At 41.3% G+C, this 286,903-nt stretch overlaps 8 protein-coding genes and 2 long non-coding RNA genes across 34 annotated transcripts; 4 read left to right on the top strand and 6 right to left on the bottom strand.

Annotated features, from left to right (window-relative positions):
* Nucleotides 1–48,288: 48,288 nt before the first annotated feature.
* LOC107211110 (nodal modulator 1) lies at nt 48,289–72,613 on the bottom strand. The gene is made up of 31 exons (XM_015642651.3): nt 72,451–72,613; nt 72,102–72,191; nt 70,778–70,823; nt 70,251–70,351; nt 70,022–70,128; nt 69,757–69,829; nt 69,077–69,229; nt 68,264–68,401; nt 67,616–67,705; nt 66,902–67,007; nt 66,349–66,499; nt 65,069–65,246; nt 64,709–64,850; nt 63,729–63,860; nt 62,812–62,948; nt 62,443–62,530; nt 61,936–61,999; nt 61,052–61,147; nt 58,816–59,025; nt 58,464–58,546; nt 57,697–57,856; nt 57,447–57,573; nt 56,707–56,820; nt 55,929–56,056; nt 55,188–55,329; nt 54,291–54,374; nt 53,271–53,381; nt 51,844–51,945; nt 51,512–51,631; nt 50,859–50,951; nt 48,289–50,101 (listed from the first exon to the last, which is right to left on the bottom strand). The coding sequence occupies exons 1-31, from the start codon at nt 72,580–72,582 to the stop codon at nt 49,970–49,972; spliced, it is 3,630 nt and encodes a 1,209-aa protein (XP_015498137.1). The 5' UTR covers nt 72,583–72,613; the 3' UTR covers nt 48,289–49,969.
* Nucleotides 72,614–73,083: 470 nt separating this feature from the next.
* ABCC6 (ATP binding cassette subfamily C member 6) lies at nt 73,084–95,290 on the top strand. Of its 3 annotated transcripts, none has more exons than XM_015642647.2 (31): nt 73,084–73,316; nt 73,735–73,911; nt 74,259–74,384; nt 75,015–75,152; nt 75,394–75,519; nt 76,072–76,133; nt 76,922–77,053; nt 77,360–77,572; nt 78,398–78,575; nt 78,997–79,158; nt 80,643–80,735; nt 81,132–81,335; nt 81,692–81,838; nt 82,562–82,649; nt 82,947–83,016; nt 83,666–83,792; nt 84,248–84,424; nt 84,865–85,032; nt 86,049–86,235; nt 86,628–86,691; nt 87,157–87,274; nt 87,907–88,114; nt 88,777–89,087; nt 89,772–89,971; nt 90,078–90,204; nt 90,766–90,867; nt 91,588–91,734; nt 92,198–92,356; nt 92,590–92,756; nt 93,220–93,414; nt 93,954–95,290. In XM_015642647.2, the coding sequence occupies exons 1-31, from the start codon at nt 73,284–73,286 to the stop codon at nt 94,060–94,062; spliced, it is 4,515 nt and encodes a 1,504-aa protein (XP_015498133.1). In that variant the 5' UTR covers nt 73,084–73,283; the 3' UTR covers nt 94,063–95,290. The 3 variants fall into 3 exon arrangements, with proteins under 3 accessions (XP_015498133.1, XP_015498134.1, XP_015498131.1); XM_015642645.2 differs by having other exon boundaries at nt 73,132–73,316; nt 86,052–86,235; XM_015642648.3 differs by lacking the exons at nt 93,220–93,414; nt 93,954–95,290 and having other exon boundaries at nt 73,125–73,316; nt 92,562–92,750.
* Nucleotides 74,962–143,121, bottom strand: ABCC1 (ATP binding cassette subfamily C member 1). 4 transcript variants are annotated; one of them, XR_004499427.1, is made up of 34 exons: nt 142,789–143,121; nt 132,025–132,201; nt 131,147–131,272; nt 129,747–129,884; nt 128,508–128,633; nt 127,722–127,783; nt 126,761–126,892; nt 125,519–125,746; nt 124,679–124,856; nt 123,787–123,948; nt 123,069–123,161; nt 121,608–121,811; nt 119,022–119,168; nt 118,589–118,676; nt 118,053–118,122; nt 117,048–117,174; nt 115,775–115,951; nt 114,631–114,798; nt 114,110–114,287; nt 109,914–109,998; nt 108,655–108,793; nt 107,543–107,750; nt 106,462–106,772; nt 105,420–105,619; nt 104,793–104,919; nt 104,304–104,405; nt 103,185–103,331; nt 102,114–102,272; nt 100,740–100,906; nt 99,950–100,144; nt 83,029–83,154; nt 80,284–80,396; nt 79,359–79,542; nt 74,962–77,008 (listed from the first exon to the last, which is right to left on the bottom strand). XR_004499427.1 is itself a non-coding variant. In XM_033517893.1 (32 exons), exons 1-31 carry the CDS (start codon nt 143,104–143,106, stop codon nt 99,817–99,819), a joined length of 4,776 nt encoding a protein of 1,591 aa, XP_033373784.1. In that variant the 5' UTR covers nt 143,107–143,121; the 3' UTR covers nt 98,721–98,833; nt 99,814–99,816. The 4 variants fall into 4 exon arrangements, 3 of the variants coding, with proteins under 3 accessions (XP_015498127.2, XP_033373784.1, XP_015498129.2); XM_033517893.1 differs by lacking the exons at nt 74,962–77,008; nt 79,359–79,542; nt 80,284–80,396; nt 83,029–83,154 and adding exons at nt 98,721–98,833; nt 99,814–99,853; XM_015642641.2 differs by lacking the exons at nt 74,962–77,008; nt 79,359–79,542; nt 80,284–80,396; nt 83,029–83,154 and adding an exon at nt 97,283–98,833.
* Nucleotides 143,122–146,031: 2,910 nt separating this feature from the next.
* On the top strand, nt 146,032–150,513 carry CEP20 (centrosomal protein 20). 12 transcript variants are annotated; one of them, XM_015643399.3, is made up of 5 exons: nt 146,033–146,141; nt 146,581–146,778; nt 147,376–147,460; nt 148,382–148,474; nt 150,077–150,513. In XM_015643399.3, the coding sequence occupies exons 1-4, from the start codon at nt 146,114–146,116 to the stop codon at nt 148,458–148,460; spliced, it is 390 nt and encodes a 129-aa protein (XP_015498885.1). In that variant the 5' UTR covers nt 146,033–146,113; the 3' UTR covers nt 148,461–148,474; nt 150,077–150,513. The 12 variants fall into 12 exon arrangements, 10 of the variants coding, with proteins under 10 accessions (XP_033373931.1, XP_015498885.1, XP_015498884.1 ...); XM_015643398.3 differs by having other exon boundaries at nt 146,034–146,141; nt 148,335–148,474; XM_015643397.3 differs by having other exon boundaries at nt 146,034–146,141; nt 148,332–148,474.
* A 5,365-nt stretch (nt 150,514–155,878) lies between these two features.
* Nucleotides 155,879–210,986, top strand: MYH11 (myosin heavy chain 11). 4 transcript variants are annotated; one of them, XM_019008250.2, is made up of 43 exons: nt 155,879–155,960; nt 161,870–162,228; nt 166,748–166,904; nt 173,427–173,454; nt 180,345–180,447; nt 182,073–182,093; nt 184,330–184,422; nt 185,390–185,453; nt 186,656–186,754; nt 187,586–187,729; nt 189,124–189,219; nt 189,630–189,748; nt 189,901–190,053; nt 190,218–190,391; nt 190,562–190,735; nt 191,166–191,280; nt 191,896–192,089; nt 192,248–192,369; nt 192,481–192,550; nt 192,694–192,854; nt 193,685–193,793; nt 194,724–194,855; nt 195,131–195,337; nt 195,733–195,870; nt 196,513–196,636; nt 197,077–197,248; nt 197,834–198,046; nt 198,162–198,306; nt 198,414–198,620; nt 199,448–199,552; nt 199,655–199,807; nt 200,227–200,475; nt 200,719–200,931; nt 201,611–201,823; nt 202,506–202,667; nt 203,411–203,539; nt 204,071–204,159; nt 204,389–204,512; nt 204,687–204,895; nt 205,460–205,568; nt 206,162–206,334; nt 207,443–207,474; nt 210,291–210,986. In XM_019008250.2, the coding sequence occupies exons 2-42, from the start codon at nt 161,887–161,889 to the stop codon at nt 207,468–207,470; spliced, it is 5,832 nt and encodes a 1,943-aa protein (XP_018863795.1). In that variant the 5' UTR covers nt 155,879–155,960; nt 161,870–161,886; the 3' UTR covers nt 207,471–207,474; nt 210,291–210,986. The 4 variants fall into 4 exon arrangements, with proteins under 4 accessions (XP_018863795.1, XP_018863796.1, XP_015498320.1 ...); XM_019008251.2 differs by having other exon boundaries at nt 207,443–207,470; nt 210,291–210,383; XM_015642834.3 differs by lacking the exon at nt 207,443–207,474 and having other exon boundaries at nt 155,880–155,960.
* LOC117245163 lies at nt 166,078–170,206 on the bottom strand. Its single transcript, XR_004499499.1, has 2 exons — nt 169,413–170,206; nt 166,078–168,115 (listed from the first exon to the last, which is right to left on the bottom strand). It is a non-coding gene; the product is annotated as an uncharacterized LOC117245163 (long non-coding RNA).
* Nucleotides 178,088–186,653, bottom strand: LOC117245162. Its single transcript, XR_004499498.1, has 3 exons — nt 186,283–186,653; nt 180,315–180,358; nt 178,088–179,542 (listed from the first exon to the last, which is right to left on the bottom strand). It is a non-coding gene; the product is annotated as an uncharacterized LOC117245162 (long non-coding RNA).
* A 1,145-nt stretch (nt 210,987–212,131) lies between the features above and the next one.
* Nucleotides 212,132–227,019, bottom strand: NDE1 (nudE neurodevelopment protein 1). Of its 4 annotated transcripts, none has more exons than XM_015642839.2 (9): nt 226,959–227,019; nt 222,568–222,695; nt 221,883–222,036; nt 218,628–218,776; nt 218,154–218,290; nt 216,951–217,127; nt 216,430–216,521; nt 215,288–215,424; nt 212,132–214,219 (listed from the first exon to the last, which is right to left on the bottom strand). In XM_015642839.2, exons 2-9 carry the CDS (start codon nt 222,651–222,653, stop codon nt 214,126–214,128), a joined length of 1,026 nt encoding a protein of 341 aa, XP_015498325.1. In that variant the 5' UTR covers nt 222,654–222,695; nt 226,959–227,019; the 3' UTR covers nt 212,132–214,125. The 4 variants fall into 4 exon arrangements, with proteins under 4 accessions (XP_015498325.1, XP_015498323.1, XP_015498326.1 ...); XM_015642837.2 differs by lacking the exon at nt 226,959–227,019 and adding an exon at nt 226,496–226,950; XM_015642840.2 differs by lacking the exon at nt 226,959–227,019 and adding an exon at nt 226,601–226,950.
* Nucleotides 227,020–231,501: 4,482 nt separating this feature from the next.
* On the top strand, nt 231,502–255,778 carry MARF1 (meiosis regulator and mRNA stability factor 1). Of its 3 annotated transcripts, none has more exons than XM_015643037.2 (27): nt 231,502–231,567; nt 232,713–232,920; nt 234,447–235,121; nt 236,122–236,296; nt 237,623–237,849; nt 238,653–238,770; nt 239,469–239,641; nt 240,452–240,886; nt 241,405–241,574; nt 241,680–241,841; nt 242,129–242,318; nt 243,014–243,192; nt 244,103–244,183; nt 244,529–244,765; nt 245,511–245,630; nt 245,954–246,129; nt 246,358–246,578; nt 247,243–247,385; nt 248,575–248,708; nt 249,230–249,432; nt 249,897–250,124; nt 250,905–251,135; nt 251,235–251,447; nt 252,178–252,238; nt 252,332–252,472; nt 253,000–253,170; nt 253,310–255,778. In XM_015643037.2, exons 2-27 carry the CDS (start codon nt 232,774–232,776, stop codon nt 253,540–253,542), a joined length of 5,244 nt encoding a protein of 1,747 aa, XP_015498523.1. In that variant the 5' UTR covers nt 231,502–231,567; nt 232,713–232,773; the 3' UTR covers nt 253,543–255,778. The 3 variants fall into 3 exon arrangements, with proteins under 3 accessions (XP_015498523.1, XP_015498525.1, XP_015498524.1); XM_015643039.2 differs by having other exon boundaries at nt 231,504–231,567; nt 234,447–234,593; XM_015643038.3 differs by having other exon boundaries at nt 231,548–231,567; nt 232,716–232,920; nt 253,310–253,542.
* Nucleotides 255,779–258,239: 2,461 nt separating this feature from the next.
* On the bottom strand, nt 258,240–282,242 carry BMERB1 (bMERB domain containing 1). The gene is made up of 5 exons (XM_015643040.3): nt 282,119–282,242; nt 267,144–267,217; nt 264,181–264,295; nt 263,039–263,121; nt 258,240–261,651 (listed from the first exon to the last, which is right to left on the bottom strand). The coding sequence occupies exons 1-5, from the start codon at nt 282,220–282,222 to the stop codon at nt 261,539–261,541; spliced, it is 489 nt and encodes a 162-aa protein (XP_015498526.1). The 5' UTR covers nt 282,223–282,242; the 3' UTR covers nt 258,240–261,538.
* Nucleotides 282,243–286,903: the final 4,661 nt, after the last annotated feature.

The raw sequence follows: 286,903 nt of genomic DNA, 5'->3' as shown, positions 1-286,903 counted from the left end.
CACAGTCCCCAAGAGAAGATGGAGTGGAAAAAGCCCCTGGAGAGCTGGAAATGTGGAACAGCACTGCAGAACCCATGGAGCTGCTGGAGGGGAACAGAGCAAACAAGGGCTGGGCCCTGGAGGGGATGTGATGGCACACCTTGGAACCAGCCTTCTAAAATGACACTTACAGGGGCAGAAGCCATAGGAAGGATCTTTAACAAATCAAAGATTTGTGGGAAAAGGCAGGGATTGCCAGTGCAATGAAGAATATACAAAAATCTTGGAGAGAAAAAAAAATAGTGGAAGAAGAGATCCTCTTAAATAATTAAAGCAAGCCCTCCAGTCCTTGCTACAATGCAAATCAAATTCAGGGCTCAGAGCAGAACTTTATTTCCTCTCTTACTTCCATTCCTGAAGTTCAAGAACATGGCAGTGTGATGGTAAAATTATTCTGCATTGACCGAAAGAATCTTTGGAAGGAGGACTACAGAAATTTAGATCCTCCTCCCCTGGGATACAGTGAATAAGTGTTGCCATGCCAGTCATAGATTACTCTGAGAAAAATATGAAAATAATTAAAGTCCAATTTATTAAACAGACAGACTTAAAATTTCTTTTAAATTTTTATTTAATCATTAAAATTAAATTATTTTTTCATAAAAGAGGGAAATTACACTGAAAATTAAAACATCCAGTAAGGCAGGCAGAGACAATAATAGCAAGGCTGACAAGCAAAATTTTAAGTGTGAAAGATGATACCAAAGGGACTATAGAAGTCTTAAGCAGTCAAAAATATTCAGAAGACAGGACAGTAATAGAAAAAAAGAGGCAAGTGGCCACATGAAAAAAAAAATAAGAAGAAGAAAATGGGAAAATAAGTGTAAATTCCAGGGCTAAAAGCAAAGGGTAGAGAAAAATATACATCATAAGGGAATTACAGGTACAGTTTGGATGTGGCCTTCTGGCAGATTCTGGCAGAATCCTCCTGACACACAACTGTGACCACTGTGTGATGCTCCTAAAAATATTCACACGTGCCAAATACCAACCTGCTCTCCCTGGTGTTTATCTCCTAGACCAGGAATAAGGTGTGCTGTACACACCATGGGATTTGCAAGGGAAAACACAAAATTAAGAAGGGGCAAGAGAAAGCTTCTTCAAACACCAGATTTTCATGTCTTGATTTATTGATTTATATAGTGGACAAAAAGTTACTCACCAATACCCTCTACTCCCTTGTCTGCATAATTCAGTCCAAGCAAATAATACCAGCTGAGGTGCTTGGTGAGCTAATCTGTATCTTGCAGTGTTGATGGGGAATGCCATGCTTGTCTTACAAGGGATAGCTTCATTTCCTTTAAAATTTGAACACAATTCACTTCCTTTGAATAAGTGTATTTCATTAAAGGGATGAATTCTAACCAACTGAAAAAATACCTATTTAAAAATGACTTGTCCTGCACACAGGATTCAGCCCCCCTGCACCTGATCCAGTCCTCACCAGAACAGGCACAGACTCAAAGAGGGTCTGGGCAGGTCCCTGATCAGTCCCTGAGTGTTCCAACCCCAAATCAGCCACGCTCCTCAGGGTACACATGATAATTACTCAGCTTTCCCTGCCTTGTGCTGCCTGTCAGGGATGAGCTCGGGAGGTCAGCGAGACACGCCTGGCAATTGATGGCTGCACCAGGCAGCCTGGATCAGAATTTATTTCCTTTGCTGGCAAGCACTTATTGTTCCTTCTGCTGAAGAAAATAGTCAGTAATGGAAATCCTGACACCACCTTAATTATAACATCTCCAGCTTGGTGCCAGATTAATGAGTAGCTGTGGAATAACATTTTTAAAGTTTGACTAATGATGATGTAGGTAACGGCTGAAGCATGAAGGCAACTGCACCCAGAAATGCTCTAGGTTTGGACAAATTTGTCCTATTACATCTGAAAATATGACAAAAAAAGAAAACAAAGTTGTGACTTGGGAATTTGGAAGCTGATTTAAAGCATTTTATTTCCTTAGGATGATCAGATATGGGAAACCAACAACACTTAAAAGAAAATATTTTTAACCTAAAAAAATGCTAAATTTCACATCTTTCTAAGAAAATGCAAATGGATGATTTAGGACACCAATAACCATACATAAATGTTCTCTTTTTCTGGGCATACAATGCAATATAGGGAGGAAGCTTCTGACACATTATAATTTTATTTCACTTTTTTTTTTTTTCCAGCAGCACCAGCTTCCACGAAAAAATGAAAACCAAATAGAAGAAGAGACTTCTGCATAAAATGAAGATACACACACATTTCTGAAGTAAAAAACAGGGGAAAAAAGACATTAAAAAGCTTTTCCATGTTCAAGGGACAAGTCCAGCAAAACTAAGGAAGATTAACTGCTCCAAATACATCTGTGGTCAAGAACCAGGAAAGGAAATAAACAAATTCCAGCTCATCTCTATGCATCATAAAACAAATTAAATTAGGTTTTTGTTCACTGTGTTGTGCAAAAAGTAATTTTATCAAGAGTCATTGTGATGAAGTCAGGCTGCTTCTCAATCACTGCACAAACAACTTTTTCCTCAAAGGTTATCTTCCAAGGACATTTAAAATACAAATATATGTACACAAGGTTTATGCCTTTCATACCTAGGATGTTTACTTCAAACGTGTGCCGGGATACTAAATCTACCAATATTGTTGATATTGTTCTAGTTTATACATTTTATTAAAACCAGAGCTGCAGGAATTCTCACTGGCATAGGGAAAGTACACCTTTTATGACTACCTACTGGCAGGATTAAAAGACATCTTGAAAAATAACCAATAAAGCTACAAATAGGAATTTTGTGTATTAGCCCAGAGTTTCATAAATATAATGGAAGAGTGGATATGAAGCTGATATTTACATTTCTTCAATAAAGCCAGAAGTAGAGGTACTCTGACAGTGCCTAAAAAACTTCAATTACAAGTTTTGCCAGCGACAGACTCCTTATGAACTTGTTCCACATTTACATAAGGAAGATGCAAAGTTTTGCCTTTTTTCCAATTATTTCTCAAAATATTTGCTTTATTCTCTATATAGATACATTTCATATTTATAAAGTCCACATCTTACCCTGACAAGCTTTAAGTGCTTTTTTAGGTGCAGTAAGAAGGTTAAATAGTTGCCACATTTTCAAAAAAAATGCAATGGTAGATGCAGAGATACAGGAGCAATTTTCAAGATGAAAGCTATGCTGCTAGAAATGAGTTGGCTTACATAGATATATAGATATATAGATATATGACTGTAGACAAGTAAGATTGATAGATCTATATTAAGCTTTTGCATTTTGACAGTAGGATAGAAATATGCCAAATGATTTAGAGATCATAGGAAAAATGTATTTGCAAGAGAATCTTGCAATAAAAACTTCTCTCCAAAGAGAAAACCCTACCAAGCAAGGATGTCTGGAAATATTTTCAGTTACAAAGTTGAGGAGGGGGGAAAAAAGAAGTTTAAAAACATGGAAGTGATTTGCTGACTTCAGCACAGGCAATTGATTAACAGAAAGCAAGCTTTCCACCTAATTCAAGCTTCACTTTCAGAGGATATATAGTCCGATGGAAAATATTTTTTCAGCCAAAGTTGCTGCTGTGTTAACAATTGAAGTTCTGCAATATGCTGAATGTTATCTCTGTATTTTACACACTTCAGCAGGGAAGTCAGGGCATGCTCATGGGATGGAAGAGCTGCTGGACTCTTCACCCGAGGCACGAATGAAGCTCAGGGCTCCCATCGGGGATTCTCCTCAGGCAGCTGAGGCCTGAGGACACACACACAGCATCAAGGGCACTGCTTTCTGCAGAAACACACTTGTGTCACCCTACTTCTCACCAGCAAACAGCCCTGGACTGCTTCTCACCTTGGCAATAAAAGTTTTCTGGGACAAGATGAGCTGGTCTGACCCCCAGTGCCCCTCTTCCTTATCCTGTCAGCTTGCAAAGCTGGGCCCAGGGGCACACGCCACCAAAGGGAGCACTCCTGCCACAATTATTAAATCTTCTTTTTTATTTTATTTCAATTATTAAACTGCTCTTATCTCCACCCATGAGTTTTACTTCTTCCACACCCACTTCTCCTCCCTAGAGGGGTGGCAGGAAGGACAAGAGGAGCGAGTGGCTGCACAGTGTTTGTCTTCTGGGGCTAATCCCCAACCATAACAATCCCTAAAAATTTTTTAAGTAAGAGGTGCACTTCTTGTATTTTTTTTCTGGGTGGATGGATGGCACAGGCTTAGCCAGATAGAATAAAGACCTAATAAATACATATGATTACATTATGCAATTACAACAAACATTCCTAATTATAATATTGAAATTATCAATGGGATACTATGGAGGTGTTCAAGAACGTAACAGGTTTACCCTAATGAGACAGAAATGGACCAGCACACATTTATGCCAGCTGGAGACAGAGCTGCCTTTGGTTCAGCTGGTGTGAATCAGCACAGCTCAAGCTCTCATCCATTCTGTGCACACCCTGGCTGCAGCTCCCTCCTTTTGTTCCATGCACACTGGGAGTGAAGACAAAGCTTCTCCCAAAACTTTCAGAGAAGTTCTAACATATTACAGATTCCCATTTCCAAGGTCTGCACATGCCTTATACTTCTGCTCTCTGCTTCTACATCCTATTATGGTGCAAACATATCTTTTCCCTCAAACCCAAGTGTAATGGGAGAGGTTTCATTTCCATGAAAACACTCCAAATACAGTATCACACAAATGCATGTATATATTTGATCACCACTAATGGCTGGTCTTGCTACAGAAAAGACAAAACAGTAAGTTAAAAACTACTCTGCTTTAGAACAGCAACAAATATCCCCACAACTTCTCAAGTCCAAAAGTTCACCACTTAGAAGTGAGGATTTCAAAGCACAGGCAGTAATCATACAGTGTCTCAGGGAAATGTGATACACCTTTTTTCTCTCTAGCATGCAAAGTGACAGCTCTGCCTCCACTGCCAAAGCGTTTTTGTGACAGCTGAAGCTGGTGAATCCTTTGGGCAACACCCAGCCTGAGTGAAATAGAGTGTCACAGGCTTTGACCTTCAGCAATGTCTCTTCTCTCATTAAGAAAGCCTGATACTGGGAAGCGGAAAGAATTGTTTTGTTTGCAAGAAAAAGACAATTCTGGCTGTCTCTCCTGAAAGAGGAGTATTTTTGCACATCTCTACATCTGGCAGAATAAGCTGAACAAAGAGCAGTGTTCGTAAGATAATTGAAATCTGTGGTTACAAGCAGAGACAGACATAGGTTAAAGACATAATTTTGTTGTACTTCACATAAAAAACCAAGTGTGACACCCTGTCATCTGTTCACAGCAATCTCTGTCTCCTCCCAGACTGAGCAAACAACCAAACCCTGTAAATGTATTGCTGCTAAAAACGCAGGAGAGAACTACAGCAGCACAATATTTCCATCAGTTAATCACACACTTGCTCTGTGGTGACCCACTTTCAAATCACCTTGGGATATATAGGAAAGAATTTTAGTTATAGAGTGCTAACAAGTGAAAAAAAAAGAAAGGTTAAATGAAAATTTAAGCCCTCTTTTTGTTTGTGCAAAATAGTCATTATCCAGCTGAACAGACAAAATTATCAAGCACCAGTTACAAGTTCACTTACAACTAATGGAAAAACTCTGAAGTTGAAAACTTTTGTATTGATTCCCCTTAAAACTTGAGGATAATGGTTTTTAAAATGTTGCAGATTACTATGACTTTGTGTATTCAGCCAAGGCTGGAAATCACCAGATGATGGGAGAGCTGTCCAGGTTTTCCCAGCTAGGCACAAGTGAGAGCAAGAAGGCATCTGCACTGATGACAAAGAGTTATTTCAACAGTCACAGGGTTTAAATTAGTAACCACTGAAGAGAGCCCAGCAATATGGCCAAGACTGAGAATTCCTCTTTTCTTCCCTTTCTTCTCCCTTGTCTCACATTCTCACAATAAACAGACAGAATGTGCCCTTCACCCAAATTAAGAATAACTTCTTTAACATCAGAAGCAGAACAGGACAGAGGTTTAGATTAGATACAAAACCACCTAAAGGTACAGGCTAAGCTGTGGCAAAAATCAGTAACCCTGTGAACAAAATGTTCAATTAACATTAAAAACAATGCATGTGTTAAGAGTTTGAGCTAAATTAATCAGTCACTTCTTCCATTTCAAATCTGTATTTGCATATGTAAACAGTGCAGCACTCTCAGATTTATCTGAAATAAAATGAGAAAATGGGCAATTTCCCTCTAGAGGGGCAGATGTTTAAGTTGTTCTTGTGATTTTTCACAGATGTTCCCCTCCTAGTATATTTTAAATGGGATTTCTATCTCATCTCTGAAAATCCATGTTCTCATGCCAAAATGCAGACAGCTGCTATAGGCTGTGTGCACATTTTGGGGTTCCTGCACAAGCAGCCAAAACCAGGAGGAAAGGATTTCTGCATCCACGTGTACCCACAGCAGGTCCCAGTGGGATGTGCCCCACTGTGGCTGCTACAGCTTTTCTGTGGTAACTGAGGACATGACTAAGTGACCTCCTCCAGAAAGAGTGAAAATTGTGGGATTTGTTACAAATGCTGCAAAATACCTGGAGGTCTCAGAGCACAGGGTCTCCTTGTTCTGAGCATTGCACAGTCCTCAGCAAGGAGTTTACACCTGCCTCAGGAGCTTCCAGGATAAAAAGACAAGGCTAAAAGCTGGCAGGGTCCCTGCTGGTGTTCCCATGCTGGCACACGGGGAAAAGGACACATTCTTGGAGGTTTCAGATTGCTAACAAACATGCTTAATGCCAATTTCAGAGCCATTGCTAATTAGCAGCACACAGCCCTCCCTTACTGCTCTTGCACCCTAAGGAAGAAAAGAAAATTACATTTGGAAACACGATAGAGCAGGAGGGGTAGAACAACCTTGTTCCTGAAAGTCCAAAACCAAGGACAGGAGATAGAGGGAGAATGTGAAAAACTCTCCAAACCTTCTCCTAAAAAAAATAGCTAATTAATTTAAAATGTCAAAGAGCAGCCTTGTATGTTTTCCTTAAATCAGCTTCTCCACAGATTGGGGGCAAGGTCAGTGGGGTACCACACTATTCCAGTGCCCAGTTTATCCTGCAGGGCACCTGTCACTCAGTCAGTCTTCTTGAAACCACAGACCTTCCCCTGCCAGGCAGATGAAAAGAGCAGAGTGAAGCCAAGCAGTGAGAGTATCCTAAGCAACACAAACTACACTTCAAAATAGCTGCTTCACAGCAGTTTTAGGGACTGATTCACCTGCAGGGATATTAATCAGAAATACTTTTACCTAAAGCTAACAGCAGGCAGTGAGCAGAGAATGGGCAGCACAGCTCTCAGGGAAGGGAACCCACAAGATCATTTTGTTGGCTTGTCTTTGCTTTAGCAGCTCCCAAGCTCCACAGGAGACAGAACAGGAGCCCAGCAAGACATCAAGACAGAGACATGGGCAGGAAAAGCTACTACAAATCTGAGAGAAATAAAAATTGCACTTCTTAAGGGAAAGTTCAAGAATGAAAAATGTGTGTCTGCATTTCAGACTGTCTGGGACCTGTAGGCAGAATCAAAGCAGCCTGGACCAGACTTCATCTCCTGCAGGTGTCTAGAGGAAGGAAATGAGGGACTGAAGAGTCACTAAGAACAGACTGGGGAAAGACACCTTAGAGAGGGACATCATTCCTGTCCTTGTGAGCTTGGCACAAGCAAGCTTATGCAAGAGAGCAATGGTACTTGAAGCAGGAAGAAGAAGTAGAGCAGCTTCCCTACAGCCCAGTCTCTTGCCTACAAAATCCCAGGCTCCAACACTGTGTGACCAATCTGGTATATCACAGTCACGCATCACCTTCTACACAAAACTGCAGTAAATTTGATAAAAAATTTAAAATAAGAACACAGAAAGGTGAAAAGTACATGCAGCTTCAAAATCACATTTCTCTACTTCTTTTTCTAAACCTTCCCTCTTCTAACATCAGGAATGGCCAGGAAATTGGAGACAAGGTGAAGTGGAGGGTGGAGAATGCTGGAAGGGACTCCATGAGACACAGGTTAAATGTTTCAGAATCTAGACCTCCACACCTGTAAAACCTCCTGTGAGATCATCTCAGCAGGTAATTGTAGGCAGAGCAGCTGAACACAGAGGCTTAGTGGGCTAAATAACCTTTGCAAATTGTCTTGTTGACAAAAGTAGGTGGCAGGAAGATGGATGCATAAACCTTGTTAGAAAGCAGACATGATCTGTATTTTCATCATTATCAGTTTACTGCCACACACAAGCACTTGTCAGAGCACAATCACTGCCTTTTCTTGCCCAGCACCCTGGAGCCCTGCTGGGGCTGATAATGATAAGGAAAACCAGTGCCTGGGGGAAGAGAAATGAAGTATAGTTTTATTTCTTCTTTCTAATGCAACTAGCACAGCTCTTCCAAAGAAGTTCTTGTTTCTCAACTACCATTTAAAATCTGTTTTTCAGATGAAAAAATAGAAGGGGAAAAGGTTGTTGGACACAAGCTCTGCAAGGGCTCCTGCTTCTCAGAGTTCATCCCCAGGAGTTAACTCCCCTCCAACTTCTTATTCACACCCCATTTGGCTTTTAAAAATAGTATTTTCCTCTCAAGTCTATGATCTCATTTAGCCTGGGGCTGAAGTTCCAGCATGACATTTATCACATCAGAAGCCTTACTACCCTGGCAGCACCCTGAGCTACAAATATCAAGCAAGAGACAATAAGTGATTACTGGAAAACAGACCTGTATTTAGAGAGAATCATTGCCCTGCATGAAGATTCCCCATCTGCAACACATCTCTCACTCCAGCTCTAAAAACTGTTCAAATTTTTTTCCTGTTTTCTTCCCCTCTGCAGAGACTGTAGCAAATGCATCACAATTTGGGAACTGGCAGCTTGAAATTATTTATTGGGGGAATCCACTGCCCAGTCCTTGAGGACAGTCCTTCAGCTGCAGAGCTTGGGGTGAGCTCCCTGGCAGCAGCACCTGGCAGGATTCCCCAGCAAACAAGTGGGTTTGGTGAGGGGCAGCATCCCTCCTTCATGTGCCTCCTCCCCTCCCCTGTCTCATCAGTGGATCCAGCCCCTGCTCAGGGTGTGAGTGATAATAATTACTGGATCTGACACATAATAATTACTGGATCTGACACATAATAATTACTGGATCTGACACAGCCTCCAGGTGTGAGCTCTCCAAGACACCCCGGGCACAGAGGGAGGTGGTGTGGCTGCCTGGCATGACAACCATCCTGGGGCAAAGGCTGCTCAAAACACCCAGCCCACTGGAAACTGAAAGTTGCCATCCTGCTTTTCCCAGGCTCAGGTGTCCAGGAGAAGGACAGGCAGGGGTGGGAGGTGTTCAGGATGAGAGCTAAGGGCTCTCAGGCAGCCCTGGGCCAGGACTCTCATAAGCAGCCAAAACAAACAGATAAATACAAGAGAACCAGGACTGCAGGGTTTTCTTTGCTAGAGTTTTACAAAAATAATTCAGTTGTAATTGGAGAAGCTGGGATTCATGGAACATTTTCCTTTCCACCAGGCAGATGAATCTATGATTTGTATTCTCTGAGTTTAAATGAGATTCTCACCCATCTTCAGTGGATTTGATTGATACAGCACATGAGGCCACTCAGTAAAATGATACAGTGTAGATCAAAGCATGAAAGATAATTTTCCCTGAAATGTATGTAGCTAAGGGTAAGTTATGACTCTTTGTTTCACAGTTTATGGAACACAATTTCATTTAAAGCCTAAATCTGTCATTTCAGCATTGTTTATCAAAATGCATCCAATACCCTCTCCCCCAGAAGAATGGTGTCAAGTCAAAGGCAGAAAATCAAACCTGTACCAAGACATTATTTCAAATATTTAACCATAAAATAAACCAGCTTGTGATTTGCATAAATATTATCCACATATGATGCATTTGATGCAAGCAGAAGTAATTCATCTGCAAGTTAAATATCCAGAGTGGCAAAAGGTGCTGTAAAATTTATGACAGAAAGAGTGCCTGATGTATACCTAAAGATGCTATGAACTGCCTTCACCTGCTTGTATATCTATATTTCATCACTTTGGTTTTTGTCATGCAGGAGCTGAAGAATGTTCCCAACAATGTTCATTTTTAATCTTCTTTCTTCATTACCTGTTTTTTTGGCTCACTGGCACTCTGGGAGTAGATTTTTCCTCAAAATTATTTCCCTGCCAAATTACTGTGTGCAACATAATTAAAGCCGCTCCATTTTGGATTTTATTTTTGTTTGGTTGTTGTTTTTTTTCATTACAGAAACAGAAGGCTGGTTGGTTCAAAAACAACCTTGCAAACAACCCTGGCACTTCCCTTCCTCCCAGTAAAGCTGCATCACTCCTTTGAGTAAATGTTGACAAATTTCATAGGCTAAAGTGAATTTGGGAGAAATTCCAGAAAGAAAAGAATAGTCATAAGTAAACACATGGAAAGAAGAAGAGTGATGACAAAGATAAAATTCAAACCATTCTCTGCTCCTATTTTTTTTTTTTTTGTAAAATTTTCAGTGTAAATTTAATTAAGACACCTTTCTGGAGAGCAATAAGTTAGTGTCAATCACTTCAGCTCTGGTATCACTAAAAGGGAAATCACATACCACGTCTGTTATCCCTGTGGATCCTTCGATCCTTCAGAGTTAGTTTTGTGTTCAGCCAGGAGCTGTTCCACTAAAACATACCCAGGTCACAGACTGAGGATGATTGAACTCACTCATGCTTTGATCCTTCCTAAAGAGCAGCCCAGGGATGCCTTGGCTGTGGTCAGGATGTTTCCACGGCTGTTGGATTTGTTGTGCCTTGGCAGAATCATACCTGCAGGGTGTGAGAATATTTGATGTCATCACAGGTTATAGGTACATACAACAACACAGTGACAAGGTGTTAGCAAAGATGTGGTGGTGTGATCTGATCATGTCCTGCAACCATTAAAAAAAATAATCTCTAACTGGATCAATCACTGGACAACAGCTAAGGGAGCAGGATCCAGCAGCCTTTCCCTGCAGGGGAATATCTGTGCTTTCACAGCTACACTCACAAATGTAGCATGTTCAGTTAAAGCATATTCAAACATACTCATCTTTAAACATATTCATATTCACTTAAAACACTCACTCATGTCTCCAAGCTCGAGAGCCAGACACTGAAGATGGCATGAGGCAATTAAGTTATCATGCAGAAGCAGCATTCAGGATCTAATGGGGTAGAGGACAGATGCTGTAAAAAAGTGCAAGGCACAGTTCAGTGCACTCATGCAGTGAGTGCACTCAGTAAGGCTCACAGAATTTCCAGGAGTGTACAGCACATTCTAGAAACACATTGTTTAGCTGCCAGCCTTGGGGGAAGTGGCAGCAGAGGCTCTCGGGGCTCTGAACCAGGCCGTGCCTGCTCCTGAGGCAGAGGCTGCCCAGCCCTGTGAGGAGGGGAAGGCCGGGGGCTCTGCTCAGACCCTGCCTGGGGGTGTCAGCCCCTCCACACCACCTCCACCACTGTCCCCACTCCCCTCAAGGCTTGCCCTGGCGCTTCCAAGAGGAGGGAGGCGTTTCAGAGTTTCGGCTGAGGCCCCTGAGGAGATGGAGTGCAGAGAGAAGCTCTGCCTGCCCCGTCCTCTTCCAGCACTGGCAGTGTTCCGGACGAGCTGTACGGTGAGGGATGTCCTGAGGTTCCTCAGCAACAACTGCCAGGAGCACTGACAAAACTCAGCGAAATTCTCTGCCTTTAACAGCAGTGTCAGGCCAGGAGCAGGCCGTGCTGGTGCCAGCAGTACAGACACACACAGCAGTCTGTGCCACACAGGTAACACTGCCTCAGCTGGGACACCTGCTGCTCAGTTGAATCAAGCTTCAGGAAGGGTGGAGATAAAGAGAGGAGCTCAGCCACCAGCCTGTGTCATTGCCCTCTGCTTCAGCACCATGGCTCTTCCTCCTGTATACAAAAAATATTCAATTCCCTGGCTGAAGCATGAAAAGGCTGAACAAACCCCACACAGAGCCACAATACACTGCCTTTGCAAGAAACTTTTGAGGGGGGAAAAAAAAAGAAAAGAAATCATTTTAGATTCACTAAAATACTGTGATTAGTTTATTTGCAGACTCTCTTGCCCTGCAAGGCAGCCTGCAGGGCAGTCAGCCAGCCAAGGTATTTAGGCAAGATATACCAGAAAACAGGATTTTTCTTCTAACATAATTTGTCAATGGAAACAAATTCATGTTATTATCAAGCATAAAACCCTGCACGAAGCTATAAAAGCAGGGCTTTTGTTCTGCCGCACAGGAGGAGAATCAGGGCTGCTTATTACCCTATGAGAAATGCCTACAGGAATCCTGCAGGAGATTTTAACAATACACAACTTTAACTATCAGCACAGGGACTTCATTTTAAATTCCCACTTAAGAGGTTTGTCAGATTTTATAATCAGCTAAAAAAAAAAGTCATAGATGGCCATAGCTCATTCAGCTACTTAAACTAGACAGAAAATTTTCCCTTATCATAGTTTAATAGCAATGCATAAATAATTCAATCTAAGTCAAACCATAATTAAAGCTAGGTAAGAGATGCACAGGTTTTCACCCTTCTGCCCAATGTAGGTAAGAGATGCACAGGTTTTCACCCTTCTGCCCAATGTTTATTGATGGAAACATCACAAGGGATGCTCTTCTGCAGACAGCAAAGGCACCCATACTCCCAGGCATCACTTATTTTGGTGTGGAGCCACATCAGTTTGGAGTCTGAGGTGCTGGATAGCGTTTCACAGTCCCTCCCCCACCATTTCAGCTAAATCTGAGTTGCTTGGTTCTGTGCACCTGCAGCCCTGCTGAATCCCCACCAGCAGGCAGGAGTGCTGGGATCAGTGAGCTGCCCAGAAGCGCAAAATCTCTGCAAAGCCCTGGAGGAAATGCCTGGTGGGATGTGCTCCTCCAAGGGAACCCAGCCCTGCAATGAAACAATAACCCTCCCTCACAGCTTTAGCACCATTAGTGCATCTCCAGTCCTCTAAATTATCTGGAGTCTACATGCTAGTTCAATTTTTTTTTATTTTAACCTCAAAACGTTTCTCATTTCCTCCTTCTTTCAAATATGTCAAAAAAGGGTGGAAGCTTTTTGGGGTTTATATAAAGACTTTGAGAAAATCTTTTTTTTTTATAGCTGGAAAAGTGTTATGAATGCTTTTTAGTTCCTGACCACTTCAAATATCAGATTACTCCTATCTACTGAAATGATCATGGCAGTGCTAAAAAGTAAAAAAATACAACTATGTGTTTATTCATCTTCAATACTTGCTAGAGGTTCAGGTCCAAGCTACCTTGCACAAAGGTTAGCACTGTTCAGCTGGAGATTCCACATATATTTGGTCCAAAATCCCTGCTCTGTTTCACATACTCCACCATACAAAGGTACATCTGCATGGCAAGCATCAATCCATAAAAATCTTTATTATCTGTCGCACAGTGTCCTTTGATGTTCAAGCAAAGCCATTTACTTTTTCTTCTTCAACAGCAGGCTGTACTCGCCAGCAGGAGTATCTACATCACACCTGACAATAAATGGGAGCCACTCCTGGGAAATCCAATGATCTAATTGAAACAAGCAGGCTGTGTTGAAAAGCATTTATTATTCATTGTGGCTCCATTAATACTGTATGGCACAGAAGCGATCACATTGAAAAGGTTACTGTCAGAGGAGTAAGGAATCTCTTTGTCAGTACAGGAAGGTCAACATCTAAGACTAGGGCTGAGCAGACAGTCATTTATACACAGCATGGTGAAAAATGGCAGAGCTGGAGACAGACCCACCACTAGAGCTTCACTTTGAATTATTCAGCCATCCTTTTGTTCTTCTCCATGGAACCTGACAATAGTCTGCATATTTTTAAATTGCCCTGATAAGGCCATGAGAAATGTTCTACTGATAAAAGTGCAGAATACAAATTGGTGCTGGATTTACTTAACTGCCCACAATAGATCATCTTGGCATACTTTTCCTCTTAAGTAACCAAATGGAGGGAAAAAAAGCAAGCAGTGCTTCAGTTACAATTGTGTATCAGACATGTTTCTGTTTCAAGATAAACCATGAAACATAAGGGAGAAAAGGACAGCCCTAGCAGGAAACTTTCTTCATATGTTCAAATGCATGTATTAAAAAATTAAAAGTCAAAGTAATTTCATTCTCATATTAATTCTTACAATAATTAAGAGATTACAACACACCTTAAACAGTGGATGAAGCTGTCTAAGATGGGGAGATAAGAATCTGGAAGGTGGGTAACTATACCTTCCTTCCCCAAATTCCATCTGGATCCTGATAAATTTTGAGGTCCTCACACAAAATGCTTCCTTCCAGACAGGGCACAATGCAGGATGTGAAGGATCTTTCCTGGAAGCATTCCAGCTCACACTCATTTCCAGTAGCCAGGATTACTGCAGGAGGGAGCCAGCATAACTTGAAGGGGGTGAGTTTTCAGCAGGATGATGTTCCCTCTGTCTCTGGCCTCTCTCCCCCACATTCCAGTTTCCCAAAGCTGTGCTCAGGTGAGCAGGCTGCATCACCTGCCTGAACTGCACAAGGCAGATCCAAGCTGGGAATTCACTGTTTTCACCACTACTGAATTTGTGAAAATGTTGCCAGCGGTGCATTCACTTTAATTCCCAGGAAAGACCAATTTCCCTAGATTAACCTGTGAAAGCAGGGAGTGCAGGGAGGGGAAACCTAACATCTTTGAAAGGGATAACACCTAATCGACCAACTTTCTGATATTTAATTAAAATGTTACCAGTTCTCTAATTGAAAAATGCTGAACGTATTCCCTGGAACCTTCCCTTATTTTTTTTTTCCATGACATTAATCATTAAAGGCTACCTTTACAGATTACCCCTTTCAAACACAATCTTCCTGATAAAGAAAGGCAGGAATGCTGGCAAGGTCAAATGCCCAGCTAAAGCCCAATGAGAGCAGGCAACCAGTGATTAGAGTGCTTGGTAAGGTTTAGAAAATGTCAAGCTGATAAATGATGCCTTTCCAGATTTAAGGCAGAGCACATGCAATGTAGTACACAAGTCAATAACCCCCCATGAATAATGTATTTGCCTTGTGAGGTGGTCTACATGCAGCCTGTTAGTTCTCTCCCACCTCACAGGAATTAACTCAAGCAAACTAACTTCAGGTAGAATCTATTGATACAAAATACAGAAGGAAGGGGGTTTATTGTCTTTAGGTGACAGATATTCCATAACACCTCAGTCCTCTCCTTTTTTCTTTTTTTTTTTTGTGAGTTACAAAGATTTTACTGCTTGTTATTAATAGTGGCTTTAAATATGCACTTAATATCAGTGTACTTCAACTCCTTCTCAGGTGCATAGAATCCATCACAACATGAATTCATAATCACCAGAACAGTAAATAAATATTTTTCACAAGTATAAGTTATTTCTGTAGATGGTGCAGTAAAGGAGTTGCCTATGATTTGTCCCTTAATTGATAACTTTGGAGATCAGGGGGAGGGAAGAGATCTGAAGTGTGTTCCATCACACCCAGGAGACAGCTGGCATCACTGATATCTCTTTCCTTTTTTCTATCTGCTTCATCATTTTGTCTAATCAATATGAATGGTCACACACTGGTAGCACTATAGGTGTGAGGTATTTCACTCAGGCTGATGCAGAGGAGCCATTGCAGAGGCAGAACAAGTTGACAGCCACAATTCAGGGCATGCAGCACATGGGAGGGGTGCTAATGATGGAGCATCCACGGGTAGATGCAGCCAGTATGCCATAGAAAACGAGATCTAAGGGAGGAGTATCTGGGGACTGGAGCCCTGCAGGAACCAGAGATTAACACCACTCTTATCCCCTTAGAAAGAAAATTGGGCAGACTGAGAAGGTGCCTGCTGCAAAATAACATTTAATACTAATATTTTCCCCAGGCAGAGCCTAGTGGGGAAAGCAATAATTAAAATCATCCTGAGCACAAAGGCACATGAAGAGTGCAGGACTCGGGGCCTGATGGCAAGCAGAGGCTGTCCAGGGCAGAGCTGGGCTGGGAGTGCACCTGAGAACTCTTGTGTGGCCAAGCTAATCATGAACTTCAGCATCTTGTTACAGCAGTCTTATTATTCTTTATCTGGTATTCCCTGCTTGCATGAACATAACTAGGCTAAGTCTTCCAAGCAAATTATTGCCCATCTTTATTGTTTTGAAATGATCCTTACCCACAGAGAGATTATTCCAATGAGTCAGAAATTAATAAACAGAAAGAAGTGACAAGCAGTGTTTGCTAATGGCACATCTCCAGTCACCATAGGGATTCAACCCTTGCTGGCACCTTCAGCTCTTAAAACATAACTATTAAAGAAAAACACAGCTAAAAATCAGGAAACCAGATGAAGATTCATATTGACTAAACAAGTTACACTACCTATAAATTTTCTCAAAAATGGGTAATATTTCTGCTGCAATGTGCACAGGAACCGAAAGTATTTCCTCAGCCAACATGCCATTTTCGAGTTACAACAAAACATAGATCTGCATCTTTACAGCACCAGGTTCACCCCCTGACCACCTGCCTGTCTGGATGTTTGGCATCTGCTTTGATTTAGCAGTGTGACCCCTCCAAACCCAAGGGGAACAGCCCCACCTGAGCAGGAGACAGTGGAAACAGAAGCTCTGGGACCCCAACCTGTGCGGTGCTGCAGGAAGGATAAGCACCAGCAACTTGAATGCCACGAGTAGTTCCAAAGGACTTCAGGTCTTCAGTTCACTGCCAGTCCAGAATAAAACATTAAACATGCTATTTCAAGAAACTGTGGATGCAACTTCACAGAACCATTTAGTTCATTAATTCAATGAACTAAAAAGAAAAAAACAAACCACAGTTATTTGTTTCCTTTCCCAAACTCTAAGGAAATAGGTCTTCCAGCCATGCTCCGTGTACTGAATGTGCTTGTTCAGCAATGGCTTAATGGGGAAACCTCTACAGACTTTTGAAGTGTGATTATGGTGGTACATTAAGGTTTTCAGGCACTGGTGCAGTTTATGGTCCCTGCACATGTCACATAATATAAGTCTTGTCTTACACACACAGAGCTCACACCCTAACTGCAAACACTTGCCTGTGGGACAGACTGCTTTATGGCTTGATATGCTTATGGATGTAATAAAATTTATTTTAGGAGAAAGCAGTAAAACAAAATTTAGAGAGTAGAATAGTGGGATAATTATGCTCTAAAACCAAATGGGCTTTCTTTATGTCACCGTTTCATAAAGTCAGAATAATTTATTATAGCAATACCTCAATAACCTCTCTACCTATTGGTCAGTTGCCACTTCCATTATAAATTCTGCTTTTCAAGACCTTCATAGAGCACAGCAATTCCAGCTTGTATTAAACTTAAACTTGCCATATCGACAAGTTATCAGCACAAATGCAGTTCTCCACACCTCAAAAGGCTAAAATCCATTTTTAGGATCAGGATATATTTGAGGAGAGGGAGTCAGGGTGGAAGGTTTGCTTCCAGAAACACAAGTGAACAATAAGATAATATTATCTGTAGAAATATCACAGCCTTTTCAATGTTCTCAGTGTTTCTGGCATTGCAGGGATAAGGAATGGAACAGGTTGGTGAAAGTAAAGCCCATGGAGCAAAAGTAGTGGCAGGGGGGGAAGAGAGAGGAAGCCCAGTTATTTATGTACTAGGAATAATGCTGTACCATGTATTTTACAGCTTAGACAGGGAGACCATGCCCTGAATTTCCCATCTATGCAAAATTTTTATTCACTAGAAGTTGAGGAATCAAGAGCAGTTTCTTAAGTGAAAGAGGAGACAAATGAAGCAGAAAAGAACAATACTTGAAAGAACCAATAGGCTCTCAGTTCTATAGAGTCCTCATATAAACAGTAATCTCATAAAAATTAATAACAGACATTTTTTTCAAGAGAAAGTTAGGAGCATTCTGTAACACTTAGCATGCAAATGCAACAGCACTAACATGCATTCAGGCTGAACATTTGATAAGTTCCAGGTTTTTGAAATTCGTCCTACAAAATCAGATACTGTCATTTCTCATTCTTCCAATTGTTTCTTTTTCCTTTAGAAGCAGCTGGAGGTTCACAGATAGCTCTGGGATGCCCCCTCAGCACAATCTTTCCCTTTAATTTTTCCCTTTGCTCTTCTCATTTGGGCAGAAGCAGCCCTGGACCAGCCACAGATAATCAGCCTTGGGTTGGAAAAATCCAAATTTCCCCACACTGCTGGCCCTGCTGCAGGGGGAAGATGCTGCTGGTGATTTCAGCAGTGCCAGCCAGGGTCCAGCCACCAACTGAGCAGCACATCTGAGAGCCAGAAGCAATCCTACAATTTGCAAGTCTATGTCACATATTATCTGTAACCTTGTGCATGCTTCTTTTGTGTCTGGCTATTAAAACTGAGCTGGCACTCAGCACCTCCAGTATTAATCAGAAATCAGTAGCACTGTCCTGCTAGAATGGTACTACAGGGCCATCTAGAAAATCAGTACTTCCTTCCCCACACTGTGGCAAGACTGCAGGGAAGTCCACACAGTCTAAACTTCCATATTAATTCCAAAGCTTTCCAATTTACCACTTCTTCACATCAAATATAGATTAGTTTCTTTAATTGCCCTGTATAAATTCATAGCTGAAATGTTTGACTTGCCCAGAACAAATTGTCTGTCAGGATGATGTTTTGCAGCCAAGCAGATAGCTTAATTGGATATTTAACTTAACTCCAGGCTTTGTTTCTTCATATTTCAAGTCTCATTCCTTAGTGTTTGCTGAATTATGCATTCTGAACACATCTCTAGATTGTCTGACTTTAAGTGAGTGTTCTGTTATTCTTTGAAAATAAATAAGTTTCACTATTAGCTTCTAGCTCCCTGCCATTCCTACATGATTTTCCCATATTCCAAAAAACCCGTGACAGGCAGGTCTCTTCAGGACATGGAACACAAAGTAATTCTGCTGTCCCCAGTTAGCATTTGGAGAATTACAATCTAGAAATATTTATTTGCAGATGAGAAACATCCCCGGCAGTGAAGCAGAGCATAGAGCAGATTTGCAGAGGTCTAACAAGTGCAGGCTAACTCAGCTGACAGAACAGGATACCACCCAAAACTCCTACTGCTTCTGTGATTCCAGACTTCCTAGTCAAGAATGTTTATTTATGGCCACAAACTTCCCTCTATAGCTCAGCGGGTGCATCAGCTCTGCCAGCTCCCACCACAGCCACACAGATCCAGAACCACTGCCCACCTCCACATGCAGGAAAGCCCAGGGAAAACAGTGGGAGCCAATATTTCACCCTGTTTCTCTGACTTCCCCATAGAGCTTTCACCAGGAAAGGCAAATTGTCAGTTCAGATCCCAGCCTCCTTTTCCCTTTGCTACTCTCAGGGTCAAGAGAGTTGTTACCATCACAATTTATTAACAATTAACAATTACAACGCCCCACCAACCCAAGCTGCCAAACTCAGGCTTAGTGACCCATGTTATAATCAAAGGAGGAATCTCTGGAAGGTCCTTGCTCTCACCAGATTCTTAACATTCTCCAGGTGAAGTTTTTCATATTTTTGTGTAATGATAAGTGCATAAGAGAAAACAGAACATATACTCGAAATTTATATCCCGTAGCATATGGCAAATTGGATCAAGAGCTTAGTAAAGTGAATAAATTACATAGATTGGGATGCTTCTGGTTTTATTATCAACTTTGTCTTTGGGCATCTGTTCTCTTTGAAAGCTGCACAACTTTTGCTGATAATGGCCTCCCCTCCTCCTGCTTAGCACAGTGCATGATTTCATCATCTGACTGGATGTTTGATAATAATTTTTCAACATCACTTATTCAGACATTACTTATTTTCAATTGCATCTAATTGCATGACACTCAGAATCCTCAGGTCAGAAGCTTATATTCTGTGAGATGAGGTCAAAATAATAATGTTGAAAGTCCAGCAAGAGTCAGAAAATCCACTTCCATAAGTCTTACATGCACTTGTAAGTACATAACACTTTCAGTGCCCCAAGTAAAGCCAACCAGCTCACAAAGGTTCTCAGAATGACATCTTAGCCTTAGATCTCACACTTGGATTTACAGTCAAAGCAACACTGGGTCTGCCTAGGACAGTCTACTGAAATCCATCCAGGAGTTAAAAGCCATTTGCTGTGCTGATTTTTTCATTTTTATGCCTTGTTATTAGTAATGAAATTATAACCTTCATGACTATTTCATAATTTGCTTTTAAACAAGGTCTACTTCATATTTTTCTTTTACTTCATTACATGACAGAATTCAGACTTTTTGAAGAAGTTCATTGCAATTCAGTTTCTAATCTTCAGGGCTGGAATACAGATTTCTGAAAATATAAATCAATGTGGAATGAAACAAATCTGCTCTACAGAACAGGGTGCACAGGATGAACTGAATGTTCAGTTTAAGTATGAAGGCAGCTTTAATGTAGCTGTGAAGATGTGTAGTATCCTGCTTTGATAAAAGGCTTGCACTGCACATAACATCACTTGAGATGCCCCTGTAGTTAGAACAGGAGCAGCAATGGTCTCATCAGTTCAAAAGCATCTGATGAAGGGAACCACAGTCTTTTGACTAAGTTATGATAAAAATTAATAATGAACACCTACTGAAACCAAGACAGAGAATATTATATGGAGTAGATGGTGAATGGCACTATATATAAACACACACAGAGCTGAGATGTTGCTTTTCAAATAGTTAATGAATAATTAATGGTGCACTTGATGAAATGAATTTGCTTATTTTCATAATTTCCATACTGTCAAACCCTTTGTACCTACATAAAAAAAAGGGACAGGAGAAGGAGAAGAAAATGGCAATTTGTTTGAAAGCCTGCTTCATTAATATTCAAGATCATCCATTTTAAAGCAGCCATTTACAAATCAAACAGTCAGTGTGTGCCATTTTGCATACCAACGATATTATAATATGAACAACATCAAATTTCAATTACAAGCACATGAAGCCAAAATCAGCTCCCAGGCAAAAGTAGGATAGCTGAACAAGAATGCTCGAAATTCTTAGTGTAGGACTTGACAGAACTTTTGAGTTTTCTCTCTGCTCAAAGAAAATGATTCCTTTGTCCCAGGGACCAACATGAAGAATGTGTTTGGTTTCCCTAAATGGATCTGATTCTTTTGCACTTTACACCACTTTCATATCAAATGAAAGGAAGCAAACTAACAGAAAATGAGCCCAGCAGCCTGGCAAATGCTTTTGCCCGTGTTCTCCCACATACCCTTTGCAGATTTTACCCTACCTACTCTAGCAAGAAAATGAGATTACTTGAAAATATTTATAACACCTATTTCTATAAAAACCTAACATTAAACATGGGACACAAATGCACAGATACAATATTCTTGTGGGCAGACATTCAGAAATAAGTGTCCTCAATTCAGAGTAAACTTCTGCATTTCTTTTAGTGCACACACTTAAAACTGTAGGTAGAAGAAAAATCTGATTCTTACTTTTGGGGGCTATTAATTATGCAGAAACTTTAGTGGTGAAGGTCTTCATGACAGTAAAGCCAGCTTGGTTTACATCAAGCCCTGCACAGAGCCAGGACAGAGCCTGTGCCCCCAGCAGCTCTTTATCTGCTGTGTGATAGGTGCAGGGCAGTAGCTGTAGGAAAGGAAACCTGCAGTGACAGCCTCAAATCTTAGTCCTCCAAATATCTCTCAGGACACTTTATGGCTTGGTGCTCAGGCTGCTCTCTCCTCCTGCCAGTCTCCACTTTTGTCCTTCAGTCACCTCTAAGGAAAAGGCTGCAGTGAAAGCTGCTCTAAAATGATCATTTCAGCATCTCTGCAGGGCATCTTAGCTTGGTGTCATTGCAGTAGCTGTGCTCTGGTTGCTTTGCCAACCTGTAGAAAAGCTGATAAATGCTATTATTATATAATTTCAGCAGATAGGCTCCTGAGCATATCCTGTCTCTCAATCTGGCCACAGAAATACCCATTACAAGTGTTTTGTAGAAATATTGGCAATTAGTAAACAAAGAATCACCATAATAAGCTAAGCCTAAGTACTGGTAGCTCTTCATTTAGTTTAGCCTATTTTCCAGCATTGACAGTATTTTTTAGTGAACCAGTAAAGACAGAGAAGCATTCTTAGACAGGGGAGCAAGACCAAAGTTCTCTCTTTAAATTCAGGTCAGACAACACACAGCTTTGCACATTGTAAATAGAAATGAGCTTTCCCTCCCAGCAAGGTTCTGCCAGAGTTTGGTAGGAGTTCCAAGTCAGTTACAGTCTTCTCTGAAACTAAAAAAAATGTATTTGAAACATTTTTACAATTACAAGCTATCAGAAAGTCATCTAGATTTCATAACAAAAAAAATCCCTGGGGCTCATGTTTACTGAAGACATTAAGCCAAAGTTTCTTCATAACTCAGGATTCAGCCTACCTGCCAGTGTTGAAAGTGCTGCCAAAGCACCACAGATCCGATAAAAAAAAAAAAAAAAAAGCTCCAAACCAAAACCAAAGTCATCCAATCTACCTGGTGACATGGGCAACACGTGGGTTTTTCCCAAAATGTACATGGCAGCAGCAGTATTGCAATTAATTACAAATACTTAACGTGCTGCAGTGGTCAGTAAACTTGCTAATTATCAGTTGACTTTCCATCCAATCTATGGCATTACTGGAGTAAACTGAAATCAGAATGAGCAAAGGAGTTTATTAATTCTAGTTGCAAATCAGTCCCAGTTGGGAAGAAGTTTGGTGCTGCAGTTTCCAGCTCTGCCCACTTCTCCCTGCTCAGGGCTGCTTTAATACATGCACACAAGGGAATTGGAGCAATCCATTACTACAGTGTAAAACACATCAGTTTCTGAACTGAGGCTTCAGGAGACTGACTCAGGTCATGCACCTGAGGATGCACACAGCACATTCACACTCACAGCCAGGCAGGACAAGGCTGCAGTCAAATCAGTCTGAAGAACCAGGAGTTCTGGATACAGCAATAAGCTTAGTGCCTAAAATGTTTACAGAAGAGGATGGATTAAAACATGCACTCTGTTGGTAAAAGGCAAAAGGAATCTCAGTGGCCTCTGTGGCACAAAGGTGTAGCTGGGATTTGTGTTCTTGTAGGTACCAGCAGCTCCTGAAAGGTTTGGCATGGACAAGAAGCTTTGTGATACAGATGTGCACAAAAGAATTGACTCACACAGCATTCATAGACAGGAGCAGCAGGACAGAAATGCTAGCAGGTAGATCAGAGGGTTATTAGGAGAAAAAAAAAAAAACAAAACATTATTATAAAATACCTTCTAACCCAAACACTCCATGGCTGGCAAGAGGGAGATGCCTGGATATCACAACAAAGGCCTCTGCTGTAGATGCTCAGCAAAGCCACCCCCAGAGGCCACTGAACTGGAGCAAACTGATGAGCTGGAGGAGCACAAGGGCAAAAGAGTGCAGATCTGAGCCACAGAGACCAGGCACCCAGCTGGGAAGGATGAGGAATCAAAGGTGCAATTAAAAGTCTGCAGACAGGAATAGAAATACTGACCAGCAAAGTTACACAGCTTCAAATGTTGAAACAGCAGGTAACTCCACAGAGGGTGGGAGATGCACTGAGGTCAACCCAAGCAGGATTTCAATCAAGAGGAGCAAGGTAACACCTGGTCAGAGGCTGAGAGGGCATGAAAATTAATCTCTGAATGCTGCAGAGGATCTAAGCTGCTGAAAAAGGAAAATTCCAGTCCAAACTGGACAAAGAGAGCAGACTAGCAGGTACTGTAGACATTCTGCATCAACAGACTTGGCTAACCTTGGGTAAATATTTCTATTAGACCAACACCTGATTGCTATTTACTACTTCAGGTAAAGACCAGAATATCATGAGATTGGTAAAGACAATTTTATTCACTCAACAAGTACTGCTGACCTGGAGAGCACGTGGCCATCACTTGCACAGCTGAATCTGGTGTGGGTTAGTTCCCATCCCATTAAAAAAAGAGCTGTCAACTGATCTTTGTTACCATTAGCAGAATTCATGTTCTTTTAATCAACTTTTCAGTCTTCTTATTATACACTAAGTGGATTGAATTCATATGTTTTTCACTTGAAGACACATTCTGAAACCTCTGAAGCATTTTAGGATTTTTTTTCCCAACCCTAAAATTTTGCAATTTCCATTTTAAAAGTCTCCAGGACAGTCTGCAACAGATGTTTGCCTCTTGTGCCCCAAATTTCTGCTCATCATTGCTCAGAGTGCTACACATTCCTATTGCTCCTGACACTTCTCCTGACTGTCCAGGATATTCCCCTTCCATGAGTCCCTACTGGATTTTTTTTCCCCAGGTTATACATTTCACTCAACAGCTCCCACAGCCCATGTCCTAGACTGCTCTGCATGGGACAAAATCAGGCTTTATTTTGCACAGCTCACCTGTCACACCCAAACAATGTTAAGCTTCTAAGTTACTTTGTGATCACTGAGTAAATGTCACTGGTCAGGTCCTGGAAGAACCAACACAACTCTGGACCAAGCAGGTGATGTCCTATTGGCATCTGCCTCTGACATTCCTCAGTTTGCCCATTCTTATACGTGTGCTTCAGGATTAAAACTCTGTGGATTTCTAAATCAAGTACCTTTAAACAGTTTAGGGAAGTTAAATTAATGCAATTTTATCCAAACTTACAATCTCAGGAGAAAGCTCTTGGCTTGCCTAGGGGTTTTTCCAACAAAGCCATGTAGATGGACTTTAATTAAATCCTTCTACTTATAGAACTGATATTTCCCAAGAGCTTTTAGGTTTTATGTATCCTTATTAAAAGTTACACACATTTCAAAAGTTCTGCTTACAACTGTTCCTTTCCTAAAACAAAAATCATTGCTTGTACTACCCACCACTCAAGGACTCTCCCCTTTTGCTTCTATTTTCCCTTCCACATCCTCCCTTAAATATTTTTAACAGGTTTTTTTTAACCTTTGATTTACATTTATCAGCTTGAATCTAACCGCTGATTTTATCTGTAGTTTCAATAACAAAATCTAAGAGCAGACCTAGAGAAGCAGATTTTTCTGGAAGAACAGAAATTTCCTTTTTCAATAAAGTTCACTTACAACAGTTTGTTCTTTCCTCATGCAAGCCCTTTCTAGGGTATCATTCTCCACAGGCTAAAACATGAGGAGCTTTTCTTGCTGCATGAGTCACTTCCCTACACCAGCATAAAAACCCCTGATGTTCCTCAGGATGTTCCTTATAATTATCTGGAGATGCAGATCTGCATGAATAATGTATATATTGGGTTGGTAACAACCTATATATATATATATATATTAGACATTCATTTTACTCATGTAAAAAGTAGAATGTTAAGGCTTTTTAAAGGAATACAAATGTAAATTCCCTTTTCAGATCAACCTCTGAAGGATTTTTGAGGATCAGAAGTTTAAGAACAGCCTAATTGGAAATACCCATTTCAAAAGTTTAACAACCAACATTCCTGAAAAGTTTTCTGCCACTTATGGCACACTGGATTATGTCTGAAAAAGATGCAACCCAAGTTTAAGGGATCTGCCGCCTCAAAAAAAATCAGCAAATTTCTTCTCCACAAAAAAAAAAAAATCTCCACAAAAAAAAAAAAACCAAAAAACCAAAAAACCAAACAAACAAAAAACCCAGTCCTAATCACACATAGATCTGCTCGAGTCCCTGTTTTTAAGATTCAGTGCAGAGTGAAGAGATGAAATAACAGTGGGGGCTCCCAGGCTGTGGTGTGGGCTCTGGCCTTGGGCACATCCAGGAGATAAATATATATATATACATGTATACATATATAGATAAATACATATATCCCCATGTCCTGCTGGGGGATAGATGGGGAGAAGTGACCAACCCCTTCTCCAGCAGCAGCCTGCAAAACCCCTGCAGCCATGCAGCAGGCCTGCAAGTTCTCACTCTTCATGTACTTCCATAAAATAAGACAAAGCTGAATCAATGCCCGCTCTGACTGTTTACACAGGGCATTAAAATCATTCCCAGTCATACAGGGACACTCAATAAAACTCTGCCTGTGCAGCCACGTTACAAAGCTCCTGGCTATTGCACAGCTTCAGCTAATCCCACACAAATCTGGTTATCAGCAAAGTCTTCACTGGTACCCTGTTTCACTCCATTGCAATTTTAATTTTGGATATCTGGATTTTCTAGAAGTGTCTGTTAAGAAAGGTGCTTAAGACAATAATTAGCTTTCAAAGCGTATTTAACCAGACAGGGCAGCTGGATTTGCATCCTGTCCATGTTTTGTAAAGAATTAAGTACCCAGTGGTAAAAGGACAGCTCAAATGTCATGAACAGAGAGATGCACTTTTTGCAAGTGGGAGGGAACTATGAAAATACACTGCTTTAGGTAACCAGCTGTATTTCAGGGATGAGACCTGAAACTCTCCATCCTTCTGCAATTTCAGGTTTAATGCACCAAAACTGCCACTGAAATAGCCTCGATCTGACTCTCTTCAGATCTTAATTGTACTTTTATTTATAAATAAAATAAATTATAACAGATAAAATGTAAGAGTATTGGTACATTTCATAGGAATATAGTTAAATCTGACTGGGCTCCTATGAGCTTCATAGAAGCCACCATAAAATCTCCTTGGAATAAAAATAAATAATTTAAAATAAATGGCTGAGCAAATTAGATTTCCTGGTGTTTTAGCTAATCAATCCACCCTTAACTCAAATTTGTTAGCTTTTTAATTACCAGTTAATCTCATTCATACAATTAGGGGCTTTTCTGCTCATACCTTCTTTAAGTTTTACCATGATTTCAGTGGGGTCTTTGGGTGAGAGGTGTTATCTGGTTATTGTTTGGCGTCTTTTTAAAAAAGGGTGAGGCTTATTTACCTTCATGGCCATAATAAAGGAAATAATAACAATATACCCTATCTTAAAGGTATTACTGGCTAAGAACAGCTAGACCAGACTACATTTCTAATGCTTTGTCCCTGCTACAAAACAACATAGAAACCTTCCAGGTTAGCTCTTGACCAACTTGGCTGTAGAGGATTCTTAACAAAGCCTATATTGGGATGAATTATAGAATACCATTGCTGGATATCATGTTAGGGCTTTTAAAAGCAAACACAACAACATTTTCCCCTTGCTTCCTATATTTAAGCCAGAGATTTAAAACTGTATATTTAAAGTGACTAAAATTTAATCTTAAAAAGGAAAAAAAAAAGGCACAAAGCTGTTTGGATATGATCTATACCACCTACCTCTGAACACTCTGATTCCAAAACATTGCTCTGTTGAATTGATGTCTTGCCAATACAAATCAAAATACTATTTTTGATTATTTATGAACAAAGGGGGACTGCAAAGCTAGTACTTTTAGCAGCCTTCATTCATTTTTAAGCGTCTCACTCTTGCAAGGAAATTGCATTTTGCCAGCAGAAACATAATTCACAATGTTGTCCTCCAAATCAACTGCCACCTTGTTTGGTTTACAGTGCTACAACCAAAAGCTAAAAAATACAACTTCAAAATTGAAATTTAAACAGTATGGGGAGTTTTCTTGGTCATCCAAGAGTGTTCCCCAACATGAATTCCCCAGTATTTACACACCCATATTTCCTGCAAGTACAGTTTGTATCTCCCTTACAATATACAGCCATTTCTGTCAGTCACTCAAACACAGAATCATACTTCTTGATCTTTCCTAACAACACAACCATAAATCACAAATTCTGCAGACAAATTAAATTTATTGAACAGTTTATGCTGCTCTCAAGGAGCTCCCTGTACAACCTCCTCTGTCCTACTTGGCTGCAGGTAGAGAAGCAAAGCATATTAACTGCTGTGGGTAGAGTACATTTATTGGGTAACCCAAGCATCACACAAAGATCCCACATGTTTTTTTCATTTAGAGAAAAAAGTATAAAACTGGTTTTCCATTAAAAAAAATATATATAGAAACAAAAATCATAAATAAATGGGAAAATAAGGTAATTGCTTGATGCATTTAAGTGCCATTGGATTATGACATTTGATGGCTGAATCCCCTCCGAGGGGACACTGCACAGACAGCAGAGCTGTCTCCTGGCTGTGTTGCACATCCTGCTCCTGAGGCAGCTGCAAGGTGCCCCAGGAATCCTGACACCTCCTGGCTGCTGACTCCATCCAGGCTGTATCCAGAGCAAACCTGGCATTTCACACTCGGGGAGGGGCAGCAGGGGGTGGCACAAGGGGAGTATTCAGATTTCAAATGCTTTAATCTCCATCCAGGACAGTCATGAGGCAGTGCTAGAGGGCTAAGCATTATTTATTCTAAACATCTCCTGGCAGGAGACACTCACAGCCTTTGAAGTGTAATAAAAAAATATTTTTAACAAGGTACAATTTAATATAACCCCGAGATTTCTCCTAGCATCAAAAACTTAGAAGGAGGCATTGTTTATCACAGTCTGGAGGCTGGGAAACTTCACTGCAGGTGCATTTATCCTGGCAGTATCTCTGATATCTTACAGTTCCCCTCTTGAAGGGCTAGAGTTATTCCACACACATAAGCACTTGCCAGTAAGATCTGACATCAAAATTAAAATGCAGTTGTGTAAGTGTAAACAACATCTCAGAGTCAAAAAACAGATGGGGTAGATGTTAGCTCAAGAGCGATACAAAAAGGCAAGGATAGCTTAAATAGGGAGAGACTGACATCAGAAAAATCACTTTAACTACATTCCTACTTTACTTTAGGAGGCATTTTGACAGGATTATGTAAAACAATCAAGTTTTCCTTGGAAACCATCCCAGCAGATTACAGCAATATGCTCCATCTGATCTTGCCATCTTTTCTGGGCATTTATGTCAATCTCCAGAGAGCCATGAGGTGGCAGCAAGATAGATGCAGCCATTTCATATCTTTTCATAAATTTATTGTAGGCAAAGATTAATCCAATCATGTTCAGTCACCGAAGTTTGACACTGTAGAGTCTGTGTCAGTGGCTGCAGCCTAGATACACAGTATTTCCATTTAATTCACACCTTCACAAAGCCTTAGGTGTCCCTGCCCACGAGAGGCTTTGGAACAAGATGTTCTCTGAGCATCACCTTCCAACCCAGATCTTTCTGGAATTCTTCAGCTGCCTTCCTTTTCATTCAGATGAGTGTTACATATTCCCTCCCAGTTCTCTTCCTCCCTCTCAGACCTCTGAGCCTCTGCCACATCTCTGGAGTCAGTGCCAGAGCCAGACACAGAGAGGCTGAAAGGCAGGAGATTAGAGAAGCCAAGTTTCTATAAGAGGAAAGGTAAGGAGAACAGCCAGATTCTGCTGGATTACATTTCCCTGCAAGAGGGACAAGTTTCAGCCAGGCACTTTTAGTTGCTGACACAGCAACACCAATAACTTTAATCAGACCTCATATCCTCAGGGACTGCACAAAAAAGGCATCAGGAAGAGGACAGAAGCCCGAGCAGCTTGGTATGTGCATAGTCAGGGTCTGTGCCCAGTGTGCATCCTGTAGTGGTACAAGTTATAAACCCTGATCCTCTCACAGAACACCACCTATGGTAACCCCAGAAGGGCTCCATGAAATTATGCAGGGCAGGGCTCTTAACCAACATTAAGGACAGAAATGCCACAAAACCGATGCTTGAATTACACACACTGGATGTCACCTGTGGCTCAGTCATAAAAACCCTGGGAAAGAAGAAGAATTATTTGGTGTGCATTCAGTATGATTCACCCAGGCTTAGATTGCTCAAACAGAAATATCTTCAGTCTGAAACTCTCATATGAGATTTGCCATCAGGCCCTTCCACATTTAAAAGACTCCACCAGTCCCCTTGCAGCAGTTGTCTCACTAGAATTACACAGAATTTTGTAATAGCTCTGCTGAAGAGGAATAACATTTGTGTTCATACTCTGCAATATTTCATTTGTCATAAAAATCAATAGAAATTTTCAGAAAGGGCATTTTTTGCTCTGAATGTGCTAATATGACATTCACCAGGCCAAATTAATTCTCCAAGTAACAAGTGGCTTCCTGGAATTCTGATTCAAAAGAAGAGCCCAGTCTATTTCTCTCCCCCCTCACCATCTGCAACAAAGAGATTCCCCCCTTGGTGATGGACAGCAAAGAAGTTATGGCAGCTCCACTTTAGATTTGCCATCTCTGTTTCACTTAGTCACTCTCAGCCCCTGAGTAAGAGGCACAGAATTTGTCTCCCATGATCCCCTCCCCACCATCCTCTCCTCACCCTGCATCTCCCAGTGGGAGTTTCACACACTTGGGCTGTTGTCTACAATCCCATTCCATTTCCTTGCTGAAAACTCCATCCTGGACAAAGCCTCAGCCACCCAGCAGGGCTCTCCAGGAGTCCCATCCATTGATGGGATCTAAGAGCAGAAAAAGGACCTTTGATTTGGTGAATGCAATCAATTAAGAGAATGGGTTTATCACAAACCCAATGGCCTGAGATCCTCAGGAGGAACACACTGGCTTCAGGGCCCTGGCCCAAGGAAGCACAGCAGGTTCCTTGGGTGGCCAGAGAGAATAAACTCCTTCATGCAGTCTGTCCTCAGCCACCAGGGCAGTGCTGGAGCACCAGAGACACCAGGTCCTGCCCAGCAAGGGAGCAGGAACAGCCCTGAAACCAGAGCTCAAGGAACATGAGCAGCTTGTTCCATCCCTCCAAAAACCAGAAATCCTTTATAATACTTTCCTTATGCTTTCCTGTTGACCATGTTTTACTGAAAAAGCACAGGATTTTGATCTCATGCTACCTCATCGTTAGAAAAAGTGAAGGGCTTTGGTTTAGTGTTGAAAAGCTTTTAGAGACTAAATATACAATTCATCTAAACAGTATCTGCTTCATCAACCACAGCTCTGGACAGGTTAATGGCAGCCTGTCACACTTTTCAATGAGCAGCATCCTTATCTTGCCCATATAATTCAACTATTGTACATAAAAAGCAGTGAGGAAAAACCCCAGAAGACAGAAGAATGTTAAAATAAAATAGAATTAAAATGCATTCCAGTCAAGAATGCAAGCACTCACAAAATGGCACACTGCTCCACAGCAAAGCTGTACGAGGAAATTCATTATTTTGTTTCACTGGCAGAAAAAAAAAAAAAAACTAGCTTCTAACAGCAGCAGGTTCTTTACCCTTCTTAAAATAAAGGTAGAGTCAAGCCCACTGCACATTCACAGGTGTCTGTTGCTGTCACACAGCTGCAGCTCATGCAGGAGCACAAGCATCTCACAATTTAATGCATCTGTGCATACATACTGAGGACAAAGTATATCCATACTTTTCAGGGCTCCTGAAGAGACCTAAGGCTTAGAAATACATTTTTCTTTAAAATGTCTTTATTTAGGGTAGAGAAAATTCTATTGTCAAATGGGGTGGGGGGGAAAATTTAATAATAAAGTTCAGATGTCAAATCTAATCTGTTATTCTAAATGTGACATTTTGGAAATTACTAACATCAAACAGATATTTTTCAATTCCAACATCAGTTTGGAGATTTTCTCTTCCAGAACTTTGCAAGTGTATGGCAGAGCAGCTATTTCACATAGAACCCACCCTGCATGCTTCCTCAGATACTATAAATAAAACACTCCAAAAAATCTCTACTCCAGTGATTCTCTTTCCCATCACAATTTCCATACAGTGTGATTTTAAATAAATAAATAAATCTATCACACAACAAAGCCTAAGTGGAGCTCGTGTGTTTAATCAGCACTCCCACCTCACAGAATAAATTCTATTTGCAATAACATTAATTACTTTTCTTAACAGTCATCCTCTTCTGCTTTCACAGCTCCCATTTCAAGCCATTGTATAAACTTCTGCCAGGGTAACTCCTGTTGGAGACAGATTAACACAAAAGTATTTTAAATCGATTGGTTTATGTTTTATGAAGGATCAGCACATTGCTGGCAGTCAATAAGTGCCTGCTATTTAGGAATAAATCTAATTATTTGGTATGTTTCCAGTTAAAACTGAGTAGTCCATGTTCATACAGTGGTTTGGGATGATTCTTCCTCAGTGAAATGCTCAGATTTTTTGGTTTTGCCTTGCATCTGACCTGCCCAGTACAGCAGCAACACATCTCCCCCTGGCACTGGTGACAGAGAACACCTGAGCCCACTTCTGCTGAAAGTATTGCTGCTGACTCCAAGGCAGCCTGGGCTTTGTGCCTCCTCTGTTATTAGGGGAAACTTGCATGGGAATTTCTGGAACACAGCTGTTCTCAGAGCTCCAACCCTGCTCTTCAGCACCCAGGCTCAATGCTGAATCCCCCCTCCCAAAGGGGGAGGGCTGGGACTGCTGGGACAGAGCCCAGGATGTGGGGGAGTAGCCAGGTTTCAGTTCAGGTCTGTCCCAGACTGCCACAGTGCTCTGTGCTGCCAAACAGAGAAAAAAACTAAATGGGTAGACCAAAAAATAAAATAAAATAAAATAAATAAAAAAATAAAGAATAATTTTTAAAAAGTGCTATGATTTCCCACTGAAATATCCAAATTGTTCTTTTCCTTCTCTCCAATTTCACACAAATCCAGTGCAATCAGGAATTTCAGGCTATAGAACAATTAAATCTTCCCCCCACAACGGTGGCTGGGTGTCCAGAATGGGGCAAGGCAGACCCTGCCTACATTGTCCAGTAAACACCATGTGCCTTTTCAGGAGCCAGGAGGGCTTTTTACTCTCAACTCTACCAATGAGTACCCTAAAAAGAAATCATGCCCCTTTTTATGTGATAATCCCATGTGTCCAGACTGACACCACAATGATCAATTAATTAGGAAGATCTTATCTCTCCCTGGCTTTATACACTGAAGAGTTACTAATGACTTCTTTTAATTCTCATTACAGATTAAACTGGGAACAGTGAATAGTTAATCCATGCCTTTTAAAGTCCCCCATAAAAACTACAATGCAATCCATAGGGACTACTTATATGCTAAGAGAAGAGTTTGACATCTAAATGCAGTAAAGATGAGAAAAGACGATATTCACGCTTGTTTTACAAGTCTCAAGCTATTTTTCTAGCTTGTAGAACAAAGAAAAAATTGGTAGATCTGAAGACTGAGCCAACCTGGTCCATTTATTTAATAGGAAGAACATCCTTTCTGTATCAAACTTGTGCACAGAAACAACTCTGTCATCACCACATACTTACCAACGGGGTTGGTTTTTGTTTTTTTGCAAAATTAGCCTACTAGCTCCAGAAAACTACCCAGGTGAAACATCCTCCCCATCACAGCAAGCAACTCAAAGGGTAACTAAGCAGAATTACAAGCCATCAGCAAAGCTCTCTTTTCACATAATCCCATGTCCAGAGACCCTGAACACATTTTGTTTATCTCCCTTTAACACCATCCCACAGATTTAAGGTTGCACAGGAAGGAAAGGCTGTGTTAGACTCCTCATCATTATATCTCATTATATCATGTCTTCTGCTTCTATTGACAGACTTAGGTGCCTTACTCCATTTTGTGGTCAATATAATTTCCAGGAGAAGACAGCAAAAGGCTGCAGTTTTTAATAAAACAACAAAAAAAAAGCAGATATTAGGCATTGATATACACTTCTAACTCTGTAATTCAGTGGATTAGCAAGGGTGTTATTCTCATTTCCATGTGTTCTTTGTAGTGTGTTCCAAGTACAGTTATACAAACTGCTTAATATTTCTGAATTAAGTAAAACGAGCCTCTTGTGGCTAGAGAGATTTGTTCTAAGTATTTTAGGTTGTTAGGCTAATTTCATTTAGTTTATTATGCACTGCTTGACACCCTTGATATTCTTCATTGATAAGAACACCTCCCATCAATGTTTTGCCAGGAGCCCCCTGCACTACAGAAATCAGCTCCTCTCTTTTGCTGCATGCTTGACAGTATTTGTGGTAATAAACATTTGTCACTAAAAAGGTGACTGGGGAAATCATGCCTTATTAGCAAAGCAAGCTTCTTACTCTGCACTCCAAAAAGCATCATGTCTAAATAAGAATCTTACAGGAACCGTGTGATACAGTAATTGGGATAAATTAGAAGTGCCTTCAGCAATCTCCATTTAAAGAAAATTAAGACAGTCAAGAGTAAAATTCATTATATTTAGCCATTAGTAAATATTTTCAACTAATACAGTAATGGGGAAAAAAACAATTCCTAGAAGAAGCATTTCTGTGTTTCCTGTAATTATTGAAAATCAAAATATATTTGGTGGAAAGCAAAGTAATTATTTTACTTGCACTGCAAACTTTGCAGCTATGCAGGGTTAGGTTTTTCCCAGTTAATGAAACATTGCTTCAGGAACCAAACCCATTGCTCATTTCTTTTCTCAACTCCTATTCACTCTTTAGATTAACAAGCCATTCTTCTAGAACCAAAATATTATTCTATCAGTGTGTGACTCTTAACACTTGCTGCAACAATACACAGGTATTTGTAGAGCTGCACAAAGGCATTTATTGCTAATAACTGCTTGAAATTCGCTGCCCCTGTGTCAAGAACCAAGAAGGACCAAAAAAGCACCAGGACAGCACCAATTACCAATAGGTTACAGAGTCCTCACTGCTCTTATTTACCCTTACTGTTCTCATTCAAGAGAAGAAGAAAGCACACAGCAAAATTAATTCCCACAAGATCTTCTGATTTGGACTTTTTTTAAAATTTTCACATCCAGTCTGTATATTAGATGCAAGATAAAGTAGCTACAGCATCTTGTGATAACATCACATACAACAAACAGCATCATCATAAACCTGAGCATTTCTTTACCTCTGATATGATTTGTACATTTTGTCCTTGCAAGTGTAAATTACCTTCTTCACCCCTTTGTTTTTGCTTTGCAGCTGTTATCACTGGAAGGTCATCACATTATTATCGTCCACCAGGCTGCTGATAACGCACTCAGTGAAGCCTTCCATCTCTCCATCTAAGGACTGGGGGGAAAAGGAGAGCCAGAAAAGGAATTGTGCCATTTGAAAGCACAATTCAAAGGCAACCTGGCTTGTATGCCACAGCATCTCAAACCTGTACCAGGACTGCAGCCCTGGAGACAATCACAGTTTTCATCAGGTGCTGATGAAAGAATCCTTTCATTCCTCCATGCAAATTTTAATCAAGTGTGTTACTGGAACATCAAATCTGGCTAAAAACAATCCGAGGCAGATTTCCCAGATGGGATTTTCAAGGGCTCCAAGGAGTCAGGCACATACCTTCAAACAGGATTTGGTTTTATTAGAAAAACACTGGCCTCCCTCCCCAGCTCCAAATCCACACCTGCACTCAGGAGCTCCCTGGGGATGGTTTCTGTGCTGCCATCCCTTTACAGCTGCTCCAAGTGGAGAGCTTGCAGGCTGAGCTGGAGGCTGGAAAACTGGAGCTCAGCTTCATTCCTGAGGTTTAGCTTATCTCTATTGTGAAGGAAATGATGGAGCCTGAGAGTGCTAAATGTGCTAGGAAAACATGTACCCAAATAATTATTATATGTCATTAATAAGGATTAAACATTAATAAAATTACTTGCAGAGGGTTCAGTCAATTGCTGGTATCTTTCATGTTAATTAATACTTGGCACTGTATAAATACTCAGAACATACTTTATTACATTTGTACAAGACAGCTTCCAGAGCAATTTTAGGTACCTGCTAATGAGAAATAATGGTTGTCTGAGCAAAGCATTGGACTGAAATACCAAGCTTTGTTCCAGAATTCAAGAGATGCCCATGATTCCCAGAGTGTCTTTCACGTCAGAGCTTTTGATTTCAATCCATGCTTTGTGCAGATTGTCAAGCTTCTCAAGATACAGGAGCTCTGCCATAAACATGTTTGGGGTTTTTTTAGGACAATATCCTGTCTTGGGATTAGCCCCAGAAACAGATCAGTGCTGTATGAATATCAATCTCCCTGGTGCACCTTTTCCACTCAGCAGAAGATGATAGGCTTCACTCATTTTTGAAGATCAAACACAAATTTGTGCCATCTCTCTGGACTAAATGCTGAAATGAGTTTGTCTGGCATCCTCATCTCACAATGACCACCACAGCAGTCCTCATTTCAGTGTAAATCCTTTCCAGAAGGGACAACTGGGGCCTATTTAGCTTCAGTCTGGCTGTGTGGAATAATTCATTTGGACAGTCAAAAATGCTGCTCTCTAAAATGCCAGCCAAACACTCTCAGAGACAGGAGAAAAGGCCTCCAGCCCAGACTAGAACACCATCTCCTTCACTGCTGTGCACTCCAGGAGCTCATTTAAGCAGCAATTGGGCACCCTGCAGTGGGCTTGTGGTGGCCACAGGACTCTGACCTGTCAGGTGGCAAAAGTTGTCCCTGCTGACCCTGCATCTTCAGAGCTCCAGATCTCCCTGTCACTGGAGAGCACTGCTGCTTCTGGACATGGGAATCATCCACTGATATTTAGTGTTTCCTCTGTTCTTTTCCCAGTTGCGCTGCAGATCAGCTCCTCACTTCACCAAGCTGAAACTGCTGAAGTCACACAATAAACAGGAGAGGAGCAGCACCCACTCCTTTCCTTTCAAAGGATAAGGTGCTTGCTGTAGCAGTAAGATTTCTGAAAGAAACTTGATGGATGCTCCAACTCATTTTTATTTTCCCACTAAAAATGTAACTGTAAAACTTAGGCCAGTTTGGCCTAAGAGGGCAGTCAAGATGCTCCAGCTTTATATCTGCAAATGCTAAAACAATCCTTCATGCTGTAAGAAAACAGCCACTTCTTGATAAAGTAGAAAAAGCCTCACAGCTTTTCCATATCCTCCCTAGATCATCAGGATTTTTTCTGGTCCTGCTGAGCTCAAATGATGACAGTACTAGACAGGCTATTATCACACTGTCAGAGATTCTTCAAGCTGCCAGCTGCTGCTACTTCAGCCTATTTTTCAATAACCACAGCTCACCCTGCTGCCTGCCAAAGCCTTCCATTGCTGGAACAGCCCCTGCCAACTGGCAGGATTCCTTCAGGGAGGGGAAAGGCTTGGTTCATGTCTGCTCTGCCCCTCCCCAAGAGGAAGGGACACTGAGTGACAGGTCCCTGTCAGCCAGCAGTGACTGGCAGGTTACTTGTGTTCCTCTTGAGAACACATTTTGTTAATATGTGCTTAAAACTTCTAAAAGCCCACAGGTCAAAAAAGCTTACCAGCAGCTCTCTCCAAGTAGGAGGACGACTTAAGGTTAACTGCTTCCTTAATGTGCAATAGTAAAATAGATTTACATAGATAAAGTCCTTTGATTTTAAGTAGCACTTTCTGCTAGGATAGCTCCACCACGAAGGAAACGTGACCTTGTTCAAGCACCCTTTGAACTAACAGCATAGGAAACCTTTCAGGTACAACTTTCCCAGATTCAGCTCACTGAAGGAACTTCCTCCCTGCAGCAGGGAGGGATATCAAACATTTTGTTACAGGGTTTTGCTCAATAATGAATAGGTTTGGTGGGCAAGCACAGAAAGCCTGGCTGGGACAAGTTTGCACTGGTACAGCTCACAAGGAAAGGAATGGAAGGAAAACCACCACAAACTTGCAGCAAGCAGAACAGCCTATCTTAAGCAAAAATCCATGCAATAGAAGCACTTGCAAGGATGTGGATTACTCATCAACACCAATACTCAGCAGGCAAAGAAGTACATTGAGTTAAGTGTTTGCAGTCTGGCAGGACACACTGGATGCTGCAGAATAAATGTCAGGATAAAACAGGAATTCCCCAACCAATTTAAATATTCTGAGCAATAAAAGCATAGTTTTAGGCATAGGTTAAGGAAAATATCACACAATAGCCCTATTTGCAAAGCCTGAAGGGTCACCAAATGCCTTAACGGGTGTGTACACTGTACAGAGGGTTGGCAGCCACGTCTCCCCAAGGACAACAGGAGACACATCCCAGGCATCTTGTGGAAAGCAGCAGCCCCCTCACCATGGGGAAGGTATAAACCTGAGGAGAACATGCCTAGGGATGTCCTGTGGAGGACTAAGATCTGGGCTCTGTGGTCCCTGTGGGTCCCCTCCAACCCAGATTATTCTGTGCTTTCCTGAGAGGGAAAAGCTGCACACCCTGCGTGGAGCTTGCTGCTTCTTGCAGCTTCACCTGTTGGAGTAAGAGCTCTCACCTCTCCCTGCAAACCCCACATGAAGACAAACCAGGCTGTCATTCTGACCTGTGGCTGCCACCCCCTCCAGCACTGGCTCTGTGCTGCTGCCCACACCTGGTGTGTGACACTGGGACATTCACAAAGCACCCTCCAAGCACTTTAGATTAAACCATTAATTATTACAGTCATTAGGATCCCACTTTAAGATTCATCTTCTTCCCATATCCCCATTAAACAAATTGGATGTCGGTTTCCAGTTATTCATTCTGCAGAAGCAAATCCATCAGTGAACTAATACAGTAATTTTGTACATGAACTCCACTCCTGCAGGACAGATATTTTTTCCCCAGTGTTCAGAGAGGCTGCTCAGCCTTGCAGAGGCACTGCCATGGAAAGCACACCCACACCAGCAGCAGTGGTTTATGAGATCAGATCCTGCACCACACCAGCATAGGCCTCACCAGCCAGCTGAAAATAAGTGACCTCGAGCCAAAAAGTCAAAAGCAGAGACCTCTGAAGCAGTTATCACACTCTGAGCCAGAGGAGAACATGCCTTAGAAAAACCTGATCCACACAGCAGGTGGAAGCTCCACCCCATCCTCAAAATGGTTCAAGCATTATTTCCAGCTGAGTTTGAAGACCATGATGAGTGGAGGAGTAGACTGGACATCCAAATTTCCAGATTTCTCATCAATTTTCCATACAATTAATAATTTACTTTTAATAAACTGAAGACATTTTTATGTTTTTGATGTAAGACTGCAATATTCAAGTGCCTCAGAGCAGTAAAAAGAAATAAATAGAGCAAAAGGAACATTATCCAACATAGTGAGACAAAACTCAGAGAGGATAAAGCATAGGAAGGGAAAACAGCAGACAGAAGTGAAGGTGCCAATTCAGGTTATATGGGAGAGCAGAAATAAAAGCAAAGATCTTTTCAAAAAGATCCCTAACCTCAACTCTTAATGAACCTGCTTCCCTTTTTTCCAGCCAGCTCCTTCCTCTGCTCCTAGAAGAGGAGGAAAACACCACCAGCTGGCTGTTCTGAACTCTTTTCCTGTTTGTTTCCATCATTTAAAGGATCCATTCCAGTAACTCTGCAGCATTTCTGGTTGCACTATTTGCCTCTGTTGAAAAGTGCATGAGCAGGAGAATACCTAACAGCTCTGAAAAAAGTTAAAAGTCACATTTATCATCCTCTAAAGGTTCAGAGCTTTCAGTCAATATTCAGAGCAATGAGACCTTGGTATCTCACGCCTTTAAAAGTTCTCCAGCAGAATCAGGGAGGGGAGAGCCCATGGCCTCCCATGCCTGCCAAGTCCGTGCTCCTCCTGAGCTGATGCACACTGATGTTTTACTCGAGGGACTCCACTCTTCAACAGAAAGAGAATTGTATCTCCAGTAGGATGAATTTCCAGACTAAAGGATGTGGCTAATTTTAATTTGCTACGCATAGATAATTGACTTTATACTGAAATTGCTGTCATTTAATGTTTATCATATTCAGATCTGATGAGCCACCTGAGGAGTAGGAATTACTCCTCTCAGGTTTGATTTATTTATGGTATCTTTTCTCCTTAGTACAAAGGAAAGATAAAAATCCTTGGCCCATGCCCAGGACACACACAGTGTCTGTTTTATGTGTGACATACCAGGAAGTCACTTGTTTGTACATCACACTCTCAGTGCACTCTGCAGAGATATGACACTGCTGCTGCAATGGGTATGGTAAACAGGAATTCAGTGGTGCAGCTTTTGTTTTGCCTCCAAATGAATCCATTCTTTGGCTCTTCACTGTAGCTCATTTCACTGATGTACTGCTCTTCATCTTCCTGCTCTGCACACATCAACACCGAGTCCTCAGAATTCTGCACAGCTCCAAAGTGTGCTCCAGCACAGCCACACTCCAGGACCCCACAGCTCCTCCTCCTGCTTCAGGAAGGACCAGATGTGTTTTAATACTTCAGTGCCCATTGTATCAGCAAGGCTTTGCTGTCCTTCCTTGAGAGCATCCAACCCCAAATATCCTGCTTGGCTCACACCTTCTCAGACTGCAGCACTGAGAGGGAACATGGGCACACCAAGGATTATCCAAAGCAATAACAGAGACAAAAGTTGCTCTAGATCACACATGACACACAGGAGATGAGCTTCCTTTTAGATCACAGCAGGTCAAGATGAAGTATTAACTTTCATTTAAAAGTTATATTTAATTCTCATGTCCTGCCTGGGATCCATCCATAATTATATCCTACTAAGAGTCCTCTAAGCTACCAAGTGGACCTGGTTTTGTTTTCAGTTTTGGGGCATGTTTTATTGGGGTGCTTATTAAAACACCTCTTCTGCTTTGAGACCAAAAGAAGAGGGAGAAGGTAGAATATCTGAGAGATGTCGCTAAAAATCTTCAAGTTACTGCATAGCAATTTTAAATAGCAATATTTACAAAGGTCTAGGGAGTACCAGGTTATACATACTGCTGAAAACATACAGAGTTTTGGGAATGGCAGTATGGCTCAATGCAAATTGAGAGCCACTTGTTAGTACTTCCTGCTGGAGGGCATATGTCATCACCACATGGCAACTCATGGAAGTGTGAAATAGGATCATTATCCACTCCTGCCCCCCCCCATTCAGAAATAATGATAATGAAAACAATCTATTCCTCAGTCCTCCCAGGAACAGAAAGACTTGGAGAGGAACAAGAATATTAAAACAAAAAATACCAGGGGAGAAAAGTGATTTTTCAAACTCCAAAGCAGTCTACAAGCTCAAACACTTCCCTTGCAAGTGCATTTTGAGTTTAGCAGTAATTAGGTCCCCAGTCAGAAGAAGCAGCAGTCAGAGCAGCACTCATTTACAGCAGCTGCAGCACCGTGCAAAGCAGCACCTGAAGAGCCCAGGCTGAGCAGTGAGCTCAGAGCAGAGCAGCCCTCAGAACACATTTGCAGTGGGCAAGCTTTCCTGGGCTTACAAAGCCCAGGAGTTTGCTCTTCCTTGCTTTCCAACAAATCTCCAGACAGACCCAGCAGACTCCTGGGACAGGACAAGGCATGCAAGCCTGCAGGTCTGTAATTCACTGTCCACAGAAGGCAGAACCCAATACCAGTGAACACCATCACAGCAACTGGAAGCCCCACAGGAGCACTGAGGCACTGTGCTATCCCCAAAAATGACCAAGCTCCTCGTGGGACAATGTGCTGTGCAGGAGAAAGGTCTCTAGGTTTGTCTCCTCACTGCCTCCTACTCAGCAAACTCAGTTTTCATTGCAGCCTTCCAGGGCAAAGCCTTTCTTCAGGAGACACAAATGGCAAACATCTCATCTCACAAGATTTAGCATCTTGGCTGTAAGGGGCTTTTTGTTTATAGCTTTATGTTTCTGGGGGTTTAAGCATGGTCTCCTGCCTTAGCAGGGGGACTTCTCAGCACCTCTTTCTGCAGGGATGGAGATATTGTCAGCCTGTCAGGTACTTAACATCTTCTGAGCTGCAATAAATCTATCTGGCCACTCATTTCTTTCCCTGGTTAAGACATCCTTGTGGCCCCAGCTGCTTGGGCTGTTGAGAGATTTGGGTTTTGCTGGTCCTGCCCCCAGCTGCAAATACTGTCTGGGATTATTAACCTGCAGAAGTTGTTGTTGTCAGCTGAGGACATGCTCAGAGACACCTGACTGGACTGTGCCTGAGCTCCCCAAAACTACTTCCCTCCAGTGCTGCTAGCTTGTTTACAGGCTGCTGGGAAGTTGCCATCCCCAGTTTATTTATTCAGGTTTCTCTGTGTTGAGTTAAATGCTGCAGCAGCTGATTCACAGCCCAGATCTCCTATCTTTTATGTTTAAAACATCTTCTTGAGAAGTTGAGATCCCCTTCACCCAATCCAGGGAGGAGTGACTGGAATCTGAATGATGTCCTACTGTCCAAATGAGTGCTTCAAGTGACAAAGGTGAGACTGAATGTAAAGGAGTGGAAAAGATTTCAGGGAAAAACTGAGAAAGGTCTCATTTATGTCCTAACCTAGAAAAGAAAAAATAAAAATCTAAGCTTCAAACCACTTTAGAGGTCTGGAAAATTCCAAGGATGGGGCAGCCACAGCTTCTCAGAGCAGCTTGTGCCAATGTCACCAATGTCACAGGAAAGAATTTTTTTTCCTAATATTTAATCTAAATCTACCCTGTGTCAGTCTAAAGTCATTTCCTAATGACTTTAAACTGGCCTGTCACCACATGCCCTTGCCAAAAGTCCCTCTCCAGGATTCTTGTGGCCCCTTTAGGCACTGGAAGATGCTACAAGGTCAGCCCAAAGCCTTCTCCAGGCTGAACCCTCCCAGCTCTCTCAGCCTCAAAAGAGAGGTGCTCCAGCCCTGGCATCAGCCCAGTGGCTTCCTCTGGATCATTTCAACAGATCCTTGTCTTTCTTGTTTATTTTAGATTTTATGTCAAAAAATCATTTAGATCAGCATTTAATAGAATTTTTTTATTAATTTGACAGTTCTTGTTCATTTTATAACATTACAGTATGAAATTTACCATAGGAGATATAATCCAAAGAAAAATTATATATAAGAAAAAAATTACTCTATCAGTAAATATTTTAAAATGTATTTTTATTGAAATCAACACTTCTGTACTAATTTAATTCATCACCATTTTTTTGATTCCCAGTTCTAACCAGAGTACTCAGCTTCTGTAGGAAAAAATGTGACTACATGCAATAAAGTCACCAAGTATTTTCATCTGGAATATAAATGGAAGTAACCTTTCCAAACAGAATATATTAACATATGCCAGAGAATCCATTGGTTATTCTGAGACTTCTTTCTCTCAGTCTTTAATCACTAATGCTATCACTTTAAAGTCAGTTTTACAAATGACAAAAGGACCACTAGGTCTCCCGAGAATGTGGGCTTTTTCTCAATCCCAACAAGGTCTCACAGCTGTGTTATGTTCTGGTAATTCATTTTTAAACAGAAATGTCCCATTCCCTAAAATGATAAACAAAGCTGATTCTTCGGAATTCTGTTAAGCTCCTTGCAAATGAAATAATCCTCATCTGAGAAGTACAAATATGCAGATGGTCTATTATGTCTTACTCTTTCAAGCAGAAGGAAATTGGAAGGAACTAGGAACTAACAAATATCCCCAGGCAAGGTGTGCAAGACCCAGAAGAAAATGGAGAAGCACATCTGTTGCTCTTCATCTCTTGTGGTATGGAGAAGAAAACTGATACAATGCACCTAAAAAGGGGTTGTGAGAGGAGAGAGAGGAAACTGATCCTCAGCTTGGAAAGGTTTACCTTTCAGTAAACCTCCACATCCAGCTGGTAAATAAAAATCACAATGTGGGATGATGCCCATGCCATTTAGCACTTAAAAAAATCACAAGTTTCTAGTATGTCCTTGAAAAGCAGATTAAAAATTTCCTTGCTCTTGTCAAAACCTTATTCTGAAAAGTGGTGATGCAGGTTTGGAAGCTGAGATTGTTTCATACCTTAAAGCTGTGGAGCAAGTGGATGTGAGGGATTTTTCAGGCCAGAAGTGTGTGTGAAACCACATTCCAGATGTCAGCCAGACACTGACATTTATTTCTAATGACTGAAGAAAATATTATAGCAAATAAGATCAATAAGACACAAGGAATTAGATTTTACTTATTTTTGTTAGGTAAAGAATGATCTAAAAGCAGATTTGGGTTATATCTACCAGAACTAAAGCCAGAGTTTGGACACCTAAGAGACAGTGGCTTAAACTATTTTTTAAAAAGTACACGGACCAAGGATTATCAGAAAGGTTCTGCAGGATTGTAATATTTAATTACATAATATAACAAACACTGCCATTATTTATTTCTGTGGAATTGAATTCTTGATTTAACACTATACCAGCTCTGTGCTTCCCTCCCATCCATGGTCCAGATGAAGTTTGATTTGGAACAGAAATCTATATGTTTCTATAGATCCTGGCAGAGGTATTATTTCCTATATAAAAACTAATGAATGCAATAATCTCAGATAGCATTCAGTACCAGAAAGAGCATAGGCTCATTGACCTAGCAGTAAGCTCAAGGCAGGGCTTTATGGATGGAGATTTTTGCTAATTATTTTGATGGAGAAAGGAAACCTTGCACAGAAAAATGAGGAATAAAAGCTGAATAGCCAAATGAGGCTGTGCCCCCATCTTTTATTGTATTAATACAATTTCTTTTCTGCCTTTATTTAAATTATTGAAGACTGTAGCAAATAAGCCTTCTAATTGTGTGGGCCATCTTTTCGTTATTGAAAAGCTGAATTTTTTCACTATTTTGTACCTTTTGCAGTACAGGATCAGTCTGCATCTCTAAAGTGTGCCAGAAACATACCTAAAGACTGAATATATTTGTACACAAGTCCAAATCTTAGCCTGGACCTACAACAAACATTTTGTGAAGCATAGTTTGTCTTCTGGAGAGATGCTGCTTTGCAGCCTGGTAAGGGGTGTTTGAGTACCCATTGTATTGGATGCAGAAAAAGCAACAGCTCATTTGTGAAAAAGTAATTTATTCCATATATTTAAGAAATAGCAAGAAGAGCTGGTGCCAGGTTACAAGGAACAGAAGCAGAGATTTTCATCCTATAATGTTTTATATTGTTATAGTAACATTTCACAAATGTCCTATGTCCTAGTAATTAATTTTTAACCAGAAATGTCCCATTCCCTAAAACAATAAAAAAAACTGATTTTTCAGAATTCTTAAGTAGTAGATTAAGTAGTTAAATTTACTGAATATTCATGTTTAATGAAGTGCAGGATAAATCCCTTCTGGTTTTGCCTAGAGTTTTTTATTTAGAGTAAAACAGAGCTTGTACTCAGTAGTTAAAGTGGGTCTTGCCTTCCTAAATGCCAGACAGAGATGTTGGTACTTGTGTTCTGCAATCCCACCAAGCATCCCCAAGGATAACAGCACATGCAGCTGGCATGTGGAACAGAAGGAAAACTCCATTTCTGGTCTTAAATGCACAAGAAAATCCAGTTCCCATGTTCATTATAACACAGTAATTTTTTCTCTCTGCAGATAAGGGGCTTCACTCCTCCAAGGACAGAAAGGGCTGGTTTGGGTTGGGCAGGTGCTGGTTCAACTTTGTCAGGTCTGTGTGTGGAGAGGAACCAACACAGCCCTGAAACACCCAGTGAGCTCTGGGGTTTCTCTGCAGAGGAACCATCCACATCTGTCACACACCACACAGAGAAAAGGGGAGAGGAGCATCCCACCCCCTCCTTTTGCAGGGAGCAGAGCCTCTGGTAGGCAATGGAGCACATGAACAAGCAGGAAGGCTTGGAGTGGGAATTCCTTGTGTTTTACCACAACACTATGCTCAAAAAAAGGACTCACTGTGGTGAGAGAGCTGTGAATAAACTGGTCTTAGTGATGGGGATTTAATTATTCTGGTATTGACAAAAATGAGAATTAAAGGAGGAATCAACCTGCCGACTTCCACAGGCAGTAAAAAACAAGTTTATCTTTCAGTGTGTATTGAGCTCATAGCTATGATAAATTCAATAATGGTCTGTGGGTGTCTAGTGCTTTATGATAACTTATCATTTGGCTTCAAGCAATCGTGGTCTTGGGCTATGAAGCTAACAAATAAGACTTCAGACAGCATTATGCTGCTAAACTCAAATATTCCCAGAAAGATGGTGGGAGGGGGAGAACAAGGAAGAAGTGATATTTAAAGAAAACAGAGTAAATAATGCAATCAGGTTGATCCCAGCAACAGCAAAGCTAAAAGTGATAATGGAAGTTACTGGAGTAAAGCACCAACATATCAAATATAGACAGAAAGCAATTACAAAAGGTATAATAGAAAATTGAAAGGACAAGCTAACTGATGTAAAAAGCTCACAAAAGCTCTGTAAACATTAAAGGGGGAAAAGTTGCTAATAATAATCCATGAAGGCTCAGAGAATACTAATCAGCCTTGAGCTGTTCTTCATTTGTACAAGGGCATGTGGGCCCATTCCAGGTTTAAATAAATGACTGAATGACAGATTAAACTCACTGATGTTCTTTTCAAAGGAAAAAAAAAGAAAAAAAAAAGAAAAAGTAAGAATTCTGGCATAAGTCAATAATGCACCAGAAATAGATTTAATGGAGTTTGAGATTTTCTAAAGCCACTAATCTATCTGCAAGGAAAACATGACTTACCACACATAAAGTGAACCCACCACTGGGTGTGATGTGGGCCAATGCTGTTGTGCTCAGCTCAGGAAATTTGCTGCCCTTCAGGCCTTTTCTACATCCCTCATTTTACTGCATTTACCTTTGCAAGAAGCCAAATTTAAATTACTTTCAGAGTGGTCAAAAATAGAAATACGGATGCTGTACCAAGCAAGGAATACTGAATAGCAGGAAAATTAGACACCAGTCATCTCAGAGTTCAATTCCACATTCAGCCTCAGCTTTCCTGGACAAGTCAGTTACTCAGATTTCTGGCAAGATTTCTAAAGGCATCTCACCTTCAAAAGCCTCACTGCTTAGTCCCTGTTTCCTCAGCACAGGGGTACTTATTATTTATTAGAATTGCTAATTCTAAAACTGCACTTCCAGTGTCTGAGGAACAAAATTCACATGAAGATGAACAGCAGCAGGAATCAAATTGCTGTCTCAGAAGGCCCACAGATTTGCCTGTTTATTTTCCCAGTACAGACAATTTCTGATACAAAGGAAAATACTGAAGTGCCATGTCAGAGGACTGCCTGTTTGCTTAAATTTCATCTCTTTCTCTCCTTGGTGAGTTAGAGAAGCTGGCAAGGTTCATCTTCAGCTGAGTAAAAAGTAACCTGGTAGGAGGTGAGGAGCACATAAAGCAGCAACAGAGATTTGAGGAATTTTCTCCTGAAATTCTGCCCTCAGTGGGAAAGGAAGCACTGAGCTCTCTGTTTTAAGTATTTGTTTTCTTGCTTTTAAAGCACCTATTTTTTTATTAAATTGCTGTATTTTTAACACTGGTGCTCATGCTAATCAAAAACACTTGGAGTGTGAAAGACATCTAATAAAGAAATTTAGAAATTAAGCTGAACCATCTATAAAGAAATTGTAAAACTCAATATTAATGATCCATTTCAATCTTAAACAATAGTTTTGTGCACCACTGATGAATCACCCAAATATATGTAATATTCATTGTTACTTTTGACAGAAAAAATAAGTAACATGCAATCCTATCTGTATCCAGAGGGCCTTTCTCTCATTTCCCACAGATTTCAGCTATTTGCCCACATCTAGCTCACCAAGCAAATTAATTAATCATTTTTTCACTGCTGTGCCTGCAAAAAAGAATAATAAACATTGACTCTTGAAAGATTTCCAGTAAGTCAACATATTATGTTAGTCCCATCCTGCATTTATTCTTTGCATTAACATAAATTAATGAAAGATGCAACAAGCAGCTTTAACTGACATTTTCAATAATTTGGACAGGGCCAGTCCAACCAGTACTGAAGTGTTAAGAGCACAAACTCAAGCCTTAGGTATGCAGAGTGAGCCCTGAGCACACCACCCAGCAGAGAACACAAGAGCCCAGAAGGCAGAGCTGACCCCAATGCCCCATTTCTGCTCTGACTGTCCCAGGGCCAGGCTGGCTGTGCCCAGGGCTGTGCTCAGCTGCAGGGCACAGCCATCTCCCCAGGGCTGGCAGCAGTGCAGAGGTGCCAGGTGCAGCCCCTGCAGCCCTCAGTGTCTGTACAAAGCCTCTGGCAGTGCCCACGGACACAGACCTGTCTGTCTGTCCTGTTTCATGCTCCTGGCTCTGGGCATCGCAGAGACCACACTCATTCTTCTGCTTGGGGCTGTGGATCTGGTTATTGGTTTCTATAAATAACTGAAGAGGCTGATTCCTTGGAATTTAGTTCTGCTTTGGAAAATTATCTCATGTTTTAGTTTTCCCTGCTTTCTCAGAGCACAACTTCTCTGCCAACTGAGGAATTTCAAGCTATAGTTATTGTTAGGAATTAACACTTCAACAGCAGAATAAACCTCAAAACATGGGACTCAAAATCAGTCACAAGTGTGATGCAGAAGGCAAAAAAAAGAATTTTGAGAAGAGACACAGAGCAAATTCTAGATTTAGAAGCAAACATTAAATGAGCAAGAATTGTCACTTTCCTCTTTTTCTTTTTATTAACAGCATTTCCAATGTTCAAGTTCAATCATCAGTCAGTCTCACAGTTCAGAGATCAGAATATGTGGAACTCCTTTGAGGCACATGGAGATGTGCATTTCTTCCTCATACATTCCCCAAAGTAGCAATAACTTTATTAACATTCACCAGCTTAAAATAAAAATGTACTGAAAACGTACAATTTCTTATAAGTCTTAGAACACCTTGTCTTTTCCCCATGTATTTCATCACAGCAATATAAAATTCAAAGTCATTAAGTAGACCATGGTAATTTATTAGAGCTTCATCTCAAGCTCTATATATATCATGCTTTTTCAACATTCTACATTCTTGTTATGGTCCTAACAAGATTTCCCTCAGAGAGATTAGAATCATTACCAAGTGAAGTTATAACTATTTAGGCCCAAACTCTTGCAATGTGCAACAAAAACAGCGTAAAACCTTCAGCATCCAAATTTCTAAGAATGGTAGGGTTTGCAAGCTTAAACATTTAAATGTAAGGGGACTTTTATTTCAAGTACTGTAAAAGAGAAACATTGCCACTTACTGGCAGTACCAATGTCTTTGCAATATTTGTAGACATTTATGTGCATCTTCAAATGCTCTGTTAACCTTTATAGTATTTGTCAATAAAAAGCCCCATTAACATTTAAACTGTGTATGACCAACTACCTACTTCAAGCAGGAATCAAAAGAGAACCTGTAAGAAACAGTTACTCATTAGAGACTACATTATTGGGACTGTATGCATTGGAGATTTAAAAAAACTCACATTCCTTATAATTAAAAAACCCAAAAGGTAAAAAAGGTTAAAAAAAAAATCCATCATTAATTGGGAAAAAGGCTGAGCATGGCCTTAGCAGGAGATGTGACCATCATGGGTGAATGGTAACACCAAGAACACAGTATAGCTTTGGAAAAAGTAGCACAGCCAGCTGGAGCCACCTCAGGAACACTGGAGGTCTAAAGAGATCGCACTGGACAGGAAACTAAAACTGAAACACTGCAGTAGGAACATCAGAACTTACCTGATCTTAACAACTGACCTTACCTGACATCAAGAATTTGTCTTCATTGAGCAAAAACTTAATCAAAGATAACATAATCACTGGACAAGAACTGAAATCAGACAAACTCTTTAACCAAACTGCTGAACTGGAAGTGACCATGACATAATTCACCAGCCCAGCTAGGTCCCCTAAAATTCTGTTTCAAGCAACACTGATTTAGTAGAATCCCTGTGTGCTGCTTCTATAAGGTGGGTATTTCAAAAGGTAAGGAAAAATCATTCAAGAATCTAGAGATTGAAATTGAAATCAAGTATTATCTATTACCACTGCTTTTATAAATCATTAATAAGGACAGCATGACCTGTTCCAATGAAAAGAAAGAAAAAAGCATTAATTGTCTTCAAGTATGAGAGATGCACTCACAGTGACAGCAGAGGCATTCATTTAATCACTTTACAACAAGGAAATCTATAGACTCCATAGAAAATTTACAACCAAAACGGAGCTAATGTGACAAATGGTGCTCATGTAGCAAAAACATAAAATGTCAAGTCTGCAAATTCAACAAAAATGTGTTTTAGTGGCTTTGCCTCCTCAGGCTCCAGTTTGACAGAGCACCACTCCATCCAGTCCCTCCTTTCGGCTCACGTCCGCCTCGTCTTCTGTTTTTTGGTTTGTCTCTTTGCATCCTCTGAGCCCCCTTGGTCAGAGCCTGTCTGTCCAAGAGCACGGACTCCTTGCAGTCGAGTTGTCAGCTGCAGCAGTAAGGGAATAAGCTGGGAGAAACAAAAAAGGGAAACAAGTTGTGGTTACAATGGTAGGCAAGGTTTGAGTGGCATGGTTCTTTAGACATGTAGCCCCTAATAGAATCTACTGCATCAATGGCACATCTCAAAGACATCAGAATATGGCAGCAAATTTTGGGGAGGAATCAAACCAAACTTCTGGGAATTTATGATAATTAAAACCTAAAGTGATTGTTTGAGAGGAAATCAAACTGCACAGACAAATTTAATTTCTCTTCTTGGTAAAACAGAAATCAAATCCAGTCATACCAGAAAAGACTAGAAGAGCACAGTTTGACAACAAAGGGGGTTGTATAGCAGGTATTTGTATTCCTCTTGAGAGTATTTGAATTAGGGAGGGTATAAAGCTAAAGAGACCAGACCTGAAGACTTGCAAGACTTTTTCCAGTCTGACTGTGCCTGAAGCCAATAAAAGAATTATTTTCATTCCTATTTCACTGAATTATCTGAATTTTAATGATGCTGTATTGTTTTTTTCTCAGGGCGATCAAATGAGAAGCCAAAATTCAGCCACAGCACAGGAACTCACCTTCACACTAAGCTTTTTTAAAGGAAGGTAACTGTCCAAAAACATGGCTACATTGTGTCCTTAAAATACATCACATTAGGGGACGGTGACTGCACCTCTCTCCAGATAACAACCCAACAAACCCCCACTTAGTGCAGTGCAACAAATCCATGATAAGACAATAATATTTGGGTAAGAGCAGAAGCACCCCTGACCCACCTTATCGTGGTTGTAACCTGCCAACAGCAGGAGCAGCGTCAGCGGTAACGCGATGTAAGACCCTTGGGCAATATCTTGCTCAGGCAGCTTTCTCTGGAAACAGTGCAGATCATGGATTTTACTTTTTTTTAACAGTTGGCTGTGAAATCAGCTCTAAGAAACCTCAGCAATAGGATCAAGAGGCACATCCAGTTCTTCTCATCTGACTTCTTTCCAAGTGCTGTTCTAGGATTTACTTCACTTTCCATTTCAAAGCCACCCTCTGGATCAGTCACTCATGTATTACCCCTTCCTGAGGTGGGCTGCTTTATAAAGTCAATTCATTGATGGTCAGTCTCCCTGACAGTCAGCCTGGTGTGCTTTGATTTACCTGTCCCATGCTGCCCAACCTCTGTGACCCCACTACAGCAGCCATGCCAGCACAGAACCTTTCAGGCACATCTGCACCCTTCATTTCCTACTGCTGTTTCATGTCTCCCTCCTGTTCCACTGGCAACTGAACACACAGCAAATCTAAATTAATTGTCACTCATAAACCTCTTTATAGTTACACTAATAGAAAGCTTGGCCAAGAGCACAAAATACATGCAGGATATAACACCAAATACTGCTCCCAAGGTGAAGATTGGAACAAGGAAATATTTAGTACTTACAGTGGGACTGAAGACCAGTGTAATGTGTTTATGATATCCAATGGCAGTGAAAGAAACTTGAGGCAGGGTGTAGTCATACTGTGATTTAGACAATGTAGAATCCAGGAGCACCACGTAATTCTGTGGGTACAAAATACACTCAGGCTACAGCATCAGGAGCACTCAGAGACAAAATCACATTTAAAGGCAAAGGTTAAACAGGCTTCAAATCTTCCAAGGCACTGCTTAGTCCAGTATGAATACAGCTCTGCAAGCACACCACAAATTACACTTTAGTGTCCTTAGATCCTTAAATAAAGTGATCTACGCTAAGTTTCCAGCAATATTCTTACCTCTCCATCTCGGAGCAGTGGTGGGAAATGAAAAAACAGGGATAGGCCTAAGTTGACTGTATGAATTGGGTTGTCAAGATTTTCACTCTTGTAGAGCTTCACCTGTAAGTTAAGGAAGAAAGCACAAACCAGGTATTTCCAAGCCTGCACCACAACAGATATTTCAGACATTCCACATCTTCAGGGATAAAAGCACTTCAAAATTCATCATGTGTTTATATAAACAGAAAGTTGTCAAGTAAGAACACCTGGAAATGTTCTAATCTGGAATGTGAAAAGTCAGAGTCTTTTTATAGAACTTGAAATAATTTAGGAACAGCTGCTCTTTGACACTTTCACATACCCAGTGTATGAAAAGCAGTCCGTGCTGTGGATCAAAAAACTGCTCTCACTTGTGTCAGGATCCAATCTTAGCCCATCTTTCAGAGACAAGAATGTCTGCACTGGTGGGCCATTGATGCACCCATCAACAGCTCACGTGCAGTACATGCAACACAAGACCCCACCTAATATGAAGCAGGCACAGGTTCGGATAACTTCCATATAATCAAATTTTGACATCAATTCCTATTTGCTTAGGCTGAACTGCAAGGATTTAAATTTCCCCAGAAAGATGGGACACAAACTCAGGGGCTCTTCAGTAAGGTGACACTTACTCCCTTCACACCTGCTCTGAGTGTTGGATCCTTTGGATGTCTCCCAAAAAACCCAACAGCTTAGCAAGGAGATCTTGGCAGGTGAGATGCATAACAAACTAGTGTGAAAGAAATCCAAGCACTGCATTTAGATTTGTAGGTAGCATTTCAAGGAGCTTTTAAACCTGAGAAATGATGCTGTAGTTCCTACCCCACTAACACCTCTTGCAGACACTTCCAGCATTTGCTCCCTAAGCCAAAAGCATCAGAAATGTTTAGCAAGCTTTTTCAGACCACAGTACAGTGTTTTGAATTTTGAAAATTTCAGCTTTCCTATTTGTCTTATACTGTCTATTATTATGCACTTTTAAATGCACATGTCCTATGGTATCACTGCATTCACATGGTATATTCAGGTTTTGACATACAGGTCAAAAATTTCAGGTGTTCCAGGAATTAATGCAGTTCTCTGATACAAAGGACTCATTTCACCCTTGCTGTCTTGATCTCTCTACAGACAAAGCATCCCTAATCAGGGATATAAATACCAAAATGTACAGGCCAGCCAGAGAAAATATTTCTTAAACATATTCCCATGAAAAAAAGCATCAGGAACACTGCAATCTTCATTCTATCTGGAATTCAAATTCACATTCATTAAACTATTAGTGCTAATTTGAATTAAATGTGTGCTCTGGCTACCGAACCATTTCCAGTAACCCTGAAAAAAAAAAAAATCATTGTGAAAGCAGTAACAAATACACTTGACAAAGATGAAAGGCTTGAACTTACACATAATGTGGAGAGATATTCAGAAGCTGTAATTACATTTCCACTTAAATCAAATTGATTAATTTGCCGGAACGCTATAATATTAACATCATCAATGTCACTGTTCCCAACCTGCAATGGAAAACAGACTCAGGTTTTTGCCAACAAAGGAACAGTTAACAAAGGACAGTAACAAAACTGTTAACACAAACAGCAAACATTGATGATCATTTTAAATAAAAGTGGATTTTCTTCCATACTAACCACATAGAAGCTTGAAAGCTTTCCCATTGCAAGCCCCTGTTCTCCAGCGAGCACAGCTTGCAATTGCAGACTTGGGCATTATCAGCGTCAGACTCATGACATTAAGCTAAACTAAAAATGGGAGTCTCAAAAGCACAAACTATTCTGGAAAAGGCTGAGGTACATCCACAGAACTGCCTAATCTCAGAACATTAGTCTCAGTATTTTGCACCTGAGCTGAGAGATGCACAGAGATCTTTATACAGTTGATTAATGTGGAATAGCTAACAAGATTCCACCAGTTTTCAATGCAGAGTTATTACTACATTTTACAAAGATAAAAGTGCCAGTCCAAGTTACAATTTCACCTACACCAAGACTGCATGACTTGGACCCAATAAAACATAACAATACCTCTCTGTCCATAACTGAATACAACTGTAGGACAATATTATAATTTATGACACCCTCAATCTACCACTGCTTTGCTCCACATCATAAAGAAGTGTTGAAAGGTATTCCATACATTTCTTCTCTTGGTTCTGGGTGCATAGTTTTCAAGACTGTGAAAGAACAAGAATCCTTTTCACTTGTTTACTGTTTGGGTTTTATCTCACTTCAGTTTTGAGCTGTGGTGCTGACACACAGTATGGGGCCTGTTTTTAGGGAGCAAACTTGCTGAAAGGCACTTGTCTAAACAGAATGCCTTCACTACATTGCTGCTGACAGAACAGACAGAATGCCTAGACAGGCCCATTTCATATTTAAGTGATGCTACAAAACAGGAGAAAAAATTACCTCAATTGCCCGGTGCTGTGGTAAAGCTCTTTCAATGTGATCATTGCCTTCAGCTTTGAGTTGGACATGATACACACAGCCAGGCTGAAAGCAACATTCAGATGATAAATCACAACACTGAATAATACATTATTTAATTTTAGAGAGCAGTAAAGAAAATTTTCTAGCTTTCCATTTCAGATATGCCATCCAAACAGATTTAACTCTATGCAGTTAAAGTTTTTCCTTATCTTAAATAGAAAATTTAACTCAGTAACACTATTAGAAGTGTTTACTGCCAGAAAATGAGAAAAGGCTATATAGAACTTTCATTAGTTTGTTACATCACAGTATTAAAAGAAATCATCTGCTCTGATGAAAGAAAACAGGATTAAAACCTGATCAAACTTTTACTGCAGGAAATTGCTGACTCCTTACATAACGGTGCCATAAATTCAACTTCCCCATTCCCTAAGAACAGCTTATTTCACATACATGCTGTGCAATCAACATCACACACACACCCAATATCCTGCTAAAAATAGGCTGTTGGTATCTTCACAAGAGAAACTAAGCAGTTCCCCAAATTCTTTTGCCTATGAAGCTTCCCTGCTGGTCACCCAAGCACTGACCAGGGGATTGTGTCTTGTCACATCAACAGCCCAGTGTTTGTGGAGGCCAGCACAGTATGCTGCCAGCAAGTTCACAGACTTACACAACAAGCTCTTCTTTTCCCCTTTTACCAGGCTCAGTGTTCACTACATGACCATGTTTCTTCAAACAGAGAGACTCAAGGGAGGCTGAGTTAGCAAACATGATGGGAAGACAGAAACCAGTGGCTACTGAACAGAACCCATTTCACTGCTCCATCGTCACAACGACAGACAAGTCAATGACAGAGACCCTCCTACTCCTTACCCGAAGGCCACGGAGCCTGAATTTGCCCTCTTCATCAGTTATTGTGTCTTCTCCATAGATGCTGCAATCCTTCTGTCCCACAGCTTCCACTGACACTCCCTGCTCAGGCTCTCCATTTAAAGAGGAAACTGTGCCGTAACAGCTAAAGGTATAAAAAGAACCGGTTGCTCCAGGTGTGCAGATGCTGGTTTAATGCGTGTTATAAATACATTTTATTGTTATAACTGATGGAAAAAGTACTTAATGTATTTACCACAGCATGGAGAATAAAAGGGGTATTTATAATGTGTGTGTAGAACAGTTTAAATCATTAGAATTTGCTGCAGTTTAGAGCACACCTTTAGGAATCCAAGCTCCCTAAACTCCATGAACAACAGTTCTTTCTTACCCATGAGGGCAAGGAAAGGAATCTTCAAGTCAGGTATCTGAACTGGTCTACCACACCTAGAGTAGTCCTCTCCTCTCCCACTGGACACCACACAAACCACTTCCAGTGCCACTGAGACAGTGCTTTCATAGCCATGTTTCCTCCTATGGCTCTGCCACCTGGGCTTAGCTAGATGTCCACATCCATTAAAAAAGGCCAAAAAAAGTACTATACACAGCACATTTACTTTAAATTGAGACTTGGAAGTCTCCTCCAAACCTGCAAGAACAGAGGTGTGCTGGGAGGAAACACATTTGCTACAGCACATCCTCATACAGCCCATAGCATTTTCCATGAATTCCAGCTCTACTGACCTGTAAGCCATTCTGTAACCAGTTATCTGGATTTTGAGATTTTGTCCTTCTTGCACTTCAATCATTTGTGATGATGGTTCAAATCGAAATTCTTTCATCATGGGTTTAAAGTAATACTGCCCTGGGCTCTGCAAAGAGGCCAAAACAAGCTGTTTACTCATAGTGATGTAGAAACTCACCACCTCCAAAAAAATATACTTTGCAAGAGCTCTCTGAAGAGCTGAAGTCCTCCGTAGCAACCAGAGGTTAAACCTGTCACAAAATGTGAGCAGTGAAAAACAGGGAGCACATCAGACAATAAACTGATGGAATTCCACCTGCTGACAAAGTGTTAAGAGAGAAAGGAAACCACAGCCCTAAAACTTTACCACAAGACCTCAAGGACAGGAAAGTGACCACAAAAGAAGGATGTCTGCAAAGAAACTATTCAAGCATGTCTATGCACATATAGATCAATAATGTAATTAGATTTCCTTCCCCCTAAAGACTCTCCAATGATCATCAACAAATTGGCTTGTTTCATGTTTACAGACTGCAAATTAGTAACTGAGATCAGTCAACATCATCTATGACCTGTTGGGGAGAAACCTCTTGCCGCATTAGATTTCACATCTTTCACTTGCTAAGATTTTAAGTACTGTTTATTCTCAGGGATCTGAATCTCTCATCATGTGTTAGGGTTTCAAAGGACACCTGCCACTCAAGAGAGCCCTGTTGGAGAGGGCAAAGTAACACAGCCCCACACACAGCCACACTCAGAAGAATCATTTCAACTTACCAGATTGGAAAATGTCAGCATGCCATTATCCTGTGTGAGGAGGTTGGACCGAAACACCCCTCCACTGAGAGACAAGAGAACTCCTGCAAGAGCCTGGTCATCCTCTGATTTGATCTGTTTTTGAAAAAACAGTAATTTTAAGGGTGAGGCTCTTTATGGAGAAGGGTTCAGTTGAAAAGCCCCTTGCAGAGTGCACAGATGGGCTGGCTCTGAGCACTCAGCTGTGAGCAGAACTAACCATATCTGTACTGCCCCTCCTGGGAACAGTACAGAAGCTGCAGAACCCTCTGCTCCCAAGCCCTGGGCAGTCACAGCCCATGGCACACCATGTGCCACCACAGCAGCCATTCTCTACCACTCCACAGAACACCCAGGAAGACCAGAACAAAGCACCCCAAAGACTGGAACCAGGCACTAGTTGGACCAGACTACACCTGCACCTTGAGGGAATAAAACTCCTTAAAACGGGGTGGTCCAACTCTACAAAAGCAAATAAAGCCAGTCTTTTGAACTGCAGGCTCTAACTTTCACTCTATTAAACCTTGGAAAGTATCTTCTGCATGGCAAATCACAGTCTACAACAGAGGTCATCCACTGAGATTTGTGTCCTCATGACAAAAATTATTACCCAAATAACTGGACACACCATTTGTCTTTGGAAGACGTGAATTAACTTTTTGCCTGTCCAGCTCCAACTGCCCACATTATTCATTTAGAACCCAAAATGTTCAGAAAATTACCTCAAATGTCACCCCAGCAAGAGCAAAAGCTTTGAAGTCTCCAACTGTTCCTTCTACTGCAGTTAAAACAAAACCTTCCTTCTGAGCAGTGATTGTGTATTCCAAGTCACTGTGAAGTGGCCCAACACTTCAAATAAAAGAAGAACAGAACTTATTTCAGAAAAAACATTGGATATCACATACACATTGTCAAGTAACCACTGTGTTTTAACTAAAGAACCCAAAGGTTCAAAACAAATCTGTTCATTACCTGTAAGTGCCTTTGTCATCGGTGAAAACTGTGATAAGTGCAGAAGTTGCTCCCTTCTCACTAATGACAATCTCAACCCCTTCCAATTCAGGATGAATTCGCCCTTCCAGAAATAAGCCTGCTTTTCCATGAATCTCTATCAGCTTCCCAGGACAACTCTCTTGGTCATTGTAAAGGGGATTTCAGACAAAGAAAAAGGTAAAAAAAACCACTTGACATTCTGGCTTACAACAGAAGTTTAACTACTTCCATTTCTTAGTGATTTCAAACAAAATGTTCACTTAAGAACCTTAAGGACAAGATGGACACTGACCTAAAAAGCAGCATCTGTAACTGATGATAACCCTGACAATTTCAAAGTTTATCTTTTTTTTGGTGAATATTTTTATTACTGTAATCTAGTGGGGAAAAGAAAAAACTTTAACAGAAGCCTGAATTTGGTAACAAATTCAAAATAGAAACCTTGTTTTTGCACAACTCTTTTTCTAGGTGACAGTACTATAAACAATTCTGAGAATCTGGTGTAATACCCAGAAACCTGGCCCTCCTCTTGTGCCAGGTGGTTTTTCAGCACTTGAAAGAATAAAAACTGTACTTGCATCTTCTATCAAATAATTTCTAAATTCCAGAATTAAACTGGCCCAAGGAAATAGCTGCAACTGAAACTTCCCTATCATTACTTTTCAAGTTATTCATATGTTTATCTACACAGATACATTTCAACCATAAAAATCTAATCCCTTCAAAAATAAATTATTTCTATTTACCTCCACTAACAACTGCTTCCACATAAGGTGGGTAGAAGAGCAGCTCTTTTGATGATGGTGTTACAGTAATTTTCTCTCCAGACCTGTAAAACACAAATAAGATATAATTAGAAGAAAACTGAATTAGCAGCTCTCACGTAGAGAAGAGTGCAAAAATGCATCTAAATACTCCAAGAAAAAAGTATCAACAACAACCTAAGGAAAATTCTTACTATGTGGTACTAAGTTTCCTTGTAGCTCAGTCACCAGCCAGCAGCTCTGTCCTACCTGGAACTGTATCACTGTTCTCTTTGGCAGACACACCACACAATGGTGCAAAGAACACACCTTGTCCACTGGAACTTGGTATTACCTTGCCCAGTAGGAAAATTCATATAAGAATGGTCCTTGGAGCTCCTCCACCATTTCTTGCACTGGTGGCTTTGTTCCTTCCTCCTCCTGACCCTTCTTTTCCCTCTCCTGCCGGCGGCTCTCGATTTCTGCCAGCTGCTGCTCCCGACGGAGCTCCTGAGCAGACTTCAGGGGCCCTAAAACTAAGGCAGGTTCACTGTCAATGGATGACCTGAAAATATGGAGAAAAACCAGAATTACCTCCTTCCATGTGGAGAGATAAGAGCTTGTTGTATCTATTAATTACTGCCTTTACACCACTGCAGACAAGTCCCAGAACATTTTTAAACCTATCCCTCTTTAACTGCCCTGTTTATTCTGGTAAGAGCACAGGAGTGGTAAATTTTTAGGCTAAAACCATCAGTTTACAAGAGTACCTTTAACAAAGACCTGAACTAAAAGAGAAGGGCTGGAATGTCATACCTGAGAACAAGCTTAATACAGAAAGGACTAGTTGTAAAAAATAAATAAAAAGTTTAATAAACCTGCTTTTTTTCAGAACTAGGAACTTTTGTCTCAGAACCTACCTCTCAGGGGCAGAGAATACAAGGCAAAAATAACTTCTATCACACATAAATACTTCTCAGAGCCAGCAATTCCCAAGAAAACCTCTGAGGTCTCACCTATCTGCCCTATGTACTTGAACTACCCAGCTATCTTGTCGCTGCCCACTGAACAGGTTGCTATCTAAATTCAAACAAGTTCTTAGAATCAGCTCAGAACAATGCATTTGTTTCACTCTCCCTGATCTTGCATCCTTTCTTTTCTAGGATTTTCTTCTAGGCTCCAATCATCCTTTGTATCTTATCATCTGTCTCTTCTCCAACAGCCTGAATTCTCAGTGAGGACTGAACCGAAATGATCACAATCACTTTTCCTACAGCCAGTTTAGATTATCAGGATAGTTCTGCCTCCTGCTTCAGCCCTCACCTATATTCTAGTTTGTCCTTTTAAGAGACAGTTACTATTGCTCTATCACACTAAGTTACATCAAGGCTTTATATTCTTTCTCTGCAATCCAGAGACAATACAGAAACATGTAAATTTTTTTTTGTGTGAAAACCCATTAAAAATTTGTACAGGCACACACAAGCTCAAGAGACTCATAATAAATTACTACAGTCTTATTTTTAAAATATACCAAGCCATTATCAAGAAGTGGTGAGAATCAGCTTTGCTTTTGGTTGAGGATTGGCGTTTTTTGTTAACTGAAAGTTAATGGGTCACAGCCATGGATCTGGTACACAGACTTGTAAAAACAATTGGCTTGCTTTTAAAGCCAGAGCTGTTCCCTTTATGTTGACAGCACTTCACAAATTTGACTTCAGCTGAAAAGCTTGAGGCAGGATTGATCAGAGATATCTGTGGCAACTAAGCTGCCTTCAAAGCACTAGCCAATAGTCTCCAAAAACACAACAAGCTGAGAAGGTTGCTAAAATATTCTCCTCCTCACTAAATTGTTTTTAAAATCCTAATGGCCCTCTGCTGTGTCTCCTTTCCAGCTGCTGAGTTGCCCAGCAGTTGCAGTGTTAGGGCCATTAATCTAGGTGGACTCAAGGCAATGCTCTGCAGATTATGTTCTCTGAAAAGATGTTTAATGCACACAAAAAAGTTTGAGAAGCCAGAGTCTAGAACAAGTAGACACCAGCAGAGTATCAATAAAACACTCATCATTATCAGACACTTTCAGGCAGATTTGGCACTTCATACAATTAAAGTTTTCCACAAATCAGCGCTCCTTAGTGAGCTGTCTGTTCAGCTAAACATAAATTGGTGTATTAGTGTGTAATCACTCTGCATGTTTTTCCTTTTATAACCATCCTCACACCAGTTACAATGCTCTAAAGCAGAAAATTCTCATTCCAAGAAAAAAGGGAAAAAATAGATGCAAGTGCCTTAAAGAGCTCAAACCTAAGCTAAAACAATACCCTCTGAATTCTGAAACACTGGCTCATTACCATATATAAAATCTCAGAAAATCATTCCTCTTTACCAAGACACAAAAGTAGGGAGGAGCATTGTTGAAATGATGAGAAAACTCAAAGCATATCTTAGCATTAAAAACCTCTTGCAGCCTAGGCTAGGATGCCACTAGGATCCTGTTAGAAAGCAGCCACTATAGCACTAAAGCTGGGGTAAAGCCTTATGAGAAATGTCTTCTTCCACTTTTTATAGCTCCACCATTTCTTTCTCCTTACTTAATGGTAACAGTTACATCCATCAGTTTATCAGTTACAATCGTGCCCAGGACATGGTGGCGAACTGCAGTGAGCGTCAGGATACTCGGAGAGGACCTGCAAATCAAAGGAACAAAGACATGAATTCAATGTCCCCTTCTCAAATAAGCAAATCTTATTTAGCAGAGTCTGTGCTCTCACCCCTGAGATTGAAATGCTTTCTAAAAGATGATACAGAAATTACACAGCAAAGCTGTAGTGCTGGGATGTTCATGTATTGGAAAGGGAGCATTTTCCAACTCAAGCCCCAAAGCAATTCCTTCCTTTGTGCCTTCTGCTTTCTCTCAAGCTAAAGCTGATTTGACTGATTTCATATGTCAAAGTGTCATTAAACACATCACCAGACCACAATCTATAAATAACTAATTCAACTTGCCTGGCCAAGGAAGATTCAGCACTGCTTATGTGTGGTAAGGGTGTACATTTATTCAGCTTGCAAAAAATGGGGTGAGCAGAATCAAAATGGCCAGAAGATCATGGCACCAGTGACACCAATAGTGGTAAGTGCCTCTTAGTAATCTTACTATCCCATCTTTTGCCTTTCAGCTCTCAGAAGTTATTTCCAATGAAATTACTCTTCTCTGTTACAAAGCAAACCCAACACCAAACAGAAATTAGACAGAAAGCCGACAAAAATACCCATCTGAAGTAACTAAAGCCGCTTTAAACCCTACCATTAGTTTATTTTTATTACTTTTAAGATGCAAAGTGCAAGAGAACACATGTGATACACCTTGCTAGAGCTTCCCTCTACACATCCTGTCCTGCTGAAAGCAAGCAGGAGAAGGGAGCTTTATGGCAAATCACAGTGGTAGGTGTAAGGTGAGGAACAGTCACACTCTTACGTGTCGTAGGTGTAATACTCGTGTTCAAACTGGTGGCAGGAGCGCGGGGTCACTTCATACACACCTACAAACAGCAAGGCAAAGAATGACCCACTGAAAAATTCAAGTTGGCTGAATTCTCAAGATCACATGAGAACAGAGGTACAGAAACAATTAGAAAACTTGACTATATATCTGCTGCCTTTCACACAGGTATTTTCTAATGTGTGTGACAAAGAGAACCCATATGAATGAGATTATTTTAACATTATCTTCCTTCATCGAAGATGAAATCACCAGCTAAAAAAATAGTAATATTTTATTTCTGAAATCTAGATTTGGTGAAAGACTAAATAGCAGAAGAAATGGAGAATTCTACAAACTTAGAACAGATCATTTATATACAGATGTAATTAAAACAGTGTCTTTCAGAAACCACAACAAAGTTTTTGGGTTTTTTTTAGTTCCCAGCAGTATTAGCTAACTGGTTATTTTTCATTTTTTAAACTAATATTTTAAAGCTGTTACCTGGCTTTGAAAGACAGAATCTATTAACTCCTTTGGACAGGTTATAAACACCAACATTCTCTGGTCCATTTCCATCCTGATAAAATTCCTGTGAAGCCACAGCACAATTCACTATTAGCAACTAGCAAACAACAAAATGAAAACAGTATTCACCTAAACATACATCAATGCCATCTTTTTGTAACACCTAACATCAGAAGGCTGTTTTACCAAACTTAAAAGACAAATCTCAAAGCACTCTAACCATCAATGTTCCTGTGCTCTGTGACCCTCCAGAGACAGGAGAAAGAAAGCCTTGATTCCAAGCATAATCCTATCCACCTACGTAAGGTCATTAAAAACATACAAGAATATTTGTTTTCTACGTACCAGCGTGATTGCATGAGAAAGAGAACACCTCAGCATATATCCAGTCTGCCTGAATTCTACTCCTGACACATCTTCCTCCAAGACTTCCAATTCCAAAGACTTATTCTTCCAGCACCAGTCTTCATGTACAATGCTTACTAGAATATACACCACACAAAGCATTTTAGTAATGTAAAACAGAGTAGGTAAGGGCAGGTTTTGTGACATAAAACATTTGTGTCTCTCTAGCTTCCCTGACAATGATCTTCAAATATAAATACATGACAATGCCTGCAATAACAGACATGGCACTCAGCACTGCAGTATCACCAGGAACCCAACATATCTACCAGGAAAGCTGTACTATAAAAAGGAATAATGAAGCCCAGCCACCCTGGAAGGATCCTCAGTGGGCATTACCACTGTGACAGGCAAAGCAGCCTAGAGGACATCATAACCTAAACCAAATTTAAGCTGGTGGAAGGATGTTCCCACTCCTGTATAAAGAATGCAATCTATATTGCTCCTTCTACACCTTTCCCTGGAAAACAATTTATTTTCACAGGCTGATGCAGGCTGGCCAACATACATACTGTTCTTAGGAGCAGCATTCTGGCAGCAGAATTGGAAGCAGAACTGGAATAAGAACTGGAAGCAGTGTGTCCCTGTCCTTAGGCTCATGATAAAGCCCACTTCCCCCACACCAGCCATGCAAACCCTAAAACTGAGGGGAGCATTAGCCTTTGGGCTGACACAGGGTAAAACACCCAACACTAAGAAAACTTGATGCACTATTGTAAGGTTTTTCTACAGATTTCCTCAAGTTTCACAGCTGTGCTGGGCATTCTACAAAAAGGCATCCATGATAAGAGAAATGCTCAGATTGGGTCACAAATTGGGCTACAAGGGTGCCCCCCAAGCAGTTCCTCTGCTCCTACCTTTGTACTTGCCCGGGAGCACGCCCTCGAAGGTGAAGGGCACCGAGTCCCTGCTCCCGGCCAGCTGCAGGCTGCGCTTCTCCCCGGGGCGGCTCACGGACTGCAGCGTCACCAGCAGGTCCCCACACGTGTCTGTGGGGACACACAGCACGTCAGGCTGCACCCCACCTCAGGCCTACAAACACTCAAATGCTTCCTCCCTCCCAGCACAGGATGTTTCCAATTATATCTTGTTTCTTAGGCACATGTTTATCAGTGTTATTTTGCATTCTGCAGGATTTTGAGATTGTTATTCATATTCTTTTATCTAACGGCAAGAAAAAACCTGAAACAACATTAAATCCCTGTGTTCACCTCACTCTGCAGAGACTTAATAGCCCAGTAAACACCTGCAAGACAGAACAAAAAGTGCAGAAAGGATTCAGAGAGGAAAAAGGAAGGGTAAAAATTATAAAAATCAGGCTCCAATCATCATCTGCTGAAATCAGCGGGTAATCAATGAAAATAGCAGGAGAGAGGAACCTTAGACTAATATAAAGACAAAAAGCTTATGAGAGAACAGAGGTTGAAAGCTTCTGCCAAAGGCTTGAGCATCCTACAGTTCTTACATGCACTGCTTTTCTCCTTTGTTTTTGTAAACTTCTTTTCCAGCTCCAGTACTTCTCTGATTGATGTACAGTATCCCAAGTAGCAGACAGGACCATTTACTTCCAGAATCTACCCCTCTTCTAAGGAAGGAAAACTTGCTTATCCCTAGCAAGTATTAAAAGTAGGTACACAACTTTACTCCAAACTTTGCTAAAGTTAAGGTACTAGGCCACAACATCTCCCAAGAGCTGCTTTTTCCATATACTGCAAGCTACATTTACTTACCTGCTGATGGGACTAACCACAGTAAGTGTCTTGATGTCAACAACACTAACACATGCAGTGCTGAAGTTCTCCATTCCATTGCCATTTCACTCTCACAATGGACTTACCTAAACAAGAGATCTTCCCTGAGACAGATGCCAAAAACTGGGAGAAGGTCACATCCATCACTGGTCTGTCAGTAACAGTAACAGGGAACATTTTGGGTTTCAAAGCCAACCCTGCTCTGGTCTCAGCCTCTGGAATAATTACCTGTAGAGTATATGACAACAAGGCATCACCACCTTTCATATACCAGTTCCAAAACACCCACTCTGCTGTCTTCAATGCACTTATCAGAACTTAGAAAATGGAAATCTACTGTAAATCCCAGGCAAAGCAAAACCAGCCTCTCAAACATGCTTTCCAAAATTTCAAAATCTTCTAGAACATGACAGTCCTACAATGAAGAAATGAAAGTTCATTCTTACCTGAACATTGTATGTACCCGATTTTGCCTTGAAACAAAATGCTCCATGAGGGTCAGTTTCTGTTGTAACCAGTGATGCTTTATCCCTGTCTTCAGGTATCATGGTTACCTTGTATTTACTGATCTGTTTGACTGTGTCAGGGAATCGAGTAACTGAGATGTGGCCACACACGCTGAACCTGTTAAATAAAAGCCAATCATCAGAACAAATATCTTGATTTGACAAAGATCATAAAAAAACTACCTCAGAACTTCCTTAAAAAGTAAACCCCACTATGTTGAGGTAATAACACCTGAATTGGAAAGGATTTCTCTTGAAAGAGAGATTTTCAAGCAACTTGCTCCACTCTTCCTTGCCACCAACCCAATCACTTCAAGCCTTTTTCCATTTTTTTTGTGCTAAGCAGGCAACAGATTTGGGACTTTCTCCCCTCAGGTTTTAAATAGTTTCAAGTGTTTTGTGTCAAAACCCTCAAATATAATAGGTAATCCACTGGAACACAACCTTGGTACACCTACACTTGTGAAAGCACAAGACAAGATGACAAATGAGAAGCTGGTACGTTTTATTTTTTGCCTTCAACAGCACAACGTGCTTAGTTACCAAATAAACTGTACCACATCATTTAGCAGCACACAAGCTTTTTTTCTAATTGGCTGGCTATGTCTGTAGGAGCTGACTGCTATTTGACTCAGTAAATTCCAAGTTTTCATTTCTGCAGAACACTGCCACTATTACCTCCTCTGAAGTCCTGGACACAGAACAGGCCCTTTCATCTTCCTCAGCTCATGCTGTATCTCCTACCACTGCACAGCCTTAGACCCACAGTCAAGGCAGCAAACAAAAAAAAGACAATTCAGGTAAGGCAACAATGACCTTGAGAGTGAGCAGTAAAATGCAGAGGTTTGGTACAACACTGCACCAGGCAGCTGTGTGACTCCAGATATCCTCCTTCTGTGCAAGAGTGAAGTGGCAGAAAGCATCTCTGTTGCTTTCTTGGTTCACATACCATTCTAAAATTCTTAATCTACCCTTGCCTTAGTGTCATCATTTGCAAGGGAGAGCTTACTAAGAGGATACTCTAAACCTTAACTATTGTTGAGCAAAACACTGCACACAAAACATGCACTCATGCTTCCCTATTTACCTTGAATTTCTTCAGCAACATTTAGCTCCTGACAACACCACACAAGTCTGGGCATGACACAGGAAAGGATCACCAATTTTCACAGCCTCATCCACACATCAAATTGCATTTTCATCCTGACACCAGTCCTTACCCTGTTGCAATGATGTTTGCCAGCTGAGGTGTATTTGGTGCAATCTTCACAGTAATAGTATCAAAAAACAGGTGTTCTTTCCTGGCATGAATTGTGTATGTACCTGTTGTTATGTTCTCAAGGCGGAAGGAGCCATCAGCTTTTGTCTTCACTGTAACAAACAACAAGAGTTAAAAACCATATGTTAACCTTAGGTACCAACAGATCCAGAGGGCATGCACTGCTTTAAGCTATTTTTAATTCATATTATACAACAGTTTTATGCTTTTTTACTAGATGAACCTTCATTTCTGTATTGCAAAGTACAATCTAGCATATGGTTGAAAGCAATTCAAAAATTTTCAGCTCCCAAACAAATGAACATTTAATGCTCTCATCTAAACCAGAAAATGCAAAATTTATCAACTGGATGAAATCCACTGTAATATTTCAAATAAACTGCAACAAAAGCAGTGTATTATCCTGAAGGCTTAATTCCATATCATACACTAGTCCTGTACTCGAGTTTAATAAAGGTTTCCCTGTATCAACAACCATCAAGAGCACTGCATACCTTTAATCTGATTGTTCAGAGTAACAGTGGCATCAGCAACTCCTTCTCCTTCAGGACCATTCAACACCCTGCCTGTGACAGAGAAACCCATCACATGGAAAACAGGCTGAAATGGGAAAAAATTAACATCAGTCTTTACTCGGGAAAGGCAAACACACAGCTACAGCAATTGACACCAACTGTTTTCTCTCCATCACATGTAATGGAAACTTATTTACAGCTCTAGGAAAAAAATGTACCAGGATAATCACAGTGAAAGTACAAACTGATCTCCAGGGATATTGTTCCCCTAAGTACAAAACACACATTCTCAATTTGTCTGCACTGGTACAGCTCAGAGGGCTGCAGTCACAGATCATAATGCCATTACACAAGGCACTCTGCAAACCAGAAAACCTACAGGCCCTTCTCCAGAGATGTGACAATCTCAACAAAGAAATATAAGCAACGTGGAAGATTACTGCCTGTTTGCAACATGGACATGAAAGTGACCATAGCAGACAGCTTTGCCCTATTTTGTTTCTTCCTAGTAAAAGGGACCAAAGTATAAAAACACAGCACAGTACTAGAAACTCTCTTCTACCTGCTGCACATAAACAAGTGTCTTCAACTTCTTATAAAGAAGTTTTTCCAAAATACAGCTGCTTTCTGCTAAAATCAGTTAGACTTTTAAAGGTATGAGTGGCATAAAAGGATTCCCTCTGCAGGCCTTACCTCGATCTGTAAACTGTCATGCTCTACATGGAAGTCCAGTCTAGATGGAGCAACATCAAAGGTGATTCTCTCTCCCCTGTAGAATGGTATCTGAAAGAGCACACATAGCTTTGACTCCTAAGCTGTGATGACAGAATGGTTTTCCTCTACCATTTCCCATGTTTTTATCACCATCAGACACCTCTTCCAAGGGTCAAATAAGCTGTAAACCTCCTGGAAAAAAGTACTCAGGGGCATGGAGACACAAATATGGGCAATATTTCAAGACTGATGGAAACCATGAAATTATCAAAAAAGATGGAAAACTAACCCCCTAGTCAGAATACAGCATACTTGGATGTGCAAGGGCTTAAAGACTGGACTAGAAGGATTAAAGGAATGAGTACAGGATTAAAGGAATGAATGAATGAAAGAATTAAAAGAAAGAATTAAAGGAATGAATCCCATTTGTAGAGCACACAGACTGAGAATGCAGGACCATCACTCCAGGCAGTGCACAGAGAACATGCTCCCACACCATCCAGATGTAAAAAAGAGAATGGGAAAAAAAGGAGACCACTTAAAGGAGAGGAGGTGGTAATACCACACTATGGTTTAGAAAATAGACTAGACACTGAATAGACAAGCAGTGAATTTCTAGTCACTTACCACAGTGTACTTCCCACTTGGTAGAGAAAGAAAGCTAAAAGACCCATCTTCTTTTGATACAACATTGCACAAATAGGATAAAGACTCGTCTCTTAATTGGAACCCCTCCACAGGAGAAATACTGCAGCCCACAACATCCTGTAGTAATAAATGCAATACAACTTTTTGTCTCAAATAAGAACACAGAAATTATTTGGGGGAGGGGGGGAGGATACAGGAGGGTTCAAAATACTCCACTGTGAATGAGTGATGGGAAGTATATATGCCATTTTAGAGGCAAAGTTTGATGACATGGCTTAAAATTCATGTATAGGTAAAACAGGAAAAATCAGCAAATAATCAACTCTATGGTAACAAGGACAGAACACTAGGAAATTTGACATCCCCAAAACTCCACCACGTGTCTTAACTGATTTCAGCTCTGTGGACAGGGTTAACACTGCAAAACAGAGCTCAGCTCTACATGACCACGTTTCACACTCATTTCTTAACGCACTTGTAAGGTGGAAATAGAAGCGTGTGAACTTTGTCTTCCCATCAAAAGGGCAAAGAGTAATTAAGATGTCATGCTGAAGACAAATTACAGCTACTGTACAATGAATTATGAAATAATTCCATGCAGGTCACGTTGGATTACAAAAGCCTTGTTGGGGAAAAAAAAATCACACAAAAGAACCAAATGCAAAAATACAGTTTAAGGGATAGTTGGAGCCAGTGAAGGACAGATGAGTACCAGGGCAATATGAATCTAGAAGCTATTTGGTTCTTATTTATAGCCATACTCATACTGAAAAGGTACTGATCAACCATTACCTCTTTAGAGACTGAAGAAGAGAAAAGGAGAAACATGACTCCTTTCATGGGTTCTCCATCACTCCTCACTGACCCAGAGACATTGTAGCCTGCAACAATCAGGGGGCTGGCAGCATAAGCATTGGAACTTGTCACCCGCACCACTGTCTTTGACTGAAATACAGAAACAAACATCTTCACCAAAGCAGCCATTAAGTCTCATTTACAGCACCTAAAGAACAATCAGAGACTGCACATTCAACAACAGGGACAGAAGCCAGAGCAGCAGAACTCAAAGAGGGACCCCCAAGCTACTCAAGACACTAAGAACCTAAAGCAAAGATACTTTCTAGAACAGTATTTTTCCTGCTTTCCTGATTCAGGAAATGGTCAGGATATCAGAGCTCCTCAAAAAACAAGCAGTCTAGGAGGGAAGGATTTGAGCTACAATATTCTTGCAAAGTGTACAGGATCAGAAGACAGAAAGCAAAAGCTCATTTGACAGTCCTTCCCTGGCTGGCTTCACTATATCCAAACTGGGCTGGTACAAGGCAGTTTCCTCACTACCTGAATTAGATGTAGAAAAACTCCAGTAACCCTGTCCACCCACAAAGCCCCTTCCTCACACTAACTGGTCCAGACAAGATCTCACAGATCCATGCTCTCTAAACAGGCAAACCAGAACTTCTGTAGGTTCTAACCTCTTTCAACATCCAGGTAGGATGTGATGCAAAGATTTCATATTCGCCAGGAAGCACTTTGAAGAAAGCAAACCTGCAAGGCAATAAAGGGATTATGTCTCTTCAGAAAGAGCCACAAACTTATGTTCTCAGAAAAACAATTCAGATTCTATTAACATGTTAGAAAAAATATTTCAGAACTCGCACAGTCCCAGTCAATTTGGCAGAATTGAAACGATCTTGTGCAAATGAACAGATGAATTAAGTATGCACCACCCACACTCACTTTCCTCCAGGTTGTGTAATAGTTGCTTGTATGTTTATGTCACTGCCAGCATTTCTCAGTACAACCTGAACTCCAGCAGGACCCAATGTCTGACCTTTGCTGAGAACCTGTCAAAATAAAAAGAAAAGATGTACAAATGAATTAAAATAACGTGTAGAGCTGAATTTCAATGTTTTTATGAAGGTTGAATTAGCATAAGGCAGAATAAATAAAGATAAAGGAGTCTAACCTTTCCGTTCACAGAAAATCCTGTGAACACAAAGTTGATATCACCTCCCTTTGTGCAAATGTCATTAATGCCATCCACATGGATGTCTACACTGGTTGGTTCTGGAAGAACGATGAAATAGCATGTTAGTGAGAGAGCAACCACAAAGAAACTCTGCTTCAGCTTTACACAATTGTCACAGAAATGTATTAATTCAAGCATGGCAAGCATTGCTCTGGAAGTCTTTCTTCAGCAAAGTTAAAGCACACCCAAATCCTGATGCTGAAAATCCTCTTTCCCTCCTCCTGCTGCAGCCATTTTTGTCAAAACCCCGTATTCCTTCAAATCAGTTCAAGGGTCACTTTGTCAGTGTCTACCACCCAGCTTTACTTTCCCCTGCTACAGTAAGTACATTTCACTTATTAAACCATGCAGTATGGTTTATAGGTTTGGAAAAGTGCTCCATCTTCCCTGCCAGCTGCAAGTTAGAGATAAGTTCCACACTGCAGATACAGTGTCCCATTGTAAGAAGACATAGAAGCACTTACCAAAACTCCACCCTAGGGGAGGCTCAATTTTAAGAATGAAATCCCCCTAAAAATAAAAAGCAATAATTATATTCATTGATCTAAATTCAATTTAGCTAAAGGATGAAAAAGAAAGAACACAAGCATCATGCTGCAGAGAGGAACACAAGACTCGAGTGTAGCATTCTCCTTTCCTCCTGCTTATGATACTCTGTTCAAAGAAGCAGCCCTATCTACCCAGACATGCTGGGATGCTGGGCTCATATCCAGCCAAGAATAAAAATTAGGTATTACCATGTTTATCCTGCTTCCAGCACAATTCTGGCTCACAGTCAGACAGCTCAGTGCTAGAAAGTGCTCAAATCTACCTCCACCTGCCCCAACAGATGGGCTCTAAATCAGCCTTTGATATTTCCACTGGGTTGTACTCAACCATTCTGCCCAAACACAGGATAATAAAATTCCAATCCTTTTAAAAGCTCTGATCCAAAAGGGTATTAATCAATAGAGAGATCCTCTTTGTATCAGAGAGCACTGTGTGTTTTGCCACACATACTCTTAAGTTCATCCCTGGAAAGGCTCAAAGGCCTAAGAATGAAATCACCAGGATCAGAAAACTTATTACATTCTTAGATTAGGAAGGAAAGGAAATATTTGGTGCCTGGACTAGATGACCTTTAAGGGTGACTTACAACCCAAACCATTCTATGTTTCTACTTCTGAACCCCAAGTTAACTAGCTCCTAAAAGGAACAACACACATTGACCATCTAAAGGTAGTTTGTATTCAATTTCATTTGAAAGTAAACACCTTTCCAGTCTAAGCAGACATCAAATTACTGATACATTCTGACCTTCCTGGATTATAATTTCCTTAAAACATTTTTAGTATCTGCAATTAATGATTCAGGTTGTTTTCAATTCAGTCATATCAAAACACATTCTCATATACATTTATTCCTATTTCTATAGGTAAAAAATATGAAAGCTTTATCTGTACTCTGTAGGGAGCTGTACTTTTTGTGCAGTATTTGTACAGCTACAGCACACAGCTGCTGGCAGGAATTCAGGCTCCCAACGCTGCATTCATTCCAACAAGCAGCACAAATGCAACACTGCAGCTTACAGTTAGCTGGCTTTTCTCTTAATAATTAGCACTGGGAAATGAAGTCGTTGCATTACAAAAAGAAACAGTTGAAACTTTGATCCAAATGAAACTAAATGATGTCCTGATTCAAATGTTTCATGGGTGGAAGTTGCTCTGAGATTTAATGTGCCAGCAGATCGAGGTGAAGGCAGCTGCTGCCTCCAGCACAGAGGGGACAGCGCAAATATTTGTGTCTTACCTTGTCATAGAGGGGAATCATGAAATACCCATTGTTCGGAGCACAGTCTGTCTGGTATTTCAGAGTACCATGTTTTGTATATAACTTAATCTAAAAAAAGCAAACAAAACAGACACAAAGATTTTTTTTTTAAAAAGGCGAGGAGCGCTGAAACTAGCCACTCTCTAACCCCGTGCTGTCACCCAGCAGCAGCAGCCGTGCCAGGGGGGAGCAGGACAGGGTTAATGGCAAGCAGGCTGCAGAGTGCCAGGGTGAAGAAGAGTTCCACCGCCACCTGTGACCGCGGCCCGGGCGGCAGCGCTCAGCACGCCCGGCAGGCGCCGGGGGCGGGCGGGGCGGTGGCGCCCACCTCGATCAGGGAGTAATTGATCTCCACGTCGGACTTGACGAAGCCGCCGCAGCCCACGACGATGTCCTCGGAGCCCCGCGCCAGGGCGCAGCACAGCGCGCAGAGCAGCGCGGCCGCCGCCCGGGGCCGCATCCCCTCACCGCCGCCACAGCCCGCAGCCAGCGCTGCCGGAAGGGCCGCGCGCGCTGGGCCGCCACAGCGCCCCCTGCCGGCCCGGAGGGCTCCGGACGCTGCCCGGGGACGCCCCGCTGGACACGCCTGGCCCGGGGCCGTATCCCGGCTCTAGCCCGACCCCGAGCCTTGGCACCCTTTGTAGGCGTAGCTGGTACCAGGTCATTTCGACTAGAGAGGTTGTCGTCTTCAACCTGTATTTTCTCACTTTCTGTGAACGTAACTGAGGTCAGATAACTTCTACAACAGAAGTCGTTCAATAAAGAATTTTGTGTTTCAAGCATTGCGTAAAGTTATGTCACTCATATAAATATGCATCAGGTTGGTGGAGAATATGTCTTAGGTGGGCGAGTTCGTGTAAATTTTACTGTATTAAAAATATTTGTGTTACCCACTCGGCGTGCTGAATTTGTGGAAGAAATAAACAATGACGTCTTTTAACATACACTCCGTGCTTAGAGAGCTCCCAAAACCGGCAATCCCGGGGGCTCCGCCCGGGAGCGCACTGCCGCCGCGGCCGCGGCCGGACTTTGGCCGCAGCGGGCCGGGCCGCTCGGGGCCGCTCGGGCTCTCCGCAGTCGCTGCACGCCCGGCGGGATCGGAGCTCTCCCCAGCGAGGAAACGCGGCCGGGCAGCGGGCCGAGGGTCCGGGAGGAGCGCCCATGGGTGCAGGCACGGCGCTGTGCGGACCCCGGGTGAGTGAGCGGGGGAGGCCGCGGCACGGAGCGGAGCCCCGCGGGGCCGGGGGGCGGCGCTGAGGGGACGCGGCCGGCACTCCGCGATGTGGGCGCTGCTGCTCCCGGCCGGGGCTGCTGTGGAGGGGACTTTGCCTCCCCAGGACGAGAGTTTCCCCGGACGCCGAACAGATTGTTCAGCTGCAGTAAATGTGATGAGCTGCGAGTGGGGACGCAGCCCGAACTCACTACAGAAATACCTTTAAAAGGGCTGTAGTGAGTCGATCAGTTCTGTCCCACATAGATTTCCATCCCCAAAGTTGATAAACTCCCGTAATAGTTTGCCAGTCATTATCTGCTTCCTCTTTCCGTCACGGGATTCCTTTCCCCAGCCTTGCTCTGCATCATGTCCTTCACTTCTGCACTGTTTCTGCTTCAGGACTGGAACCAGACATGGCATGCAAACATCCCAGGACTGACCTGGTGCTTCCAGAGCTCCATCATTGCCTGGATTTCTTGTGCCTATCTTTGGATCTGTTTTCCCTTTTACTACTGGTACCTTCGACACAGAAACAAAGGCTACATCAGGATGTCCCGTATCTTCAAAGCCAAAATGGTAAGGGGAAAGCATAGGGTTTGGTCCTAAATTTATCTCAACTTTCATGCAGAGCTTACCTTTCCTAAATTATTGATTATTTCCTGATGATCCATCTCTGTGGGGTTTTTTGACATTTAACCAGCTCAGGTCCATGTAAATCAAATAAAGTTTTAGGATAATATGTCATAAGATCTTCTCCCCTGTACTTCCAATTGATTCCCTGACACATCCCATAACATTCTCTGTCCCAAACCTAATCTTCCACCTCTCCAGTCTTACTGCCAGGGCAACCTGGATCATTCAGTTTGGTAGATTGTCCCAGCATTTCAGTTCATTCCAGTGTGTGTTTTTTGTCTCTGCCCTAGGCCCTTGGATTCATCCTGGTAATACTGTGTTTTTCTAATGTCTTCTTCATGGTGTGGGAGAAAAGCCAAGGAATCCCACGGACCCCAGCAGTCTTCATTAGCCCTGCTGTGGTGGGAATCACAATGGTAATTCCTCTCCTGTTTGTCTGCACATGGCCAAACTTAGCCCTCCTGGGACAGAGCCTGTATTTCCCATGGTTCTCACTATCTCTGAGCACAAAATTGTCTGATGGGGAGTAGAAGGCTGGGGATGCTTTGTGCCTCTCTGCTGTGTGACACATCTGGGGATTGGAGTTGGGGCAGACCCTGTGGGCAGAGCACACCTGGAAGGACCCGAGGTTTCAGCAGGGTTTAGAAAGAAGTCTCACAACCATGAGACAAGATTTCATTTCTCATAACCACAGTATATGATTTAGTACAGTTTAGAATGAAATGTGATTTCTGTTCAATAAATAAGTGCCTTCTGTCATTGCATCTCCCCTTCTGTCATTGCATCTTCATAGCCTAAATCCTTCCAGCCTGTTGGCCTAATTGTAATTTTATTACTTGCCTTCTCTGTAGACATTCTTGAGTGCAAAATTTCACATAAAGCTTTTCAGTGTTAGCCTCTTAGGAGCAATACTGCAACTCTGAACATCTTGAAATGTTTGGGTAAGAAGCTAACTGTTTTTTCTCTATTGTATTCATTAATTTGATAACAATGTTTGGCATTCCATTACCAGGTATTTATTTGGACAAATTTGTACTTCCTCACAGGTCCTTGCCTTGTTCCTTACCCAAGCAGAAAGAATGATGGGCATCCAGTCTTCAGGGGTCCTATTGATTTACTGGCTGCTCTCATTTGTGGCTGCACTTGTGATGGTTAACTCCAAAATTCAGCATGCCTTGGAAAAAGTAAGTGAGATCACATATCTTTAATGTGCAGATTACAGAGTCTCTAAACAACAGGGCTGGTTTTGTCTCATTGACTGCAAGGGGGAGAATCAAAAGCCTCTTTAAATATGTGCTGAGAAAATTGATTTATGACATATTTGTGGTGGTTGTTTACTTGCAGAGGTAAAACATGAGAAGCTCTTTCTATGTTGGTTAAACATGAAGGTTCTTACCTCATTTTAACCAGTATTCTGTTCCTTAGGGCTTCCTGGAAGACCATTTGCACCATGTTACAACTTATCTTTATGCTGGCCTGGTACTAGGAGAACTTGTGTTATTCTGCTTAGTTGATCACCCTCCCTTCTTCTCTGAAGCTGACAACAATCCTGTAAGTATAAGGTAGCTTTTCCTAATGCTTTGCTTCATTGCTGAAACAGGATTTTAAATATATGGGGATACACAGGCGCATGAGTATCTGGGTGATGTAAGATCCATTATTCTGTAAAAAAGCTGGCAGTTTTAAAATGTAACTGGCAGAATTCGGGATAACAGTGCTCTCTCTCTGTATGTAAGTTTTTCAAAACTAAAAACCTATCCATACTCATGTTTATTGTCACTGAAACCAGTGGATAGGGTTCCTCTTGCTTCCCCTAGTACTGCTCTCGTGTTCTGCAGTACTCTGTTGGTGGTATGAGAATGGAAAAGCTCTGTGCTTAAGAAAAGAAATGAAGAATTGTATTCTTTGTTCTTCCATCTGAGACATTATGCAAAGTTAAATTCCCCAAAATTTCACAAACCCACTGAGCCTTCACAATACACTTACTCTGGTTCAATGTGTGGGGAGGGAGCATACTCTGATTGCTTCTCCTGGGGAGCTATATTCATGTGACACATGCCCTTTTCTATATATAAATATCACACATGTTTTCTCTCCCATCAGAATCAGTGCCCAGAAGCCAGAAGTTCTTTTCTTTCCAAAATCACATACTGGTGGTTCTCTGGGTAAGAAAACAAAAGATGTGGTTCTGCTACAATATCAGAAAAAAGCAGTGGCATCAGAGATCAGAGAGGGTGTAGATGGTAGCCACTAGGAAATATCTCAGCTCCTGAGTTAGATTATGGAGTGAGGATTTAAATTATTTCTTTAAATTATTTTTCCTGTGAGGTATTCTCACAAGATCAAATTTAAAAAAAAAAAAAAATTACTTTCCTCAAAATAGTTTAATACTTTGTGATTCTAGATAATTGTCTTCTGCCTCCCAACTCCCCCTCCAGTGCCCTCCCAATCTTGAAGTAGATCTCAACAATCTCAAAAGATCACTGTACACCAACCACAGCCCTCTCTTCCTGCCAGACCTTGCTGTAACAAATGCTGGGAAAGGGGAAAACAGTGAGGAGGACATAGGCCCAGTGTGATGCTGAGCATTCAGAAGTAAAACAGTTACATTCCTTAATGTCCACTGTGATTGGGTCTCATCTGCCTTTCCTGGAGCCCAGAGAAAGTTAAACTGAACTTGCTTCTCCACAACCCAATAGTGGGACTAGAAGCCCTAGAAATTAGGGCTGACTTGCAAATCCCCATTGTGCTGACAGAAGATAGCCTAGGGATTCACAGCAAAACTGCTGTTCCTGGACATTTATGTTTCTGGTGGGACAGGACAGTCCTGAGCAGTGATGTCAGTGCCTGTGTGCTCTCTGTGGTGCACTGCCTTGACACCCCTATGTTCTGAAAGTGTCACACACACCACAGATCCTGCTGTGCTCCTCTGACTGCAGTCTGTGTCCTCCAGGCTCCTCTGGAAAGGCTCTCAGCAGGCCTTGGGGGTGGATGACTTGTGGCCAGTGAGGAAACAGGACTCCTCTGAAGAAATTGTTGCCTGGGCAGAAAGAGAGTGGAAGAAGAGTCAGAGCAGAACCCAGCAGTGAGTATTTGATCTAGAGAGAGCATCATGGGCTCAGCTGGGCAGTTCTAGATGATCTAAGCAAATACACAGGTACTGGTGTGTGAATCCCTCTGTGCAAAATCTGATTTTAAGTGTTAAAATCTGCTGGAGAACATCCCTCCACTCCTTTAAGCACAGAAGTAACTTTCTGAGTCCATTTTTGATGAGCTTTTATACTGGACATGGTATAAGACCCAGTGTGAAATATTTAGTGATTTTCTGAAGTTACAAAATTCCCAAGCTTTCTCCAGTTGTAGGTAACTTCCTCATTGTTTCTTCCTTCAGGAAAATGGAGTCTGGTATATTTAAAAAGGGTCAGAAAACTGAAACTGGCACAGCAGAAGCTGAAGAGACAGAGGCTCTACTGCAATCAAAGCATAGTCAGAGTGGGCCCTTACTGAGAATGTTTTGGAGCATGTTTGGAACTTACTTCCTTCTCAGCACTGTCTGCTTAGTTATCTGTGATGTGTTCTTGTTCTCCACCCCGAAGGTACTGAGGTATGTGCACATTTATAATGTATTTCTGTCACATGTACAAGATTGCTGTGTGCATGAGCTCAGAGATGTGTATGTCAGCACCCACAGACACACAAACAATGACCTTTTGAAATTTGCTTTTGCTCATGAAAGGAGCTCAGGTGTCATTTGTGCTAAACCCACTGTCAAGTCAGGAGGAGAAGACACAAAGCCACTGTGTGAAGCTGTGCACACTGTCTGCACTGCTGTGCCCCAGCAGTGGGAATGACAGGATGCACCAAGCCATTTGACAGCTTCATTGGAACAGGAGTTATTTGATGGTTCAATATATCACATCACTTGCCACTTGCTGTAGTCTTAAAGCTCCATGTTCCCTGGCTAACAAAGAGCACAGCTCTGCATCCCACACATTTTAAATAGCTTTGTTAGTTGACAAAATGCTGTGTGGGTTCTGTTGGTACAAAACAAACCTGCATTACATTATATTTTCATGGCAAAATCCTTTCCTAGTCATTAAGATTAGGAGAAGTTCTGGAAATGTCAATGACTCCCTTAGATTACAGCTACCACTTTGCATATTTCTGACAAATTCATGAAAATCAGGAGTCATCCTTAACACTGAAAATGAGGTCTAATCAGAGAGGATACTGAGATCAGAGGTTGTTTCAAAACCATGAGTGGGTAGATTTCAAAAATCAGGATATGTTCCAGTTCTTCTGCTATTTACTGATAAACCTCAGCCAGAGAGAATACAGAAAAATCACCATTTCTGCCAGTTTATTTTTGTGTATCTGATATTTCATCGGTTCTGTGTGGACTCAGCAACATTTTGCTCCTGTCTTGCAGCCTTTTCCTGAAGTTCATTGAAGACCAGGCAGCCCCAAGCTGGCTTGGCTATTTCTATGCCTTCAGCATGTTCCTGCTGGGCTGTCTCCAGACCCTGTTTGAGCAGCGCTATATGTACATGTGCCTTGTTCTGGGGCTGAGGCTGAGAACTGCACTGACAGGGCTCGTGTACAGGAAGGTGAGGCTGCAGCTCCTTCTTCAGCTTTGCTTTTTTCTACCTTAGCACTATTGATGTATGCTGTTCATAGCAGTATCAGGGGAGATGGCATTAGAAACTAGTTTTAGGATGTAGCTGTTATATTCATCTCTGAGCAGTACATGCCAGGTACATTTTTTAGAGCTTCCCTATGAAGGATAGCCAAGAAAAGGAAAGAGTAAAAAATCAACATTAACTTTTTTATGCTGTAGGTGATGGTTGGGGGAAGGGAGTAAATGCTTCATGTCAAAGTGAAGTCACATGACCCCAGCATGGTTTCAATACCTGGCATTTGACATTTTTCTCCCTTTCTTTGTCCTCTATAAGGAAAAGAATGTTGTTTGACTTTTGGACCAAAGCTGTTGTTTGATGATGTCTTTTCTTTCTTCTCTGCCCTGTCTAGATCCTGGTTATGTCAAATGCCTCAAGGAAAGCAGCAACCCCAGGTGAAATTGTTAATCTGGTATCTGTTGATGTGCAAAAGCTAATGGATCTGATTATCTATTTTAATGGGACCTGGCTGGCTCCTATTCGGATTATCATCTGCTTTGTCTTCTTGTGGCAGGTAAAATACGACACTATTTATCAATCCCTTTCTATTCTAAATATCATAGGAAGAAGGATGTTTCAAAATTCTACTTACTGGTTTGAATTACATGAAATTGCCATATTTTCTTTGTGGCATGGTGCATATTCACTTTTCTTTCTGAAAGATATTTTCATTGATAGAGAATCTTTGTTTGATCCTTCAGTTCATCATCTTACCTGTGTATTCAGCATTCAGTCCCTTTTAGGAGACTGTGAGTATGGTTATTGTGAGCTGACTGATAAACTTCTGCTTCAGATTTTCTTGTCACCTCTCTTTATAACCAAAAGGTGGTGGCCCAGGGTAGGCTAAAAGTCCCGTTCCAGCTCCTTGGCATAGTCCCAGAACGTAATGGGGAATGGTCTGAAATAGCAAATTGACATATTTCATCCTGAAGCCTGATTACCACAAGATCAGTCAAACAGCTTGAAGCAAAGTTACATGGCATTCAGAAAGAGTATTGAATACTTTGAATTTCATAGGTATCAAGGAGTTTAGCAAGGAGAGAGCAAAATCTGAATTAGTAATAATGGATGGTAATCTAAAAGATCCATTTTTAATCAATGTATGGTGATTTCCCAGCAGGACAGAGCCCTATTGTTTAGTCCCTGTTTTTGGCAAATGGAAGTGTGAGCAGTATAGAGACAGATGATTCACAGGAGCTTTCCAGAGACCTTTGAGGCCTTCCTTTACTAGCCAGGATGGATTGTGCCTTGTGCCTGGCAGGGTGCTGTGACTGTGAAAATCAGTTGCCGTGGTACAGACTGTTGAGAAGTCATCATCCCTTTTCTAATGATGTTGACAAGTTGAATGTGGTTGGAGCATAATTACACTTTTTTTGCTGGTGTTCACATACCATTGGTGCATACAATACCTGTTAACTCTGTGTTCACCAGCACTCCCCTCTCCTGCTGTCATAGGGAGATATAACTAACCCATGAGAAACAAGTGCTGATACGTAATTGTTGTGAGCCCTGGGACCCAAGCTGTCCCAAGATAATGGCACAGGATAATGCCACCATTTCATCTCATGCAGACAAGCTGCACGAATACTTTGCTGAGGGTTTTTTCAAGGAGCACCTGGTGTTGTCTGGGGTCACTTACTCAGGGCAGCCACAAGATGTCCTTCTGAACGCATCCAGGGACCGACTGGAAGAGCCAGGAATGGCTTAAATTGCCAGCGTGCCTCTGGATCGCCTTCAGCACCGATCTAGTTCCTAACAAGGGAGAGAATAAATTCAGCACAGCCTGATGACAGGAGTTATCCTGCTTGGAGAGTTAACAATCCACAGTGCTTAGGAGCACAACTCCCAGGAAAGGCAAAGGCGAGATTAGAGTAAAGGCTTAGCCAGAGGGATGTTATGAACAAGTTCAAATAAGAGGGAAGGTAAGAAAGGGAACAAAAAACAGTCTTTCCTAGTCATCACCAGAAGTTTCTTCTCTTTCCTTTTCTCTCCTGGCAGCTTCTAGGGCCACCTGCCTTGACTGCAATTGCTGTATTTGCTTTTCTTTTGCCTCTGAATTTCGTGATCACCAAGAAGAGAAGTCAGTTTCAGGTACATTTTGCTTCATAAAAATGAAGTGGTTTACTGAATTATGTGATTATTTGTATTTATTATTCATGCGTACCATGACTGTCTGAAGTAACATAGGAGGATTTGAAGCTTGCAAAGTTTCTTGAAATTTAGAGTAAGCTCTTCCATGTTCATCCTTTTTACTGTTTGCCCTACTTTTCTGTTGTTTTCATGTACTGCCAGTAAAAATAAAGCTCTGAAGATGAAAAATAAAATATTCCCCAGCCTAGAAGATTCATAAGCAAAACAGTATACGCAGCTCAACTGCAGGGAAATTTATTCAGGATTTGGAGGCAGGAATAAGGTATTTTTCTTCAGAATAATCACACCATTAAACATTCAACCTATTAAATGATAAAACTCAAACATTTGTTACAGGAAACCCAGATGAAACATAAGGATGAGAGGGCCAAACTCACCAATGCTATTCTTAGTGACATTAAAGTAATCAAACTGTATGGCTGGGAGAAAACCTTCATGGAGAAAGTGTTTGGAATCCGAAAGCAAGAGCTTCAGGCCTTAAAAAGATCTCAGATTCTCTTCTCAGCATCCCTAGTTTCTTTCCATTCATCAACGTTCCTGGTGAGTGGATCACCTTCCTGCATAAAACACGTGCTGTTACTTCCCTTGTTCTTTGTACTCCTGCCTAGACAGATTTTTCCTATGGACAGCTAAAGATTGTATCTGCCTGGAGGAGCTGGAGGTCACAGGAGTTGCTGTGGCTGCTGCACCAAAACCTCCTTAAAACAGAGCAAACACCCAATGATCAAACTTGGTTCTGTCACCAACACGCCAGACCTTTGCCTATGGTACCTGCAGGACAGGCACCTAGAGGGGATGACCTGGATTTAACCAAATGAGTCCCAGAGACTTGAAGGGCCTGTCACCCTTGAACCATTCTGAAGCAATTGGTTTGCTTGTCCTTTGCTGCCTTTCAGATCACATTTGTCATGTTTGCTGTCTACACCCTGGTGGACAAGACACACGTGCTGGATGCTGAGAAGGCCTTTGTGTCCTTAACACTGATCAACATCCTCAACACTGCCAACTCCTTCCTGCCCTTCTCCATCAATGCTGCTGTCCAGGTTAACTGCAGGCCCTGTTCCTCTTCCTTTGGCCATAAGGGGTTTTATGCATACCCCCATTAACAGGTGAAGGTAGGGGTTTCTTAGGGCTCTGCACATCAGCTATTTCATTGCCACTGTGAAATGGTGAAGTGCAAGGGCTTGCAGCTAAAGGTACTTCATGGCACTGCTTTTCAGAAAGGCTCCTTTATATTGACAAAATAGTCAACAAGAATTACTCCTAAGTCTTTTTTAGCTCAGCACAAGCACCATTAGATGTCAGAGGGTCTGTTTTTAATCACAGAAATCAGAATCGGTGGAGCAAAATCTCCATAGGGGGACCCTGCTAGTCCAGGCCAGAGAGAAAAGCAATTCAGAAATTAGGAAATTTCTTATTGAACTTAATAAATAGGAAATTAATTTATTTCTTAACACTCCAAGATTGTCACAGATTTTCATGTACAGAAGCAATCACTGGAAAGATTGCAGGAAGAATTGGATGAAAAAGTACCAGTTTTCACTGAACCAGAAGCACAGGAAATGATATGGGGGTTTTCCTAAGCTAAGTGGAAATAAAGGCAGGTAACATAAGGAAGAGCTGCCTTTGGCCATCTAAGCCTACAGCATTTGCAGCATAGTACTAATCAATATTCTAAGTGGGTCTTCAGGCTGAGTTTTCACTTTGGGTTTTTGCTTCCTTTCTACTTTAAATCTTATTTTCTTCTGTATGCCGCTTCATTTCAGGCCAAAGTTTCCTTAAACCGCTTAGCAGCTTTTCTGAATCTGGAAGAACTGAATCCTGAGAGCACAAGCAGAAACACTTCTGGCTGTGGTGAGCTTTTATGTTAGCATTTTTGTCTTACAAGAGGAGTAATTTCCATTATTCAGCTTATACTCGGTCTATCATAGTCAAGAGAAAAATATTTGCCCCTTACTGTCCCCTTACTTACCTCTCTGGCCTCATTATTTCTAACAATGAAATCTAATCTGGTGTTTTACCCCTTCTTTTCATAATAAAGGTTGATTTTATGTACCATAAATATACACTGAAACATAAAATCACATAAATTGGGACATTTCTGTGGCCATCCTTGCACTTACAAGTGGTCTGTCTCTTTTCATGTTTTAGTACAGGCAAGTATCACCATAAGAAATGGGACTTTTTGCTGGAGCAAAGAAACTTCTCCTTGTCTTAGAAGGTACAGACTTACCCTTAGTCATCTCTCAATACTGTAGGTCAGGGTGGGTGCTGGATGAACTAATTCCTCAGGGCTGAAGTGAAACCAGGGTGGAATATCCAGAGGCTTCTGAGTTTGCTTCATGTTCAGTGTTGAATTCTGAAAATTAAAGAATCAAATAAAACATATTTTTTCTTTTATGATGAGGAGAACATGAATACATGAAGGTGCCTCTATCTGGATGTTGCCTTATTATATGGAGACTGTTTTCTTTTTGCAGTTTTCTTGTCCAAATATGAAATTACAGTGATTTAAGGCAAAAAATAGAACAGATAGAATGCAGATACTATATATGACATCACTATATGCTTATCTTAAAAGGAATTGGCATTCTAGAAAAGAAAAGCTTTGGTAAGTTCTGATGTTCAGGAATGTTCTACATCCATTGCTTTGGGCTAGCCTATCTCCAGAGTGGGTATGAAACTCAGATGGGGATGTGGATGAAGATTTTCTGGTTGGAAGTGTCTGAAGGGATGAAATGAGGGGATTTACTCAATACATACCCAACAATAGCATGAATTTTGATAATAATTACAATTATTGATTACAATTATTTTCTTTTCAGAAAGTATATCTAAAATGTGGTAAGAGGCTGATCTTTTCCCCCCAGCATAAACCTCAGTGTGCCCCAGGGCTCTCTGCTGGCTGTGGTTGGGCAGGTGGGTGCTGGCAAGTCCTCCCTGCTGGCAGCGGTGCTGGGTGAGCTGGAGGCCACGGACGGCTGCGTCACTGTGAAGGTGAATTTTCCCCTCAGCACCTGCTTCTGTAATTTGGCTGTTTCCAGGAATTGTAAGGTATTAACCACAGCATCAGGTACTTGAGGAAAACCCATTTACTGCTGAATTTTAACACAGGCTGTATGTGTCAGTCCACATTTAATTATCTGAAGGTGCTGCAGACCTCTCAGATAAATGTGAACTTTGGGAATAGGAGCTGGAGTAGTACTTCAAAGATCCAGTTCTATTTTTCCCTCTGACAGTGAGCTGAAGTGTCATCCTGGTAAATTGCATCCTGTACTTGTACTGTAAGGTAATAACAGTGCAGACTCATATTCTGCAAAGCCTTCTGAGAATTGTCAGCGGGGATGATCATTCCAGATTTCCATAAGTGAGAGAGCTTTCTTTGAAATAGATTCTCACAGCGTCAAGTTGAGCTTATGGGAAGGTTTTCTAACATTCTTTCACTTTTATAGGACACTGCAGCTTATGTCCCCCAGCAAGCTTGGGTTCTAAATGCTTCAGTGGAAGACAACATTCTGTTTGGGAAAGAGATGGATGAAACGTGGTTCAATAGAGTGACAGAGGCTTGTGCACTGCACCCTGATTTGGAGACCTTCCCTGCAGGGCAGAAGAGTGAAATAGGAGAGAAGGTATTGCCTTGGGTTTATGGGCTGGCCAGCTTTTCCCTGAGGAGCTACAGCTTCAGGTGTCCTGCTTAAAACATCTGCCCCTGAGTAACTACAGCTTTGGATGCTGTGATAAAAACACAAAACTAAACTCACAAGAGGCAGGTGCTCAGGAATTTCTGGGAAGTTGGGCCATAATCTAATATAATTTAAGCCCACCTTCTGACAGTTAGCCTAACCATAGACATGAGAGATGTTTAAGACAAAAATCAACACATCCAGGTCATTCTTCAGTGCTCTTTTGCAGGAGAGAGTTGTTCAAGAGGCTCTGCAGGAGCCCTCTTTGGAGGGAGGGAGATGCACTGATTTGAAAATAAGGAAGTCATAAAGCCTGAGTGTAAAAGAGAGTCAGCAGCTGGAAAATATGCTGTAGCTTTGGAATAAACAGTCAATATATTTTCCAGGGAATCAACCTATCTGGAGGGCAGAAGCAGAGAGTGAACCTTGCTCGGGCTGTGTACCAGAAGGCTTCGATTTACCTGCTTGACGATCCCCTGTCAGCTGTTGATGCCCACGTTGGGCAGCACATTTTTGAACGTGTTCTTGGACCCAGTGGTTTACTGAAGGACAAGGTATGCTATCAGCCTGAACTGTACACAACTGCACAATGTCTCTAATTAGCAGAGCCCCCAAAATATTTCCAGTGGAGTGAGTTGCTCAGTTTATCAAAGGCTCACAAATGCTTTTTTACAGTGGCAGCAGAGGACTGGGGAGCCTCTGCAGGCCACACAGCACCTGCAAGTCCTGCAGGGAATCTCACCCAGGAGGAGGAAGGCTGTCTTTATCCTCATGCAAACTACATGCCTAGTGCCAGCCTTACTTTCACAGCAAGTTCACAGTTCTTTGGTCTTCTGTCAACATCCTTTCCTCCCTTTGGGATTTACTTCCAGCACAGTTCAGGAAGAGCTGCCTGATCCCTTCCAAATTCAGGCACCACGATGTCTAATCCCATTACTTTTGAATACTTCAGTGGCACCTTTACAGTTCTCATCACCCAAATGTTCACCCGTTAAACACTTCTCCTCCATTCTTTTTGCATAAGTTGTGTTTTGTTTTTCCTTGGTATTTCTTTGCTGTCAAGCAATCTGGATAATAAACATGGTTACATGAGAAGGGATGCTAGGACAGGTTTATCAGATTCATACTATAAATTGCCTAGAAACACTTGATTCAGTTGCACAGGAAAACAGGAATCAGGCAATTTGTTGCTTTAGAAAGTCCAATTAAAACAAACATGTCTGATTATAAATACCTTTCTCTCCATGAGGATTGGTTGCAAGTATCAGAATAGAATTACTGTATTGAAACAGAATGACTGGCTAAGAGGAATGTATCAGACTTAAGGTGTATTCAAAGGGATTGATTGTATGTTAGAAATGCAGAATATGCCAATTCATCTAGGGGAAAATTACTTTTCTTATGCCTTTTCCTCTAATTATCTGTGCAAATATGCTCAGAAATGTAAATAAAAGGAAATGTCCTTTAATTCCATTCAGGCTGATGAATTTTTGAGGCCTAAATTTGATCCTGAATTACTGATACCAATACTGACAGCAGAACAATTGTGACTATTCCCTCTTTATTCAAGCAGACTCGTGTGCTAGTGACTCACACAATTAACATTTTGCCTCAAGTGGATAACATTGTTTTTCTGGTGGATGGAATGATCTCAGAAACTGGTTCCTACCAAGAACTTCTACAGAGAGATGGGGCCTTTGCAGAATTTCTTCGTTCACACGTTACTGCAGAAGAGAAGCCACGTGCTGGTTTTCCAGGTAACCTAGATGGGTTGCAATCATTCTCCCAAGGTCTATCAGTCAATTGTTCCCTTCATATCACATCTGTTTCATTATGGACATTTAAAGCAGGGATACAATCACAGTAAGGCATTGCTTTGTGTGGCAAAAAAATATGCCTGTCAAATCAGCTGACTTATCACCTCAAAATTGATTTTTGAATCCATATTAGTAGACAATAATGATGCAGTAAACTATTAACCACTGTTAATAGTTAGTAATGTGCTATTCTTCAAGCCTCATCTTGATCTTTCTACCTTTAAAAGCAATTATTTTAATGAATCTTTCCTTCGTATTACCTGTCTTTCAAAGGCTGTATAGGACAAAACAGGATTCTAAAGCATTTAGAAAAGAATACATTTATTTCACAGCTGTGGGAGACACCAAAGGCATTGTCACCACTGGAAATGGTCCATCTCAGGAGAAACCCCTCAGGTAAGCTGTAAGCTTAAAGCAGTGTCAGACACTGAAGAATTTACTCTAAAAGCCCATGCCAGCCTACATGGAGGCTCTGGGTATGATACAGGTTTGGGATTGATCTGTAAATTAATAACAAGAGCAAACAAGCAAAACTCAAGAATAGATAAAACCCTGCTCTGAATGTGGAAGTTGACTGACATTTCCTCTGTATTTCACAAGGAGCAGAACAGAGCTCAGATACAAGCTCCTTGATACATTTGGTTGCTGATCACTTCCCAGTGGGGGTGTAAGGTCAGACTCAGCCCAAGCCAGCCTGGGAGAGCGAATGCTTTAAGCCTCTGCTCCTCAGTGGCTTGACAGAGCCCATTGTGACAAACATGGACAATGGCTGAGGTCACTCTGGAGAGCCCTGAAAACTGCAGCCCTCAAAATAGGTATGGATAGCTAAAAATTGAAATTATTTTTGTTTTCTTCACAAAGTGGTGATTCAGTAAAATCTGCTGTGGGAAGGGTGACCAGTCCTGTGAGTCAGGACTGTACCAGTGCTGCAGCCACCAGTGGAGGATTAACCAAGGCAGAGACAACTCAGCACGGCAGGGTAAGCACAGCACCTCCCTGCAGAGGCAAGGACACATCCCATGGGGATAACACACTCATGGCAGGCAGGTCAGCTCCCTGCCCCAGCTACACCAGAGCCACAGGACTCAGCTGAGCTGTACAAGTCTGCCCTGTAACAAGGACATATTAAACAAGAAGTGAGAGCAAGTCAGAAGCAGCTTTTTCTTTAGGGAACCCCAGCACTAGTCAGACTGGGATCTCCTCTCCTCCTGATCAGCAGGCCCCCACACAAGCACCCAGTGTAAACATGGCAGTTCCCTCTCACACCAGCAACACAGGAAAACCACTGCCTGACATAAAGAAAGCACTCCAGAACGAACATGAGCCTATTGCATAATGTTCATCAATTGATAATAATCATTCATTAATGATTTCTTTAAGTATCCCTTCATTATTCATCCATGAGGAAAGCAAAACAAGAATCAGCATGGCTGCCATGGCTGACATATAACTGAGAAATGCCATAAATCATTCCTTTTAGAATAAATCAGAATGCCAGAAATGCCAGAAATGACATAAATCATTCCATGCTTTAGAGAAGTTGTTTTTTTTTGCTAACAACCTCCATCCTCCCACCCTCTCCTCCCTTTATCCCCGCTTGCCTCTCTGCAGGTCAGTGCTGGGGTGTATGGAGCCTACCTGAAGGTGATGGGCCCAGCCCTGTGTGTGTACATTGTCCTGTCCTTCACGTGCCAGCAGGCCATGGCCTTCTCACGGGGCTACTGGCTCAGCCTCTGGACAGATGACCCTGTGCACAATGGGACACAGCAGCACACAGAGCTCAGAGTTGGAGTCTTCGGTGCACTGGGAGTGGTTCAAGGTTCGTTTAAGTTGCTCACCAAATTCTTCTCTGTATTCCCACCTCTCTTTCCCATATCCAGGATGGTTTCTCAGAATATAAAGAAGTGCATACCCTTGGGCTTTCAGCTTCCTGGGCTTTTGGCCCCAACCCTGAAGGTTTTTCTTTTATATCTCTTTTCATCCTTCCAGCATAAATTAATCACATCAAAGTGTGCAAGTGGGGGCTCTTCTCCATGCTGAATGAAATCTTGGCTTAGGTCAAAAGAGAGAGAAGAGAAACTTGTGGACTTTTACACTTCTTTATCTTTTAAAATAGCCACAATTATTTTGGTCACTATTTAAAAAGAAAAAAAAAAGAGTAATTTAAAGTAATCACAGTCAAGCTTATTTTGTAATGAATGAATAATTTGTCCTGCATGTTTAAATTCCTGAATCCATGCTCCCCATCAAGATGGCTTAGAAGATCTTTGACCACTCTGTAACTACCCTACAGCAAAGACAGCTTACCCTGCAGCTCTGAGGCTTGGTTTAATTCCTGCTAAAGAGAGGTTTAATTCCTGTTGCACCTTCCTGAATGCACACTGGTGCAGCATTTACAGGACTAAGTGGGAATCATTGAAAAGGAGGACTCCAAGCTGGGTTTGTTCAGGCCTAGTAATAATAATTTCTTTTCTCTTACAGCCCTTGGCAGGTTTGCCTGCACAGCAGCAGTGCTGCTGGGGGGTGTGTTAGCCTCACACCAGCTCTTCCTGCAGCTGCTGAGCAATGTCATGAGATCCCCAATGCTCTTCTTTGAGCAAACACCCATTGGACACCTGCTGAACTGCTTCTCCAAAGACATGGATGCTGTTGATTCTGTCATCCCTGACAAGCTGAAGTCCGTGCTGGGATTCTTGTTCAACTTACTGGAGATCTACCTGGTGATTGTGGTGGCTACACCATGGGCAGTAATGGCCATAGTGCCCTTGACTGTTCTTTATGCAGCATTCCAGGTAGGAGCTCACAGATACACACACAGGAGAGGCTGAAGCAGCACAGCCACGTCCCTGCAGAAAGCCTCCTTCCACTTCTTAGGAGTAAAGGCATGCAGAAATTACTTTCATCATCTCAAGTTGCATCTGAGCAAGAGTAATGCCAGTCCCTTTCCCACATCACCTCAGCCTTCCAAAGCACCCCAGAGCCCTCACAAAGAGGCTTGTGCTTTTCTGATGTCTAAAACAAATCCTACCTATGGCTATATCCCTCATCTCCATTAATGTCTATCACATGAAGACCAAAAGCATTTTTACTTTCTTGCAGAATTCCTACAGTACTTTTTAATGTCTCCACGTTTGCCAGCCAAGACTGAGCATTAGGGAAGGACAGGTAAATCTCTGTTCTCCATCGAGCAAAGGGCTCAGCTGCAGGAGAAACTGAGTGTAGAGGCTTTGTGGGTTCACAGCACCCTGGCTCCTTTGCCCCCACCACAGGGTTATTCCTAATAAAGATGGGACATAACAGAGGTAGGAACACTGCCCCCATCTTTTAGGGGCATCTCCTCCATGCATATAAGGTTTTGTAACATGAGGATAGTACATACTATTGCACTTGTTGAGGCCTTCCCGGATTTCCTGTGGAGTACCTCCACAGGGGCACGAGCCTTCTAATGACTCTCCCTTCCATTCCCCTTGTACCAGCACTTCTATGTCAGCACCTCCTGCCAGCTGAGGCGCATGGAGGCTGCCAGCAGGTCACCCCTCTACTCCCACATCTCAGAAACTCTCCAGGGCAGCAGTGTGATCCGTGCTCACAAAGACCAGCAGAGGTTTATTTCAAAGAGCAATTTCCTAGTGGATGAGAACCAGCGAATTTGCTTCCCTGGAGCTGTTGCTGACAGGTACAAATCTGCCCAGACGCTCCATGAGTGTTCTGTAAAGTAATCATGTGTTGGGAGAAAGGGAGAGGGCACACAGCCACATCTCTGTGCTCCCCTCCTCCTGCAGGTGGCTTGCTACAAACCTGGAGTTCCTGGGCAATGGCATCGTGCTGTTTGCAGCCCTGTTTGCAGCCCTGGGCAGGACACAACTCAGTCCAGGAACTGCTGGCTTCTCCCTTTCCTATGCTCTCCAGGTAACCCAGTGTGGAAATAATACCATGTTTGCCTTTATCAAAAGCAACTGCATTTTAATTTCTATTATGAACTATTTTTTGTGCCTTTCTAGATGCCTTTTCCTACCAAATCCTGTTGTCATTGCTGAAATCCAGAGCATCTGGAGCACATGGCCCCTTAGGGAATGAACTTCATAAACACATGTATGGGCCATCTTCTTCCTCCTGCACCTGAACTTAAAATATAAGTCAAAGCAAGCCCTGGGCAGCTAAAGCAAGGTCTTCAGCACCTGTCCTACCTGCTTGTAGACTAATTGCACAAGAGCCTAAGAAATAGCTATACCATCTTTTAGCATCCAAGTCAGTAAGATTTCATTCTCTATAAACATGCTGCAGGGGCTATGGCAGGACCTGGCTTCCCACTTCAGCATTTTAAGGTTTTCTGATGTAATCTAATTTCTGATATAGTTAGCTGATGAGGAGATCTTTAGAAATAAATACTAAGACAAAGTACCAGGTAACTCCTGAGCACAGGTCAAGGCTCATATTATCTGCCCTAATGCTTCTTTTCCAATGTGGCAGATAACTGGTGTTCTGAACTGGATGGTTCGCTCCTGGACAGAAACAGAGAACAACATTGTTTCTGTGGAGAGAGTGAGAGAATACCTGAGGACTCCTAAGGAGGTAGTTAATCCACTAGTGACCTTACTAGAAGGGGCTGAACACCTCTGCAAACTCAATGAGTAACTTTTCTGTTGCACCTGAAAAACCTCTAGTTTTCCCCTTCTAAAAAGCCATTCATGTTTCCTCTAAAGAACTGCAGCATTTGGGTTTTATCCAACTGACTAGACTTGTTTTATAACCTCTGATCATTACTTCCTTAAGACAGTTATGCATTAGATTGCCATTAAAATAGCTTCACTTGTTAACACTCATGGAATGAGATATTTCCTACCCATATTTGGAGTATTTATTATGTGACTTCAGATGTAGCTCTCCGAGAACTTATGGCTCCTAAATAGCCTTTTAGATGTAAAACGTCTCCAGTACTGTAATTTTTGTTCTGTAATGATTAAAATTATATCTCCATATGCTGTCCTGAGAGAGGAGGCTTTCACAGGCCTGTTTATAGGGGAATATAAATTATTTTTTTTATTGAACTACTTAATGTCAGAACTCTAACAAGGCAAGCAAACATTCACCCCCATTTTCAGTAAAAAAAATCTTTGGAAAAAGTAAAAAGCCAACATCTGCAGTATGAAAATTAGAGGCCTGGTTTGGAAACAGGAAAGAGACTGGAGCAGTTGGCACAGGTGTCTTTATGAACTTCCCATTCCAGTATTGCCACTTGATTGGGTAATTTAGATCAGTCTTCAACACTGCTCTTTGCTTCCATCTCTTCAGGCACCCTGGACTCTGAATGGAAAACTTCAAGGGCAGGTTTGGCCCACTGAAGGAAGGATTGAATTTAGAAACTACAGCCTGTGCTACAGGCCAGGTTTGGAGCTAGCACTGAGGCGTGTCAGTGTGACCATCAACGGGCACGAGAAGGTAAAAACCCACTCCTTCAGCAGTGTGAGCAGTGCTGGGCACTGACCAGACCCAGGGGCTACAGCCCTGCCTGCACCCAGCTGCAGCAACCTGGCAGCTGCAGGAAAGCAGGAACCCATCTCCCACACTGCACACCTTGTCCAGCTTATTACAGCAAAGGAATTCCACTTTTTCAGTCTAGTTCCACATCAAGGCTCTGTGTGAACTGCTAAGTCTTGTAATTATTCTTCCCATCAAAGGCTTTTGTGATTCCTTTTCATACAAAACAATTGTGAATTAAAAATACTTCCATTTAAGAAAGTATTGCCAGACTATGTGAATCACAAACAGCCCTAACAGCACAGATCTGATCTGTGCAAAGCTGTCTCCCAGCAAAAGGCCAAGAGGAACTGCATGAAGTGTTTGTCCAACTGTGAGAAAACAATCAACATCAAACCCAAAGTCCTTCCATTGCACTTTACAGATTGGCATAACTGGCAGAACAGGAGCTGGGAAATCCAGCCTTGCAGTGGGGTTGCTGCGACTGGTGGAAGCTGCAGAAGGAGCCATCCTAATTGACGGACAGGATATTGCCCAACTAGGTCTCCATGACCTCAGAACCAAGATCACTGTCATTCCCCAGGTATGAAACTCATTTCCAAAATCCTTGAGCACTGTCTCGAACCTGGGAAGGGTTTATAAAGGTTCTGTGAGAGGAGGGACATTCAGCAGTTTCCAAGTTGGAAATAACCTCTATGCCATGTTCATCTGCCATTCGATATAGCATTAGTCACAGATTCCCACCCAGCAGGCAGGACCCAAGCAGCTCATTTTATAATTCATTTCAGGAGTTGTTTGTACTGTCTCTGTGCTCAGGATCCAGTTTTGTTTTCTGGCTCCCTAAGAATGAATCTCGACCCATTAAACCAATACACTGATGCAGACATCTGGACAGCTTTGGAACTGACTCAGCTCAAGAACTTTGTTGCAGATTTGCCAGAGCAGCTGGAATATAAGTGCACTGACCAAGGGGAAAACCTAAGGTACCTTTATCTGCAGAAAGACAGTGGCAGGGCAGTGCCAGCCCCTGGGCTAGGAGAACAGAGCTGGTTGGATAAGGATGCTAATTCCTTTAAAAAAAGAAAAGTTCTTTAATGATGTTCAGACTGGAAATTGCTACATTACTCTCCTGTTTAGCAGCATGAATTCAAAGCATAAGACACTAAGAAAGACCTTCCAGACTTAATCATTGTGGTGGTTTGCATTTGTGCAGTACTTAAAATCCTGTTTCAAGTGTAGCTCTTCTGGGTGCTATCACAACACCTTCCCCTCCCTTCCTTAGGATGTTTCATGCTGTTACCTACCTGCAGAGCCACCAGCCTCAATCACCCTTTCAGAGAAAGGGAGCAATCACCTTTTCATTATTGATTTCAAATGAATCATCTGCTCTGACCCCAAAAAAAGTGACTACTGGCCTCAATTTACCATCCCTCCTCCTCCTTGCAGCACTGGTCAGAAACAGCTGGTTTGCCTGGCCAGGGCACTCCTGCAGAAAGCCAAAATCCTCATTCTGGATGAGGCCACGGCAGCAGTGGATTTAGAAACTGATGTCCAGATTCAGTCCATGCTGAGGACTGAGTTCAGAGGCAGCACTGTGTTAACAATTGCTCACCGGGTAAACACCATCCTGGACTGTGACAGGTAAAGACATTTCTGAGCAGGGGGACACACAGGCAGCTGGTGTGACTGACACACCACCCTGGTGGGGAGCAGCAATTTCATTTCTGTCCTCTTTGTGTTTAAACCTCCAAGCTTTGCCTTAAGAGTTTTGAGGATCTCCCTTAAACCAGCAGGGCACCAAGAGATTAATTAGAGATCCTTTACTCCCACACAATGGGAGTAAATGCTGTGTGACAGCTCTCTCCCCACCACTGACAGCAAAACCATGACTACAGCTCCTTGTGTCACCTGAGAGCTGTGAAACAGAAATACCCAATTCCTGCTCACAAATCTCTCCCCAATCTCAGCTGCCACAAACCCCTGCTCCCAAACTCAGCACTTGAACAGTCACCCATCAGAAACCCTTTCTATCCCAGTACTGCTTCCCAGCTGAAAAGCTGTTGGAAGGCTTGGCTGAATAACCAGCAAGTACTGAAACTTATTTTGAAACTAAGTAGAAATTACTAAGTTATTATAGGTGCTGGTGTATCCCCAAACTTACATTTCTTTTATGTTCACAGGATTTTAGTCTTGGAAAATGGCCGGATAGCAGAATTTGATACTCCAGAACACTTAATAGCTCAGAAGGGACTGTTCTACAGACTGATGGAAGAATCAGGCCTTGCATGACTCACTCATGGAGCATTCCATAGCACCACCACCATTAGGAGTAATTGACCTCATAATTGAGTTATTTTGGTTTCTCTTTAAAATGCCTGACACTCAACCAAAGCTTGTTTGAGCCAGAACTACAGTGAGTGGATGGAAAGGGGTAACTTGGGATAGACATTATTTCCATAGGAAACAGCAATTCCACTTTTCATTATGTTTCCAGATACCAAAACCTCACTTCACTGTTGAAAATGAGCCAGTCAGGACTTAAATAATTTTCTGTTATAAAAGCAAACAAGCCAAAAGAGAAAGACCACAGCATTCCCAATTTGTAAACAGAGCCAAAATATCCATCATACTTCAAGACTGCACAAATTATTTTTAAAAGCCAGAAAGATTTTATGGACAGCAGTGAAGAATTTAACAAGGAAACTTAGCTGTGTGCAGTTGATCCTAAGCTCCAGGCAGAACAAATTTCATATTTTGCCAATGTCTTAAGGACTGCACACCTGGGCACTGTTCTTACACAGATGTGGACTCCAAGACTGCATCTGGGGCTCATAATCCAAAGTGCACAAACAGTGGGGGAGGAGGGAAGAGGCGGGATCCCACTTATCAGGAGAGCACAGGCTGCCTGTTGTCACTGCTAGGGATCAGATCACTCCCTCTCTCTGCAGGAGCAGAGCCAGCTCCAGCAGGGGCTCAGCAGAGCAGGACAGGAACATGGATGGGACTGGCAGCAGAGCATCCATCACTCCTTCTACCCAGGCCTTAGAGCATTCCCACTGCCAAGTGCCAGGTGCTCACAGCAGGGCATGTCCAAACATTGACACCAAGATTTCCAAATTGCGTTTGGCCACAAGGAATTTGCATGGTTGGAAGTGCCCTCCTCTCTGATCCCTGCAGGACATGCAGAAAGCAGCAGGAGTATCACCTGTTGACCTGATGATTTATTCCTGATTTTCTTCTTGAGTTCAAGTTGACTCTTGTATGTGCCACCCTGGTGCTGCAGAGCCTCTGGCATGGTCACCTGTCAGATGTTGCTTTAACAAACCAAAACAGAACCAAAAGCTTCCTGGGCTTCCCACAGTGTCTGCAGCCAGAGCTGTCCCCAGGTCTCTCCTCAGGAATCACAGGATTAGTGTGACAGACAAATACACATCTGAGATACTGCTCTTTACTGTGACTTTTGTTAAAGCAGCCCATTTTCTAGAGAGCTGAAATAAAAATAGAATCAAGTATCAAACTGGGTCTCTTCAGTAAATGAAAGCAAATATTACATAGAAAGAAGAAATTGGGAGGGAATGGGAGAGTTCCAGCTGCAAGAAACAACCCAGACTGGCAAAACCCAGCAGTTCATTCTCCAACAGCTGCTCAGTGGCTTCTGCACCCAAGTCAAGAACAGTTTCGTTTCTGTGGAAAGTGGTTAAGATATTGAAGTCCAGTGCCTGCTGCCACACTGCTGCTCAGGTACCAAGGAAAGAATTTTTTCTCTCTGCTTCCTCCAAATCTCATACCTGAGGGCACAGAGAAAACAATTCCTAAACCAGATACAAGTTACGAGCAGCCCACAAAGGTTTAGCAATTGATCTCAAAACCAGGAACATTTAGAAATAGTGAGATAAAAGTTAGGTGTTTTTCCTTTTTAACTGAGGCCAAAGAGGAACAGACTTGCCCCTGTTGCTGGGTAATTCTGTAACAGACATCTTTTAGCATTCCATAATCTCCAATACAAACATCTTCAAACCTCGTTTTCTGTTCCTAAGTTGGTAAGGAAGAGGGAAGGCAACAGGACACAATAATAAAAACATTGTTTCTCACTGGTAACCTTTGAAAGGGCATATTTTTGCTGTCAGCTAACCCAAACTAAGAGCAAGCAAAAATACCATCAGCTTTCACATATCAAGTTGTGCTGCAAAGGCAAAAGAAAATCAATTCCCAAAATTGCATATGAAAAGCCTGACATGTTTCAGATGTGCTGGAGTTGGCAGGGATATGTCCAAGTGCTCTGATTAATCTGGAACTCAAGTCTCACAGAAGTTATCTGGAAGTTGGTTAAAGCAAAAGATATAGAGAAGTTAACACTTGGAGATACCATGTAAGAGAGAAATGCTACCTTAAAAAAATCCTTGTCCCGTGAGTCCAAGTTTAAGGCAATACTGAAACTGCTAAAGCCAGAAAATTGAGGGTGTCATGCATTGATTTACACCAGGTTCATGCCAAACATGTACTGTGCAAATGGCACTCCCAGTGCCCCAGATGGTCACAAGATGCACAGGAATGCCAAAATGTTAAAGGTGCCAGTGACCCAAAGCACAATTGTTCCTGTGCCACATTGCTGTCACACCGCAAAAGGATCTGTGTGGGTAGGGACTGGGAACACTTACACAAGTAGCTCTGTTCACACAAATGAATTAGGGCAGGTTTTGCAGGGCTCCTAAAAATTCTGAGCTGCTTTTTTGGCAGAATCAGCTTTTCCAGATGTGAGAAATCTTCCATGTTGCAGTAAATAATGTGAGCCAAGATACATCCATGTGCACTGAAATCAGATACACTGAATTCAGCTCCTCTCCCCATTCCTTGCCAGGGCTCTCCTAGGATGGGGTGGAAAGCAAAGATCACAAAGTGTTCCTGGAGGATGATTGTTCCCAAGCAGGAAAGGTATCTCAGTGGTATCACAGCTCCTCCCACATCTCTGCAGGGAGCTCCATCTCCATCTTAATGTACATCCCCAGCCACAGCCCTTACCCAGAGACCCCCTGCTCTGCCCTGTACTCTGTTCTCTAAACCATGTGCTCCAGGCACTCTCCAGCCTTCTGTCCAGCACAGTGCTGCACATGTGCTGGGGGATTTGAGAAACTAAAACTCACAGCTCATCCCCAAACTCGCCAGTCAGCCCCTGCTCGTTCCATTTGCCCAGAAAAGTCACACCTAGCTCAGAGATGTGGCAGACACAGGCCATGGACACCACTGCAGGTGACAGAGGTCCACAGCACTGTGACTCCTGCTCTGCTGGTCCATCACTGACCTGGTCTGCTCAGCAAACCACAAAACAATCCAGCCCTACCACAGCACACTTACCTACACTCGTGGCTCCTTACCCACCACCCTAACAACCCCAGACATCTGGCCAAGCAGGATGATTAGTCTAAGCAGGACCAATAATTTCCATTTGCAAGGCAAAAAGCTGAACTGACAAAGCAAACCCTTTGTCAAACACAAGGCAAGAAATAACACGTTTTCTTTCAAACAAATTTTTACTGCAAGTTCTTTGCAAATATTTGCATTGTCATTACAAAAAATACCAAAGAAATTTTCAGTCTATTCAATTTCAGAGTCATAATTTACAAAAAAAAATAAATAGCTTTACTCTAAGGACAACAATTATCTAGTACTAAGGTCAGTAATATCAATCATAGAGGTCCACATTCTCAGTGCTGAGTATTTGGATCCATCTGACTTAGTTTGCTTTCTTCCAGCATTTTCCTTTAAAATAAGACTAATCAGAACATTAGAAAAGTAACTTTTTTCTTGCCACAAAAACATGAAAATTCAACACGGATCTCAAAACCAGACTCTGTTGCCATTTTAATTGTTAGACCCTTTTGACACACAACTTTAAAAACACTAATTTTTTTCATAAAGCAACTTTTAACAGAACATTTTCCCACAAAATTTAAGAGTCAACAGCAGCAGCATGAAGGGCATGTTTCTTTGATATAAGGCTAATGGTCCTTGATGTGGCAGAGCTGCTATGAAAGCACAGAACTGCCAAAGCCAAGGGTGTTACAATCAACGCCACCCTGAGCCTGCAGCCTCTGCTGGGGCGAATCCTCAGTGCTCAGCCTCGTCCCCACAGCTGTCACCAGCACTGGGCACCCCCCAGTCACAATTCCTGAGTGAGCTGGGTGTAGCATCAGGGACTGCACACAGCCAACACACCAACTGCTGCACAATTTGGTTCTGGAGTGATTGTCATTCTAGACATCTTTAAATACTGCTTTGAAGTTGACTGTGCTTTCTCACAGCAGCACTACTGACGTGACAGTGAACTTGCTGCTCTACACTGTAAACACATGAAACCTTTAGGACAATGCATAAAGCATTAACCAGGTACAGTAAATGCCATAATGAGAAAGTCTGGCACACATTTTATTTCACAAGAAGAAAAAATCTTTGGACTATAGTACTATATGCCACAAGATGTTCCAAGTGCATCCCACAATAGATGGCTCATGAAAGGAGGAATCCATAAACAAGTAAATAACTAACATTTGCAAAAATGTTTTAAACAAAAACAATTTAAACAAAAAAAAGGGGGAGAGAACTTCAGAACATAAGAGCAGATGAGAAGAAAGCTTTTTCTGAACTTCTCTGATGAATCACTCTGCCGAACACTTAAGCATATAATGACAGATTGCAGGGAAAAAATTGGATTCTCTCAAGTTTCTTGCACAGTGTATGAGCTTCTCCTAAAGGTGGCTAAAATCAATACTAAGGAGATATTAAAAAAAAAAAAAAGAAAAAAATTGCATCTTTGTGTTATTTCCATTGCCATGCTCTGGCTAACTTCACTGTTTCTGAAACTCAGCTGTGTGCTTCAGTCCAGCTCAGGGGACCTTACAATTCTCCAGATGTATCACCTCCCTCTTCCCCACAGTTAATAGCTAACTTCAAATGTTACACCAAGCCTGAATCTTTGGCCATGGTATAGAAAATGCCTTTTTCCTGAAGTAGTTGGTCTGGGGTACCACACTCCACCACTTCTCCTCTCTCCAGGACTAAAACTCTGTAAAACAAGGAGATGGAAAAAAAAAAAGAAGAAAGAAAGGTCACAAGAAGATCCAGAAAGCCATTGAACATGGATATATGTGTACAGAGACTGCAGCATGACCATTATTTGCAAGTGAAGACAGTGCAGAGTGTGAACAGGCTGAGGTTCTCACTGTCCTTCCCCACCTCTGTGCAGATGTTCTGTGTGGTGACTGTTCATGGTTACCCATCTCCTGCAGAGGAGACAACCAACCCTGCACTCTGAGCCAGCCACAAGTGAGCTGGCAGCACTTCTTGTCAAAGTGTGTGAGGGCCTGTAAGACCCTGCAAGAGCTGGGATAACCGTCCCTTAACACCCCTCCACACCTACTGCTGTCACACAGCTTCTGTGCCAAACAAAACATGCAAGTGGCACAAGGAAGTCCACCAAGTCAGTGCTCACTGCTAAAACCCTGTTCCAGCTCCCCCCACAGAGGGCAAGGCACTGCAGAGATGGTCACCGTGCCCCTGGCTGCTGCCTGGTGTCACCACTGCCATGGCTGAGCTGGGTGTTCCCCTGCTGGCACTGCTCCTCCCTCTCATCTGTAACTACTGACAGCACAAACACAGGGCTGCAAAAGTACACTGAAATCCTACCACTGGTCACTTTGCCATTCTGTGATAAAAGGGACAAGAGAGCCAAAAACTGAAATATGAGACAACAACTTGGCCTTCAACCTTACCTGAGCAAGGCAGCCGAGCATGAGGGAGGCTGTATGAACTATAACCAGAAGTGATGGAAAGCAAAACACCAAATAAACTTGAGAGGGCAGGATCTGCCCCTTTGGACTCCCTATCCTGTCTGTGCTGAAATTAGAGCAAGATCCAGGAACAGACTCCTGTCCTTGCCTCTCTCCCCTTCCCCGTTTGCCCAGGCAGGAACAGCACAACAGCAGTGTGACAGAGGGACAAGGGGAGCTCCCCAGGCCAAGCACAGCCAGAACACACACACCCTACCACTCAAAGCAGGAATTCCACCAACTCTGTGCAGAGGCACCTAAAAACAAACCAGGAAACATCCAACTCACACAGATTCCCACTTAAGTGGAGCACAGAGGACACAGTCAGCACAATAAAAACAGCATCACTTTACCTCGTGTAGTCCATGATTGTGTTCAGACGATGTGCTATAGTTAATACAGTACATTCTTCAAATTGAGACTTTATAGTTGACTGTATGAGCTTATCTGTTTCAAGATCAACAGCAGCTGTGGCTTCATCCAGAACCAGGATTTTGGACTTCCTGAGCAGAGCCCGTGCCAGGCACACCAGCTGGCGCTGTCCCACACTGCACAGATGGGATGGGAAGGTGGGGACAAAAGTCAGAACAAGTTTAGAGCATTTATTAGTATTCATTTTGAAACCTGTTCAATTCCTTATTCTAAAGATAAGCTGGGTCTTACTACTTCCCTGCAGAATATCTAACAGCATCTGAAACTACACCCCCTCAAATGAGGCCCTGGCAGTGTAGTAAGAGAATACAAGTGGCTTCAGCACAACTGCAGCAGATGATTCACTGAATGAGTGCAGTGGTGAGAAATGGATTTAAAATGGTTTAAATGGTCTACAAACTGAACATATAAAACCCTGATAAGGTGCAAATAGCAAGTGAACAGCTTCCTTAGAATAACTGCTGCTGCTTAAATGCTTTCCAAGGCTGCCCAAGCTGACAAACCTCTCAGCATTCAAAGTATTTCTTAAATTATTTGAAATTCCCAAACTCAAGAGCTGAAAACATGTTGAACAAAACCTAGTTGGTCGATTGCCTGGTCACACATTAAGAATTCTCCAGCTGCCTCCCCAGATTCTCAGACAGGGCTGGGGCATTAGAACATTCACAAGCACACTATGATTCAGTTCAGCACACAATTTCTTTGACCCACCTGAGGTTCTCACCACCCTCAGAACACTCATGATTCAGTTTATCAGGAAGGGATGATACAAAGTTCTTCAGGTGAGCCAATTCCAAAGATCTCCAGATGTCTTCATCAGAGTGTTGGTCAAAAGGATCAAGATTCATACGCAGAGAGCCAGAAAACAACACTGGATCCTGGTCGTGGAAAGAGGCAATTGACAACGTACACAGAAAAGGAAAACTGCTCCAAAAATATTTCTTAGATTACAAAAGGAAACACCATGTACAGATGCAGTTGCAAGCAAGCAACTTACTGAAGGAGTCAGGAATTTAGGAGTCAGGGCTCGTCTTTTTCCGGTAAAATGTTTTCTCCCTCACTCTTATTCCTTACTCTTCTTGGGGCCTGACCTTTTCCCTTTGCAGATTCTTGCAGTCCAGACCTTTCCATTAGTCAGTAACTCATGAATTCAGAAAAAAACCCAACAGAACAAACAAACCAAAACACCCAAACTCCAGCCAACTTTCCTTTTACTGGACCTCTAGGCTAAAAAAGAGTCCCTCCCTGCCCAACCTTCTGTCAGCACAGACTACCAGTTAACTTTTCACTTCTTAAGGAATTAATAATCTGTAAATATTTTAAAACTCTTCAGCTGCAGTATCAATGAAATTACTCTTTTTTTTGTCTCCTTTCTCAGACAGGGAGAAATACTACTTTGTAAATACTGATTCAAAACAATCAAAAGGAGAAAGCAGAGTTCCCCCCCAGATTTCCAAAAGAGGTGGTGCAGAAAACCTTTTACTGTGAGCTCACTTGTTTTTGCCAGTGTTCTGCAATGGTAATTCAAAACAGCACACTTTATAGGCTTACTTTGAATCAGAACAGGCAATAAAGGCTACACAGTAAGAACAAAACCGCTTGAGACTAAATCCAACGCTCATAAAGCTGTATTTCCAAATGTTTAGGACTATCAAACCCACAGCTGCTGGGCTAGACTGGGATGGTTATGTACAGGTTTCTGTGCAAGAACAGCCCTGATAGCACACTTTGTGCCCAGTTCACAGAGGGATTCCAAGCAGGTGTTCAGCTGGGATCAGCCCTTCCCACTCAGGCTGAGCTGTCTGTAGTTATAAGTGGTCAGCTCCTGAATCCAGAGGCCAAGGTTTTGCTTCCACAACATGGCTCAGCCAAGTTCCTACTTGTTACCTGGCACAGGCAAATTGAAACCAGCCTAGGGAAAAAAGCTTGGCTTCAAGTCTATGAAAGAGCAAGTTGAAGTGACCAAATTTCATAGCACAGATCAGAAGAGGAATAACAATTTTCTCCTCTGTGCTTTCTGGAAAGAGCACTGGAGTGCAAAAGGAGTGCCAAGGAGTTGTGGTAGTGGCAGGATTTTGCACCTACCTGAGGGATGATGGTGATCTTGAACCGCAAGTCGTGGAGCCCTATCTTTGCAATATTAATCCCATCAATAATAATTTCACCTTCGGCTGCTTCATTAATCCGAAACAAACCCAAAGTAAGTGAGGATTTTCCAGCTCCTGTTCTTCCAACTATTCCTATCTGTTGGGAAGAAATACAAGAACAACTTACTCTGGGAAAGAGTTAAAGCATTGCCAAGTGAAACCGACACATTGTCATACTTCTGGGGTTATCCACACACCACAAGCATTCAGTTTCACACTGTTTTACTTCCCAGTTAGACTGAAGACTCGATAATTCTTTTCAAATACAAAAGATTGCTACTTTGCTTGGCTGATACACTTCTTGCCATCTGCCCATTCTAACCACTTGAGGTAGAATTCTGCCCATATTTGTAGGTAGAAAGTGTGCACCTGGGAGAGAACAAATGCTCAGTTGGCTACCACAAATAAGGAAGCTGGAGAGTAGATCTATCACAGCTACTTTTAATATTGCTGTGCAAGATCACACTATTAACAGACATCAGAGAATCCACACAGGACTGGGGTGGGACGTGAGTGAGTGCAGGGGAAAGCAAGCAGGAGGAGAAACACACAGATCAGCTTGGCCAGGTCCAGAGAATCTCAAGTCCCATTTTTTCCTGCAGTTTCATCTTGCAGCTGCTGCCTCACTAGATGAGGCTCCCCCCCTTTATTGTACAGTATTTTCCTGGTATTATAATTAATGTAATCTCTCTGTAACCTACTCCTCTTTGCTTATGGCAAACAAACTAGCAAAATTCCCTGGGAAGGGGAGACAAGACAGGATAAACCTCACCTCCCAAAGAAACCAGGCCAAATGATACTTGGCAGCCCCACATAAATGTTTTTTATCCATGATGCAGATCTTGCAAAGGCTGAGAGGCCACATCTGCAGCTAACAGGGCTGATTCCACAGAAGCTTTTCTAGTTCTTAAGAACCCCAGACACATAACAGTACAGATTATTAAACCTCTCTTCTCCTTTTACATGCAGACCTGTGAACTCAACATGCTTCTATGAATTCAGTCCTTACCTTTTCTCCTCCATTGATGGTAACATTTATGTTTTTCAGAACCAGGTCCAAGTCGTCCCGGTAGCGTAAACCATAGCCTCGGAACTCCACCTTCCCTTCCTCGGGCCAGCTACTGGCTGGGGCTGTTTGCTCAATCCTCCACTCAGCCTGAAACAGCCACACAAACACCTCTGATCAACCCCTGCTTCAACCAACATGGGCTCTGAGGACTCAGATTACAACCAATTAAAATCCTTCTTAGGGGATAATTTGCAAAAGGAGCTGTGATGAGAGGGAGAGAGCTGTCTCAAGACAGATGAAATGGTGTGAGTAGCCAAGGGCTTGGCTATCTCAAGTCCTGTTTGCTGGATAAACCTTCCTCTTACCAATGGCAGAATCATGCAGGCAGCACAAATTCAGACAACCTGTCTGTACACCCCACAGTGGGGCAAGGAAACCTCTGGGGCAGCCACACATGCAACTAGAAGCAGTTTAGCTGAGACTGTGCACTAAAACATTAATAAGCTGGAGAAAAGCTGCTGCCTCAGCTTCCCACAGAGGTGAAAGAGGAAATAACACACCCCACTGCATTCACTGCCACTGCCAAATGAAAAGGCTTTTACATGTATAAACACTGGTCTGCTACCAGAACTTAAAAAAATTCTAGGAAGGATCTTCATAATGTTTGGTTGCAAAAACAGTGTCCCAGGTCAAATTCAAGTGACAGGCAAGGCAAAGGGAAGCCCCAGGGAATTCCATAACCATAAAGAGAATAACTGCAGATTAAATGAGTTATGTGATTTGAATTAAAAAAAAAAAAAAGTAAAACCTTTTTATTCCCATATTGAGTGCAAAAAGAGAAACAAATAAAAACATAATTTAAAGACTTAGGAAACAAAAACATTTGTGCTGCCCTACTGCTTAGCCTTGAACATAAAAGCACATTTCCTAAATAGCAGTGTAAATACCAGTGGATACACCACAAAAGCACCAACAGGAACTTCCCACTGAGAGCCAGCCCTCGCTGGCAGGAACTCACAGCCCTGTCCCACCCCTGAGCTCCCAGCACAGGCCCACCCCCAGCTGGGACCTCAGAACAGGACACTGGCTTCCACAAGTGTGGAGGACAGCCCAATGTACCTCCTTCTCCATCTCAGAGTACTCTTTGACTCTTTCAACAGCAACAACGTTGTTTTCCAGGTCGGATGACATGCGAACCAGCCAGTTCAAATACGCTGTGATCTGCAAGGAGGAAAGAAGTCAGAGAGCAGCTTACACCAAACAGGTTACCTGCACTAAATGAAAAACATGGAACAACCAAAGCATTGCAATTTCATGGAATGCATAAATACTGGCAAGATCTTGGCTGATCAGTGCTGGAAAGAATGAAAACCTAAATGCCTTTAAGATGCACAGGACCTTGGCCACATCCCCTCCCACAGGGAAAGCACAGAAGAAACTTCCCACATCTTCTCAGATACTATTTACAATTATTTTCTGTGTTCCCTATATTAGGTTTCCATCCAGAGCTGTATCAAGGTTCTGACTTTCTGGGGCAGTCTGACTCAGAGGTTTTGCTCTTTTTAGAAAAGACATTTTCTAACTTCAAATTTTCTAAATCCAAATTACCTGCAGTGAGTAGGACACTGAGAGGCCAACCAGCCCTGGGCTGAGTTTGCTGCGTGCAATCACTGCAAACAGTGCTGCAAACAGGACAATGCAGTTCCCCACGTACTCCAGACGGACAGCCAGCCACCTGCAAGGCACAAAAACATCCTTCTAGTACTGCACCCACAGAGATCAGGGGGACAACAAAGGGTCTGTCACACATCCTTTTTTTTTGTTAGATTAATATATGGCATGTGTGTCCTGATGGTGATGCAGGCACTGCAAGATCTGTGAGGTTCTGCTTCAGCAGCATGTGAACTTAGAGGCATCCAAAATTAAAGAGTCTTTAAGGTACATAAATTCCTGTCTTAACTACAACTGAATTCTGAACATAGGGATCAATAAATCAAAACTTTTAAAAGAATAAAATCCAGAAGCAAGGCAGGAACTCTCAGAAAGGTAAGAGATTCAGAAGTAATGTTAATTTTATCACAGAAGTTTGAACAAATCATCTCTGAAATGGATTTACCCACACAGGATTCCCTGCCCTGGACAAGCATGCCAAAGCTGTGACTGATAAGGAGCAGAGCCAGCAGATCCACATCCTCCCCAGGTAACTGCTGTTCCACACTGCAGCCCCACTGGTACCTGTTTGCAATAATGCTTGGATAATAAGCTTTCTGATTCTCATCCACCTTCATGTCATTCTGCTTGATGAAACGTTTCTGCTCCTCAAAGGCTCTGATGACACTGACTCCCAGGAGAGTCTCGTTGAAGTGGGAATACACAGGAGAACGACTGACAGACTCGAGGCGCTTCAGCTGCCGTGAAGTGGCCACATAAAATCTCTGCAAATCAGAGTATGACAATTATGGTTACGTCCAGACTGTGTCTGGAAAGACAAGGGGAATCAAACAGTGCCCTGCCATCTGGGCTGTTAGTGACAGAGATCCAGCTCACACATGGGAACACACACCTTCTCCAACATTTCTAGGCCTAAAGGACCATTATGTACACACTGCTGACTTTAAACAACCACCAGTCAGCCCATCTCATACCAGAGCCATTTTCTGCTCTTTTATCAGCAGGTTTAGTTCAACAGTATAAAGCACACATATCACCACTTGAAGGTTTACTAAAGGAGCCAAAAGGATTTTCAAATTCAAGAGCCAAAATCAAACCCCAGCTGCTTCTCTTCGATCAGTGCTGGCTCCACCAGTTCCTAGGAGTAAAGCCAGAGTGAAGCAAGCACATCCTGCCCACACAGGACAGGAGTGAAAGGCTGCCATCCACTCTCTTGCTCTGTAGACAATATTCTGATGAAACAGGCACATGAGCAATACACACACATCCCCCTCTAAAGGCTACTCTAATGTTTGGACAGAACTTTTGGAAAATAGTGTTTGGACTCTGAGCAACAAGCTGTGCAAAATTTGCCACAAAATCTAATGGCATTTTTAGAAAGTAGGTATTAAAGGATTAACTTTTTCACAGAAGTCATTTTACACTTGACAAAGGAAGGAAATGCTGTGCTAACATCAGATTATCAGTAAACCATGCAAAGCACAGTCAGTCAAGTATGTCAAATCCAACACATTAAAATCCTTCCTTATCCTTGCAGGGTAAGAACTGTATGAAATAACACAGGATGTGACTGCTGGTCCTGGTTCCTCCAGGTAACACCCTTTACCTGCACAAAAAAGTAGAAAAGTCCCAGGGGTGGGATAATGACAGCAGCTATAGGTGTGGTCAGCAGAATGATGATACAAGCCCCAATCACATTAAATGTGGAGCCCATGAACATCTTGATGATGGGTGGAATGGCAGAGTCAATGGTGTCTATCTCCTTGGAGAAACGGTTCACCAGGTTCCCACTGGGAGTACGGTCAAAGAAGCTCATTGGAGACCTGAGGACATTGTGCAGCAAGTTATGGTGCAGGTGTCGTGATGCAAAGATTCCTCCTATGGACACAACCATTGAGTAGCCAAACACAGAAACACCTAGAAAAGGAGACTCATTATTAACTGCTGCCACCTCTCACACAAAACATTTTCCTCATTTTCTCACCATTTAGCATTAGTATGTCTCTAGTACAATAATCCTGAGAACTAGGGTTCACTTCAGCAAATATGTCAAGCAGTTAAAAAAAAATAAAAGCAGTGAAAACATCACATTCCTTTCATTGCTTCTCTGTTACAAAAAATTGTGTAATATTTGAACACTTTTTCTGAGAAAAAAAATCACTGAATTTGCACTTGGCATTTGTTTTTTAATCTGGGATTTCCATGGCAATTCTGAAGTGGGGTACTTGGGGTGTTTGGTTTCATGGCAAACACACTCTAAACCACAAAGAGGACATAAAACAAAGCATCAGTGAAGCAGCCTCCCCACAGTGCCCTGGATGGAGCTACAAGCAGCCAGAGCAAACCCCAGCCAGGGCAGCTGAGCCAGGCTGGGGCTGCAGGGAGGCAGCACAGTCTGCTGACAGGCCAAGGAGACACTTCTGAGTTCAGACATTTTGTCACAATTCTGGCTCATCAGCCAGAAAATCACTTCTCACTTTGAGAAATTTCATTTACAAATTAAATAAAAAATACATTTTTTTAACTGAATAATTGTATGGGTTGAACTGGTTGGTTTTTTTTAATTCAAGTTTTTCATTTTTCTATGAAAACCCACACTCAAATCCTTAGCAAAATGCTGCTGCAGGCACCAAGAACAGTAGAAACACTGAATCAGCAAACCTTAAAATACACAAGACCAAGCAAACCTTGAGAAATTCCCAGAGCTCCATATACTCCCAGTCTGAGAGTTGTGTTCTGCTGTGTCCCATTGATAACAGGATCATCTGTCCATAGACTCAGCCAGTAGTTGGAAGCCAAGGAGGCTACATGAGTACACACAAAGAGGAAAATGGCCAAGAAAGACATAAAGAGTCCAATGGCTTTCATGTATTCCCAGTACACTGATGCCTTTACCTGAAGACAGAAGAAAAGAAATACTCATTTTGCATCAAAGTTTCAAAACCAGCAACTCCCCCTTCTGCAACACCTATTTAAAGTCAGTATCCCTCCATGAGGCCATGACAACACAGCAGCTGCACTCCAGAGAGCCACTGCTTGGGAACACATGCTGCAGAGCATTCCATGGAGACATGCCAAATCCAACATTCCCTCAGGGCAGGCACACATCATCCCTCCCTTGTCATCCAGGGGAAGGGAGGAGTAGGGAGGGAGCTGCCTGAAGTAACACAGAGCATCAGTAGCAGAGCCAAACACTTCACAGAGGAGTTCCAGTTTCTGGCTCTCTGTACCACAAGATTATAAAGCCTTTAAACCAACCCTTGCTCCACATGGCTTGTATCCTATGAGCTATCTTTAACCAACAACAAGCAATCCAAGCTTGAATTCAAGCAACATTGCTAAGAGCTGTAACTGCCATTTTCCCAGGAACTTCAGTCTCAGGCTTTTCAAAAAGCCCTGGTTATCCTGAGATTAGATACTTATGTCTACAGTGGAAACTTGGCTTAAATTATCTGAGTCAATTGCAGCTCCTTACACTGAAGGGCAGTTTTCATTAGGTCACCTAATTTGTCACAATCTCTCTCCAAGAAATAGCTGCAAGGTTTTCATTTCTCCTTCTACACTTTGATGTGGTCAGGCCCATCACCTCACACAGAAATTTTGTGTAAACATTCTTCCCGCAGGCAAACATGGGGCTCAGGTTTGGGAGCAGAGGGCATTTCCATCAAGTATTACACAAAAAGCAGCAAGTTCAGCCCATTCTCACACCAATTACGTGGTCTTCAGAAGTTATTTTCTACTGAAACAGATTTTTCCAAAACTGAAAGAGGGCACAGGAAGTGGGAACTGGAGACCTTACCCTCCCGGTCTTTGCTGTGTCGGCCTCCGTCAGTTTCCAGGAATTCTTCTCAGCAAGAGGCTTCTGCAGCTCTGCTGTGCTGCTCTGGTGCTGTGGCTTCCCAGTGTCTCTGCTGTACGTTGAAGAGTTACTGAGCTGCCTGTTTGAAGACATTCATTTTTTAATCTTAGCTTCACATTGGAGAAGTGCTGCTACCTCACAACTATGCTTTGACAGTCCACAGCTCCAAGTCAGAGGTTTACAGTCCTAGGAGATGTCCTAACCTGCCATCAGGGGCCAGAGATTCCTCGAGCCCCCCTGTCCCCTCAGTGCAGTGTCCTAACCCCCCCTTGATGGCATTCAGGTCCCAGGTGCAAGAAACTGAGTCACCAGATAAAGAAGTCTTGGTTGCAATCACACACCAGAAAGGAAAATTCTTTGTGACCATCAAGACCAGGTTTTGCAAACCCCATCATCAGCCCAGCAGATGCTGGAGAGCAAAAGAGGTACCTGCAGTCCCCTCAAAACAGGCCATTTAACTCCCAGGCACTCATCAGCTTCCAGAAATAAAGTGTCTCTAGAGCACCATAAGAATAAGGCACAGACTAGGAGATGGTTTTGGAAAGGTATAATCAGAGTGATTGCAAGCACAATAGCAGCTGCATTAGGTCAGACTAAAGGTTCATTTGGCACTTCATCCCATCTGACAGCAGTCAAGTGCAGAAGCCTTGGGAACACACACAAAAGCTGGACTAGCCAATAAAACACCCTCCATTTTATGCAAGCCAAACCACAATATCTTGCTACTACACAAGAGTTTCTTCACATGGAAAGAATATCATGAGAGCTGTGTGTGCAGACATGAACGTGCAGCAGTCTGTACCAGCCTGGAGTGGGGAGCAGCCCCAGAGGTTCAAATTCCACGTGCCAGTAACTGGGAACCAGGGGCAGCTCCCAGGCACACTGAGGGACTGAGCCAGCCACTGCAGAGATCCACCTTGAGAGGACACACCTAACATATTCCCAGCAGCAAAGCTGGCCCTGCTCAGCCAGAGAGGGGCCTGGGTGATGCCCTGTGGTGCTGAGTTTGTGTGGGTGCCCCAGGTGCCTGCTGGAGCACCTCAGAGCAGCACCAGCTTGGCCTTGCTCAGCCTGCTGGATCCAGCATGATGTATTTTCCTCTATCAAATACCATAACCATCAAACCACTGTTTATCCACATATGAGTGACTGGACTGAAGGTATGGGGGGCAAAAGCAAAAAAAATAAAGAACACACACCTATGCATCAACTTTCCAGGGGCTTCATTCACAAGGACTCCATTTTCTATAGGCTTGCCTTCCTTTGCAGATGGACTGTTTGTATCTGAGAGGGTGAAAAGGTAAAAGTAAACATGAAAATGGTTAGGCAAAGAGACACAAGCATTGCATTTCAATCCCAACTGCCAGTGGCAGTCTTAATGTGCAAGCAAAGAGGGGAGCACAAGTCTACAGATAATAACAGAAAACTGACCCTGTGAACAAATCAGTTTAGTTCCCTAAAACCCCCAACAGGGTTAATTTGCCACGACAGTGAACATTTATTTTTCGAGCCAATGTAGGTCAGTAGTAATGCAATATAATTATGAGGACATATTTTATGTTCAAGCATGCAATACCAAGTCACATGTGACCCACTCCATGGAAACAAACCCCAGACTCCAGCCACTCCTTTTCAAACCACAGCCTCTACATAGTTAGTTATAAGTTATTTTTATTTTAAAATGCAATGAGAAGACATACTGTAAATGATGGAGTGAAGCTGTAAGAACAGCAGGCATGTGCTAATAACTTTGAGTCTTCCTGCAAAGCTGAGCAAGAAGAAATGGGCAAAAGCCTGTTTTTTTTAGGCAACTGCAGGAATCAGATGACTTTAAGCAAGAAATCTTTCCATGAATTGTTATCCCACAACATTCCACTTGTACCAAGACACAGAACACACTAAAAAAGTGTCTAAAACACTCCAGAAAACCTGTAAGCTTGAAATATTAGCCTTTTCTGAGCAATTTAATTCAGTGTAATACAGTGCTACAAGTAGTAAAACTTCTAGGTTCAGGTTACATCAGTTTTCCTTCTAAAAAACAAACATCTGGCTCCTAAAAGGTTACCTGTCAGTACATGGAACTCTATTTTCATGTATGAAAGTTAATTCAGAACTTGCAACAAAGAGTTTTGCTTTTTTGAAGGATCTATGGATAGTTTATGCAAAGATACTGACCTGAATACATTCAAAAAGATATTCAGGAAAACATGTGTATATCTAACATTTTCATGTTTTTATATGAATGCAAAATATATGCATAAACCAGATCATCAACACATTAAGGGTGGACTGCTTTCCCTTCTGTGTCTGCAAACTGAGTATCGGTTCATTACTTTACAAACCCAAAGATTAATTGTTCAGCATGGTCTTGAAAAGACAAAAAGCAGAAAATGTGAATAAGTTCAATTATTTAGTTCTTATTTATGTGAATAAGATCAAACCAAGATGGGACTGCTGGTTATTTTAAACAGTTGACAGCATTTGTTTAGAAAGGTTCCCATAATGAAAAACAGCAAGCTTTCCTGCAACATACTGCTTTAGAACGTGGCTGAAGAAAACAAAACCACAAATAAACTATCCTCCCCTAAAAGCTCAAATTTGATTTCATGTTGTAGGCTACAAAGATTTCTTGCTTATAATGCATTTAGCCCTGAGAATAAAAAAATGCTCAAGACTGCCATAGTAAATCTGACATATACTCTTAGGGTATGAGCCCACTATTAAGGGTTGTGCTGATAAAAGCACACAGAAAGTATAAAAGGGAACAACTGTAAGTAGTGAATACACATTTGAGAACAAAAGGACCCTCAGGGCTCAATCCTGAATGACACTTCTCTTGGTACATTCACTACTTTCTAGGTCCAGGGTGTCTTTAATTTAAAGTTTTCTCATGGAAGCCTCTGAGATACAGAAGTGCTGCTGCTGAGTTACCTACAAGCTGCCACACACCAACTGCTGCAGCTCACACAACGAAGGACATGCAAACCATGCAAATACCTTCTACTGCACAGATAAAATTCTCCCAACAGTGACTCAGTCTCTTGTAAATAAACTGCAGCTACTCATATTTCTCTAAGCCAAGCACCAATAAACAGCCACATGGCAAACAGTTACCTGCTTCCAGAGGTTGGATCGGTCCTTCTAATGAAGGATCTGACTCTAAAAGCATATATAATTAACTTTTTTCCAGAACACACACTACCATTTTCAATCTTTACAACCTCACATCCAAGTAGAATAACCTAAGCCACAAAACCCAAGGCAGGATCAAATTTGCTGAAAGAGACCTATTTTTAATCCCAAGCCACAAGCACAGTTTTCCCACACAGAGATGAAACCCCATGAAGCTGAGGCTGGGAAAGGCAGCAGCACAGCACACAGGCAGAGGTAACCCTCAGGAATCCCAAAGGGAGAGGAAGGCTGGGAGGCAACAGGGACCAGAGCTGCAGCCAAACCTCAGGGGCTGGGTAGGAGGAGAAGCTTTCCCACCCTTGGAGCAGCAGATGTATTCCAGCCAGAAAGCACCAACCCACTGTGCTCTCAGGCTGCCAACACAGAGCTTCAGACATAAGGGAGCCTCCCTTTAAAAGTGGGTGTGCAGATACCCTCCAGCCAACTCCGTCTGATTCCCATCACAGACTACTGTGCTCATCCAAGAGCCTGTGATTCTCAGCAATTGTGACCTTTTACACATTCAATAAACATGAATATCATTCCTATGAATCAGACAAACAATGCCTCTACTTTTCACTTTTTACCACTGGCAGGAGATCATTTGACTAGAACTGATGAACAAATTTGCTGCAAATAGACCAACCCTGTGATACAGCAATCCCCTCCAGATCACCGGGGTGGTACTGAAGTAAGAAGAGCCTCTTACTAGAAAACTGTAGAGAGTCATGGCAGAAGATAAAGCACTGGCTCACTTTCCAAAAGAAAATTCAGTAATTAAATGGAAAAATAAAGTAATTTAATTTAATGAAACAGATTTCAAAACCTACTTTTCCACATTTGAAAATGGGAGGAGACAAAGACTTAAAGAACAAGGCTATTAAATGAGGCAAATCTTCATACTGAAGTTAACTTGTAACTGCCTAGGGAAGCATATGCTGAAGAGTGCAACAAGTCCAACTGTGCCTGAAGGAGCTACAGAAACACCTACAGAAAATACACAGAAGTTAACCTGATTCTGCTCCCCCCAGAATCTCTTCCCACAGTGCTTTCCACAGTGAGACACCCACCCATGCAGTATTTGCTGCTTAGAGCATCCACCCAAACCAGCATCCCAGTCTGCAGAGCCACAGCTGGGACTACCACGAGACCTTTCCAAGAGGAATGCCTGCCCACAGCAGGGCAGCCTGAGCTTGAGCTTTGGGATGACAGATCATCCCAAATCCAACTGCTTGGAAGAGGGAGGCAGGAGAAGATGCCACCTTGCACAGGCAGGCACAAACCCTGCCCACTCAGACTCCAGGGGCGCTCTGGTGCCAGCCTGGCTCACAGAGCTTCAGAGAGCAAGGCAGACCATCACAGACCTCCCAAAGGCTCCTCTGACAGGAGCACCAGGAGCAGCTCCTTGCCAAGGGAAGCTCTTCAACACACTTTTAACACTTCCCAGCTGCATCAGTGCAGGTAAATGTGGCACCATTTCCACTTTGCCAGCATGAGCAGCACACCAAAAAACACCTCTCTGTTCCCGCTAGGGAATGGGAAGGAACCAAGGGTTTTCCAAATGGAAGACAAAGGAAAAAGCAGGCTCAGGCCCCTCCTTGTTCCCAAAGCCTTCTCTGCAGCACTCAGCATCTGCTCCCAAACTCATGTCACCAACTTAACCCCAGGCACCCCTTGCACTTCTCAGCAGGAGTGCAGGAAATCGCCACAGGCAACCCAGTGAAGAAAACAGGCAAAGACTAAGTTCCCCTATTGGAATCCAATATTGCAACTGTCTGTAGATAAAAGAAAAACAAATCTGAAGTGTACTCCTGTACCAGTGCAGCTCTATAGCTGTTTTGTAAAGCAGAGCAGGAGTCAAGGACAACTGCTGGAACACTGAGCTGCTTCCTCCTTCTCCCCATCCCCAAAGGAATTCGGAAGAAGACACATCTTAAAAGAGACAAGAAAGGTGTATAAACCCCAGCTGGCCTTTCTGCAGTCTCACTACCATCTGAAATTTGCACTGAGAGGAAATTTTACTACAGATTTGTTACAGGTTTATCTAATTTTAAGAATATATGTTTAACCTCACAACCTTCAACACTCTCAAGAAATAAGCACCTCTACCTATACAGGCAATCACAAAAATAGTAATTTCTTTTAACTTTCCTACCAGTACAACTGTTTTTCCTGTAACAGGACTCCCTTATCAGACACATCAAGAGTTTATTTGTGAGCTTACCACTGTTCTCCATGGTTTGTTCAGCATTAGCATATGTACGAAGAAACTCAGCAAAAGCCCCATCTTGCTCCAGCAGCTCCTGGTAAGAGCCCATCTCAGAGATTTCTCCATCAGTCATTACCAGAATTGTATCCATCTGAGGCAGATAGTTGATTGCATGGGTTACCAAAACCCGAGTCTAAAAGGCAAAGGAAAAAGAAAGGGTTTCTGTCATCTCAGATTAATGAATACCTCGGTTGGACTACTGCTCTTTACTGCTTGAATTCTGTGTATAAGAGAATAGTAATGAGGGACAGGCATGCAGCACTTTAAGAGAACATTGTCTTGATTTTTCCATACAATAACTTTGAATTACAGAAACCAAAGTGCCTTTCACTACAAAAATGTCAGTGCTTTATAAAAGCCCTCTAAAAATTGCGGAAGTATCTTTTAATTTGTCAGATGTTAGAAGTCTAAATATGCAACTTGACAAACTTGGAATCATTTGAACTCAGCCAAGAAAAAGAATTCCTATAGCATACTTTATTTTTCAGGATTCCTTTTGGTCCAATAACTTTTTCAAAAATATGTTTCCCAACATGAGCATCAACAGCTGATAAAGGATCATCAAGTAAATAGACATCTGCATTGCAGTAAACTGCCCGAGCAAGACTGACTCGCTGCTTCTGTCCTCCAGACAAATTCACACCCTGGGGAAACAAGAAAACATGATCCTTTATTTACAGCTGAAAGAAGATGTCTTGCTACAGTTTATGAAAGTCATAAGTGGTTAAATTCAAGGAATTTCAACATTGCATGAAACAGATCTCCACAAATAATTTCACTACCACACTAACATAAGCAGTCACAATCCTCTTGCAAGGAAGCACATCTCTTCTGTTCTCACTGTCAGTGAAGGGCTAGCCAAAAAGAAATGATGTTTACTAGTCTTGTAAAGCAATTAACCCTGACTGGCCTACCTAACTCTGTACATTCAGAGGCTACTTTTCTTCTCAGCTGTATTTCTGCAGCACTGCCTCTGATCTAAGAGACAAGCTGTTCACAGTGCACAATGTGACTGTCCTGCTGAGCAAGCAGGAAGATAAAGCTGCAGTTTTAGTGCATGTGGGGCTGTCAGTTCTGTGGCCAGCTGGAAGCTGCAGGCCCTGCACCCAGCCAGAGCAGCAGCTCAGAGAGCCCCCAGCAGCCTCACACACACCCTGGAGCTCCTGCTGCAGGGACACCAGCTCCTGCACAGCCTTTCCAAACCCCACATCTCCCTCTGGTAACCAAGGGCCAGATTTGGGGTGATGGTTGTTTTTGTGGACTGTGATTCAGGTTTTGTGGCGGGGTTGGAGGGGCCTTTGTTTGTTTTTAATGAAACTGCCGTGTTCAGATTTCTCTCTTCCTGTTTCTATACATTCTTCTACTCTATAAGTGTGGCAACTTAGAGACAATTGAAAACTGTCAACAAGATGGTTTTATATTTGTAATTGAGGACAGGTTTCCTCCCCTTTGAGGCTTAAAGAGAAGAAAAACACACTGTTCAAATCTGCCTCCTGTTCCAGAGGATTTCTGCTCTGGATGTTTTAAATTCAATACAACTTCAAGATAACACAAAACAAGAGTCACACAGCCTTAACTACAAGCAATAGCACTGTTATGGTGGAGTGGGCAGTGAAATACCTTTTCTCCTATTTCTGTTTTGTCTCCTGAAGGAAGAATCTCTACATCAGGCACCAGGGCACAAACCTCAATCACACGCTTGTACCGGCTCTCATTCCTCTCCCTTCCAAAGATAATGTTATCTTCCAGAGTTGCATTCTGGACCCAGGCTTGCTGAGGAACGTAGGCTACAGAGCCCTGCAAGAAAAATAAAGTTCAGTACTTTAGGCTAAGAGTCTGCACAGAGAGTCAAGGCACAGCAGGGCTCTGTGAGGCAGGCAGTGTTAATCACCTCACAAATTACCTACGGTCATTTCCAAACAAAGTAGTTCTTGGGCTCCTGCCTCCTCCAAAATGTTATTTTTATAATCCTCTCTACAAGTGAATGTAACAAACTGCATTGATGGAAAATAAAGGACTTCAAACAAAATACGATTAACATAAACCTGGAGGAAACATTTGTTTAGAGAACGTTTGCACAATTACTGCATGTCAAAAGTCATTACTTCTTTCATATAATTATAAATTATGTTCTGCACAAAAGAGTCTAATCTGGAATGCAAGTGTTTAACAAATGCACCCCTGCCAAGAGCTTTCTGCAGAAAGCAGAGGAAGTGGTTTTCATATAAAAGTCACTTCAAAGGAGGAGACTGAGATAATGCAGAGTATTTTGCTTTGAGTATCAGTTCTGCCTTCTCTTTCTGCACTAATAATTAGTGATACAGATCTCAACTCGTTTGTTTTTCCCCAACAGTTTTGAAGGTGGCCAAACCTACAGACTTTTAAATGCAACAGATTTGTTTTGCTCTTAAAGTAATTTTCTTTCCAGGTTATTTTTTCTCTGTTAGCTCTGTGCAGCTCTGATGTCTAAGAAAGAACAAACTGCAACTGCAGCTTTTCCCATGTTCAGGTGTCTGGGTGCACCCTTCTCTCCTTGTAATTCTCTGATGTCTGAGGAGGTAGAGCCCCACACTGCTCTTCCACAGAGAATATGTAACAGGGTCTCCTCATCTCATACCCAGCTGCTAACAAGACTCATCAGAACACTCCTCTTTCAGTGCTCCATTGTTTTATTTGGCTAAATCTGACACCAACAGATTTGGATGCTGTTGGGTCAAGGCTTGACAGGCAATTACAGAGTGCAGGCTAAGGCATATATACATGATTTGCCAGGAGAGCAAGCTAAGAAGTGCATTCATCTGAAAGGCTGTCTCTTCCCTTTTCACACTTGGAAATCTAGAATCCCTTTGGCAATACCCACAAATAGCTGAACAGCTCTCAAGACATGTCACACCTTGACAGCCACGTAGCCTTCCTTTTTGTCCATCTCCCCCAGTAATGCAGACAGCAGTGAAGACTTTCCACAGCCAACTTGACCAACAACAGCCACCAAGGAGCCTTCAGGAACAGTGAAATTAATGCTGAAATAAAGTGCACATAATTCAGCCTTGCTTGCTGGCACACCCCAGCAGTTAAAACAGTCAATTGAACTGCCCATCTAAAACCAGGTGCAATGTGAACACCCACTGCAAATACTGACTCAGCACTGGAACTGTTTGAAAACTCAAACCTCTCACTCAGAAAGCACCTAGTTCTCCTCCTACTTAGAACATAATCTTAATATGTAATTAGTCAAAAGGGGAAGAAAATAGAAAGAAAAAAAATGTGACCCAATCTTGCCAAGATTTCTCTGAAGTGTTCTAAAAACACAAATGTAAATAAAATAAATAAATAAAGAAATTAGTGTAATGTAATGTAAATAAATAATGTGAATATAAATAAATAAATAAATAAATGTATTTTTGTCCCAAAGAATTTGCCATTTAAGGCCCAAGAAAAAGCAGCCAAAGTTAAAGAAGGGAACAGGGCACAGGGAAGACACAGCTTGTAGCTGCACCACTGTTTGCTTCCTGCAGCCCAGGGTGAAGGACAGCAGAGTACAGTGAGAACCAGGCTGTAAAACAGAGCAGAGCTGGCTGCGAGGGGCTGACCTGGCTGCATCCTCTAGATGGAGCTCAGCCCATCTGCAGCACAGAGCCAGAGCCTGAAATCCCTGCAGCTCTCTCCTCCTTGATCCCCACATCTCTTGCTACCTCCCTTTAAGCATTCCATAAATGCAATAAATTGTAAATCCCTCTAGTTCATAAAGCCCCAATTTAAAAATATATATAGAACTGATGTTATTTGTTCTCTTCCTTCATGGAAACAAACTCTTTTCTGTAAGTACTTTATAATTCAAATATAGATCATTTATGATGCAGCAAGATTACAGAGTGGAATAAAGGGCATGAATCTTTACCTGCTCAGCAAAGGAGGATCAGTTTTGGCCCAGCTAAACGTTGCATTCTTCACAACAATGCATCCTTCAGCTGCAAAGAGAAAGCTCATATTTATAAAAGTACCAATGCAAGCAGCTAAATTGTGTGCTCACAATCCAAAGCCAATCCAAACACACATGGGCAGAGGTATAAAGCTACTTTTTCAAAAGAACAACAACCCACTGCTTGCCAAAAACTTGTGTTCTTCTTTTACTGAATTTAGCAAGACAGCAGAAGTTCCAAGGTTACCCTTACTCAGGAACCAGGAGGTACATGAATGTCAGCCACACAGAGATACCAACTAAGTCAGCTGCACATCTCCAGCACTGCAAAATCAGTTGAAACTGAGAAGGAAGAAGAGCCTTTATATAATTTTAATTTTATGAACTCCCTTCTCCGTTTTCTGGCTCAAATGTATCAGCAAAACCCACCAAAAATGCAGCAACTTTGTTTTAGAAAACAAAGGAAACCACCCAAAACCTGCAGACATTGAGCTGCAAGAGGCAAAGAAACTCACCCTCTTTGATGGGACCCCTGACTATGCTGTCTGGATCTAACTCTTCGTGAGACAGGAACACCCTGAGGCGCTTCAAGGAGACACTGGCCTGCATGGAAAAAGGATACAAAACTATTTATACTCTGCTCCTTACATTGAAGTGCTCACTGTTTTGTGCCACATACACATTATATCATTATTATGCACTCCTAATCCCTCCTAAATCCATTGCATAGTTGCTTGGGTAGCCAACCTTTCACTTCCCAGCCCCCAGGAAGTATGGGTGATGTAAGGAACACCAACCTAGCACAGCACTTAACACACAGGCACTGCAAGGTTCCTCCCAGAGGTGGCCACATTTCCCCAGTGGTCATTCTCTAAGCAGGGGAATGTAAGCTTTCCACCCAAGGCCTCCTTCTGCACAAAAAACACTTGTTAATGACTGAAGTCTTACTTCTACAATGCTGCTGATGACCATAGGAAGCATGTTCAGTGGAAACCTGAGGATGTTGAATAATGCCAGAGAAACAAAAGCCTTCTGAGCATCCAAAACATTCCTCTTGTCTGTCATGACATACACAGCAAACGTGGACAGGGCAACCTGAAACCAAATGTAAAGGCCATAGTGAGGGTCATGTCTTAAAGCCACCAAGTCCTGAGTACACAGGTGACAACTGGAATCAGAAGACTATAAATCAAAGAAAGAGGAATGTTCTGATAACTTTCTGTTCCTGACAACACTTTTTGCAAAATAAACATATGACTAAAATCTGCTGTTGTAAAAAGAATTTGATGGCTCCTCTTTTTAAAAAGAGGGAAGTGCTCACTTTCCTTGCACAGCAATGGTGAAACTACAAATGTCCCAGGCTATTTGTGGTCACATGGCAGAAGGGAAGTAGAGAAATTATCACTGGTCTTTTTTCCTTTCCTTTCAGTTTTAAAACACTCCTCAAAGTATTGGATCACTAACATATATTGACAGAAGAGTTAGAAGCACCCCAATACTAACCTATTTTATATTTTGTAGAAACTACCACAACCCTAGATTTCCAAAATACAGCCCACTTTATCATGGACAGGAAACTTGAAATGTTATTGCATTACACAGATGAAGCCTTTTCTGTTGTGAACTGTTTCAGGTTCATCCTGAACAAGAAAATGACACTGAACCATTGTTATCATGAATCATAAGTGATAAAAATAATTCCAAAAATCCATATACTCATTTTTTTAAATGTGTGGAATAAGTACGAAATTTATTGTTGAATAATAGTAAAATTAAAACTAAGTAAAAGCAGATGTTTGCTTTCACAACTATTCTCTTCATAGTGTTTTCTTCCATGATAATACCCTCACACATCAGTATATCACAAGATCCAGCAGCTTCTTCCCACAGGCTGCCACTTCAAACAAGAAATCAAGGCAGATGATCCTCTGGCATCCCCCCTCCTAACAGACTTGAAATAATGAGCTCTCCACCTAAGGAACAGTCTCATCTAAGCACAGCAGCCATTGAAGACATCAGTATTTCTGTTAAAAAGTCTGACTGCTGTGAAGATGTATTGTTCTTGGTGCAGCAGCTGACTCAGCTGTGCCTTGCACAGTAGCTTGTTTGTACAGCCCTTAGTTTGGACAACCATATCCCAGGGAGAAAGCCCTCCCATGGAGATCAAAAACAAGACAGGGTCCAAAGAACAACCTCACAAGCAGCATGTCTGCACTCTTGTGTTACCAGCAATTAGTCTGAAATACACCCTTATCAGCACACAAAGCAGCAGGGGAGGTACTGCAAAGTCAGCGGTTCCCCAACACTGTTACTAAATAATGTCTTTAAAAACCCTGGCCTTGGAAACAGGAATAGAGGAAATAAAAGTTTTCAATGTCAAAAGTGGTTTCAAGTAGGCACTTGCAATATTTTTTTCTTCAAAACATGCCAAAAAAACCCCCCAGAAAGCCAAGAAACAAAATGCTGAAGAGCAGCCTTGCACTTTGGGTTGTGCCCCAGTGGCAAAGCCCTGCAGAGGCAGTGTCACACATCCCCTGTGTGTGCTGGAACAGAGCTGCACATTACACCAATCTGCCTTCTCAGCCTCCACAGAACAGCATCAGAGAGTCCACCTGCAGAGTTTTATTTAGAAATTTCATTTAATAATGTATTTATATTAAGATAATCTCGGACTTCTTTTAGAAAAGCATTCACTTAGGAATGCAGCCGATGCTTCCTAGCCAGGGCACTGCTTCTCTGCCTTTCATCATGCCCCAAGGATAATGTAAACACTAAAAATGTTTGCAGGGAAGGAATCTGAGACTGGAAAGTACACTTAAACACCTTCAACTGGAACAGTACATATTTTATCCTAATGTAGTCATGGCTTTTAATTGCTGCTGCAGACAAGAGCAATGGCCCCTTGTTTTAACAGGGTCTGAAGCAATTTTGATGTGATCTCACTTCTCTCTCCCTTATAGTAGCTGAAATGTAAGCTAACCACAAACACAGGAGGGATGCTTTGCATATCATGGATTGTTATTTTTTTTAAGTAAGAATTTGAAGCCATCTCAGGCTACACAATGGTTTTGCCTCTTCCATATTGTTCTTACACAGATGCTGGGAGAATCCCAGCCAGAAACACTCCTGGAGCACAACATCCCATCCAGTCAGGAGTGCTTATGTAAGGATCTGCTGCTCCCAGAAACACTTTGAAATAAGGGATTTTTTTTTTATTCTCCTAAGTCTGACCATACATTTCATCTTAGATTCCTCAAGTACTCTACTGAAAATGGGAGGAGATGCAGAGGAGGTTTTTATTTTCCAATACTTTGACACTTCTAGAACACATCCAACTTTGCTGTTACTGAGTTTCAAAGAAAACAGTAGTGCCTTTCCATGGAGAAGTGGACCCTAAGTGTTCAAGGACCCACCATTCTGGAGGGCATTTTGGCTCAACTCATTAAAACAAAAAACCAAAAGAAATCCTCAAGTACTACATGGGAAAGCACAATCCCAAAAAGGAGAAAAGACTTCTAGACTTGTTTCACTTACCAAAAACGGAGCACAAACCCAAGTGAAGGTTGCCATTGCAGCAAGGTAAGCAGATTTTTTTAGGACTTGGAGTTCTTTCTGTCTGATCTTTAATACCTTCTCTCTAAAGGCTAATTCCCAAGCATAAAGTTTCAGAACTTTAATCCCATTGAGAATTTCATTCATCAGCTTAATTCTGTTGTCTTTGCTCTTCATTTGAGCCACCTAAAAACAACATTGCAAAAAATAATTAACAGAGCACAATACTTGGCAGAACCTCAAAGTTCTGAGCTTTGTATTTTGCAATGGCAAATTTACCTCATTATCATCAAAAGCTTACTAGCTTCCCAAGCAGGAAATCTGAGATACTATCTGAATAAACAAATATGTAGAATTACCAAGACGTTTTAAACCAATTAAAAGAATGCTTCACGTAACTAGAAATCCAAATCAAGATCTAAGCAAGTGTGGCATTGGTTTAAGTGTGATTAAACTTGCAGCAGGGAGACCTGGGACTCAGGTACAATATATGCAGTTAAAAAATAAGCCAGTGTATATAGGATGTGCAGCTTGCATCTAACCTTAGACCAAATTTGATTTTGCTTCATTCTCAGCACTATCAATGGCTTTCTGATGGTGTAGTAAGGCAAAAAGCTTTCTATTCAGCCATTCTTAAGTTTCCATCTTCCTAAAATATTGTGATGAGGGCAGTGCAAAGCTGAACTGCTGTTGAGTCAGCACAGGCAGCAGAAGGCACTGGTACAGCTACCCCAGACCAGTGACAGCTGTGGCAATGCTGGGGTATGTTTTAATGTTTTAATGAACTTCTAGAGCTAAAAGGTTTCACTTTGACATATCAGTCTCCTCTGACATTCAGTAAATTCAGCTAGTAATGAAGTCTGTACCACAACACACGTGGTGGGGCTGTTGGAAGTAGTTTTAGCTCAGTAGAAGACTTGAATTTGAGTCTACGCTTACTTATGCTCACTGTCTGTAACAAACTGATCCTCACTAAATAAAATTGGCAAGGGATCAAAAACAGCCAACAACTAAGACTTCTTCATCTCACCAGGAAACAAAAAAACCCCAAAAACCACACATCCTGGAAACATGAGTACTTTCATTCAAGGCCATTAGGTTCATTAGGCAGATAGTAATTTACCTTTGCACTTCAGTTCTTAGGCAAGTTAAAAAACTGAACTAATTCATAATAATTCAGTCACTGGACATCTCATGAAGCTGCCTAAAGTGCTACCTTGATCTTCACTACTGCAGGTTTTTAGACCATTATGTACAGATAAGCTGTAAGGTTGAAAAATACATGAGTTTGTTTATTCTGAACATACAATACCTCTGACCTTTCTTTCCCTTCCCCTTTTTTAAAGGATAGATAGAGGAATGGGGAAAATAATAAAAGGAAAAACCTCCAGGAACAAGTCAAAGAATAGATATTTCTTAAAAGCACTATATAGAGATGCTAACCTGATAGGTTTTTGTCTTCATTGCTATCACAGCATTTATTGGAACCAGAAGGATCATGACAGCTACACCTGCCAGCACTGAAGGACCTAAATTCTGAAAAATACATAATTGTAAGCATTTATTCAAACAATTTTTTTTTTTAAATCTTGTCTCAAATCACCATACATTACAGAAAATCATTCTGAAATAGGTCTTCAGCTTGGGAGAAGGATCAAATAAGGGTTTAGGTTAATGTCTATATACTTTGACTCTGGAAGCAAACATATATACATATACCCCCCATATAAAAGTACATGTAGATCAATCTCTTTCTAAATATTCACACACACACATTTTAACTGTTTCCACTTTTTGCTGATTTGACTGTTCTTCTGAAGAAGTCAGCCCAGTGCTGTGTGAACAAGAAACAGCAAAAATATATAGTTACACAAAGCCAAGACCACTTTAATTCAGATCAAGGGACAAATGAGATACTCTATGTGCTGCAGTTCCCCAAAAGATAATAGTTCCCCTCTGCATCCTCCCCATGTGAACTCAGATGTGCAAACTCAGAACCTCCTGCCTTCCTTGCTGACAGCAGTGACAAAAGCAGCTCTGAATGGCTTCTTAATAAGCAGCACATTCCCCTCACTGCTGCAAACCCTCCAGTGTGTGTAGTCACAGAATCATGGAAGCAGCACCTTGCCAAAGCCAAAACAGGAAACAACACAAGGCTCACCCGCCACAGGAAGTACAGTGCCAGTATCACCTGAAGAGGGGCAGACCAAATCATGTTTATATAAGTAGTCAACTCCATGAATCTCTGAGCATCCACAGACATCAGATTCACAATCTCACCCACTGTAGAAGTCTTCCTAGCAGAATTTGAGATAACAAGTGCCTACATGTAGGTAAAAAAACAAAAAACAAAACAACATGAGGACACACTTAGTCATCTGCTTTTTCTCCACAGAATTCAAGTCCTTTACAGAACTGCTTCTTTAAAATTTCATGCAATCATTTTCCTCCTTTGTATTCTGCTTACCCTGTACGTCCTACAAAATGCAAGTTGTACACTTGGAATCAATCAGCTGGGTTTAAGCTAATATAAAGAATTAAAGTCAATAAGCAGACTTTGGGGTTAGGGCTGGTGGTTTTATTGCTTGGGAGTATCATTTACTTGGTTTGTAACGTGTTTTTGTTTTACTGTTAAGGAGTGGAATCTTCATTTCTTGTGACACATTTTTCTCACACAGAGCTATCAGTCCACAGCCTTCTAAAACACTCCAGCTTATTCTAAGATGGCACTGCTGGTAAATCCCAAATGAAGCTGTAAATGTAGCTGCATCTGTAATTTCTGCACCAACTGAAGCACTGTACACCCCAAGTCTAAGTGAGGAAAGCTTTCTTACTTGACAGTGAGAAGCACGTTAAGTAGCAAATTAGAAAACTGCCCTGGCTTAAAGGCTTTTATTTGTAAATTAGACATGCTCTTATTTCTATTAAGAGTTAGGAATCAGCATACCAGAGACTCCTAGCTTATTATTCAGACTTAAGCGATACATTCTCACAGTCACAAAGATTACATATTTGTAGTCACAGTATTGTTACATATTTAAAGAAACACCTACCTTTCGATAAATTACACCAACAATGGCTGTTTTGAGCCTCATTCCAGTTACGAAGCAAATATGAAAATACTGGTGAATAATCAGTGTCTGAAGACAGGCACAAACAAACAGCAGCACTGTATAAAAATAGCCTTGCCAGTTTGGGGCAGCTTTGTTATATACAAAGCTAAGCAGCGATCTGTGGAGAGAGAAATGAGTTCTGATAGATGGAAAACAAATGTCATGGTTGCAGCTTTAGGTTATTTCAAACATTGTACAGGTCATGCAAGCACCTGAAGTACCAAACTTAGGTAAAACACTGAAGCAAACTTCTTTGAAACTGGAGATCATTTTGTATGAGCATACATCACTCTCTCCTCAACGTTACCAGTCTGAAACATGAAGTAACACATAGCTCACATGTCCTGCATTCTCCTGGAGCTACCCTGAAGAGTCTCATATCCCCTCCAGCTGAAATACAACCACTTGCAGTTCCTTTACTTCTTAGCTCAAAGCAATACAACCCCTCCCAGCCCCTCAGCTCTCTGTGGCATCACATACTGTGATGTGTAGGCAGAGAATAATTACAGGTTAGAACTGAGTAAACTCTCCTGCTATTGCTGATTATGTTCTTGCCCTGCCTTCCCAGTGCTGAAAAGGAAAAGTCAAACATTTATTGCATGATGTTGTAATCTGAAAACCAATGGACTGAAATAATGTTTCTCTGTGGTCTCTCCCATATCTGACATCTTTTCCTCATTGTATCACTTGAAGGCAAAGCAGCTTGGGGAGTGAAATACCAGCATGTTTTAAATCCTGTTCACATACTTCTAATACAATAATAAAGTATACAAGTCTTACCCCAGAATTCCTGGGCCTGAAAACATCAAGAAATCATGTGCAGCTTTAAAAAGGAAGCTCATGAAAAAATATGGTCCAAAGGTTTTGTATAACACCTTGAATAAAGATGCTTCATGGCTCTTCTGAGATGGTTTTATAATCAAAGCTTCAACCTCTTCTGTCACATCACCATTTGAGTCCCCTGATTTTTGCTGCTTTTTGGGTGCATACAACATGTTTAGTGGTTGCCTGAAAAAAGATTACGTAGAGAATGTAGCATAAAGCCAACTGGAAAAACGTTCACTATACAAATGAGATATAAATGAGCTGCTTCTTGTGATTCTTGAGTCCAACTGAGTTTTACCATCAAGCATTTTTAATCATACAGCATAACTAAATGAACTGGCTGTTCAGAAATGGCTTTCTTTGCTTGGGTAGGTAACACTCCTGTAAATCTCTCCTGTAAGTCTGCCCCAGGGAATGAGGAAAGGGCTGTAACTCATAAGCTTAAAGAGCAGAGAACATTATTATTCTAGAATACAGTATGCTGAACTTTCATCAAAATCAAGGCTTCACTGTACCACCAGAGTTAAAAGAGTGAAGTCAGGTTAATGCCAAGACAGCCCCAATGGACTGAACACATTCTTTTCTTACATCTGGCTTATGCTAAACTCCGTGCTCTGAACTTCTGAGGACAAGCTGTATGTAAAACACCCTGTGTAAGCAAGCACACAGTTTTCCTTCAATGAAAAGGTGCTCCTATTTGCTGCAGCCAAGGATGATGAAAGTACGATGGAGACTGCAGGCATGCAGTCTAATTTTAGTCATCTGGCTCAGATGCTCAAACTCCCTATATAGTCAAAAGAAAGGAATAAGCTGCTCACTTTTACACCCTCAACTACCCTCCCAAGGCTTCACCAACTACAGAGGGAGCCCAAGCTCCTAAATTACACAACAGAAGTTTGTGTCCAAACATTCCCTCCCCAGGGGAAAAAAAAGAAAACACATCAAAAGTCACAGTAATAAGTTTTGGATCATGAAAGACTAAGGGAAAGTTGATGCAGCTCTTCATAAAGAAGAAACACAATGCCCTACTTGGTTCTGGCTCTCTGTGCACTCAAGGACAAACACAGGCAGCCACATGGGCCTCACAAAAGCAGGTTTGGTAACAAATGACAAACACCTCTAAGTAGAGGCTGAGTCACTTGAGCTTTTAAACCTCTGTATCTTGGCAGAACTGAAAGCCAGGATAACTGAACTCACCTCTTGGTCTTTGACCACTCTTTTGCCCAATTTCTAGCCAAACCTGGCACTACTTCCTCTGATTTGTCCTCTTTATTTAATGACCACAAATCCTTGGCTTCCAGAGGTTTCCGATAACCCTGAATCATCAACCTGTATTAGAAGGAATCAGCAGTATAAATTTAAGTGCACTGGAAAGGTTTGTGTATATATAGAGATAGATATACAGATACAGCTGCATCCAGCCCCAGAACAGAGCCAGCTCTCCACAAAGATGCAAGAGAGCATTAGTGCCTGCAGCAACACAGGTCCAGATGCCAAAACATACATCCTCCTGTCTTTACTGGGAGAACTAGACACCAAAACATCTAAGGATTCAGGATATGCCACTGAATTCAAATTCCAGGGAAAATAAAAGAAAGGATGAAATGATCTCATTTGAAAATCAGCCAGGCAATTAATATTCCCATGCCTAGCAAGTTTCAAAATCGTTATTAGCCTTTAATTTCACAAAGCAATTCCTTTCATCTAGGTTTCTGTTGGAACTCTGGCCAAATACCAGCCACAACCATACACCAATATTATTTTTCATGCTTGTGTGTTTTAACTCACAAATCATACTGCATAAGTAAAATTAAGTTAATGGGAAAAAAAGAGCCTATTGGACAAAAAGGGGTAATAGTTTTCAATGTCTTCATTTCTAAATACAGTAGACAATTTCTCCTTTCTTGTATTTCCCAAAGAATGTTTTTTTATTGTATTCCTTCATCAAACATATTAAATACAGACTGGCAAAATTTAAAATTGACAAGACCCACAGAGGAAGTAAAAAAAAAATTAATCAAGTTTTTTTAAAAATGTAAGCTACCTACAAAACAACCAAAATTACTGTTGCACTATTATTGCTAATTTAACTCTGAAAGCAGGATCCCAAAGTGCTATCTGACTTGAACTGGTGCTTTATGCAACAGTTTGGTCTTACCCAGTAATCCACCAGAATGTCATTCTGGATAGGAAAGAAGAACTGAACTCTGGACATGGATTCTAAAGGAGAGAAAAAGAAATCAATCCACATACAAAATAATTGCGGGGCCAAAGGAAACAAGCAAAGCAGAAAAGATGTTTTTGAGATTCCTTTTGTTTACAGTATTTTTTTCACATTACTAAAACTTGCCATTCATGCTGCTGAGAGCTTGTTCAGAAAACACAAGCACAGCTGTCAGCAGGCTCCACCACTGGGACACAGGAATAGCAATGCTCCATATCAACAACACAACAAACAGCTGAAGGAATTCTAGAGGCCAGTGGAGGCCAGACAGTGTCTCCAGATGCCCTGTTCAGTGCCCATGTCAATGCAAGGTATGCTACCATATGAGGGCACAAATATCTTAATTGGGTAGTTAATAATGAAGGAAAAATTCAGTTCTCCTGTTCTAGCAGTGAAGTGCTGGGACTCCATCGACACAGATGCACAAATGAAAAAAATGTGAAACTCCATAAAAGCATCCCAGACACCCCTTAGGAGCCCTGCATCTCATTCATTAAATATGTATGGGAAACTGAAGTGTCAATACACTCCTAATCTGGGTTCAAAGAGCACAAAGAAAGGCTGGGAGAATTTCAAAGGTATGAAAAGTTCATTTACTGACAGAATTTCTGTGCACATTTCTCATTTCTGTGCACAATTTGTCATCTGGGAGACTATGGCACTGTAGCTCATTAGACAGAATATTGCACTTATGATACTTGGCACTCTGCACAGACTCACAGGATCATTTACTGTTTCAGAAAACAGAGGTGGTTGCTCTGGAAAGCAACACAGGATGAGCTCTACTAACACCAGGACAAAGTAGATGCAGAAGGTGACATAATGAAATGCATCCTCATCAGCACCCTGCAAAGGAAGGTAATATTCCAATTAGAAGGTTTGAGGAATTTATTTTAAATAATGTGTTATGATTGAACAGAAAACAGCTCCTTACTGTAAATTCTGCAAACTGAGTGCTATACTACTCATCCCCATGCAGATTAAGTCAATATCTATTTTGGTAAAAGGAAGGTAATGAGAGGGGAGATGATGTCAAAGACAACATTAATTTTTATTCAGTCACTACCATTAAAATACAAGCATTAATTTCTTATGCAAAAAGTTCTCTTTAATGCATGGCTTGTGCCAACACAGCCCTGATTTGAAGTCAGTGCATTTCCTACAGAAGCAAGACATTTACACACTGGGTAGCAAGGAGTATTGAAAGCAAATTTTTTAATTAGGATGCACACAGAAGACAAGATTAAGAGGAGGAGAATTTACATTACACTTTGTTCCATTATGTGCAAAATTCAGAGATTCTTACAGTTTTTTAGACTGGGGCTGATGCATAACAGATAAACCACAGAAATCAAAGCACAGGGACAGATGGACACACACCCCCAGTAAAATCCCATTCCCCACAGCCGAAGACAAAAGCTGCCTGAAAGTTCTCAAAATTGCCAATACAGCTTAAAGGTTTCAAGAAATAAAAGTGCCATTTTCAGGCAGCTCCACAATTAGTATGATATTTCAGGTGGCCTTACTAAAGGGCAAACTGGCATAAAAATATTTCACTTTACACTTTGATTTTGTCCAAGCAGGTGAGACCACACCAGCACTGAACAAAGTGTTTCAGGAAATCCACTGCATAGTCAACAGGAAGATGACGTAAACTCCCTGCCAAAGCAGTTTGATATCAAGGATTACACAGAATTTGAGTGCACTCAAGCAAACATATCTGCTTTCTCCAACAGCCAACCCCATTTTCTTGGCAACTGTTTCTGCAGTTAAAATGACTACAAATTTCATGAGCATTCGAAACAGAAGACATTCATTCTTGCTTCCTTTGCTGTTACAACCCAAGGAATGAATCACTAAATGAATAATTAACTGATTTGGCTGGCATAACTACCAAGGAACTACTCTATCACTGTAGCATTTGGGATTTTCAACTGAATGAGGCTAAAAATCACTTACCACATTTAAGGCATGTTTTATTTTGGATATAAAAATCACTGTGGCACATAAAAATGAGATGAACCAGAAAATCGTCATTACACCTGAAGACTGGACTCCTTTTATTCTTTCATGTTGTATTAAAAATGTGGCCAGCAACTGTAGATAAATAAGATTAAATCATATTCACAAATTAAGTTTTATAATATGTTATGCACATGTAAAAGGTACTGTACTAAAGTCTGCTTATTTAACATTTCTAATCCAGTATCTCCCAGGCCTCCTAAACCCATGAAATTTTAAGTGTAATTGAAAAGACATTTAAATAGGAAATTCTCTGTATCAGTAAAGATAAGGAGTAGACAGAAAAGGAAAAAGGAACATGTGTTACATAGAAATAAAGAATCTCATACACAAAAGTACTGTCAAAGGCTGCCAAGCTTTACTTCTTTACTTTTCTGATTCTAGATCACAAATCAACATGGAATTACGGCATTTCCTGACTAGTTCTTTTCAAAATAAATATAATTCTTTCCATACAAGCCACAACACCAAATAACACTGACCAAGTATTAGTTTATTTCTGTATTTTGTGAGTTTTCAGTGTCCTTTAGGAAGCTGGTATATCTCACTTATCTACTACAACATGCATTTTCAATCAGCCTGACAAAAGCTTGACAGTTGCATTATTAAACAACCACAAACTACTTAACAGCTCTTGCATTTGTCAGTATGTTTGAGGGCTCTTTGGGGTTTTTGGTTGTTGTTGGGGTTGTGATGTCCCCTTGAGCATCATGTTTATTCACTACCATTCCAAATCTGGGCTAAACCTAAGGCAACTGACAGCAAATGAAGAACAAGGCATCTTCCCTGAAATGCAGGTTGCAGGGATATTGGTGTGAAAGTAGAAAACCCCAGCACATCCAGGTTAAAGGAGGTAGCTGGGGGGCACCTGTGTGACTTGTGGCTTTCAAGACTTTCCACTGTGCCATCAAGTGTAACAAAGATAACACACACAAGAATGTTATATCAGAGTTTGTAATGAGATACTTCAACAGTCTCCCCCCCAAGCTCAGTGGTTTGCATTATCTAGGTTGAATCAGCTCTCTTGAGTTGATTCCTCTACTCTATGCCTGAGCCAAACCATTAAATGGATGCTAGCTCAGGCCTACCAAAGTGAGACAAGAACTGAAACTGCCTTGTGTGCTGATGTGCAACACATTGAGCACAGAGAGGTGGGAGCCTGTTTTTTTTAATTTTTTTATTAAAAAAAAGAGGTATTTCAGAGTCAATATTTCACAGCTCTACTACAGACTAAGGCTGTATATAAAGGCTGAAAGGATTACAGCACTGTGAATAATACCAAAGTGGTGCTGTTGCTTACAGCTTTGCATGGTCACTGCCCATGCAGAAGAACTTACCATTGTTATACCCAATACTGTAGGGCTAACGAGAAAAAATGGAGCTAGAGAAATATTTTGACTTCTTTTCCAGAAAGAGTAGAAAAGGTCTGCCCAGCAGACTATCCACAGTATTAAGCCCAAAGCCTGCAATAAAAAAAAGTGTCTTTAGGACATCAGTTCATAAAGATAATGCAGCACAATATATAGATGAACACTAGATGTTATGTGTTAGCAGGAGTCATGATCAGACATTATCATTTGGGCAATTCTACCACATGCACAAAAGAAAAGCATTTTGGCTTTAATTATTGAATTCCTACTAGAAGAAAAAAATTTTAACTGATTTTTAATACCATGTAATTCAGTCTTTATGAAGCAGAAAGCTGGTCTCCTGAACAACAGATTGCAGAGAAAAATACCTCTCCAACACACAGTGTTATTACAGCCCTCCTTAAAACTTTGCACTTATACTACAGGGAAGAAAAAAGCCAAAAACATTAAGTACCTATTCCACAATAGAAGTGTAATAGAACACCTGCAGCACTCTAGAAATATATACTGTGTTAACTCAAGAAGCTGACAGGAAAATAAGTTACTTTTATAATAGAAATAAGGGCCTTGAGATTGAGTTGCCTTAAAATAGTCTTCTCCAACTGGTCTTTAAAAGGATTTGCATGTTTGTTGCTATGCCAGGGTGAATTTCAGAAAGCCTGATAACAGGGCAGTGGAAACAGGAAAGGCTGCAAAATCAAACACAAGCAGAACAAATAAGTTATATCTGAAGTGTACACACAGGTCAAGACTGACGCTCAAAACAATACTGTGCTAAAACACAGATGAAAAGAGATTCCAAATTCTAAACAAGGTTGGTAAGTTGTGATTTCAGAGTCACATACCGTTTTGGCTTTGTTAAGGTTTGACACTTGGATGTACCCCCTGTCATGACGGCGAAGGTACAGGAAGTACACTGGGAAGCAGAGCCACAGGTAAATGCAAGGAATCCAGACCAGGACTGTGTTCTGAAAGCACGGGGTGAAATCTGGATCTTCTGTGTGCCATGTCAGATTCCAATCCTGGGGCAAGAAAACAGGCTAAGTTAAAGAAAAAGCCAACGCTGAATATCAGTATTTGAAAATCAGAAACAGGGACTCAGAATAAAAAATCCACAACAACAAGGCACAGAACCAAAAAAAGGCTCACCCTCACAGCTCATTTCCTACTCAACAAGAAGAGAATGTAAACTGACATAATTCAATGTTTTCCTACTTCTTTCAATACAATTTTCAAAGCCAAGGTAAATCACCAAACAATCAAACCAAAAATGATGATCACAGTAATACGTGACTATTTTAATCACTGGCACAAGAACTATTCACAATGACTATTTAGTAGTAGCATTAGTTTTTGGACCATATTTATGATTGTTCTAAGTCAAGAAAATCTCTTGCAGCAAATTCTACCTTTAAGTCATCGACCTTGCTGAAAAATTACCACATGCAAGAGTTTCTCTCAAGTGCTGTAGATTTTTGACTCTCCAACAGAATAATGCAGCTGTAGATGGATTGCAATTATTCAACAGCCAAAGCTCCCAGGCTTCTGTTTAAAAGTGACTGAGCCAAAAGCAGCAGTCCCATGCCCAAAGGCTTGTTGACCATAGTGTTAATTTTCAGTGGCAAAGCATTTTTTCAGGCAGTTGCACAGCTTACACTACACAAAACACCAGTGCCACTACTGAGACATAATGTCAGTAATCCTACTCCTTTATAAAAGCCTAATCTGGTCACTGAAACAGGTGCCATTATCCACATTTTATAGATGAGGAAACAGAACCAAAAGGAGCTGTAGTGCCTGTTCCCTCTATTCCAACATCAAAGCCAAAAGCAGATCCCACTGCCTAGAATCACCACACTTTGATCCTTGTTTGTCCCCTTGTTCCACTGAATAAACAGCTTCAAACACAATTAAAGAGAACATAGATCTAAAAAGGAATGGAAGATACATTTTCCTTCTCCATTTCCCTCAATTTCTATCAGAATCTAGGACTTGATACAACAGACATACACAGGACACTCAGCTGTTATTTTTCTCCTCTAATTCCATAGCACTCTAAAAATTCTTCTCACTTTGTGTGATTTTTAAATTTTCATTTTTAGAAAATCTCTCAGCTTACTACAGCCAATTCAGGGGAATTAACACTGGTAGAACACAAGAATGCCCAGTTATGTTTGACTGTATCTGCATAGGGGTCACAAGCTGTTCGTGACAAGGCTGTGAGACGCTGTGGGCAAGCCACACGCTTATTGAGTTTCCTGGCTGCATAACTCATCAGAAATTTCAGCTGAGTCATCCTTACATTTAGCCACCACACAAATGTTTTTGGCTTTCTAAGTCCCAGCTGCTCTACTCCAGCACAACAGCCAAGAAAAAGTCTCATGACTCTGCAGAACAGTTTACAAGTCACAAATTAAGATAGTTACAAGATTATACAAGTAAATCAACAGGATGTAATCAACATTACAAGAAACAAACAAAAGCACTGATACCTTTTTTATTGAGAAAACTTTAGAAAGTTAACTTCTTCTCTGTTTATAAATGCTTGCTATAAAATTAATCTGGCAAATACCAGCAAGGTCAGAGCATGCAATGCATGTCACTGCCACATGGCAAAATAAAAGCAAGAAGTGCTGTATGCATGACTGCTGAGGGATATTCTAAAAATGTGCAACGTGCCATTTGACTTTCATATTTTCAAGTTATCCAGATGTGTTTGTTTCTGCATAAAAGGCAAGAGTGTGTAATGCAATGGTACTTCAGGGTTCAGAACAGAAAGATGGGACAAATGGGCAATTTTGGACAAGACTACTGCTAGAAGTTTACAGCAACATCAGTTCTTTCATATGTTGCCAGGATTTATCCAGAGGGTGTGCTGTCAAGTAGGAGCATGCTGAGCTTTAAAAACACTTCTCTGTACAAGAGAAATGGCAACACACAGGTGAGATGCAGAAGCCACTTCCATTTTACATCCACGTCAGGTGGCAAAAGGCAAGGAACACGTGAAGAGAGAGACCCAGCAGTTATTTCCCTGCTGTTTGCCCGGGTGCAGTTCCCTCAGGCTGTGCCCACACAAGCCAGGAGCAGAGCTGCAGACCCCAGCCCATGTCCTCACGTGTGTCAGGTCCTGTGTCAGGTCACAGCTGCCCTGCACACTGAGCAGCAGCCGCTGCAGGCTCCCAGCTACACCAGTCCAAAAGGCACTGGGGCCACTGGAGAGGCTCACAGGCAGGCAGCACGGCCTGTGGGACACAGCAGCAGGCTCACAGTCCAGAGCGAGCTGTGATCACCCTCTGTGGACAAAGCCAAGGGGAACTCAATCCCTTACAAAGGCAGGCATGCCCTAAGTCCTGCATGGAGGACGCTGCAGCTTTAGGAGATTCCACTGCAGCTGGGAAATGTGTCACTCTCACCATGAAACCAGCATGCATTCACATTTGAATCACAGGTTCAGTTACACAAGTCTAGACAAGTTCGACCGGCGGAAAATACGTCTTCTCCTTTGCTTTATATAAACCAAGTTTCAATTTTGGTTTTTTTCCATCACAAACAAAATGCAGAAACACTCACTGAAGCAGACCTTTGCATTTAACAGACGTTAATTAGCAAATTAATGACATTTTTTTTTGACTCAAGTGTCAGAAACACTATTTTAGCAAGTTCTACTAAAACATGAAGTTACTCCATTTTTCTCAGCTCAAAGTTAAACAATTTTCACTCTGATTTATCTGCTAACCCTTCTACTTTGCGAAGTCACATCAAATGACAGAGATAAAACTCCTGAAAGCCTACACAAACTAGCATATGGCTAGCATGCCATAAATGAAGAGGAGGAAAAAAAGGGGGTAAAGTCTATAGCTATTAGGCTGTATAATTTGGAAGCAGCCTTTATTTTAAACTGTGACTGCAGGAACCCACTGGAGAAAAATCAGTCTGATCCTTGTTCCTTTCTTGGTAGATATTGGGAGAGATACAATGTTGGCTTACTTTTGGTATAGTCCAGAAGAATCATATCTCAGATGTTAAATAGTTTCAGGTTGGTTTTTCTTTTCTTTTCAAAATTCCTTAACAATTTTAAGGTTTCCCAGAATAGCAGATGGGTATTTTTAACTTTACCTGACCTATTTCTCAGTTTTCATTTCCATCATCAGCGCTATGGTTCAAAAACACCCATCCACAGTTTTAGTGCCTAGTAACATGTTTTCTCTCTTGGCACAGAAAAGCTTCCTATCATATCTGAAATGAAACCCTCGGTCTACAAGAAGGACACAAAAAATGCTTGGCATTCCCCAGAATCAAGTGGATCCATTCACAGGTAAACCACTTACTTAACAGTGCATAAAACCTCAGAAAATTAAGAACAATACTAATTCCTGTCTAAAATTTCAGGAACAGGCAAGATAAAAGCATTGACAGTGGAACTGTAAGACAAAGTTGCAATACAAAAGGCCAGTTATTCTGCCTTTGCAGAGGGAAGACAGACCAAGGACAGTTGCATGCCTCCAGCATGGCTAATCTGAGGAATAACAGCGTTTGAAGCTGGCTGCCTCTCCTGGCAGCCAGGAAATACTGTCAAGTGAGCAGCCAGGGGTTGCTTGTTCTCACATCAATAATCCCACTTGACCCACAGCACATTTTAAAATTTTCACTGGCAGAAACAGAGAGACCCAAATTGCTCAGTTTCATTCCTGCTGTGTGGAGTGTGCTAGAGATGCAGGCTGCCAGGCACAGTGTTAAATGCACCTGTATGAACCAAATTGTGACTGAAAAGTGACTTAAAACATTACTATACAACTATGTAAAAAATGAAGTTACAAAACCACACTGGAATCTTAACATCATGGTCAATACTTACTCCTTCAAAAGGAGTTTGACACTGTGTACCCACTACTTCAGTATCACCCACAGAAGAACTACCTCCCTTGTAATACCAAGATAAAGTTTTTCAATCTTATCTCCCCAACACTAAAAAGACTTTCTGTTTAATGCAATGTTTACATTTAGTTGAGTGAAAGTAATTAGCTCTCTCAGGCACTAACACTGTAATTGCAGCTAACAACTTTCATTATAATAGTATCATCACTTTCCCACTGAAATAGGAAGTCTTACTATCTGCCAGCTCTAGATACAGGATTAAAAATTTCACAGTGTAGCACCTATAAAACCATGAGCTGACTGAACCACCCTCTGTCTCAGTGTAGGCTAAAAGCCAATGGCCTTGTGGCATCTATCTAGGACAGCAAATTTCCTGCCCCTCCCCAGGCAGGAGATTTGCCAGATCTGGCAGAGCCTACATCTTCAGAGGAGCTGCATCACTGCACAAGAGGGAGGGGGTAAAGGAAGTGCAGAACAGGACCTCTCTCTTTAAGGCTGCTTCAAAGGAACCCTGACCTTACTTTTTAAAAGTATCTGATACCTGATATGCCATCTTTGTTCTGCCATTCACGTTTTGAAGTCAGATCATTGAAGCCTGTGCTGAGGCTCACCATTTGTCTAAGAGCATATTTCAAATGGGGTCTAAACAAGCACAGTCTTCACCAGCATCAGATTTGCTCTGCTGTGCTTACTGTTCAGGCTACATCACAAGTTGATAAGACAAGCAACTGATATTTGTACAAGAAAAGTACTCCAGAATCCCTACAAAAGTTTTCAGCTTCCGAAAATACCATGTGCAGATTGAGACTTCAGAAAAGGGAAGTCACCATGCCTCTCTTTCATTTCAAAGTCTAAAATGCAAGCTTTATTCTTAAAGTATCTTAATGTTGTCAAATTCATGATTGTTAGAGCAAGTGGTGAAAAAGTTAAAAAAAATAATAATCACAAAATAAACAAGGATCCTAACCTTTTTTTTATCATTTATATAAAGAAGATTCAGGGGGGAAAAACACCAGTGTCTCTAGTGGAAAAGAAAATGCCCTTAATTTCTTAATGTTTTCTATTAGAAATGGTTTTAGCAAGTTATAAATGGTTTTAATGGTTTAAGTTCTCAACAGTAATTACTTACATAATGCAGATTTGACTTGTTAACAGACAAGGAAAAGCCTTTACCTTCCAATAACTGGTCCTGAATTTAAATCAGGTGTCTGTACCTCCTTGTCCCAAAGTCACACATGAATATTTTCTAATGTTTACAAAAAGTTGAGACCCTTTATTATAAAAAGCACTGCATCAGCTGGAACTGTGTGTAAAATTCCAAGAAAAAAAGCATATTTTGCTTTTTTCCCCCTTTAGCCTAAAATAAGAAGCAGGTGCTAACAAATTGCCAGAGAAAGGAGCACTTGCAGCTGTGGCATTTACAAGAGCTGAGCTTTGTAACCTATGAAGTTAATACCCACCAAACTATGTCTAATTTTTTTTTGTGTCAGAGAAACATATAGAAGACTATATTAGCACTTGCAAAATTAAAGTTTATCCTCTCTCTACAGACGCTGCATTTTCATACCCTGCTGTATCTGCAACTACCATGACAAAACATTTGGCCACTTGACAACAAAGTATTTACCACTTCTAGTTTCAGAACTTAAGGGTGGTTTTTATCCTTCTGCAAAGTTTTTCACTGAAATCACTGTTACCTAAAAGGATACAAGAAAAAGATTCCTGCTCTCATTCCTTCTTGCACCAAACACAGTGCTGCTCAACAATGCAACAGCCTGTAGCTGGAGTTCAAATCACTGAGAAGTTCATATACACCTGGGTAATAATCTCACCAAAGGACTAAGGTAACAGATTAAGTCGGGATAAACTGTATCTGAAGCTACCACAGATGCAAAGAGTGAGAAAACAGTAATGCAAGGAATTCTGACTCTATTAAAAGTAAGCAAAAGGTCAGTACCCGGCAGTAGGCTTTTTAGAGATATGACCCAGAGTGACTTCAGCCAACCTGGGCTGACCTTCACTCGGTCCCAGTATAGCACAGTGTTTCAATGTAAATTGCATTGTAATTGCATGAAACAGTACAAGTTATTCTGGCATTTTGCAACATTCTTTCCCCTCATTTAACTTTTCTGAGCAATTCTGAGTTGCCAGCTGTAGAATGATGGGTCATCTGTTCAGAAAAATCCCATAAACAATAGCTTATCCGGCTTAATTTCCCTATAGTTCCCTTAATTGATTTATTCCGAATCAAGGGATATATATCAGTTTCATTTCTAATCTAAGTTTAATTTTTCTATGCACATTTAGACCCTTGTTCATAAACAGAAGAAAGCTGACAAATACACCTCTGGCATTCATCAATAAAAAACACAACCCCTAGGGCATGAGAATCATGCAAACTGCTGTTAATTACAATAAATCACCATTTTGTGTAAAGGTGTCCTTGTTTTTTACTCTGCTACTCTTCTGTTCCAAATGCTGCGCACGTGTGACCTTCCTGTGTCACTGAATGTAAGCAGTTTCGTGATCTGCACACTCTTTATCAGAGACTAAACTCAGCTTTTATCAAGCTCACCCAGCACCCTCCCACAGTACCTCCAGGTCCCTCACTAGCTTTGCCACAAACACACTGAAAAAGCACAGAGGACACGTCTTAAATGCAGCAAAGAGCTGCAGGGTTCCTAGAGACATGGCAATTTACTGCCTATCTGATATGTGATGGCATAAGCTACACATCTTCAGAACATAAAATTGCTTCTTACATAAGACTGGTTTTTCTTCAGAAGTCTATTTTGGTAAAACTACCGGTGTCCTCATAAATAACATAAGCACAGCAGCTGTTTATGTCACACAGTATCACTTCACAAATGTCAGTTAATAATTGCAATGCATTAAAGAATATTAATATATCTTTTTTCTTAATAAAATTCTATCAAGCTATATTATGAATCTCTCCCACTACAACGATGTCAACTAAATACAAAACATAACTTCTCTGGACAAACACTAATACATTTATTTTGGCAGACAAACATGTCCTAAAGCCTCAGACTGTACTCTACACAATGGCAAAGGAAGCCAAATCCCTCCAGGTTGGTCCCTAAATTTTGTGTACAAGGCTCTGCCTCACCTTCACTCACCCAGTCTGTTTTAATTCTGTAGTTTGTTTCCACACAAACAAGTGCTAAACCTAGTACACTGTGTGGATACCACTTCTTTACTAACAGTGAAGAGGCTTCACAAAAGCTTTCTGAACAAACAGGGAAGAAACAGGACAGTGTTTACACAGCCAGAGATGCAGCTTGAATCATTACAGGACTCTAGTTTTCTAAATAAAACAGAGAAGCTGAAAACTTGCTTTTCTCCTAGAAGTAACTGCAATTACTTGCTTTCAATCACTTCTCAACAACGAAAAGCCCAACTAGAAATCTGTGGAAAAAAATTCTGCTAAATTTGCACTGAAATAAACAGCTTCTATTTAAATTAACTTTAAAAAACACAGTGTCTGCCTGTGAATGACATGATAGGAACTTATATAAATATAAATATATAAATATAAACCATTTATCTGACATTCCCTTAAGCTTCAGATGCATATTTCCCACTTCTTTTTCATAAAACCCTACTGAGAGCTTTGAAATATCAAAGTGTCACAAAAACTGTTAACCTCTTCCTTTAGCAATTTCAAACATGAAAAGACTTCTCTGAACATGATACTGCAGAGCTTACAAGCTCTGGAAAAAAAAACTGAAACCAAGATTTTATTCAAAATAAAACCAGCAGATTATTTCAAAATGCACATGCACTGAGAACACTAACTGTACATGTGGAGTATCTCCAGACAGGAAGGTCAGGAGGCCAAAGTGTACAGTGAGTTCTACATCTGCTGAGACACTTATCCTGCTTACCTGGAGCCACAGTGTTCCTCACCCTGCTTTACCTCTGTGTTTTTCTGTGCTGCTATTGAAACAAGGTGGCAGTAATATTCTAGCCAAAGCTACCTCAGGTGTCAGGTCAATAACAAAGTTTTACAGCTTGAACTGGCCCTTAAATTCACTAAATTGGAATGCAAGGAGTGCAAAACATTACCACACGTCCACTACAGTTTTTCATGTCATCAACAGCTATCAGTAAATAGTAACTTCATCTTGCACAGCTGTACCTTTTTTTACATTATGGATGGAATATTCATTCTAAGACGTTCAGTGATGCTAGAGCAAGCAAGGGTTAACAGTACCTGTCTAAAAAGGGAATTCAAAGGAAGCAAAATGCAGTAAAGTTGTATAAAATAACTATATGCAGTAAAATCTGATTGCAGTGAAGTTAACACACTGAGTAGGGGCACAGAGATACGTTAAACAGTGAGGAAGAAAAAAAAAATAATGGAGTGAAGAAGATGGCAATCTTCCTTGGGTTCCTGACCTTTCAGAGTAAGTATTAAATAAAACCAATCTGTTTAATTCTCAGACAAGAACTTTCAACAACAACATTCCTTGGGAGTGCAAACAAGAAAAATCCTGGCCAGCAAAGCCTAAGAAGATTAGCATACAGTTTTAAGGGTCCATTAGGTCCTTTGAGGCACAGTCTCCCCCACAATTTAAAACTGAGTTGCCCACAACTCAGGATCACTTTTGACAGAAAACACATCATCTCCTTGAGGCTGAGATTGCCAGAAATCCCTCTGCTCCACTAGCAAGGCTTCAGTACCAACCAAAATAGCGGATGCAGCCACCACAAGAATGCAATGACACGTGCCACTGTGTATCCAGCTATCACTCAGCCCTGAGAAGCACAAGAGTGCAGTCCAGAAACCAGGAAGAACAGCAGCCCAACCACAGGACATATCTAAAAGCCCAGTAAACACTACATATACATAAATAATTTCTGAAAATTCATGACAACTTCAGTTTTAAATAGCAGCAATAATGGAAATGTCAGAAAAATCAGCAGTCAGAGTACCCATAAGCACCCAAACTGGCATTTCTACTCTCCCTACTGGGAATGATGCAACAACAAAGTGGAAACAGAGCGTTACTTATGAAGACAAGTTCAGCATGAAGGAAGATTTTTCCAGGCACATCCAACCCTCACTCAAATGCACAATTATTCTTCTGCAGGATCAGAAGAACCCAGAAATCAAACAACCACACCCACAGGATCTTTAGTTGAAATGAAAGGCAGAGAGCATGTGATCTAGAGAAGGATGACAAATCCCAAAACACTGAGAACCAATGCAACTAGTGGAAAAAATGTATGGGATAGTTTTTACAAAAACACCAGAAATGGCTGGAATACACATGAGAACAGTTTTCCTAATAAAATAATCTGCTGTCAGCAACCCTATATAAACTAGTTGCTTCTAACATCCTATATGTAGTTCTTGTGTCCACCTGATGTTACAATTCCACAGCTCAAAGAATGAGCTGGCAGCTCTTTTTCACAATCCTACTACTCTCTGGAGTCAGTTTTTCCATAAACTCTGAAACATGTGTTGAAACATTTTCTGAAATATGTATTCTCTTAAGCCCTTCAAATGAAAAGTCTTACTATAGGGAAAAGTAAAAAAATACGTCAAATGACAACTCACAATTTAGCCAGTTCTGAAAAATCTGAGAAATAGCAGAAAAGAGATATTAGTATCTCCATATAAAAGCAAGTTAGCAGTGTCACTTTTGATCAGCTACAAAAAACCTCATTGTCTTAGTCTTGACGATTTTAAAAACATCTATTCCAATATCCTAATGGTTCTTGCAATAAATAGTACAATGTTATTTATTTTGACATCTGATTCTATTTTCTCACTAGTAAGGCAGCTCATTACCTCAAAGCTATTTGGCAAACGTCTGATACATACAGTACAGAAGTAGTTTATTTCCCTATGTTCACTTCAGTAGCTCTCACTCCACGTCTATTTTCCTAACTTCCAATTTTTCCCTTCCTCCACACAACCTCCTCCTACATACGACCAGTTTGCTCCCGAGATGAATTTTCACTCTGGCCCTTCTGTCCCGAGTCTCTCTCTGCTGCCGTGAGCCGCATGCCCAGGACCCCGTGTCTCAGCTGAGCGAGACCCCACCGCAACATCCCCAAATCGCTCACCTGTGCACAGCTGCCTTTCAGTTCACCCACAGCACCTGCGCTCACCACTCTTCGTTAAGGAAGAGCGAAAACACTGCCGTACAAACACGCGATAAAGCTGCAAAAAGCGCTTCCGTGGCCTCCTCCAGCGGGCACGGTTGTCGTGTTTCGGCAGCCGTCAGACACCGTTATTGTTGTTACCCGCACGGCCCCGAGTAACGCAGCCGAACGTGTGGGCAGAGACCTGCTCCGGCCGCTCGGGAGCTCGTTCCCAGTCTCCCGGGCGGGCATCCCCTCGCCAGTTCCCCCCATCCAAGCATCCCCCTGCCGGAAGCCCCGCACACGAGGCGCGCCGGCCCCCGCTCCGTGACCCGGCCATGGGGACATCGCGCCCAGGCGGAGACCACGAGCAGCCGGCACGGCCCGGCCCCTCCGCCGGCCCGCGGCCGCTCCGCGCCGGTGTTCCCACCCCGCACGGCCGGGGCGCACCGCAGCCCCCGCGCTCTGCCCGGGGCAGCGCCTGCACCGCAGGCTCCAGCTCCCCCGCTGCCGGACGCAGCCCCCTCGGGCTCCGCCACCACCCCAGCCCCGCCCGGCTCCCCGCCATCCCTCCGTGCCGACACCGGCAGCCGCCGAGGCCCCATCCCGCCGCTTACCCAGAAAGGCTCGGAAGCGTCCACGCTGCAGAAGCTCTCGATCCCCATGGAGCGCAGCGAGGCGACCCCGGGCTCCCGCGGCAGCGTTTCCCCGTCCACAGCTCTCCTGCCCGAGCGGCTGCGAGCGGGGCCGGGCCGGCAGCGCCAGCTCGGAGCTCTGATTGGCTCCGTGTCACGGGGATCGGAGCCCGGCGCCGCCGCCGCCCGCGCTGCGCAGCCCCGCCTCAGCGCGGGGGGAGCAGCGCCGCGTGCGGACACCGGGCAGCGCCCGCAACGCCGGGCTGGGCGCGTCCCGCGGGGCCACCAACGCCTCCGCATCGGGGAGCACCACGGGCCCGGGAGCCTCGGCCAGAGCCTCACGCGTGCCTTTGTACAACGCAGAAATGCCCCGCGCCCCGGCAGCGTACCCCGGGCAGAATCGCTGCCCCGGAGCACCGCAGGCGCGCCCGCCTGCCCGGATCAGCTGCCCCAGCAGCCTCCGGGATCCTGCGCCTCGCACCCGCACCGCACCTGCCCGCCGGGCTGGACCAGAGCCAGCAGCTCCCTCTCCGTGGCACTGCCCCTGGGAACAGGATCCCCGCCTGTCCCCCGAGGACAGGTACCGCAGCGCCCTGCTGGCAGCCGGGCTCCGCGGGACTGAGCCAAGGCACGGTCCTAGGGGAAGGCCTCAGGGAAAGCCTAAGCTCATCTTCAAATAGCTCACTTCTCAGCGTGAACCAGTTGTACTGGTTTTAATGCCCTAAACTAGTTCAAGTTCCCTAACACAAACGGAACCAAAACAACTTCATCCACAATCAGGCTTGCATCAAAATATGTAGCAGTTGAGCTAACTGCACAGCCCTGTGGTTGCACTGGGTTGTGTCTCACGATGCACTCTTCACATCCTATTTAAAATGCACCAGTTAAATCCCCAGTCAGCTCGCCTGACTACTGTACCAGAATAGACCAGCTGGAGTATGGTGGTACATATGTAGGAATGGCATCACATGCTGCAGGAAATAGCAGGGTGGTTACACAGTACTCTACAGTAACATCTGAAATCTTTAATCACACAAACTTCAATTTAAAATGCTCTTGTCCATCCAGGGCAATTATGGTAACAGACAAAGTTGTTAAAAAGAGACAGGTCTTGTATATTTTAACGTATAACTTAGAAGCAGGCATCATACACACAGAAAATATATCACAGACTGCTTCTTTATTCACCTGCAGTTTCAGAGCCGCAGTTTCAGAGCTGTGCTAGTGGTGGCCAGATTGTCCATCCAACACTTCTGCAGTGCAATACTCCTGGTCTGTCCCCCAGACCCCACATTCTCAGGGTGTCAGGTCAAAGAGCAGCAGCAGCTGAGTGCAGCCCAACCCAGCTCCCATCGGCAATGATGAATGGAGCAGAATTATCACAGAAAGATCAAAACACACGCATTGGGTGTCTGAAGCTTGTCAGTTTAACCCATACTTTAATTCCTATCATGTTAAAATCTTTATAGTATTGCAAGAAAACAGCTATATTTTCAGGTATGATTCCCTTTATTTTTATGAGCAAGACAGTAAATAAGCATGAAGTGAGGAGTGTTTAGAAAGATACATTTTTATTCACGTATGTTTTTCTCAAGATATTACTGTAAGCTAAAAGACTAACAAAATTTAAGTTTCACATTCCAAATACTTCTCTATCAGCCCCAGACTGTCCTAATGTCACCAATTGTCATGCTCCATGTCAATGATGTTTTTCCTCAAATAATGTTTCTTGGATTTCCACCATAAACTAGTTCTCTTCCAGTTGATTCTATTTCCTTGTAAACCAAAGCACAGTCAAAATACAGAGCAAATAATTAATGGGAGAGGAACCAAAAGAGTTCAGAAGAAAAATGTAACAGATTCAAAATATTTATTGTGGAGGAGAAAAACCAGAGCAGACACAAGGCCAAACTTGCAGAAATACAGAACCAAGGTCCCAGAGTACCAGGAAGTCACTGAACATGGATTTCACAAACCAATCTTGTAACAGCATCTTTTAAATCACAGATTAATACAAGAAATAGAAACTGAAATCTTGTTTAAAAAGGAGATTCCCTTGCAAGCAGAAAAATGAACCACACAAAATTCTATATGAGCTTTTTGTTTTTGTAGGGTACAAATTGAAGTAGGATAGGAAATTGAAGCAGTGTGGAAAACTGCAACAACTATCAACGGGAAATCAGGTGTGATGCAAAAGTGACTCACAAGGTCACGGAGAAGTTTGGAAGGATGCAGAGAAACATGTTTATTCTGTGAAAATGCTGTAACATTAAACATAAGCAGCTGTTTGTCCCCGGAGTCACCCTGGGGATCCGGGCAGCGGGCTCAGGGTGGCCAGGGACAAGCACTGCTCTGACTCACTGACAGCGACTGCTGGGCTAAGGAAACACATTGACTTCACCATCACTTCTGATTTTCCTAAATTTTATTTATTGACCTCTATCAGAGATGCTCTGGAAGACTGTCATATAAATATTCTCTTTGAGAGGAAATGTAAAAAAAACAAACAAAACAATCCTAACAACCTCCCCAACCCCCACACTTAAGTCTTATCTTAGTCTTTACTGCCTAAGACGACTCACATCTTCCTTCAAGCCCCAGCAGGCTGCTCCATCTAGACAATAGCAAATCCAGTTTGTTCACCCACACCGGCTGCATTTCCTTTGGGAAATACTTCATGCATTGACAAAATAAACACTTTTGACTCATCCCAGCAACACGGAGCACACACACAAGCGTCCAGACATGCCAGGGATCCTCAGGCTTGCAAAACATCCCGTATAGAATTACATTTTGGCAACTCCTTTTCATTAGAAGCTCAGCTTTGGCGACTCCTTTTACTCAACAGTACATCTGCTAGGGACTCGGTGGAAAACTCCTCCGCAACACACATGGGAGAAATTGTCGCTCATTTTCCATGTTTCCTTCCCCGATCTTTGCCAGCCTCTGAACATACAGAGAAAGCACGGCAACCCCGGCACTCGGCCCAGCTGAAGAGGCTGGACCGCGGGCGGGCACAGCAGGACACCGAGCGGTACCTGCCCGGGCAGCACGGAGGCACTGCTGATGCAGGTTATTCTATCCCGGCACGACCTGGGCCGCTGGCAGCAGAGGGATCCCCTGCGGATCCCGTTCCCTGGGGCCGCTGCCGGCAGAGGGATCCTTTGGGGATCCCGTTCTGTGAGGGGCCGGCTGAGAGCCCCGCTGTCCCCTCACGGAGCTCCCGCCCAGCCCCGCGCTGTCCCCTCAGGGGCTCAGCCCCGCGCGTGCGCAGTGCGCGCGGCGCCATCCGGGTCCCGGCGCGGCCATGGCGACGGTGGCGGAGCTCAAAGCAGGTTGGGACCGGGACCGGGGCCGGGACCGGGGATGGGGATGTGTCCGGAGGGCGGCCGGACCTTCCGCGGCCACCCGGGTGGGTGTCAGAGCTGCCGCGGGCGCTAATGGGGTCTCCCGTCCCTCGGCGCTTGCCCCCGTCCTGTATTGTGCATTGTATTTCAGTATACTTCAGTATTAAACGCATCTTGGCGCAGTAACATCCTACTTCTTAAATTTCCAGAATGTGTGCTTGCGACTAAAAAAAAAAATATGTGCTTGTGACTTTTCTGAAGGCTTAGCTGTTATCTGTGACGTGCCTGGGTCCACCAGCGTGGCGGGTGCTGGCCCCTTATCGCTTTAGCACTGGGCACACGCCAAAACTCTGTGGGTATCGGGGCTAATTAATGCAGCTGCTTGGTGTGTTGGGCTTTAATTTAACGCCCCTTTCTATGGTGATAGTTTTAAAGGACACATTGGAAAAAAGAGGAGCTCTTGCCCAAATCAAAGCGAGGATCAGAGCTGAAGTGTTCAATGCCCTGGATGACCGGAGCGAGCCGCGGCCGACGCTGTCCCGGGAGAACCTCCTGATCAACGAGCTCATTCGGGAATACCTGGAGTACAACAAGTATAAATACACAGCATCTGTGTTGACTGCAGGTATTGGCAATGAATTTGTGTCATCGCTGTAACAGTAATCAGTGATTGGGTGAATGAATAATTCTGTTGATATTATTGAATTAGTAAGTGTGACAAGCTGTATAACCTTGTCTTCTCTTGGGAATTAACACGATACAAGCAGCCTCTCCACAGCTCTACTTGCAGCATTAAACCAAATCACTCATTAGTTTTCAAGAAAACTTACTCTCTGCTCCTTTAGCCCTGAGGTAAATTGTTTAACAGAGTAGTTGATGCAAGAGCAAGAAAACTTGGTAACAGCCTGCGAACTCAAATTTCTTGAAATGCCAGAGAGTAGTATAGAGAAAGAACTGTTTGCCTGATGAATTTATCTTTACACTGTAAGACTTCTTTAATATTTTTCTTAGATTCTTTAGGAGTGAAGATACAAATTGTAATGTGCTATTGTAAATTATACCAGTATGAATCCCTAATGCTTGAGTTCCTTGGAATCACAATACACTGTTAGTTATTAATAGTCTAAAAGGGAGGTGGTTGCTCTCTTGATCTTTTGAAGTCTTCTGCTAATTGGTGACATTTTTCTTAACAGTCTTAAGGTTCAGGGATTTTGTTTTCCAGAATCCGGCCAGCCTCAAGTGCCCTTGGATAGAGAATTTCTTGCCAGAGAGCTGAATATAGTTGAAGATGCAAGTGGAAAATCAGTGTAAGATGGAATTTTGGAATGCACAGTATATTCTATATTCTGCATACCAGTATATTTTTCTCTTTAGTGTAGTTATAAATCAAATTTAAATGTTCTCACCAACTGAAATATGGCTGATCCCACACCTGTTTTAATATGCTGGATTCAGCTTCACAATGCCAAACATGGGGCCATTTTCAGACATACTCCAAACTAACACTGAATTCTGCCAACACGGTGGCATTTTCCAGATAGTGCCCTTGCACACCAAAACACAGCTGTCTTACCAATACAGTCTGCTTTCTACAGAAAGTAGATCTGCTTTTTGTGTATCTGGGAGTTGCTGTGCAGAGCAATAAAAAGGTTACTGTGAGATTAGATACAAAATCAGAATGCTCCAATAAAACTGCATTACTGACCTGAGGGCTGAAGCAGGTTCAGACAGGCTCAGCATTGTCTGTACCTTGTGCTGTCTGAACCTGTCAGCTGCTTAGGAAGAGCCAAGTTTGAGATGTACTGTGGTGGACTGGCCTATAGTCCACCAAAGTCTGATCTCCTGTGAGTGTGTGGATCCTTCTGATCCATGGGTGAGAATGTGGATCTGTGCTGCTGTGCTAAACACACTCCAGTTCATCACCTGCCAGGGGAGCGGGAGTTCAGTGGACAGTGTCTCTTAGTCTGAGCTTTTTGGGGCAGTGTTGGTGTTATGGGGGAGTTTAGGTCTGTGCTTATTTATTTAATGATATTTGGATGTGTTTTAAGTCATTAAAGATGTCAGTACAGATTGTAGAAGTAAGTACTAAGATCTGAGAAGTCCTGGGAGAAGGCTGTATATTTTAATGCCCAATATTTCATGGACTTTATAGACTACTTTTGTAATTTCTCCCTTAAGCAGACCTCTCCTGTATGGAATTCTCTCTCATTTCTTACATGGTGGTAAAGAAGAAAGTACCCAGAATGTTCTTCCAAAAGCATCTTTGCTGACTTACCCAAAACAGAACCTTGGCAAACCACCTGCTGAGAGAAATCAAAAAGGTGGGTGCAGTGTCGTTTTTGAAGCACTTTTATCAGTGACTAGATTTCCTATACCATGCATAAATATGCAGCTGGACACCATGTACCTCCTCCTCTGTGCAAGGAATGCTTGCTTTCATCTGGCACCAAATGGCTTTACCATTTCCCTAAAAGTTCAACTGGCCAAATTGTACTCTCTTATATTATTACAAATCTGAAAAGGGTCAGATAGAGACAGTCTGACTATATTAGCAGTTTAATACAATATTTTGACCTAAATTCTCAATGAAATATATTAAATAGTGGTTATACCTCTGTTTCTTACCTTGTCTAACCTAATTTCTATAGAAAGTTCTTAACTCTTTAGCTCTCAGTTCTTTACATGGGCATAAACCTTTTCTGAGAACATAATTCATATCCTATTTGAAGCCACAAAAGCTTAAGCCCAAAGTTGATTTCTCTGTAATAAACACTGCAAAATCTTGTTTGCCTTTTCTGGTCTGCTTTTGGACTGGTTACAATTAATGCCACCTAAGCTAGAGAATGAAAAGGTTCACTGGTCCAGCTTTTTCCTTTCAAGAGTCTGCTTGGCATATTGCTTCATTTTTTACTGTGAAAATTTATTACTCTCTTGTTAATACTATGAACTGTTTGGTTTGTATACAAAAAATTTCAAAAGTATGAAGCCTGAGATCTTGCTGACATCTGAAAAGGGTGAGATGCACTAACATTTTTTTAAGTTAATTCAATGAGACAATGATGTTTTTATTCTGCCAGAAGAGGGAGCTGAAGAAACAAAATTTCCCTGCTAAAACCGCTATAAACTGCTCTGCTTTGTTAGAAAACAATTATTCATATCAGAAATTTCGCCATTTTCAAAACAAACTGAATGTATAGGAGAATTTTAAAGTATACTTTTATTTCTACCGACTCTGCAGAGTCACCCTGCCCTGTTGACTCCAGTATAACTTCACATGGAGATTTAATTGGTTACAGTTAGTTACAGAACTCAGGATTAATCATAAGACACAACAGCACATTGCTTTTAGAACTAAACAAGAACATAAAATTTTTAAGGCTTTGAACCTTTAAATAAATGTATTCTGCAATTACTTTCTGTCTGTGTTTATGGAGTACATTAGTGGAGACCTAAAGGCAGTAGGTTTAAAATACTAATTATCCAGCTCTTTCCATTAGGCTGCATATTCAGGTAATCAAGTCCATTCATAAACTCAACCTGCCAAGTCTCCTATTTAACATCTAACTTCCTTTTCACCTTAGAAAACATCTTGTTTATTTAGATGTGTGAGTATTCCAGCAGACTGGGGATCCTGATAAAAGGTGTGGAATATGGTATTTCTTTTGCTCATTCACTACAGCTGAGTTGGAAGTTGTCTGAAATGTAATCTTAGTGATGCAAAGCTTTTATCTCCTACAGCTGCATGGAAACATTTATTTGTAAAATTGCCTTGGTTCTGTATGATGATATTGTGCATCAATAGTAGATAATTGATAATTTTCAATAATAGCATTGATAATAGTAGAAGATAACCTTGGACAAATAGAAGAGCACCTTGGACCTCCAGATGCATGAGAATATTTTTGTCTGTGTTTCATTTTCAGACAGAATTCCAGAACCAGGAAGGATGTCTGGCACGAGCATCGAAGAGCCTCTTATTTTACAAAGTATAAAGAGATGATACCTTTCATTTTCTAATTTCTCATTTCAAGGTCTGTCAGATTTAATTTAGGACATTCTTCATTGCATAAATTTCTCTAATAAATCCAGTGGGACTATTTTAGCTTGTAACATCTACTCATGAGACAGTGTGACAAGGTCATACTTACTGTCAATTTTAAAAAATGTTAGCAAAGCTCTCTTTCCCCAGTGCTGATAGAAGAAAAACTGTATAGGGACTCAAATTCATGAATCCTGTGTTCAGAATTGCACATGAATATACTGTGTTTATCCAATACATTTTTATATAATAACTTATAATTTCTGCACTTACATCCTTGTGTGTTTTACCTGTGTTTCTGAATAAAATTTTTCAATTTTATTCTGCATGGTATTTTGAGAGTGTTCAAACTAAACATTTTAATCATTCTTTGTAAAAAGAAGCTGAAACTTTCAGATAAGTGAGGGAAAAGAAATTCTAATAGAAAATTGCTGTCATTTAGAGGGATAGTTGTTTTTAATTCTCCGGAAATGGGGACTATATTTATCTTCATGCCAGCAAGCAAACGAGAGGAAGTTTTTTCCATCTGGAGTTGCTATAAATTGTACGGTGTAACACTGGGTATATTGGGAGGAGAAGGAACTTCTGGGGTTTTTTCCCAAACAACATGAAACTCAAAGGCAAAGCTAAAAATAAAGTTGATAGTAGATACTGATTCCCAGAACTCTTTTTTAGCTGAGGTATCTACATGTTTTGAAATGGCAATTTATTTTAAAAGCCAAACTTACAGGGATACATAAAAACAACATCTATTTTTTCTCTTCTCATTTTAACAAAATGCATAAATGTTAAATATATCCAGTGTACTGAGAGGAGTTTTGTATAAATAATTCTCTAGACTCAGGTCCTTAAAAATCTTTACTGTTAGATAAATGTACAGTGGAGGGGGAGAGAGGAAGAGAACCTTCATTTTGTGAAGTTGAAAGGACCCCAAATTGCACACGCTGTTAAATTTTGCCTTTATCTTGATTTGACCCAGTTAGCATTGCAGGGATACTTTTATTTCTCCAAGGAGCCTGTACTCAAATGTGGAATTGCAGAGAGGCTGCATTTATCCATTTGAAGCCTTGGCAGTGAGCTCATCTCCTCTGTGTGACTGGCAGTGCTGGCACCTCCCTGCTGGCTGATTTGTGTCTCAGGACTGCTGCCAGGAGGGGAGGACGTGTGTTTGCAAATAAACCTCAATCAAATCCATCTGTAAGTCCTCTGCAGCAATGGCAGCTGACCACTGAATCAAGAGAAGGAATGTGTGTGCCCTCAGTGTTTGCTCTGTGCTCACTCCATCACCTTCAGATGCTGCGCTGAAGAGCCATCCCTGAATTTTTAATTTGATTTTCTAGAAGTTCAGTGCTAGACCAATGTTTTCCCATGAAGCAGTGGATCAAATTTTTATGTATGCTTGGATTTTGAATTGTCTTTTCAAGGGTAAAGAAAAAGGCTCTGGAAGCACAAAAGCTCAAACCTTCTCTGTGATGCAAATGTTTCAGTGTAACCAAAGCCACTGCTTCTGCTTTCTGTCTTCCCACCATAGATCATTCAGATGCTGCCCAGGTGCCATGGAGCTCCCTGGGAAATGAATTTTTTAGTGGTAGAAATTAAATACAACTTTTGCCCAGGCTGAAGGAGGCAAAGGGATGTTTGGTAGCTGCTCTTTCCCAAGCACACAGCTCAGCAGGTTCCTCTCTCCACAGTCAGGAGGGCAGAGGCTGCGACAAGGACATCCTTCACTGGGCTTTGAGGTGAAGGTGCATGTTTGAAATCAGAGACAAAATGCATTTTAGAAAACACAATCTTTGCACTATTTTCTCTGGGGATTCATGCATTGTACAGACACTGTGTTGGGATGGTGGGTGGAATTTGGCCTGTTTGCTCTGGTGCAACTTGCATTTCATCTAATTCTCCAATACCCTCAGAGCCCACGTCTGAGGGTTAGAAACAATCTCTTGTTTCAAAGTACAGTCATTGTACAAGCAAACTAAAGGCAAATTAAAGTGTATTTCCAGTGATGTTTATTTATAGCAAAGCTTTGAAATATGTCTATGAAAATATACCGGCCTAATATTATTAATCATCTAGCATTTATCTTGACAGTACATGAAATATGAGAGTGTCTTTTAAGATGCTGACATACAGCAAGTCCTCTTAATGTCAGACTGCCTAGTGGGTGAATGGGAACTGTAAAATCTTTCCCACATGGATGCACTTAGCATTCATTAAAATTTTAGGGTGAGATCAATATCTAGATCAAAATATTTCACAGTCCTTGAGTCACGGCTTCAGGTTTTAAAAGAAATTGCCACCTAGGTGAACATACACAAAAATTACTTTCTTAACTTCAGAAGTTGCATAATTAAAGCCTGGGATATTTTGTATTAACTGTTCTTATTCTTTCTACTGACAACAGAAAAAAAAACCAAAAAAACCAAGCATATAGAAGTTTAGGGTCTTAAATAGCAAAATGCATTTGTGAATTTTGTTGGAGATTGAACATTAACCAAGAGCATTATGCAGGGAATTCCATTAAAAGAGGCTGTTTGTTGTCCAAGCACATTATCACAAGTGAAGGTGACAAGGAGCCAGTGAAGTCTGGTGTGGATATCAGATCTGGAAAGCACTTTGGAAGAAGTTTTAAAAATAAAAAATTCTTTAAGACCAAATTTTTGCTCTCCCCTCGAATGAGAGCAAACTGTGTCTGTAGACTGCAGGGCAGCTGGGCTGTTCCAGAGGTTTTAGTTTCTGTCCTGCACAGGGCAGATTTTTTTAAGCTTTATCAGCTCCCTCTGAGGAGTCGGTTACGTTCTCCTTCCTGAGCGCCCTCGCGTCAGGCACCCAATCTCGGTGTCACTGGATCAGTTTTCCGGAGGAGTGATTATCCTTGGGTAATCACCTTGAGGAAAAGAAACCCCAAGAGGTTTGTTCACACTTGCAAAGACACCCTTTCAGCAGCAGCTGATTCAGACCTGCTCTGTGCACTTTCACAGACTTCCCCTGACCACCTGCAGCAAGTGTTTAGCACAAACATCAAGTTGTTGGTGTTTTCCCTCATCAGACTGTCCTCAAGACTGATTGTCCTGGCTTGGACACAGACTGTCCCTCCTGTTGCAAGGGCACAGCTTGACACAGGCGGTAATCCACCTGTACAATTACCTGTTCTAATTACATTTGTCATCTAAGAGAAACATGGTTGGTGAAACTCAAGCAAAAACATTTTTAAATGAAACAAAAATTGCTTACCTGATTCTCTATTTAACAAACTAACACCACCATCTGTGCTTTTCTTTTTTTCCCCTCTCTTGTGTTCAGGTTACACCATGGTAAGGCAGCTAAGAGTTCACTTCTTTGATTCTTGGGTGCTCTTTCTTTTCCCCAAGGGCAATATTTACAGTGCATATTCAGTAAGGATATATTTAAGGGTAGGCTGCTCAATACTTTTTTTTTTTTTCCCTAGAAAAGTAATTAAAACAAATAAATAAACAAATCAAGGAGGTTTAAACAAAACTTATTTTTTTGTCACAAACTCATCATCCACTGGGAATCCACAGCTTTCATTTTGAGGCGACTTTGATTTAAAACAAACACCACAACTTTCAGGAACCCCCAACCAGGCTATCGGATTAGTATATTCTTACATTAGCTTTTAAGTGAAGGTTGGAAGCCATGCTTACATTTATCAGTTCCTACCCCACATGGCTTGAGAGTGCAACTCTTTCAGTCCCAGCAGTAATATTTTTTTGGACTTTCCAGCTCCGTTTAATGTCACATCATATATCACCCTCCAGCACTGCTGCTGTTAAACTCCCTCCTCAGGCAGCAAGCCTGCGTGTGCAGTGGTTTGCAGACCAGCCAGAATAATTTCCACTCCTTTTTAAGCTACTATTATAATGTGTCTGGTTTTGTGAAACAGCTGCATGTGTTTAAAAGGAACTTCTTAGGATAACTTTGATGAATGTTAAAATGATCATACTTCTCAGAGGATTCCCTTGCATTTCATCGTGTTTCTAATTAAAAGCCAAGTCTGCAATCAAGAAACTGCAGGGGGAAAAAAGTAAAATAGGGTGAATTACCCTGCCCTGTGAGGAACTTTCTGCTAACAAGGACAAGTTTCTTGGATTTATCTCGTGGTGATCATTTGCCTGGCTTTGCTCCAACAAAGTCCCACATGCACAGGTCTGATAAGGCGCTGCTGGGTCCTGGGAGGCTCTGCACGGCTCCGTGGCAGCCCCACAACACTGCAGACCCCAACCCTCCCTCTGCAGGACAGTCTGTGACCTCTGGGACTGTGTCACTGCCCTGGCAAATCTGCTCTTCTCCAGCTGAGGCCCAAACTTGACCCTGCATCTGATATTTCTGAAATGTTGCAGAGCAGAAACCTCAGGGCTCTTTCTCTCTCTCCTCTTTGTCCAAATTTTTTCACCACTGGCCAGAACTAGAAGAAAGGGCTACGGTCTATCACACCTGCAAGTTCCCAACCCAATGACAGCAGAGGTTTTCAGCCTAGCCTCCCCTCATAAGTATTTTTTTAGGATGATGAGACCAATATAAATCCCATCCATCTTCCCCAGGAGGGTTTATTTTCCAGAGAAGACAGAACTGTTGATGTCAAGAGAAATAATTTCACTCAGGCCTGTGCTCTGATCCTTTGGGTATACACCATATTTAGTCTGTTGCCGAGAGGGGGTTGTTTCAGTATTTTGTATTTGGCACGTTGATGGGAATTCCTAGAGGATCCTAGCTTTCCCTTTTTGGGATATCTCCATCCACAGGTCCTACAGCACAAGGCTGTTTCTCAGGAGGGAGGAGGGACAGCTGGGGACTGAAGGTTTGGGGGGTGTGAGGCAGGTTTGATGAGGACCAGATCACTCCCTAACCCCTGCAGCTCTGGCTCCCAGCACCCTGTCCTCCTCTCGCTGCCAGCACACGGTGCCTGCTCCCTGCTCTGTCCGTGCATCCCGGGGACTGTGTCCCCCAGCTCATCACTGCTCTTCTGCATTTACAGACACAGGGAGGTATTTCTTATACACGAGCAAGTATTGACAGCCCTTTCTCAAGAACTGAGCTGCACACTGGATCGCAAAAGAAACTTTGGCAAATCTGCTGGGAAGGTGGCAAACAACTCTCTCACTCCCCAGGGGCAAAGGAGGCTTAAACCAGCCACAGGCTCCAAATGTCACATAAACACAGGGAGACCCAGAGCTACCTCCACCCACACAGTCCTGCTATGTTAGGAATAACCCTCTTTGCCCAAGCAACCCCTGAACTCAGGGACTTAGCTCCAACAAAATGCACTGTGGAAAAATACAGTGGGTAGGAAACATCCTGTGCCACACGGGCCCATGACCTGTCCTTTGTCCTTCCAGGCACAGGGCCATGAGGGCCAGGGATACTGTCAAGGCAGGAAGGAGTTAAAGGTCCATTTGCTTTGTCAAACATCAGGGAAAAAGAGTGAAACCCTGAACTTGTGATTTAGGGACACCCCCTTCTTACATCTTTCTGAAAGCCAGGAATCAGCCTGCGTCCCTAAAAAGTGGCTCAGGGCAGGGGCCACAGCCCAGGGTTAGGCCCTGCTGGGAACAAGGTCCTTGGCTCAGACTGTGTTTTTTAAGCCAGGTACCAAAAGGATTTTCCAGCAGGACGTGGTTTCCAGGGCCCCTCCCCACTGACAAGATTCTCCTCCTCTATATAGGGAGGCTGCAGAGGCAGCAAGGACTTGGGCTGTCCCGGCTGGTGGCTGTATCTCCAACTCACTCTGCTCGCCCAGTTGGACACCTGTAAGTACCACAGGGCCAGCTCCCTGCTGGGGACTGGCTGGGGGCTCTCACACTTTGGGATGGGGACTCTGCCATGGGAACTCTGCTCTGCAAACGCTTTCAGAGCATTAATCTGGGAAGGGGAACAGACCTACCGGACGTGCTCAGGCGATTTATCCTGGTTTCTGTGTCACTGGGTGGGTTCTGCTTGAAATGCATAGAGACTGTGCATGCCTGAAAGGGGCAAAGGTGTTGTAGCCTGCCTCTAGTCACTGCTGACACTGCCATTGCTGGGTCGAGCCTGAAAGGCACCGGCTGCAGGGAAGGAGCCGGGCTCAGCCTGCAGCAGCACTGCCGCAAGGTGCAGGGCAGTGCAGGTGGTCACAGGAACCTGCTGCAGGCAACCACCACTCGTGCATTTGGGAATGAAAAACCTGAGCTGCTCATCTTCTGTAAGTGTTCCTAACCTCTCAGTCCTAATAAAGGACTGCTGAAAGAAAGTGCAACCGAATAAAATAATCAGTTCATCAGTAACTTGTTCTTTGAACAGGAAAAATGCTTTAAAATTAGAAGAAGGAATGGAATCACTTTGACCTTTGAGATAAATGTCCCACCATTACATATATATGCTTTTAGTATGTGGGGAACAAATCTGAAGCAAAACTAATCTGACAATTTACTGAACTACAGTAATTTCAAAGGTGGCATGCCTTTTAAAAAAATGGAAAATAAAGCAACAAACTTCTAAGAAAATCCCGTAAGTAAATTAAGACGACAGTAGATGGCAGTGCAGAAAGCAGCTTCAGCACCATCCCAGTGGTTCACGGGCTTCTTGAACCTGTATGTGTGTGTATGTCTGTGTCTGTGTGCATGCACACCTATAAAAATGTTGACATTTATGTGAAAGGCATATATGCTTGCATAATTAAGAAGCATCATGAGATATTTTCAGTATAAGAGAAATCAGAAGGCTTGTTGTTATCTATTACATACATAATTAGTAAAACCTTTTCTAAAATACACTTGTTGAAAAACAAGCCCACCTTGTCCTTCAGTCCCAGCTTTGCCCTGCCAGGCAGTTTTCTGCAGGATTGTCGGGGTGGGCTGACTTGCTGAACCCCCCAAGCTCCCCCACCCTCAGGCGGGGGCTGAAGTGATGAACCCCCTGAGAGCAAAGCTCTGATTGTCACTTCAGTTCAGTGCCCGATTCTGTGCTGGCCCTGCTCGCTTGGATGTAAACAATGAATTTTATTATCTCATTTGCAATTGACACACTAGTCCCTAAAAGGTATTTGTTTTGAATTTGTTATCATTACATTTTTGCGGAACAGCGGGTATTGAGCAGAACATCTCCATAAAAGGCAGCGTGGGGATGTATGCAGAGATCCCAATGCTCTGGAAATCACAGAGACTTAGTAGTTGCAAATCTGATGGCTTTTAAGTATGTTAATTTTAGGAGAAACCAAAAGCTAGAGACAGCTTTCCAACTTGTGCAAAATACAGTTAAATTATGGATTATTTGTGAATTACCATCAATATACAGAATTTGATTTAGTTAACAGAATGACATCTACAAGAATTTGAAATAGCTGGAATTTTCCAGATAAAGGGAATCTATCCCTTTTTTTTTTTCCTTCTTTTCTGATTTTTACAGTTTATAATGCTGGCAATAACTAGGGCCAGTTGACTTTGAAAATTAGAAAATTAATCAAATGTTTAGTCACAGTTGTAACTTGTATGTTGTAACTCACATTAACTAAGGTGAGAAGACTTTATTATAAAATGAGGCACTTACAGATAATCTGATTGAGCTATATGGAGAATGCATTGCCAAAAAGAGGTGAAAGGCCAAGGGGAATTGGTAATAGTGCTTGTGATAAAGCTGTCAATGCTGGGGAATTCCAGTTCCCAAATGAAGATCACAAGGTTAGGATTCACCCCTAGATTATCTTTTGATTATCTTTTTTTCCAAGCAGTGCTCAGTTGGATGATTCAGTTAAGTACGGGAAAGGTAAAAGATAAGGAAACTGGAAAGATCATAGTCAAGAATTACTGTAGCCCAAGAAATGCAGTTTGAGTCAAGAGCAGGTTACTGCTTCACTCTTCCATCAGAAACTACTCAAGAGAGCAGGACTTGGTTTCTGAAAATAATTGCTTATATGTTCCTCTGTTGCAATAATTATTCCCTGTACAGATGTGATAAGGCTTTATATTGACATGCACATCCTGCAGAGGAAGGGAGAAGTGTCCTTTATCTTTTCCTTAGGAGAAAAGCAGTCTCTCCAAGCTCTGAGTCAGGAGACAATTCTGCTTGGCCAATAACCTTTTAATTAAAGTGGACTTCCTGAGAACATTTATATTTCATCCTTGAAATAATATACTCAGGATAAACTATTATAAAGACAGCATTCAACTTCTGTCATTAACATGAAAAGAGAAAAGACAGTGAAGATCAGCCAGATATCTCTCTCCACAGTGGGGCTGCAGACAGAGGAATGGAGTGAGTTGTGGAAGTATCCATGGATGTTTGCAGGCTAGACAGGTACAACAAATGGATCAGGTTAGGTGTGATCTGGCACAATTCTAAGGCAAGCAACTTCATATCAGTAGTACTGTTGTGATTGCTTTTCCTTCTCCCATTCCCAGGGAATTCTTTACACCTCTGTCTGTAAAGTGTATTCTCTTGTTCATGACCTGTGCTAAATGGATGAGAACCTCCTGCCACCTCTGGCACGTGGATAGGGCTCTCCATTTCTCCCAGCCAGTCCTATGGGTGAAACCCAGGAACTGACTAGGGGGTCAATTCTGCCTTCCCAGGGAACGTTCTCAGCAGGCAGTAAGGAGTCCTTCCCCTTGGCCTGTTTCCCCAGTACCAATCACATACTGGCCCAGTGCAGTGCAGTCCTGATCAGAGATGGAACAGAAGATATAGTGCCAATTATTAATCAGAAAATTTCAGCATCTCATTAGCAGCTCATTAGTCCTCACTAGGACAAATTTAGTTGAGTTTGTGGAGCTTATATTCTACCCCTTCTATTCAGATGGAAGACCTTCCTTTATAATGAAAATGAATAGTGCACATTAATAAATTAATTCAATTATTAATAGCCATTAATCCACACTTCATAAGTGCATTTCGTTTCTTACAGCAGTGATACTCAGAAGCTGCTAAAATGTTATCCTTAGACATCAGAGGTTCAGTCATGAAAAGTTCTTTTCACATAAATCCATGTTTTCTTCTCATTGTGTTTCAGAGGAGTTCTGGGATCCAGCTCAGACTGTCTATTCACTAATTCTTGTAGGGGATCTATTCTTACCAAATTATTCAAACTAGTCCTAGTGTTTGGATCTACGGAATAAGAAGCTGTATTTCCAAGTTCTGCAGCTCATTCCACCTTATATACCTTCCAAATGGATCTTGCTTAGAAAAAGATTGAATTTCAAACTTTCTGCACCTTGCTATGTACATACAGGAAAAAGTAGGAGAACATAGTCAAATACAGACAGACCAGCTCTCAGTTTCATGCTAGAATCTGTGGGAGATGGTTTTGTCTTAGCTTGTAACAAAGAAAGGAACTTTTCCTTGGTCCTTGGGCAGCAGAACTCTGGGATGTTCCACTGTGACATGTTTTGTAACAGGCCGACAGTTTTAGCTACAGTTGGCTTTTTGAGGCGGATGGTCAGGATGATCTGGCAGCTTGATTTCCATCATCATCTTCTCTGGGCAGCCTCAGAATAGCAGGATTTGTCCCCAGGAAGCTCAGCTCTGCATTTCAGTCCCACTTTTGGTGTTTCTGACAGCAGCACCTAATTGCTATAGATATAAAAGTGCTGTCACCTGGCATTTAGCCACGGGCAGCACTATCCAAACTTTCTGCTGCTTCATCACGGCCACGTAGCTCTCTTCTGGGCATAGGATGGGCTGAAATCCCCATCTCCACTGCTGCACTGCTGGGCCAGCGGGCTGCAGAACGTGCCTTGCCTGTAGCCACAGCAGTGGGAGAGGCCAGGGCAGCTCCTGCTGCTCGCTGAGCCCCAGGAGCTGCAGCTCTGGGGATGGGGCAGTGTTTCCACAGCTCCCCTGGGCAGCAGCTTCCCCCCAGCCGCCAGCTGGAGGGCTCAGCTGCAGAGAATACCATCTCCATTATTGGAACTGTGCGCTCTACCAGCCCTCTTGGCAGCAAGGGAGCATTTTCTGCCTTAATCCACACAGAGGTCAAATAGTTTCCTCTTGCTCTCTTCCAAGAATCTCCTGGGAGCGAGCAGAGGGCCACATCCTACAGATGCTCCCTCACAGAGCCTCGACAGCAGGGAACGCTGCTCAGGGGCCAGTGCTCAGGTCTCCCTCACACATTGCACCTTCATGGATTATCTGGGAGAATTTTCCTCTTTGGGATTTCCAAGCAAGGCTCTAGAACAAGCACACTTAGCTTCTTCTTCTTCTTTTTTTTTTTTTTTTTTTTTTTTAAACAAGACAATTGTCGAAGGAGTTTAAAGAGGCATCTAAATTTCCACTGCCTTTCAGTGGGATATCATCTAACCTTCTTAGGCACCTCTAAAAATCCTAGTTTTGTTTTTAAGCTTTATGTCACCTTCTGCATGATCCGTGTTTCCTTCTCAGACCCCTCAGAGAGTGTGGCCTTGCAAAAAAACCTTAATCTGTGGGAAGGCTTCAAGGACAAATATTTGGAAAGCAAGCTCTGATACTCCCAGAGCACAGGGTGTCCATTTGGCTACGTACCACAGGGCTTGGTCCTTACAAATATTGTCCTGCTTATGGGTTGACATCTTTAGCAGTCAGTTCTCCAAGCTCCCTCCAGATTCATGTTTGTTTGATTGCTGCAAATATTAAATTCATTCTCAATAAGGAAATGAAACAGCCTCTGTCTCCTAGAGATGTTTTTCTTGGGCACACGCTCTTTGTAGCTCCTCCCAGCTCTCCTCTCTGCTCCACTGCACAGCAGGTTTCCCAAGCAGCACACTCTTTCTGCCCTGGAGCAAACCACAAATCCTCTGTGTCCTCCTTCCTTTATTTAGACCTGTGCCCCCATGGGATAGAGCAGAACACTTGCAAAGCTCCAGCACTATCAGCACTGATCTTGCAGCCACATCCAAACTTCAGTGGCCAGAGCAGGAGAGCAGCTGTCTCCTGTCTCAGCACTGTGCAAAGCAGCCTAAACTCTCCCCTGGCTCTCAGCTGTGGGGCAGATTCACCCAGCTGCTTTATCCATGTGCAACTGCACGACACAGATGCAGTGTCTGCATCTTCCCCAGCCTGAGCAGTCTGAGCATCATGGTTCAGAGTATCTTTTAGCTGAGGCAATTTCCAGGTTTGTTTCATTTCTTCTCTCTCACGTGAGAAGTATTTACCCTTCATAAATGACCAGCTCCTACTGCCTGACCCACGGGGAGAGGCTAACTCTAAATTACTTCTCCTTCACCAGCAATATTGACAACATTTGTTTTCTGCTTTTTCTCTTGATCTTGTCTTAATCTTATTCTTCTCCAAATGAAATGGTATTAAGTGATTGGAAATAGTCCTTTGCAAGAAAAGTTAAATTCTGTCCTTGCTGGAACACAGCCTGGGAATCATTCTCCTGTTTATTTCATTATTGCACTGATATTTCAGTATGCACCCAACAGCATTTGGGTGATGGGAAATATTATAATTGTCTGAAATCAATGAACTTTGTGATGGGTAAGAGCTGAGGCTGCAGGGAGGTGTTCAGCTGGTGGTCCTGGTGCAGTTCTGACTGTGCCATTGCACAGGCACTAAGTATCCACATGGAAATGTGAGATAGGACATGAGACCTGTGGTGCTTTGGACTTACTGCATGGCAGTAGGATTTGACAAATGTGTCTTGTCTGGAACATCTCCACATTTGCCTTCCTTTATCCCTTTAAAGCAGAATATTTTCCTGCCTCAACAGGTGTCTGCTGAGTCAAAATGGCTCAAAAACCTCTCAGCGATGATGAGAAATTCCTCTTTGTGGACAAAAACTTCATCAACAACCCACTTGCCCAGGCTGACTGGTCAGCAAAGAAACTGGTTTGGATTCCATCAGAGAAACATGGATTTGAAGCAGCAAGTATCAAGGAAGAGAAAGGGGATGAGGTGGTCGTTGAACTGGCAGAAAATGGAAAGAAAGTGACACTGAGCAAGGATGACATCCAGAAGATGAACCCTCCAAAGTTCTCCAAAGTGGAGGACATGGCAGAGCTGACTTGCCTCAATGAAGCTTCTGTGCTGCACAACCTAAGGGAGAGATACTTCTCAGGTCTAATTTATGTGAGTAGACCCAAACACACACAGAGCATTTCCTATTGCATGTCACCATGTCCCGTCAGCAAGGGACATGGATACAGGCCTTGTGTAACACTGCCGTGCAAGTACTAACCCCCAGTAACAGCTTCCTAACCAAAAATGTTTTAAATTCACTTTATTCCACATGACACTCCTGCTTCTTTAATAATTGCTTCTTAACTAAATTAAAACATATGAAGGTTTCTTCCACAAAACGTATAAATTCCGAAAGAATATTGTTGGCTTGGAACTCTCTGATAGGTGAACAAAACCTGAGTCCTGCTGTTCGGGGTGGGGGGGAAATGATAGGGGCTCTTATATTAATTAAATGTACACTTAACAGTTTTCAAGTAACTTGCAAAAAGAGCATGCAGAAAAGGCAGATAATGCAGTTTTTCTCAGGCAAAACTTCCACTTAAAGGCAGCTGAAAAGTTCTGGGTTGGTGGTGTTGGAGTTAAACCTTATATGTGGATAAAGGGACAAACCCACTGGAATTCAGGCAAGAGTACTTGCATGTACCAGTGTGTCACTGAAGCAAAGTCATGCATCCACTAAACCTTTTTGTCCCTCATGTTGATCAAGTTACAGATCAGACAAGCCTGGACAAATTAGAATTTCTTTTTGTTCATGTGAGTTATGGCAAGATTATTGTGTCTTTCAGTCCTCACAAGTACATTAACACAAGAATATTTTGACATGGATAATCCTGTAACCTATCCACATGAACAGTTAGCAAACAGCACAGTAAGGAAGCCCAAAACTTTTCCAAGGAATTTAGCTGTTATCTTTGATTTTACATGAAGGATCCCTCTGTTGTGCTGCAGAAAAGTTATCCACAGTTTCAATCTATGTAAATTTTACTTGCATGACAGATCACTGATGAGTGAAAGTACAGAGCTTAAGTTGAAACAGTAGTCCATGTCTTATTAGTAATATGAGGAATGCAAAATTGGAAAGTAGGAAATGAAGCAGAAAATAAGATAGTTATATGGACTACAACAAAGGAACTACTTACTTGTTATGCGTAACTTCAAAGAGCTAAGCTCAAGATCTTTCCTTCAGGAATGTACTAAAATGTACATTATCAAGTTCCTGAAAGAAGCTAGACTTCCCATCTTTTCGTTATTTTATTGGATTTTAAGTTTGCAGGTGAACATTTGGACCCACATGCTATTATATCAGAACATGCAGCCTTAATGATTAAAATAGACTTTTCCTGAAAGCGTTCTGCATTGTTGCAAGAATTAAAAGAATTAGGAGAAGGTTAGTGGGATAAAATAGGGGATTGGGTATTTCTTTGTTGTTCTCAGCAACATTCTGAATAGCTGTTCCAGGGTTTCCATTTTGTTTATGGAATTTTTTTAAGAGGAAATTAATTTCTAAGAGTGGATAATGCAATTAGAAATCAAGGAGTTTTTCACAGAGGCAGAAATGGAAGAGTACCTGAAATTAAATTTTCTTTCTCAAGAGACTAGATTTTAATTGGTAAAAGTTTCAAAGACATTAATTTGACTTGTACTGTAACAAGTTATCTGTATTTTCAGTAAGAAAAACTTGCTTGAAACTGCCCAGCTTTACAAAGCACTGCCCTAGATGCTGTCATATCTTTTTAAAAACAGAGAGGGCCTCTAAAGAGAATTTGAGTCTCACCCTCTTCTAAAACCAACAGTAAACAAGCATCTCCTGGCTCTGCCATGCGTTGCCTAATTTGCATCCCTTGGAGTCCCACACATTTGAAGAAAACATGACCTCAACATTTTTATCTCCAGAGCATCACTGACGCAAATGGGGATTCCCAAATCTGCTAAAGAAAAATAATCGATCCAGCTGGGAAAAAAAACTCATCTCCCCCTTGCATTTACATTCAATATTATTTAAAAGAAAGATTCAGTGCAGAAATTCACATGGTGACTGTACTCCAGAAAAACACCCTGGCCTTTTGCTTCATCACAGATAATTAAGATAGAAGGGCAAGAAGAAACATGAGCAACTAACTCATGTTTCACATTGCTCAGAAGAAGAAGAATCTGCTTTATCCACACACAAATTACACCAAAAATTATTATATAAGCATGAAAAACACAGCAATATCATTTCAGTGGATTTGAGAGTAGAATCAAGTTCCTTCTGTTATTCATGGGCAATACTTGTTCAGTCTTCACTTAACAGTGAAAAATGCTCTCTTTGGTGCCTAAATCTAAATATGCATATTGGAACTGCATTGGACTCTTCTGCCCAAACCTAGATATTCGCCATGCAGATGTGTATTTGTGCCAGTCTCTTGTAAATACCCAGCAGCAGCAGCTGGCTGAGGAGTACACAAGGTCAGCACTCCCATGGAAGTTCCCCTAAAATATTTCAGATTATGTTCATCCTCCAGACCCTCTGGGGGTCCCCTCTCTCTGGACAGGCTGTGCCCCAGGGAGAAGGATTTAAGGCATGGAAGCTTCAGTGCCCTCACTTTCAATCACACACTTGGGGTATCAAAACATCATCTATACTAATCTATCTCCCCCAAATCCTTGCAAAGCAGACACTTAGAGGTACAATTAGCCAAAATAAGAGGGCTTCATTAAATTTCCTGAGGTGACAGATCATATCAGTCACAGTCCAGTTAGAAATGAGGATTCCTGAACTTCATCAGCTCCAACTTCTGCTCTGCCTTAATAGCCTGCCTCTTGTGCCTCAAAATTAGCTCTTCAAAGGTATGTTACTGTGTGCCTGGGTGTGCAAACAGCCTTGCATGTGGCAAGTCAGGAAATGCCTGGAAATCTCAGGGAAGGGAGGACTAAATAATTTCCTTGATTTCCTCTCCTAATTTTTTACTTGGGTGGGGATGATTAGTTGAGTGTGTACAGTAAATCTATTTATACTATTAAAAAATGTCTTCTTGTCCTCTCTGTAAGGGCCTTGGTGGCCGTTCTAGGCTAAACCTGTCACTTTTCAAGTGCCTTATCCTGCCAACACTAAAATTCATTTTGACGCGAGCAGCGCAGTTTCATTCTGACATCCCATGTCAATGAAAATCCAGCCCAGCGATTCCCTACCTTCCACACTGGAGGGTTTAGCCCGGGGATGCTGAGAGCTGGCGAGGATTTGAGCTGGGTTTTCCTGGGCTGTGCTGACACAGGCTCAAGCTGAGCTGTTGGTGGAGATCCCCATCAGCACCAGGAGCAGCCCAGATGTTCGTGCACAGCTGGAGCCCCCAGCCCGCAGCTGAGGCTCTGGCCCCGAGTGCTGAATACCATATAAAGTGCTCAGGCTGTGCCGGGCCGTGCTGGGCCATTGCCTATTATGGTCAGGAAAGGGAAATCCTCGTGCCCGGAGGCTCCCGGTGCCACTGCCCGGGAGCAGGGACAGCTCCAGCAGCGCTGGGACACAGCCCCGGGCTGAGGGTGGCAGCAGCTGCGCCCCGCAGAGCTCTGCTTCACACACACGGCAACAAAATCAAATAAATAATAATAATTTATTTTTTACAAACTGCTTCTGCCTACACAATTCCATTATTTTCTTTTTTTTTTTTTTTCCCCCCCATAGGCCAGTTTAAATATCACAATAGTCCTGACATTATGTTCTTATAACTTGGGTGTTTTGGGTTGTTTTTGTTTGTTTGTTTGTTTTTTTAATTTTGGGTGTTTAGATTTATTTTTTTTTTAATTAAATACCCTTGAAAATTTCTTACTTTTAGCAACTGTTTGTGAAATACGGCTCTTTATCTGTTATCATGTGGTATAATTTCTGGTCCAGGTCAAGACCTGGAATATTTAGAAATAGAGGAAAAATTGAAAAATATAATAATTCTTTGAAAATTTAAAATAAATGGATTAACAATATGAGCTGGCAGTCAGTATTCTTGTTTATGTATATATACTTAAATTAATACTTCCATTAGATTCTAAAAAACCCCACATTTTTCCTTAAGTTTCCTGTGGAAATAGTCATTCAGTGAAGGCATGGTTAGTCTCTCAAGGCATCTGTTTGGAACTTGAGCAGTTTTATTTAAGGACTCCCATCAGTCATCAGTGTTACGTGATGTTCACAGAAACTTTTTTAAAAAAACCCTTCAAACATCAATCCAAGCTTCTTACCTAGGATTCCAGTTTACAAAATTTGATGCCTACCTGAGCAGATATTTATATCATGTTCTGATAAGAAAATACACATATAAAGAAATATTAATTATTACAGTTGTCACCATACCCTTATGTGTGATAAGGGTATGGATTATGTACTGAAAATAATTGAAGTTAAGGAGCTCTAACATCAGATCACGGTGTTTCTACAGGTTGCTAAATTCACCGGCTTTCCAGCAGCTCACTTACTGGAAACAATGATTTGTGCACTTGGAAATCACCCACAGACATAGATTCAGAATGCTTCATTTGTTACCCTGAACACAAAGGAGCGCTGCTCTCTAAAATGGCAGTAATTGGATGCGTGTGTGTCCCAGGCTGGACAGGGCGCAGGATGTTAAGTCCAGCTCTTCTCTGAATTCCCTTGCAGACTTACTCGGGTCTCTTCTGCGTTGTGATCAACCCCTACAAGCAGCTGCCCATCTACTCTGAGAAGATCATTGACATGTACAAGGGCAAGAAGAGGCACGAGATGCCGCCGCACATCTACGCCATCGCCGACACGGCCTACAGGAGCATGCTGCAAGGTAGGACAGCCCCGCTGCACCCTGGAGGTGCCACAAACACCTGGGAGCTCCACATGTGCTCCTGCAAGCACACAGCCAGGAAAGAGCTCTCACAGAGGGCAGCACTGCCTTTCTAGAAGTTTCAGAGGAATTCTTTGGCAGGAGCAGCAGTCCACAAACACTGTGACTCAAAAAGGAAAAACAATCCTTTTACCCATCTGTGTCGAGGCATGTGGGAAGGTTTCAAAGTCAAGCAAATAGTTTTGGCAAATACGGGCATGGAAAATGCTCCCTCTCCACTAGTGCAGACTATTCCAAAGTTAGCTGTGAGCGCTGCTGGGTCTCAGCATTGCTGCTCTCTCCCCCAGCAGAGCAGATTCAGGCAGTGTTTTGGGGCTGCTTTCCCCACAGCCTGGTGTCCTGAGCCCTGAGCTGAGATGTGCTCTGTTTGATAACAGGAACGGCGATGAGCAGTGGGAAAGCAGTCAGGCCCCAAAGGGTGCAAACAAAACCCCAAAATTCACAGTGCTCTCCTCCTCCTGCAGTCACTTCTGACAGACTGAGGGGATTTTGTTCTAAGGAAAACCATCATTTAGGGTAAAAAAAGCTGAAGTGAAGTGCAACACCTCCAGACCGTAGGGCATGACCAGGTGCCATCTCACATCGACCTTGGGTGCTACAGGAAACCAGGAGCTCTACAAAACATTTTGAAGCTTATTTGCCCTCATAAGGACCCTGAACCTACAGAAATTCTGGCTGACAACTATGGCTCAGCAAGATTCACAGACTTGGCCCTATAGTTTAGGACTTCCCAGGATTAGGACTTTTTTCCTTCCTATGGCTTATATGCCATTTCTTTTCTGGAGCCATTTCAATTCTTTTATTTAAGTGCATCCCAGAAGGCAGAGCTACAGTGCAGCAGAGGAGGACCAATAAAGCAACAAAAATATCCTGGAAACAGACCTTCCTACACACTGTGTGATATAATCACAGTTATAAAAAAACTTACTTGGCAGAAGGTCATCCCACTATGCCACAGTCACTTATCTGTGCTCCAGCTTCCCTCCTGAACCCTGTGCTCTGCATCCAGCACTGTCCAGGGCTCCAAGCAGGCACTGAAGCCATTTCTCCCTCTGATCCTTTATTTAAACAGTGAGCTTTGAAGAGAGATCTGGAAGAAGCTCCTGGCTCCTGCAGACCAGCAGCAGTTGTGCAGGGTACTGTTCTTGTCTCTAGAAATGAGGTGGGGGGAAAAAATAGAAAAGGGCTATAAGCTATTTGTAGAAAAGGAAAAAAAACAAACCCATATGACTGCAGCCTATGCTGAAACAGAATGTCTTGAAAACAATACATGAGTTTTCTGTCTAAAGTGAAACTAGCCTCAGCACAGATGAGCCTGAGCCAGGCAGCACAGGGATGTCTCCCACTCCTCCTCTCTCTGACTGTCTCCTGTCCCTCCCAGCATGTTCTCCTGAGCAATGGGAAGCCTCTGGAGCTGGTTTGCCCTCCCTGTGGCCATTAACTGCACTTAGAACAGCATGGGTTCAGCTGTGCCTCCCAGGCTGTGTGCTGGAGGGAGAAGGCAGCAAGATTGCAGGCTCTTATCAATTCACTTTTTTGGTGCTCAGAATAATTTCCTGGCCCTGCTAGCTTTCAGGGAGTTACTCCTCATTATTCATGTGTCCCCACTGCAATTCTTCCTGGCAGCAGAGAGGAGGGGGAGAGCAAGTGGGAAGGAATGAGGAGGGAGTAGGTGATCAGCTGAACCTCTAAGAGGATGCTCTTTCACTGCTTCCCACCCCAACCACGCACAGCTGGCACGGCAGCCAGCAAGTGGAACCACCAGAGCTCCCAGCACAAGCCCAGGACACCCACGTTTTACTTGCACATGTCATCTTGGAGTCTCTCCATCTCTGAAGAGGGCCCCAGCTGCTTTTAAAGCTGTGCTTTTGTTTGTAAAAACCTACTCATGTTTTGTGCATAAAACTAAACCAACCCTCAAAATAACTCTGGTTATTCAGCCAAAATTCTGTTCATGTTGGAGTGATGAAAGTGGGCGTCAACACGGTTCTGTGTGAGCACGCAACACGTATAGGCACAGAGAGCTGCAGGGGGGTTGTGAGCCTATTTCCAAATGGAAAATAAACAAAAGTTCTTACTCATAAACATGGGTCAGAGCACTAAATGTTTTGCCTGTGGAAACAGTAGAGCAGTACTGCTCCTTATCTGGAAACTTGCATAGTTTCTGCTTGCCAAAGTAAAATATGTCGTAGATTCATAAGACTGAGGAGTTATACTGCTGTTTCATGACCAGGGCCACTTGGCCCAGAGCAATCAGCTTGTTCAGATGTCTCAGGGATCCTTTATCTCTTGATGAATCAAGCCTCTGCAGATCTCTGGTCCTACTGCAGGTTCATCAGCTGGGAATCACAGCCCTCTGTGTTCTCACCCTCCCCTGTGTTGGCACAGACATCCAGCAGAAAACCCAAGCTGTGCACACTGCATTCCTCCTCTGCCTCAGAGACTTACTGGGTTAGTGTTTTCATTAGGGATGATGTTTAACTCCCATCAAAGCTGTTCTGATAAAAACACTTAGCCACAGCCATCAGCAATCAGATAATCAGACTTTCTTCCAAATATGCAGAAAAGCTGACATCTCACAGGCCACAGGTATTATCAAAGATGTTGGCTGGGAAAAGATAAAATTTCCACTTCTTTCAAGTGGTTCTGAGCACCTAAAGCCCTTTTGCAAATCACAGTCATGCTGTCTCGTGCTCAGCCAGGAGTGCTGGGTGTCTTGTTGAATCTGCTGATTAGCATGTCACTAATGCAGTTTGATCATTGCCCAGGCACAGCCGTGGATGCTCATTTCCAGCCAGAATGAGAATCAACTTCAATTTTCTTTAATCTCAGAGACTGAGAATCCTACAAGAGCGTTTGTGTGTGTGTCCCCAGCAGTTACCACACTGAACTGGGCCCTCCTGGCTGTGTTTACGGACAGCTATAGATGATTACTGCTTCATACAGAGGGCTTGATCCCCATCCCGTCTCTTGCACTGCCAGCAGGATTCTTCATGCAGCCATGATGCAAAACTGCTCCAGGTGAAAGCCATCCCTGGCTTTTTGCTGTGCTGAAGGGGGTCCCCCCTCCTGGGGCACTGTGTGGTCTGTGGATGCTGGTCACAGAAGGAAAAAAGGCAGTGCAGCCAGGGAAGAGGAGCTGGAGGTGGGTGGATGACCCTTCCTGCAGCACTGCCAGCTTCCAGTGATGGTGAAGCTGAGACACTGCTCAGTAAGGACAGTAATTCTGCTGCCTTCTGTCATCTTCCCTGCAGAAATAAAAAAGAAGGGATAGACAATACAAATGTGAAAAGTCATGTTATGTAGAAGTAGTAACAAAGTTTTTGTGTAGTTGGTTAGGCCTTTATTAAGCTTTCTGGCAGTAAATCATCATGGAGAAGATATATTACAGCTTTCTGCAGATTCAAGGAGATTATTTTCTGTGGAGCCACTTTTATGCAAGCTTGAGTTAAAAATGGAAAAACAAACAACCTGGTAGTTACTTGGAGGTATGGGAGGGAAACACAGTTCCCAAGGTCTTAGAAAAGGAGGCAGCTGTGAGAAGCCATCTGTTTACTGTGTCCTCAGCAGGACTGTACAGAAATGTCCCCTTTAGGCAGTGCAGTTATTAACAAATGTAAAGAAGCAGTAAGTGAGTGGGGGAACATGGTTTCAGTCTGTTTTTTTCCCTTTTATGGTAAAGCTGCCAACTTGCTGCTTCATTGTGATAAACCATCTGATTTTGTTTGTGATTAAGCAGAGCTAACTGGTCTATCAAGAACAGAGGGGCAAGAATTCTTACAGGCAAACTGAAAAAGTTGAAAAAAGTAAGCAGATTCCAGAAAAGACCAACTCTGCTGCATGTTTAGGAAGGCTGATGAGGTTTATAATGTAAGTTTAGGTCTCTATTAAAAATTGAGGGGGGAAAAAAAAGTTTAAACACCTAATACAGACATACAGGAGATAGATTATACTCTTCCAGGTAGGGTCAAGTTTTCTTAAAAGGCATTAGCCAAAAATATATTAGAATCTAGAAGACCTATTTTGTTGCTTTTTAAGCCCCTGGAATTATATTTAAAGAGTTTTATTTATACAGCTCTTTCTCTTCTGATAGATTTAACCACATAAAGTTGCAGACTCACAAAATAGGGCAGAGTCTTTTCTATATAGAATGAAACATTCCAGAACAAAAATAGGATTAATAGAATGGGAGAGCCTTTGAAAGTAAATGAGACCAGTATCTGCAGCTCAGGTCATAACAGAATAGGACTGGACTTCCTGATACATTTCATCCTTTGAGTTGCAGTTAGGACTGATGGAGGAGATGGAATAACATCTGGAATTCTCCCTCTGTGAGTGTGCACAGCACAGCTGGCCAGCATGAGGCTTCTCCCATGACTAACCTGTCCCAGAGGATGTTTCTGACCTTCCTAATCATTCCTCCACTCTTACTTATCCCCAGGCTGCCCCTTCACAGGCACTCACACAAGCCCCCATGGGGGGCCAGGCTATGAGACACCTTTGGGAGTGCTCCCCTGCTGAGGAAAAGGGCAGCAATGGGCAGCAAAGAGTAGTGAGAAAATACTTGGCTTGGAGAACAGCTTTTTCTAATCTTTCCTGAGCTCAGAAATTCCATTGGCAGCTCAGTATCAAGAGTTACTTTTATTTTCTTTATGGTATTTATGGGTTAGTGATGCAATATCAATATATGCCCATGGTTTCTATTTACACAACAAGGTATTTTTAGCAAAACTTCTTCCACGCTTTCACTTTTTTAACTTAAAAGAAAGCCTAGCTGATACCCTGCAGTGAAAAACACACAGCTCCTCTCCTCCCAAATGTTTATGTGAAAGAGTCCTGCAGTGCTGATTGCTGACAAATACCTCCAATAAAAATGAGGAATGAGTCCTTTTGTACCAATTTACCAAACGAAGCAGTTAAGTGGCACCATTTGTTGTGTGGTGATCAATAAAGCAGTTAATGTTATAGCAATTGAGGAACTGGGAGGAAAACAGTTGCTTAATATCAATCCAAGCCATTGCAGAATCCTCTAATGCTTTTCCTAGACTGGCTGTGGGCCAGGCAGCATTTACAACTTGAGAGCTTAATAAATTGGTTTAAATAGGTTTAAATTACCTCATGATATTTATGACATACAGGGTCAGCATTAGGGGTGAGCAACCAGACAGGTATTTCTGCAAGTCACCCCACACACTGAGCAAAAGGAGCTCATGTCTGAACCTCTGAGCAAAGGTTGGTGCTGGCTCTGCTGTGGATAAATAATTCCAAACCATACAGAAGCACTGGATTCTGCCTAATTATCTGCCTCAAGTATAGGATGTGCAAACTAAGCACACTTTCCAAAACTGTATTTGGCCTGCCTGGGAGTTATTTTCCTAGGTCAGATTTTTTACAGCCTGTAAAGACAAACTGACAGTCTCAGTCAAAGGGCAAACATCAGTGCTGGGGCTGGTTGCTCAAGGCCTTGTTTAAGTTTGCTTCCAAGGGCTGGAAATACCACACCTTGCTGGGAAACTTGTCCTGGTGTTTAACAAGTGAAGGAAACAGTTGTACTTTAGAATGGATCACAGCAAACATGCTCATCATGGCTTTTGGCAGAAAAATCTTTAAAAGTTATGGAGGTAGAGAGAAAATGACTCCAAATGAGTAAGCAGGGAGGATTGCTCCAAGAACAGGCCATGGGGATGGGATGTAATCCTAACCCTTCTGCAGCACCACAGAACACTGGTGTGCTGAAACCTCTCACATGCCTCACATAGCAGAAATGGAAACTTTGGTCCTCCTTTTTATAAATCTTGATCCAAAATGTGTTTGATGGTCTGTTCATAGTAAAGAACACGAAGAACACTTACATACGTGATGACACAATCTTGTATAATCTAAAGTATCTTGTTTTATCTTACTCTTTGGAAGATCTCCCAAAGAAATTACTTGTTCTCTTGATAAAAATTGTCTCTCAGTCTGAAGTGAAATACAAGCTAAATTATTCAGGTATCTGAACTTGAATTTGCTTTAAAAAGTCAAAGCTTTGCATGACCAGCTTAAAACATTTTAGTTGTTGATGCCTTATCTGTCCAGACTTTGTTTCAAGTGGGCTGCTGGCCATAGTTCATAAGCATAATAAAAACTTGAGTTTCAGGTTTGAAATTTTGTTATAATCTTCTTACAGAGAGCCTGATCTTTTTGCTGTCCTCATTACAGTTCATCTCTAATGGAATTTACAAAAAATATTTTTGACCTCTTAACCTTTTGTTCATTTTTTGCACAAAATATTTCCATTAGAGATGGTTATTTAAATTCAAGGGCAAATTAAATAAGATGTTAACCCAGTACTTTTTACTAATCATGGGCAGCCAGATTTTAGAAGGTCTAGGCTGTTCAATATAAATCCTTATAAATATAAGTGCTTCTGTCAGAAAAGACATTTTCCCTAATCAATGGATTATTTTTCTTTATTCACAGATAGAGAAGACCAGTCTATCCTGTGCACGTAAGTAAACTCATCTATTTTAGTATATCTCAATGTCACCATATCTTTATTCAAATTTTATTCAAATTCTGATGGAATGGACACATTCTTCTCACCTTCAGTAAGCTTGAACTCCAACCCCAAACCTACTTCAGTAGATAGAATGTTCATAAGAAAAAGAGAAGGTCACAGGAATTCTTTAATGAGTAAAATTATTTCTTTAAATGTACTTTCTGAACTTAGAGATTTAACAGTTTTCAGTGAACAACTGGGGAGTGTTCTTATTACTCCACAAAATCCCACTGGTTTGTCATTCCTACCTGTTTTGAAAAATCATTCAAAATGTTGAACTGGACAATGATCTCCTGCTTGACCCTCAGTTTTAACACTTTCCATTCTTCTGTTGCTTATTGGTTTTACTTGCTTGAATGCCATCAGGAATGCTTCTGACAAAATTTTGTCTTTGGTAAATTAGGTATTTTCCAGTTTTCCTGATAAAAGATCAGATTTGATTCTATGTAAATACTAATATGTTTGCAGAGCTGGCATGAGTATTATTTATAGCAGGTTCATACAACAATGCTGTAATCTGTCAGGATTAGGATATCAAGAGAAAATGTGGTTACTGACTGAATATATATCTACCCTCAAAAAACCACTGCTTACTGATCACCAGCCACAACATTACATTTGATTGCCACTGCAGACTGGAAAAAAAAACTAATTACCTAATAAAAATTGTATACTGTGTGATACCATAAGGGCTGTCATAGCTCTAGCCTCTGGTACAATAAGACTTCAGTATTTGTAAGTATAGCAATAAAAAGATCTTCCCCAAATGCATTAATACCAAAAACAAATCTAATATTCCTGCAAAGATGAAATAAAAATTGACCATCACATTCTTCCCAGGAAGAAACATGTCATGGTTATCAAGACTAATTTACAATATGCATTTCCTCCTTCTATTTCTGTACTTTAGTTTATTTTTCCACTAGTAAATCTTCTTTTAACTTTGGAACATTGGTACTTTCAAGAAAGGGACTTTCTTTTGCAAATCTATGTCTTTTTGTTCATGAAAATCCATTAAAGGATCCACTTCTTGCAGCTACCATTTATTGAAATTACCTGGCCATCTTGCTGGAAACCTAAAGTGTTTCATACCAGAAATACATAAAATAGAGAAAATTAAATGCCTTTTCCATCCAGTAATATATAAATAGAGAAAACAGAGAGAATTAAATGCCTTTCCCATTTTGAAAACAGCACAGCAAATGATTCCCCAAGATGTTTAGAGTAATTGCTCTATGTTGGATGTGCATCACAAGCCATAGGTTAAAACAGTCCTCACAAGTCTTCTAAAGCAGAAAGATTGGCCAAGCTAAAACCAATGTACACAACTTTAACCACTACTGGTTTAACATTCTTGTTGGCCTTATTTGGCTGTGCAGAAAGAGGAAAGTTCACTTGGCTCTCAGCTTGGCAGCTGTCAAGTTGAAGTGATTTGAAGTATTTTATAGAATTGTTAGAAATTATAAGAAATTATCTTTTGGCCTAAAATATGTAACAATAGCTGAAGACTTCATGGCATTGATCAGCCAGGGTTTTTTCTTGAAATAGCCACAGGCTTGAATTTTCCAAGGCCTGGTACCTAAATTGTAGAAGAATAGCTGTCAGGATTCATATGGATCCCCTGAAATGCTCCTGGGACACAGGCAGGGGGATAGATATGAGAACTGAGCCTGATTCTGTGTTTCTGACTATAAATATACCCATTCTCAGGACTTCACCCTCAGCTCATTAAATTTACCCTCATGTGGTTAAGTACAGTTTGCATTCTTTTTCAATCCTTTACCCTTTGTGTGATTAACCATGGTATGTTTAAAATCTCCATCTGTCTTTGATGCTCATGGGTTCCAGTGCTTCCTCAGAATCCCCTGCTTTCCAGATTTCATTAATAACAACACTCACACTGCATTTGGCCTCCTCTCCTCTGTGCACACACATCCTTTTGCTGTCAGCTCTTTCCCATGGGCAGCATCACTGAGCATCCTCTGGTGTCATTCCCTGCCAGTTGCTCTCTGGCACAATACAACATATAGGCATATAATACATATACAATATTGCACTAAAGGTCTGAAATATAAAATTTTATATTTCTTTATCTCTTTTACGTGTCTGAAAATTAGGGCAGGTAAGATTTTTCCACCCTTATGTCTTGGTCTCTACTGTTCTGAGCAGCCTTCACTGCTCTGCCTGGCATTTCCTGCAATTCCAGGCTGTGCTTAGGCCTCTCCACTGCTCTCTCCTGTTTGACATCTAAGTTGGCCACGAAGTAGTCTGTATGCTCCCTCAGTTCATACTGACCAGCACATCAGTGATGCTGAAGGAAAAGTCCCAAGAAATCTGTTCAGGTACCCAGAGACCTAAGCAAGCTCAGTGCATCAGCAATTAATTATGACTTGAATTAGGCAGTGGCCAGTGAACGGACTTGTGGTTTTTCAAGCTTTCTCCAATGTTAGTAGAGGCACAAGCCCTCAAAGGAGACTTCTGGTCTCTTGTTTGATTACTAAAGACACAAGTGGATTCTCCTGGAGTTTTCAAAATGTCTTTTACTCAAAATTCCACAAGTGCTTATTTGCATAGCTAACCACATGAGAGTTTCAACAATTTCCTCATAAACCTGTGTGATCTTGGGGTTATCATATTTTAGCCCCTTCCTGAAGAGAGCGAGTATTTTTCTAGAAAGCAAATGTGGCTTAGAGGACTGTGCACAAGTTTCAGTTTAGAAAAAGCTACCTTAAATGAATGAGAGAATCTGATCAAAGTTCTGAGACCATGGAAGTCTGTGGAACAAGTACATGTGAAACACTATAATCAAGTACTTTTTCATTACTCTTCTGCTTAAAACATGCAATTGGTTTGAACAGCCTCTATAAAAACAGGGAAGTAGCAGAGCCATATTTCCACTTAATTTGATATGGGAACAGACAAAACATTGAGTGGGGCAGTGACCATCCTGCCCTTTTCCCCTTCTCCACTCTCTCTCTCTCTCTCTGGGCAAACTCTCCAGGGCCTCACCCGGCCATGGGTCTCTCCAGCCCATTTCCTTCCCTGATGTGCAAAATCATCCAGAACATCTCCAAACTGCACAGCCCCACTAGTCAAAGGCTCCTCCACCAGAGAGCTAAGCTCTTCTTTCCCAGCTCAGTGAACCTCAAAGGCTGGAGCTGGCAGGAGCTCTCCCACACAGATCTCTCGTGGAGCTCCAGCCCCGGCCGGAGCTTGGTGCTCACCCCGCTCCTTTGGGAGTTGTTTTGTAGGTAAACCCGTAGGATCAGGGGGCTGGCTTCTGAGACAAGTCTCCAGTGGGGTCTAGGACAAAGCTTTTCATGCTGTTTGCACATCTCATAGCACAGGACAAAGGCTGCCAAGCCCTGATGTGATTTTGAGTGCCTCGCTGGGTGCCCTGTGTGCAGGGGCTTCCCACAGTGCCAGCACCACCGGATTAAGGGACGTGTGAACGGGCAATTCTTGTGGTTCATTGCTCACTGAAACAAACACTGAAAATAAATTCTGCTGTTGCTTTTCAGATGTTTCCAAAAGTGGAATTAAGCTTAGTCTCTTATAATAATATTAACATGGAAAGCTTTCAAAATTTCAACAAATGTCAACAAATTTCAAAATGTCAACCAAAAAAACCCCCACACTTCTAAAACTAATTTTTCTCAGTTATTCTCAAATGTACAGGAGTCCTAGTTACACCACAGGCTCAACCCCAACAGTGGGGCCAATTTGCTAGTGTCACCTTGTTCTCATTTGGAAACCTATTCTAGCTGGGTAATTTCCATTGAAGGTGAAGGTAATGGAGTCATGGAGGATTTTGTAGTTCAAGAGGTACAAAAACTCTATTACAGCTGAGCACTTTATCTGTGAGTTTATGTGCTTTAAATCCTGTACTGAGGTCCTAAAACAATGCCTGGCAAGCAACGAGGGAAGGATAAGTTTAAGTTATACCCCACAACGTGAGAGTGGCATTTTTATAAGAGCAAGCCTGTCAGCCTAGTGGAGCCCTTTGCTCTGGGGAAGCCAAAGAGCTTCTCAGGAGGAAAACTTGCATAGGAAGTAGCTAAAGTACTGCTCTTGGGCTGCTCAGAACTGTGCAGTGGGACTTGCTTTTGATCTGGTTTTTTGCATTGGCCATCTGAGCTGAGTGCAAAGAACAGCACTGGCAGTAAATGTGCTCCCTTGGGGTAGGTTGGAAAAATAATTATTTGAGAAGTTTCAGTTAAACAAATGGTCATTCTGCTTCCTAAAGATGATGATTAGAAGAGTGGTAACAGCATTTATGTGGCAAACACCTACTTGGAACATAATTAAGTCTGAGGAAAATGGGCACTCAGAAGAAAGGAGGAGATGTCTCCTGGGAGGAGCCCCATCCTGTATGGTCCATGCCAAAACCACCAGAAGATGTTTGCAGGAAAAAAGACCCATCTTTAGAAGTTCAGTCACTGAGCTCAAGAAAGCAAGTAGATTTTAAAACAGGGGGTATTTCTCATACCACCTCACAATGGGAGCTGTTTCTGCCCCCTCAGAAATGATAGTACTTCAAGGCAGATGCAGAGAAAAAACCTGCTCTGTATGACCAGTTCTGTTGCAACTCAATAGCTCTAGGAGGAATTTCATCCACCTGTAAAGTGAACTAAGAAATTCACGTGCTCTCTTCCTCCTGGGTCTCCCTTGGTAAACTTCTTGCTATTCAGAGGCATTGACCTGACCTAGCCATTCCCCCTCATTAGTACATTTACAAACACATGGCATTTCATCACTGAGGTGAAATCAGACATCCTGTGGCTGTGATACATCCTTCAGAGTGTGAGGGCTACTAATGTTAAATGGATACTTGTTTATCAGACCTGTCTGTTGTCATGGATGTTCAGGATTGATCTGATATGTTGAAAATCAGATGAATTCATCAGCTAGAAACATTATTCTTCATTACTTTTTGACCTTGGAGGCTTTTTTTCCTAATTAACCTAAAGCAGCTGAGGTTCTGTGTGTTTTCTATTACATGTTGAGAAACCTTTTTATTGTCTATTACAAAAGGAAGTTAAAGCCCCAAAATCTATCTGCAGAAAACAGGAAAGCCCTCAGCCTTGTGCAGAAGCAAAGAGTTAAGGAGCATTACAGTATGATGGGATAATTACAAGTAAAATGATGCCATATATGGTAATACTCACAGGGATTCAGGGAAAAGCCAAAAGATGGGCACTGTTGCCCTGGGAGAAAGGAAATGCAATGATGATGTGATGAACTACAAATAACCCTTAATAAAATGGAATAGTTCAAAGCCCAGGGTTTGTTTGAAGAAAGTTGTTTGGGTTGGTTTTTTTTTTCCAAAGAAACAAAGCTGTAAGGTAGATTTATTTGAAAAGTTTGTATGCATATGTCTTCAAATTGGTGTGCTTGGTTTGGAATTGTTCCCAGGACACTTAATTTTTATCAATAAAACATAGAAATGTTTTAGCACTGAAGCCCAGGCAGAGATTAATCCAATCTCTAAACTGTGCAAATTAACCCAGGTCTTGTGAAAATGAATCTATTTTATTTTCAAATTAATTATTTGTGGTTCAAACTCTAAAAGCCAGAAGAAACAGTTCTTATCATGTCATACCTCAGGCAGGAATTTTTTCTGGTTTCCTCAGGTTTATATCAATGTCATTCTGTATTGGAAGTTCTATCCAGCACTTCTCTATATTCTTATGTCCATTTATCACAGATCCTTTGGTAGGGAAGTTAACTCCTCTATTTCCTAATTAGCAAAAGAAGCAGAACTGCACTGGATTCAGCTAAACAGTTCAAGACTCAAAAGAGCTGATAAATATCTCTGGGATTTTTGAATGTATTGTTCTTTTATTTTTTTTAAATCTATTTTATTATAGATCCATAGGAAAAGAGATCCACCTTAGATTGTTGCTCTCCTCACAGCACCAGCTCAGTTGAAAGAACTTGTTTGTTACATCCATACCCACTTTACCCCTCTTTTTGACTGCTGAGCAGGACAGTATAAAAACATTTTTGTCCATATAATCATCAGAGCCAGAGATATCTGAAAGAGATAAGATGATGTCATGTAACAATTAGAGAGGAAAATTGGCTGGAAATTTCTACTGAGAAAAGACTGTGTCAATCTGTACTTTGAAAACCACTCTTTTACTTTAAGAGAGGGTTTAAGAGTTGTAAATAAATTTAACTTGGGAGTCTTCCAAGAGAGAAAAAGTTACCACTCCCCCTTCCCAAGGGACACTGGAGCAGAGCTGGGATGCCAGTTCTGCTGGTCAGACATCTCCCCACAATGTCCTTTATTGCCCAGTGAGCAGGGACACCTCAGGCTGCTCCATTCCCAGTCCCACTGAATTCAAGGAGCATCTGAACACAAAGTTCAGATAAGGCAGGATCAAGCTGTTAGTCTCCTTTAATTCCAGAGCTTCAGAAGAGAAAACCATTGTATTACTGCTGATGTTTTCTTTCATTGCAGTGTCACATCATAGACATAAAACACGTTGTATTTTTGATCTTAAAATACAAGCAGACTCCCTGCCAACCGTGCTTCTCCTAAGTGTTCAGATGCTGCCAAAGCAAGATGAACTGCTGTTCAAAAATGCATCATGTTTTAGAATTCCCTTAAATGGCCCAATGTCGACTCAAAATACTTCCAAAACAGAGATATAACTCTGATAATGCATTCTTTGCAGACTGAAGTCAGGTGGATTTGGGAGGCGGTGTTTTGGGGTAGATAAGAACTGAGCTGGGCAGTTTCCAGTCCTGTTTTCATACACTACGTACATCTACATGGCAGAAGGACTCCACTGGTTACCTACCTTCTTTTGTGTTATTTCCTTTCCCCTCAGAGGTGAATCTGGTGCTGGCAAGACAGAAAACACCAAAAAGGTCATTCAGTACCTGGCTGTTGTCGCTTCATCACATAAGGGCAAAAAGGACACCAGCGTCACTGTAAGTGAGCTCTTCCATACCCAACTCTCCCCAGCTCAGGGGCTGCACTGATTTTTAGAGTACACAATTACATCACAGCTCTATGTTTACAGAAGAAAAAAAGTTGTTTGACACCACTGTAGGTATCAAATCAGAATGTACTTAGGGAGAACTGAAATATCCATAGCTTTCCATAGGCATAGCACCTATTTATATCCCAGCATGAAGGCCTTGAAGTCTGCAAGGACTCGAGTCCTTGTTTTACCCTTGACCTCAGCCAACTGAGAAGTTTGGAAAAGCCTGTAACTAACACATTGTCCAGCTGCATCACAAAAATGTATACCAGCATTTAAACTTCCAAAGTTTTGACTGGATTTGTTAGTAAGTTTTCTTACTAACTACCAAAGACTCCCAGCGTAAAACTTGTCTTTTTCTTTTTGTCTTTTTTTTTTTACTGCTCTGTCAGAAGTAACAATTTTCAAAGGCACAATTTTTAGTAAGTGCCTTGTTCCTTCAAAATCGGCAATATTCTTGCCTGAGAGACTAAATTTCATTTTTTTGAACCATACACCAGCCCAGTTCCTGGAGAACATTAGCATGGCTGAGGCTCTCAGCTGTATTGGCTCTTCTCAATGATACAACTCCAGGTCCTACATCATTTGCAGCCTTTTGAATGTAACTCAAAACTTCTGCAAAGAAAAATAAGCAATTCACTTTTATGATAAAACAGGCTTAATTCAGGAAGACATTTCTTTGTGTCTCAAATACAAGATTGGATACAAGATAAGTAATTAGTAGGGAAGTGGGAAATAAAGTAAAAATCTCGTGATTGCCCCTGTGCTGGGTCTCACAGCTGCCCCTGCCCATGTGTCAGCAGAGCAGGAGGTGTGCAGCCCTCCCTCTTCCACCACAAATAACTGGGATTTTATGTACAGTGGATTCTAATAATTTGGAGTAAGGGAGGGAGTAGATGTCCTTTTGAGTAGTATTTTCTAGAAATCTGTGTTTAAATTTAGTGGAAACCATCCAAGACTAATGTTTAATATTTAATGTTTATGCAAAAAAAGTAATTTATTCCTACTGAGTCCCTGCTCAGTAGCTGGGGGAAATGAACTTGGGGTGCCAAAGCCATCCCTGTCTGCAGTTGCTGTTGACTCCTCTGGGGAATTATATGAGTCTCAGGACCAAATTTTCCCTGAGACAGACCTGAAGGCAAATACTCATCATAGAGGAGCTGAAAAAAGTGTCTAATTCGTTCTATAGCATGCTGACAAATTGTAATTCAGTGATTAGGACTACTGACACTGCAATTTCAGTCATTAAAAATAACGAATAACATAATGCAGCAGAGAAGAACTAGAGAGTTATCATAAAAATATTTGTCCTTGTCTGGTCCTGAGAGACTAACCTGGGACTGGATCCAAATCCCATCTCTTTGCTTCAGGTTTTTCCTTTCCTTCAGTTAAAATGTCCTGTGTATGTTAATGGTATTTGTACCCCTGGTATGTCTGCAATAGGTTGTTCATATCTGTATTCCTGGGTTATTTGCATGGAAATTGTGTACTGGTTATTTAAATACAGGAAAAACAATAAAAATGTCTGTCTATTATACTGACACTTGTTTTATACCATGTTATTCAACACAGCAAGGTCCATCTTTTGCCTACGTGAGTAACTTAGACTGTTTGATGTGTGTTTAAGGCACTGAGTGTAGATCTGCATGCTATTGTTGCACCCCAAAAATTTAAGAGAGATTTTGTTGAAATATGTTGTATGATATGATTAAAAGCAACAATAGCACCAAATGCTCTCACAAATCAACCCTAACTGTGTCAGGCTCCATGGCAAAGAATGAGGTCTGACACAGGCAGGGTCATCTTTCAAATATCACCCTCTTCTGTATCTCTGTGTGTTCAAATTTCCATAGTTTGAATTTAATTTCCCACGATCCTGGAAGAGCCACTCAGCCTGAAATGAAATAATGTGGTTTCTGAATGAACTACCCAAATCCTTTCTGTTCTTCAGGTTGAACTTTTTAGGACTGTTGTGAAATAATTCCTAAACCTCACTGTGTTTGATTTGTTTGGCTGCATGCTTTCCATTTGTTATTGCTTGGAATTTTACATTTCCATGTAACTGTTGAGAATTGTTCACCACCACAAGAGATAGCATGTTCTTAGCTTGCTGCTGTGACATGTAACAGAGCAATTCCCACTGCAGCACCTGTCTGCAGGTGTGTTACAGGCCCTCCTCTCTGTGTGCCATACCACATAGCGATGCTTTGGGAGGCACACTGCTGGCACACTCCTGGTGTTTCTGTGCCAGGCAAATGGGATTTATTTTCTTTCATGAAGTCTTTTTTGCCCCATTCTGACTGCTGCCTCTCAGACTTCAACTATGACAGTGTTTCCCCTTAGTTAATTTGGTACTTCCTTTGACAATCTCTGTGCCAAAAAAAAATAAAATAAAATAATTATTTCATGGTTGGCATATGCACCTCTGTGGAGTTTGGTGGACTTAGAGCTGCACAGAGTCCTGGCCATCTGGAGCCAAAGGTTATTACCCAGGTTTATGGCATGGTTCAGTTCTCAGTAGAAGCAGGTGGTGTCTGTCTCATTTTAAAAGACAAGGTTCTATTTTAGATCTCACTATTTGATTGCAGCAGCACTCTTTGTTTATACCGGACTTTTTAATTCTACAGAGAGTAACTGGACAGAGCTGCCCAGTACAGATTATCTTCAGGGACTTTTAGGAATTAATTTCTTATTCTGAGATTCCTGTATGAACCTGTTAGGAAATCTTCCTTTTCTCTTCCTCCAGCTTTTGGGCAGTAAGCTTTTTAATGATATTTTTGAGGTAGCTCTCACCATTGACACAGAAGTTACAAGGCATTCAGGAGTGACATTTAGAAAAAAGGTTACCAGATTTGCACACTAATTGCGAAGCCCATTTTCCAAATTATTCCCTAGATTCAAACAAAATATTGCCTTAATTTCTAATTAAAATTATTTAAATTATATCTTATTATCTATCAAGGACTCTTTTCAGGGTGAGTTATTTGAAGTAATGCATATTACTACAGAGTAGTACTCAAAGACTACTGTGGCAAAGTAAATGTGAATGTAAACGATCTCACAGGACAGAGTTGAATGAAAAGTTCTGAAAAGCTGTATACATATGCAAAGTATTTTTTCAACTTCATTGATTTGCTTAGAAACAGGATTAGGTAAATATATAGAATTAAATGCATGCTTGTTCCATTGCATGGTTTGTTTCCTTAGCAATTACCAATCACAATTAACCATATAATATGAAGTTTGTGTGTTTGCATGAGAATTCATTAGCTTAGTTTGAAATAAATCAGTGCAATTCCATATTTAACCTACATAGCCTTGCATGGATCATTATTAATAGACTTGATGAAATCTGCTTTGTAGCTTTGTGCTGGATTACATTAAAATTATTCTCGGCAAGTTATTCTAATTACATTGTCATTTGCTAGCAAAGGGTCTCAATAAACTAACTTGGAAAAGACATGCTAGAGGTTACTTAAAGAATATCCCTTTTAAAATTAGATTAAACTGGAAAAATAATTGAGATTGAATGACCCTTTTTTCTTTTTTTAAGGAAGGCCAGTCATGATGCTAAACAGATTAATAGAGTTTGATCTGTCACAGGCAACAAGGCTGGAAAAGGGTCATGTATACAGGGTAGCAGTCAATTGCACAAATAGATAAACACAAAGCTTAATAGAGAATGAAAACAAATCCACATGCAATGCAGTATTTGGCAAAAGAAGTTAGAGACTTAAATTAGATTTCACCTTTCTCTCCTGTGTATGAGTGTTAATTTCAATTAAGTAATTATGAAAGTTAGTGTTAACTGCTTCTGAATGAATTTTAGGGTGAGCTGGAAAAACAGCTTCTTCAGGCAAACCCTATTCTTGAAGCTTTTGGAAATGCCAAAACTGTGAAGAATGACAACTCCTCCAGATTCGTAAGTAGGAGAAATCCAGTTTGGTCTGTGTCAAGGGAGGAAAAGCATCTTTTAAAACCCAGTGTACAGACAGTGGTCCCCATCAGTGCTTCTCTCTAAAGACAGCTTTAAAACTGATCCCTCAAAAACAGTTTAGAATTCCTCTCTGAAATAGGAATTTGGCTTGATAGAAGAATAAAAATCAGGTTTAGCCTTGACAGTAACATTGTTACATTGTTAATCTGTTAAATTGTTAATTTGCTAAATTATCTTTAGCAGTCTATGTGTGACCTGTCAGAGTCACTTCCTGCTCTAGCACACATCCACCTTCAGAATATTTGCAAACCAAATCTGTATTTCCATTTTCTCTCCACCACTGTTGAGGATATATCTCTAAGGTGTGACTGTTACATCATAGTTAATATATTAAATAGAAAATGGAGGAAAAAAAATTGAGAAAAAAGAAAAAAGCAGTTAACCAGATTGGAGTTAGAATGTTGTGAGCTGAGAGCTGTCACTATCTGATGACACTTCTTTCTGGGAATGCTGGCAGATGCCTGTTTTCCGTGCAGACCCTCCTCTCCCTCCTCTGCTCCCTCCCTGCAAAGTTCAGGGATCCATGTGAGTCAACTTCAGCAGAGGGAATTTCACAGATCCAACCCTGCTTCCCCACTGACCTTGTGGAAATCAAAGTAGAACAAAAATGTTGTCCCACACCTGCTTCCAAAGCCTTGTCCAGTAGGGAGAACTCCCTTCCCTCTCAGTGCCTGAACAAAATGTGGGCAGGAATCGGTACAGAGGGAATATCAGAGAAGTTAATTTCCTTCCAGGCTGTTCCACAGGTCATCCCAGCAGGAGGGAGCCAAGCATGTTGTTCTTGGGAGGGTGATGAGCACATCTTATGGAACAGCCTAAATACTGGCTAATATTGGGCAGCCTGGCATAACCTGAAAGAACAGCCCCATTGAGATCATCTTTTCATTCACAGGGCAAATTCATCCGCATCAACTTCGATGTGACGGGCTACATTGTCGGAGCAAACATAGAGACTTGTATCCTTTCCAGTGAGCTGCACTAGGCTGAGAGGAAGATAAACCAGCTCATTGCCGTCTGAGACAGGCAAATATTGCTGAGGCTGATAGGAACAAAGAGGGAGGGAAGCGGCCCCGTTTGTGCTGATATCAGCTCTGTCTTGCTCTCAGGTTTCTGTTTTCAGGGCTGTTTTCTCAGCTGTTGGGAAGGGAGCTATTCCCCAAACACAGCTTCAGAAACTGGACAGCCCATACCTAAGGCAATGACAAGGGACATTTTCATGTCCAGAGGACTTGTCTTGCCTGGATGCTGAATACTGCCTGCTGTGTCAAATTCTACACCCAGAGCAGTGAGCTGTGTATCAACAACCTTGATTTATTTTTCCAGGGAAAATGGACAGGGAAATTAAGCTCAGTCTGACCTTGCTAGTCAAGTATATTGCCTGTTCCCTTGGCTATGTTTATGAGCTAGTATGTTTTAATGAACATATTAATATTCCTCAGTGTTGTACCACTCATCTTTTCATACAGAAGGAGCTTTTTGCTCCAATAAATGAGAGAGGATGATGCAGCTATAAAGAAGTACCTTATCCCTTGAGTGTATCATTAAGCAACAGTTTATCATTCTGCTCTTATTTTGACAACTGATCTCTAGAAAAAAATCCAGTTTTGACATTTTTAGTCTTAACTGAAGTCTTATGTACAGCATTTTAGCTTTTAAAGAGTGAAACACTGACTGGTATTAAAATACTTACACTATTGATAACTTCATTTTCATTAGCTCATAGTCACAAAAAAATGGTCCATAAATAAAACTTGGTTTTATTGATTTTATACCTACAATACTCACCTCAAGAACTCTTTTGTTCTAGCAGCCCCACCATATGTTGAAAGAATTATATTGATGCTTCATTTTCAAAGTGGTATGAGTTATATTGTGACTATTAGTTTTATATCTTGGATTTTAGAATAACTTAGATCTGTTGTGCTTATTGCCATGATTACCAGCATTTACCCTGCAATAGAAAGCAGGAAATTGATTTGATTATTGTGGTAAGGATTATACCAATACCTGAGCTCCTGCCACAGAATTAGACACATATTCACGTTAGACAAGTTTATGACAAATATTTTGACAATGCTATTGATGGTTCTGAGGCTGATGGCACAATTAAGAAAGGACTGAATCATGTTATTGATTTTTTAACACACTTGACAAACAGATTTGCTTGAAAAATCCCGTGCAATTCGTCAGGCTAAAGATGAAAGAACATTTCACATCTTTTACTATTTGATTGCTGGAGCTTCTGAACAAATGAGAAGTAAGTTCCTTACTAATGTTTCATCTCATTGAATAGTCTGAGCAATGCCTTGCCTAAGTATTTATCTTAATTTCTGTAATTACATGTTGTTCAATCCTTAGTACAAATAAACAACCATAGAAATAGCTATGTGTTTTAGCTATAGAAAACAATTTTCTCAAGTGAATTATAAGAAAGCATAAATTCACGTCCACTTGTTTAAGTCAGGTTGTTTGCAGTTTACAGGATATTTTAATTTACAGGAGATGTAAACCCATTCAGACCCCATCTTGAATAGTATCAAGAAAATAAACTGGGAAGAAGAGTTATTACTCTTCTTTACGCAAAAGAAATTGGGGTTTCCAACAAGAAAATCAGTTCATTGTTTTAAAATAAATCAAGATGATGTCTTTGCCACAGCATATTTCACACTGTGAAAGCCACAGCTTCAGATGTATTGGTACATCATGGTTCAAATAAGACTTATTTCCCTAAAACACTCATTGCTAAAGAATGTATAAAGCAATTGGTAGCTCTGTATTTCCCCTGGCTTTTTATGTTCCTTACCTATGGCCTGTTGTAGGCCATAGAACAGGGTTGCATAGTCTGTTAATGTGGCCCACTTTGGTTGTTACTATGCTCCATTCTTATTGTGGGCTATGAATCTTATTACCCTCAAGCTTGCTAAATAGTTATTTTGAAAATATTTGGCAAAACCCTAAACTCCTCATATAAACAGAATCTTCCTTTGCTGAAAATGTTGGGGTTTTTTTCTGTTGTTCCTCAGGAGAATTCATAAACCAAGAGCATTAAGTAGATGCACTTAAATAAATCTTATCTTCTTCTTTTTAGATGACTTGTTGCTGGAAGGCTTCAACAATTACACCTTTCTATCTAGTGGCTACGTGCCTATTCCTTCTCAACAGGATGATGAAATGTTCCAGGAGACCTTGGAAGCCATGAAAATTATGGGCTTTACTGATGAGGAACAGACAGGTGAGAATTGTTATCAACACTGTATTCAATATATACATCTGCAAGCGACACTACACAGAGATGCAAATGCAGAGGTTAATTTTGTCCAGAAAATTCATTTTGCAAAGCTAATTTGTGTTTATGAAAGGGAATAGTTCTCATTGGACCCCCCTACATATCCAAAAAGAGATTACCGAGTCTAAGCCAGCTCTATCAACAGTAATGACCATTTAAAGACATTTTTCAGAACTTTTCAACTAGCATGAAAATGTTGCAAAAGAATCTGATTTATTTTTGAAAGAAACGGAACAAGCTCAAATAGCTTATATGTGCTATGAAATATGAATATGTGCTATGTGCTCATAGCACTGATTCAGAGAAAAGAGAAATAAAAACAAAGAGCATGAAACAACAGCTAAACCGTTTTGAAAATGTGGGCGGAGACATCCACCTGTGCAGCTTTTACCTCTCAGTGTTGCTGGGAGTGTGCCGGGGCCTTGGATGCAAATTGCCACATCCCAAGTGACACCTGGTGGCAAAAGCAGCGTCCTCCCATTGCCTGAGCCTTGGAGCAGCCGCAGCAGCAGCAGAGCACATCCCTCACCTGCATCAGTGACCGAGGGATGCTGAGCAAAGCCCCAGCCTTGGCCGGTGTGGATGGATGGCTCTGCTCTCCTGCCAGTACTGCATTCCCCACTGCAGCAACAGGAGCTGCTTTTACTCTCTGAACCCCTCCAATTTCATGCTCTAAAATAGAAGCTCATTAGTACAGTATTCTTCTACTGTGTAAATTTACAGACAAACAATTAGAACTCCCCAGATTGATACAACCTTGTCTGTAACATATCAGTAGATTTTACTACCCAAGATTAGGTGCCACCACATTTATGTATATTTTAGCAATCAAACATTAATAAATACATTTTCTGTATTTTGACACTAATCCTTTAAAGATATGTATACATTTGATTTTAGTTGTGCAACTAAATATCCACATGTCCCTGAATAACTGGACATTCAGAAGTGCCACATGTTTTTCAAGCTGCTGGTAATTCAGATATATTTTTTATTTTAAAGACAGAAATACTGTTGAGTGACTGAGCAGAAAAGATGCTACAGGCACTGTGAGTGGGAGACAAATTCCTGACATGTGGGGTTGTGCCTGGGGAGCCATCAGCATAACTTAGGTGCTGGTGTTCTCAGACTGGCCCATTTGCTCCACTGCACAAATTGTGGAGATTTTTGCTCAGTCAACTCTCAAACTCCTGCAGTTTATGGCACAGTCCTTTAAAACAAACTTTACTCTTTCCAGAGAGGTACAGACAATCATAGTAAATAGAATGTTATTGCAGAGAACAGAGTTTTCAAAACGTAGCCATTCTGTTCCTCATCTATTTTACCTTTGTCTCTTACAGCTATACTGAGGGTCGTTTCATCTGTCCTGCAACTGGGAAATATTGTCTTCAAGAAGGAGAGGAACACTGATCAAGCTTCTATGCCAGATGATACTGGTATGATTTTCCACTTCAAAATTTAGTTAACATTAAGAAATCAATAAAACAGCAACTGAATAAGCACTCTTTATCAATATTTTTTTATTTCATTGCTATTATCTATGTAGCTCTCAGGCTTTGAAATACTAAACCATGCTTAAAATCAATTATCATTACCTTTTCTAGTAATAAGTTTAATTACAATTACCTTTTCTAGTAATCTTGAATTCATAAATTGATGAATGGTGAATTTGTTGCTTGGATCACATATGTTACTTTTACAGCAAGTGTCATCTCTTGTATGTACAATAGAGAGCTTTTAAGGAAGATAAATAATTCTGCATACTTGCTGAGCTACCCATATTCACACTTACTGGCCAGCTAAGAGGCAATTCCGTCTGAAATAAAATCTCACTCTTTTATTCTAGCTGCACAAAAAGTGTGCCACCTGATGGGGATTAATGTGACAGATTTCACAAGATCTATTCTGACCCCAAGGATCAAGGTCGGCCGAGACGTTGTGCAGAAGGCTCAGACCAAAGAGCAGGTACCACATGCACTCTGCTCGGCTCTCCTGAAGCTATTCTCACTTTTCCTATTTCTTACATCTACTCTAAAGGGAAATGTCCATTTTCTGTCTCATTTCTACAGTTAAGTGGGTTTCTTCTTTCACTTACAATCTCCTCTTACCTTTTCCAGGCAGACTTTGCCATAGAAGCTTTGGCCAAGGCAAAATTTGAACGTCTTTTCCGTTGGATCCTGGCTCGCGTGAACAAAGCTCTTGATAAAACAAAAAGACAAGGAGCTTCTTTCTTGGGGATCCTTGATATTGCTGGATTTGAGATTTTTGAGGTATGTACTGTGGGACACCAGCTGATTAAACTCATATAGATCCTTACATCTTAATTATTTTAGTATGCAAAAAACCACAAAATAGCAAATACCATCTTGTCATTGAAGTTCATTCTCAAAGGTCTCTTTCTCACATTACAAATTCACTTCTTTTCTCTTCACAGATCAATTCCTTTGAGCAGCTGTGCATCAACTACACTAATGAGAAACTTCAGCAGCTTTTCAACCACACCATGTTTATACTGGAGCAAGAGGAATACCAACGAGAGGGCATTGAATGGAATTTCATTGACTTTGGCCTTGACCTGCAGCCTTGCATTGAGCTGATTGAAAGACCAGTAAGATTCTGTCTCTGTAGTGGGGTACCACAGGGGTATTAGTGATGTGTCAGTGCAGCCAGAGATCCTTTATTTCCTGGAAGGATCTGTAACCTCAGGGGTGAGGAAGGTGATGCTCTGTCTTTGCCTCTGCTTGTGATGATTCTGATCTGACACCACTCCCATTGCAGACCAACCCGCCTGGTGTCCTGGCTCTGCTGGATGAAGAGTGCTGGTTCCCCAAGGCTACTGACACATCCTTTGTGGAGAAACTAATTCAAGAACAAGGCAACCATCCCAAATTCCAGAAGCCCAAGCAACTCAAGGATAAAACAGAGTTCTGTATAATGCACTACGCAGGAAAGGTACTGGACAGATTGAGCTATTTTGACTTCGGGAACTTTGATTATTTGATACCCAGAGAATCAAAGAGAAACATTCTGGTACCTGCATTGATGAGATGTGGCTTTAATTACAAAATGTGTTTATTAAGTGCTTTAATTACACAACACATGAAATAAGATTTGCAAATCATGGTTGTGCTAAGTTCACAAGCAAACAAAAATTACCATCAGTGAGGTTATTGAAAATCCAATTAATCTGGATTCTTTTCTACCAAGAAGACTTTTTACAGACATTAGTACATGTGCAAATACTCAACTCTCAACCCTAGAAACCTTTGCACATTATTTGTCTGATTTTGTGTTAATACAGTGCCCTGTACTGTATTATCTGGACTCTCCAGATTTCTTACCAAGAACAAATTTTTGATGTAGCACTCACTGTTCCCTGCAGGTTACCTACAATGCAACTGCCTGGCTGACAAAGAACATGGATCCACTAAACGACAATGTGACCTCTCTGCTGAACCAGTCTTCAGACAAATTTGTAGCAGACCTTTGGAAGGATGGTATGAATCACAACTCTAAATCAGTGATGGGGTTTAAAGGGAGAAACTCCTACCAGAACTTTTTGACAGCCATCCCTTGCTGGCAGCACACAAGTGTGAATGTGATAAGCATAGAAGAGACTAAAGTTAGACATAAGAATAATGTGTTCTAAAGACATCATTAATGAACAACTTCATTAGAGAGTTTTAAGCAATATCAAAAAACTTCCTTAATATTATTCAACAACAGATTAAAAATTATTCTTTACAGTGTGAAAATGTTGCTGAATATGTAAAATTGTAGATCTCATTTAATACAGCTTATTGTTAGGTTTTATGAAGCCTCTCATGTAACTTCTGTGGAGTTCTGTTTAATTCATGGGCATAATAAAATATATTCTGGGTATTCAGTTGCTTCATTCTGTCACTACTTAACAAATTCCACATTTTCATCTTTGACAGAAGTAGACTATTTACCCAGAAGGGCTTCTAGTACATTTGTCAGAATGCTTCTATTGCATAGAAAATATACCTGTCCTAAAGAGGCGAGCTGCAGTGTAACAGTGCCAGTGATGGGTGTGATGTGAGGCGAGGATAGTTTATATAAACTGTTCTATTCTTTCTTTTTTATTTCAGTGGATCGTATAGTTGGGCTGGACCAAATGGCCAAGATGAGTGAAAGCTCACTCCCCAGTGCTTCAAAAACCAAGAAAGGCATGTTCCGTACCGTTGGACAACTCTATAAGGAGCAGCTGACCAAACTGATGACCACCCTAAGGAATACCAATCCCAACTTTGTCCGCTGCATCATTCCAAATCATGAAAAAAGGGTAAATTTCAGATGCTCGGTTTTCAGACTCCTGGCTCATTACTCCTGCTGAGCTGCTCACTGCACGTGGCAGAGCTGAACGATGCCTTCAGACATAGATATGTGGATGGTAACATTTTTGTAAATTTGTGCTGAAAATACCTTCTGTCCTCTTTTCAGTCTGGCAAACTTGATGCCCATTTAGTGCTGGAGCAGTTGCGCTGCAATGGTGTCTTGGAAGGGATCCGTATCTGCCGGCAGGGATTCCCCAACAGGATCGTCTTCCAGGAGTTCCGCCAGCGGTACGAGCCCCTCAGCCCCAGCTCTGGGTTTAGCAGTGCTGTAACACCTGCCTGTCTGTGCAAAACCACCCAGAGTGTCTCAGCCTCCCTAACATAAGCATCTCTTGGCAGATACGAAATTCTCGCTGCAAACGCCATTCCTAAAGGATTCATGGATGGGAAGCAGGCTTGCATACTCATGGTGAGGAAAGCATTTTTGATCCTATTGATAATCAGGCCTATACTTCTTATATAAAAGCATTGAGACTGAACAGAAATGAGAAGTGTTTTTTAGTACCCTAAACCTCAGCATTGGAGTTAACAGATATCCCTGTTTTCCCCCAGATCAAAGCACTAGAGCTTGATCCCAACTTGTACAGAATTGGACAGAGTAAAATCTTCTTCAGAACTGGTGTTCTGGCTCACCTGGAAGAAGAGAGAGACCTGAAGATCACAGATGTTATTATCACCTTCCAAGCTATGTCCCGAGGCTACCTAGCAAGAAAGTAAGAATAGGTGTTAACAAATAGAATGTTTTCTGCAGCAGAATACCTGCAGGGACCTTTAGTGTTCCATATAACAAACTGAAGATACTGAGACATTTCATTATTATTTATATTGCATTAGAACTCGTGTCCAATGAAGGCTTCACTTCCAGCCCAGAAAAGGTTGATTACTGTAATTAGAGGGAAGCAGTTGCACTGTGAGGCTGCTCACAGCCTCTGTACAATAAGCTGAGACAATGACCCATCATTTAAACATTTATGTGTTTGTACCAGCAGGAAAAGGAGCATCCTAAGCCATGACTGGAGTCTTGTGCACTACAAGTAGCAGCACCCCTGGCATCTATAAAACATAAAGTAATTCCTTCCACAGCTTCAGTGGAAGCACTGATCATCTAGCATGATCTCAGTTAATGCACACCACAAAACTATCAACAATAATACCTTTATTTTCTTGCATACTTTCACAAGGCTTTCAAATTGTCAGACAAAGAAATATGTTTCAAGAATGATAATCAGTGCAACATCTGAGTCCCTGTGTACCTTGGAAAGATGTTCACACCAAGAACTAGATCTATACATCTGTGCCTACCCATGGAGTGCAAACATTCAAAAACCAAAAATAAAATACCAGACAGCTAACCAGAGTTATCACCCTTCCTCAGGAAAGCACAGGCACTGTTAAAGCAACCAAAAGGATTTGAAACAGCCTCCCCAAACCACGTGGCTCATCAGCAGATGCTCATGCCAGAGTTTCTTTGCTTAATGTGTGTACCTTGCAAGCACTTTCTATTCTCAGACTGAACCAATTTGCTTTATGTTTTTAATCACAGAGCCTTTGCCAAGAGACAGCAACAGCTGACTGCAATGAAGGTTATCCAAAGAAATTGTGCTGCCTACCTGAAACTGAGGAACTGGCAGTGGTGGAGACTGTTTACTAAAGTGAGTGACTGCTATCAGTCAATCTCTCCTCAGTTTTCCAAAAAAAATTAAATGCACATGATACCAAGGTACATCTTGTCAGGCACACTCCTTGTTCCAAAGCCCATTGCAGCTGGTGGCAAGAGCCTCATTAGTTTCACAAAACTTAGGGTTAGAGATACTCTGAATAGTTCTATAATGCCATTAACATTAAAGGTTGTTCTTGAGAAGAAAACAATCTAGTTGAGCAGAAATTCATAAAAGATTTTGGATGCTTGGAGATTTTTTTAATTGCCACAAAATGAAATAATTTCACAGGGGTGGATAATGAGAATACAGAGTAAAAGTGAATTTTCTGTTTTATCATCCATTCTGTTTCTATTCATGATATCATTCTGTTTCTTTTTATCATCCAGAGTGATATATCTATGGAGAACAAGTAGCTTGGGAATTCCTAACTGGGACACTAAACATCTTCCTGCTGGGCACTCATGTAAATTAAGTCTATTTTCCTATTAAAGAGGCTCAGGTGTTTCAAGAACGGCCTTCAGTTTGGCTTCGGAAAACTTTTCCTACCTGGGTTGATAGCAATCTCCTCTGCAACCAGAAACAGGCAGTAACACACACACCTGTGTGTGCACATTGCCCTTCTATGCAGATGGAACTTTTGTACATTATCAAGGGATGAAAATAGGCCTGGAGACATTTCAAAAGTGGCACTATCAGAGGTAGAGGTGCTCACAAGCCCCAGGAATTAACACAGGGACAGCCAAGAGCAACACTGCTGGGGCTTGGGGCTTTAAAGATGTTCCCATCAAGCTTGGCTGGACAGTATCTGTCCAGTCTTGAGCAATGACAGCACTACCATTCGTGCCAGTCAGTCCTTTAAGCACCATCAGCAACACAAATACTGACAGGAAACATTCTTAAAAAAAATCTTTCCATTTCCAGGTGAAGCCACTGCTGCAAGTCACCCGCCAAGAGGAAGAAATGCAGGCCAAGGATGAAGAACTACAAAAAACTAAGGAAAGACAACAAAAAGCAGAGAGTGAATTGAAGGAGCTGGAACTGAAACACTCACAGGTGATTTACAGCTCTGAGCCTCTGGGAAACACTAGCTGTTCTTTTACCACGTCTTGAAGCTGTTATAATAAAGGTGTCTCTCTCCTTTGCACTCATGATTGTCCTCATAGCAATGGTCCAGAGCAGGTCAGTGCAGACACGCTCCCAGTCACTCCAGTAAAGGCCCAACATCCACACATGTGTAGTGGAGCTGCCTCCCTGTACTCCAGAAATATCCAGTTAAACAAACAATTTGCACTCCAAGCCTTAACTTGCTCTCCATTCTATTTGTGCAGCTTGTTGAAGAGAAGAACCTCCTGGCAGAGCAGCTTCAGGCAGAAACTGAGCTGTATGCTGAGGCTGAGGAGATGAGAGTCCGTTTAGCAGCTAAGAAACAAGAGCTGGAAGAGATCCTGCATGAGATGGAAGCCAGAATTGAGGAGGAGGAGGAGCGCAGCCAGCAGCTGCAGGCAGAGAAGAAAAAGATGCAACAACAAATGCTGGTAAGGAGGGATAAGTGACAAGTACAGACAATAACTTGGATAACAAGTTATAACAATAACTTGAGACACAACAGAGACTGGAAAACATCAGATCCTAGGACAGTTCTTGCTGCACAATCCTCTGTAGGATATATGTCTGTGCTACTGAAGGAAGGACAATCAATTGATGCACTTTCCTCCAGGGTTCTCTTCTTCCCCATCTCAATCCTATTCTCTCTAAAACATTCTTTTAAAAAATCTTTCCTTCTACATTGTAAAGGATTACAGATTGTCTAGCTTAATAAAAGAAACAAGGTTTACAACATACAGTAATAAACATTAAGCATTTCTTAAGAATTATATAAGTAGTATTTTATTTCCAGAATTCATGTTTTGTGGCCTTCTTTTTCCTAAAGGACCTTGAGGAACAGCTGGAAGAAGAAGAGGCTGCAAGGCAGAAACTGCAACTTGAAAAAGTCGCAGCAGATAGCAAGATAAAGAAAATGGAAGATGATATTCTAATAATGGAAGACCAGAATAATAAGCTAAGCAAGGTGAGTGTTCTGGGTCCACTTTCTTACTCTGAAAGTAGTGAAAGTTGAGAGAACTAGTCTCTTCCACTAGAACAACAGGAATACTCTTGATGGTCTAATTTCATGGACGTAGTTACACCAGGCCATCAGTCCAGCCTCTATCAAATGCATTTCTGATAATTTTTCTGTGCTCATTCAAACAATTGAAAATTGTGTAAAACTATTGTGTTTGAGACCTGCATAACAACAATATCTTCAAGCAAAATATTTACAGCAGTCAAGGACAATCGGTGGAAGACATGTCTTCTTGTCCAAGAGCAGACTAAATAATTCTCTGGGTTTTCAACTAATTCCAACCAAACTTTATGATTAAAACTGGAAGTAAGAATGTCTTCCAGTACTTTCCAAAAGGGAATGCTCCTGTGAACTGGGCCCTGTACTTAGCAGCCATCAGAGAGAGCACAAGATTCTAAGAGCAGCAGCTTAGAGAACATGGAAGTCATAGACAGTGCTCCAAAGCTCATCTGTAACTGAAAAATTGAAATGTATCACCACAATCTCAAGAAATACAGCATAAAAGGACAGTTTTGGTTGGCAAAGAGTTGGTTTATGATCATCAGTGACAGACATGTTTGCTAACAGAAGTATTTTATTTTTCTTAAGGAAAGAAAACAACTTGAGGAAAGAATAAGTGATCTAACAACAAATCTTGCAGAAGAAGAAGAAAAAGCCAAAAATCTTACAAAGCTCAAGAACAAACATGAATCTATGATTTCTGAACTTGAAGGTAACAGGAACAATAATTTATTGTGGGTTTTGTAGAATTTCTTCTTTTTCCTTGGCACAGAACAAAAAAACCTAAACAGAATCTGGAGAGAACTTTTTAAAAATCTGTGGGGTATCTCCAAATTTTTTGTGCTGAAGACAGTTTGGTGCTAATCACCAAATCCTCATGGTGCCAAACAATAGAACCTTTTTATTTGTTACATATAAAAGAGTAGAGGGAAAAATGAGAGGAAAAAATGCTTATGTTGTAAGAAAGATAAAGAAATTATTATTTAGGATGGATAGAAATAAGGCATTGCATGTTGCTCCAAAAACACAGTGACTTGTAGTCAAATGCATGGCCACACTGGAGGCCAGAACCATTTTTTGCCTAAGTTTGAGATCAGATTAAGGACTCCTGGCTTTACCACAGTCTGGTGACCAAAATCCCTCCTTTTTCAGTGCGGCTGAAGAAGGAAGAGAAGAGCAGACAAGAACTGGACAAAGTTAAGAGGAAGCTGGAAGGAGAGGCAAATGATCTACACGAGCAGATTGCAGAGCTCCAGGCACAAATTGCTGACCTGAAGGCACAACTGGCCAAGAAGGAGGAAGAGCTGCAGGCTGCTCTGGCCAGGTACTCCCTCCTGGGTCTGCACACGGTGGAAAGCCCAGGCTGGAACATATCTTGTCCCTTCCCAGACACTGAGAACCTCCAGCCATGAATCACATCTCTCAGTTCATTCCTTCCATGTGATTCCCCATTTTCCAAATGTCCTTTTGTGAAAAATAATTATGCTATTACTTGTCCATAGAAAAATAATCTATTTTATTAAATTACCTTCAGGTACCAATGAAAACTCCTCTTCCCATAGGCAAGGGCAGTCTTGTCAAGTATGATGAAATGTAATAATCATAGGCAACAGGGAAAAATTAATTAAGAGTCTGACCTGAGATTCCACTCCAGAATCTCAGTGGATTTTCTGTATGAATTTTAGAGGGAAAACACTGAACCAAAACTTGCTGAATCAACTAATCAGGATCTCCAGATATTGCATCCAGCTAAAGTACAGCTGTTTGATCTTTTTTGCATCAGTCTTTCCTTTCTTTGGCACTTTCCTGCACAGAACTTATAAATCTTTAGTGTATACTGACTTCCTCAAAGTGAAATCATTATTACTTTTTTTTAATTTCTAAAATGAAACGCTCTTTTTTCAAAAAGGCTTGAAGATGAAACTACTCAGAAGAACAACGCCCTCAAGAAGATCCGAGAATTGGAATCTGTAATTTCTGATCTCCAGGAAGACTTGGAGTCTGAAAAAGCTGCAAGAAACAAAGCAGAGAAGCAGAAGAGAGACCTCGGGGAAGAGCTGGAGGCTCTCAAGACAGAGCTGGAGGATACTTTGGATACCACAGCCACCCAGCAGGAGCTCAGGTATGGAGATGGAGCACAAGGGGAATGTCACCAAGCTCAGTACAGCACTGCCCACTGGCACTGCAGTGGGGCTGGAGTGCTCCTTGCTGCTCCACTGACGTGTGTCACCTTGCAGAGCAAAGCGTGAGCAGGAGGTCACAGTGCTCAAGAGAGCTCTGGAGGAGGAGACTCGAACTCATGAAGCCCAGGTCCAGGAGATGAGGCAAAAGCACACTCAGGCTGTGGAGGAGCTCACAGAGCAGCTGGAACAATTTAAACGGGTAAACAGAAATCCACCTCATTGAAAACTGGATAAATAATAATGAAAACTAGATAACACCATTTCCTCCTATAAATCACCTTTATTCATTTCTTCACATGCTTGTAGGCTAAAGCAAACTTGGATAAGACCAAACAGTCACTGGAAAAAGACAATGCTGATCTGGCTAATGAAGTCAGGAGCCTGAATCAGGCCAAACAAGATGTGGAGCACAAGAAGAAGAAGCTGGAAGTACAGCTGCAGGATTTACAGTCCAAATACACTGAGGGAGAGCGTGTTCGGACAGAACTCAATGAAAAAGTCCATAAATTACAGGTAGGAAGGAGTTTGATGCTTTGCTGTGACACCATGGGACTGGGAAGTCCATTTTATACTGTTCTGTGAGGGTGTATCTGGAGGAATTACGGCCCTGCAGCCAAAACACTCATTTTTTTGTCATCTTAAACTCCTACCTCAATTATCACCCAATTAATCAACTACAACCACTCCATCTCATGGAACTGGGACCTTTTAGTCTCACTACCCCTCTGTACATGTTGCAGTCTGAAATGCCATCACTGGTTCAGTGACCATGATGCAGATCTGGCAGTTTCTTTCTGTTTGTTCATTTTTGGCTGGTGGGGATGACTGACAGGTATGTGGCTTTTGGAAATGCATTAGACAGCTATTAAACACACATGCTCAGAAAAGATGACAATGAAAGGAGAATGCTCACTTATCTACAGTTTAAGAAATAATTAAAGGTAATTTTAAATGGTTCTTTGGTAGATATTCAATGTCCAGATATACTAACCAAGCTTACAGTTACATGTTGTTCATAGCTGCAATAAGATTTGCTTTATTATTTTAAGCTGGTGGATAAGTAAAAAAATATAATCAAATGCATCAACTTCTGTCAAACTTGGGAAGAGGAAAGAAAATCCATCAAAAATCCCCATTCTCCTTTGCAATTCATTGCAGGGAAAATACTATTATTGCTTTATGAATATGACTAGGTTTTGATATAGAGTAATAAATACTGTGGTAAACTAGATAAAAATGGCATTAGATAAGATTTCAGACAAATCCAAGGAAACTAAAGTTTAAGGAAGATTTTGAAGGTTTGCAAAATAACTGAGTTTATTCTCTGTGGCATCTCACAGGTGGAGGTTGAAAATGTCACCGGTTTGCTCAATGAAGCAGAAAGCAAAAATATCAAATTGACCAAAGATGTTGCAACCTTAGGATCTCAGCTACAGGATACGCAGGTAAACTTGCATCCAAGATCAGCTCACCTACAATATTCATAAAATACACAATAAAAGGACCTAAACTAATGACTGTCTTGCCAATTGATGTGGTGACTGTAGGAGCTGCTTCAGGAAGAAACGCGGCAGAAGCTGAACGTGTCCACCAAGCTCCGCCAGTTGGAGGATGAAAAGAACAGCTTGCAGGAACAGTTGGATGAAGAAGTAGAAGCAAAACAAAATCTGGAGAGACATATTTCAACACTGACAATACAGGTATCAGTGCCATAGTTAAATCATTAGCTCCATCACTGTGTTGGCAATTCCAGAGGATCTGTGGAATTATCCTGGCACAGCACATGGACCTTCAGGGAATTTGTGCTGTTAGCCCAGATGGCACCAGCAGTGCTCCACAATGGAGGCAGCAGTCTCCCTTGTCCCTTAAAGTGCCCCCCTTAGGACAGATACGAGTGCAAGGGAGCTCCACACACAGTCCTGCATACAAGGCCTGTTTGTGCATCCTAGGTCTGTGCTCTGCCCCATTTTATGATGGCTGGGTGATGGGTAACTATAGCTTCACACAGGTCAAACTAGGAAAGCTCCAGGTCTTAGCTGTCTCATGGCCAAGTTTTTGTCTCTCTGCCAAGTTTTGTTGTCACAGCTACAAAGATTTGTCCTCTGAATTCAAATTTCAGCTCTCTGACTCTAAGAAGAAAATACAGGAATTTACCACCACAGTAGAATTCATGGAAGAAGGCAAAAAGAAACTTCAGAAGGAAATTGAAAGTCTCACACAACAGTTTGAAGAAAAGGCTGCTTCTTATGACAAACTGGAAAAAACCAAGAACAGACTCCAGCAGGAGCTGGATGACCTGGTGGTGGACTTAGACAACCAGCGTCAACTGGTCTCCAACCTGGAGAAGAAACAGAAGAAGTTTGATCAGGTATGGATTTTAGATTCTCCCTTGCTGTGTTATCGCCTGTCTGAAACTCACAGAGGGTCCACTGGGACAAGGGGACAAAAAAGTGAACTAAAGTTTAGTTATACAGGAAGTGTTAATTTTGTATTTACATGCCTTTATCAAAAGCAGAGATTCTTTAACAACTGACTCTTGTCAGTTGTTGTCAGCTGCAGTAGAAAAGCCCTGTTACTCATGACCTCCTCTACTGACACTACCTTTTTACAGATGCTAGCTGAAGAGAAGAACATCTCCTCAAAATACGCAGATGAAAGGGACAGAGCAGAAGCTGAAGCTAGAGAAAAGGAAACAAAGGCTCTGTCATTGGCTCGAGCACTTGAAGAGGCTTTGGAAGCCAAAGAAGAACTGGAGAGAACAAACAAAATGTTGAAAGCTGAAATGGAAGATCTTGTTAGCTCCAAAGATGATGTTGGAAAGAATGTAAGTTTTGGCCTAAGAACAATCTCAACAACAATAGCTTAAAATAGCAGCTAAAAAAAGAGATCATTGTTTTCAGTGTGGGAAATTCTCTGCAGCACACAAATCCATTCAGCAAGATCAGATATTTCATACAAAATTCAAAGGTTATTCCATTTGTGTCCAAACTTGCAAGGGGCTTGGCAAAGTAACTGTAGGCTATGTTTATTTTTAACATAACTTCAAGCATGAAGAAGATTCTAATTGATTTCTAAATAATGTACTAGTTTATTACACTTCTTTGAAACTGTAAACTCTGCAAATCTTATTTTATTAGTTATATTTGACTTTGCTACCTGCCTTAAATTTACTTACGTAATTGCAGCAAATTTCCACTTCTGTTTTGCCAATCACTTCTTTTATTACAGGGATATGATTATATTACTTCTAATACTAAATAAATTAAATTATGATGCTTGACTAGATTAAAAACAGAAGATTGGGATAAAGAGAATCTCATTATTTTAAGACAGTTTTGCCAGTGTAGAAAGTAAAGCTAATTTATCATTTTCAGTGTAAGTTACTGTATTCATTGTCCACACCTGATAGTTTCTAATGTGGCCTATACTGCAGGTATACTGTGTATAACTGTAATTATTCTTATTTCTCATAACAAGTCTATTAAATTCCCATTGCTTGAAAGGTCCATGAATTGGAGAAATCTAAACGGACCCTTGAACAGCAAGTAGAGGAGATGAAGACACAATTAGAAGAGCTAGAGGATGAGCTACAGGCTGCAGAAGATGCCAAACTCAGGCTGGAAGTTAATATGCAGGCCCTGAAAGGCCAGTTTGAAAGAGATTTACAAGCCAGAGATGAACAGAATGAGGAGAAGAAAAGACAACTCCTCAGACAGGTACCATTCCCTGCCACTACCTTTGCAAATATCTAACCAAGCCAGCTGAAAGCCCCCAGCCCAATGCCAGTATTAAAGCACCTTACTAACATTAATGAAAAAAGAAGCATTACATTGCCTTGTACTTGGTGATTTAAAAAAAAAAAAAAACACCACAAAAAAGAAGACGAAAAAGGGTTATTGCATTGAAAAAAGCAGGAGAGATTCCCTGCTTCAGTAGCAGATGCACACTTACCAACAAATGCAGCTATTTAACCAATATAGTATAAAACTTGTGAATTGTTATTTCTGACATAGTCAGAACCACCTTCCCTGTATTCTCAGTGCAAGTGAAAAAAGACAACTTCTAATATATCTGTCTTCCTGGGGTACACTGACTGCATACAAAAGCACTGGAGATGAAAACAGGATAAAACTTATTTGTACAGAAGTGTTGTGACAGCAAAGACAACTGCTGTAGTCATCATCTTGTAACACACATATTTCCATGCATACAGAACCCAAATTGCTGAGTCCTTTCAGAAACCTTTAATTTGGGGACAAAATGGAAATGTGTTTTAACTGCCAGTGAAATCACAGTTAACAGAGATCTGGGGTCTGTATGCCCTATCCAGACATACACAGAGTCTTTAAGAGTGCTTGAGGACTTTCCTAAACTGAACTTGTTTTCCTTAATGATCAGCTCCATGAATATGAAACGGAACTGGAAGATGAGCGGAAGCAGCGGGCCCTGGCAGCTGCTGCCAAAAAGAAGCTGGAGATGGATGTCAAAGACCTGGAGAGCCAGGCTGACTCTGCTAACAAAGGTCGGGAAGAAGCCATCAAACAACTTCGCAAATTACAGGTATGTAACCTCAAAAACACAGTTTTTCCCACTGCTGTTTCATATGCAGCCACAATACAAAAGTTAGGTGATATCTGTGAACCCATGTGATGCCCATTGCAGATAATTGGTCAGAGGGGGAGTTTTAACTAGACTGCCACATTCAAATATCGGTATTTGAATGCTCAGTTTGAATAACAGTGGAAAAAATTCACAGGGCAAATGATTAAAATCTTAAATTTCATCATGGTAGAGAGCTTCTCTAGCCAACACCCATCTGCTACTGACTTATCCACATGGACAAAAACAAAGATTGACATGAAGAGAAAGGATAAAATAAAATCTATTCAGAGCATAAATCTGGGTTCTAACACTTGACTCAAGAGCATGAAAGAGTGTTCAGAAATCAGACTATCTCTGAATTAGAATGTTCCTGTTTATACTTTAAATCTCCATATCAACTGCTCTGTCACATGCTAACAACTAAACAACAAAAATTTTCTTAATCAGAAAGATTAAGACTGTACATGAACTCAAATATTCAGAGGACATATGAACAATAGGCATTACAAAAGATGCAGTGTTCAAGTGGAAGCACTGCCCTCCTTGGAATAGCATTTCACATCTTTTCAACATGTGCTACCAGATCTCTGCAGAAAATATAACTTCAGCAGCATTATGACAATGTAAACATGTATGTGTTCTGTTCTGTCCATATTTCTTTTGACTGAAATTGTAACAAATTTGTTATTCTTTTCAATAAGGCTCAGATGAAGGACTACCAACGAGAGCTGGACGATGCACGGGCTGCCAGAGAAGAAATATTTGCTACAGCCAGAGAAAATGAGAAGAAAGCAAAGAGTCTGGAAGCAGAACTCATGCAGCTTCAGGAGGTAAAGTAGGAAACCTACAACAGAATGAAGGAGATTACACATGGCCTTCAGTAGCAAAACAGAACTGCAGTGAAGTAATCTAACAGCTCTTGGGGACTGGACTTGTAACAAGTTCCATGTGCTCCACACACTCCACTAAAGCTGTTGGATCTCCATCTGAGCACAGTCAGACTGAGCTGAAAAAAATCACCTTGGAAAAAGGTACAGATGGCCAGCCTTAAAGGGAAATGAATTGTACGATCCAACACAAATTGTTTTCAATAGCAATAAATTCTTGAGTGCTTAGTGCTATTATTCCTACCTGTATTAAATCTTGTGACCAAAACAAATAAAATAGAAACCCTCTGACAGGCTGGATAAAGTATATTTCATTGTACTTCCCTAGGGTTTATGACATGACAAGAATTTATTCTGTTAACAAGACAGCCCATCTCATACCAGCTTTAGAAAATTTACAGTCCTCTGAATCATGCTATAACTACTTGAACATTTACTCATTTCTTTACTACGCTGCTTCTTCCATTTCTCTAGGACCTGGCTGCTGCAGAAAGAGCTCGCAAACAAGCAGACCAAGAGAAAGAAGAGATGGCAGAGGAACTTGCAAGCGCTGCCTCTGGAAGGTAGGAATACACCAAATTACCCACAAGGCTCTAAACATGCTGCTAATGCTGCCAAGAGCAGTTTTGTTCCGTTCCCAACAGCCATCTGGTCTTGACAAGACAACGTGCACACATATGACTACTTCCATTGAAATATCTTGTTCTCCTTCTGCATTTCTGGCAGCTCATAATACAACCATAACAAATGGTCAGAACCATAACTACTCACTTATTAAATTTAAATTCCCAGGACAAGCCTTCAGGATGAGAAACGGCGCCTGGAGGCAAGAATTGCCCAGCTGGAGGAAGAGCTGGAAGAGGAGCAAAGCAACATAGAGGCAATGGGTGACCGCATGAGGAAAGCAGTACAGCAGGTACAGCTCACTCCAGCACACGGCACTTTCTGTTTGTGTTCCAGCAAAAGCTTCTTGTGGTTCTGGAATATCTGGGGGATTGCCATCCCAAACTGCCACCTGTCATTTGTCTGAAAGCATGCAGCACTTCTGAGAGCATGCAACACTTGTGACAGCACCCTTCCCACCTTGCAGGCAGAGCAGCTGAACAATGAGCTGGCAACAGAGCGCTCAACTGCACAGAAGAACGAAAATGCGCGGCAGCAACTGGAGAGGCAGAACAAGGAACTAAAGAGTAAGCTGCAGGAGATGGAGGGAGCTGTGAAGAACAAATTCAAAGCCACAATTGCTGCTCTGGAGGCCAAAATTGCTTCTCTCGAAGAGCAATTGGAACAGGAAGCCAGGTATGCGTGTCCCAGAGGGCACATCTGTCCATTTATTGTTCCAGTTAATGACACACAAAATAAGCAAAAACAAGCAGGATTTGTGTCATCAGGCTCTCAGTGCCACTGAACTTGGTCAAATCTCTTTCCCACTTAACATTTTTGAGACATATGGCAAGTACCTGGAGATGGTACAGCTTCTGATTAAGATCCATTTTATTGCTATAAAGTTCCACTGGTACCATAGGCAAGGATCTGCCCCTCCACATTTTAGACTGACTGCCCTATGACTCTGCCAGGTTAATTGCCATAAAGCATTGTACCACTTGTTAGATTATTCCTTCAGGAAATCATCTTGTGTTTCAGAACACATCCCCAGGAGCACCTAAAGCATACAGCAGAGACATATATTTGGTGTTGTTTTGATCAGAAGAACATGCCTTAAAGTTTTCCTTAGAATTCACCTGTTAAATTCAGTAAGACCTTTAACACAAGGGTCCTTGGTGCCAGTTGCATGAGCCACAAGCCCAAGGCAGGTGGAGAGTACAGAGCTCAACATCACCAAGAGCTGCCCTGTCATTGCAGAGAGAAGCAGGCAGCGGCCAAGACGCTGCGCCAGAAGGACAAGAAGCTGAAGGATGCACTGCTGCAGGTTGAGGATGAGAGGAAGCAAGCAGAGCAGTACAAAGATCAGGTAAAGACTTGTGTCATAAGGGTCTTAGCTGAGGGCACAGGAATTTTTAGGTTTTGCCCTAAGAAAGGAAGATTCCATGTTGTGCCTCAAGCAAATGCCCTAGAAAGCAAACTGAATGCTTGGATTCTGTGCTGGGAGAGCCATACAGATCATTACTAAAAGATGGGACAATATAATTCTTCCGTGCTACATCAAGTGCCAAAGCACAAGTCCTTGTTAATCAGCCACATTCAACAGTCTGACTGCACAGCAATATACAGGACTGTGCACAACACCCTTGGTGTTATATGAATAGAGATGCTGAACATATTTTACATTAAAATTTTAACTTTATCTAATGCAAATCCATCTGCAAGCCCAAAAAGCAGAGGTAGGACTATGCAGCAAAAGAAACAACGAGGTTGTGTCTGCATACAGTAGCTATCAGCAAAATGAACACCACAAAGCAAAGTTATTTTCAGGCTATAAGCGTCGGTCTTTGATTTGGGTCATGTTTCAGAACAACTCTCGATAGAAGCATGAAATTAAAATGAGGAATGTAAAGCTCTTAGATCCATTTTAAATTAAAGCATTACTCTGAAATCTCCCTTTAGGCCGAGAAAGGCAACACAAGGCTCAAGCAGCTGAAAAGGCAGCTGGAGGAGGCTGAGGAAGAGTCCCAGCGCATCAACGCCAACCGCAGGAAGCTGCAGAGGGAGCTGGATGAAGCTACTGAGAGCAATGAAGCCCTGGGCCGTGAGGTTGCAGCACTAAAAAGCAAGCTCAGGTAGAGTACCCTTGTTTGGGACAGCCCTTCCCACTCACTGACAGCCTTGAAATTTAGAGCTGAACTACAAAAGTGGAAAAAAATCTGTCAGGTGAAGAGCAGACACTGAAAATGCTGCGAAGTTACTCCTTGTGTTAGCTTGGCACTCACAACAAAAGGCCGAAGTCAGGAGTGAAGTGCATTTCATAGACTGCAGCAGCCTCAGGATTTCAGCTGGGATCAACTGTGATAACATAGCACAGGCCTTACTCTTCTCTAATCAAAATCCTTTTGGCTTGAATTGGAACAGAATTAGGCTTGGTTGCTTTTGAAAACACCCCTTATAATAACAGCTGTATCTATTTGTACAGAAGCAGTCACAAAAGTGTAGAAATGCTTGTGCTTTTCACACTTTCACACACGCACAACTCACACATGACTGTGAACAGTCTTGGACACCACCAGCAGTAAAAAGCAAAGCACATTAAATTATTTTTGTTTCAAAGTCTCTTTGGACTGCCCCACTATGGGATTCAGTGTCATCAGACCAAGGAAAAGATTAAAACGTCCCTTTGCATTTTCTTGTTAAAACTGTACGGGAAAAAGATAAAGCTGTGATCAGTCAGCTATATCCCTGAGTTCTGCACTCACTGGGTTTGAAAACATGAGTTCACTGAAATAAAGAGGCTGACTTGAGATACAAAGAAATTGTTCTATCTGCATCACTATACCATAAAATTTTGCCTTCTGTGTAAGACCAGCAGTACATCAGATGAAAAAAAAAAAGCACCTGTCTACTTGTGTTGTCAAAGTAGTTTGCCAGAGTATTTACCAGTAATGTGCTTCAGTGTTACTGGATGTGGATTCCCTTCAAAGTGAAGAGTTATGGATGTAGCAGCCTTTTCCATTAGCACCACCTTGGGTAGTTACATGCTCCTGGCTGCTTTATGAAGCAGTGGCTGTGTCCAGCCCTTTTACATAGAACACCATACAGCTCATATTTGTTTTATCTAAATGTAATGTAATTGGCTGTAATGTACTTTGTTTAATTATTTAGAAGTAATTACCTACCTCTGATCATGACCATGTGCCTAGTATAACTGCCCAGGACTCTTTATCTCTGTTTCAGAGGGACACAGGAACCTTCGCATGACTAAGCAGGTACCATGCCTTCAACTTTGCAGCTAGCTTGTATTGCACAAATTTCCATTTTCTTTGGCCCTGGTTAAAATTATTTGAGGTTTCTGCAAACTGTGAAGGCTTGGATATCTTGGCATTAAAGTTTTATCAAAAAAGACAAATATTACAATAATCTAGCTACCATCAGCTGTTCATCAGTGATACATCTTTCTTACAAGTAGGTTATGTACTGACGTAGACTTACCAACGTTGCATTCTCACAAGCTCTACCAACAGAGTACCTAAGCAAGTACTCTGATTTTTTTTTTGCATGAATTTTTTTTGCACATCATCTTTGTGCACTGCCATGAAGAGTAATTTTTTTTTCAAATAAAATACACCATTGATTAGTAAAATGGATTAAAAGGACTAATGAATATGGAGTGTCACAGCATGTCAGAATTTCACAATATTTCTTGTACCCACTGTAATGCTGACCTAAGGTAAGAGCCCTTCTAATTCACCTGAGATTTGGGAATACCTTACTTGCATGTGATTTATCACACACCACACAATCACAGACAAAAGAGAAAGTCTTGTCTTTCATTACATAGCACTCTGTGCCTGTATTGCTTACAAAGAGTTATTACTGAGGCTTTTAGAGCTATTTTACAGACATTACATTGCTTGTTTACTGTATTAAAACATGGAGCACGGACACAGACATTAAAGCTGACACTGTAACCTAGCACAGCATTATGTTGTATTTATTAGCACATTCTCTGGAGATAGGAATAATACCTGCACTGCAAAAATTAAAGAGCTATTGCCTTGTAATATTTGTATATTTTCTATTTTACATATGCTGGATTTTGCTGTGAATACACAAATATTTAAAGATGATGTCTTGTCCTTGCATGTGCCTTTTAGTCAGCCTAATATTTCCAGTCAGACTGTTACTCAAGCACCACTCCAGTAGCACTTGTTCAAAGGCAGATTAAATACAGAGGTGCTAAGCAAACACTGGTGCTGAGGCTTGTCCCAGATACACACATTATTCTAAAGGTACTAATACCAATGACCACATGAATATTACCAAACACATCAACTTCTTTAAGAGGAACAGATATAAACAATAGGTTTTTTTATCCACAGGGCCAATACCAGTTTAAAGAACTGGTAAGTTATGCATATTGCAACAGTTTAATAAGTAGTAAGTGGATGATAAGGAGTTCACTTTGTAGCCAAAACTGTAGTGCAGAGTTTGGTGAGATTCTTGCTGTTGTTCCCTCCAGTCCCACGTTCTTACAGCACTTGAGTGAATTACTGCAGTTGAGTAATTGCTCATGAGTAACCGAGTGCACACAGCACAAGTGCAAGAGGGTGGAGAGCTCTTCTTTTATTAACAAGAATTAAAAAATTTATTAACCTAATTAGAACTTATTTGCTAAATAATAACAAACCCCTGCTGCCATAAAAAAAGAGACCCTTCTGTTAGCACACACCAGGACGGAAATAACACTCCCCTGTGTTCAATACATGCCATCAGCACCAGAACAACCTAGGTTAATTATCAGCAGAACTTAGATGAAGCTTTCTTAGCTAGCTAACTGCCCACTCACACTGAAGTTTAAGGGCAGAATTGTGGACTACATGTCACATTTCCATCTTGGAAATGCAGATTCGTGCCTCTGAACTACGTTAGTCTAGCCAATGTTCCTACCCTCTTCCCTCATATGGAAGACTGAACTTTAGACTTGAATAGCTGCTTCAGAGAGGGCACCGGCTTAGTCTTTTGCAAGGACAAGACGAGCCTTTAAATATTTATGCATGATTGCTGCACCCAAAAGTGCAGTCCTGGATCTATTTAACACCAAATTAGTATTTTTGGCACAATATCCAGTGATCATGAATTTATTTAATTGCTTATATCTGTGGTCTCAAGCCTTTACAAAGGTTTGCTTAATGAGGGGCAAGTGAGAGGCCATGTCACAAAAGTGATATAAATGCTTTGTAGCACATTAGCAATGGAGGCCATGGGACAAACCCATTGTCTGTCTCACTTGCTCACACCTCCCCAAAAATTGACCTTGAGGACCAAAGTGTCCCTGCCCTGGGATGTGCCTATGAAATATATGGGGATGGGAGGGAGATGGGAGAGGAAAAGGGGATAAAGTAGGAAAAGCATTTCCTGTAGGCCACTTGCACTGCTAAGCATCAGTCCCTGGGTTACAACACCTCCAAAGCAATGACTGTTTCCTCTCCCTGCTGGGAAAGAGCTTGGAGTTACCTGGAGACCCTGGGTGTCACACCTGTCACAGCACCTGCAGTGCTCTGACCAGCACAGCCTGTGCAGAGGAACTGCGGGCTCAGAAATGTCTGCTGCCATCCAGCACAGCCCCAGGGGCTTGTGGCCCTTCAGGAACTGCACAAGTTCTGTACAAAATGCTCTCTCTGCTTGTTCCTCCAGAGGGACAGGAGGGACACTCCTCTGCTGTGGTGTATGAGCTGTCCCTTTTCCCACTCCTTTCAAGTACCTTCTGTTGCAGTTCCCACAGGGGAAAACATGAAGTGAGGGGAAGAGTGGGGATGATTTGGGGCTGATGAGGCTGTTTAGAGGAGGACAAGGACACAAGAACAGGAAACCCATCTCATTTCCAAGTGATTGGGAGTCTCAGCCTGTTCACAAATTACCAGTTACAGAACAAAAAGTGGAATTAAGAGGCCCACAGCTCTTGGCTTTTCTGCATTTAGAATTGTCAGTCCCACAGGTCTTGTTACAAGACTATTTATTTGTGAGGATTCCAAATGACCTAACACCTGATTTTTTTTTCCATTTTCTTCCCCTCTTACTGCAGGAGGGGAAATGAGCCAGCATCTTTTGCCCCACCTCGTAGATCTGGAGGCAGAAGAATAATTGAGAACGCAACAGATGGAGGTGATGACGAAATGGATGCAAGAGATGGAGATTTCAATGGAACAAAAGCCAGTGAATAAACACGCTTTAAAAATTGCACTGCAGCAAGGGAAGGGAGGGAGGACGATATTTAGCACTGTGTAAGTCTACTCTTAGTGTCAAGGTCACATACACCCACTCCTCTGACAGATAAAAGCACAACTGCCTTGTCTCCAATGTATAGATTGACGCTAAAAATACTCCAAAACTTTTCTTACCATGAAGTGTATTTGAAAAGGTGCAGATTTTTAACAGCATAATCCACTTTGAAAATCTTGCAGAAAGTGAGTTCTAGGAGCTCAAATTATTTAAATCCCAGTAAACTATAGTCTACAGAGGATTTGTGAGATTGCTGCAGGGAAAAAAAAAGGCATTGGTCAGTTAATCTTTTCTTAAACTTTCATTTTGTTTTGAGTATTCAATTAATATAGGGTTTTCTCCTGGTTAATACACCCCTGATGCACCATTCACAAGGTGGAAGTGCCTTTTTAATCACTTACTGAAAAATATCATTTGTTCAAATTAAGTCAACTGTTACAGTTTTATATGCACCATGGATGTGCTTACACACTAATAAAAGGCTATAAAAATGACTCCACTATTCTTGTGTACAGGTGTCACTTGAAGGGAAGGGGGATGCAACAGGGCTTCTCTAAAACTGAAATACTTGTTACTAAAGTTCATCTGTAATCATTAGAACAAAACCCTGATTGTCTTCAAAGTAATGCTTTTGAAGAAATACAAAAGTGTGTACATTGAGCTGGAAGTGAAACAACATAACCAAATGGAACAGTTTGATTCCCTCAGGGACACAGTGCTGAGGTGTCCTGGGATGCATCCAAGGGCTGATAGACACAGGAGCTGCAGCTCTCTGGTGCAGGAGCTGGAAAGCAGTGGGGGCCCATGTCCATGGGCAATGAACCCACCCTCTGATATCTGTTACGTGCAGAAATATTTCCAACCAAAGCCTCTAGAGCAGGCTGAAACCATTAGAAATAGCAGCCCACACTGAATACAGGGATCCAAGCCAAGCAATTATGCACTAAGGGATCAGCATACAGTTACTTTTTATTTTTAGAGCGCTCCAGCAAGACCACAACCTACACTAGGGAGCTACCAGGACCTACCACAAAGCCATGCTGCTCAAGCACTTTCAGACAACAGCAGCTCTGTGGTCACACCGGGGCAGTAGGGAGCCATGCACAGCAAAGCAGGATGTAAAATCACTCTAAATCCAGTGCAGAAAGCTTACTTGTTGCCTTTGATTGGACAGCAAGTGAACCATAAGCAGTGCGACTACAGGGAGAGTAAATCATGCACAAACATCCACCTTGACTGCTAAAGCAATCATCTTCTAAATCTCAGCATTGTTCCACAAGTGCAGAGATCACAAACTGGGGATTCAGACTAGGCACTGTTCAGCCAGCAGAACCAGAGCCCAGAGAATTCTCTCTGCTCATCAAAGAGTAAAGGAAGAATTCATTTAGAGCAATTAAGACAAGCTGAGCAGAGCAGAGTTAGGAGTTACTAGATAAGACCTGATCACTGTTTGATCTGTAAAGATGCTCAAGAGCTGGTTGTTAACACAGTTTGTGAGCGTGCATGTGTGGGAACAAGGAAACAAGCAAGTCAGACTTCATATTAAATGGTCTTAAGCACCAATGGTTGGAGCAGAACCAACAAACTGAACACATATACACCATGGTAATAACTTGCAAAAAAATCTCAAAATGCATCAACAGCTGGCATTCAAAATAAGCTTTATTCTGCTCCCCAGTTAAACCAACTTCATAGGTGAACTGAGAATGGAAATCACCTGTGGTTACATATTCTAGAGAAATAGACACTTCAGTGGCTGTTTTCACAGCACTTCCTTAAAAAAAAAACAAGCAAACAAACAAACAAACAAAAAAGCATCAAATCCATTTATGTATTCTTTTGACAAGTAAGCTCTCCCTGTCCCCTGCCACAAAGAAAAAAACAAAAAAAACCCCAAACCAAACAAAAAATTGTTTAGTCATGATTTGTTTTGCAAGTAGAGACTTCCATAACATACATTAACACTGGGAATGAATCTATTCCATTTAAAAAACAAATGCAGTAATATTCTACAGGTGGAAAATTATTTAAAAATAATTCTCTACTTGTGAAAAACAAGGTTCACTCTTTAGAATTTTTAGAAGTTTAACAAGGGAATAAAATGAGACAATGTCTAGCACTGGGGTATTTTTGGCTATTGGCTGAAGAACACACTAGTAGATTAAGACAGTGTTATCTAGATACTGTTACATTACTGAGGTACATGCATATTCATGTGTTTTATTATTCAAACATTCTTGTGAGCTTTTTGATGCTTCAGGAACTTTTTTGTTTGATTTTACACACCATCTTATCTGCATGACATCCTGTAGGTTAAATCCATATATTTTATTTCTTCTTGTGTTTCCATCCTGTTGTTTCACACTCCCTGAAAAGGAGTTAACAAGATCTTCTCCAGTTCTTCTCCTGTGCTCTGGTTTGAGTCACTGTGACCTTACCACTTGGAGAGGTCAGTCAGCAGATGTGGGGGGAACAGTGTAATTGCCTTACACCATTCCCTTAATAACACAGGAGCATTTTAACATTTCCTGTTTTGCTAAGGCCTACAATACAATACATTCATCACACCAGTGTTTCTACTAATAGATTGTGTTATACCAATGAGCCGCTAAAAGGAGTTACAAACTGTACCATATCTAAATAATCACCAATAACAACATGTAAAAGCTAATATATAAATGCAAAAGCAAATATTATATTGTCATTTTTAACACTACTCATATACACTTCTCTAGCATAAAGGGCTTTTCAGGTTAAAAAAGCATTTCTAAATTAGTGATAGCTGATATATAGAAAAATAAAACAATAAAAAATCACTAACACCCAAGGCACCTTAGTGAAGGGAGGTTTGTAAAGCAGTAAAACCCACCTATCAAGATGTTAGAACTAGAACCTTGATCAGGTTTGGCATCCTACAACCACCAGGCTTTATGAGCCACTGTGGGTTTAAAAAAAAATTTAAAATTAGAAAAATAAGAATAAATAAAAAAGATGATGTCTACATGCTATTAGCTCTGAGATCTCCTGAGCACTCTCAGCACTAGACACATCTCACCTTTAACCATGACCTGTTCTGAATGAGAAATCATTGCTTACAGAAACATACTGCCACTACAGAGGCAAGTTTTTGTGCAGCAACATTCTGGTCAGCAAACATCCCACAAGGAGCTCAGCAGCTTCCCTGCAGAAATACACCCATCTCCACATAAAAACAGTCCCTTAATTTGGGTGACTGCAGCACACAACACCCATGGTAGAAAGCAGAGTTCCAGCCAGAACTGGTGGTGTATTAACACCAAAAGCCAAAGCCTGAGGAGCTGCATAGTGACTATTGCTGTGTTGGAGGCAGGACAGTGGCTTTGGCAGTGCCAAAAGAAGTGACTTTCAAGGAGCTATTTACAGTAGCTGATGCAGGAAGCAATTCCCAGCCCTGCACTGCCACAGTCAGCATTGCTTTGTTACCCTTTGTCACCCACAGAACTTGCCCAGAGGCCACACTGGAAGCCACTGCCAATTGTGACTTCTTGTCCAGTTCTCACCTACCCTGACACTGCTGTCTGCTTGCTCATTGATATTCTCTTTAAAACTAAAGTCTGAAATACACATTTCTTCTCCTTTCCCAAAGCCAGACAGGCTCTTCATAGCAGCATCTTGACAACACTTTGTGAGGGATGGTTCACAGGTCCTGGAACATGTGGAGTTCGTGTTCCAAACTCCAGGCGCTTCACCAACCTGCAAATGCAGAACTGAAGTCAGGGCATTTCTCATTCAGTGTAACCATGTTCAGAATAACTGCCCACTTCCAGAACAAACCACTCAGCTGAGATGAGAGAACAACACTTAGCACTGCATGAACCCATTCCTTAACTGGGCTGAGTTTTCACTGTAACACAGGGCTCCATTTTCCTTTCAGTAAGGAACACTATCTTTTACAGGTGTTGGAATTTCAGTTTAGCATTGCAGCAGTAGATAGATAATCAGCTGCATGAATATGTAAATGTACTTGCAGGAGCTTTCATGAGGTTTCTCCCCAGGCTAGGAGAGCAAGTACAATGTGCAACATTCCTTCTAAACAAACCAGCACAGGGGTCTGGCTGAATAATTAAGTCTGAAACAAAGTGCACTACAGGAACTTAACTTACAGAGAGCCTAAAGAATGTGCAATACAGGATTGGCACAGTTTAAGCAGACACTGAATGGCAATTTGCAGCAACCTTGCTGATTTTTCTTCATTTGACCAAAAAAAGACAACTGGTTCAAACATTCAGAGAAATTTGTACATTGAGTAAGGTCAATGTAAGGTCCTGTCAGCTTCTACTTTAAAACATATCTTAGCAACTGTACAGCATTCTCAGTGGACCCAATATTCACCCTTTTTTCCAGTTATCCCTTAAGTGAGAATCTTAACTACGATAAATGAAGTCTCCCGACATGCCATAACATTCCTAAGACATCACTTGTAAAAAAACATAAAGCATAAAAAAAACTGAACCAATAAGCAAGAACTGTTGTACTTTGTCCCATTTAAACACTGATTTATACCAAAACACATCTTGCACTTGCTTCAGATTTGAGGTATTCAAAACCTGATTGCAGCTAGTCTTCAAATTTCAGCAGCTAGTGATTCCAAATTTTAAACTGACCTGAAACATTCAAATCATAATCCTGAATAACTTACATTTCACATACTTTGAAAACAAATCTGTCTCTACCAAAACAAAGACTTAGATACTAAATAGCAGTCCCTAAGTTCCAACACCAACAGCTGTCACTAAGGAACGAGCAGAGCCCAGCACTCACCCTGTGTCACACACAGGCTGATGAGGACTCAGGCGTGTTTCAAGGACATCTCTGTTCATGTACATGGACATTGAAGGTCTGTTTGGAGACTGGTCATACACAAAGTTTCGGCAAGATGCAAGCTTGGACTCCAAAGCCTGCAGTAAACAGACGAGGCAAGTGTCAGATTGACTGTTGTCTTTCAGAAGAATGCATCATGGCACACCAAAATGGCACTGCAGTGTGTGGGTTTGGGGTATTTTTCTTTCTTTAAGAGTGAGTTGTCCAGTAGAGGAACCTGCTAGACTCCAATGCCACATGAGTTCTGAATTTGTGAAGAGATGAAGACAGTCATCTCTCTAAGGATGAATCCCTGTTTCTCTAGGGAGCTGATGCTTTTCACCAGCTGGAACACAAAATCTTCACCTTCTTCAGAGAGATTTTTACATCTTTCTTACAGGCATAAATTTTTCAATTACTAAACATTCATATGAGCTATCAGTTTCCCTAGACATGTATTAGGCGGTACACCAGAGGGAATGAGCCACAGATAACTTATTTTCCATCACATGTTCCCATTCTAGATCACTCCATCTCTACTGAGTTGCATTTTAGCTGTATCAGTTCTGCAGCTCAGCCCATCAGTCTCATACAAATGCTTTTAACAACAGAGCACCAAAGCATAAGGAATGAAACACAAGTACTGGGATAACTTTCCCAGCATCAGCACTACCTTAAATATGAAACTACAGCTTAACAGGACATTAAGCTTTGCTCAAAAGACCACTGGACTCTTAAGGCAAATTTCACCAGAAGCCTTATGGACAGCAAGTACCAGCCTGCTAACTTCTCTGCTTTTCATAGGAACAGATCCTTTCTCAATTTACTCACACTGACTTATTTTTTCTGCACATGCACTTCTAGAAATTCATAGAAGGAGATCTTATCCCATCTAGATGAGAACTTATTAAAACAAGCATGGTCCATTTTTATTTGGGGGGTTGGTCAGAAACATTTGAAGTCCAGACCAATCCCAAGACCACATTTAGCTAACCTGGGGTCAATAGACTTTCTTCAGTCTCCCCAGCAGCACAAGTAGTGCTAGCTGCAGTTTCCAAGAGCTCCAGCTTTCAAAAAGCATTGCCTAGCAGGTAATCACTCACCCCTACTTTTCGCAGCAAGTCTCCCACAATATTAAGTGCAGATATCCTTGCAGCTGGTGTGAGAGGGGTTGCACCGTAACTGTCCTCAAGACCTGCAGGGCAGGTTAAAGAAGGATATGTTACTCGTGGAAAGAAAAAAAAATATAAAAAAATAAAAATTGACCTTACTGTCTTAGAGAAGACAATTCAAGGAACACGATTACAGATCACACAGGTTTTTAAAACCCTTCCCCTAAATTAGACCAACATCTCTGGGACAGTTGTGAAAAAATAGAAAGTACCAACAGCTCATCTTATCCCTCATTATTACCGGTCAGTTCAAGTCAATTTGAAATGAACTGACTATGAATAAATCCAAAAAAATCCCAGTCCGTGAATATGGAGACCATGGTGCTTCATTTAGGTGACACTACACTATGCACTCAATTCTGTGGCTAAAGGAGGAATGAAAAGAAGGGAGCAAACTATAGCAAAAGCAAGAGCATCAAATGGTATGTCTGAGCTGGTTCCCTGCCAGTCACCTCTCCTAAACGTCCCAGGGGTGGGTATGCTGATGGGTGTCCGGCGCATTGCGGGCGTTGAGGGTACGGACAAGGAGGCCTGAACTGCAGTGTCTGTTCTTTCTGCTTCCAGGGGAGCTCTCATCGGTGTTTTGGGTTTCTCCTGTTTCTGCTGCACTGCAAGCTCTTGTCGTAGATCTATGAAGGAAGCAACACAAAGCAAGTGCTGGAGTTTTTCTTAGTGCAGTCACTAAGATAAAAACAGGAGGTAATCTTTTGCTCATATGGTTTTTCTCCTCAAGGTGAGGTAAAGTCACTTATCCTTGTAAAACGTTACTCCAGGCACATCTTCAAAATCCAGATAACTAAAGGTCTTTTTAGGATTGTGGCTCAAGATGTTTTAGTAGTATTAGCTTAGTTACCTGGCTTTCATTTTCAAACCCTTTAACAAAGCTCCCCTTGAGACACGGAATTAACTCCTTTCCAAATGTTATAGGCTGGTAAGCAAAGGCACATCAAGTCCAAGGCTTGGCAACCTGGCACACCTTGGCTACATTCTGGCTCCCTGCAAGGTTGAGGTCCTACCTCAACCCTTTTCTATCCTAGTTTCCACATGAAGGAAACTTGAGCTGAGGCCAGGTGGAAGCCACAGGTCTAGCCAAGGGATAGAGCACTTCTGTCTCACAGCCTGGCTGTAGCTTATGGATACCACTCAAGGGCACAGAACCCAAGATCTGAAAATAGACATTTATCCAGCTCCAGGGTCTCTCTCTTCTCATCCAGCCATGTTGACAGATAGCAAAAAGCCAGTGCATGCCAAGGCAAACAGAAGTCAGCCACACCCCTCCTGTTTTACTTCCCTATTAATGCTTCACTGACTCCACTTTCCACAGGCCAGGAAACAATGAGGTTAATGTGTATTACAGCTGACCTTCATGGGAAGCCACACCAGCACATGCCCCAGCTGGACTGGCTCAACTCCCTGAAGGACTGATTAGGAGAAGGCTGGAACAGACTTTTGTTTCTCTGAGTGCTCTGGAACAATGTCAGGAGTTCAAGGAGTGGGGGCAGAACATTCTTACGTTTCCTTACTTGTTTCTACATTTCAGGTAGAAGGTTTTAAAGAAGCAAAATTAAAAGTTCAGCTCTAAGGCATATGGAGAGCATTGAACAACCACAAGGTAGTGGGAGAGAAAGGAAAAGATACAATAACTTCTGTCTAACCTCTAGCTTCATCTTTCAGCCGCTGCACAGACTCCAGAAGGTTTTCTTTCTCATCCAGCTCACTCTCCAGGAAAGCATTTCTTTCAATAGCCTGGTTTAAACGCTGTTCAAAATCCTCCAGGGACATTATAGTGGCTCTGAAAAAGAGTGCATTAGGGGTCACCATATTAGTGCATATGAAGGACTCTCTCTCTCACAAGAAAATGGACACTTGCATTTTTGTTTGGTTTGCTTCTTTTTATTATGATTTTTCTATTTTAGCTTGTAAGATACAAAAGAGTACCGTCAGGAGAGTGGAAGAGGTAAAAAAAATTATCACATTGCCCATTTGCAACGGATCTCTTCAACACAATCATCAGACAAGTGATAGTTCAGAATGGCAATGCTAACAAGTAGTGTCACAAACAGCTCAGTGCCACCATGCCTGCAGGACAGAATAGAGATGGAAAAAAAAACACACAAAAAGCAGATCACCTTTTTGCTCTTTCCAAATCATCATTTTCTTGCTCGAGTTCTCGAATGTATTTCTGAAGCTGCTCTTTAATAGCTCTTGTCTGTGCCAAGTCATCTTCCAGCGCAGAGATTTGTCTGTATCCTTCTGAATGCTGCATTTCAATCTTTTCCTACTCAAAGGCAAATCAAACACCACATCAGGTACTTAGCAACACATGTTCTCTTTTTGAAGCATTGTCTGAGTCCCTTGAAAGGCAGAGACAAATGTCGTGAAGTTTTTTGAGAAATATCACTTTACGTATGGTAAAACACCAACAAATTCAATTCCTCACATCCTACTGGGCTGCCAGCAGACAAGAGCTCTTCCTGTCACTCCTTATCAAACAAAAGTGGTGAGGAACAGCTCCCAACACTCACAGCACAGAGCCATTCCTTGCCTCTCCAAGACAGCCTGACTCAGCACAGTTTCTTAGCAATACACAAAGCAGGACACAAGAGAAGCCACTTATTTTCAACTCTAATGTGAAGTCAGGCAGTATTCAGGAGCCAAAGTAACAAAAATAAAAGTAGATTTCAGGTAGGATCCTGTTACATGCTGCTGTGGAATCAGCAAGATTCTGCACTGCCCATGTGGTTTTATTAGCACAAACCAGGCTCAGAATTCTAGATGACAGAACATTTCAGGTACAGGTACACTTCAGGTGGGAACCTAAACCAAACTCTGTCTCCCTCTACAGCATGTATACAAGGGGACATTTAAGACAGACATAGGCAGGGAAGAAGACTTAGCTTCCATATCAGATCTCTCCTGCACTGCCACTGAATGTGGAGTTAGTTCCACAGTATGTGACATGGGAAAGTTTTCCCATGTGACAGGGAAAGCTCCACAGCTCACTATTACCATGCTTTATACTCAGCCACCTTGCTACCAGACCACTTCAACATGCCAGAGGTTTTTTGGAAACTCCAAGACTGCTGTGTAAGCAACATTTCTGAAGTGCTCTCCAGACAATTCAAGTACAAAACACTTGAAGTCACTGGAAACAAATCCATGGACTGGAATTTGAAAACCATGGCAAGTAGTCTAGTGAGAATGATAATGTGAAAACGGCTATTATAGCACATGAAGTGCATAGACAAGTAGGAGGGAAAGAGACATCTATCCTGAACTAAGAAATCCTTATTTGACTGCAGTGTGGTGACAGTGCTGTAATTCCAAATCTCTGAAACACAGTTAAGAGCCTCTAAGCCCCAAGTAGCAGCCTACTTTCAACAGTTTCTCAGGACTCTCTAAACTAACCCTCCAATGCACTATTCCCATCAGTTTTCAGACAGTGTGAGCTCTGATTTCTGTGGGGGAGCAGGCACACACACTGGGCTGGTCAGCTCAGAGCCACAAGCTGTGTGGGCCTGGCAAAGTTCACTGGTGTTGACCTAGATGCAGATCCCAACCTCTGATGGGCTCAGTTAACACTGCTGCTCAATAGCTTCACAAGATTAATGCTTTGCTCTTGAATTGATTCAGATAAAAGACCAGAACTGCAAGGTCTGAGTCTTTGTTTTTAGCCAATTGTAATAAACTATCAGCTGATCTGGCCCTCAATGGTGGCTCTGTTCCTTCACTGCAGGCTGTTACTGCAGTTTTCAGGCTGCATGAATAGCCAATTGTTGAATGTTTTATTTCAAGCAGAATATATTTTAAGAAAGTTATCTACTGTGAAGTATAATTGCAGATTTTCTAAAATATGGCTACCCTCCACTTTTTGAGGCTCTGTATTGCTTCCTACTATTTTCATTCTTCACTGTTTTGCCTGGTTCACTGGCCCTTCCTCTCATCCTAGCTACCCTAGAGAAAGAAAATAGTCTACACACTCCACAATTAAATTAACTATGGTTTTTATTTTTAAAACTTTTGTCTTCTCCCCAAACCCATCAGCTTCCATGGGTTTATGTGGCTATCTGGAACAGCAGACCAATACTACATAAAACATGCACAACAGCTAATATTTCTAAAGTGCTACAACAAAAACAACAAGGATTAAGGCAACATAAATACAATGAAACAAGTCTTGGAGATCTTGCTATCAAAAAGCAGGGAGTGGAGGAAATGGCTAAACTGGTGCTAGAGGGACAAGACAACTGCCTGGAACAGAACAGTATTTCCTTAAGACAGTAATTTGGACAATAGTTTAAACAAAAGGCATTGCAAACCTGGATTCATCCAGTGATTAATCACTTATACAAATACCTTCACTCCCATTAGCTCATTATTGCATCCAAATGAATAGAAGTGTAATTACATTAATCTCTGCTTCCACAGAGATTGAGCTAGCCCTCAACACAATGTAGTATTACTTAGGTGACTGTAACTCATCTGTAAACAAAAATTTAAACTTTAAAAAGTCACACCAATTTCAGTGGCAATTTTTTTCTAAACTTAAGAGAACTTACCAGTATTTCCTGAACCTGTCAGTCAGCATAGCAACATCTTTGAGAGACTGAAATGAGGCACTCATTGCTCTCCATACTTTAGATAGCATCATTGTTTCTTAAGCCACTGTGCTAAGAAGCCCCATCTCAATAAGGTCCTTTATGTTTTACAGTTCTGGAAGTTAATGCCTTTTTGCTGGTTCTTAGTTTCACAGAACGCTAACCAAATGCAAAGAGGATAACTCATTTTTCTCTAAGGACAGACAGATCAATAACAAAACCAGGACTGAAACTGTTTCATCACTCTCAATTCTATGTGTTACCCACCAGCTGCTACTTCCCAGCTTATCTGAAATGTCAGATAATAAATACACAACTATGTAAAAAGGGTTTAAAACTGAGTTTCCTTACTTAATGCAAAAACACAGCTGCACTTTTTGTACTTTGATTGTTCTGCAGTATTATCTGTGACTGCATGATGCAGACAGCAAGAAAGCTATGAACAAAAGCACTAAATAGAGGGAAGAAGGAATACAACAGCAGCTCTCTTGTGTTCACACTTAGTCTCCACTCCACTGTGGACAAATTTCTCCCATCTGAAATCTATCCTGAGACCCAGCCACAACCTGTGAACAGGGCCCCAGGAACACTACCAAGGAACACAGAATCCTCAGAGGAGACAACAGGCTGGCATTTCTTTACTCTTTTCAAGACTTTCCTTTCTGCAGTCTTCTGGTCAATTTTTCTGTAATGCTGAGGTGACACCACAGGGCAGAGTCTGCAAACACCTGCCCTGTTCACCTCTGCACTGAGGATGTGCACACAACGTGCACCACCAGCCCTCACCTTCACTGACTCCAGCTCCATCCGCAGCCGGTTGTTTTCTGACAGGAGGTCTCTGTTCCTGGACTCTGTTTGCTGCAGCTGAGTCTCCAGTTCAGCTTCATACTCTCGGCTCCCCTCTTGGAATTCACGCAATTCCTCCTGTGTGTTCTCAGCACTAGAGAGAAATTCCAGCACCAGATCTCATCTCAATGAACAGTGAAATAAACATCTCTTGTACACTTGAGATAAAAACAACACTGCTCTTGAACATAGAAGGCTATATGCCTTTCTCTAGCATATGAATTCAATAGGAAGCGAGAAACATGTGCAGATGTTTCCCCACCATGCTAGGGAAGTCTGGTAAACAAATAAAAAAAGTCCAAATAAACAGAAAAACCCCAGAGTTTGTCTTCACACAGCAAACATGAGGCATCACTTTAGTTTGCCAATTGTCCACTCCCATCGCACATTTATTCCATTATTCAATTCTACTATTTATTTGGAAATATAAACAAAGCCGTTATTGCTTAGCAACAGATAGTGAGGAACAGAGAGAAAGATGAAAGGAAATGTTTTATATTCTTGAACAATTCTATTGAAACAATCCTCCAGCAAGCTAAACAAGCAGCAATGAAAGATCTGTGTCTTTGCATGAAGTGTTATGCACCTTATCCAACCACCTGGCGGAATGAAGCCACTGCCTTACCACTGCTTGTATTTCATAGCCAACTCCTTCCAGTATTTGGTTTCCTCTTCTACTGAGCTGAAGTGATGTCCTTCTGAGTCTTCCATAATGAGTCCTCAAAGTCTAAAACTCCTGTTTCATTTTCCCCCCTGAAAAATTAAAGGGTCAAGTGTAAGAACTAAAGAGCAGCCTCATCATCCTTGCTGCAGAGCAGAACACCCCTCCTCCCACACAGACACTGCTCGCCTGGAGACCAAACTAAAGACCAGCCTTGATAGGACTCTGGCAGACAAACTATAAATGAGAAAGAATTCCTGCTAAGTCACTTTCCCCAGTTCTCCCAAAGCTGCTGCAGGCTTACACTGCATTCCCAGCAGCAAAGCACCTTTGGCACCTCTGACTACACAAAACCCCAAACCTGAGCTGGAGCTGTGCCAGTGCACAGAGAACACAAGGGAGAGAAGACAATCAGGCACAACTTCAGCTCCAAACACACTGTAATTCAACAACCCTAAAAACATCTATCATGAAATTAAAGAGAAACTTCAAAGAGACAGAGATTAGGTACTCAAGATACTGATTTTCTGAGTTAACATTTAAAGGAACGCATAAGCTTTTCATGGCCATAACTCCTGGACACCTGAAAAATTTCTTCCTAACCTGAAACATCAAAATCCATGTATATACAATATATCTGGATGCCTCAGAGAGCCATGGGAGAAGGGAGGGTAAGAGCTCCCCAGAGGTTTTAGCAGGATACCACTGGCTGGGTTAGGTATGCAGTTAAGATTGCAGCAATCCAGACAATCCAGCTGTCCCTGCCAGCACAAACCCAGTCACAGGACACAGTCCCAAATGGGAATGACACATGAAAGAGCCACAGGGGAATCAAGAACCTAAAGTTGGTCACTCCCACTTGAGGACTTAAGTATCTAAACACCACAATTAAATGAAATAAATGCCCTGTGATGTGCATGACACACGGTTAAACGGGTCAGCAGCAAATATCATTTCATACTAGTTAGTCTTGACAATGGAGAAACATCAAACCTAGTGTTGTGCATAACCTGTCCATGTCCAGCCCTGGGTGAGGCAAAGATTCCATTCAGACATTATGAATTTAACCAAATTGATACCAAGTAAGAAACTGAATAAGATCAAGAACAGAAAATAGAGTTGGAATTGAACAATTCATGGCAGTTGTCAGAAAACTGGATCACAGAAATCTAATGACTGAAGAAACACAGTTCTACCAAGTTTCAACTCCAGTTCAGCTGAGCAAAACACTTCCTAGAGGTAATTTTGATGGAACAAAGAAGAAGGGATGGCTGAAGCCTCCAAAGATCACTTAGATGTCAGCCCTGTCTTCTACTCTTATTTATGATACTCATAAAATGCTGGAATAGACCCTCTGAGCAAGCAGCATGTCTTAACTAAAGAAAATGTTCATACACTGCACATCTGTTTAATTCTATGGAAGAAAATATCTTTAACCTGTGTCAAGACTTTTCTCTCTAAAAATCACGTGGTATAAATAGGATTGAGTAACAGCCACCTATTTAGTAACTCTACTGAGACAAAACCCAAGTAGTCTACCACAGACAAAAGTACTCAAAGTAGTCTCACAACCTAAAGCCCAATTCTTACATAGCCAAGCAATGCCACAAAGCCCAGTTACTCTTCCCAGCCCAATATTATCAGATTATTGAGCAAGAAGTAAGCAGCGTCACAGCTAAATGGGGCTGTGCCTGCATACCTCACAGTATCAGCTACACACTCACAGAAATTACACTGTTATTTAAAAGGGGAGTTGGCAGGTGAGGAGAAAAGTTACTAAGACTTAGTTTTTATAATTGAGTTTGACACAAAATGTTCATTAGACAAAGCTACATGTGTTCCTCCAAACAAATAAAAGCACTATCTGTAATACAAATGTACTGACACATTTTCAGCATAGTCTCAAGGCTGAAGAATGCACTGGGCAAAAAAAAAAGAGGAAAAGGAGTGTAAGGAGTGATTTTCCAAATAGTACTCTTGCCCATTAAAAAGAAAATCATGACCAAGCATAATTAACATTCTTGACCTAGGATAGTTTATGTCACATCTACTCTGTTATTTTTAAGTGAACTGAAAGTGCCTTTGATGTTAATAAGCATGTCCTTCTGCTCAGGGCACTGTGTACACAGACACCGATCCTTGCAGCATACTTGTGAAGAAAAAAAATACATAAAGGATTTTTTGACACAAGCACTATAATAAATCCAATATCTGTGTTTGGACAGTCAACAAAAATAATTCAAGAAAGATAAAGATGATCTGCAAGACATCTTGCTCAGAAATGCTTTCAGACAACCCTTTGGAACCAAAAGAGAGCTTCCATCAGCTTCAAAATCTTGAATATACTTAGATCTGGCTCCTGTGTTTTCATATTGCACTTTGAAAAACTAAAAGACTGCAGTAATTGGCATTTTTTGAGATTACAGGGCCACATAGAGAAGAACTTTCCCTAACTGATCCAAACAATCCATCAGGCTTTCAGGGAACCCTGTGAACATTCACAGTAGCACAAAGGTGCTGCACCCTTCAGTGCCAGGTATGTCTTCATCAACATGAGATTATGGGTCCACTGAGGACATCACCCATTAAGAGCTCACTCTGCTTCATGGTTACCATTACTAAATAGTACTTATAATTTAAAATTAATTGTTCAACTGCAAATATATGGAAGGACAGTGGACCTGTACTTATTCCAAAGATGTGGCACTGTCAGTGCCACAGGCACAAGTTTTGTAATGCAACGTTCAAGAAAGACCTAATAGTTTCCATCCCTGCACTACATCTTAGCTCAAACTAAGCTGGGATTTTCAGACTAACCAAAGATTAAACTGAAAAGAAAAATTCCAAGTTTGAGACAAAGTATTAAAGCTTTTTTAAACTTTTTATCTGAAATTTGTCTAAGAAGAGTTCAAATAAAAACCATGTAAGTTCTGCTAAACTGCCTGTAGAAAAGGTAGGGCTATGACTGGTTTTCCCCTGCTGCCTTCTCCGCTTGATTTTTAACAACTTGGAGACAACATGCAAGATGCCTGAAGAGAAATTAATCAGGAACTTCTCATTATCTGGGCTCACTACAAAAGCAGGGAGAGCAGAGGATGGTAAAGAAGGTTTTAGAAATGCTTTTTTAAACACTGGAAGAAACGAGGAGAGAAAGTCAGAGTCTGTAACAGGCACACACTGGCTGCACCTTGCTTGTTTTTGCACACACGAAGCCAGAAGAGACATCTGGCCAGGCTGGCTGCGTGCAGGCAGCACAAACGCTGCTCACAGGCATTACAAACCTCCACATCATGCAGGAAGTGGAAGTGATCATGGGTGGGGACTGGAATTTTGCAATGAGAAAAACACGGCACCATAAATGTTGAGGAAAACAATTTCACACCAGTGAGAGCAGAATTACAAAATTCCTAAGGAAAAAGGAATTATCAAGAAAATCAACACACAAAATTACTGAAGGAACTTCAATGTGGGCATCAGTCTGAATTCACCCAAATTCATGAGCCCCAGCCTAGACTGTTTCAGTATTAGAACAAAGGGCTCAGAACAACCCTGATACTGAACTTTTTTCTTCTCAAAAGAACACGTAGCTCGGTGAACAGTTGGCCTACCTTTGTAGCACTGCCTAATGGTCCAAGTCAAAGAAATAAATATTGTAATAATAAGGTAAAACAGTACCACAAATACTACTGAATTATCTATGACAGAGATTATGAAGCTCCTAACAGACATTTTTTTCCTAAATGTAAACCAAAACAAACTCCCTCTTTGCTTCTAAAAGGTAGCTTTCCCAACCTACGAAAATCAAATTTGCTTAAAATATTCCCCTTGAAAGGGTCTTCCTGTTACACATGGGCCCGTTTCCTTTTGTTTAAGCCATACAAAAGAAAATCACCAGAAAAGAGAAAGAAAAGGGAGAGGTCACGGGAGCACCAGGATTACTACAGAATCCCACAGCCAGCACTGAAAAGATTTATCAGCTTCTCCGGGGCTTCTCTACCAAAAGACTGAATTCAGCAAAATCTTTCTCTTCTCAGTAACCAGTCCAGCTCCGATGCTTTCAACTTTCCGGCGACTCCTAAGGAAACTCCGCACTTTTCTCCGCTGAAAGGCCTGACCTTGATGGTTCCAGCTGCAAGCCAAGAGGTCAGCGGGGCAGCGCTCCCAGATCCATTCCCATGCGGAGCACGGAGCCGGGCGGGGGCTAAACCAGCGGGCACGGCTCCCACGCTGCGCTCCCCGCCCCTCCAGCGCCCGCACGAGCAACTCCAGAAGCAGGAGGAGGTTCAGGTCTGGGCAGGGTCCCGTGTCCCTGGTCCCGTGTCCCTGGTCCCGTGTCCCGCTGTCCCGGGCCGTACCGGGTTCTCACCGCGCTCCCGCCGCTCCCTCACCGCCGCTCCCGGCCCGGCCGGCGCCGCCGCCCCATTGGCTGCCGGTCACGTGCCGCGGGGCGCTCCGCCAATCAGCGCCGCCGGAACGCGCTTCGGAAACTTTGCTGACTTTCAAAAGGCGCCGGGGGGCGGCGGCCGCGGCCGGTCCCGGTTCTGTTCTCATCCCCACTGCTGTTCCCCCATCCCTACTCCTGTTTCCGGCCCTCGTCATCCTCACTAAACGCACCCCGCCCCCGTCCATGTTCAATGACCTGTAGGCGCAAGGCTCCGCGTCTTCTGAGGTGTTAAGCATATAAAGCAGCACGTGCCGTAATTTTAAAAGCGTGATTGACCTTAAATTTATCTAAAAGAGGAAAAACTTTACATTAATTCTTTTCTTTATTTTCCTCAATTCAAAAAATATCTGCTGCGAAAATAAGCAGCGCCCGTATCTATTTTTAACGCCAGCCCAACATCTTCAGACCGAAGCGCCCTTTTCCCGACCAAGGACAGGTTTCTGTGTCGCAGTGTATGAAACATTAGACACTTCCACTCATCTCCATCCCAGCATGATGTCATTATTGCAGAACACAGGCTGCTGGCCTCCGCAGGGCACTCGGGCTGCCGCGGACGATGGGGCAGAGCTCGCTGCAGCAGTGAATTCCTGGCCGTGCTCTCGCAGGCAGGATCCATAGGAAGGGAGCCGAGCTGTGCAGAGCTGTGCTCCTACAGCCGTGCGCACAAACACCCGCTCATTAGTGGGGCCTGGCATCTGTTCCCGGAGCCAAAACAAAAACACAAATGATCACACGTGTATCGCTGCGGCCCGCACAGCAGGGCCATGTGTCACCCAGTGTCACCCAGTGTCACCCAGTGTCACCGAGCGCCACCTCACACCCGGCAGCGCCTCCCAAACTGCTGCTGATGGGCACCCACGTGCAGGAGCCAGGTCCCAGTTTCATTTATCTGTGATGTAACACCAGGCTTGGAGCAGTCTGGTTCTCAAAAGACTTGTCCAAACTGGAAATACACCTCACCCAAAGGCTTTGTAAGGCTGGGACTGTACCTAAGAGGATGGATGCTTTTCTATAAATATTGCACTAGAAGGAATCTGTCCATAACTCAAATAACTTTAACTGAAAAGGGTGAGCAAAACTATTCTATTTTCTTGTCAGACATTCAGCAAAATAACTACATTTTCAGGTCAGATGTTCAGCAGAAGTAAATGGAGATAAACTATCGTACAACTATGAAGAGAAAACTAAATAAGGTATTTAAAAAATTGGGTTAATAGTGTTTGCAGTTCTGTCATTACTCAAGAATGTTTTTATTACCAGATAAGTTGCAGGAAATAAACCACATACTATTGTAGTAGGCTCCCAGTAATTAAAACAAATTATATATCGTTCACAAGTTTGGGACAAAGGATATTTTACTTCAACACTTCAAGCAAATTTTTGAGGATAGTATGACTACACAGATTATGTCAAAGGTACACCTGAGTATTTTTAATATTTCTCCTCATGACATACTTGTAAAACATAGCAGAATTTGTGAGATTTCAGAGTAAACCTCTCATCCAACTCTGAAACTGTGAAACAGCACCCTAACTAATGCCAGGGGCTCAGAGGCATCAATGTACCCAAAGACACAAATAGTCTTATAAAAAGGTTACTGTAATCATTGTGACTGCCTTGTTTGCAAGAAAAATGAGAACACTTGTCTATTTCAAAATTAGCAGAGGAGAAATTATTTTACGCATTTATTTTTAGTTTGCTGATTAATAATTAATAACTGACAGATCTTTGTGGTGCCAGGATTCATGTGCTGGTTATTTTAATGAGAAGGCCACACTGATTCTTCCATGAAAACTAAGTGGACAAAAATTTATCCACTGTAAGTTCTGGTAAGGTTGTAACACCTTATCTTTTGGCAGTTAACTTCTTTTAGGAAAAATACTTGCTTTTCTTAGAGAATTAAATAACTCACCACATCACCCACTCTGTGGATGGAACAGGAACTGCTCACCAATTGTCATTACAAACTACTGAACTGCTTTTTTTTTTTTTTTCAAATGGATTACTGACACCCTTAAGATGTGACAAATGTGTTAGAATATCATGTGGAAATGTTGCTACCACTGAAGAGCAAGTATTTAACATCAATAAAACCTTTTTTCTGTCTCTTTAAAGATGTTACATAATTCTCTGCAGTCTATGCAGAATCAGATTTCAACATGCTTAAGCAAGAAACAGATTCTCACTACTTTAAAAACTTTCTGATATCTTGAACTGACATATTTTCGATGAAACTGTCAAATGCTCGTTAATAGCACTGGTTTATTAAGCAGAGCAGAACACAGCAGCTCTCTCAGCCTTGGCACACAGCAGTGACACCCTCAGTGACCCTGGCAAGCCTGGCTGTGGCTCTGAGATTTGTTACCAGGGCTTCTTGCTGCTGGCTGCAGTCTTTTAGGCAAAGGTGCAAGTAAATTCCAGCATAGCCTAATACCACAATTATGATCCAAAGATACTGAGGTACCAAAAATCAGATCCTCACCCTGTGCTGTCACTAACCTCCCTCCTCGAGGGGCTCAGCCATCAGGTAAGGAGCAGGCCCAGCCTGGAAGGCATGGATTGGCTGCATGAGTTTGGCCCAGCCTTCCAATGGAGCTTGTAGACTGTGAGACAGAGCCGTGTCTGTAGAAAGACAAGAACAGGAAAATTAGAAATAGAGGTAGGGTTCTAGAGACAAGGATTCAAGAGGAAAAATACCAACATGGAAAGTAATACAATCCTAAAGTGAGAAAACCCCAGTTACCCCTAGTGATTTGTCAGTGTCACCACATCCACAGACCAGTGACGTGCGAGTGGATGCCCACAGCTCTCTTGATGGCCAGCAGATTTCAGGTGTTTTGTCAAGGGGTAGGGACAGACTAATGCCTAATCCAGTGGGTTCTTCAACCAACAGAAGGTTGTTCTGGTTTTGTTAGCCAGTTATTGCTTTGTATTTTCAAGCTGTGTACGTCAGACTTGGGAATAGCAAGTGATGCCCAAGGTGCCCAGAGAAAAGTACAGAGAGACCAGGTATATCTGTTAAAATAAGCAAACAGCAGATTTCTGAACTGTATTGACATTTAACTGCTGTCCTTGGGCTTGGGACTATAAGATGTATTCAAGGGAACAGGCTTCTAAAAATACGTAAAAGTGCATGTCCCTGACAACCTACCCAGATTTTTGTGTGCATGAATTAAGTTCTAAGCGAAACCTTAAATTCTGTGCAAGGTGTTCAGAATTGTTACTTATAAGAGCCCAAATCAGCACTCTGGTAATTTCCTTATTACCTGCCACGTGTCTGAGCCATGATCACACCTGCTCATGTACCTGCTGGGTGGCCAGGCCACTTCACAGGATTTCCAAGAGACCCCTTTGGTTGTCCCATTGTTCTTTCATCCAGTGTGCAAGAGCCAAGCAACACTGAGACAGGATACTTGGATTTGTTACCATTCTGCAGAACAGGGTGTCAGACATCTAACACATGTGCTGCACCTTTGAGGAAATCAGCACAGTGTTTTATGGAAAATGGCAACAATGAAAGAATGATAAACAGGGGACTGGTCACCGTCCTGGTTTCAGCTAGGATAGGGTTAATTTCTTCTCAGTAGTTGGTGCTGTGTTTTGGATTCAGAATATGAATGGTGCTGATAACACACTGATGTTTGGGGTTTTGCTAAGCCATTTTTTTCTTAAGCCAAGGACTAGTTTTTAGCAGTATAATAACTTAATTTGAGGTTATATTTCATCCTATCAGCTGCCAGCAAGTTGTTACTTAACTTTATTAGTTTCTGCTTGAATGCATTTGAACAATTAGTTGTCAAGGAAATAAGGATTTGTAGTGTTCTGTTCCTGGGGACTCTGCATTCTTCTATTGTTCCAACATCCCACTGTCACCGAACCACGGAATGGGTCAGCTTGGACAGGACCACAGGAGGACACCTGGTCCCACCTCCCTGGCTCTGGAGTATCTCCAGCCAGGGAGACTCCACATCCTCTCTGGACAATCTGTCCCAGTGCTCGGTCACTCACAGGGAAGAAGTTCTTCCTCGTGTTCAGGTGGAGCTTCCTGGGCACCAGTTCCTGCCCGTTCCTCCTGTGCCATTGCTGGGCCCCAGGGAGCAGAGCCCGGTCCCTGCTCTGAGCCCTCCCCGCTCACACCCGTACACATTCACCTCATGGCTGTGGGACTGTGCAGTTAGTGTGTGTTTCACCCGAGTTTGTGGTACTCAGCCGAGTTGCTGTGTGCTTTATCCGAGACGGTGCTATTTTAGGCCAGTTCCTGTATGTTTTAGCCCAGCTGGTGTGCGTTTTAGCCCAGTTTACGGTGTTTTACTGCCCTCGCACCGCTCCGGACCCGCCTCAAGGCCGCCGCTTTAAAGGAGGCGGGCTCGGGGCGTTACGACAGCCGGCTTTGCGGCAGCGTGCTGCTTTGCGGCGCGCGGGGTGCCTGACGGCAGAAGGAGCGGAGCGGGAGGAGGGAGGACAACAAAGGCCGGAGGGGCCGCGGTGGCGGCGGGCGCGGGGCGGCGGAGCCGGCGCAGGTGAGGCGGGCGGGGGGACACGGCCGGGCCCCCGGCAGCGCGAGGCTGCTGCGGCAGCCAGGAACCGGCTCCGCACGGTACGGCCCGTCCTGCGGCCGGAGCTGCGGCGGCCTCGGCCCGGGGTGGCAGGAGGCCGGCAGCGCTGAGGGACCGGTGGGGCGCCCCGGGGAGGGCCGGGCTGGGAGCGCCCCGGGAGCTTCGGGACGCAGAGGGCAAGTTGCGGGCATGTGTGCTTAATGTAACGCTTACACTTTTCGGTTACCGTTTTAATTCCGAATTAACCGCTGTTATCAGACACATTCAAAAGTAACGTACTCTAGAGTTGTAAAACTTGATGAACTTGATATTGCACGCTGCATAATTTTTGGATAGCTAGGATTCGCGTGAGTAAATATTTCTGCTAAAAAAAAGTGTAAAACTTCTCTTGAGGTTAAAAACAATGCAGAGGAAAATGTAGTGCTATGTAATGTGTTCTGTGCATATTGTGTTTAACATTAAAAACAAAAGGACCTGAAGGAGTATAGTCTAATGAATGCAGCACGTAGTTGGAGGGTAAAAAGGCTTCATTGCTAACCATAGTTTCTTTGGTACTGAGTCTTAGGTTGCGTTGTGGTTCTGTAAAGCTAAATTGATGTGTAGTGGGGCAGCTTGAGGGTTTGCTGAAGTATTTGTAGGTTATTTTAAAACTGATTAAATCAGTTTAAATGCTAAATACCGTGTGCTTAATACAGGTGTGTTGTGCTTAGTTTTCTTAGCTAGTGGAAAAACAATGAATATACAGCTCAATTATATTAGCTGAGTTCAGTTGCACCTCTTGTGTGTTTACAGTTGAGTTGTTCTTGCCTCATGGATTTGCTTTCTAGGAGAGTGCACTGAAAACTGAGTTGTGTCAGCAGCTGTATGACTCCAGCTAATGCCATGGACTTCAAGGTGTTTCTCCTCTGGTTCTTCTGTTCTATGGGTCATGAGGAGAATTCCTCTATTAAAAAGGATAGTTAAGGCCTTGGCCATAGGTATAATTAAATTTCACATAATTAATGCAGATTCACTGACAGAACAGTAGTGGAATTCTTAAGAACACCTTGGTTCTTCTCTGTTGTGCTTTAAAAGTTATTTAAAGTGTTCTCTTTGTTTTTTCCTCTTAGCAGGTGGGAAGAATGAAAGGAAGGGGGGATGAAAGGATGTTGAACCTTTTTGCTTGGCTGTATGATGGAAGGAAGCAGGACGGAGAACCTCTGCAATAGGTCGTTGGAATGGCTTCAGAGACAAGAGAATGATGCTAAGCCATGGCTCTGGAAACTTTCTAATTGCTTTTCTGCTGCTGAGAAGGCTTTGCCTTGTGGTTCGAAAACGGTAATTTCTGCCTTCCTTCAGAGCATGGTTGGGCTCCCAGTGCAGGGGGGATGGGTGCCTGATTCCAGAGGTGTTACTGACTAAAGGGGGAGTGGGGAGGGAAGGAAGAGGACGCAGCAGCTACCAATGTAGCTGTTCGAAACCTGCCTGGGGATTCAGGGCCTTCACTTGCGTTCACAGCACTCACACCGGTGCTGATGAGTGCAGGCAAGCTGCTTTGCTTCTCAGACTTTACTGTCCACAGCTGTTTGGGATAATGCAGCTGGCTGCCTAAAAGGTGTGTAAGTCTCTTCTGGGGGGCTCTGCCAAGTTATTGCTGAAGAGTAGAGTAGGGAGGTCATGCTTCCAATTGATCTGTTTAGTTTGGAGATAAATTTGAGTCTCTGAATTATTGCTATGTAGTAGCTACAGCAGTTGTGGATACTATTCTTCAAAATGTCTTTATTTTTTCTTGTTTCCATTTCTTTAAATGTTCCTTTTCTGTAATGTACATAATTCTATAAATTTAAGAGGCAAAGGGCTAAGGATTAGAAGGAGTAGTACATCACATTTAGGTACTTGAGCAAGCAAGCTGCAGCTGTTAAGTAATGATCATTCAGACACATTTAATCTAAGAAAAAAAGACATAAGAGAAACAACTGAGTGCGTTGCTGTTTCCATGTGTTGGGGTTAGGAAGGGAGCTGCTGTAAAATCTGGTGTTCAATGTATAAATTAGTTCCATACAGAGTTTTGGCAGAGTTTATCTTCATGAGATGCAGTATCAAGTAGAGAGGAATGAGTAATTAATTATTCATTCATGTGTAGGAAATGCATTAAATTCAATTTAGAAGATAAAAGTTGTTCAGAAGTTTTGTAGCAGTGTTCTGTCCAGATACCTCTACTGACCTTGATTATTCTGTGCTTCTTTTAATCTTGCTTGATTTTCACTGCTGACATTTTAAAAAAGTCTGTCTGTGCCTTTTTACATCTTGATATCTTAAATCAGAGTAGATAAAAACCACTTAGTTGTTGTGAAACTTCAGCATACTTTGCCCTCTGCTATATTACATGCTTGATGTAATTTCTAATTTTTTGGGTCATACCCTTTCAATACATTACTTTCACAATTTTAATACAATTTTAAAATCTTTATTTGAACTAAAATATGATTAGTTACGTTTCTGTAAGTTGTGAAGCTTTGTCATATCAGTATGTACTTGTTCTTAAAAGAAATAAGGATATCTCAGCCTTAGCCTAACAGTTTTTTTGCTTTTCTGATTCTGTTTCATAGACTCGCTGCTATTTGGCTTATAGCTCTTTGGGTTTGTTGCTTCCAAAATCCACTGATATCAGTATACCTAGGGCTGGCACATGTAATTGATATGGTTCTCTTAATATTTTACATGTTCAGTCAGTAAGGTAATAACAGTCATAAAGATAGCACTTTAAATGTGGAATTACAGTAGTCTAAAAATACATGTGTTTTACCCTTTAAAATTATTGTTTTATTCATGTACCTGAAGGTAACTTAACTTTCATTTTCCAGAAAGATTACATGGAGAACAAGAAAGCTGCTGTAGAATTGAAGGATGCTTCATCTCCTCATGCTGGCTCTAAATTGTTTCCAGCAGTGCCGCTTCCCGATGTTCATCCTCTTCAGCAACAGCAATTACAGCTTTCCCCTGGCCCCAAAGTAAGCTGCTGTGCTCATGGCTCTGACTCTTCTTGTGCTCCACAAATGCATTGTGGTGGTGGTGGTGGTGGTGGTGGGAGCCTGATTCACCCTGGCACAATATTAGACTCAAAAAGCACTGGGACGATAACTTGTCAAGTAGGGTCAGGATTTGCTTATCAGTCTGGATCTTCACTGAAGAACGCTCCAGCTAGAAGCAATTTGGCAGGAATTTCCAGTGAGTTCTCTGGCATGTGCGTAGAAAACAGTGTATCTTCCTGTCAGCATCTGGCCTGTTGTGGAAAACTCCATTTCCAGCCCTGTCATGGTAGTGTGCACAAACTGCATCAGTTCCCAGCCCTGCCGAGCTGCCCATCCTCTGGCTACTTCCCCTGTCCCGAGTTCACCAGTGGGGCTGCGGGGCACTTGGATGAGCACATTGCACAGCCGGAGCTGCCGCCACGCGTCTGCGCCAACCCTCTGCACCTAAACGTGGTGCCCCCCGTGTGTCTGAAGGGCTCTCATTACTGCACTGACTGCTTGAGCAAGGTTTGTACACTCCACCTTTCTCCTTCCTTAGTGCTGCGTGCTTCCTGTAGAAATTGTGTGACTTGAGCAAAACACCAGCTCCTGTGGGAGCAGCATGCATCCCCCTTGTTGGTGATGCAGAGGCCAAATGTGCAGACAGCCTTTTTGAATCTGAGCTCTTTTCTGAGGTAACATTCAGTGCAATGGGAAGACAAAGGAGCTATCACAGTGTTCAGCCTACAGGGGATCTGTAATGTATTTGAGTGGAGTTTTAACTTCTTTCAAATCTAGTCATCTCTTCTTTACAGCTCCAATTAAACTGTTCCATGGTAGGGACTCTGAGAAAAGACTAACAGCAGTTAAGATGTACCCATGGGCAGCTGATCAATAAAGAGCCATTTGTAAGTCAGGTGATATGTCTTACGCTACAAGGATATTCTAGTCTTGGTTTGGTTTGATACGTCTTAGTTCAGTCTTCCCAAATTTGTAACTTATACTTTAGTACCACTTTTGTGAAATTCAGAACTTGTTAGAACTGTGCTTGAATATTACTGGGAATTTCTAATGAAATAATGTGCTCAGCTTTGCAAGATCTTAAACTTCTAAGCTGAAGTTTCCAATATAAAAGTGAAATGTCACTCTAATGAGCTAAATAGTGAATTCCATATATTTGGAATTATCACACTTTCTGCACATCATGTCCAGATTTTGTATACTAGGTCTCTGTTTTTTCTTGGTTTTTTTTTTAAAGGATACATATTAGTACTAATTAAAGATGACATGTCTTCATATGTTGAGTGTAGTAGAATCTTTCCTTGCATTTCAAAATCGAAAGCTGAATGTGCTGGGATAGGAGGATAGACGCTTCCTTCGTGCCATCATACAATTGTTAATTAGCTTTGTAAAGCCCATCTGAACTGGCATTTGTTGCAGAAGGGAAACCAAGTGTTTCTAGCATGGAATAGCATTTGTTAATATTGTATACTAAATGAACATGTATTCTGAAAAATTTTCTCAACAGCCAACCAGAAACAGCCTAGTTGATGCTGCTAAAATCTGGCCAAATATTCCTCCTCCAAGTACACAGACTGCACCTGTTCCTATCCCAATCTGTAATGGCTGTGGAACCAAAGGAACAGGAAATGAGAAGAGTTTGATACTGGCAAGCAGCCTTGGCAAATCACCACAGAAATATGGTAAACCACATGCGTTTGAAACTTCCATTTAGTGGATGTTCTCCTTTTAGATATTGTTGTGCAGCAAAAGTTCTCTTAAATTCCACTATTATCTGGAAATTTCCATCAAGTCACAGAAGACTAAACAGTAAAAGAATAGCATGTCTCTGTTTTGAAAATTCAGTACTCGATTTTACATGTTTTGACTACTTAGCTATCTTTCTGTATTGTTGTGTAGAGCTTTGATTTTACTATTACTGTTTTTAATGTTTTAAGAACTAGAAAAAGTAATTCTGCAGACTTGGAAGCTATTTTGTTCTAGTGATGTGTAAAGAAATTCTTTGGCCATATTTGAAAAGCGTTTTCATAGTCTAATGTCTGTTGTCACTCCATATGCAGTAATGGTGTAACTTTAATAATTACAGTAGAGCTTTCTCAAGTGTTCTTAAGAGGAAAATACTTTGTGAAATAATTGTGTGGTCTTTTGACAATGTTAGTACTTCAACTACAAAATCATATCTAGTGTAAAAGTTATAAAAGTCAGACTATTAAGAAATTGATCATTTTACTGTTACTTGAAAGCTACATCCACTTTAAGGTTTTTAATGTGAGACACCCCAATCAAGTGTCTTTTTTCCAAATGCAATTCCAGTGAATCTTTTGGGTAACTAACCAGCATACACACATTTATGATTATCAGGTGTGCCTTATTTTAAATCCTCAGGCAACATTAATTTGCAGCTTGTTTTTGAACTGTGAGGATTCTGTGTAATTCCTCATGTTTCAAGTTGTTTTGTGGGGATGGAATAGTTGTATAGTGTTAGGTGAAACCCCAGCTTAGCCTGCAATAGCAAAAACTCTATATCTCACTCTCCTGAGTTGTTGGACACTTTGTGTTAGTTCTGTATTGCCTTGATTTTCTGTAATCACATCATGGTATTGGTCATCTCATCCAGTTTTGTTTAGATTTCTTATCTAATCCACGGTGTAAATTTGAACAGCGTCCATGTTTTACTTCTGTTACTGATACAGCACCAAGTGTTACATAGCTTCAGACAGTTTTTTGTGGCATTTGGTGTTTTTGTTTTTTAAAAAAATGCATTACTTGATTGTTTGAGAGCTTAAAAGTAAAGTCAAAGTTGTCTTGTTTCTTTATCCTAATCCGACAGTGACTAAATTTTTGTTTAAGATTGATGGTTTGTTGGATTCCTTAAGAAAGTAAAACTGAACTTGCATTCATGGGCATGTTGTTCATAAGGCTTCCCATGTGCGAAGATCATACTATGCTAAGTTTAACATGTTCAGTATTTGGAGATAAAAATGAGCCATATTCTTACTCCTGCACAGGGTCCCCAGAAGTTGCAATAACAGGCCAGGTTCTGGAAAACTTGCCCCCCATTGGAGTCTTCTGGGACATTGAAAACTGCTCAGTTCCCACTGGCCGTTCTGCTATAGCAGTTGTGCAGAGGATTCGGGAGAAGTTTTTTAAAGGTCACAGAGAGGCAGAATTCATCTGTGTGTGTGACATCAGTAAAGAAAATAAAGAAGTTATTCAGGAGCTAAACAACTGCCAGGTATCCAGCCAGCACCAGCTTGGTGTTCTTGCTTGAGAATTTCTGTGCTTTGATTGTGCCAAGATTGATTCACATTCATTAAAGCTTTGTTTGCTTCTGTGGGTTTAGTGCGTCTTTAGTTTATGGGTGGGGTCTCTAATGCTAATTTCTTTTATTTTTGCCGCTGTGATAGTTTTTAAAAGTGAATCTGCATTCTGTTATCTGTAGATAACTGGTTTAGCTTCAGTTCTAATGTTCACAAGAGTGTCTTAATCCCATCCAGTAAAATGTAGTGGTGGAGTCTGTTACTCTTCAAATCTGTGACCAAATTATTAACCTAAAAGAACTATGATTCTGTGAAGTTAACTTTTCTACCTTGTTAGTGAATACTGTGCTGATTGCTAAGGACACCTGTAAATTAGTGGTATTGGAGCACCTTTAACACTACATATATTTTTCATCTATACCTTCTGTTTCTTGGTATTTTTTTCTAGCTCTTTGTCTGGTTTTTATATCAGAAATTTCCACTCTTTAATTTGCAGATATGATAACAGCTTGACAGTTTCTTGGAATGTTTTTGAGGTGTATGAATTGTGATCCTTAACACAGAACAGCAAAAGTCACCCCAAAGACATTGCTGAACAACTAGGGTTGAAGTTTAGTGCTCACAGAACAGATTTTGATACCTATGTGCTCTATTCCATGCATGTGTGCATTAATTTACCTAAATTAAAAGTGCATGTGAGAGCTTGTATTTTATCCATTGAAGTAAGCACAGTTCACATTGAAGCTTTTCTTTAGAGTGTATCTATGTATTTCCACAGGTGACTGTTGCACACATAAACGCTACAGCCAAGAATGCTGCTGATGACAAACTCAGACAGAGTCTGAGGAGATTTGCTGATACACACACTGCACCTGCCACTGTGGTTCTTGTGTCAAGTAAGTGTTGTTTGTGGTACTCAGCTATAGTGCTGCCTTCAGTTCCTCTCTTCCATAGTATTCTTACATATGGTGCTATTGATTTCCAAAAGTGGTGTTTAGAACCAGCTTTAACTGAACTGCTGAAGAATTCTTAATGTCAGTGGCAGCAAAGAAAAAGCAGGGACAGTAAGATGAGAACTTGGCTCAGTTCAGTCACTGTTGTGATTTGATGCCTTTTTGAGTGTTGGTAGGTATGTGTGTGACTACTGTCTAAAGTTAGCTTCAGCAGGAAGCTCATAAATTAAAACTCATGGAGTTGTATTTATGGTCTGGAAGTTTTTAATTCTCATAGCAGCATATTCTATATTATACAGTTAAATCTGCAATCCATTCAGCTATTGAATTGCCATGTGTTGGCCTTGGGTTTCTCCCTAAAGCTAAACTAATGTTTGTTATAGAATTACCCAGTACCAGTCCAATGCCCTGCTGATGAATTGATAAAAGCTCCTGTTAAAAGGAAGCCCTTGTCTTGAGACTGAATGTGAACTGTTGATTTAAATAATGTCTGAGAAGCCTTGTAGCTGTTGGTGCCTTTTCCTTGGAAATTTACAATGAGAAATAGAACTTGAGTGAGATTTGTGGGATTTTTCCTTCAATCATATATTTTAGATTTTTTTCAAGTGTTTCCTTGCCTATTTAATTTTTTTTCCCTCCAGCGGATGTGAACTTTGCTTTGGAACTGAGTGACCTGAGACATCGACATGGTTTCCGAATCATTTTGGTACATAAAAACCAAGCTTCAGAAGCACTCTTACATCATGCCCATGAACTTATTTGTTTTGAAGAATTTATTTCAGACTTGCCACCAAGGTTACCACTGAAAATGCCGGTAAAGATTTTTTAATTCTTGATGCAAAAGACACTTCCAAGTGTCAAATTGCGGGTTTTCTTGTAATTTAGGAGGAGAGCAGGCTGAAATTGTGTGTGTTAATTATGATGGTGAATGATGCCTGCTGTCTATTTGGCCACTGTCTCTGTTTCAGTTACTACCATGTGAATGTTTGCTTTCTGCTTTCAGACAGGAAGAATGAAATACTAAATGAGAAAGTAGTTAAGTAAAAAGTGAAATAGTAAAGGCAGATTTTTGCCAATAAATATTTTATCAGACAATGTATCTTAATCTTTCCCTTGCAGAAGGTTTGGGTAAGAACTGAGTCGTGCATTAAGACATCTTAGTGATGCATTCTTAAGTTTTGAGTGATTATGCCTCTTCTTGGTTTTTTACCTTCCTTGGTGATGCCCTCTGGCTATGTTGTGGTGTCTTTGTACAGCACTCGTGACTTTTTCTTTCTTGAAATAACTTCCTGACCTATGCTTTCACAGACATGTATGGAATTGATAGGTTATTGGATAGTTAACAATGGTGCTTTCTCATCTGGAGAACTGATCAGCTATTGATCCATTGGTCAGGGACTCCATAGTCTATTATAACTTTAAATTATATTGGAGATAGAAGTTTGAGGCTCTACCTTGGTATGAGAGTTTTTCAAACAAACTGAGTGCTGCAAAAGGAATGACTTGGTGATGGGCTGGGGTCGGTGGGAGGGTGGCATGGTCACCAGAACCAGTGTTAGAACTACTGGTTTTGAACCAGAGAGTGTTCTAATAATCAAATTAAAATCTTCCTCCCTTTTAACAGGCTTGTCATACACTGTTATATGTCTATAATCTGCCAACAAACAGAGACAGCAAAAGTGTCAGCAATCGCCTGAGGCGTTTGTCAGACAACTGTGGAGGGAAGGTGCTGAGCATTTCTGGAAGCAGTGCAATTCTCCGCTTCTTAAACCAGGAAAGTGCAGAACGGGCTCGGAAGCGAATGGAAAATGAAGATGTTTTTGGTAACAGGATTGTAGTGTCTTTCACTCCCAAAAACAAAGAACTCAATGAAACAAAAAGCTCCAGCTTTGTGGGAACTGACAAGGTCAAGTCTCCCAAAAAAATTAGCAAGAACACGAAGCTGTGCCTCCTCAACAAGGACTCAAATGATCAGTCTGCTGGTACCAAAGGCTCTGCTGGGAGAGGATTCCAGATTCATGGATCTGTCATCAAACCCACAAATGTCAAAAGTTTACAGGTATTGTTGTTCTACCTTGTTCCATATTCTTGTTTTTAACTTGTGTTCTGAAGATTGCTTTTGTTACTGCTTTAACTTGTCAGTCCTAATAAATGAGTAACTGTAATGTGTGGTGACATTCCTGAATGAGAGATGTGTTTATCTGCTTGGGAAGCAGACAATTAGTGTGAGGGTGATTTGTTTTTTCCCCCTACCTGCCATATTTTGTCAATTTGGAAATACTGCTGGTACTTGCTCTCAAATTCTAGCTACTTTTGACTTTTGCACTAGTGATGAGTAATATCTAGGGTGATCCATTTTGCTTGTTTTGAGGAGAAGTAGGGTTAGACCTACAGTGTAGCAAAATGTTTCAGGTAATTAACAGTCTACTGTCTTTTGCCATAGAAAATCAAAAATTCTTTGATATGAAATACACTATCAAAGAAAAAATGGTCAGTCATTGAGCCTTCCATCAGAAAGAAGGCCTCTGGCAAGGGATGTCTGGTGCTTTTATGCTGACCTTTATCTGTTTCCTACAGGAGCTGTGCCGCCTTGAATCAAAGAACATCAATAGAAATACTGAAAACCAGCAAGAACGTTTAAGAGAACAAATTCCTTCTCCTCAGAGTAACTCCAATGCAACGGTTTCTGTGTCTCTGGCAACCAAAAAAATGGGAGCAGGAGAATCATCCTCCAAAAATAGTCAGAAGTATGCTTAAAATTTTAGAAAAAGATGTTGATGTTAGTTACATTTTTTTAATGTAAATTCTGCAACATAATGTTTTTTCTTTTTCTTATATATATTTGAAAATAGAAAAGAGACCTCTGCTTCCAGGAGCATTACCAATTCCCCTGTAGATAAAAAAGATAAAGATGAAACTGTGTTTCAGGTCAGCTATCCCTCTGCTTTCAGTAAGCTGACTGCCTCAAGACAGCTCAGTCCTTTGCTCATGTCTCAGAGTTGCTGGTCATCTCGGTAAGTGTCTGTCTTGGAAGTGAGATTTCACCAGTACATACATTGATTATTCACAGCTGATTTGCTAGTGCTGGAATTTGTTTTGCCTGCATGCATGTATTGATAAAATCCCTTCTAAATGCTGTATTTATGCACTTGACCTGTACCTATTATCTGATTTTGGGATGTATATATCAGAATTGTGCAGTTGCTTCAGCTCATAAATGTTTTTATTTTACCCAGGAGTATGTCTCCCAACCTTTCAAATAGATCATCTCCACTCACATTCAAGTTTTTATTTTACCCAGGAGTATGTCTCCCAACCTTTCAAATAGATCATCTCCACTCACATTCAATATAGTGAATCATACCAGTGGTACAGACTGCCCTGATCCCTTTGCAAATGGTGCAGACATTCAGATAAGCAACATAGATTACAGATTGTCCAGAAAAGAGTTGCAGCAAAATTTACAAGAAGTCTTCTCAAGACATGGCAAGGTAAAGGCTCGAATTCTTTCATCTGTTTTTTAATTAGTTCCTGTTTATGTATTTAGGGGTGTTTACAGTTTAGGTTCAGATGAGCAGAAAGAGCAGGACTTGAAAACCATGTTAAAAGGATGGGTTGTGGGTCTTTTTTTTCCCTTTAAAAGACCAGATAACAACTTGTACTAGGTTTTTAATTTGTGTGTGGTCATCATAGATCTGGTATTCTGAAGTTGTATATAAAATTCTCTACTAAGTGGCTCATTAGTATGTATGGATGAGACTCAAGATTTAACAGCGTAACCTTTTTAAGCTGTAACGCTGAATTCCTAATGTCAGCTTAAAAATAACAGTAAAAACTATTTTGAGTCAGAAGTGATCAAAAGCAGGAGAAGTGTGAATTGGTGAAAAGCAATTATGGAAGGTGAGGTCAGTGATCCTATTTCTGTCTGATCTGTGGATGACATTTTTCTGGCATAATCTTTATATAGGAAGAAGATGCTTGGGTTAATGAAATACCATAGGCTTGTCTTAGTCCGGGATCACTGGACCAGGATCAATGTTTGCATTGCCCTGATGGCTGTGGTTCATCACACTCCCTTCCCTTTTGTTGGTTTTTGGTTCTTGGCCAAAGCAAGACTGCTTTACTGGTGACTTGCCTTGGGATTAAGGTTTTGGTGTAAATGTCTGAGGTGTTTTCTTCCTCTCAGGTAAAAAGTGTGGAGCTCAGTCCCCACACAGACTACCAGCTGAAGGCTGTGGTTCAGATGGAAAATCTGCAGGAAGCCATCAGTGCTGTCAACAGTCTGCACAGATACAAAATTGGCAGTAAGAGGATTCAGGTCTCATTAGCAACAGGAGCTGCTAGTAAATCACTTTCTCTACTTAGGTAATAAGCACTTTGGTATCTTCTTAATTGTCCTAGCATGTATTAGTAGCTGAGAGAAGATTTAAAATACTGCTTAAAGGGATAATAGGAAAGTAAAGTAAAATCTGCTGTATGATCTGATGAATGTGTTAAATATAACTAGGCTGGTGTTTTGTTCAGCATTTCTGCACTGCTTGTATTCTAAGTTCCATCTGGAGACTCTAGGTCTCTGGTTTAAGAGGGTTTAATAGCTGTGCTACTATTCTTGCATAATACTGATATACCTTTGTCTTAATCTGTGCATCTGAGTTTAGGTTACACTGGGCATATTTATTTCTTTGTTCTTCCAAGAAAGTGTGTATGAATTTAGTTTTTGAGGGTGGGTACACAGTTGGAAACAACAACAGCATCTCATTTGCTACATGTAATATGATACAACTTAGAGTGCTGATGCTAATGAGAGCACAATTTTTTTTCTGACTGAAAGCACTGGGGAAAAAGTTGTCATCACTTATTCACAGAATGAAACTTGTGCTTGGACTGTATTCTACAATTACGTACTACTTGCTGTTGTATAATTTACAGCTTTATTTCATTCTTGCCTGTTCAAAGTTTGCAATGTAGTGACCAGGCTGGTAACTTCTAATGCTGCAGCTTTAATGTTGCATTTTATAGATGCTCAGATTTTAGCACCACCTATGAAAGATGCAACTCCTTCAGAGACATGACCTGATGAATTAGCAGGAATGTTCCTACTTGCAGTCCCTGATCTAAAATGACAATTTTTGTAGTGCTGGAATGGAAGGGAATGCACTTTGTCCTTTATTATTTATAGTTCATAAATTGCATCTGTAAATATCCCGCTAATTTAGGCTGGAGTCTACTAACAACAGATTAATTTTGTGCTAATGCTGCAAAACTTCTCTTACAGCTCAGAAGCAATGTCTATTCTGCAGGATGCACCTGCTTGTTGCTTGCCTGTGTTCAAATTCACAGAAATCTATGAAAAAAAGTAAGTTCCTGGTGGCTACCTCTCCAGTGCTTCTAAAAAATACCTGATCATGTATGATTTTTTTGCAGTGACTTAGAGTAGCAGAGTGGTGAATTATGACCTTTTGTCCTTAGGTGCTGCAGCATGTTTTGTACACAGAGGCAATGATAGCAAAACTGGCCTGTTTTAGAGGGTTCTACTTTCAGTATTATACTCAATTTTTCTGCATTGGTTAAAAGTGTTAATTACATTAATGTTTTACATTGAGTAGTTTCTAGGATATTCTTGTTTACTAAACAAAGATAGGTAAGGCAATGCTGTAATCTGTCCTGATGAAGTGCCTTTATGTCAATCTCTCCCTTTCAGGTTTGGCCGTAAGTTAATTGTCTCAGACCTGTACAAACTCACGGACACCGTGGCCATCCGTGACCAGGGGAGCGCGAGGCTCGTGTGTCTCCTGCCCAGCAGCCAGGCCAGGCAGAGCCCCTTGGGCTCTTCACAGTCACACGATGGCTCCTCAGCAAACTGTAGTCCAATAATATTTGAAGAGCTGGAATATCACGAGCCTGTTTGTAAGCAGCATTGCCTGAATAAAGACTTTATGTAAGCTGTGTATAAAATACTATAAATCTTATAAATATTGGAACAGCATTTAGTGTACCAGTATAAAGTCGAGGTGTGTGTTCTCATAATGTGCTCTAGTAACTCCTCATATGTTTAGTAGTCTATAAGGCAGAGAATATTGTGGTGAGCCAGTGGATTTTCTAGGCAGTTTTCATGGTCTGGTGTGTCCAGAGAAGATGATTTTGTTCTAGCACAGCTGCCAGGATTGAATGGAAGCTGGAAGGTTCCCTGTGTTCCTCTGGTTATGTAGGAGGGTTATATATGCTAGAGACTTCTATTACCTGAATTTCATTACGTAATTGTGGCTGATCATTCTTTGTCCTCCAGCTATATTTAGTAAGTGATTCATAGTGAGCTGCAGGTTTCTTGAAGCCATGTATTTAGTTTTTTGTTTAATTCAACAGCTGCCAGGTTATGCTAGTAGAGCAGTCATTAGGTGTTCATTGTTAACTGACTGCTATGTGCTGCTAAAATTTAATTTGAATGTTTTAATAGGTAATAAAAACATGGTCTTCTAAATGTTACTTCTGGAAATTTGCTGTAGCTGTATTACTTCTGGGGAAAAAACAACAAGAAGTTGCTTGTAGTGTAATACAAGTGCTATTGTCACTAATAGCAGTATATTATATATATGGTGTAATATTTACTATCTGTGTGAGCACAGATACTATGTTAAAGCTGTGTACAGAGTAAGCATGAAAACCTGAACCTCTTATTTTTGCAGTGAACATGAGTTTGATCCAGATTCTTATAGAATTCCTTTTGTGGTTTTGTCTCTGAAGACATTTGCTCCCCAAGTTCACAGTCTTCTACAGACACATGAGGGTACTGTGCCTTTACTAAGGTAAAGTATTTTAATTTCTGTTTTTAGTAAGGTCTGATAGGTTGAAGACTTAAAAACTTTTTGGGAATTACCTGTTGTATACAAACTTAGTTCTTAGATAAAATTATATCCTTTATAGCAAATGAATACACTATGAAGTGATCACTTTTAAAATTCTTGTTTAGGAAAAACAGCACACTTATTTAAAATATGCGTTTTGTGAAGATTTCTGTGTTGTCAGGAAGTTGTTGAAATCCCTTACTTATGAATTGTCTTAATGTTTTTAGGACAATTATTATAGTGATATTTTAGTGTATAATGGAAGCTTTTTTTTTCCTCCATAGTTTTCCTGATTGTTACATGTCAGAGTTCAATGATCTTGAAATGGTGCCAGAAGGCCAAGGTGGTGTTCCCTTAGAACATCTGATTACCTGTGTTCCTGGAGTTAACATTGCCACTGCCCAAAATGGCATTAAAGTTATCAAATGGATACATAACAAACCACCACCTCCTACTGCAGGTAAAGATTTAAAACTTTTTCTCTTTTTTAATGCCAAACAATTAAGCTAATAATTTCTGCAAATAAAATAAACATGTATACTTGTTAAACTTTTTATAAGGAGAAACTTTCACCTTGAATGTTCATACTTACTTTCTTCCATGCTGTAGCTTCAATCCATAAGTAAAGTTCAATGTTTAGTGGAAGAACACTTGTGAAATGTTACAGTAATACGACTTCTGTTTGTAGATCCTTGGCTTCTGCGTTCCAAGAGCCCTGTAGGTAATCCCCAGCTCATTCAGTTCAGTCGAGAAGTGATAGATCTGCTCAAAAGCCAGCCATCCTGTGTCATCCCTGTCAGCAAATTCATCCCAACCTACCATCACCACTTTGCAAAGCAATGCCGAGTGTCTGACTACGGCTATTCCAAATTAATGGAGCTGCTGGAAGCAGTGCCTCATGTACTGCAGGTAAGTGATGTGGTACTGGCCACTCTGAGCTGGGGAATTGTAGCTGCAGCCATCTGGATTCCTGTTTGCTATTGTAGAATAGATGCTGGGCACTTACCTAGTGCCCTTTGAAAGAGCTGGTTGACTGAACCTTGGTGGGCATGTTCTTTTTTTGGCCTGCTGTTTCCATGCTGACCCTTTTAAAACAGCTCCTGGGGAAACCTCAGGAATAAGGTTTGAAGCTGCTCTTAACCTATGATTGGTGCTTGGGTAAAAGTTTTTAGTTGTGCTGTGTGCAGCATAAGAACACTGCAACTGCTGAATGCTCATGAGATGGGTGGAGATGCATAGACTGTGGCTTGAAGGGACTTCTGTGAGAAATAAGTCATGTGACCTTATTACAAAACCCCTGTGGTCACATTCACTTACAGCTTTGAACAGCAGTTGGTTGTGGGATTTTTAAATAACCAATACAAATGTGCAGATATTGCAATAGCACTCATGGGTGAAGTACTGAACTTCTCAAGGGTATACTTCTTAGTATGGGAAGTGGGTGGCCTCATGAGGCTGCCATTTCTGATGCTGTCTCTATTACATTCCTTCTCTAGCCTATATTAATATTGGCTTTTAAATACATTTTACTGAGGGTGCTGGATGTGAGTGACCAAATCCAGTTTTCTTTCAGATTCTTGGCATGGGTTCCAAACGCTTGTTAACACTAACACACAGAGCTCAGGTGAAGCGCTTCACTCAAGATTTACTGAAGCTGCTCAAGTCCCAGGCCAGTAAGCAAGTTATTGTGAGGGAATTCCTGCAGGCTTATCACTGGTAAGTTACCCTAATGAAACAAGAACAAATGTGCAGGACATGTCTATTAATGTGATTTTAATCACAGTGCAAGAGGAGTCAGCACTTAAAATCTCAGTACATAACTGTGGCCACTACATTGCCTTTTCATTGCAATTTGGAAGGTCACACTTCTAATGAAAACAAAAATTAAAAGCTCTCTGCTGTAGTTTATTCCTTCCTTTAGTACTTTAGGTTTGTTTAACTTCATTGAGGTTGGAAATGGATTATTGTATTTCATTAGTTCTCTTTGAAGAACAGTAAAGGGAAAACTTATTGTTACACTTTCTTCAGAATGAAGTACAAAATGAATAGATTAAGTGCCAGGAGTTACTTTTACTACTTTAACTGGATCTAGCACTGGCAAAAATGAGTAATACCTGTCTGGAACATACTGTTCCATTCTAAAAAGAAGGGTTTTATTTGGGTTTTTTTTAAGAACCAAGGTTAATGCTTTCTTAAATGGGAAGATAAAAAGTAAGTTATGTGCTTTAAACAAACCATTGCATCTTAGAGCTACCTGTGAATCTATTTTTGCATGTGTGCTGTTGTAAATCATGTGCCAACAGCTCCTTGGGAGTGCACTTTCCTATTTCCACTCTTGGCAAAAATACATTATTGCTTACTTGTAAATCTACTTAATGTAGAGTCAGTGCTGGCCACTTGTTGAATAAGAGTGTTTGTGAAGTGTTCTTGCTTCTGAGAGGTTTTGGTTGGAGAAGTGAGAAAATACATTTTCATATATTGCACAGTATTTGGAAGCTTAATATGATGCTTTCCAGGAGATGATCTCTGCCTTGAAACCTGCTCTTGTTTAAAAGAGCATATGGCTGTAACTATTAAGCAAATACAGACTATTAGAAGTGTAGCCAGCTGGAGCTGTATACACAGGACAATTACATTTTTCCTAAAGCACTTAAAACCACTGTTTGATATATACAGCTCTTTGTTAAACTGATTGTTCACATGATAGTAAATCTTACTTCTCTGGCTAGAATGGATTTCTAGTTTCCCTTTGTTTTCCAGGACAGTATTATCACCAAGGTGGAAGTTGTCCTTATGTTTATTAGTATTTGAGGCTTACTTTCTCAACTCTCCAGAATTTTTTTTGCCTACAGAGTATGCATTAACGCTTTAACATTAATGCTTTAACAATTTTTTAAATTTTCAGGTGTTTCTCTAAGGATTGGGATGTTACTGAGTATGGAGTGTGTGAACTGGCTGATATTATATCAGAAATTCCAGATACAACCATCTGTTTGTCACAGCAAGATAATGAGATGGTGATTTGTATTCCTAAAAGAGGTATGTCCATGAAACTTTCTTGTGCTGTTTCTAAACAGATTGACTATTTTATAGCTTAGTAATTCAAATATGTTGCAGTGACTTTGGTTTTTTCATAATTGTGTTTCTACCTTTATAACTAAGTTGCTAAGTTCTAGCAAATCAAGAATGTCATTCTCTGAACACTTATAATAGAACAGACAGGAAAACAGGTGGCAGGAAACATAAAATGATGTTACTACTTCTGTAGTCGTGCTTTCTGTGGAATCATTAGACAGTGGGCTGTTTCCGTACAGGAAAAAATACCCACGTATTTGGCTATTTAAAAATCCTGCTAAAGGTCTGGTAAGTTTGGACTTCTTTGGACTATTTTGGACTTTTAAACATGTAAGCCTGGTAAAGGCTTCAGTGGTAGAAGAAAAGAGTGACTTGGTCACTTACATGACTGCTGAAAGCCAGCCACTTGTGTTTGCTTATTGTATTCTGTTGCATTTCATAAGTGTGTTGGGATGTAGCTCTTGCTTTGTTATTTTTAATTTTAGAACGTACCCAGGAGGAAATTGAAAGAACCAAGCAGTTTTCCAAGGAGGTGGTGGATCTGCTGCGGCACCAGCCCCATTTTCGAATGCCCTTCAATAAATTTATTCCTTGCTACCACCACCACTTTGGGCGCCAGTGCAAACTCGCTTACTATGGGTTTACAAAACTACTTGAACTCTTTGAAGCCATACCAGATGTCTTACTTGTAAGTTCCAAAATCAACAGCTGGACCAAAGCATTTTTCTGGAATGTATACAACTGTTTCAGAAGGGGTTGTATTTCTCAAAGTTTGGTATGAGTTACAAACTCAGCACCTGTAATGTTTTTAGACAGATGTATTTAAGGAAATCTTAATGCTATTTTGGTAAAATGGTCTGTGATTTTGAGCACATTCAGGAGGCTGTTTGTTAACAAACTCAAAATTCAGTGTCTCAAAATTGGAGGTTGTTATAGTTATGCTGAATTTGCTTTTAAAAAGTTAACTTATTTTGCTGCTTTTGTTGTATTTCAGAAGTTACATGGTTTTGCTTGCTGCACAAGCAGCTTTTGAGGTGGCTGTGTCCTGGTACAAGGCAAATGCCCATCTGCAGGCCCTGAGTTTGAGTGGCAGCTCACACTGCTCATCCAGACTCATCAACCACTGAGCAAAGTGTCACTTGTGTTCTGTAGGTACTGGAGTGTGGGGAGGAGAAGATTCTCACCCTGACAGAAGTGGAGCAGGTGAAGGCAGTGGCTGCCCAGTTGGTGAAGCTGCTGCGGGCACAGAAGGACAATTCCCTGCTGCTGGCGGATCTGCTGCCCGAGTACAGCAAAACCTTCGGCTACGCCCTGCGCCTGCACGACTTCGATGTCAGCTCTGTGCCAGCCCTCATGCAGAAACTCTGCCACGTTGTGAAGGTAACCTTTTGGCCCTGGCAGTTATCCCTCTGGGGTGTGCAGTGGGTTGTGTTAAGGGGCTTTGTTTCACAGGACATGGCTTAGTATGGGTAACGAGATGTAGTTTCTGGACTACCATGTTAAGTTGGGAAGGGGAAATTCCAAAAGGGTATTAAATGCAGTTTCTGTATTCCTATGGTGTTCTCTGTTATTCTGTAACCTTGCAGCATCCTCTGGGAATACTAATATTTATTTAGCAAATAATAAGTAAAAGATTCTATTCTAGTACTTTTTTCAACGGTACAAATTGATTTTTTTTCCCTTGCCTCTTCTAACTGTGAAAAAGTTTTTTGATAACTGTTTGTAGTAGTTTCAAGTTTTCTAATACTCTCAATTCCTTTACTTTTGTCTTTTCTAGCTGTGGTTTGAGACTTTGAATATAAATATATAGGGTGTCTTCTATGCCAGGGGGAAAGAAGTTGCAGTTTACATGGATGTGGGCACATTGGTTTAGTTACTTCAGTTTTCCTGACCTAGCAGCTGGTGTTAGACTGGAGTTCAGTCAGGACCAACTGGCTTGTAACAAAGAATGAGATCATACCTACCAGTGGACAGAAACAGCTGTACAGGTCTTGTATATTTAAAATAAATATTTCCATGTAATAAGGTACTTGATTTTATGTGGTTTTTGGCTAGGGGAATATCGGATACAGCTATGCTCAAATAAACCCCAGATATACATCTTATTTATAAATCAATCTCTTCTGTGTCCCTAACTTCTTTCCTAATTAATTTTTCTAGGTGGTTGACACAGAATCTGGCAAGCAAATTCAGCTGATAAACAGAAAATCTCTGCGGACTCTGACTGCGCAGTTGCTGGTCTTGCTGATGTCCTGGGATGGAACATCCTTGCTCTCAGTTGAGCAGCTTAAGCAACATTATGAAACAGTCCACAGTACTTCACTTAATCCATGTGAATATGGATTTATGACCTTAACTGAACTCCTGAAGAGTCTGCCTTACTTGGTTGAGGTGTGTAAGCTCTTGCCTTTCTGATGTGTTTGAAAAGCCTTTGTATCTAGAGACTGTGGAAGTGTGTGCTCTAATTCTTCTTTTCTCTTTTTCTGCTAGGTTTTTACCAATGGTGCAACAGAAGAATATGTCAAGCTTACAAATCTGTATGTTTTTGCAAAGAATGTGAGGTCCTTACTTCACACCTACCATTACCAGCAAATTTTTCTTCATGAGTTCCCAGTAGCATACAGCAAATACACAGGAGAAGTGCTGCAGCCTAAAGCATATGGATGCAATAATTTAGAAGAGCTCTTGGGAGCAATTCCACAGGTGTGAAGAACTCAATTGTGCACAATTACATTCAGATTTCTGCGTGGATTCAAGTACTTAAACAACCACAGTTGCTCTTAGTTGGTGTGAAATACTGGAATAATTACCTTCTTCAGGGAAGCTTATGCTAGTTGTATTTTTAATACACTTCTGAGAAATATGGAAAAGAAAAAGAGAATAAGCCAGCACACATGCTTTGGTGAAATTTTGCTTAAGAACTGTTCCTAGTAAGGCTGTGAACACCCCTGGCATCTCTGAATGAGAGAATTGATTTTCTGTCTGTGTGAATGAATGGTTGTACAGTACTGAATCCTCATTTTGATCAGAGTGCATTATTGGGTTTGGGAGTGAAGAATTCTGGGACCTTGTCAGAAGTGCTGTATTCTTGTCATCCACATATCCTAGGTGCTGTGGGATAATTTTGTGACCTAGTTTGTGGCTGTCATATTTCCTTTCAGCCAATCTTTCTGAAGAGTGACAAAAAGGAATTTTTCAACTCACGTTTAAACATTTTAGTTTCATTAATGTGTATTTAGTATACTTTCTGGCAGTATGGTTTGCCTTTGCTATCAATTACTTTGAGCCCTTCCATGGGTAGTGTGGTACAAATTAGCAATGTGATTTAATTTACTGTTGGAAATCATGTCAGTGCAAAGCTGGATGAAAGGCAATGAGCAAATGCTTTGAGCTTAGCATGTGCTGATGTTCAATTCTGCTTCTGTCTTAATAGGTGGTCTGGATTAAAGGACATGGCCATAAGAGAATTGTAGTCCTGAAGAATGATATGAAAAGTAAGCTGATTCAATTTTGAGCAGTATCTTTTCTTTTATATTTTTTAAGAGGCAGCTTGAGTTAACTAACCAAATTAACTTGCCTTTTTGTAGCTCGTTTTAGCTCACCTAGTTTTCCCCCTGCTGATCATGTAGATGATCATGGAAATCAACTTGCTGACAATAATGGACATATTATGGAGACCCAAGGATCCACTTCATCAATGGAACTAAATCTAGGAAGGCCTAGCAATGGTAATGCAAAATTGGTTTATATAAGAAACTTATTCTCTTAGGGGAAATAAGCAGAGTAATTGAAGCAGCATGGACAAAGGTGAGTTAGTAAATCTGAACTTGTGTAAATATGCATTTTGGCTCGAAAGCTTGTTGAACTTCTCCGAGTTTGTGGTTAGGCTTGTGTCCTGAGCTGCTTGTCTATCAATCTGTGTGTGTATATATGTGTAATAGAGGGAGAGAGCTTCTGGGTACTCCTTCCCTGGGATTTGGTGGAAATTTGTCTACAGACATGAAGCTAATGAGAGAAGGGGGTCAGCTTCTGCTAGCAGTGTCTCCTGTACTCTGATGAGAATTTACTTAGATGCTCCTGATGCGGTAAATGAATCTCAGGATGGATTAGCATTAATTAAATTAGTTTGGTGTTAGTATTTCAAATAGTTCTTAAATCCTCAGATTTGCATCTGGAGATTTTATATTTATCTGTGACAGTAGTGGAACCTTCACAGCTTACAGATGCTCTGAAAGATGTTCCCTTATTTTTGTAGTTTCTAATCAAACAGAACAAGAACTTCTTTGCCTCACAAACACATCTCCTGTTGATCTCCTGTGTGAGCCAGTACCTTCTTGCCTGCCATCCCCTCAGCTGAGACCTGATCCTGTGGTTCTTGAGTCTGCAGACCTCATTCAGTTTGAGGAACGCCCTGCACCCCTCCCAGGTAAGAGCTTGCCTCCCCTTGTTGCTTCACATCAGGCTGATGAGTTCTATTTAAGTATTCTGTTGCCTAACAGCAGAGAAATACTCTTTTTTTTATAAAAACAGAGCATCAGTAAATTGAGTTGTCTTATTTATTTTAGAGATAATGATTTTAACAGAAGAAGAAAAACAGAGAATTGTAACCACAGCTGAAGAAAAGCTGATCTCTGGTTCTGTGGTGTCTGACACCACGGAGAATGCTTCAGTGCCTCCCTGTCAGTCCTCTGAAACCCAAGTAAACAAAGAAGCAACAGACAGCCCAGCCAAAAAGCAACTCAAAAACAAGGTCAAATTGGCAGCAAACTTCTCACTTGCACCTGTAACCAAGCTTTAACTCTTTCTTTTTAGTGTGAAAGACAAATACCTATGGACTGTGCACAAATTAAAGCTGTTTGCTAGCCCATGTGTATTTTAATGGAAAACCTAGAGGAATTAATTTGTATTTAATGTATTCTGTGAAGATTTTGTTCCTTTTACACTGAACACAGCTGTTAGCAGAGCAGATTTTTTTCTATTATTTTGAAAAAAAATCTGGCTTTTGTTAAATTATTCTTGAATTTTACAGTTTTTCATAAATGTGTTCAGTAAAAGCAAAATATTACTTCAACAAACATGGAACAGATTTTATTTTCTTTAAGCCTTGTTGGTGATGTAATCATACATGTAGCATATTGTATTCTATAGGCTGTTGCTTACTGGTATTGTTTCAGACAGTATTAATGAAATGCATGATTTGTCTTTCAAAAGCCTGTTGAGAAATTTTAACTCGCTGACCTGGGGTGACAAAAGTGAGGGGAGCTGATTGTCCTCCAGAGGGGAAACTTGTTCTCTGACCTTTCAGATGACTTGTAACTGCATTGGAAATTCTTGTCTTGAGATGTCTGTAGAAGGTTTACGTGGGTCTTGTGTAAAACTTGTTTTAAATGTTTTTTTTGCAGTAGCTTTCAGTTCCATTTAGGAGCTTTCTAGGACACTGATGCTTTAAGCTTCCCTCATATTTAGTTTGTCTGGCATGGGTTTGGTTAAGGAAAAGACTGTCTTGATGTCATGAGTGTAAGATACAGACACACACATTTTCATTGTGTCTAGAAATGAAGTTAGGAAGATTCTGATATTTCTGAAATATGCATCTAATGCATAAATTACAGATATGGAGTGGGTCTTATTAAAGTGGTTGGTGATGGAAGGTATTGATGCTATTTCCACCTGTAAGGAAAGTTCTAGCTACATGTGGAAATGCTAAGGTTGTTCTGCTTAACCTTGTTTTCTATTTTTAAGCATGTTCAGTAAAGGGAAGCTTGTTCTTTGATGTGCTGTCTTTTTAGCTGTGTCTGTTTTTATTCTAAGACTTACTCCTAGTGTTGGCAGCTTTTTGAATTTGTGGTATCTTGTGTTGGCTTTTGCAAGGGCCAGCTTTGGGAGAGAGGCTAAGTCAGTGGATGACCTTAACTCTAGTTAGCAGAACTGTCCAGTGTGTGAGACTTTCTACCCATTCTGGGTAACCATGGCATTTACAATGGGTTGTATTTGCCAGGCAGCAAATAAATGCTTGTAGTATTGAAAGAACCTATACTAGAAGTTTTCCACTGGCCAACTGAGTATTTTTTTAGGTGGGTTATATTGTAATATGCAAGAGATGGAACACAGGCTCTAATTTTTCAGCCAGCAGCAGGAAATGCCACTGAACAATGGCTATGGACAGAATTTTACTAGTCAGATTTTGTTATAAAATCTTTTATATTTAGGCAAGTATTACCAGTAGTGAGTTTATAGCCATTGTAAGTGCAGAGAAACACTGGGATGTTCTTCTGAGCATTATGGCACAGTATTTTGAGTCCACAGTAAACCTCTACAGACATACTGCTATGGAAGAGGAAATTTAGAAGTAAGTTTTCTTGGAATGTTTTTAGCGAGTTAAGGTGAAAGCAGATTTTCTTGCATTTAACTTTTTTGGATAGGGAATTACAGTGATCAGTCTAGATCTTTGTTTCAGAAGAGCATGCATTGGAGAAGAGACCAGCCTGAAATTGTATTTTCATGAGATGCAGCTACAAGTCATTTGGAGTACTAAAGAAAACCAGGTTTTTGCTTCAGAAGGAAAATACGGTGTTTATCCAAATAATGTGGTGGTTGTACCACATATGTGGAGGTCAGCATATCTTATCTGGATTCATGTGTGATTCTGCTGAAATTGCTGTTTGAAAGTAATAGAATAATACTTTTGAGAAGTTGTGTTCATAGTGTAACAAAATAGCTAATTGAATTGCAATATATTTTTTTATCCAAAGGGTTAAATGAATGATGTGACTTACAGATTTAAAAGCATTGCAACCATGAAATTGTTTAATTTAGCAAATAAATGTACTACTTCAGATTCATGTTTGTTAAAAGAAAAAAATGTCACTGAAGCCCTCAATTTATGCACTATTTTTTTTCCTTGGAATGGGAGAGACAAGAAAGACTTCTTTTCTTAGCTGTCTACTTTGTTTGGACACTTTCTTTTGTGGCTCAAGTGCTGTTTTGTGTGTTGGGACCAAACAGTTGTCAATAAAATTTTCAAGCAAGCATAACTCTTGTCCTTGTTTCAAGACCTGTGGGGATAAAAACCCAAACAAACCAACCTGCCCTAGAATGCTTAAGTTGCTGTGTCATGTTAAATTCAATTACTGAGACAGAACAGAGAGCAGGGACTTAGTGAAGCCTAAGGAAACATCATAAATTCTGGAGAGTGAGGCTTTTCACAATTTTTGCAATTGAGCTGATGGCAGAGGCAGTCAGTGTCTCTTACTGCTCTTCATGCAACATCATGTGTAGGATTTGTTTTGAAAAGCTGTGCTATTTACCAGCCTAAAGAGAAAACATGGAGAAGGGGCTGTAAATTCAGCAGGTAGATGTCAGGTATTCCTCCTCAGTCTGTCTCCCTTTGAGATGTTAAAATCCTTGCAAATAAGGTCATGTGAACAGTAATCAAGTTAACAAGTCACTCTTGGGTTAAATAGCTTTTTCCATTTGAAGATGGTAATTATTCAGGAACTACAGATATGGCAGATTTCTTTCACTGGAGTGTTTTGAAATTCAGAATCTTAACAAAATAAAAAAAACTGTTTTGTCATCTTGCAGCTTCATGGACAAAAGCCAAGACCTGGATGAGCTGCTCCTGACTTCCTCTTTTTCTGGGGGGAAGTTTGTTTGGGTTTTGGTTTTGTTTTGTGACATACTCTCACTCAACTGTTAAGTGGTGTCTGCTGGAGTAAATGTCAGGCCTGCTGCAGATAAGCAATCACTTGACCTTACAAAGTACTTGTTCAGTAAAACAATTTTGAACTACCTAAAAAACTTAGCAGGAAACTTCATAAACAGTGTAATGAATATCCCTCTTGAAAATAATGAATATTCCTCTTTGAAAGGAGGAACAGGTGCTTTATAAAAGCTTCCTACGGCAGCACCACAAACCCTCTAATCACCACTGTTGTGAATATTTTTAAGTAAATGAATGAGTAAAATCCCTCATAGCACCTGGTAGGTGATTACTTTCAAAAGATGAGTTTGATTTTAAATATTGCTTTAATTTTATGCTGCAAACATTCCCACTTCTTTCATTCTCATTTTATGTTAAACCATCTGTTTTAAGTTAGTAAAAAAGTTGTGATGGAAATAGCTTTCACTTTTTTCTAAAATTTTAATATGGCTTTTTTTGCTTGCCATAATGTAACAGGACAGACTGACTAGTTGCAGGGTAAGCTGTGGTTTAATTCTTATTAATAGCATTTTTCTAGCAAGTGTTACTTTTAATGCTGTATTCCTGTGTGACTATTTTTGTTTAGTATTACTTAGGTGGGTAAAGACAAAAAATCCTGATTGAAGTGATTATTAAAATGGCTTGCAGTGCTATATGTATGCTAGAGAGAGCAGATTGAACTAAATAGAGAATGCTATTTTACAAGAAATTTCTGAAATGCCACTTCAGGATGTTATTTGAGCATTTTTTGACACTGCTGTCAAAGCACTATTATATGTCATGCCATGGCTCAAGTATCAGTCAGTCTTTCAGTTATTGAATTCAAAAGTGAAGAATTGCATCCTGCCAGAGGAGCTGATCTGTGTCATGAAGGAGAAAAACAACAAACTCTTCTGTTGGTGTGGATGGGATGAGGTAATTGGCTGCACGAAATGTGATACTAGCTGTAGTCATCTCCTCTGGTTTTGTGACCAAGCCTGTTAAAATCCACTGGTCTCTGTAACTGATGAGATTTACTTTTTAGGCATCAGTTTAAATGTCTCTTGCTGTCTTACCACAATTCTTTCAGTCTCCCATGAAGCGTTGTTGCAGGGAAGTGTCTCTCATTAAGAAAGGCTGTAAAGAAGGCAAACAAATGTGAGGGGAGGTCTCCTGGGAGACACCTCCCTACTCATCTCTGAGACCAAGTTGCTGCTGAGGCTGTCAGGATCCAGGCTCAGCTACTGAGGTATTCTCAGCATCCCATGTGAAGTGTTGTGTGCACATGGAAGGGAGAGGAAGTTTTGGACTGTGGTAAATTTTTGATATGATCCTGTTTGAAAGCAGCCTGCTTGCTTGGCTGTTGATAGGATGGGTGGGATCAGGCGAAACAAGATGCACTTTGATAACAATGGTAACATTGTTTATGCTGAGGTGGAGGAGGATGTTTTGCTCATTTCAAAAATACCACAGCCCTTTTGGCTTGGCAATTCTTTTGATATTCAGATGTGTTTGGGACCCTTATATTCTCCGTGTAGGGCTGGGAACTGTCTCTAATCTGGGCAGGCTCTGGGCTGTAGTGAGGTTCCAAAGTCATCTAGGGGCATAATGAGACTGGCTTTTTTGGTGGGTTTTCTTTGTTCAGTGAGGAAAATCCTTTATTTCAGTAGCATCTCTAACTTACCCCTAAGCATTACTCCTTTCATGCACAATAGTAACCTTACTCTTTTTGAGAAGTGTAGCAGCACAGGAAGTGCATCCCATTCCACTCCACAACCAATTTTTCCTGTTCAGTAACAGGAAGAAACAAAGGCTCAGTATAACACAGCAGCTTAGTTTATTTGGAAATATGGTTAACTTGGAAGAGATTCAGTAGGCCTAGGGGAAGGTACAAGAGAACCATTTGCTGGTGGAATTGGTGATTTGTACAAATAGCACTTCAGCACTTTTGTTTTTCTCAGTAGACCAAGATCCTTTCCTGAACACAGTCATGTTTACCCCAGTGTGTCAAATCCACCTTACCCATTCTTCCACACAATCTTCCTTTCCCAATGCCTTGCCTTCTTTCTGAAGTGATAAATAGCCAGGATTTCCAGAAGAGATATTGGGTGCTTCAATCAATGACCCTCTCTGCTGACAGTGACTGATACCTGAAAATCAGCTCTGAAATGACACCGGTTACTCCATATAATCACCTAAAGATACTTGTCTGGTACTCTGCTGATTTTATATTTATTATATTTATGTATGTGATGTTCACAGGATCATGGAAGTTACAAAGCCCCTGGTGGTTCTTAGGATATTTAGTGATTTAGTCTGGTTTTTAAAAAGAAGGGTCAAGATTTTTACACTTCGGAAGGAATTAAATTTAATTTGTTTAATTGCAGCCATTAGCTTTGACACCAGCCATAAGGGCTGTGCTGTGTTCTAGATAGGCAACACTAAACCAGTGTTGAACACAGTTAAGAATCTGACCTTACAGTCTAAAAAATCCAGGACTTTATTGCTAAGCAGCATCACTGACCCACTTCTGAAGGAACCACTTGTGCACTGCAGGCAAGCTGTTCAAACCCACCCAAATAAACACAGAAATTAAGCATTTGCTAATTAAAAACAAAAACTGTCATACAGAAAACCTTCCAGCTGAGCCAGGCTAGAACTTCTGAAAATGAAGTTCACTCTCATTAACACTGCTGGAGTTCAAGTCCCTTGGGGGCACAGGCTGCCAGTGCTTAGCTGTAAGAATATTGCACATTCCTACTTGCTGTGTTTCTTCTTGGTTTTAATTAAAGGAGATGGCTCTGTAGCCTGGGCATGAGTGTTGCTTCCCAGGAATGTCTAACCCTGTTTCTTGATACTGAAATTTTTTCATGGAAACCTACATTGTACTCACTTTGCTTTATTCCCAAGTGACTCGTGCAGCCTGTAGGGATCACCCCAATCATCAGCACAGCCTGGGTAAAACACTGATCTGCAGAAGTCACCTCAGGCCTTAAAAACCATGTGTGAAGTCCTTCTGGACCCTTTATTAGTGGCATTCACAGCTGATCCTCATAAGCTTTAAAGTTTGGTGCTTCACTACAGCTTTTACTTTGATTTCCATTTGCCTTTATTAATGACACTGAACCTCTTCAGATACTGACAATTCCTGATGTCTTAACTGGGTACCAGCAAGGCTGTAGAATTTTACAGAAGCCAGTGGGTGTTTCTTTCACTCCAGTGTGTATCCTCTCACCAAAAAGCAGTTTTCCCCATAACTGTGTTAATGTGCACAGGTGCCATGCAGAGTCCTGCCCACGCCAGGTACAGATTTTAACAGCTACAGAGCTTTATGTGGTGGTGTAGGTCTCAGCAAGGATGCAATAACATGTACATGAGAGTCAGTCTTTGTTCTCTTTCCTACATCTTTGGTCATAGTAATTAAAGTGCTTCATGTCTTAGTGGAAACCTTTTGTGTTCTTTCCTCTTTGATCCTTAAAATTTAAGGTACTTAGTGGTGTTGGTTCTTTGTCTCAGTAAGTCTGCAATACTGAAATTGTTCTGGAAATGCAAGTGGTTTTCATCAAATCAGTCAGTGCTAGGGATTATGTTTTATTTGTATAAGAACAGTCTGAGTTACTTTAGATGGTGTCTATTGCCATCAACTTTAATAAGATAGTTTTCCTCTCTAAAAAAATAACTGTTTATCCTTTTGGAGTAACTGCTGTTAATTTTTTCTCCTTTCCTATACTGTGGTTCCTTGGTATATAAGCACACACTTCACTTAGCTGGCTTCACAAAATGGAAGTTCCTTTTGCAAAACGTTATTTTAAGAACTTTTTACTATCTCTTGTTATTTCTAAGCCTGAGATTGTCACACTAGATCCATGTACGTTTATTTTACTATTTACACCTATCACAGTACATTTATATGGAATACCATCACACAGACAAACCAGCTACTGACAGCTAATGTAAAGATATTAGATTCCACAAGGCTTAATCTGCATAGAGACCAGAAACACAATGGTGAAACACAGACAGGTATTTCTGTATTTCCCTTAATTTTAAACCCATTTTATATAAAATGTGATCTTCCTGCCACAAATACCTACATCTGTATTTGTATATTTGTCTTGTGGCCAATTTGTCTTGGGTGTCTTGTGTCTTCCTATGCTTTTTTATGGATAGTTTCTATTTCTTGTGGTCACAAAATATACAATTAATACTTGTTTTAAGCATGATATCAATATTAGTTAAATTTTGTCTTCTGTTCTTCTCCCAGCAATCTCTCAGTGATGTGTAATCTCCTACTGCACGTAGCTTGGAAAAATAACAAAACCCTGGGTGAATGTTTCTCTTACTTTATGGGAGGTGGAGATCTAAAACAGAAGTGACACAACCTTGGACTGCTTCATCAATTTGCAGATTACTCTAGCTGTGCTTTGCTAAAGCTTTGCCAGGGATTTATTTCCCCTGGTGCAAGCACTATTAATTTGACTTGAGTAAATCGGATATCACGTGGGCTATAAAGATCTGTAGCTACTTGCAGCATCCTTGTCACTGATCTCATTCTTTAGGAAGAATATGAAATGAAACTCCACAGCAAAGTAGCTGAACATCACACCAGCTTGGTGTTTTGTATGCAACATCTGTTACCCTACAGTTGCTTCCTCTATCAGTTGTGCTATATATAGCATTGTTACTTGTGATTTTGTTCTGAAAAGTAGCCAAAATAGGATAATTTGGCAATTCTGTAGTGCAGTTTGTCACAGGGGGGAAAAGCATACAATATATTCTTACAAAGGTATAGCCTATTAAAATTGCTGTTTTACACCATACTGGATAAAATAGAGCCCCTTTTGATTCACCTGTGTCACGGGGGTGGTTTTTGATGACTCTACTGCTGATCTCTTCTGGTCCCTGGACAGCCACTATATAGATTTCTTTTGTTTTAGGCATGCGTGTAGAGTGATCCATGCAACAGTGAAGAACCTGCCATTGTCCAGTCCATAGCTTGCACTTGTGCCAGCTGCTCTCACCTCCCTCAGCAGGATGCTGTTGGTTCCCCTCACCATCCAGTTCCACTCAATGGAAACATTGCAAAGACAAGCAGGGCAGGAAGCCCAGGGCTCTACATGATGTTGCACTGCGTGGCCCCACAACAATCTTTAATAATTGCCAACCCTGCCTTGGCAATGGTGGGCTTGCTTGGAGGAGGTTCTGCCTTCTTTTCTGCTGGGCTGCCTGCAATGTTCAAAACAGGGTGCCATTAGAACCAAGAGCTGCTCCAACTGTTTCTTCCTACTTCTGCTTTAAAGGGTGCAAACCTTTCCCACCCTCTCTCCACCCACCCTGAATTTTTCAACTCGGGTTTGAACAATACACTTGGGTGGTGACTGAGCTGATATGTGGTTTGAAACTTCTCCAGAAAGTCTTATCTCTTCAGGGAATGGTGTTAAGAGAAGCTAAAAAAAATCCATACATCTCAAAGGGAGGGTAAACTTGCATTTGGTTTAAGGCAGGTGTCCCTTTTCACAGCCATGGGGTCAGATAATGGATCCTTTCACAAAGTCATTTCAGTTTAACTCCCAACAATGAAAGGAGCTGAAGAACAAATGTATTGCTAGAATTTATTTTCTCATCAGCTTGGATGTTGTAATTAAGAGAACAAGATAAAGGTAGGTTTTCATTTTTCAGGGTGAAAAAAATCTTTTTATCACTCAAACTGCATTTGAAAGCAATGACAAAGTAAACCAACAAGGGAGATGAGTCATGCTCCCTCTGCCTAAGGGGGTATAAATAATTAGTGTTGCATCTTAAAATGTCTCTTCTCAACCTTGTACTTGAACTCCACAGTCATCCAGTCCCTCTGGCAACTCTTGAGCAAGATCTTGGTCTGTGCAAAATAGCAAAATGTTTGACACAAGCTTCCAGCTCATGGGCCAAAGTCCCTTTCTAAGAAGGGCACTGCTCTCACTTGATTCTCTGCCTGAAAGCTCCTCTTGAGACAAGGCAAAATCAATCTGTGAACTTCTAGAGCTCCTGCTGTGGCTGTGACTGTTCTGTCTGAAAGCTGTGGCTAAAAGCTTCCAAGGGGCCATGCAATCCACACAAAAAGTGTGCCATTCTGTCTACAAGTGATTTGGGTTGGGGTGATTCAAAGCCTACTTCTGATAGTAGTATGTAAGAAATTTGGGTCACCACTGGAAGTTTGCAGTCTTTTCTCTAGTTTCCACCTTGACTGCAGTAAAACAGGTGAACTTTGTTTCAGATATTCAAGCATGGATCTGAAGAGGTTTTTTCAGTTATTTTTGTAGAAACAGATAGGGAAAATTATTAATAAAAATCTAACTGCTTAGAAAAGCAGTGGCACACTTGTGGCACAGTATATACAAATATACTGTGCATATTTAAAATGTACAGAGCAATTTTGAAGTGGCCACAGGTGACTAAAATTCAGTTTTAAGGGGTAATTTGGTATCTGATGTCTAAGTTGCTAGCAGTTGCTGACACCCTGTGTAGCTTCACACAGCTTTTGCCAGAGGCTGCCCTGTAAAAATGCTCTTTTAATCAGTTCTCTTTGGAGTTTTTCCTTTTGTTCCTGTCGTTTTCTTAATGGTTAGGAACTCACTGGTAGGAGACTGTGTTGCTTTGTCTATGGGTTTTAACTTGGTGCGAAGGAACTCAGCCATCTCTCTGTCTTCTTCTTTTTCCCTGGTGGAAAGAAGGAAAATAAATGTTAGAGGAATGACAGTTTTCTCTGTAAATGGGACAGTAAAAGCTAGAGCAGACAGGATTAAGCCACTAGTAAACAACTAATTTTTTTTGCTATTTTTAGAAACATTTAATTTTGCCGCTTATTAAAAAGCAAAATATTTGCCTAAATGAAAGCTGCCACCGAGGCTTCTGCAATTTGCACCCAGGGCTCAGTGAGAGCTCTGGGCTCAGCTCTAGCTCAGGCTGCTGCCTTTGGCCAGCTCTCTTTGATCAGCTGCAGGACTCTGGCAAAAGCTTTGCTTTATCCTCTCCTCGCTTGCTCAGAATTTAAATGTGTTGGAGGAGATACTGTGATTTTGGATAAATGGATTGAGTCTTTACTGCTGAAAGAGGGGAGAGTAAGAGCAGAACTGACTTTGTTGAGTGTGGATCTCAAACAAAAGATTGGATTTGGGTGCTGGAAGTGAACTTTTGAGGAAGACCACAACGTTCTTGGCAACTTTGGGCTAAGCTACAGAGATGAAACCCTTCAGCACCTGCTTATGTCTTAGGTAGGGCTGTACTGCTGAGTGCTTTTCAGTTGGTTTGGGGGTTTTCTTCTTGTTTGGGCTGTTTTGCTATGACAAAATGGGAATAGTAGTAATCTACCTGACAACATGAATAATTAAAAAAGGAGGATTTTAGATATCTACAAACATGGCCCTTGTAGAATTCCATTTCGTGTCTACTTATGCCAAGAGAATTCCCTGGTAGCAGCATAAATTCTTTTCTTCTAAATGGGCAATGCTCAGACTGTTTCTGGTAGGAAAATGAGACCAAAGCTCACTGTTACTCATGAGATGACTGAATCATTAATGGGATAAAGAGCCACAGAATTAGAGTAATCTAATTTTAATGTTTTTCCTATGGAATAGGGATGAGGCTTTTAACTTGGTAAGTTGTTTTGAAGGACCAATTCTCTCCCATTAATGTTGATTTAAATTTTGTCACTTAATCTATTTTATTATTAGGCTTGTGGAATGTCACTAAGTAAGTTCAGTTGCTCTTGGCTCTTACCGTAATCTCTCCACCTCTGCATCATCCACAAGAAAATCTCTTTTTTGTACCAGTCGATGAATCTTCTGAATCAGTTCATCCTCTCTTTGCTTCTCCATCTTTGTTTTTTCTTTTTCTGGTCAAAAACAGAGAAAAGAGTGTATGACTTTGGGCTCTGGGGAGTGTGAGGGGGTGGTGTAGGACGTTGCAGATGTCTGAGAATCAACTGCTGATTGAAGCCAATGGTTTTCCAGACCTGAGTCACCAAAACCCCAGCAAGCCGGGTCACTGCCTCCTCTCTTCACTTGCTGCTGTTGACTCTGATCAGCTTAATGGTCTGAAGGCTCTGTGGGGTTTGCTAAGCCTGCTTTTAATACTCAATTACTCTGCAAGACATTGCTTGGGATTTTTTTAAGAGCTTTGGCAAGAAAATAGTTCAAGATGCTTTGTTAAAATCCAAAGTTCATTTGACCTCAGAGGAAAGGGGATCACGCCAAGAAGAACTATTTCTCTGTGTTTCAAGACAGTTGTGGCTGTTAAAAAGAACACTTTTTTTCTACACTGACAAGGCAGGTGAGCTGCAAATCCCCACAAATAGCATAAATTGTAAAATGTGGAAAAATAAATGCAAGATTATTTTTCCTGTACTTCAAAAATCTGAGTAATTAATATATGTTCTTGTTAATTGGCCAGTCTGGAATGGCCAGGCTGTCTATAAACAACAATTTGTGTGGTATGAAAGATGTGCCTGTCACAAACTAAAAGTGTTTGTAAATAAATGTTAGGGATTAAAGGGCTGTCGTTTCAGGCTATAAAGCAAATGTATTTAAGACACAACTCTTCAAACCTAGCAAGTGCAGCACAGATGAGAAAGGCAGAGGCAAACCCAAGCTCAAGTATTTCTCCAAGAAACTGAAAAATTTTGATCAGCTATGAAGACACTTTGTATTAAATCGAGATTTTTGGGGTTTGGGCAGTAGAACTGTGTTCAGAGAACTGCACAATTCAGTACAATGAGAGCTGGGGGAGGAAGAGTGAGCTGCCTGCAGTCTGATGCATCTGAGCTGCATTTAATGCTGATTTAAAATGCTGATTTAAGTTATAAGACACTTTAAGTACCTAAATTAATCAGACACTTGAAAACAATTGCTTTTAGTACAGATTAATAAAAAAAGAAGAATGCTTAGGAGTTGCTAAGTTTAGAAGTTTAGAAGTTTGTCTCTTATGGCTAAGGAGCAAGGACTCTCCTCCCTTCTGGAGGTAGAAGCTATTTCTACTTCCTTTCAATGTATTCTTTTCCTAAACTGAGATGTGCTCTCCCAATCCTCTCAATATCCTTCAGGAAACTGTGTAGTAAAGTATTAATATACGTGGCAAAATACTGCATATTCTGTGTACTAAAAGACTGATTCCATATCTACTGAAATTGGCTAAACTGTGTCTACTGAAACCAAAGAGCACTTCTCTGTACAAATCTGTATTCTTACAGGAAAATTATAGTAGAGATCCTGTGAATGAATCCATTTCTGGAAAATGTTTTTCTAGGTTAGGCACATGCTGTGTCAGCACTTAGTGCCAGCAGCTGCTTTGTCTTTGTTAAGACCAAACTCTTGTGATCCTGCCTGGAGATGCTGCTGCTGGAATTTCACCTACTGGATTCTTGAGTTTGCTGAGATTTGGGAAGCGCTAAGGAGAAGCTGCTGTCTGTGGGTCTCTGCTCAAGGCCTTGAGACTGGAAAATCATTTCTAAAAGATAAAAAAACCCCAAACAGCAGAAGCACCAAAAGAATGAAAGCTAATTAACCCTATCTGTTAGCTAAAAGTTTCAACAGGAAAGCTTGCAGATGAGAAAAGTGAGGCAAGGGGCATCTTTCACAGATACTTTCTAGGATTTGTAATCATTTGTAATCCTTTCCATTTAAACAAATAATGAACCAACAGTGTTCTTACTAAAAATTTAAAATGTGACCTCTACTAAGAAGTATAAGAAAAGAAAAAGTAAGAAATATTATTAATCTATTTCTGTTAGGTGCATAATATGGCCAAGTTCTTACACAGCCAAGAACGGGTGGTTTCAGAGTAGACCTTTTTCCTACGTCACAAATAACCTTCTCTCTCCTTTCTAAGCCTGAAAATTGTCCTTCAAAGTTGCACAATAAAATGTGAGTAAGAAAAATGAGGATAAAAGTACAGTCAAAACTTGGACTTAACAGGAGCAAATTATTTCTGCAGGGTGCTGGAGGCTGTGCAGTAATGTGTGCTGTAAATGATTTGCTGCAGTTGCTGAGTGTTTTGCAAGATATGTCTATTTTTTTTCTTGAACAGAGTAGGGCTGTTGTGGATCATCTAAAATGGCAAAGCTGTAGTGAAGTGAAATTCCTCACTGTAGGGAGCTGGAGTTTGGAGCTGGGGACTGCAGAATTTCCCACAGCTCTGTCCCTCCTTCAAACAATGAATGGCAAAACACAAACCAGAATTTTGGGCCTTGCTTTTTGTAGAAACCTGTTCTTCTTGATCCTAGAAGGTAGATTTAACTACATGTGTGATAATGGATTGATGTAGCAAGGAAAAAAAATCAATCACGTTCACAGTGATGATTATAAATCCTTCTCCTCTCCCTCTTTTATCTCTGGTATCTCAGCACTTGTCTTTTCTACCTGACAATCTCTGTGCCACTTGGTTCCCTTGAGATTGCCAAGGCAGTGCAAGAAATGAGGAATGTGCTCCTTGTTTGAGTGATATTTACAGGGTTGCTGCCATGGGAGCAGTGAAATACAGCATGAAAAGAAATTTAGACACACAGAGATTAGAGATGGGCAGGAAAATGGGAATTAAAAATAAGGACTAGGGGAAAGAGATATGTATGAAACACCACCTTGTGGGGAGGAGATTCTGATTGTTGGGGCATGGGTGGGTGATGCACAGGTGGGGATGGTGTCAGGAACACAGGCATTATCCTAACACTGGATGGAAACAACCATTACCTGGGATTGCTACCAAACTCTGCAGCTCTTGCTTAAGGTTCATAATGTCTTTGCACAGCTGGATGTCATCCATCCTGCAGAAACAGAAAAAGCATGGTCAGACATGCAAACTCCACTCTGTGTTGATGGGATTGGCCAGATCTCATCTGAACACATGACCCTGGCACCCTTGGCTCACCTAGCTTAACAGAAAGCAAAAGGTCTTTAATACTAAATGCCCATTGAGCCCTAGATTACTTGTCTTCCTGGCTCTAATTTGTGTGTAGGTTCATACCTGCCACTGTGGATAATTTCAGATGCCTTTTACTTTCTTGAACATCAGAGAACATTCCAGAATGGGCACCTGTATCCATGACAGTCCTGGGCAAAGACAGGTGTGCCATATTGCACTTACTGCAGCAAGAGTTTTCACTAGGGAAAGAGCAAGAATAGCAGAGAGCCTGAGAGAGGGCAGCAGAGGGTGGTTCTTTATTTGGTACAGCCAGGGCAAGGTTTATATTCTATTACCAGCTTTGTTTGTGACCTTACTAATAATTCAGCTCTAACCCCAGAGATCTGGAAACTGTCATAATTTGGTATTTATCTATTTTTGAGGTTTTTTGCCTTGGGTGAATGTCCTCCATGGTTAATGTTGAATGCTTCAAATCCTCGATACGTGCAGAAAGTCCATTAATGTTAAGACACAGAAGACCGCTTAAAAAGAAATAAAATAACATTAGTAGAAACTGCACCTTCAGTTCTCATTGAAACTGCTGCTTCTCCTGAGAGCTGCCATGCTGAATCATTCCCCTGGAAGGTAGCAGCCTTCAGCATTAGCTTCCTGGCACAGGTTTCATTTCAGTGTCTCAGCCACAGTGGCAGCCAAGGCTCAGGTGTTGGCTCCAAGGGCAGCATCTGGGGCTTCTGTTTAGAAATCATCCCCTGAAGAGCACAAAACCCAGCCTGTGTGATTAATTGTACATTCTCAGCTTGGATCTCACCAACACTCTCCTTGCCCAAGGATCTCTGAGCTCTGTGTGTGAGGGCTGGGCTGGCTGTTGCCTGAGCACCCAAAGGCAGCTGAAGTGCCATCAGAGCAGGGGCTGTCACCGTGGTGTTTCAGGAGAGGAGGGCTGAGGGATTCGTGTGTGTGTATGTGAGAGTGAGCCCCCAGAGGACAATGCAGCCAAATTATTGAATTAAGAGAGGAGTGGAAAAAGTAGGTGTTTCTGGCACAAACAAGACTTTAATCACAACCGAGAGCTTTTATTCTCCTTGCCGCCTCTGCAAGGAGTGCAGGTCTCTGCAGGGAGCTGTCCTTCAGCTGTTTTGCTCTTGTTAGGAAAACATGTTGATCCTTCTATTATTTGCTGCTTGAGTTAACTCCATCTTGCCTGTTCTGCTACTTTTACTGTGCTATGACAGCTATTCCTGCTGTCTTTTTACACCTCTCCTCCCAAAATACGACCGTGAAATACCACTCCTAATAATCCTTATTGCTGACCTCTTCCTTCCTTGTGTACCCCTGTCACTTCCACTGGGATCTGCTCTTTCACTGCCCATCTGTCTTGTAAGACTTGGTTTTATTGGGAAGAGCAGCATGTTTGCCTCAGGACCAGTGCATGGTCCTCTGCTCTACATGCTTAGGATGCTTGGAGGCAGACATGCTTTTACTGATGAATATTCTTACTTAGGCTCCCTGTATGATTCAGGCTCATCACAAGCAAAGCCTGCTTTACTCTTGAGATCCATCACACTAAATGGTACTGGAATTACTTTTATCAATTAATCTTAAACGTTGTCCTCCCAGGAGAGCTGGTATTCAAAATGTGCTGGGATATGAGCAAGCCTCACAACTCCTTATCTATTCAGTGCTCATCCACTTTGGGTGTCATCTTCACACATTTGAGTAAGATGACCATGGCTAACAAAGATGACAGTTTCTTGGCAAGAAATGTTCAATATTGAGCTGCTGTATTCAAATTATATCAGGCCACACTCTCAACTAGTGAAGAGAACAGTGAGTTTCTACAAAAGGGATCTCTCGATAGATGGAGAGGATTTTTTTTTCCTTATTCAGAAGATTTGGCTTCATTCTGAGAAGCTCTGAAATACACTAATTAAAATACTTTACTATATCAGTTTGGCTCCCTGCCCTCACTAAGGAACTCCAAAAATGGCACTGCTATTCTCTGAGGATTTTCAGGAATTTAAAATATCATCAGCAGTATATTCCAACTGAACAAGATCATTCATGTTCAGTAGTCCCTACAGTCCCTGTGCCTCTTTTATGACAAAGGTACTGGCCTGTTGTACATGTTGCAACTTTTGTTGCACTTTCTCCCCATTATTTTGGGTGCTTTTTAATCTGACTGCAGAGCATATAGCTGGTACTCCACATATATTCTTAGCATCTCTTTTTCCTGAGCCATAAACTTTGTTCCTGCCTTGTAACACAGCAGAGAAGTAAATCCATGGCCAAAGCACTTTAGGTCTGTAACAGCTCTATGACCACACGAATTCCAAAGATCAGATGACCTCTCCAGAGTCCCAGTTCTGCAGGGGGATGCATTGTGCTGTTGGACAAAAACTGAACCTGCCATCTGTACCAATCCCCTTAAGCACATGGAACATCTTTCCTCCCATCTGTGTCAAACAGCCTTTGTGTTTCATCCACTCCACAGTGCTGATTAGGAAAAAAGTAATAAAAAAAAAAGGTTAACTGGCAAAAGGGAGGGCTGAAGGACATATGGGACCATGCCAAAGCTATCTGACTTAATGAAAGCAGGATCTATGTCTGCTTGTAACTATAAAGCACATCCCACATCTGCTGGCAAATAATACTGAATGCAGGGCAACAGATGCTGCCCTGGGCAAGAGTTGCCCATGAAGAAAAGGGAAGAAGAGGAACTCCTGGAAAGGAAATCTCTTGGAAGGCCATTCAATCTGTACTGGTACTATGATCCTTCCTTTCTTTTCCCCCTTATGCTCTGCATGTTGGATGTGAGTAGTTACAGGAGTCCCAGAAGAAGTAAATGCTGCTTCTGGGGAAAAAAACAAAAAAAACCAAATATGTAAATCCCAGTGTATTTCTCATTTGGAACCTGGATGGTCAACAGGGTTTGACTGAGAGCATCTTGGTATTATTATCAGACCTCTTTAGAAAGTAAAAAGAGCTTTTGGAAATCTTAAGGAGAACAGCAATCTGCAGAGTAGAGGAGTAAAAATTCCTTTGCGTCCCCTAACCTACAGAGGTTGTCTCTCTTCTCTGGAAGAGATGGTACATTCTTTCCAGTCCCTGTGAAAATACTTCTCAGATTGCAGAAAAAACATCAGTGAAGCAAACAGCAGTTACAAGAAGGCAGTTTTTCCTCCAGAGCTGAGCTTTAAATGTCTGCCCAGGAATCCTAAACACATGAGTTACGAGTATGATAAAATATTTCTCTGGTTAGGAGCCCAAATCTATTCTTGGAGTAATTGCAATAGTATTGAACTAGGGATGAATTCTCAGTGTGCTTTCATGTATCCCTGACACACAGTCTGACTTCTGCTTTTCTTTCTTGATGGCTTATTGCAGAACCCCCTCTGTATGCTTGGAGATATCACACAAGCACGTATTATTCTATTCTATCTTGGTATTTAAGCTATATCATCACAAACAGACTCTCTGTTTGCCAGAAAGAAACAACAAAAAGCCAAACCTCATAATGAATAAACAGCATGAGCAGAAGATTTTCTAAACATGTCACAAAATGACAGGGAAATAAGTGGGTCGGGGAGCCTGCAGTGCTCTGGCACAGTGACTCAGCCCCATTACATGTTTCTGTGGTCCAGCTACCAGGGGAGAGTGCCCTGAGCATCGTCACTGCCACCCCATCCAGCAGTGAGGTGACAGCATGAGTCACCTCTGCTGTCACCATCTGCACTGAGGGGGAGCAGGGCAGGCAAACAGAGCACAGCCCTCCCATTCAGCTGTGCCCTGCAAGCCCCAAAGGCTGTGCAAGATCATGGGAGGCAGGACTTAAAAAAGAAACATTCTGTACCAGACACAAAAGAATTGTTTTGGTTTCAGTAGAAATTATTCCTCAACAGCTGAATTTTTCTTTCTTTTCAGCCAAGGAAGAAAACCAAATTCCCCCAGGTAAGACCTAGGTGCCATCTAGAGACATGCATAGGAAAAAGCAGAAAAATTATAGTGAAAGCCCATAGAAAAATCACTAAACACCTCCCTTAATAGCCAGCCAAAACAGAGATGGCCAACAAGACTGACAAATACTTCATATTTGAGTGTAAGAACTATTAGTAACAGCTACATAAGCATCAAATATCATTTTCATTGATTTCAGGATGAGCAAAGCAGTTCAGTGTGTCTAGAGGGCTTCTGCCTTTGCTAAATGACTTTCAAAGCTAGAAATAGATCTGTGCTCCCTCTAGCATGTCTGTAAGAGGAGGTCTGAGATTCCTTTGTTTTCTGTTATTGGATTAAAGTGCTTGAAGTTAAAAAAGGAATGTAGACCCGGTTTGCTGGTTTCCTTCCCTCTCTTCCAGGAGGGTTTGCTGGCACTCTAAATTATTTTTAGTTCTGTTTTAATACATTCCTGCCCCAGGAGTAAAACACTTGTAATTGTTGGAGTTTCTGAAGACTTTGATAGTGCCAGTCTAGGAGCTGGCCTGAGAATCAGGTGTCATGCTAAGTCACAAGCTGACATGACCATGTAACTGAAGGTCTCACTGTAAGGATAAAAAGATCATCTCCTTGGTGGTGTCTCCAGTGAGCATGCTGCAACCAGCCAAAGTGATGGAGAAATTTGGGGGATTGAAGTAAAGATATGTGTAGAAATAAAGAGAATTGCTGCAGAGATGGAGATGATGTCAAGCTGCAGATTTGAGGGACCTCAGTGGAGGCTGCCTTTGGGTCCTGCAGGTGTTTATGGCTTTGCCAAAGCTGTGGGGATTCTGCAGTGGTGCAAGTGTTCTTGGGACTACAAGAGTCCAATAAATTTATAGAATCTCTGAACTGTTAAGGTTGGAAAATGCCTCTAAGATTACAGAGTTCAACAGTTACCTCAGCACTGCCATGTTCACCACATCCCCAGGTGCCACGTGCACATGCCTTTTGAACACTTCCAGGGATGGTGACTCCACCACTGCCCTGGGCAGCCTATTCCAAAGCCTGATCATCCTTTCAGTCAAAACAATTTTCCTTATATCCAATCTAATCCTTCCCTGTGCAATTTGAGCCCGTTTCCTCTTGCCTTGTTTCTTGTTATGTGGGAGAAGAGACCGACCTCCACCTGATGCTCCTCTTCTATATTCAACGCCTTTTTATCCCTGTCAGCTTGGCTTAGTTACTTAAATCTTCTAATTATAAATCTGTGAGATCACAGGCAACATTTAATGAATACAGAACTCGTTGTTTGAGTCATTATGGTGTGTGTTTATCACATTGTTATTTAGCTCAGCACCTGGTGCTGCTGGGGCTGGAGGACACAGAGCTGGCAATTAAGGTAACAGATTGCTGGCCAGCCTGCTGGGCAGGGCAGCTCACAAATCACAGGTCCTGTGATTAACTTGCACTATTAATGTAAGTGGGTCTAACTTTTCTTGTTGAAAGTGCTCTCTGCTGGAGGAACAGTGCACAGAAGCTATTGAAGCACAATGTGCACAGTAACATAATTCAGCTATTGTTTCAGAGAATTGAAATGGTGTTTGAAATTCTCAGTCCCAGAAGGCTCATATTTAAGGTATATTTCACATAAATTCAGAGCAGTGTCTAGAGAGGCTGTCTGTTTTTCATTTTCACTGACATTGCTAAATTCTCTAGAGTTTGGCCATCTCCTCTGCCAGTTACAAAGTTTTCCTATGAATCAATAGTAACAAGAGTTTTCCTGAAATTGCCCCACTGTGGAGGCGAATATTTCTCCACGTGACAAAAATCAACTAAATTAATTTGTCTAAAAATGTAGAGACAATAGAGAAGTCAGATTTAAATTCACAAGTATGCCCTTTGCAGCAGCACACAGAAGATTCTATCCAAAAGCAGACCTGGTTCATTTAAACTACTCTGGTAGTTCTGGTTTTGGATGTTAGGCACTGGAAAGAGGAAACTCTAGGTCTGGCTGTGCATTGCCTCCTGCAGAATCAATGACACACTTCCTTCTTCATTTACCTTCTTGTTTGACCTTCTCTTATTTTTAAAACCAGAAAAGCAACTATTTGTTATAACAGCTGAAAGGAATAGGAAGGATTCTGGTATAAAATTAAACACTGATAGTCCCTTCCAAGGCTTTTCCATTCACTGGTTACTCTCCTATTTATAGCAGAAGACAACTGAGCAGGACCAGTGAAATACCACAGGACAAGGGAGACACGTTATTAAAAACATCCTTGCCTAGAGGAAGCTGAGCTGTCCAAAAGTGGGGCTCAGGATCTGTGAGTGCCACGTGTGCCTGATGTGCTGGGTGATCTCAGGGGACAGCCTGTTGTACCTTCCACTCCTGCAAACCAGAGCACAGGTAGCCAAGAACTGGGAAGTGAAAAACAGGCTGGAATAAAAGGTTACATCTGGAAATACAGTGCTAAATTTCTGCATTAAAAATGTCAAAGATCAAAGCAGCTCCCTCTTCTGTTAACAGCATTTTCTGTCAACCATAACACATATTCAATGCAGAAAATGCTGTTTAAAGAAAATTCTCTATTAAAGAACTATTTTCCTAGCAGTCCAACAGAGACAATAATGAAAATTTTTTTCTGAGACAAAAAACATCTCAACTACCAAGTTTACAATTAATTAAATACTTTCTGAATGATATGTTTATCATTATACACCACTAAAAAATTGCTTTTCCTTTCAGAGTATTTTAACAGACCATTTCACAACCACACATCTGAAAGTACAATGTTGTTTTCCTCTGGGGTTGATGGTTTGCTGTCAAACGGGACAAAGGAGACCTGAACTAAGGAAGGAACTGATTTTCCTTCCTCTTGGAGAGCTGATCTCTGCACTTCAGCTTCAATCCAGAACTTTGCAATTCTGTCCTGAACTCATGTTTTTGAGGCTTCCAGCCTTCCATGTGAGGAGCTGGGAGACTTACAGGGGTTCCAGCTCTACATTGACATCCTTGATCCTTGGCAATCCCCTAGAAATGCTGTTCCTAATCTCAGAGACCTCGAGCTTTGGCTGCCCAACAATTTGCATTAGCAAGCCAGGTTGTGCCATTTCACAGCCTGCAGTTTCCTGGTTATTTCCTCAAGGATTCTGGTTATTTGCAGTGTGCTTGGGAGGCAAAGGGGACACACAGTCACAGGCACAACTTCACCCTGCCTTGCAGAAGAGTCTGTGCCATGCCAGGCTGTATCAGTGGGACAGCCACAGTGCCCCTCTTACAGCTGGGCTTGGTGTTTTTCCTTATCTTATGAACCTGACAGCCTGACATTTATATTTATTGAATAATATGTATCATCACACAACTCTCCTTCTCTACACCCTCCCCAAGTCCATCCTATGTTCCTAAAGCAAGATACAATCAGGAAAAAAAAAAAAGGAAGGAAATCATAATAAGTGATACTGTATTGTTAAGATTCCAGAACTGTGAAGGAGAAAAGATTTATTGCTCCTTTCCATGAAAAGACAGATCTTATCAGAAAACACTGACAACAACAGCTCTATTCATGAAGAAAAACATGGTTTTGCTGGTCTTAGTTATTTACACCACAGTAACAGCAAGGTGCCAAACTCAGTGAAAAGTACCAGATACTGAACACATAAGTAAACAGTCCTAAGGGAATTCCTGCTTAACTTTAGATGACAGAAAACAGGGAATGTGCAGTACAAAGGATAAAAAGGAGCAGCAAAAGAATGAAAAGCACCCAAGAAAGCAAAAGTCAGAACACCTGCTTAGCAGTAATATACCCAGTAAGTTAGCACTGCTATTCACACCTCTGCCTGTTGGATCTCCTTCCACTCTCCCTCCCCTTCACCCTGCACCAGGGTGATGCTCACTGTGGGGCTCTGTTGCCACACAAGGCACGACACCACTGAGAAATCAGAGTTGATGTCACATTAGTGAGACACGTGTAAGAGTGTTAAAGTATTTGGTTCAAAAAAGAACTAAAATTTGAAATGAACTTCGTTCATACAAAGAGCAATTACTGCTGCCTTTTCTCACCTGAGAATGGAACACTCCAAGTACTCATTTTTGTAGTACTTTGCAGCATTACTTTCTGAGTTCAGCCAATTACAAGACATCTGGTTTCATATTCCCACTTTGTGTCTAGTAGATTTACTGAACCCATTTTTAATTAAAACATGGGATTTCTAAGTTGGTTTATTTAAGGCTGTCATCACCAAGGGAAGTAACCCCTCACTTCAGAAGTTCTTGTGAACTTCGTTGTTGCTTCCCTTTGCAGCAGTTGCATTAAGGCAGGCAATCAGCAGAGATTCCTTCCTGCATTTAATTTAGTTTAATTTAATCTGTATTAAAATTCATATAAAAATGTGTACTGATATTTTAAATGCAGAAAGTGTAAATATCAGTGTGCTGGTATTTATTACCATACTGCAAATGACACAAAGGTGAGACTCCTATCTGACCTCTGTGGATGTCCTGCTGTCCTTAGAAGGAATATGGACTTCACATTTTTCTCCACGAATTTGCCCTAAATTTGAGATTCTACCATTATTCCCAACACCCTCCAGAATGATCATTACTGACTATCCCATCTCTAACTACTCCCAGCAGTGGATACATCAATATCACAGCAGGACAACAGAGATTTATGGGTTTTGCAAACTGGGAGAAGGATAAAGGTTAAAAAGGCAAGTAAAGAAAAATTAAGCCTGATTTGAAGCAAGAAAAGAACCACCTAACTAGGGATGAATTATGTACTCTGGACAGCTAGTGAAGCTATGGGAATGCAAAGTCAAGTTGCAGCAAACTTTTCTACATAAAAGGACTGGGATTTCAAGTAAGCAAACATAATGGTGTAAAGTGGTCTAAAATCCTGAATAGAACTGTGGAGAATTTGGATGATGTAGATGTTATGAGCACTCAGGAGAAGAGGGAGTCATCTACTAATGTGTAGTGAGAGTGTACAAAGACAACAACTAATTTTAATTCAGAGACAGTGTGGAGGTGAATTTGGCCTCTTCACAGAATTAGTTTAGTGATGCAATAACCACACAGATATTAAGCAAATACACCATTGTATTTACAGCATTTTTACATATTAAAAAAATGTTTAATGAGTAAAATGTTTTCAGTAATTGCCTAAAGCAACCTAATAGGGCTTTATGTTTAATATCTTTTATTCCCTACACATTAAAAACCTGCCATTCAATATCACCCACATGGCAGAAATAACCATCTCAAGACAGCAATCACAGGTGGAAGCAACTTCCACAGTTTTAGCTCAAGGTCATCCAATAAAGCTGGCTTCAAACTTTGCTTTCCATCTGGAAAGCCAGCAGTATCAGGCACTGGCAGAGTTCCCACAGTCTGTGTTTCGTGATGACAGTGGATGCTGTTTTATAAGAATTCCATGCCTTTCCACAGGAACAGGCAGTAACCGTTGGTGAGATGATCTCACCTTTACTAATAATATTTACTGAGTCCCAACATGCTAATTCATTCTAAAATGCATTAATTTTGCACTACAAATGATTTTGAAGTTCAGTTTTGATCTGCTCTGTATCACATAGAGGTCTGAGGGTTTGCTGCCTCTCCCTGACACATCGTCCATTTTTACAACCATGTCTTTCAGCACAGTGGATTTCCATGCCCCCAGCTATCCTAAACTGCCTCTGAAGCCAAACACATCCACAGCAGCAACACATTAAATGTGTGACAAAGAGGATGCTGCCCGAGCAGCTCCCTCAGCCTCTGGGTCTGTTATCTCACCAGGAAAGAAAAAAAAAGGAAGTGGAACAGGAGAATCAGAAAGGAAGAGAGAGTGTGCATGTTCTGAAGTGGTGTGTTTGCTTTCCTCAACAGCACAGACAGATTGAACATTTACACTTTGACCCAAAACTCTTTATGCAGAACATTTTAAGAAAGGAGCTGAGAGAAGCTTGAGAAGCGAAGGAGGGGGAATGCTGGCAGGCTATAAACTGATGCTTTTCTGTACATATTGTCTCCTTCATATCAATATATGCTGAGTTCCCAGCTATTCTAAAAACAAACCAAGAGCTGGAGATAGCATATGATGGCTCCAAGCTATATTTTCATTTCCTGGGCTGACTGGAGATGGTCACAACAACTCCTGGCATCATTTTATGAAATTTCATAGTATCAGTATCATTGAAAGAGAGATGCTACAAACAAACAATTTCTGCATAACCTGGACAGATCCTGAGGAGGTCCATCCTGGGCACTAAGCAAGGCAGGGTCTTGAGACAAAAATAGGATTCAATAATAGAATTACAGACTAAATCACAGTGTGTCTGCCCTGCTGTGACTTTGCCTGAGATAAAATATGATTGTGCAATATAAATTGTGGCATTACCTAATTGAGGAAGTCTTGATTTTATAATCTGAAAACTGTCTCCTTATAAACTTCAGGTGATTCTTCATAGAAAGCAGATATTCAGCTAGAAGTGATGTGGATTTCCTGGTTAAGAAGAGTACAGCTGATTTCAGCTGCCCTCTTTATTTTTAAGGAGGAAACAAAAATGAGGAGCAAAGCAAAGGACACATTTACAAAGGCTAATACCTGAATTGCAAGGCACAATGGCTTGGGGAACATCATGACCTGTTAGTGCATTGCTTCAGCTCATTTTGCTTTCTTTGTTTCTTTGTATTGATAAAAAGAAAAAGAAAAATTATCAGGAAAATGGCCTCTTATAAAGTATACACTATAGGATGAATTATTTCACTGTAGTATATAGCAAATGGATAAAAGAGTTCATCTGCTTTCCTTGCTTTTCAAATCAAAAAAATTCAGGGGGCAGGCCAAGAATAAGATGTCACACATCTATTTTTATTGAGTTTCATACAGCAGAACTTAAAAAGCTGTGTTTTGCAATAAGAATTATTACAAATTTGAAAATCAGAGATGTCAGTTGGAGTTTCTATAGTGTATATTTCTGCTTCACTTCAGAGTTCCAGAAAGTCACACTGTTTAAATGTATCTTTGTGTGACAACACTTCATCTTTAAGTGCTTTAGCTTTTAATTACTAAAATGAGGTCTTACATTATGTTTAGTGTACTAGTAAGGGATTTCCACTTCTCTCTGTGAGGCAGAGGAAAAACAGTGTACAAAGGACTGAAAAGTAGTACAAAAGAATGAAAAATCATATGTTTTGAAACTGTACAGATATTTATGGTCTTCACTTAAAAAATGTTGATGTTTCATTTTTAAACAGGGTAAAACCTGTTTCCACTGTTCTCACAGATGGTTTTTTCTCTATTTTGGGGAAGTTTTTTTTAATACAGTGATAGGCAGACTACAGAAATATCTGTGCTTGTCTGAGAGTGAATCCTTGATCTGTCACTAAAAACCAGTATGTGCTGCTGTGTGGGACTGGGGAGGGCACATCATTTGTGGGCCTGGTGTAGAGAGGCAGTGAAATTGCAGCACATTCTTAAAAGATATCTTCTGAATTTTAAAATAATTTTGATGGGTAGTAGTACATGTCCAGCAGTCAGTGGGTCCCTTCCAGCTCCAACTGTTCTGTGATTCTGCTATGCCAAGGACTGCCTCATGCAGAGTTTGTGCTTTACAAACCACAGCTGAGGAACTGCCAGACACAGCACTGCCTTATTGATCACCTCATGTAGCAGCAGGAACAGCTTTTCCTTGGTCACAGACACAAGTGGGAAAAATGCAAACTAACTGCATGTCCACTGAACACCTAGACCTTGCTAGGGCTCTTTTCCAGGTGGGTTTGTTGGGGGTTTTTTAACTGGCTGATATGCTAAGCTAGAGCATTTCTCTGCCTAATGTCCTTATTTCATGGCAACCACATTAGCATCTTCTTCAAGGAAAACAGTAAATTCAATAAGCAGCTTTAGAGCATATTCCTTCCATGGATTAAACCTGACAGAGGAAGAGCTTGCTGCTGTTTCCATCAGCAGCAGGTCTAGCTTGCAGTGTTTTGTTTTCTTATTCTTGAGCATTTTTTTAAACACAGGGAAGAGCTGTGGCACCTGCTGAATGTGCAAGCAGAGCTGACAGGCCGTGTGTGCCCATGGTAGGAGGGAGCCACGGGCACCCTGAGGGCTGGGGCACACTCTGAGCACAGCCCCAGAGCATGGCTTTCTCCAAGCACAGCTACAGTGAACTTCTCCTGCTTTAGGATCTGGCTACATGTGAATAAAAAGATCAGTCAGACAGACAGCAAGAAGAATGAACCATTACTTTAAAAAATGTAGCTGGAAATGTGAGCTGTGGCTGGATGTGCAAGGGATACAGAATCATTTCATCATGTTCATGCTTTCATAAGAACTATAAAAAAACCCAATTTAACCGAAGAGAATTTCTATTCTGTTACTAACAGCATGAAAGGCAAAGAAGAGAATACAAACATACCACACAGTTCCTCTAATACTATGTGTATGTTTTATCTTTTTGTTATAATTAAAGGCAAAGCTAAAGCAGATGCAAGAACTAAAGGGATGTGGCTCTCATTAAAGCTGCTTTGGCACTCTGTGGTCTGAGTGTAGGTGCAGGGCTGCTTGTTAGCACTGTTCAAAGCTGAGTCTGCCTTAAACCTGTCTGAGGAGCCTCAGCTTCATGTGGTTGGCTGCATAGGTCATTCCCAGGGGAATCTAGTCCTGTCAGAAGAAATCAGTTACTAAAATTCATGACCTACATACAGACTTCTCATCTTTGGATGTTGAAAATTCATTACTTCAGAAATCAAATTAAAATATATATATATATGGCTCCATATAGAGTCTTCCACAATATGTCTATGAATTAGAGTTTATGTAGTTTGCTTAGTGAAACAGATACAAAACTTGGACCACTGAGGTAACCATGACTTGTGCTGTTAATCTCAGCAACAGGTCGTTAAAATACATTTGTCACTAAAAGATGTTTTTCATTGAAGACAAATGTAGCCAAGCCCTTCTGCCAGTGTAAACTATCCAGCATGAGAGGCAGTAAAGAAGAGGTGCTGCTGTATTACCAGGCTTTCACCAGCAACATGCTTTTCCCTGGCCATTTTGTTCAGTGGTGTTAACAAACTGAATTTAACTGCCTCAAGGATTAATGAGCAGAGTCAGAATATTCTGCCACACGGCAGGGAGCAGCTGGGCTAGAAAGCTGTGTGAATACCCCTAGAAAAGTGGTCACCTTGCTCTGCTGCAGCTGAAAGAATGAGAGGATCTGTGACTGTGGCTCTCCATGACAGAAAAGACAGGAACTGGGGCCACCTCTGCAGTGGCTCCTGTCACTGCCTGCTCTGCCAGCCCCTGGGCCAAGCCTCACAGAGACTGATGCTCGGCACAGCTCTCCTGCCTGTGCCAGGGAGAGGCTGGGAGTGCTCCTGGGCAGCTCTAGGCAGTGTGTGAGGATGAGATCTAACCCAGGAGGAGAGCAGTTGCACAGTGTGAACGTCAGTTCTATTCCCTTTTCAATCAGCAAGCTCTCCTGTGTTAAATCCCTTACTCAAACACCTGCCAGGCAATACAGAGTAAAGAGTGTGAGCATGGGGAAATGAAAAGAACAGACTGGATACCAGAACAAACAGAACAATTGCTCTCATTCACAGGAGCAGTTTATTTCAGTGCTTTGTTTGATATAGAAAATGTCAAGAGAAGTGCAGGGTTCAATGACGAGGCTTCTGCCAGATTAAATTTATGTACAAACCAATAACCAAGTAGTCACTTGACTACCAGGAGCAGGAGTGACAAAACCTTTCCTGTTCACTTTGCTTGTACCACTATGGCATTACTAAAGGTCAGTGCCACTGTTACCAGTCCTTATTCCAAAGGTGTCTAAGCAGAGATTCTGGGCAGAAGTCTTCTGGGATAATACTCAAAGAGAGATGTCTGTGCTGTTTGCAGAGGGGTGAGGACAGGCTCCCAGCTGCTGGCAGTGCATGTCAGGGCACTAAAATTAACCTCTAGTGTAAGGGTCAAAGTACCAGTCCCCTTTACTTGAACATGAGCAGAAAGCCAGTGGGTTTTTTCAGGCTACTGAAGCTTCATTAATGCCATGGGTTTGAGTTCAGCAGGTTTTAGACCTACTGAAGTTCTTGGCCTGTCAGTAAAGGCGTTTGTTCCTGACCTCAGATACTCACAGACTGAGGACACTTCAAAATAATACACTTCTTATTAATAAGTTCTGATCTTCTAAATTTGATGATTTAGGAATATTAAATTTTCTATTTTAGAAATAAAAATTTCCTTCACCATCAGAATTGGATTAATATTCATGAACCTTCAGTGAGGCTCCTATGCCTGACCTTTGTGGCAATTTTAAAAATCCCTCTTGGAGTATTGCTATTTAATTTGATATATCAGAAAATGTTTTGTGTTCATAACTTAATGGCTTCCATTTAACAAATGTCAAATCTTGGCTGCTATTAGTGCAGAACACAATGTGCTCTCTTGTGACATGAACTGTCTAAGACCGCTAATGAAGTAGGAATAAAATCTGATTTAGGTTAGACTGTGGAAGCTTCAAATCCCTTACCTGTTGATATTTTGTTCAGACAAATATCCTTGCCACTAAGGACTGAAAACAGGTATGAAAAGATGCTCCATAGACACATACTTTGCTAAAGTTTCCTTTTGTAAGTAAGAGATCTGTTTTATGCATTCTGCAAATCGTGCTGAATAAAAAAAAAGGTCCTGAATAAAAAAAAGGTAATTTCCTTTGCAACTACAAAAATCATTTCCCAAAGGCATTTTGTAAGTGCTCACCTAACTGGGATGCTCTTTATCTTTCTCCCTTTTAAAATGTCAAGCAGATAAAAGTCTTCTAAATACCATTCTTTCCTATTTTGATTAATTTTGCATAGTGTTTTCCCAGAAGGATTGATACTTACATAAACCTGAGTTCTGATTCTCTTCTGACTAAGACTTCCCGAAGTCTCTGGATCTTTGCCATCTCCAGCTCAATTTCCTCAGGCATCATTGTTGTTTCAGCCATTGAAATGATGTCAAGTTGATCTGTGTGGAAGCAAAGCAAATGAATTAAGCCAGTCAGACTGCCTTAATGGTGTTTTTCAGGAATGTAAATTAAATCACAGAGCTACCTAACTATGGAGTAATTAATTCAAGCAGTAAAACATATTCTACTTGAATGCTGTGCTGACTGGTTTCTCTATTGTTTTGCTTATTACTTGCAATGTAACCGTTTAGAAGTGAAATACTCCCTAAGCCAAAGTGACAAGCATTTCGTTAGTCAGGCTCCATCATTCCTCTGAGGAATCCCAACCCTGTCCACAGCTACAGCCACCATTCCTTAACTGATATCACCACAAACTGACTGCTACAAAACCCTCTCAGGGCAATTACTCACAGCTCTGAAGAGCCCTACCTTGGTGCAGGCAACATAAACCCATGAATGTTTCCCACCTTTAACCCTTCTAACTCTCCATGCTGCTCCACCCTCAGAGCTAAAGCCCAGCCCCACCAAGAGCAGCCAAGGATGTGATCAGAAATGATTCAGGACCTCATCCTGCAAGGGGCTGAGTGTCTCTCACAAGGGCATTGAAATTGGTTGAGGATTCAAAAAGCACTTTGCAGTAATAACCTGGCAGCTGGTAAGGCCAGGGTGCTTCTGTGATTATTTCTCCATAATTGATGGATTACCTCTGTAACCCAGAGAGAAACAGGACTATGGACTGTGTTCCCTGAACGTAAAGCAACCAATTTATATAAGATGGGTTTGGAAAAGGAGCTGCTTGGCCTTTGGAAAACCCCATTCCAAGGGTTCATCATACCTGGCCTCCATGCTAAACAAGAATTTAGACACTAAAAAATAGGTTGGCTGCATATTTTTGTACCCAAACAGAGACATATTCTTGCAAGAAGGCTTGTTTCAGCTCTATTGATTTGAAAAGGGGAAAATAGAGAGGTCAAAATGTACTCAGCATAATTAGGTAGAAAACAGCAGACAAAAAGCAGAAAATAAGCTGTTCAATTAATTAAGAGGAGACAAATTCTGAAGTCCCTCATGACAGACTAAGCACAGCTGAGAAGAATTTCTGACAAAAACTTAGAGTAGGAATGAAACTACAAAATCTCAACATACAGCCCTGTATGAGCTCAGTTCACAGTTCTCCCAAAATGGAAGCAAAGTAAAAACATTCTGTACTATATAAATAAAATAGATTTCCCTTGTATTTAAAAATAGATAAAATATTTTTTTAAAGTTATCTTGCTACTATTACCTGCTAGTTTTGACTTAATTTCTTAATGAAGAAAGTGGGGGAACAAATATTAAAAAATCACATTTTTTTTCAAGATAACAGAATCTTGAGGAAAAAAAAAATGAGACAGATTTTGAAATGTCTGTCATGAGTGAGCAGCCATGTTTCAGTAGTTCTTTTTAAACTCAAATTGCAAAACTGGTCTGTAAAGTAGGACTGTGTTGTGTGTCTGAACACACAAATGCTGCCTGGACAAGATGGATTTCCCTATTAGAAATCATCATGCTTGTTGGAGTATATTTAGTTGATGTGTAGCCAAAATATCATGAGGTTCTCACAGGCCCACCTCTCATTTTCACTGCTTGCCAGAAATATAAGCAGGAGATGGGAAGTTATTCTGATGATAACAGGAATTAAAGCAAATAATACTGGAAAATAGGGATATAAGCCATAAATAAATTACACATACATACATACATATTATAGAATTAGTTCTCAAGAGCTCAGAAAACAGAAAAGAAAAAAAAAAATATACTTGCACTCTGCAGCTCCAGCTGTAAGTGCCCTGGTGTCACCCCTGGTGCGGGGTCAGCCTCCACCCTGGGATTTCAACAATTCAAGAACAAACAAGCCTTATGGCCCAGTGATGTACTTAAACCTGCACAGGAATTAGTGTGACAGGCAGAAATCTACTCTGACCCCTTGCAGAACAGTCAGAGATTCTCCTTCACATCCCACTCAACGTGTGATTGAACCAGAGAAAATATTTTTGAAAGCGATCCAAAATCATGCAGTGTTTCCAAAAGAATCAAAACCACAAGCAGGGAAGCAGAAGTTTGAAAATAGAGAGAAATAAATACAGAAAGCATTAGATATTAGCTCACAGCCTGTTTGTAAGCTCAGAAGTGTGGCTGGAGCAATGGAACAGAGCACAGGTGTGAGTTCAGGTCAGGATTCCCACCTCACAAAGAGATCCTCACAAATCACCAGCATCTCTGGGTCTCAGCTTCTCTTCAAGCATTGTGGATAACTGGCCTACCTGGCAGCAGCTGTGTTGAAGGATAATTAATTATTTTTCAAAATATGGTTTGAGCTCCTAGGATGTGAACCACTGGGGAAGTTTATGTTAACATTATTGAGCCTTTAAGTAAAGCTCTGTCCTAGTGAGCAGTGACACCTCCAGTGTTTTCAGACATGATTCAGAGCAGCTTCACGCAGAAGTCTCTTATATTTTCAAAAAAAAAATAATGAACATTTCATTCTGTTTAAAGCAGGTATGCAACTATATTTTTAGCACATATTGAGCTTTTTTTTTTCTGTTAATGAGACAACATTCATAAAGCAGAAGTGGAGACAACGCTGAGATTAGTCACAGCCAGTGACAGGGTGAAACTATTTTGTCTGTTCTGCAATCTCCAGGATAATTTTCAGTGGCAAAGAAACAAGTAAAATGATATTACTGTATGCACAAAAAGATATTAGCATGAAAATAATTACTATAGGGAAATAAAATTATCAAGCTATTACATATACTGAGAGGGACTGAAGAGGTAAACCTGAAGTTATTTGTGCATAATTTTGCTTCAATTTAAATGCAGACTGGTATAGGTAAACTGGGTATTAACTTAATGATCACGCTTCATCCTCAGTGTGCCAGCCAGAAATAGAACAGTAGTCAGCTGTGTTTAAAAGCAAAAAAGCCCACCAAATTGCCTATTAAGTCAATAAGCCCAGAGAAAACGTTAAAAGAAGCCTGAATTGACACAATGAGAAATGGGAGAATGCCTTACACCTGGTGCCAATAGCTTCAGACCGATTGGTAAGGGATACTGGAATCAATTCTCAGCAAAGTTCCTATTGCTGTCACTGGGGTCACACAGATAGGACGGGCTCCCCGTGCTCTGCAGCCATTTCATTGTCCTTTGGGGTTGCTGTTAGCATTGTAAACACCAGAGGCATGGAGAAGGTGAGGGGTACCAGTGCCCAAAGGGGCCCAAACCTACGCTGCAGGAAGGCCAACAGCAGCAGGCTGAGCTCTGTGAGAACCAGGAACCCTCAGGCACTGGCAGAGGTGCAGCCTGGAGGCAGAACAGCACAGGGATACACAGCAAGTATAGGTTCTGCTGAGCCAGGGGCCTTCCAGGATAATTCATCCTGTCTTCATTCATGGCTGTGTTGCTGTTGGAAACCCACTCAGCCTTCAAGAGCCATCTCAGTCATTCAGCAAGAGGTGAGCTCCAGCACAGGGTAAGGGCAATGGCCCAGCTCTCTCCCACTTCTCTTTTTCATCTTTAACATGGGTGAGCCATCCTAAATGAGACTCTGTTTGTTCAGTCCACAACTGCTGAGAGCTCTTTAAAGGCTGGTGGCACAGAGCAGCTGCATGGCTTCTCTGATGTGGACACCACTCAGCTGCTCTTCAGCACACTCAGCACGTTGTGGTGCTCCAGTTAAAAATTATTTTAAGCCATTGTTCTAGACTGGACTTAGACTGAGCAATCTGAGACCTACTTCCACTCCCTTAAATTGTCTAATAATAATATAATCCTTGTTAAGGAAATGTTAATGGATAAGTTTTGTTACAAATCTGGGTCAGCACTTTTGGGATTTTTTCAAAGAATTCAGTGAAATTTTTGAGCTAATCCTTTTTCGCTGAAGTATATTAAGTGCTAATAGAGCAAAGTGCTGCAAAAAAACTCATAATGCTACTTCACATATCAAAACCAAGATTCTCAAGGCCACTATTAGTTGATGAGACAAAGCAGAAGTAAGCAGGAGGCACAGGTCAGAAATAGATGAAGAGAGAACCAGCTAGTTCCACTTAAAACCAGCAGGCTTGGTGGGAATTGAAATAGTAGCATAATGCAGAAAAATTATTTGGTTATAGTTCAAACTATTCCATATAAAAATATGTTCATGTGAAAAGAATCAGATTATTCCTGTAGTTTGTCACTAGCATGTCACCCAGAGGCATGAATGGCTAGCCTTGCAGCCAGGCATTTTACTATACCTTTTTGTTGTTGCCTCAGAGTTGATTTTTTTTCTGTTTGATTTAATCCTTCTGGTGCAGGATGCAGTGGCCAATAACTAACCTGTGTAGGAAAAACTACATTTAATTGCTTATTTCTAATCTAGCCTGCTGCAGCATTCTATTACTGTGAATCCTAGCAATTACTAAATTTGGCATGTGTGTGGCACGGTATTATTCAAAGCTTTATGATAGAATTACCATATAAATACAATACAAACAGCTGCAATGTGTTTTGTTCCTGGACTGCCTGAGAGGCTGCAGTCTTTAAAAGGGTAGACTGGGGGAAAGGGGAAAAAGGGTCAGTAGCAGTGTGGCAGTGAGCTGATTGTTGAGGCAGTGAGCCAATCCCACACTCCTGCTGCTTTCACTGCCTGGCTCACTTGGTTTGGACACAGGCAACAGTCTGGCTTTGGGAAACATCCCAG

The sequence above is a fragment of the Parus major genome, chromosome 14 (genome assembly GCF_001522545.3).
Source record: "Parus major isolate Abel chromosome 14, Parus_major1.1, whole genome shotgun sequence".
Lineage (NCBI taxonomy): Eukaryota > Metazoa > Chordata > Aves > Passeriformes > Paridae > Parus > Parus major.
This window is presented reverse-complemented; position numbering and strand designations above follow the sequence as displayed.

Coding starts and splice junctions, on each gene's coding strand:
- LOC107211110 (XM_015642651.3), bottom strand. CDS start 72,582: ATGCGGCCCCGGGCGGCGGCCGCGCTGCTCTGCGCGCTGTGCTGCGCC. Junction 70,352..70,777: donor TCCCCTAGGGTGGAGTTTTG/GTAAGTGCTTCT, acceptor TCGTTCTTCCAG/AACCAACCAGTGTAGACATC. Junction 59,026..61,051: donor GATGTAACTGTTACCATTAA/GTAAGGAGAAAG, acceptor CCATATTTTCAG/GTCATCCATTGACAGTGAAC.
- ABCC6 (XM_015642647.2), top strand. CDS start 73,284: ATGGGTGCAGGCACGGCGCTGTGCGGACCCCGG. Junction 86,236..86,627: donor GCCACGTGCTGGTTTTCCAG/GTAACCTAGATG, acceptor TTTATTTCACAG/CTGTGGGAGACACCAAAGGC. Junction 88,115..88,776: donor TGCACTGGGAGTGGTTCAAG/GTTCGTTTAAGT, acceptor TTTCTCTTACAG/CCCTTGGCAGGTTTGCCTGC.
- ABCC1 (XM_015642641.2), bottom strand. CDS start 143,106: ATGCGGAGGCGTTGGTGGCCCCGCGGGACGCGCCCAGCCCGGCGTTGC. Junction 118,123..118,588: donor CAGGGGTCCCATCAAAGAGG/GTGAGTTTCTTT, acceptor TTCTCTTTGCAG/CTGAAGGATGCATTGTTGTG. Junction 108,794..109,913: donor CCTGGAAAGTTGATGCATAG/GTGTGTGTTCTT, acceptor GTCTTCAAACAG/GCAGCTCAGTAACTCTTCAA.
- CEP20 (XM_033518035.1), top strand. CDS start 146,526: ATGCAGCTGCTTGGTGTGTTGGGCTTTAATTTAACGCCCCTTTCTATG. Junction 146,779..147,375: donor AGCATCTGTGTTGACTGCAG/GTATTGGCAATG, acceptor TTTGTTTTCCAG/AATCCGGCCAGCCTCAAGTG. Junction 148,475..150,076: donor TGCTGAGAGAAATCAAAAAG/GTGGGTGCAGTG, acceptor TTTCATTTTCAG/ACAGAATTCCAGAACCAGGA.
- MYH11 (XM_015642834.3), top strand. CDS start 161,887: ATGGCTCAAAAACCTCTCAGCGATGATGAGAAATTCCTCTTTGTGGAC. Junction 185,454..186,655: donor CGGAGCAAACATAGAGACTT/GTATCCTTTCCA, acceptor CTTGACAAACAG/ATTTGCTTGAAAAATCCCGT. Junction 206,335..210,290: donor GCACTAAAAAGCAAGCTCAG/GTAGAGTACCCT, acceptor CTCTTACTGCAG/GAGGGGAAATGAGCCAGCAT.
- NDE1 (XM_015642839.2), bottom strand. CDS start 222,653: ATGGAAGACTCAGAAGGACATCACTTCAGCTCAGTAGAAGAGGAAACC. Junction 222,037..222,567: donor GCTATGAAATACAAGCAGTG/GTAAGGCAGTGG, acceptor ATTTCTCTCTAG/TGCTGAGAACACACAGGAGG. Junction 214,220..215,287: donor CAGCCTGTGTGTGACACAGG/GTGAGTGCTGGG, acceptor CTGCATTTGCAG/GTTGGTGAAGCGCCTGGAGT.
- MARF1 (XM_015643037.2), top strand. CDS start 232,774: ATGATGGAAGGAAGCAGGACGGAGAACCTCTGCAATAGGTCGTTGGAA. Junction 239,642..240,451: donor GGTTACCACTGAAAATGCCG/GTAAAGATTTTT, acceptor CCCTTTTAACAG/GCTTGTCATACACTGTTATA. Junction 244,766..245,510: donor TGCCTGAATAAAGACTTTAT/GTAAGCTGTGTA, acceptor TTATTTTTGCAG/TGAACATGAGTTTGATCCAG.
- BMERB1 (XM_015643040.3), bottom strand. CDS start 282,222: ATGGCTGAAACAACAATGATGCCTGAGGAAATTGAGCTGGAGATGGCA. Junction 267,218..282,118: donor GAATCAGAACTCAGGTTTAT/GTAAGTATCAAT, acceptor CTGTTTCTGCAG/GATGGATGACATCCAGCTGT. Junction 263,122..264,180: donor GCAGAGGTGGAGAGATTACG/GTAAGAGCCAAG, acceptor TCTTTCCACCAG/GGAAAAAGAAGAAGACAGAG.